Source organism: Ceratotherium simum, chromosome 10 (assembly GCF_057802395.1).
Source record: "Ceratotherium simum simum isolate JZ-2026a chromosome 10, ASM5780239v1, whole genome shotgun sequence".
In the NCBI taxonomy this organism is placed as follows: Eukaryota; Metazoa; Chordata; class Mammalia; order Perissodactyla; family Rhinocerotidae; genus Ceratotherium; species Ceratotherium simum.
In genome coordinates this window covers 81,036,090-81,258,090 of record NC_141909.1, presented here as the reverse complement: position 1 = coordinate 81,258,090, position 222,001 = coordinate 81,036,090, and the positions used below count along the sequence as shown (strand labels likewise).

Genomic DNA, 222,001 nt, shown 5'->3' with positions numbered 1-222,001 from the left:
TTTTGAAATCATTTGCTCCATGTTTCAGGTGGGACTGCTACATTTTTCGAAGATGGAACCAGTAGATGCTTGTGTTTACGATGGAAGCCATGTAGAGTCCCTCGGTTTGATTTGAAACCCAAAATGAAGATTGGATTGTGAGAAGGGGAGCAACAGCCGTGTCTCCCTGCCCCTCAAATGACTCCTGAGATTTTCAGAATTTATTTACTGAAGAATCTTGCTAAACAATGCAAACAAAACAAACAACATAACCATAGTAGAACCTGGCAGCATCACTGTGAAGACATCATAGGTCACAAGACATCACACCGTCAAAAGCATCACCTGCAAGTAGTTCCAAACCACATTTCCTGTTACTATTGAGTCTATTCTGGTTAGACTAAGATTTTAATAAGCTACTACTTACTAAGGTCTCCATAAAGCAGACTTCCCCTTTTTATAGTGTGACATAAAGGTAGTAAAAGCAAATAATATTTTAACCACAGCACACTAGTGTGAGAAATAATAAAGGATGTGTAAAATATTTTGTTCTCCTAGATTTTATACCTTGAAAGTCATGTTGATACCCACTCAATACAAGGTGGACATAAGGGAAGCCATATTGTAGAAAAGACACCATACTGTGACTTGGAATGACCTCTGACTAACTCTGGACTTTATGGCCCCTCCCAGCTGCTGTAAGTTGATAACTTTGTTCTTTTGAGTTCCTTAGGAATGTGATGCCCCCCACCCCCCCCCACCCCCCAGGCAGAGAGTCTATGCTGATAGCCATCATTAATGACAACTGAAAGATTAGGGTCTAGGGCGTTGCTCTGGTTTCTGATGTATATCAAGCAGAACAAAAGACTGCCAGGAACTAAGACCAGATGGATGCCCCCATCCTGAGACCAGATGCCCCCACCCTGGGACCAGATGCCTCCCCACTCGGAGACCAGCCCTCTGTATAACTGGCCTGTAGTCTTCATTCTGTAAGATGGTTTTTTGAGACATTAGTTGGCCATCTTCCCCTTTGCTAGCAAGCTGTAATAAACTGCCCTTTTCCACCATCTTGCCTCTTGATGATTGGCTTTTGTCTCACGGCAAGCAGATCGTGCCCTTTGTGTGGTAACAATGTTAGTTAGTGGCAAAGTTGACAGTAGGTTCAAGGCATTAAAGTGGATCAAATTCCACTTGTTTTTCAGAGAGGGTGCTTAGGAGAGTTAGGCTTCAAGATGGCATTTGGATTGACATGGAAGATCATAATTTAAAGCCTTTTCCCCTCTTGCCATCTCTCTATATCAAAATCATCCCACTAAAGCTCAACACAAATGCCACGTCCTCCAGAAGTCTTTCTTGATCCTGTCAGCTGGAAATGATTTCTTTCTGTTATGCCATTTTGTTTATAACACATTTGTTAGTTTCCTAGAGCTGCCATAACAAAGAACCACAAACTGGATGGTTTAACACAACAGAAATTTATTGTCTCACAGTTTTGGAGGCCAGAAGTCCTAAATTAAGGTGATGGCAGGGCCACACTCCCTCTTAAACCTGTAGGGGAGAATCCTTGCCTCTTCCTAGCTCCTGGTGGTAGCCATCAGTCCTCCCATTCCTGGCCTTGCAGCTGCCATCACTCTAATCTCTGCCTCTATTGTCACAGAGCATTCTCCATTCCTGTGTCTCTGTCTCTATGTCTCTTCTTCTCATATTGGATTAAGGGCCCACCCTATACCAGTATGACCTCATCTTAACTAATTACATCTGTGACAATCCTATTGCCAAATAAGTTCACATCCCCAAATACTGGCGGTTAGGACTTCAATATATCTTTGGGGGAACACAATCCAACCCATAACACCACACATAAATATTTTCTATAGTAATTGTAAATGTCACCTTGCTTACTACCTTGTGAGATCTTTGAAGGTAGAATGTATTTCCTTTTTTTTTTTTAAAGGTTTTTAAAATTTATTTATTTATTTATTTTTTCCCCCAAAGCCCCAGTAGATAGTTGTATGTCATAGCTGCACATCCTTCTAGTTGCTGTATGTGGGACGCGGCCTCAGCATGGCCAGAGAAGCGGTGCATCGGTGCACGCCCAGGATCCAAACCCAGGCCGCCAGCAGCGGAGCTCGCGCACTTAACTGCTAAGTCACGGGGCTGGCCCAGAATGTATTTCTTACACATTCTGTTTTCTCCACAGTGCCTTGCAAGTAGGAAATATTCAGTAACTAATATCAAGTGGAAATTTGAAGGCTTCTGTTGTGATCTAGCTATTCTTCCTAGCTTGTGGAGTCACATTAGCTTTTGATTTCTAAATGATTGTCACATGTTCTAAGAAGGCGTTGATTCTATATGGGATCTAGAAAACATTTCTGATCTATTTCCTTGTCCTGAGATCATTCCAGTGAGGACACACATTTTCAGGGACGTAGTAACATTTGAGAATGTTTCCATCTTAAATGACTAGTCTTGAGTTCATGCTCCTTTGCCTGTGAGCAATGGGAGCCAGCACCTTAAACTCCTTCCTTTCTTTTCCATGTTGTGCTGGTGAATTCACTCCATCTCTGCTACTGACTGTGACAACAGAGAACCATTTAAAGACTTTAGGCAGGGTAGTGATGTGAGTGGAATTCCATTTTATAACAATCACTCTGGCTCTGGTGGGAAGAATGAATTGGAGGGAGCAAAGACTAGAGGAGGAGAGACCAGTTGGGAGTCAGTCTACAGGCAAGATGGTGGCCTGAACTCGAGTGTGGCAGTAGAGAAGGGGATAAGGAAGCTATTTATGACTTCAGATCAACTTTGATCACCTCCAATAGCAACTTTGATCTGCTCCAATAGCAATAGTAAATATAAATATAAAAATAGAAAACCAATGAGAAAAATTCAGGCTCAAACCTCCAACCTCAGCCTCTATCCTCCCCAGCCCCCAACAAAGGAAGCAGAAAAAAACTGTGCTTATCAACCCCTAGTTTCATGGCACTGGAGGACACACTGAAGCTCCCTGACCTGGAAGTGAAGCAAGCTGCCGGCTGGCCTAGTGACTGGATCTGTGGTGTCACCATTGTTACCACCAGCTAGGAACCTCAAATGTCTTTTAAGTTCTAGTTCTGAACTGAGGGCTGGGGAAGAATAAGAGCATCCAGAGGCAGCTATGAAACCATTAAACAGGGTTCATGGAAACCATGTCCATAGAGATATGGAAAGAGTGAAGAAGAAAAAACACAAATTCAGAATTAAACCAACAACTCCAAAATACACAAAGAAATATAATACTAAGAGAGAACACAAAAGAAAATCAACAATCACAACTTGAATGCACTCACAATAAAATTAATTTTATGACACAGTCTTATAAAGATTTTTAAAAACAGTATATGGCATGCCCAAAGAGGTAAATGAAGGAATAACTTCCATTTAAATAGAACAAGAAATTTTGAAACAAACAAAATAATAAATAAAAATGGAAAAAGAACAGGTGGATTTGAAAAATAACCATTTAGAAATCTTCAAAATAGTAAAATTGTTGTCAAATTAAAAATTCAATAGACAAAATAAATTCTAATCTAGACACTGGAGAAGAGGGGCTTAGCAAGTTGAAACATAGTGCTGAGTAATTCATGCAGAACACAGCACAAAGAACTTTTTTTAAATATGAAAAACACATGGAAGACATACTGGCGGGCTTCAACAAACATCTACGATAAGAGTTCTAGAAGAAAAGAATGAGAGAAATGACAAAAAAACAAAATTTTGAAGAGATTCTATATAAGAATATTCCAGAATTGAAGAAAGACGTAAGTCCTTATGTTACAAGGACACTTGAATATCAACTAGGATAAATAATGATAAATCTATACCTAGACACAGAATAGTGAAACTATTGACCATTTAGGGTAAAGTGAAAAATTTTACAGGACTCCAGAGATAAAAGTCAAATTACCGAGGAAACACTAATTAGACTGACAGCTGACTTCTCATCAGTGATAACAGATGCCAGAAGACAATGAAATAATATTTTCAGTGCTGAGGGAAAATAATATCCTTAAATTTTATAGCCAGAGAAATGATCACTTAAGAGTAGAAGGCAAGGGCTGGCCCTGTGGTGTAGCAGTTAAGTGCGCGAGCTCTGCTGCTGGTGGCCTGGGTTTGGATACCGGGCGTGCACCGATGCACTGCTTGTCAGGCCATGCTGTGGTGGCATCCCACATAAAGTGGAGGAAGATGGGCATGGATGTTAGCTCAGGGCCAGTCTTCCTCAGCAAAAAAGAGGAGGATTGGCATGGATGTTAGCTCAGGGCTGATCTTCCTCACCAAAAAAAAAAAAAAAGTAGAAGGCAAAGTGAAAAGCAACTAGTGTAGTGGGAGAACATATTTGCAAATCATGTATCTGATAAGGGAGTGATATCTAGTATATATAAAGAACTCCTACAACTCAACAACAACAAAAAGCCCAAACAACTCCATTTAAAAATGGGCAAAATGGGAATCTAGCCAATGAACCTGAAATCAACAATCCAAAGAAGCTTATGCACCCCTATGTTCATTGCAGCATTATTCACTATAGCCAAGAAGTGGAAGCAACCCAAGCATCCCTTGACTGATGATTGGATCAAGAAGTTGTGGTATATATATACAATCGAATACTACTCAGCCATAAAAAAAGACAAAATCGTCCCATTTGCAACAACATGGATGGACCTGGAGGGTATTATGTTAAGTGAAATAAGCCAGAAAGACAAAGACAAACACTGTATGATCTCACTCACGTGTGGAATATAAATCAACACATGGACAGAGAAAACTATACTGTGGTTACCAGGGGCAATGGGGGTGTGGGGTGGGCACAAGGAGTGAAAGGAGACATGTATATGGTGATTGACAAACAAAAATGCACAACAAAAATTTCGCAATGTTATAAACTACTAAGACATCAATTAAAAAAAATTTACATACAAAAAAATGGGCAAAGGATTTGAATAGACATTTCTCCAAAAAGATATGCAAATGACCAATAAGCACATGAAAAGATGCTCAACATGACTAATCATTAGGGAAATGAAAATCAAAACCACAATGATGGGGCCAGCCCCCTGGCTTAGCGGTTAGGTGCTCACGCTCCGCTGCTGGCGGCCTGGGTTCGGATCCCCGGCGCGCACCAAGGCTCGGCTTCTCCGGCCGTGCTGAGGCCACGTCCCACATACAGCAACTAGAGGGATGTGCAACTACGACATACAACTATCTACTGGGGCTTTGGGGAAGAAAAAAAGGAGGAGGATTGGCAATAGATGTTAGCTCAGAGCCGGTCTTCCTCAGCAAAAAGAGGAGGATTAGCACGGATGTTAGCTCAGGGCTGATCTTCCTCACAAAAATAAATAAATAAATAACCACAATGACATGCCACATCACACCTATTAGGATGGCTATTATAAAATAACAATAGGGCCGGCCCCGTGGCGTAGCAGTTAAGTCCTCGAGCTCTGCTGCTGGCGGCCCGGGTTTGGATCCCCGGCGCGCAGCGACGCACCCCTTGTCAGGCCATGGTGTGGCGGCGTCCCACATAAAGTGGAGGAAGATGAGCACGGATGTTAGCTCAGGGCCAGTCTTCCTCAGCAAAAAGAAGAGGACTGGCATGGATGTTAGCTCAGGGCTGATCTTCCTCACAAAAATAAGTAAATAAATAAATAAAAATAAAATAAAATAACAACAACAAAAGCAGAAAGTAACAAGTGTTGAGGGTGTGGAGAAATTTGGAATCCTTGTGCATTGCTGGTGGAAATACAAAATTGTGTAGCTGCTATGGAAAAAGTATGGCAATTCCTAAAAAAATGAACCATATAATTATCATATGATCCAGGAATTCTACTTCCAGTCTATACCCAAAAGGAATGAAAGCAGGGACTCACACAGATATTTGTACACCCATATTCATTACAATATTATTCACAATTGTTGAAAGGTGGAAGCAACCCAAGTGTCCATCATCAAATGAATGTATAAACAAAATGTGGTGTATAGATACAATGGAATATTATTCAGCCTTAAGAAGGAAGGGAATTCTGACATATGCTACAACATGAATGAATCTTAAAGATATTATGCTAAGTGAAATAAGCCGGTCACAAAAAGATGAATACTGTATGATGCCACTTATATGGGATACCTAGAGCAGTCAAATTCATAGAGACAGAAAGTAGAATAGAGGTTCTAAAGACTATTTTACAGGGGCTGCGGGGAGGGGAAATGGGGAGTTACAGTCTAATGGGTGCAGAATTTCAGTTGGAGAAGATGAAGAAGCTCTGGAGATGGACGGTGGTGATGGTTGCACAACAATGTGAATGTACAAATGATAAATTTTATGTCATGTATTTTTTGCCACACGCACACACACACAAACAGTGAAGGAAAAGCAGAGACATTTTCAGAGATGAGGACTAAGGAAGGTTACCACCTATAGATCCTCACTGAAAGAACTATTAGGACAGGTCTTTGAGCCTGTAGAGTAGCGACCCAAAACAAGTAAGGTGTTCAAAACAGAAAACAGTGGTGAACACAGATATTCGTAAAATATGTGTGTAAATTTAATTATAATTAATGTAAAAACTTTCACAACTTTCTTGTGGTTTAAGAAAGGGTAAAAGGAAAGCTCTGGTCAGCAATAACCGGGTGAGGGAGTGGAGGGTGCACATAGGTGATTGGTTGTTAAGGTCCTTTTATTCATGAGCCAGAGAGAAATACTGAGTAATTTTAGACCATTAGAAAAGCTGATATTTCAGTCTGTACATTAAAACAGTGGTGTTCACTGAAAGAACAGAAATACAACCTCTAACTTCTCAACTGTCAGAGCAGCAGTTGAGAAAATGGAGAAAACTTCCTCAGTCCAACGGAAGACAGGAAAGGAGAAGAAAAGAGCAACAAAAAAGGATTGGAAACGGAAAACACACAGGAGATGAGAACGTTAAAACGAAATAGATCAGTAATTACAGTCAATATAAACAGAATAAACACCACATTTTATTTTTTATATAAAAGTGCATGGGGAACAACTGGAAGCAAAACGTTGGCAGCAGTGATGGTTTTTGTATTTTCCCCAGTTCTACAAAAGCATGTAAGGCTTTCATAACCATTTTTAAGAAGAGGACAACGCCTGGCGTACAGTAACAGGTGGTACCCAACATCCTCGTTGAAAACGCCACTTCGGGCCTTCGTCTGCTTCCTGCTGCAGTGAGGAGGAATCTCACCACAGTCTATTGAATGTCACCCCATCCAAGTGTTGGGGGGTGGACTGAACCACGTGAAGAAAACATAAAACCACGTTTCTTATCTGTAGCGACAATAAAAATAGTCTTTAGGAACTCGGAAGGGTGTGTCTTGCTGGAACAAACGAGCTGGGAAAGTGGCAAGTCTCCACCCTCCAATGACGCACCCAGAGGACGGAGGGGCGCAGCAGCGGGTCGGGGCAGCTGAGGAGAAGCAGGGCGGCAGCTGCCTCGGGCCGCGGCGGCCTCGCCACGCTGGAGGCCGCTTCCCTCGCTCGGGAAGCCTCGCTCCCAGCCAGCCCCGCGCCCGCGCCACCTCGCCCGCCTCCCCCCTGCGCTCCCACTCGGGCGCCCGCCCTCTCCGCTCCTTCGTCCCCGGAGCCACCCGTTCAGCCCACGTTCTCCGCCGAACTGCTCCCCCCGGGCACTGTTCTAAGTGCGGGGGTGCGGAGACACCATCTTGGCTCCTGAGCAGCTTTTGTTCTTTCTGTGTTCTGTTCGCCTCATACCTTGGTTAGAGTGGGCCTTCGGGAAACCAAAGCTTCTTAACACCCTTGAATGATCTGGCTTCAAAGATCCCGCAGCCCTGCCGCCTTCCTACCCGCCCCTCATCTCCGCAGCCCTTTCTCCCCGGCTTGCTCTGGGCCTGCCCCCTCTCTCCCCTACCCCCCGCCCCACGGCTTCCTTTCTTCTCCTTGAACCTCAGCACAGGCTTCCTCAGGTCCTAGCAGTGTGCTCTGCCCGGCAAGTGTCCAGGCCTTCCCCTCACCCCTGTATTTCCACCCCTCCCAAGACGTGGCTCATTTCAGCCTCAGGAGAGCCGTCCTGAATACCCAGATGTCCCGCCTGGCTGCCAAGGGATTGGGCCCAACCTCTCCTCCCAGACCGTAACTTGGCTGAATGTAAAAGCATCATTCCCATTGCTTATCACTTAAACAGCACAAATACCACATGCATTAGCCAAGATAGGCTCCAGTTTATGGTGGCTTTTTGCCCCTTTTCTTCTTTAATCTTTTAATTTTGAAATAATTTTAAATTTGCAAGAGAGTTATTAAGATAGCACAGAGGGTTCCTATATAGCCCTCACCTAGCTTCCTCTGATGTTACATAACCGTGGTATATATGTCACAACTAAGAAATTAACATTGGTACAACACTTTTAACTAAACGACAGACTGATTTTTACTACCTTTTCCACTAATGTCCTTTTCTGTTCCAGGATCTCACATTGCATTTTGTCATCACATCTTAGTCTCCTCTGATATCTGACCGTTTCTGTCTTTCCTTGCTTGGACTGGAAAAATACTTTCGAAAAGTGCTGGTGGAATGTCTTTCAATTTGAGTTTGTCTGCTGTTTTCCCATGACTAGACTGGGGTTATGGATTTGGGGGATGAAAACCACAAAGGCGATGTCTTTTTTCCTCACGTCGTGTTGGGTGGATGTGATAGCGACATGCGTTTTTACTGGTGATATTAGCCTTGATCACTTGATTAAGGTGCTGTCTCCCCTGTAAAGTCACAATTTTCCCCTTTCCCTACACTATTCTTTAGAAAACAGTCATTAAGTCCACTCACACTCAAAGCGAGAGGAATTAAATTCCATCTCCTGGAGGGAGGAATGTCAAGGAATTTGTGGACATCTGTTCAAACCATTACAGTAATTAGTAACATTTGGGGGAGGTACTTTGAGGCTATGCAAATATCCTGTTTCTCTGTGAAGGTTCTCCCACCAATCTTAACATCCATCAGTGGACCTTGGCTGCAGCAATGTCTTTTTCTTTGCTGCATAGTTGACTGATGATCTGTTTTGTGACTGATGAAATGCAGCCGAAAAGAGAGTTCAGAGATCTAGCTCTCACGTTGGGATGACACATCAATTCCTGACCAGATCCCCGCAAGATTTTGGTTAGATTTGTGTTTGCACATCTGGAAGTCTTCCCCCAGAAATCTGCCTGGCCACTTGTTCATCCATCAGGCCAGGCATGTGTTACTGATGCATTTAGGCCACAGGGAAAGTCTGGGCGTGGCTGCTGCCACTGGAAACATTGATTAACTCCTTACCAGGGAAGAACAAGTCTTTACAAAACATTGCAGAGCTCCACTGTCACCACTGCTATGATGTCTCTCTGATTGCTTTGGACCCGGAACTGACAAGTTCTTGACAAACAAAGGCAGAGTGGACATGCCATTCCAGACCTGGGAGGGGCAGATGCCAAGCTCTTGAGTGTGTATGTATATGTGTGTGTGTTTGTGAGTGTGTGTGTGCGTGGGGGGATCCAGCATGTGGAGCTGTCCTGTGGCCGTGCAGCCTGTCTGTGTGAAGTCCCTGTATGATACACTCAGGAATCTCATCTGTGTGTGATCATTTAATTAAAGACAGTCACTTTCCCTTGACTGTAAACTTTTTCAGGAGGGATTGGGTCTGTTTTGCTTACCGTTGTGAGCCCAGCACATTGGCAGGCATGCAGAAGGCACTAAATCATATTAGTTGAATAAATGCAGGGCAGGTAACCTGGAATTAGGGATGTCCATGCATTCCCTGCAGTTTTTGAACTCCTCACAGCTTCAGTCACAGAAGCAGTCTTGTATATGGTGGATATATTCTCTAGTATTATTAGAATAGCATTATAGTTTATTTATATTACGAGGTAAAAAACATTTGTGGACTAGCCTAGGGATTGAACTATGACTTTGGGCATAGTGCAAAAAAGATGGATTGTGGTGTCGGTGATATTTGGATTCAAATCCCAGCTTCATCACTTATTAGCTATGTAATATTGTGGAATTTATCTAAGGTCCCTGAGACTCAGTTTCTTCTTCTGTATAACAGAGATAATAGCATCTATCTCATAGCATTTATTGTGAGCATTAGGTGGAATTTTATATACAATGTATGTATATATAGGTATGTATGTAGTACATGTAAGTATGTGTTACGTACTTGTATGTATATATGTGTCTATATATACATATGTATACATACATACATATGTATGTATTCTAATGTGTATATATGTCTGTCTATCTATCTGTCTATCTATCTATCTATCTATCTGTCTATCTATCTATCTGGTGTATCTGCAGTTCCTAGCATATGGTCATAGTACCAGTCAGGGTTCACATTAAGTACTTCAACAGAGAACACTTAATATGAGGAATTGCTTAGTCAGGTGTTAGAGAACTACAAAAGCAAAGGGGACACTGAGGTAACACAGAGAAAGTAGCTGCAGGAAGAGCCACCACTCCTAAGGCCAGGGGCACAAAGAGAAGAGAGGGTGTTTTAGAATCTAGAAGCCTGAAGGAAATGCCCTGTCCTGCTCTGGGAGGGGGTGCGTGCCTGTTGGTGCTGGTTCTCCAGGAGGACACAATGGGCTGGTTCTGGGAGCACCAAAACAACAACAAGGACAGCGGAAGACTGGTACCAACTGCTGCTGGGGGGCAGGCTGTGACTGTGGGGACATTGACGGGATAGCAGGCAGACAGGAGCATGCACTTCCTCTCCTCTGCTCTTGTGGAGCCAAGCAGCAACGGGAAACAGGCTTTGCAGGGTCCTGTCCCAGCATCATAAAGCAGAGTATGTCTGGAAGGGAGGGGTTGGAACAGAGAGACAACAGCTTAGCAACCAGCAAAATCATGTGACTTAATTTGATTCATTCACCATTTTAACAGTTGCCTAGAATTCCTACGCACAATTTATTTATCCATGTTCATGGTGCTGGACATTCAAGTTGGTTCCAAATTTTTATTATTTGAAATGATACTGCAAGGAACATTTCAATTCTCTTTGGCTTGTAAAATTTTGTAGTTTGGGAGAGCTAGTATGACATTCTGCAAACCATAAAAGAGTTATTAATTAATACTTTTTTCTGCCAATATTGAATGTCTAAATATTATGCAAATCTAGGTGTTACAAATGTCGTAAGCAAAGTATTTTCTCCTGTTTCATCCTTTTGGAAAGAAAACTCTCAGAGAAGTAAGAGTAGCACCTAGCAGAGTGCATTGAATAGAGCAGGTTTCAATAAAGATTTGATACTGATGCTGCTGAAGAAATAACCTATCTAAATTACAACATGTTACTTAGAGATTCCAAAGATTAATTTCCTTCCTCACTGAGTGCAACCAAACACAAATTGCGCGTGTGAATGGTAAATGTGGTAACTCGCTGTGTTCATTTCTCTAAGAGCTGGTAAACATTTAGCTAAGGCATGTCAGCCCAAAGTCTCCCCCGGGGCTTCTCCTTCAATAAGGAAGCCATTTGTGAAAAATTCTATGATTTTCTGTCTATTTGCTGTTAAACGTCATGCTTGGTGCTCAAGGAAGATAAAACATTTTGGAAAAGCAAGAGTGCCATCTTGTGGAACATTTGTATTTAGTTATTTCAAATGGACTGAGTGCTACTCACAGAATGATTTGCAAGATTCTTTTAATTTTTCTCAGTATGATTTTTCTCCCTGAATCTTATCTTTTTGTCTCATTTATTCTATGGCATTGGGTGGTATTGGTGTTGATACCTACCCAGCTTTTGAAGGTATGGGATTTCCATGAAATAAAACCTACCCCCTCGTCTGTCCTGTGCTGCCTTTGTCTATTTGTCCTTATTTGCATAAACACTGACCCTGCAGTTTGCACTGTATTTTGCCAGGGAATATTGGGGAAATTTCTTTAAAAATCCACTTAACCATTACAATTTAGAGGTAAATATCTGCCGCTTAAGAGGGGAGGGGAGAGAATGTGGAGTTAACCCGTCAAAGGTTAGGAATGCCTCCTTTTGAGCACAGAAACTCTCTCCCTAATTGACTCGAGTTAGGGGCAGCTGTTCAACACGTGCATTTGTTGCTGTTGGTTCTGCTTTTCTTTGGTACAGTGCTGGCGGAGAGGTTGGTTGGAATCTGGAGAAAGGTTTCACATATCATTAAGAGAAGGACTCAAGGCACTAGTACTTCAGGGTGCGCACTGCCTTTGTTCTTTCTTCTTGTCTCCCTGCTTATCATCACATGGCCAGAGGTGAGGGATGGTGGGAATACAGGACACTTAGGGGCTTAGAAAAGGAAGACCCAGGAGTCAAATGGTTGGCAGCTGGGGTCCTAGCTGGCTCCTCTCTACTTACCCAAATCTCCCTACTGTTTCACCTCCTGGCCCAAAATAAAAGTCTAAAACATGCCCTAGTAAAAAGAGGAAAAATAAAATATACAAATCAAATTAAAATCTTATACATAGCTATTAATTTATTGCACACTTTCAAATGTATTGGTGAAAAAAGGTTAAGTGTATAGAATTCTTGGAGCAACTTGCTCAGTGGTATCCCTTTTTGGCCAGGCAGCCAACTTCTTGAAAGTTCTCCTTTTTACCAAACCAGGTTCGTTTTGTCTGCTGCGTGATATGCCAATCCCTGAGACAATGAGTTTACAGCAGAGAAAGGGTTTATTCACGATGCCACCAACTGGGGAGACAGGAAAACAAATCTCAAATCCGCCTCCCTGAAAATGGGGATTAGGGACATTTATGGGATAAAGGGGCAGAGTGGTTTGAAGTACAGGGATAGATGATCGGAGGTAAGGAGAAGTAACGTAACTGATGATCTGCACAAGTGTAGTCAAGCTTCATGGCTCTTCATAGAAGGCATGTTCACAAAATGGTGATGTTATCATGCTCTGAAGGTTGAGTTTTTGGCTCCCTGATGTCAGAAGGTCACCTATTGGTCATCTGCACAGACCCAGTTGATGAGTTGGTGGTCTTCACCAGCCTAAAGTGGACAAGGAATCAACTCAGTTCCTGAAAAACTTAAGCACCTATTACCATGGTGACCCAAGCATCAGAGATGTTATCTATAGAGTGGGCTTTAGTAATGCATTATCTAACTACTTTTGCAAACAGACAACTAACTGAGTACAATTAAAGCAAGTTGGCTGCTGGTTTCATCCTGAAACTTATTTTTCTCTTTCATCCTGACCCTCTGGCCTTGAGTAATGGCTTGCCCTTCATGCTCCTGCAGATCCCTGAACTGGTCCTAGCCCCTAGAATTTCAACTTGGGGAGAAGAGTCTCCTGTGTCTGCCAAGCACCCTGTATTCTTCTGGCAGTAGTAACCCTCTTCTTTTAGAAAATGCTCCTCCTCTGCCATACTCCAGCCATGTGGAGTCATGGAAACTGCCATGTTCTTATAGACCCCACCTGTCTGGCCACAGCTGATTGGTCTGGGATAGAATCTGATCCAGATGGCCAGCCAATCAGCACCTTTCTCAGGAGTTTTTGAATTTCAGAGAGGGCAGAGTTGGTCCTTCTCTGGTGCATGTGCAGTGAAAGAGAATGAAATTGATCCACAGACAGAAGCAGAGAAGAGGATGGTGAGAGTTCTGGTGGTTTTTAAGTCCTTGATTGAAGTTTTCCTAAGTCCCAGCTGCTCCTCTGACCTTCCCAAGGTTTGACTATATGACACACCCCTATATCCTTCCAACAAATTCTTATTTTGTCTAGTCTATTTCAGATTGGCTTTCTATTGTTTGTGTCCAAGAGTCCTAATGAATACACATGGGAAGGCCCACATCCAGGTCACAGCATGGTTGGGAAAGGTTGGCCTGACCAGAGTATTTCTTCCCTGTAAACAGATGATATGGAACCAGATTATCAGAAGGTTGCTTTTATGAGCATAAAATCAGAACAAGGGCCGCTGATGATGTGATTAGAGGGTTTGATACAACAGGCTCTGGTAACCTAACCTGCCCATCTTTTTTTTTTTTTAATTAATTAATTTAGTGCGTGCATGTGTGTGTGTGTGTGTGTGTGTGTGTGAGGAAGATCAGCTCTGAGCTAACATCCATTGCCAATCCTCCTCTTTTTACTGAGGAAGACTGGCCCTGAGCTAATATCTGTGCCCATCTTCCTCCACTTTACATGGGATGCTGCCACAGCATGGCCTGACAAGCGGTGCGTTGGTGCGCGCCCGGGATCCCAACCCCCGGCTGCCAACAGCGGAGCACGCACACTTAACTGCTATGCCACGGGGCTGGCCTCTGTGCCCATCTTTTAATAGGGATAGATCTGTCTCAAAAGGAGAATGTTCATTGATCAGCTTCTCTCTCTCTAGAAAGTTCTGCACTGCATTGCTTGTTTCTGTGGCTTCTTTTCTAGGCTTTCATGACTGACCCATAGCTCTTTCTGATTTATTGCTTCAGTGATTCAAAAATATTGATTGAGCATCTACTATGCGCCAGGTGTTGTTTCAAGTAACAAGAACACAGCAGTGGATAAGAAAATTTCCAGCACTTATGAAACTTAAATTCTAATAGGATATACAGATAATAGCCAAATTAAAAAATATATACATGTGTACTTTCAGGGGATGATAAAGTTCTATGAAGAAAAACAAAATAGAGTAAGAGGATGGAGAGTGATTGGAGATCATGAGGATGGAGCTTGGTCTGTGATGGTCTCTTTGATAAGGATCACTTTGAGCAGCGAGCTGAGTTATGTGGAAGAGTGAGTCCTATGGAAGACCCAGAGTTAGAACATGATAGGCCAAGGGAATAGCAAAGGCAAACACCTTGAGGCACAAGTGACATTGGGGCTTCCACGAAAAATTAGATGGCATGGCGGCTGAGCAAGAAGCAGAGGGATAGGAGATGAGGTTGGGAGAGTCAGGGACAGGGGCACGACGAGCCTTGAGACCATGGTAAGGGTTCATATTTTAGTGTTATGGGAAGCCTTTGAAAGTAACCTAAATAGATTGTTTATTTTTTTAGTGGTTGCTCTAGAGTTTGCAATATGCATTCACAACTAATCCATGTACTCTTTCAAATAACACTATACACTTGATGGGTAGTGCAGGTATGTTTTAACAGTGTATTCCCAATTCCTCCCTCCCGTCCCTTATAGCTCAGCTGTCATTCATTTCATTTATCCATAGGCTATAATTACCCAGTACATTGTTGCTGTTATTATTTTGAACAAACTGTTATCTATTAGATCAATTAAGAATAAGAAAAATAAAAGATTCTATTTATCTTCATTTATTCCTTCTCTAATGCTCTCCCTTTGTTTATGCAGGCTGAGTTTCTGACCTATTTTTCCTTCTTCCTAAAGAATTTCTTTTAACATTTTTTTGCAAAGCAGGTATACCAGCAACAAATTCCCTCAATTTTTGTTTGTCTGAGAAAGTCTGAAAATTTTTATTTGCATCACTTTTGAAGGATAATTTTGCTGGATACAGAATTCTAGGTTGGTGGGTTTTTTCTTTCAGCTCTTTTAAATATTTCACTCCATTCTCTTCTTATGTGCATGGTTTCTGAAGAGAAGTCCAAAGTAAGCTCCTGAGAAAAATTTTGGATATATTAATATATTCTATTAAATTATAATATGAAGCCATTTTGTTAGGCGATGTTGCATACCTCAGATCCTTTATGTGGTTACTCTGTTTTATGGTGGACCTCAGGCGCACACAGTTGAGTTAGTCATACACCTTATTTTGAGGCACATCATCATCATTGGTCTAAGCAATGTCTCTCTCATTTTATTTCACTATTGTTTTTCCCTTCATTCCTGTTCCCCATCGCCATTTCCTTCCCTCCTTTCCTCTGCCAATAGTGTTGTTTTTGTATGTACATATTTTTTTTTGATGTTTTACTTTTTTTAATTAATTAATTAATTTATTTTTCCCCCAAAGCCCCAGTAGATAGTTGTATGTCATAGTTGCACAGCCTTCTAGTTGCTGTATGTGGGACACGGCCTCAGCATGGCCGGAGAAGCGGTGTGTCGGTGTGCGCCCGGGATCCGAACCTGGGCCGCCAGCAGTGGAATGCACGCACTTAACCGCTAAGCCGCGGGGCCGGCCCTGTACATATTTTTAATTTACATAAATTGTATTTGCTATCAATTTTATTTGCTTTTTATGTTTTAAACTCAATATTATACTTCAAAGATCTAGCATGTTGTTCTAGTTTATAGTTCTAATTCCCACCTAGCATTCTACAGCATGCACCCACCACATTTTGCTTTTGCATTTCTTAGTGATGGGCACTTGGGTTCCTCTATCTTCCTACTACTACAGTCAATAATGGGATGAACATCTGTACATGCCCTCAGGTAGATTTGTATGTTTCTCTGGGGGCATCTATCCAGGAGGGAGAATTCTGAGTCACAGGTGAACATGTACTTAATTTCACTGAAGACTGCCAGACTGTTCTGTAACCAGCAGCGCATGAGGCATCCCGTTTCTCCATGTCCACACATTTGGTATTATCAGATTTCTGTTTTTTGCCAATCTATAAGTTGGTATCTTGTTGTTTTAATTTGCATTTCTCTGGTTACTAGTGAGCAAACATTTCTTTCTTAGCCACTCAGATCCATCTCCTGCTCACTACTTCACCTTCCCTTGGTGAATTACCAAAATCAGTATTAACTGCCTATTTTTCTATTGAGATCCTCATCTGTTTTGTTTCTGTTGTTATACATATTCTAGATGATACTGACTCTAGGAGGTATTTTAGAAATATATAGGAATTTTTTTTTTCTTTTGGATTTTCTAGTATAGTAGTGCCTGAACATATACATATTGATTAAATGTTATTTTATTATAAATTCTTTTTTAATTTTATATACAAGTTAGTGCTTTATGTTATTTTAAAAAATATGTGTGTAGGAAAGTTATGTTACCTATGAATTTCATTTCAGGATAGTAAAAAGGGCATTACAAAATATTTTTTAAAAATGGTGGTGGTGGTGGGGAGGATATTGGGTTTTATTTGGTTGAGAAACACTGATCTAGATATTAATCCCCATTGGCTTTTGACATTTCCAAATTCTTTTTCTCAACCTGTCACCCATTAGGTAACTTTGTCTATATTATACATTATATTAAAAAAAAATAGCTTTATTGAGATAAAATACGCCTACCATACAGTTCATCCATGTAAAAGATACAATTCAGCATTTTTTGGCATATTACTAATTTTTAAAAATTGTGTAAAATATGTATAACATAAGAATTTCCATCTTAACCATTTTAAGTGTACAATTCAGTGGCATTAATTACATTCACAATGTTGTGCAATGATCACCATGTTTTTCCCAAAATTTTCATCACCCTAAACCAAAATTCTGTAACCGTTAGCAGTAACTCCCCATTCTCCCTCCTCCCCAGCCCTTGATAACATCTAATCTACTTTCTGTCTCTATGAAGTTGCCTATTCTAGGTACCTACATAAGTGGAATCATACATTATTAGTCCTTTTGTGTCTGGCTTATTTTACTTAGCATAATGTTTTCAAGGTTCATCCACATTGTAGCATGTGTCAGAACTTCATTTCTTTTTAAGGCTGAATCATATTCCATTGTGTGTGTGTACATATATATATATATATATATATGTACACACACACACACACACACCACATTTTGTTTTTCCATTCATCTGTTTATGGGCACTTGACCGTCCTATTGGTTAAGTGAATAATGATGTGATGAACATGGGAATGCAAGTATCTGTTTGAATTCCTAGGAGTGGAATTGCTGGATCATATGGTAATTCTATGTTTAGATTTTTTGAAGAACCATCAAACTGTTTTCCATTAGTGGTTGCACCGTTTTAAATTCCTACCAACGTGTGAGGGTTCCAGTTTCTCCACATCCTCACCAAAACTTGATATTTTCTTTTTTTTGATAATAGCCATCCTAATGGGTGTGAATTGGTTTTGATTTGTGTTTCCCTAATGGCCACTGATATTTGGCATATTTTCATGTGCTTAGTTGCCATTTGTATATCTTCTTTGGAGAAATGTCTATTCAAGTCCTTTGCCTATTTTTTAATCTTTTTGTTGTTGTTGCTGAGTTGTAGGAGGTCTTGATATATTCTGGATATTAATCTCTTATCAGATATATGATTGGTGAATATTTTCTTCCATTCTGTGAGTTCTTTTCATTTTCTTGATAGTTTCCTTTGATACACAAACCTTTTTAATTTTGATGAAGACCAATTTATCTATTTTTTCATCTGTTGCTTGTGCTTTTGGTGTCATATCTAAGAAATTTTTGCCAAATCCAATGTTATGAGCTTATTCCCTATGTTTTCTTCTAAGCATTTTATAGTTTTAGCTCCTGTTTGGAATTCATTGAGCTTCTTGGATGTGTATATTCATGTCTTTCATCAGACTCGGGCCGTTTTCAGCCATTATTTCTTCAAACATTTTTTTCTGCTCCCCTTTTCTCTCTCTCTTCTTTGGGGATTCCTATAACGCATACGTTGGTACATTTGCTAGTGTCCCATAGATCCTTCAGACTGTTCATTTTTCTTCATTCTTTTATTTTTCCATTCCTCAGACTGCATAATTTCAAATGTATTATCTTCAAATTCACCATTTTTTTCTTCTGCCTGTTCAAATCTGCTGCTGAATCCCTCTAGTGAGTTTTTCTGTTTGGTTCCTTTTTATAATTTCTATCTCTTTATTGATACTCTCATTTTGTTCAGATATCATTTTCCTGCTTTCCATTAGTCTTTGTTCATGGTTGCCATTAGCTCATTGAACATATTTAAGACAGTTTATTTAATGTCTTTGACTATTAATTTCAGTGTCTGGGATTCTTCAGAGATGGTGTCTGTGAAATTATTTCCAGTGAATGGATCATGCTTGCTTATTGCTTTGTATGTTTTGTAATTTTTTGTTGAGAACTGGACATTCTAAGTATATGTTGTAGGAACTCTGGAAATCTAATTCTCCCACTCCTCAGGGATTGCTTTTTGCTTTTTGTGGGCTGGATCCACCCTCTTGTGGCTTTTCCAAACCATTTTTGCAAAGTGTGTATTTCTGGTTGGTGATCACTGAAGTTTCTGTTCCCTTTTCTCTGTGGTCAGCCAGCGACCTGACACAGATTTCCTTAAATGTCTGGCTCCCAAGAGTGGAAAAAGGTCCTGTCTCTTTAAATCTCCTGTAGCTGGGAAGCTGTTTCAGCCTGTGGGTGTGGGTGTTGAAAAATGGCTGACGTCTGTGCTAGCCCTTCAGTGATCAAAAGCAGCAATCAGCTATCAAAGCACAGGGTCTTGACCCCTGGAGGACATGGTTCTTTTTGCTGACCCTGGCTCCAGTAAGCCATAGCAGGAACATAAGCTGCCACTGGCCTGCCCCAGCTGCCTGCCACTGGGCTGGGGGTTGCTAACTGCAACCTTGCAAAAGGCTCAAATTCACAAAATTTACCAGCCTTTTCATCAAGCTCTCCCACAGATGCTGAACCTTTTCTACTAGACTCCAGAGTTCCAAAATAGATACTTCAGACAGTTCCTGCCAGTTCCATAGTTGTTTAGGTGGAGGGACAGATTCCTGGAGCTTTCTACTCTGCTGTCTTCCTTGGAATCACTCTCTATATTGTGTTTTGATTTTGTGATTTAACTCTGTGAGGGTAACCTTTAAGTTTTGGGAGGGCACTTCAATTTTCTAACTCCAGCACCTGTTCTGCTTTCCAACCATATTAGAACCTCTGGCCAGACTCTCAACATTTGCCCTCTATGTGCAAGGCAGAGGCCAAATTACAGCTGTCTTGGAGCTCTCCTACAACAGCTTCTAGGAAAGTTCTCCTCTCTTTCCTGTCCAGTCCTATCACAGAAAAGCTGGAATATCAGGAAAGGTCATGCACATATGGGGCTATTACTCACTTTCCTTTTCATTCATTCATTTATTCATATGTCACATATTTTTGGAGCAACCACTTGTGCCAGCTCTTTGATGGGTGCTGGGGAGATAGTGTTAAAAAAATTAAGAGTCCTTGTTGTTAATGAGCTCATAGTTGAGTGCGAGAGGCAAATAAATAAAAAATTCCAGTACATTCTTTTTTTTTTTTTTTAAATTTTTAATTAATTTATTTTTTTCCCCCAAAGCCCCAGTAGATAGTTGTATGTCATAGCTGCACATCCTTCTAGTTGCTATATGTGGGACGCGGCCTCAGCATGGCCGGAGAAGCGGTGCGTCGGTGCACGCCCGGGATCTGAACCCGGGCCGCCAGCAGCGGAGCGCGTGCACTTAACCACTAAGCCACGGGGCCGGCCCATCCAGTACATTCTGATAAGATTTGAAAGAGGGGTGGACAAAGAGATGCTGAGGGAGCTAAGAGAGGGAATGCCTAATGAGTTTTAGGGAAAAGCAGGGAGAAAAATGGAAAACTTCACAGATGATGGGGCACTTGGAGATTAGCCAGGTGGGAGCATCTTCTATGGTAACACTAGTAAGCGCAAATATTTGAAGAGTAAGAACATAGACAACTAGGCTGATGGCAAGTAATTTTAGTGTAAGGTGTGTAGGGGCAAGTATTAGGAGGGGGCTGGAAAGGCAGTGGGACCAAGATCATGAAGGAATTGAATTTTATTTTGTAGGTGACTCTAGTGTCAGAGGATTGTCAGTAGTGGAGTGACATGATCAGATTTACATTTTAGAAAAATTAATCTGCTGTGAAGGATTTGAAATAAGATAACAGTAATCTTTAACAGTTAATGGGGGTTTACCCCCATGTGTTTTACATAGTCTCATTTAATCCTCACAAAAATTCTATTCCTTTGGAACTATAATCACCCCCACTTTTTAGATGAGGAAATGGGCACAGAGAGGTCCAGCACTTGCCCACAAGTTAGAAGGCTAATGAGTGTTGGAGCTGAGATTTGAATCCAGGTTAGCCAAACACCAGTCTGGATGCTTAATCACTGTGCTTTTCCTGGGGGCAGACCTGGAGGGTAAGTTAGGATTCTGCTGAGGTAATCTACATAATAACTCATCAGGGCCTGAACTACAACAGTGGCAATGGGGCTGGAAGGTGGAGAACAAGTTTGGGAGATTTTGAGGAAGCAAAATTGATAAGACTTGATTTACTGTGGAGAAATAAGAGAGATATTCTGGGACAGCTGCCTGGTTCCTGGTTTAATCTCTCTCTGGAGAGACACTCACTGAAACACAGGAAGAAATGTGAAGAAAGGAGGTTTGGGAAGGTGCAGGGGAGGTGATTAGGTCAGTTTTGGGCATGTTGAGTTGGACTAACTAAATGGAGACATCCAGAAAGTCACCGGGCCTGGGTTAAGGGGAGAGAAGAGAAGCCAGAAGTGTGAATGAGATCCCTGAGGGAGTGGACAAGGAAGAAAAGACAGGTGAGGGCAGGGCTCAGGATAACCCTTACTTCCCCCCACCCTTAACAGGAGAAGCAGAGAAATATAAGCTAACCACCAAAATATTAGGAGACTCAATGATTATTTATTCAACAAAATGATATTAAAGAAATAACTGAAGATTCAGTTTAGATTATTAGAAGTCCAGCTGCTTTCAAGGTCACCATCATCACACTCCTAAGAAGAGACACTGGTAAATCTAGTGTGCTTATTTGATACAAATGTTTATTCATATTCTATTCAAACAGGATCAAGTCATTTTGCAGCAATTACATAATGACAAAAATGAATTATTCATTTTCAAACATTTTTTTCAGTTGTAAAACATTTCTTTTTGGCTTTGAAAAATAGAAAATTGTATCCTGAATCCCCTGAACACTCTTGTTTTAAGAAAGTCTACTCTTCTGTTCTCTAATATTGCTCTATGTTTAAAAAAAAAATTTTTTTTTGCAGGGGAAGATTTGCCCTGAGCTAACATCTGCTGCCAATCTTCCTCTTTTTTTTTTCTCTCCCCAAAGCCCCAGTGCATAGTTGTGTATCCTAGTTATAAGTCCTTCTAGTTCTATGTGAGCTGCTGCCACAGCATGGCAACTGACAGACAGGTGGTGTGGTTCTGAGACTGGGAAACGAACCTGGGCCACTGAAGCGGTGAGAGTGCCGAACTTTAATCATCAGGGCTGGCTCTAAAAATCTTAATTGTAATTATATATTTAAAATGTTTTCTGGTTAGTTTTCAGTCTTCACCTTTAGACTATATGTTCCATGACAGCAGGGACCTTTTGTTTTAACTCACCATTGTATGCTCAGCAACCTAGCAGGTTCTCGGCATACTTCTGACTGACTTTAAAAGCCTGACTGCCCTCCCTTCTTCCTCTTCCACCCCTTGTCTTTCTCCTCTTTCTCCCTTTCTTTCCCCTCCCACCCTCCTACCCTCCCTTTCTTCCTTTTATTCAATAGATATTTTTTGGATGCCTTTTATAAGCCAGGTACTCAGCTAGACTAGACATACGACGATAACTAAGGCACTGTTCCTGCTCTTGATTTAAGAGTTTAGTAGAGACAAACTTGATATGTGGACAGCAACTTGATGTCTAAAATTTCACCAGGAGGACAAGAAAGGGAAAAGTATCCTGGTCAGGAGGAGCTGGTGTGTGTAAAGTCTTGGGGTAGGGAAATGTGAAAAGCACATGGTGTATGCAGGGAAAGGCCAGGAGTATTACGGGGCTGGAGTACAGTATTCATGGGATGCTTTGGAAAGTGGGGCAGGAAGAGAGTCAGTGCCAGGTGAGGAGGCTGGAAAAGTTAAGGTGAGGCTGTGAAGACACCAGAAACAATCCTAATTTTTGGATTTTTATACCTCTAATCTCTACCCATTAGGGCATCTGGGTAGACAGGTGAAGAGAGAGTCAGTAGTTTTGTAGCTAACAGAGGAAATGGTGGAGGATGCACACCTATACTTTTTTGCATTGTTTATCTTTTCTCTTGGTTTGGTTTTACAATAGAGAAATAAAAGATTTAGTTATTTCTAAAATAATGAATTAGAACAAATTTATATTTTTAATCAGCAGCAAAATAAATATTTTTTATAATTAGACAAAAGCTTTTACCACTTGTTAATCTCAAGTATTAAATTATAAGAGTTTTCCAATTTAGCAGATTACCCTATTTCAAGGCCTTATCCTTTAACAACCGTAAGAGGTTTCCTTGCCCCATTAATCAATTAATTAGTTAACGTTCAATGTAACCTCATGGATTATTTTATTCAATAGGTTATACAGGCTTGGTTATACATATACTCGGAGATATTGTGGGTTTGGTTCCAGACCACTGCAATAAAGCAAGTCACACAAATGTTTTGTTTTTTTCCCCAGTGCATATAAAATTTATGTTTACACTATACCATAGTCTAAAAAGTGTGCAATAACTATCTCTAAAAAAACAATGTACATACCTTAATTAAAAAATACTTTATTGATAAAAAATGCTAACCATCATCTGAGCCTTCAGCAAGTCATAATCTTTTTGCTGGGGGAGGGTCTTGTAAATAACACAATATACGAGAATGCAATAAAGCAGAGTGCAGTAAGACAAGGTGCGCCTATAATCCATTACTGACATGAACTACTTTGATGCTCAAATTGTACGAGATTTGGCCAAGGGGAGCCCCTTCAAGTGGTCTCCTGTCCTTCTGACATGTCCCCATTATTTTTTGAGTACTTCTTTACCTTTAGGCACAAGATGTTCCAGGCTCATCTCACACTTTCCCTGCCCCAATCTTGGAATCAGGCATTTATTTGGGGAGTGGAACATGTTTTAAATATTCGCTATATTCTTATTTGAGAAGCATATGTTTTATCTATTTATATTTTTAAATAATTTTATTTATTTATTTATTTATTTTTTCCCCCAAAGCCCCAGTAGATAGTTGTATGTCATAGCTGCACATCCTTATAGTTGCTGTATGTGGGACGCAGCCTCAGCATGGCCGGAGAAGTGGTGCGTCAGTGCTCGCCCAGGATCCCAACCCGGGCCGCCAGCCGCGGAGTGCGAGCACTTAACCGCTAAGCCACGGGGCCGGCCCATGAGAAGCATATGTTTTAAAAATAATTTTACAATGTTTAAAAAAATGCCACTTCATAATACTATTTTATATCTAATGCGAATTAATTTCTAGTGCCATTTTAAACATTTACCCACAACCCAATATATGGGAATGAGACTGCGATCTTGTTACCAAGATTCTCCCAATTAAACTAGTTTAAGAATATAAACTAATGAGGTTGGCAAGAGATGAGAGTATTTACATTAAAAAAAATGTAGTTTCAAAAAACACATGTAAATGAAACGTATCTCAGTAATTTTTTATCTTTATAAATACTTTATTCTGTTTCCAGATAGGATATTGAAATTTACATGTTATTTTTTAAGACAACTAATATATAGCTAACTGAAATAGAATATACAAGAAGTTTATCAGATATAAGATACAGATGAGAAAACCTGAAATGTTTTTAACTTAATTTGTCCTATTAGGAACATCAGGACTTGTAGAATTGATATTAGCCTTGTGTATCAATGACATTTTTCCATAACCACTTGTTGACGCTTCCAGAGAGCATACTGTGCTAGCATGTCTAAGCAATCAGTGAATAACCAGGTTTTCCATCTCATCAAAGTACAAAGCATTACTTCAATCCTAGGCCTTCTGACAGAATCCAATATTTGTTTTTGCAAAAGAATACTTTCTTTTTACTAAGTTTTTAAATAAAATCTTATTAAGAAATTATCACATCAGAAAGCAAATACAAGGCATCTTTATTATTAGAAAGGAAATCAATGAAGACTTAAGAAGATAAACATCTAGTACTTAAAAAAAATCTCTCACATTTGGAGCAAGGTAATTCCTACGTTATCTTTTTTCTAAAAAAGACCTTTTCCAGCTTGTTTCCAGACTTCTTTTACTCCTTTAATGCTTTCTTTTTTCACACATTTCCAGTATTCTTGTACACTTAGTTGTTGTGGTACCTGTCAACCAAAAGTAACCAAAAGTAAAAATTAAGGGGTCATTCTCTTTGAAGTTAAACATGATTTCATGTGTACTTTGTTACCGTTTATTTCCCACACTCCTCCAAAAAGGATCTGAGGTGAATTATGTTACAAAAGATGATTGTAACTGAACTGTAAAATAAGAGTAAAAGATAAAAACGTGAGTGTGGTGTAAAAATCTCCTCAGGATAACCAAGTGATGAAGACAGACTGAGTATATGTGAATGGAAGTTCCTCCCTAAGACACTGAAGACTTTGGGCGGTCTTCCACATGTTGCTTTTAAAATGTAATTATTTCACAATGTTTTCATTTTATAATATTTCCCCTTTTCTGGTGAACTTTATTTAGCTATGTGGAATAAAAATTATAAGCCTAAAACTTTGATTTAACCTTGGCTAAAATTAAAAAGAAAGAAACTATAGGTTACAATTTCTTTTTAAGAAAGAAAATAAATAATATAATTCACCTAAGTGATCTGTGAATTAAAAGCACTGTGTGGTTATTATTCCTCTCAACTAAACAAGAAAGTAAAGGTGAGAAAATATTTGGATCCTGGTGACCACAGGAGCAGAGCATTGCTGGAAATCCATCAAATGGAAGCAAAAGTCTATTTTAGATTATATATATGTTCTTTTTTCTATCATTGCTTTACAGCACTTTAATGTTTTTTGAGAAATGACAAAGAGGCTCCTGGGTATATTAAATTGTTAACTGCAAAAATTGGTTTAATATACAGGAATATGATTATTAACTATGAGGTGTTAAGATAGCTATAAAGCTTATAAAACATGATTACTAATGGAAATCATATTTGTTCATTTTCCATAAATAATGTTGGTAGCAGGAAAATGAATTTGCTTTTCTAAGTTGCAAATAAGTAGCGTCGTTTTTATGAACCCACCACATTCTCTCTCTCATTCTCCCTCCTTCTTTTCTTCTGGCTTTACTACCTATTGATGTAGTTCTCTTTGGACCCCTGTTTTCAACCTGCAGACTGTTTTCATGAGAGTGCTTCTAGCAGATTCTCATCTAAACAAAATTTTGAGTTTGATTTGTCCCACAGTTACAGACCAACATGCGAATTTGAGTGAATAATTATAATAGCTAACATTTACTTTAAATGTCTCAGACACTATAGTAAGTATTTTACACTTAATTCCCACAATAATTCTTTCTGGTAGATTCTATTAGTTTCCTCATTGTACAGGTGAAGAATCCGAGGCTCAGAAAAATTAAGGGGCTTCGCAAGATTCCGCAGTTAATAAATGATAGAGTGGGATTTGAATCTAGATGTGTCTAACTACAGAGCCCCAAGTAAAATTCCAGGCTATGATTTCTGAATAGTGATTTCTGATTAGATTCAGGTTTAAAAAAAAAAGGCAAAGAAAAATGTTAGATCTCATCTGTAGGAGATAGTTCAGTGTTAAATTGTGGCTTATAATCTCTTTATAAAAACAATGAAAACTCCATTTAAGACTATATATTTGCTCAAATTCTAGGTTTAATACCACTCATTTAATTACATGTAAACATGCAGTTATTTAAAAACTCAAAAACTGTTACCCATAAGCCTCGATGCATCCTGTTTTTTAACACCCCAAGAAACTCTTCATGACTAAGACATTCATCACCATCCAAATCAAAGATCTTGAAGACAGTGTCCAAAATGTTGTTCGAGAGCTCCTGTCCTGTTGCTACTTTCACAGCTCTCTTAAACTCCGCTGAAAAAAGAAAACATAAAACAACTCATCAACCACGTGGAAGAGTCTAAGTGGAATTAATCTAAATTTTCATTATTTGAAAAGTAAAGAAAAAAAAATGCTCATCAAGAATATATTCAAATAAATTTGGCTGAGAAATGTCATGCAAGGAACTGCAAGATAAATAGCCTATTTTAATTTAATCAGTGTTTTAAACACAAATATTTAAATATTTTCTTCTTTTCTGGGGAAAAATAAGAAAGTAAAAGCAAATAAAGTAATTGTTAAATGTGAGTGTTGGTGTTGTAACTCTAGAATAACCATACTGAATTAATTAACAGGCCAATCAATCGTTTTACTGATAACTTGCTCTTGATTGGTATCACTTAGTTGAAGAATAGAGTGATACTGTTTATAGACGATAAATGATTCATAGAACTTACCAAGTCTGACGGGACGATGAGCTAAACTAAACATTTGCATGGCAATAGCAAAGTCTTCCAAATGGGTCATAAAATGACAAAATGACTTGAACTCATCCAAACTAATGCTCTAATAAAAGAACAAAAGTGAGTTTTTATTACAATTTTGTAAATACATTAAAATAATCTTATGAATTTAAGTGTGAGTCCTCTTTTCTATCATAAAGCTTATGAACATGTATCTTTCTAAGCAAGTCTATTAAAAAGTTTGAGATGCAGAATGACAGAATTATAGATTTCAGAGATTAAGAGAACCCCAAGAGATTAACTGGCAGGGCTGTTGTGTATGACTGTGCAGACTGGACACTGTGTGAATGGGGGTCTCCTGGAGTTGTGCAGTGCAAGACCTGAGGTGGCCCTGTGTTAGAGACCGAATAGTGTTCCTCAAAATTCCTATGCTGAAACCCTAATTCTCAATGTGACTGTGTTGGAAGACAGGGCCTTCAGGGAGGGAACTGAGGCTAAATGGGGTCTTAAAGGCGGGGCTGTAATCCGATAGGGCTGGTGTCTGGATAAGAAGAGGAAAAGACACCAGAGTTCTCTCTCATTCTGCGTGTGAGCACAGAGAAAAGACCATGTGAGGACACAGTGAGAAGGCAGTAGTCTGCAGGGTGGGAGGAAAGATCCGACCAGAAATCAACCCTGTTGGCACCCTGATCTTGCATTTCCAAGCTCCAGAACTGTGAGAAAATAAATTTGTTGTTTAAGCCACCTAGGCTGTTGTATTTTGTTATAGCATCCTGAGGAGACTAATATATTCTGTTAAGTCCTTGCTTTTCTGCTTTGTTTTACCAGTAGACAGAGCACTGAGTAAGAGTACTGGGTTTTGGAGTTAGATGGGCCTATGCTGAAATTCCAGTTCTGTCATTCATTGTGTATATGGTCTTAGCCTCTCTAAGCCTTAGAGATTAAGTAATTTGTCTAAGGTCTACCAAATGGAACAATCAGGATTTGAACCTTGGTCCACCTGACTTCAAAACCTATGCACTGGGCTGGCCCTGTGGCTTAGCGGTTAAGTGCGTGTGCTCCGCTGCTGGCGGCCCGGGTTCGGATCCCGGGCGCGCACCGACACACCGCTTCTCTGGCCATGCTGAGGCCGCGTCCCACATATAGCAGCTAGAAGGATATGCAACTATGACATACAGCTATCTACTGGGGCTTTGGGGATAAAAAGGAGGAGGAATGGCAGTAGATGTTAGCTTACAGCCAGTCTTCCTCAGCAAAAAGAGGAGGATTAGCATGGATGTTAGCTCAGGGCTGATCTTCCTCACAAAACAAAACAAAAAACAAACAAAAAAAACAAACCTATGCACTGAAAAACTAAACAAGCAAAAATTAAGCTAAAAAAACTAGTTTTTCCATTGAAAAAGTAAACAAAGTATGAAAATTCTTAATTTGAAAGTAAATTCTTCCCTGCCTGAAAAAAAGTTTCTCTTTGTAGGAAACTTCAGGATCATGCTCTCTGCATACGTGTCATCTTATTCAAGTTTCACTGCTTTCAACTTTTGTGAATTTATGGAATTCTTATTTTTAAAATTTTAAGTTTTTGAAGAGGTAATATATACACGTGGTAAAAAACAATTCTAACAGCACAATGGATAAAAAATGAAAAGTTTTCTTTTCTCTTTTGACCTCCAGTTCTGTTCCCCAGAGGTAAAGCACTGTTATCAATTCCTGGTGTATCCTTCCAGAAATATTCTACTCATAAAAGCACACACACACACCCACCCACACATCCTTGTTTTACACAGTGGGAGCATCCTCATCACACGTTTCTATACCTTGCTTTATGCTCTTAACAACAGATCTTTTCAGCACAAATAAGAGAATGGCCATTTCTCTACATCAAGATCTCAAAGCAGGCACTGGGTGCAAGTTTTGCTTTGCTGATGGGTGAAAAATGGTATCAATGTTTGAATCTGTATATCTTTAATTGTGAATGAAGTTAAACACTTTTCACTTTTATGTTTATCAGTCATTTATGGATTTCTCTTCTTGTGTCTTTATGTCGTTTGACCAGATTTTTAATGGGTTGTTAGGTGACTTATTGCTGGAGACAGTTCTCCATGGGTCTTTCATGTTTCTGCACATCTTGCAAACAGAGGCACCAACTACCTTTTTGTTCCATACTATCTTTCCAAGGATGTTTGCATAGTGAACAGCCTTGAATACAGACAGTGTCTCCCTCGGGAGCAGAACACAGCTTTGCTTACTGCCTGTTATAAAAGATTCAGGTTCCCCAAGATGAGGTTCCTCAGCTGTGGTGCAAATCCACCGCATGGGCAGCATCCACCAGGACCCCTCAGTAGCGTGCCCACGGGACTCGGGAGGCAAGGGGGAACTGACACAAACATGATGCTCATGCTGTTGCTATGCTATGAATAATAAAGGTCTTTGTCTCTGACCCAGCATCCATGAAATGGTAAAGGCTAACTTGAAAATAAAATTTCAGACACTTTACAGTTATTAACACATTTATTTTTAAGATTCTATTAAATACTAAATAGGGTAAAATGTCAGATCCTTGAAAGTTCTTGATTTTTTAAGATCCCATTATAAATTAAAGAAGTTGGTCTATTAGATGTGATGCCAATGTTTCCCATTTTGTTAATTTTTTCTTTTGACTTTGATTATAATTTTGGGGGGGATGAGGGGCAGGCAACAGAATTTTACTTTTTAGGTGGTAATTTCATCAATTTTCCTTGAAAGCTTCCGGGTTTTGCTTAGAAAGATATGTATACCCACCATCTTTCTAAGATGACTGATTCCTAGATTTCTTCTGTACTTATTCAGTTCAATTTTTTTTTAACATTTAATTCTTTGATCCATCTGGAATTTATTTTACAGTAATGAGTGAGGTAGAGATTTACCTTCATTTTCTCCCTCAGGTGGCCAGTGAATTATCCTAATGCCATTTATTAATAATTCTTCTTTTACCCAACTAATCTGCAATATGAGTTTACATATACTAAATTTCCATGTGTATCTGGGTTTACTTTTGGACTTTATATTCTGTTCAATTGATATGTCTGTTAAATTCATTGTCAGTAATAAACTGTTTTAGTTACCAATGTTTGATGATACATTTTAATATCTTGGCATTCTTCTTTTTTTGTTTTTTTGGTAAGGAAGATGGTCCCTGAGCTAACATCTGTGCCAGTCTTCCTCTATTTTGTATGTGGGATGCTGCCACAGCATGGCTTGATGAGTGGTGCATAGGTCCACGCCTGGGATCTGAACCTGTGAACCCTGGGCCACCAAAGCGGAGTGTATAAACTTAACCACTATGCCACTGGGCTGGCCCCCCTTTTTTTTTTAAAGACATTTTTTCAGAGCAATCCTAGGTTCACAGCAAAATTGAGGGGACGGTACAGAGATTTCCTGTAAACCTCTTGCCCCTTCACCATTCTTTTCATATAAACTTTTATGGCTTGTCTAGTTCCCTCTGGAGAGTCCAATGACATTTTTATTGAAACCCATTAGTGTTCACCAATATCTGGTTCTCTTCTGATTCCTGCACATATGAAAGATTATACTTCTTCGCTTCCTTGCAGTTAGGTGGGGTCATGTGATTAGTCTGGCCAGTGGCCAAGTGTGATGTTTCCAGGCCAAAACATTTAATTGCTGGAATGTGACTCACTCCTTCCTTTTCCTGCCACAGCCTCTGAGGGTGGTGTTTTTTCCAGATAGTGGAGCTCCAAGATGACAGAGCCTTGGAGAGTCTGGATCCCTGAGCAACTATATGGGCAGAACCTCCCACCAGCCCACAATGGAAATGCAGCATGATGGAGGGAAAAAACCTTTCTTGGGTTTGCTATGGGATTTCAGGGTTAATTTGTAATTGCAGGAAACCTAGGCTGTTCTGACTAATATAACCATTACATTTATAGACTAATTTAAGGGAGAACTGCCATATTTATAACACTAAGACTTCCTATTCAATAATAGGGAATGTCACTATAATTAGATAAATTTTCTTTGATGTCCATCAAGACTGTAAAGTTTTTTTCATGTATTTCTTGTTAAATTTATTTCTAATTGGTATATATATTTCTATTGCAATTATAAATGGAATCTTCATTATATTTTATTATCTTTTTCCTCACTATAGAAATAGCTTTTAAAAAAATTATATAAAAATAACATGCGCATTCCAAAAAAATGTTTTGGAACAATAAAGTAAAAATAATACATAAAGTAAAAATCACTTGAAATCTCACCACAGTATATTAATCATTTGGCAATCATCATTTCATGCACCTCATATATATATACACACACATGCACATATACACACACACACGCCATTACATTTTCTAACTTGCAATTTGTACATATGATAGCTACTTCTAATATATTAGCATTGTAACAGGCATTTGATTTAATTTTTCTTGTTTCTAATGATTTTTTAATTTGATTCTCTTGAGTTCTCTAGGCTTATAATCATATCTATGCAAACAAAGACAACTGTCATCTCCTTTCAAATTTTTATACTCTTTTATCTTGTTAATTTGCACTGGCTAAGATTTCCAGAACAATAGCAAGTAATAGCAGTGACAGTGGACACTCTTGTCTTATTCTTGACTTTACTGGAAATGTAAAACTTGTGTTTGCTATACCGATTCTATCTTAGGCAATAGTTCATTCATAAGAAAATAGTATGTGGAGAACATTTCTCAACTTGATTTTATACTTAAATAATAGAGAGTAGCATAGTCTTGGTTAATTTGGAAATTAATTATATAAATGTTTAATTATTTCATCTTTATCACAAGCATAATAAAAAGGCATACCAACCTCTCCTGCTGACAACTTCTCTCTCACATTTTTCCAATAAATGTCTTTATTTTCAGTGTTAGTGAAAAAAAGTAGCCACTCTGCAAAGTCTTCTTTTCTCATGAAACTCAAACCTTTAGAGAATTGAAGGAATTCCATTTCTTGGACCTCTGCTTGTAAATTTTCCATAAATCTAAATGTTAAAATACAAAATAGGTATAAATGGCATTCAACCTTAATATTGTAAATGGGATTTCAAAGCCCCTTCAGCATTACCTACTGAGTGGCTGGCCTCTTGATATGGTGAGTCAAATGAAGCATTAGTGCTGCACAAAGGGTTGTGGGGAGTGGGAGGAGGCAGAGAAGCTGATTCAGTCCAACAGTTGCTTCAATCTGTGACTCCCTATACTCAATTTGTGCAAATTATACTTGGCAATCTACATTCTGGTAAACTTAAAGACTTAAACAATTATGTTAAATGTTGCTTTGATACATCCATAGCAATTTTTTTCCAATATAGTAAAATTATCAATAATCAAGGAAACTTAAAATTCAGTTGGGATACTGCTTTTAGAGTGTTAATCATAATTAATGGCTCTGAATATATATATATATATTTTTTAAATTTTATTTATTTTATTTTTTTCCCCCAAAACCCCAGTAGACAGTTGTATGTCATAGCTGCACATCCTTCTAGTTGCTGCACGTGGGACGTGGCCTCAGCATGGCCGGAGTAGCGGTGCATCGGTGCGCGCCCAGGATCCGAACCTAGGCCGCCAGCAGCGGAGCGTGTGCACTTAACTGCTAAGCCACGGGGCCGGCCCTACGAATATTTTTCAGATACCAAAGTTGATCAGTGTAATCAATGGCTTTGCATCAAAAGCTTATATCTACTCAAAAATATTTATAATATTTTGGACAATAACATGTCTATATGACACAATGTTCTTTTTTAATAAAAACAACACAACACTTTGATCAAACTGTCATCAACAGCTTCCTGGGAAAGGTACAAGTTGAAAGGATATCAGATTAAAAAAATATTTTCTTTGAACAAGAATTAAAAAATGCTGCACTTGATTTATTTATAACCTAAATCAGGTGAAAAGTATTATTATCTCCATGAATTTTAATATGTTGCAGATCCCTTTATTCACCTTTCCATATGTTAAAAGATCTGTACTATCTGTCATGTCACAATTTAATGGAAATATACAAGGGGTGAAAAACAGATACATTCTAGCTTAATGGGAGAAAAACTGCCACTGTTAAAAAACTACTTGCTTTAGATTCTACATTTATCCCACAAACCTTAAATGCATGAAGGAAGAGTTTGCTTTTCAGCTTCTATCTATGTGGGAGGTAAGCGTCTGTTACCTACATTTTCTGAATGTACTGGATACAAAGATTTATCAATAACATGTGTCTTTCTGGGTCAAAGCAGAATTTTATCTAAAATTTGAAGCATTTCAAGTTGGACTGATAGATCAACAAAATCTTCTATTAATATGCTTTGTCCTTTGTTTTATTGAGTTTTACTGTACTGTAATGACAATCAATTTATTCTTACTAGGATTGTTAAAAGAATGCTTTCCTTGCAAATGAGTCTAGTGAATTAGTGAAGTAGAAAATGTGGTATAAAAACATTACTAACTTATTCCTTTCCTTTTTCTTTTTCTTCAGGCTCTGAGGCTGAAATACTATGAACTTAATTGCTGTTAAACTAGACAGATTTTCCTTGACTTACAATAGGGTTATGTCCCGATAAATCCATCGTAAGTTGAAAATATCATAAGTTCAAAATGCATTTAATACACCTAACCTATGGAACATCATAGCTTAGTATAGCCTACCTAAATGTACTTAGAATACTTACATTAGCAAAATCATCTAACACAAAGCCTATTTTATAAGACAGTGTTGAATATCTCATATAATTTATTGAATACTGTACCGAAAGTGAAAAACAGAATGGTTGTCTGGGTTACAAAAGGTTGTAAGTGCATCGGTTATTGACCCTCGTGATCGAGTGGCTGCCTGGGAGTTGTGGCTCGCTGCTGCTGCCCAGCATCATGAGAGAGGATTGTATTGCATATCGCCAGCCGGGAAAAGATCAAAATTCAAAATTCGAAGCACAGTTTCCATTGAACACGTATTACTTCAGCACCATCATAAAGCCAAAAAATTGTGTTGAAGGGACCGTCTGTACATTGTCTGGTTTAAGCTACTCTCATCTTAACTAATTACACTACTTTTGAAGAACATAAGTATATTTTATGATGATAATCTTTTCTAAGTCTAAAATTATAGATCTTGTTATGACATGAAAATCTGGAACATGATACCGGACATAAATACATGAATTAAAGAATTTACAGTACATAAGGCCACCAGAGGCATTCTGAACAAATTAAATAGTTTAAAAATTAGTGGATTAATTGGAAACAATGGGAAAAATCTGCTTTTCCTTATCTGGGGTTTTTTAAACTTTTTTTTTTTTTTATAATTTTATTTATTTATTTTTCCCCCAAAGCCCCAGTAGATAGTTGTATGCCATAGCTGCACATCCTTCCAGTCACTGTACGTGGGACATGGCCTCAGCATGGCTGTAGAAGCGGCGCGTCGCTGCGCGCCCGGGATCCAAACCCGAGCTGCCAGCAGCGGAGTGCGCGCACTTAACCGCTAAGCCACAGGGCCGGCCCTGGGGTTTTTTAGGTTATGGTGCATCAGAGCTGCTCAGACCAGCTGTGAGAGTGCATCCTGCACACGTCTTCCCACCTCTACTTCATGTCCGGCAGCTTGAAATTGGCTTGGCAGAGTATTTACACTACTAATTGGCAAGTGCTACAAATCAAGGCTGTTCTTGAGAGTTGATCATTAAATATATTTACCAGCACACTACTGCTTACAGACATCTTTGAATTTATAAAAACTTCATGAATTGAGAACATTCTCAGCTAATAATTGGTATTTCAGAATTTAAAAAAATTCTAGTCCTAAAAACTACATCAGTAGCAATATCATTCTAATTTTTCCTGATGAGAAAAGTTGAGACTAATTTTATTTCCTTTATAACTATTTCTCTAACATATCTTAAATCACAGAATTATTTTCAGTTTTAAAAATTTATTGGTATAAAAAATGAGGTCAGGGGCCGGCCCAGTGGCATAGTGGTTAAGTTCATGTGCTTTGCTTTGGCGGCCTGGGGTTCACGGGTTCGGATCCTGGGCGCAGACCTGCGCACCACTTATCAAGCCATGCTGTGGCAGGTGCCCCACGCATAATGTAGAGGAAGATGGGCACGGGTGTTAGCCCAGGGTCAGTCTTCCTCAGCAAAAAGAGTATGATTGGCAACCGATGTTAGCCAAGGGCTAATCTTCCTCACCAAAAAAGAATAAAAGGTCAAATGTACCATACTGGAAATAAACCCAAGGGATTATTTCTGGTCACTATTTTTAAGGCTAACCCTTAGAGTTTAAAAGAAATGCAAAAGAAAAGGCCCCAAATAAAGTAGGAGAGAAGAGGAAAAAAGAGACAAGAAAGACATAATAAAACAAAGAGGCGTTGACATAGAGTGGGTAAATGCCATCAACAGCAGCCCAAGTAGCCTCGGCATGAATGTTTTTTTTCTTGAACTATATGTATGCTGATAAAGAACTGAATTTTCACAATTAAATTACCTGTTGATTTCATAACAAGGAATAAACACCAAAATTCCAGGAGAAAGAACTTAAATTATACTTTAGTTTTTATTTAAATGGCTAAGCAGTATTTCAGTTGGAAATCTTTTGACTAGTTGTAAAAGTAAAAAAACAAACAAACCACAAATTTACCCACATGCTCCCTCAATAACTGATGTTTCTCTTGACACGTGGTAGTATCTACTTAATGTCTGTCCCTCTGGTTACCTGATCTAGTACTATTTCCTTGAAAGCTCATTCAATGCACCAAACCACCTGCCAGGGAACTGTGGGACTAACTCTTTCAGAAACTTTGTGACCACTTAAAACCTTTTAAGACAAACCTGGGTCTGAATATCACCTCTTCAGTTTCTAAGGTATATGACCCTGGACCAAGCCCCTTAATCTCATAAAGTCCCAGTGATAAAAAGGGAAGACTATCTACCTCACTTTGTAAGGATAGGTGAAATAATATATGTAGAATACTTAGACAAATGCCAGGCACACAGTAAGTACTCAACAGACAGTAGCTGTGATGGCACCAAGGATGGATGTAACTATCTTTTCCTATTCAACCTTACTCAAGCCCAGACTCTACTCTTAGTTGCTGTGACTGCTCTCTTGACCATATCTTCAGCTCCCTTGGGCTGCTGAAGGCCTTCTTCAGGTGCAACTTGAAGAAAACCATACAATAACTACACATAGTGGTACCAGCATAAATTCACAGTCCACATCTTCAGTTGTGTTCTCAACTCTTCCAGACACCATTCTGCTAGCTTAGAAAGCTCTCCTTGGGCCGGCCCCGTGGCTTAGCGGTTGGGTACATGTGCTCCGCTGCTGGCAGCCCGTGTTTGGATCCCGGGCATGCACCGACGCACCGCTTGTCCGGCCATGCTGAGGCCGCGTCCCACATGCAGCGACTGGAAGGATGTGCAGCTATGACATACAACTACCTACTGGGGCTTTGGGGGGAAAAAAAAGAAAGCTCTCCTTTTTATTTTACACAGTGGCTGTAACTCCTTTACACTCTACAAATCTATCCCACTGGTTTTCTATTTGTCCTCAGCAGATGATCTTGCTCCAACTTAGGAAAACTAGAAATCATTATTTAAGAAATTCTCTCATTTTCTTGCTATCACTCCAGAAATGTAACAGCACCCAGGAAAAGGGAGTCCCTTTTCTTATTGATGGCTAATTTACCTACCTATACTCTGAATTCCATCTATATTCCTGTATTCCCTCCTTTTCAGGGAACTTGTTCCTGATTATTCCCATTTACTTCTGTATTCAGTCTTTTCCTCTTTACATCATCATTTAAACATGTGGGGAAAAACTTTCTTACACTCTCCTCCTGCTATTGTCCCCTCTCTCTTCCTTTTTTGTAGTCAATCTTCTTGAAAGAGTTACCTGTATTTCTTTTTCTACTCACCCCTTACTCACTCCTCAGCCCGCTGCAATCTGGCTTCTGCTCCCACCGACAATGTTTAAGCTACATTCGTTCTTTTCTTGCCTCAGCTTGCTCTTACTTGTGTTCTTTAGCTCAGTGAATAGGTATCACACCACTCACTGGCTCCAGTCAAAAACTGTGCATTATCTTTGATTTCTCCCTCACTCTCTTCATCCAGTCCATCACCAAATACTATTAATTTCCTTCTCTTGAACAGTCCCTTGGATTCTTCCCCTCTTCTCTAGTCCTACGGCCACCTCCTTTGTCTAATCACCATCATTTCTCCTTTATCAATGCAACAACTTCTGACAGATCTCCTTGCCTTCTGACAGATCTCCTCAGCTAATCTGCCAAATCTGACAATCACTTTACTCTCCTGCTTAAAAACCTTCAATGGCTCCCTACTGTTCTCATCATGGCATCAAAAGCCTTAATAATGTTGCCTATGTTTACTTTGCTACTTTCCTCTCTTGCTAGTCCCCTCTTTAAATTTCTGCTTAAGTCACAATGAACTTCCAGTTTCTGAATTTGCCATGTCTTCTCTTGCCTTTATATATATTATTTTATCTATTTAGTAACTGTGGGTTCAGACAACACTGGGTTGACAATTCTTACCAATTCTCAAATACAGATTTTTTTCCTAATTGAGAAATTAAGAAAATTAACTACCTGTACAGAGCAGTAGTCTATCTACATTACACATTACATCAATTAAAGTATTCTCAGCAATGACAGTAAACTTAAAATATTTCTGAGAATTTTTTTTCTTTTTTTTTTTTTTAAAGATTTTATTTATTGATTTTTTCCCTCCAAAGCCCCAGTAGATAGTTGTATGTCATAGTTCCACATCCTTCTAGTTGTTGTATGTGGGACGCGGCCTCAGCATGGCCGGAGAAGCGGTGCGTCGGTGTGCGCCCAGGATCCGAACCCAGCAGTGGAGCGCGCGCACTTAACTGCTAAGCCATGGGGCCGGCCCTGAGAATTTTTTTCTAACCTAGATTAAATTCATTGTGTACTGGCAGCACCACAAAATGAACCTATTTAGTACTGGATATTCATATTATCAGTCAGTCTGTAATCAAAATTTAGGATGGAAAAATAGATGATGAGGTGTTGTTTCTTCTCACGTTCTCTGATGGGGGAAAATTTTTGCCAGGGCTAAAGAGTTAGATAAAAACATCAATATTTTTTAAGGTACAATTTGACTTGGAGATTTGGACAAAATTATTATTTGAGTGCAAAACAGATTTTTTAAATAATTGATTTTTTTTCTTAGTGTAAAGCCTACACTTACTGAGAAATGTTTTTGTTCCAGCAATTTCTTAGTTCTTTTGTGTGAATTAAGAATTTAAATTTATTTAAATTTCTATAATTAATAATGCATAAAAATATGGAATATTGACTGGTTAAATTTGATATCAATATCTTTTGCTATATATATATTATTTTTGCTTTATAACTTTGGATTTCTTGATAAGTCTAATTACATTACTAGCATATTTCTAGAAGACTTTATAAGGTCTAGGGATCCTTCATAAAATTCATATAAATTCTCAATATTTTGTCTTAAGTGACTATTAAACACTACTAAATTTTCAAATTAAAAAACTGATAACAAAATTGAAAAGAACTTTGCCATCTGTGATGAAAAATAAAAGTGGCGTCTAGTTTTCTGTTCTAACTTAAAAAATCCTTCTCTCTGAATTTTAAAGCAGTCCGTCCTTGGGAGAAAAAGGCAGTGAGAATGCTACACTTTTATTTTAGTTTTGAATTTTTTTCTTTATTTTTACTTTTTATTTTTTTAAACATTCTTTTTTTTTTTTTAAATTTTATTTATTTATTTCCCCCCAAAGCCCCAGTAGATAGTTGTATGTCATAGCTGCACATCCTTCTAGTTGCTGTATGTGGGACACGGCCTCAGCATGGCTGGAGAAGCGGTGCGTCGGTGCGCGCCCGGGATGGAACGCAGGCCGCCAGCAGCGGAGCGCGCACACTTAACCGCTAAGCCATGGGGCCGGCCCTGAATTTTCTTCTTTAGATGTTGAATGGAGGAGCCTTTTGGGAAAGAGATTGAGGACATTCCAAGCTGAAGAAGATACCTTAAGCGAGAGAGCTGGGCAAGTGCAAACAGAGAAAAAAGCCAGAGAAAGACAACTCCCTAAGGAAAGAGATCTGGTAGCTGGAAAACAAGCTGCTAGAGCCTCTGAAAATAAGTTAATATGAGTTTGGCACATATTCTGAGTGCTTACCATGTGTGCGTTATGTTCTGTGTACTCTGACATATATTGTCTCATTTAATTCTCAAATCAACCTGACTTTTCATCTGGGGGGACAGAATATTAATGTAAATGAAAGTATAGAGAATAGAATAAAGATTAGGAAGACAGATATTTACATGAATAAGAGATTTCCTCTCTTCTTTTATTAGATTATTATAATTTACAGTTTTATAGCTTACTTTTATATCTACTCACAACTCTGTAAAGTAGGCAGGACAAATATTACCATGTAAATTTTTAAAGACTAAAAGAAGGTACATGATTTGCCTAAGACCATACAGCTATAGGCATACAGTGGAGATACTGCAAGTTTGGTTCCAGACCACCGCAATAAAGCGAATATCACAATAAAGTGAGTCACACAAATATTTTGGTTTCCCAGTGCATATAAAAGTTAGCTTTACACTCTACTGTTGTCTATTAAGTGTGCAATAGCATATGTATAAAAAAAAATGTACGTACCTTAACTAAAAAATACTTTATTGCTAAAAAAAAATGCTAACCATCATCTGAGTCTTCAGTAGGTCATAAACTTTTCGCTGGTGGAGGGTCTTGCCTCGATTTTGATGGCTGTTGACTAATCAGGGTGGTGGCTGCTGAAGGTTGGGGTGGCTGTGTCAATTTCTTAAACTAAGACGACAACGACATTGGCTGCACTGATTGACTCTTCCTTTCACAAACCATTTCTCTGTAGCATGCAATGCTGTTTGATAGCATTTTACCCACAGTAGAACTTCTTCCAAAATTGGAGTCAGTCCTCTCAAACCTGGCCACTGCTTTATCAACTAAGTTTATGTAATAGTCTAAATCTTTTGTTGTCATTTCAACAGTCTTCACCGCATCTTAAGAAACCACTTTCTTTTTTTTTTTTTGTGAGGAAGATCAGCCCTCAGCTAACATCCATGCTAATCCTCCTCTTTTTTTTGCTTTGAGGAAGACCGGCTCTGAGCTAACATCTATTGCCAATCCTCCTCCTTTTTTTTTCCCCAAAGCCCCAGTAGATAGTTGTCTGTCATAGTTGCACATCCTTCTAGTTGCTGTATGTGGGACGCGGCCTCAGCATGGCCAGAGAAGCGGTGTGTCGGCGCGCGCCTGGGATCCAAACCCCGGCCGCCAGTGGCGGAGTGCATGCACTTAACTGCTAAGCCACGGGGCCTGGCCCCAAAAAACCACTTTCTTTGCTCATCTAGAAGAAGCAACTCCTCATCTGTCAAAGTTTTATCATGAGATTGCAGCAATTCAGTCACATCTTTAGGCTCCACTTCTAATCCTAATTCTAGTTCTTTCGCTATTTGCACCACACCTGCAGTTACTTCCTCCAGTGAAGTCTTGAAGCTCTCAAAGTCATCCATGAAGGTGGGAATCAAATTCTTCCAAACTTCTGTTAATGTTGATATTTTGACCTCTTCCCATAAATCACAAATGTTCTTAATGGCATCTAGAATGGTGAATCCTTTCCAGAACGTTTTCTTTTTTTATATATGTATATATATTTTGTGTGTGTGTGGAAGATCGGCCCTGAGATAACATCTGCCAATCCTCCTCTTTTTTTTGCTGAGGAAGACTGGCCCTGGGCTAACATCCATGCCCATCTTCCTCTACTTTATATGGGACGGCACCACAGCATGGCTTGACAAGTGGTGCGTCGGTGCCCGCCCGGGATCTGAACCGGCGAACCCTGGGCCGCCACAGTGGAGCGCGTGCACTTAACCACTTGTGCCATCGGGCTGGCCCCCAGAAGGTTTTCAATTTACTCTGCCCAGATCCATCAGAAGAATCACTATCTATGGCAGCTATAGACTAATGAAATCTATTTATTGAATAATGTCTTTTTTTTTTTTTTTAATTTTATTTATTTATTTTTCTCCCAAAGCCCCAGTAGATAGTTGTATGTCATAGTTGCACATCCTTCTAGTTGTTGTATGTGGGATGCGGCCTCAGCATGGCCGGAGAAGCCGTGTGTCGGTGCGCGCCCGGGATCTGAACCCGGGCCGCCAGTAGCGGACCGTGTGCACTTAACTGCTAAGCCACGGGGCCGGCCCTGAATAATAAGTCTTGAAAGTTGAAATTATTCCTTGATCCATGGGCTGCAGAATGGATATTGTTTTAGCAGGCATGAAAACAATATTAATCTTGTCGTACATCTCCATCAGAGCTCTTGGGTGACCAGGTGCATTGTCAAAGAGCAGTAATATTTTGAAAGGAATCTTTTTTTATGAGCAGTGGGTCTCAACAGTGGGCTTAAAATATTCAGTAAACCATGCTGGAAATACATGTGCTGTCCTCCAGGCTTTGTTGTTCCACTTATAGAGCACAGAGTAGATTTAGCATAATTCTTAAGGGCCCTAGGATTTTCAGAATGGTAAATGAGCATTTGCTTCAACTTAAAGTCACCAGCTGCATTAGCTGCATTAGCCCCTAACAAGAGAGTGAGCCTGTGCTTTGAAGCTTTGAAGCCAGGCCTTGACTTCTCGTCTCTAGCTATGAAAGTCCTAGATGGCATCTTCTTCCAATAGAAGGCTGTTTCATCTGCACTGAAAATCTGTTATTTAGTGTAGCCACCTTCATTAATTATCTTAGCTAGACCTTCTGGATAACTTGCTGTAGCTTCTACATCAGCACTGGCTGCTTCACTTTGCACTTTTATGTTATGGAGATGGCTTCCTTCCTTAAACCTCATGAACTAATCTCTGCTGGCTTCAATCTTTTCTTTTGCAGCTTCCTCACCTCTCTCAGTTTTCATAGAATTGAAGAGAGTTAGGGCCTTGCTCTGGATTAGGCTTTGTCTTAAGGGAATGTTGTGGCTAGTTTGATCTTCTATCCAGACCACTAAAACCTTCTCCATATCAGCAATAAGGCTGTTTTGCTTTCTTATTATTCGTGTGTTAACTGGAGTAGCACTTTTCCTTTGCATTCACAACTTGGCTAACTGTTTGGTGCAAGAAGCCTAGTTTTTGGCCTGTCTCAGCTTTCGACATGCCTTCCTCACTAAGCTTCGTCATTTCTAGCTTTTGATTTAATGTGAGAGATGTGCGACTCTTCCTTTCACTTGAACACTTAGAGGCCACTGTAGGGTTATTAATTGGCCTAATTTCAATATTGTTGTGTCTCAGGGAATAGGGAGGCCTGAAGAGAGGGAGAGAGATGGGGGAACGGCTCGTTGGTGGAGCAGTCACACACAACATTTATCGATTAAGCTTGCCATCTTATATGGGCATGGTTTGTGGCGCCTCAAAGCAATTACAATAGTAACATCAAAGATCACTGATTGCAGGTCACCATAACAACTATAATCATGAAAAAGTTTGAAATATTGCAAGAATTACCAAAATGTGACAGAGAGACACAAAATGAGCAAATGCTGTTGGAAAACTGGCACTGACAGACTCGCTCAAAGCAAGGTTGCCACAAACCTTCAATCTGTACAAAGTGCAATGCAGTCACGTGTCGCTTAATGACAGGGATACATTCCGAGATGTGTTGTCAGGCAATTCTGTCATTGTGTCAACATCATAGAGTGTACTTACACAAACCTAGAGGGTATAGCCTACCACACCCCTAGGTTATATGGTACTAATCTTATGGGACCACCGTTGTATATGTGGTCCATTGTTGACCAAAATGTCATTATGTGGCGCATGACTGTACCTGTGAAGCACAATAAAACAAAGTGCAATAAAACGAGGTATGCCTGTATTAAATAGCAGCTAGGATTTAAACTTATTTGTATCCCCAGGCCAGTGCTCTTTCCCTTGTAGATGGCTACCTAACTTCTAAACTTTTGGTACTTAATTGTTAGTACTTCTAATTGCTTATTAAAGCATACAGTGGTTTTAAAGAAAAAGAAGCTGAATTTTAGAAGCTGAAGTGAAGTATGTTTCCATACTTAAAATTGTGACTTTAGTTATTCTCTGCTGATAGATGTTACAAAGAACAGCCTGTGAAATTTGACACTGGTCTCACTATGATTGTTAAGGATATAATTCTCTGCCTTACACAGTGTCCTTTTTATGAAGACCCATGGGAAGATTTCCTTCTGGCTGTATGATGAGGAATAAATGTCCTCTCTTATGCAGAATCAGTGAGCTTTAACTTAGGGACACTGAAGTGTGTAACTCTTAATGTATTCCTCTTCATATTGTCTGTCAGAAAGCTCAGAGTCAAATTTGTGGTTTGTTCTTAGCAAATGTACACAATCTCATGGTTTGCATTTTGTGTACTAGCTAATTCCTGGCTCCATTTTACGATTCTAATGTTGTTTTTCATCTGTTCATCTTTGTTACTTACTTTTTTTTAACTTTTATTTATTTATGTTTTTCCCCCCAAAGCCCCAGTAGATAGTTGTATGTCATAACTGCACATCCTTCTAGTTGCTGTATGTGGGACGCGGCCTCAGCATGGCCGGAGAAGCGGTGTGTCGGTGCGCGCCCGGGATCCAAACCCGGGCCGCCAGCAGCAGAGTGTGTGCACTTAACCGCTAAGCCACGGCGCCGGCCCTTTGTTACTTACTTCTGATATTAGTGTTTATGTTATAATTATGATGCCTATTTGCAGCTAGACACCTATTTGGAATAAGAAATTATATATAAATCAAGATATTCATGACTATGAACACATTTATAATTATATATAACTATATATAATTATAAATACATTAATATATATTATATATATATAAACAAGGTTATTTTATTACTTCCTTTTTATTTTTTTGCACACGAATTAATAAATAAACTACTGCAACGGGGGAAAAAAAAAGTAAGCAGAATCCAAACATCCTCTCTGTTGCCATTGAGTTATATAAGAAGGACGAATTCAACTAGTTGGCAGTGAAGAATTCCTCCAATGCCACGCTCCAAATCAGAGCCCCTGCACCGGCCTTAAATCCGGAGGGAAAGCCAGCACCAGCACCAGCACCAGCACAGAAAGTGGGACGAAGTTCTGCCAGCAGCTAACAATATTCCTGCTCCTGGGGGGACAGCAGTCCCATGTCAGAGAAGTAGGCCCGGCTGAAAGCCACCAGCCCTACACACCGCCTAGTATCTGCAAATGGCTACAAGTCCAGTTCAATAGAACACAAATTCAGTCCAAGGAACTTGAAGCCACAGAATGTAGTTATCTATGGAAGTGTTCCTGAAAGTAAGTGGTGAACCAAATTTTTAAGAAGATGTTCCATGGTCAGGCATCCAATGGGAAGCTAGGAGAACACTTGGCTGCAGGAGGGGACGCAACCTTGTCTCAAACCCTGGGGGTCTGTGTGAGATTCTCTTATCTGGGCTTGCCAGGGGCTCCATACAGCATCCCTATTTGCCAGCGACTTTTTTGAGTACCATCCGCCCACGTGGCAGAGCAGCTTGTACTGAAGCCTTGACTGTAGCATAGCCGTCTCTTGCTCCAGGCCCCCTCGGAACTGGCTGCCCCTGGGTTACCTGGCAATTGGGTCAGAGCAGCTAGCTCGAATGGCATGCGCGTTGCCTCTAAAATCCAAAATGACACCAAACACTGTGCCTTTTTCTTGATGGTAGGTGGTACAATGTGTTACAACTTGTTTCACTTTGGAAGTGACATCCCACTGGCTCCCTAGAAACTTCCTCAAAGTGGTAGTGAAACCAGGGGCCAACTTGCTTTAACTATACTCTTTTGTCCCCTTTGTTGTCTGTTTCAAAAGTAGTTAGACAATGCATTACTGAAGCCCACCCTATAGTTACATCTCTGATGCCTGGGTCACCATGGTAACAGATGCTTGAGTTTTTTTTTTTTATTTATTTTTTTAATTTTTTGTTTATTGCAGTAACATTGGTTTATAACATTGTAAAAATTTCAGGTGTACATCATTGTACTTCTATTTCTGCATGGACTACATCATGTTCACCACCAAAATACTAATTACAACCCATCACCACACACATGTACCGAATTATCCCTTTCACCCTCCTCCCTCCCCCCTTCCCCTCTGGTAACCACCAATCCAATCTCTGTCCCTATGTGTTTGTTTATTGTTGTTATTATCTACTACTTAATGAAGGAAATCATACGGTATTTGACCTTCTCCCTCTGACTTATTTCACTTTGCATTATACCCTCAATGTCCATCCATGTTGTCACAAATGCCTGGATTTAAATGCGTTTCTTATGGCTGAGTAGTATTCCATTGTGTATATATACCACAGCTTCTTTATCCATTCGTCCCTTGATGGGCACTTAGGTTGCTTCCAAGTCTTGGCTATCGTGAATAAGGCTGCAATGAACACAGGGGTGCATGTACCTTTGCAAATTGGTGTTTTCAAGTTCTTTGGATAAACACCCAACAGTGGAATAGCTGGATCATATGGTAGTTCTATCGTTGATTTTTTGAGGAATCTCCATACTGTTTTGCATAGCGGCTGCACCAGTTTGCACTCCCACCAGCAGTGTATGAGAGTTCCCTTCTCTCCACATCCTCTCCAACACATGTTGTGTCCTGTCTTGTTAATTATAGCCATTCTGACGGGCGTGAGGTGATATCTCATTGTAGTTTTGATTTGCATTTCCCTGATAGTTAGTGATTTTGAACATCTTTTCATGTGTCTGTTGGCCATCTGTATATCTTCTTTGGAGAAATGTCTGTTCAGGTCTTTTGCCCATTTTTAATTGGGTTGGTAGTTTTTTTGTTGTTGAGATGTATGAGTTCTTTATATATTTTGGAGATTAAGCCCTTATCAGAAGTATGGTTTGCAAATATCTTCTCCCAATTGTTAGGTTGTCTTTTCGTTTTGTTGATGGTTTCCTTTGCTGTGCAGAAGCTTTTTAGTTTGATGTAGTCCCATTTGTTTATTTTTTCTATTGTTTCTCTTGCCCGGTCAGATGTGGTGTTTGAAAAGATGTTGCTAAGACCGATGTCGAAGAGCGTACTGCCTATGTTTTCTTCTAGAAGTTTCACAGTTTCAGGTCTTACATTCAAGTCTTTAATCCATTTGGAGTTAATTTTTGTGTATGGTGTAAGGTAAGGATCTACTTTCATTTTTCCATATGGGTATCCAGTTTTCCCAACACCTTTTGTTGAAGAGACTTTCTTTTCCCCATTGTATGTTCTTGGCTCCTTTGTCAAAGATTAGCTGTCCATAGATGTGTGGGTTTATTTCTGGGCTTTTGATTCTATTCCATTGATCTGTGTGTCTGTTTTTGTGCCAGTACCATGCTGTTTTGGTTACTATAGCTTTGTAGTATATTTTGAAGTCAGGGAGTGTGATACCTCCAGCTTTGTTCTTTTTCTCAGGATTCCTTTAGCTATTCGGGGTCTTTTGTTGTTCCATATAAATTTTAGGATTCTTTGTTCTATTTCTGTGAAAAATGTTGTTGGAACTTTGATAGGGATTGCATTGAATCTATAGATGGCTTTAGGAAGTATGGACATCTTAACTATGTTAATTCTTCCAATCCAAGAGCACGGAATATCTTTCCATTTCTTTGTGTCTTCTTCAATTTCTTTCAGAAATGTTTTATAGTTTTCAGTGTACAGATCTTTCACCTCTTTGGTTAAGTTTATTCCTAGGTATTTTATTCTTTTTGTTGCAATTGTAAATGGGATGGTATTCTTAATTTCTCTTTCTGCTACTTCGTTGTTAGTGTACAGAAATGCAACTGATTTTTGTGTGTTGATTTTGTATCCTGCAACTTTACCATATTCGTTTATTACTTCTAAAAGTTTTCTGGTGGATTCTTTAGGGTTTTCTATATATAAAATCATGTCATCTGCAAATAGTGACAGTTTCACTTCTTCCTTTCCAATTTGGATCCCTTTTATTTCTTTCTCTTGCCTGATTGCTCTGGCTAGGACTTCCAACACTATGTTAAATAGGAGTGGTGACAGTGAGCATCCTTGTCTGGTTCCTGTTCTTAGAGGGATAGCTTTCAGTTTTTCACCATTGAGGATGATATTAGCTGTGGGTTTCTCATATATGGTCTTTATTATGTTGAGGTACTTTCCTTCTATACCCATTTTATTCAGAGTTTTTATCATAAATGGATGCTGTATCTTGTCAAATGCTTTCTCTGCATCTATTGAGATGATCATGTGATTTTTGTTCTTCATTTTATTAATGTGGTGTATTACGTTGATTGATTTGCGAATGTTAAACCATCCCTGCATCCCTGGAATAAATCCCACTTGATCATGGTGTATAATCTTTTTAACGCATTGTTGTATGCGATTTGCTAGTATTTTGTTGAGGATTTTCGCATCGATGTTCATCAGTGATATTGGCCTGTAATTTTCTTTTTTTTGTGTTGTCCTTGTCTGGTTTTGGTATCAGGGTAATGTCAGCTTCGTAGAATGAGTTAGGGAGCTTCCCCCCCTCCTCAATTTTTTGGAAGAGTTTGACAAGGATAGGTATTAAGTCTTCTTTGAATGTTTGGTAGAATTCACCAGGGAAGCCGTCTGGTCCTGGACTTTTATTTTTGGGGAGGTTTTTGATTACTGTTTCAATCTCCTTATATAAGCTTATTTACAACCTTATTAAGTGGGTATTATCATACTATTTCACAGATGAAGAAACAGAGACCTGAGAGTCAGGTTAAAAAACTTGTTCATCTGGGCCGGCTTCCTTTAGGTGAAGGATAGCAAAGGTGCACATCTCTTTTTATAAGCAAGAGTTATACATTACACTCATAAAAAAAAAAAACTAAACTAGATGAAACTAAACTAAAAGCTAAACAAAAACTAAAAAACAAAACTAAAAGCTCCAAAGAACACACTGAAACATTTTTTGTGGCGTTTCAATGGTTAAATTGGCCAGTACGTTGGTGAAAAGTTTTTTAAAACACTATATACAAAGAAACTATTTTCTATCACTTTATGACTTACCCCAAATTTTAAAGACATTTTATGATTATCAAATTCTAGCCCAGTATAACTGTAATTTTAACTTTAGGGGCACTTTACTCTATCCAAGAGACAAGTTCCTGAAAAACTGCATTTACAGCATTTTTTGTTAATTGTATCTTTTTTTAATTGCACGATCAGTATGACAAATTTCACAGGGCCCATTATTTATAGAAACTCTAATTTAAAAAAAGTTTAAAGTAAGAATTCTAAATTAAATTATTCCCTTTAAGGAAAATGAAAGTTAGAAGCAACTTTGAAAAATTAACTAATTTAGGAACTCAAAGGGAAGAGGGTAGTGTATTAGTATCTGTATGATTGTAGTTTGAACAAACACAATCAATATGATAATGGCTTGGCTTTGTTTTAAACCATGATACTCTACCTTGAAACTTTAAGAAACGTAGACAGAGGTATTTTTCAAGTATACAAGAAGAGGCATGTTTTAAAATTTTGTTGAGAAAAATTGTTCTAGAGAGGTTAAATGACTCACTGGAGTTTAACTATTGGGTAAATTGGTATTGGGATATAATTCAGAAACCTGGGTCTTCAGGTATTCTTCCTTCCTCAAATCCAATCAGTCACTAACCCCTACAATTGTATTATCTCCTATGTCTTGAAAACTCTCCCACTTCAAAATCCTTATTGCCAATACACTAGTTCAAGGCTCTTACCATTTTTTATCTGGAATATTACAATGGTCTTCTCGCTCATAAAATTTATCCTTTCCTCTGCTGCCAGAATGATGGGCACATCCGACCAGGCATTCTTCATGTATCATTCTTCAGGGCCTCCCTTTTTTGCGTTAATTCAAGCTTGATCTTATGGTGTACAAAATCTTCTACAGCGAGTACACTCTTCTCCAGTCTCTGTTCTCACCTCTTACTGCAGTGCCTTATGCTTACAACTCTAGCTAGACTCAACTGCAAATCATGTTTCCATGCCTCTATGTCTTTTCTCATGTTGCTCTCTTTCCCTCAAATGCTTCCCTGCCCAAACCATTTTTGCCTGGTTAATTCCTGCTCATCTGTCAAGATTCAGCTTAGGTGCCATATCCTCCAGAAAGCCTTCCCTGATCACTTACTCCCAACCTCCAAACCAGATATACTAAGTGACCTTCTGTGCTACCAAAAACCCCTAAACATCTATGACAGCATTGACTATAATGCCTTTAAATGTTTTTTCTGCATGTTTACTAGATAGTCCCCAGAAGAGACTAGCCCTAGTATTTGACACACAGCCTGGCAGAGAGCAGCACATAGTATGCACTCAAATCTTTATTTAATTGCATTGAGTTGAACAAGATGCAGTCTCCTGCCTCCCAAATTAGTGTCTTTTCCCGCACCATTCTGTACTACTTTCTGATATTTGTTTTAAACCTTTGGTTAATGGAGAGGCACAGGGAGGCACATTATCTCATTTTGCATGGAGTTATTCTTATCAGGGAGAAGGTAAATAGGACACATTTTAATGTTTGCAATATCATAATCTAAGTATTATTCCCATTTTACAGATATAGAAATGAGCTCAGCGAAGGTAAACAAGTTGCTTAAAATTAGCATTAGTGTAAAGTTTTACTGGAACATGGACATGCCCATTATGTATTAACATATCTATATGTAATGTATTGTTTATGGCTGCTTTCACGCTGTAATGGCAGAGTTGAGTAGCTGTGACAGAGACCATATTTACTATCTGACCCTTTATAAAAAAAAATTTGCCAACCCTTGTGCTAGAGAATCAGAGGTCACATGGAGCATAGTTGAGTTGTCCCAGCTGAGGCCATCTTAGAAGACCCAGCTGCTGGCAATCCATCAGCAGACTGCAATTGCATGAGCGTGTCCAGACAAGAAGAGCTGATCCTGGCCGTGATCAGGAGAACCACCCAACTGACCCAAAGTTCCAAGTTAAGTTAGGTGAGTTTGTTTTGCATTAAGAACTAACTGATACAAGGGGCATATCTCTATTAGCTACAAACATTAAGTTACTATAAAACAGATATTATTTTTCATAACAGGTTAGATATATTTCTGAGCACAGTAACTTAAGTTTAAAACATTTCATAGGTTTTGTTCTTACAGAAAAATACTATATAAATCCATATATAGTATTTAGTTTTATGGTTTGTAGTTCGGAGAAATGAATATATTCAGTTTTCTTCATTTCTTACCTATAAAGTTTCCCTAAATGAATATAAATATTTGCATTTACCTTCGAAATTCTCTATAATGAAGTTTTCTTTCTCCTCTTTTTCCAAAGAAACGTATCTGAAGGGTTGTGTTAATTTCAGGTTCTTTCACTGTTGGTTCCTATAAAAAATGATAAGATAATTTCAAGTAATTATAATCAAGAACAAAAATGGATCCTGTAGCCTGGATCTCTCAGGACAATACCCACAAAAGCTTCCTGTAACAACAACAACAAAAGTGGAAAAAAGAGAGGTAGCCATGCTGTTACTTCACCTAACTATTCTATAATCATCTTTGCTCAAGCAGGAGAAAAACAATGAGGGATAAGACACTCAAAATACTCAAGATGGACTTAAGCAGTAAACAAAATCTTAAATCAGACCAAAAAGAGAGCTTAGAATTATGAAATAAACGTTATTTCAAAATGTGATCTCTAGGCATTTTCTAATGAAGCAGGACTGAGAGAATTAAAGCAGCAAAGTCTTTGAGCTTTTGCTTAATGTTAGAAATATTTGAAAAACATTTGCTTTTCCTAATTATAAAATTAATAGGTGAGAATTCCATTAAAGGTAATGAGCGAAGCAGATTCACAGATTCTTCCTTCTTCAAATCTCCAATAAAATAAACAACAAAAATAACAAAACAGAACTGCTAAAAAGATGATCAGCAGCAATTAAACAACAAAAGGGGGTACAAATTTAAACCAAATATTTTGAAAAAGAACAGCTGGAGAAAGAAACACTAGATTCATGTGTTGGATGGTCCAGCATCTCTCCTAACCCTACTTCTCAGAAATAGCAGTAGCAGGTGAGATTACTTAATGATGGGGATACACTCTGAAAAATGCATCGTTAGGTGATTTTGTCGTCGTGTGACGAGCACAGAGTGTACTTACACAAACCTAGATGGTTTAGCCTATTACACACCTAGGCTGCATGATACTAATCTTATGAGACCACAGTTATACATGCAGTCCACTGTTGACCAAAACGTCCTTATGCGGTGCCTAACTATATCACATTATTAGAACTTCATCAAACCTTCAAGTTAGTTGTAAGTAGATCAGTGGGGTGAGAAGATAGCCCTGGGAGAAGTCAGAGAAAAACCCCAACAGAAGCTCTTTATAGCTTGGCGGGACTTAAGCAGAGGGAGGGAGGGCTTCCAGGGCTTAGAATACTTCAGGGCACTATGTTAAATTGAGGGAATAGTCAGGAATCCATACAGCGGGATATACCTTAGGGGGGTGGAGAGGGCTGTGATCTAGGACAATTAAGGGGATCACAGAAGAGTAAACAGAATTTAGGTCCTACAGCAAGGGCTACATTTAGCCCAGGGGACTCTCTTCCCCCTTGGCCCCGCCTCTTCAGTCTATAGAATAGTGGATGAAATTGCAACACCTGCAGCTTAGAAGGAAAAAGATAAATTGTTCCAGGTAAGGTGGGAAGAGAATGAAGGAGAATTTCACTTACGCTCTCCCAGAGCAAAGAGAAGGTCTGGATGGAGCATGAGCATAAGCAAAAGAAATGGCATGACACCTAAGCAAAGGCACTGTAGCAAGAAATAGAAGGAGAAGAAATCAGGCAAAAGACACAAAAAACCCAGGGTAGAAGAACACATAACCCAAGGAACAAATGCATATCCTCATGAGTCCTTGATTTATATTTAAAAGAGTTTTTTCTATTTTGAGATAACTGTAGATTCACATGCAACTATAAGAAATAATACAGAAAGATCTCTTGTACCCTTTACTCAGTTTCCTCCAATGGTGACATCTTGCAAAACAATACACTAACACAACTTGATATAGTCAACATACAGAACATTTCCTTTACCACAAGGATCCTTCATGTTGCTCTCTTATAGCCACATGGATTTCCCTCCTGCCCCTACCCTCTCTTTACCCTTTGGCAACCATCAACTCTCCTTTCCTATAATTTTATCATTTCAAAAAAGTGATATAAATGGAATCATACAGTATGTAACCTTTTGGTATTGGCATTTTTTGTTCAGAATAAGTCTCTGGGTATTCATCCAGGTTGTTGCTGTATCAATAGTTTGGTTCCTTTTAATTGCAGAGTAGTATTTCATCATATGGATTAACGTAGTTTAATCATTCACCTGTTGAAGGACATCTTGGCTGTTTCCAGTTTTTGGCTACTACAAATAAAGTTGCTAAAAACACGTACAGGTTTTTGTGTGAACAGAGTTTTTCATTTCTCTGGGATGGATACCCAAGAGTGCAAGGACTGTTTTATCATGGTATAAAAGTGGCAGTATCATTTTACATTCCCACCAGCAATGGATGAGTGATCCAGTTTCTCTGCATCCTTGCAATCATTTGGTTGTCAGCATTTTATTTTAGTCATTTGAACAGGTGTGTTGTGATATCTCACTCTGGTTTTAATTTGCATTGCCCTAATGATTAATGATGCTGAGCATCTTTTCATGTGCTTGTTGGCTATTTATGTATCTTCTTTGGGAAAATGTTTATTCAAGTTGTTTGCCCAGTTTTCAACTGGGTTGTTTGTCTTTTTGTTGTTGAGTTGTAGGACTTCTTTACATATCCTGGTACTAGACTCTTGTAAGATATATGATTTGCAAATATCTTTTCCCATTCTGTATTTTATCTTTCCTCTGTCTTGATACTGTCCTTTGATGCACAAAAGTTTTTAATTTTGATGAAGTCCAATGTATCTATTTTTTCCTCTTCCGATTGAGTTTTGGTGTCAGATCTAAGAAATTACTGCCAAATCCAATGTCGTGAAGCTTTTCCCTTTTCATGAAGCACTTCAAAGAGTTTTATAGTTTTAGCTCTTACATTTAAGTCTTTGATTCATTTCAATTAATTCTGGTATATGGTGTGAGGCAGGAATCCAACTTCACTCTTCTGCACGTGGATATCCAGTTGTCCCAGCACCATTTGTTGAAGAGACTTATGCAAATGAAATCATTATATATGTTTTTTGAAAACAGCTTTTTTTCCTTTTAAAGTGGAGCACTTTTCATAACAAATATAGATGTCATAATTTTTAATGGCTAATGCACTGTATGTGCCATTTTGTGTGTATGTATATAAACAAACATACAAACACATTTTTTTCAGTGTAGCAAACAATGTTAATTTGTTTCTTTTTTATTAACATGTATTCCTTTTTTTTCCCATTCTTGTATTTGTCACAGAGAAGAGTGAAAAGGGCTGAATATGCCCAGGCCCCCAGCGTAGGGAAATGCCATACATGACATGTAAGCTGGCAAGGGCTGCCTGTCATACTAGAATATACTCATTTCCTACCGTTAGATACTTAGAGTGTTTCCAAATTTTTTTACTATAAACACTGCTGTGAGAAATACTGTTATGTATTTATCTTTGTGCACTTGTAATTATAAATTCCTATAAGTGAAATTTCTGGGAAAAATGGCATTTGCACTTAAATTTTGTAAGATATCTTTGCAATTTACATTAGCACCAACAGAGTAAAAGTGCCCACTCCCGCATACCTTAGAGAACACAAAGGATTATCAATCTTTTTTATCTTTGCCAATCCGGTAGGAAAAACAACAATAATAAAAAAATCACCATTATTTAAACTTGCATTTCTTTGATTACTCATATTTATCGGTCATTTGTAGTTCTGAAAACTGCCCCTTCATGTCCTTTGCCTATCATTCTATTGAGATGTTACTTGTTAAAAAAAATAACACTAGTCAAATTTACCACAATTTTCCTTTATGTTTTGGAACAGAACTACATTACCTACCTCAATAATGTAAAAACGTTTACCCACATTTTCTTATACTACTTCCATGGTTTGATTTTTGACATTGAAATCTTTGATTCATCTGGAATTTACTTTGATAGAAGAACTGGGATACACACTCAGTGCTAATACTTAGTCAGTCAGTCCATCTGTCATCAACAAGGATATAGTAAATGCCCATTATGTGCCAGATACTGTTAGGCCTTGGGGATTCATGGTTTTCTGTTCCTGTGGGATAGCTGGGCATTAAACAAGTTATTAAAAATAGTAATCACGAGCATGAAAATGCTGGGAAGAAGTACAAGGAGCCATGGGAGCATTTAACAGGGTGTTTGACTCACTTAGCAGCTCAGGCAAGGCTTCCCTGAGAAAATGCTATTTGAACTGAGACATGAAGTCTGAACAGAAGAAAATAAGAAGGGGCAATAAACATTCCAAACAGGGAACATGTATAAAGGCCTGAAGGTGCAAGAGAGCATGGTGTTATATGGCTGGGGTGTAGAAAGCAATAATAATAAGTATAATAGCAAATATATACTGCTTATGTGTTAAGTATAGTTCTAAAAGATTTAAATATATTAACTAATTTAATCCTCAAAATAACCTACTGAGGTAGATTACTATTATTCTCACTTTACAAATGAGGCGACAGATGCAAAGAGGAGTAAACTAATTTGCCCAGGGTCACACAGCTATAAGTGATGAGGCAGCATTTGAACCTAGGCAAGTAGTCTTCTGAGTCTGAGTTCTTAACCACTATGCTATGCTGCAGAGAAAAATGGTATAGCTGGAGGTTGGAAGATGGTCAGGACTGGATTCCTCAGACCAAGGGTAGTTACGGCATATTTGTGCTTTTAAGTCCCCTGGCTATAATGTGAAAAATGAATTAGAAAAGACAAGAGTGGATACAGGGGATCAGTCAGAGGCTACAGTAGTAACTCAAGCAAGAAATGATAATGGCCTGATTAGATAATAGTAGTGGAAATAGAGGGAAAAAGGATGGATTTGAAAACATTTAAGAGGCAGAACAGACAGACTTAGAGACCAATTGGATGAGAGGTGTAAGGAGATGTCAAGAATGACTCCTAGATATCTGGATTACTGCAAAGTAATTTGATAATTAGTTTTTTTCTACTGATTTAAAATGATACCTATATTATATACTAATGCCAATATGTATTTGGGTTTATATTTTGACTATTCTATTTCTCATTATACCACTTCATTGTCCCTCTCATTACTTGCATTTTCCAGAATGTTCTTGGTTATTCTCTGATGTTTATTCTTCCAGATGAACTTTAGAATCATTTTGCCAAGTTTCTGTACACCTCCTGCCTGCACCCAGTTCCTCCCTGACCACTATCACCAAACAAACAAACACACAAAACCAAGGACTCAGTTGTTGAGTTTTGACCTATATCACACTGAATTAATAGATTAATTTAGTGGAAACTGGCCTCTTTACAATGCTCACTATTCCTATCTAAAAATAAAGCCCGACTTTACATTTATTTCAAGCTTCTCTTATGTTCCTCAATAAAAATTTATAGTTTATAGTTTTTTTACGTAGATCCTTCAAAGTATTAATCTTTATTTTTCATATGTCTTAAAAACTAGTTAATTATTAAATGTTCAGTGTCATTAACATAAGCCTCATCAAAATACACTCTAGTTCATGCTTTTGGTATATAGTATGCTATTTATTTTAAAAGGCAAAATTTTATACTATATTAAATATGTTGGTGTACCTAAAATATTTGCTTTTGGAACTTACTAACCATGTTTATTAAAAGTAAACCTACTGGCCAACTAAAATGTGTAACTGCCTTCTGACTTCCCACATAATGGAGTGCGGGTGACAAATCCTCTCCCCAAAAAGTGAACAGCTGGACAAAATGGTCAAAAACAACCATCTCAGTGCTGTGGAATCTGACCAAAGGTATATGACAAACCGAGAAGCGTTTTTCATGCTAACTAGCTTAGTCTGTGGCCTTCTTGCCTTTCCAGCTCTGCCATGTGGGAGTTCTATAGAGAGGGACAGGCTGCCCAAAATCAGTTTCCCTGCCGCTGACGAAGGGAGTTTACTTGATCTGGAGCATTAAACTGGTGATCTTGGTGGCTCCATTAACTGAGGTTGCAAGCCTGTTTGGAGCAAGCGAAGGACTGGCGGATGGCCAGATGTTTAAAAGATGGTTTCAGGAGGTGAGGCAGCCATAAAGGCCTGCTGAGCTCTCCTCGATCCCAGGTTGTGCTGCACACAGAGCAGAGACCACACCAGCTCCAGCCATCCACATACACTTGGGCTCAAAGAGCTGGCACAGGTGTGCACAGTGGCAGACCTGAAAAGAGCCGGAAGTGTGAATGTGCCCCCAGCCTCACACAGATCCATCAGGAAGCCTTATTAGCTCCTGGTGTGTTAGCACAATCTCTGGCCAAACACTAAACTAGACAGACACAGGGACGACTCCTAGGAAGTCAGGCTAAAAATAAACATCTAGAAAAAAAATTAAGCAGAGACAACTGCAGCCTCACACTGTGGAGGAGATAGGCTTCAGAGATTTAGTCCAGGCAAATTACAAATGAACAACACCCTGGGCGGGGGTGGGGGGTGCAGCAGAGGAGAAAGTTAGATCTCAGCACATTGTCAGACACATCCTTCTGGTGGTTGTTGGGTAGCTTCACCAGTACTTTACACTATCATTTTGATTTTAGCTAATAGGGAGGAAAAGACGGTTTTAATGGAGATAACGGATGCCATGCATTCTACGTTATTGATTCTTAAAAGACCTTACTTTGTAAATTTATAAATTAGTTGCTATAAATGTAGATTTTAAACGCATTATTAGGCTTCCATACAAGTGTGGGCAGGTGGTTACATCTGATGTTTTTTTCTCAATTCATATATAAAAAAGCCCATGAGGCACACTAAAACACAAAACTAAGTGTATACTCATTACCAGATAGTGTCTCATTACTAGATATATTCTCAATACTAGATGTATTCTCATTAAGGATAGAATATGATCAGGATGCCTACCATTAACACTATTATTTAACATTTTTTGGGGTAATTTTGTCCATACATAGGAGGAATAAACTAAGATTAATATTAGAGATAATATAATTTTATACTTAGAACAACCAAGAAAATCAACAGAAAAAATCAAAATAATAAGAAAATTCAGGGGGCCGGCCCAGTGGCATAGGAGTTAAGTTTGTGTGGTCCGCTTTGGTGGTCCAGCGTTCGCGGGTTTGAATCCTGGGCGTGGACCTACTCACCACTCATCAAGTCATGCTGAGGTGGTATCCCACATAGAAGAACTAGAAGGACCTACAACTAGGATATACAACTGTGTACTGGGGCTTTGGGGCAAAAAAAAAAAAAAAAAGAAAAAGAGGAAGATTGGCAATAGATGTTAGCTCATGGCCAATCTTCCTCAAAAAAAGAAAATTCAGTAAGATAGACTGGTACAAAAACATTAAAAATCAAACAGCTTTCCTGTGAATAGCAATAATTTTTCCCTTGAGGGAAAAAGGTCCATTTGTAACAGTAAAAAGGTAAAGTACTGTAATGTTCTTAGGGATGCACTTAAGAAACAAATTTCAGATGAATGAAAAAATTAAATGTAAAAAAACAAAACCACAACTAAATCAGAGGGTAATACAGGTTAGTATTTATAGTTGATTTTGATGTGGGGCAGGCATTTTAAAAAATGAAAATGAAAATAATTGGATAAATAAAAGTAATATGACTACATTAAAAATAAAAACATCTGTAACTAAGACATCATAAACAAATCTGAGAAATATTTCAATATTTTTGACCAACACTAGGTTAACAGTCTTACTCTTAACAGCAAATATGAAAAAAAAAAACCTAAAGAAATTCCCAAAGAATAGAAACAGAAAATTTATAAAATAAAAAACACAAATGGTTTATATAACTATCTTAAAAAAAGAATAACTGAGATATCCTTTTTCCTATCAAATTGGCACAGATTAAAAAACAAAGAGATACTAAACCTGGAAAGACGGCCGGGAGATGGGCATGCTTCCTCAATGCTGGTGGGATTGTAAATTGTTATAACCTTTCAAGAAGGCAGTTTGGCAATATGAATCAAAAGCCTTGAAAGTATTCATGCCTTTTGACCCCACAATCTCACTTTTAGAACTCTATCCTAAATTTACATGTTTAGCTATTTACTGCAGCATGACTTCTAATAGCAAATACTTGGAACCAATCTGAATGATCAATTTAGGTCAATGGTTGAAAATATTATATCATATGATTAGATATTTGTTCATTCATTAAAAAATAATTACCCAGCATGTAGAGTATCTCTGGTGCTTTACCAAGCTATGGAGATACAATTTGTATATTCAAGAATTAACCTTACCAAATAGATCTGGTTTTTGCTCCGGGCTGCTGATAGGTGTTCTCTAAGACAAGAGTGTCTTTTTTTACCTGAGGGCCTTGGGGCACACCCAATAGACAAACAATGAGATTCAGGGTGGGGCTTTGGGTCACAGGGTATCAGCTTGACCTCTGGAAGGGCTGGAAACTGACGTCAGCCACATGGGCAGCCAATCAAGTTTACATGGCTGACCCCAATAAAATCTCTGGATACCAAGGCCCTGGTTGGCACTACTCTCTGTGTATTGTCATATATCATTGCTGGGAAAGTTAACAGTGATCACGATTCCACTGGGAGAAGACAAATAGAATCTCTGCTTGTGGAACCTTTGGGAATCTGTGTCTCTTACCTTGGCTGATTTTAATCTGTATCCTCTCACTGTAATAAACTGTAACCATGAACCTAACAACTTTCAGTGAGCTCTATGAGTCCTTCCAGCGAATTATCGAACCCAAGGGTAGTCTTGGGGGACCCCAGAACTTGCAATTGGCATCAGAAGTAAGGGTGATCTTGTGGACTGTTCCCTAACTTCATACAACCTTAAAGATGCTTATACTCCAGGGGAGGACACAGACAATTATACCAATGTATGACAGGTGTTATGAAAGGGGACATACAGGGTACTATAAGAACACACAGGATACGTACAGCTAGGAAAAGGGAATACCATTCAAGGACTTGGATATGGGAAAAAGAAGTCCAGTATAGGAATGCTCAAAGGAAATAAAATACAAAAAATAACTGTGATTTTAATTTGCAAAATTTGAAGCAGACATGCTCTAAAAGATGAAATGATTCGGAAATTTAATAAAATATCATGGAAAACATATTGTGGAATTACAATGGATTGAAAGATTATCAATAAAAAATTTACTGATATACATTACTGGTGGAAATGAAAATTGGTTCATTTTCTATTTATCAAAGTTTATCAACAACCTTGGAAATGTTCATACCTTTTGACCCAGCAATTGAATTTCTGGGAAGTTATCCCTCAGACATAGTCACATATGTACAAAATGATATAATTATAGGATTATTAATTGCAGCATTATTTGTAATATCAAAAGACTGGATATATGCTAAATATCTTTCAAAAGGGGAATGGTTACATAAACTGGTACACCCATACAACAAAGTACTATGAAGCCATTAAAAAGAGTGAGCTATTTAGATATATTAAGCAAAAATGGGAGTGTGTGGAACAATGTATAGTATGCTACTGCTTGTATAAAAATGGAAAGCATATATAGATGTATTTAGTTACTTATTTACATATATGCTTATACATGCATGAAATATCTCTGGAAGAATACAGGGAAACAGTATTCTTTCCTCAGGGAGCAGAACTGGGTGACTGGGAGGAAAAGTCTGCCCTATATACATACTCTTGTGAACCATCTGAAATCTGGACTATGTGAATGCAACACATCTATTTAAAATATTTACAAAAATTAAGTTACTAATAATTTCCCCAACTATCTGAGAATACTTATTTGAAGAAACAGAAGAGAGAAGCTGTTATAAACATCATCTATTTGGAAATATTTAGTTTACTTGCACATACCTGGCATTCTGTTTCATTAGTTATTGTTGTCTTCAAGTCATCTTGTTTACTTATGATCTTCTGCAGCTAAAAAGATTGCAAACATGAATTTAGAAGTGTGTCTATTGAATTTTTCAAAACAACCTAAAAGACAGATGGTAAGTTTTTATTATAAAATATATACTAGTTATTTGTTAATTATTAACTTAAATTCTTTCTGTCTTATAACGCCTAATATTATGTTTTTTTCCCTTAGATCATGTAAGAATCAAAGTAGAAATAGATATTCAAGTATTAACATTATTATTATTATAATTTGGATCATTTTTTCTCCTAGCTTTCTTAAGCTAGCTTACTTAATATATATATATTCTAAAAGCATCACTCTATATAAACTTCATAATTACCCTCTTTTTTCAAGAGAATTTTTATTCATAATTAATTTTTTGAATCACTGATAGCTTATGGCCACATTTTCAAGTATACAGCTCCTAAAAAGCTATTTATATCATAAAATGTTCTTCCTTTTCTCTTTATGCATTTATAAAGCTTTATTAAAATAATTTAAAGACCTACATTTCTACCAATTATAAAATTGTCAATAGAACCTTGAGACTGAGTACATTAAAAAACCTACCTACCTTTCAGAGTCATTTGTACCAATCCTTACATGGAAAGCAAATTTAAAAAGAAAGGTTTTTAAAAAAATTAAATGTAGACAAAATCTCAAACTATGGATTCAAATCAATTAGAAATCAAACCTTCACACATTTTTTCCTAGGCTACTTCTTTGTTAACAGTTTGAAAATGGCTGCAACTAAAGTCCAAATTAATTATCTCAAATTTAGCTGCTTCTGTGTGTTTGTTTTAGGCAAATGGTTTCTCTCTAGTTCTCTAAATTCCTCAAACTTTTCAATACTCCCTCATACTTATTTTAGGGAAAAAAGTTGAAAAGCTTTATATTTGTTTTAGCCTTTATTTTTCAAGTTCACAATCAAATAGTATAATGCCAAGTTCAATACTCAAACATTTCTCCCTTTGCTTACTGCAACTCCTTTTAAAATTTTTATTATGGAAAATTTCAAACACAGCAAAGTAAAGAGAACTCTATAATGAACCACCATTTACACATTATCCAGCATCAACAATTATCAGTATTCTGCCATTCTTGGTTCACCTATACTCAACCCACTCCTTGTTCCCTTCTCAATGACTATTTATAGCTCTTCAGGAAAAATTTACATACACTGAAATGTACAAATCTTAGCCATACTATTTTGACAAATGGATACACCTGAGTAACCCATATTCCTAGCACAGAACAGAACATTTCCATTTTCTAAGAAAGTTTCTTTGTCTCTTCCCAGGCAATCCTTTCTCCCTGCATCCCCACAGAGGCAGAATCAGAGTTCCGATTTTTTCCCACCTAAATTAGTTTCACTTAGTTTGGAAATTCAAATAAACGATATCAAATCAAATATTCTTTTGTGTCTCTCTTCTTTCACTCCGCATCAAAATGGTTTTGAGATTTATCCATGTTGTTTGCATACCAGTAAACTGTTCGTATTTATTGTTGAGTTGTACCCCACTGTATGGATATACTACTGTTTATCCACTCACCTGTTGATACACGTTTGCATGTCTCCAGTTTTTGGCTACTGTGAATCAACCTGCCATAAACTTTCCCTTTTCTTTTTTCCAGCTTTATTGAGGTATACTTAATACACAAAAAACTGCACACAATAATGTGTACTTTTTGATGAGTCTGGACATATGCATACACCTATGATACAGCACTGCAATCAAGGTAACAAGCATAACCATCACCTCCAAAAGATTTGTGTGTCCCTCTTTGTTTTTTTGTTTTTGGTGGTAAGAACACTTAGCGTAAGATGTACTCTCTTAAGTCTTTAAGTGCACAACACCATAGTTAACTATATGTGCCATGTTGTACAGCAGATCTCTGCCATAAACTTCCTTGTACAACTTTTTTTTTGTGGACATATAATATTTTAATATTTCTCTCAGATAAATACCTAGGAGGAGAACAGTTAGGTCTATTTAACTTTATAAGAAATTGCCAAACCTTTTTCCAAAGTGAATTCTAGTTCCTTCATATCCTCACCATTTGGTGTTACCAGACTTTTAAATTTTAACCATTCTGTTGGCAGTATAGTACTATTTCACCATGGTTTTAACTTGCATTTCCCTGATAACTCACGTGGAGCACTTTTTCAAGTGCTATCACTCATGTGTGCATTTTCTTTTGTGAAGTGTTCGTTGTTGTCTTTTGTCTAGTTTTAATTGTTTGTTTTTTTAAACTATTAAGTTCTAAGAGTTCCTTACCTATTCTGGATACCAGTCCTTTGTCAGATACCTGTTTGGAAAATATTTTCTCCCATTCTACAGTTTGCCTATTCATTTTCTTTTCTTTTTTTTGTGAGGAAGATCAGCCCTGAGCTAACATCCAATGCCAATCTTCCTCTTTTTGCTGAGGAAGACTGGCCCTGGGCTAACACCGTGCCCATCTTCCTCTACTTTATATGGGATGCAGCCACAGTGTGGCTTGACAAGTGGTGCGTCAGCACGCACCTGGGATCCGAATCTGGGAACCCTCAGGCCGCCAAAGCAGCGTGCATGCACTTAACCAGTACACCACCGGGCCGGCCTCGCCTATTCATTTTCTTAATGGGTCTTTGAACAAAAGTTTTTAATTCTGATAAAAACTAATTTGTCAGTTTTTTTTTCTTTTATGGTTATTGCTTTTTGTGCCTTGAGAAACTCTGCCTATCCTAGATTCTGAAGATATTCTCTTGTTTTTTCCTAGAAGCTTAATGGTTTTAGCTTTTACGTTTCAATCTATAATCCATCTCAAATACATTTTTGTATATGGTGTGAGGCAGGGGTTATGGCTAATTTTTTTCCCGTATATATATCCTATTCAGTTTCTCTAGAGTCATTTGTTGAAAAGACTTTTCTTTTCCCATTAAATGATTTGGTGCCTTTCTTGAAAATTAAGTGACCATGTAAGTGTGGACTCTTTATTATCTTCCACTGATCTACTTGTCCATCCTTAGGTTAATATCACAATGTTACCATTACTGTAGCTTTGCAGTAAGTCTTGAAATCAGGTAGTGCGAGTTATCCAGATTTGTTCTTGTTTCTCAAGATTGATTTGGGTGTTTTAGGTCCTCTGCTTTTATATGTACACTTTAAAAACAGCTTTTCAATTTCTATTAAAAAAAGCCTATTGGGATTTTGCTTGGGCAAGTTGAATCTTTAGATCAATTTGGGAAGAAATGACATCTTAATACTATTGAATCTTCTAATTCATTAACATGATATATTTCTCCATTTATTGAGGCCTCCTTGAATTTCTACCAGCAATGTCTGAAGTTTTCAGTGCATGTTTTTTGTTAAATTTATTTCTATTTATTTTGTTATTTAATACCATCCAAAGGAGAACTGATTTTAATTTCATTTTCCAACTGTTTGCTACTAGTATATGGAAATACAATTTTCCATTACGAATTTCCAACCATCTGGGCCTGGACACTTCTTTGTGGCAAAGTTTTTGATAAATTTGATTCCTCTGATAAATGGCTATTCAGATTTTTACCCCATCTCTTGTTAGTTTTGGTAAGTTTTGTTTTTTAAGGCATTTGTCCAGTTCAAATTTACAGTCACATATGAATCAGTTGTTCACATATTCCATTTTTATCCTTCTGAGAACTGTAGGATCTGTGGTGATATCTCGTTTTCATTCCTAATAATGGTCATTTGAATCCTCTTTTTTTTGTTTGTTTTGATAGATCAAGTACTGAAAATTAATCAAAATTTATCATATAGATAACAATTTAAAAAACAGAAATAACAGATGTTATCCATGATTATAAATTTTTGTAGAAAATTCAAAACTTATTTTTCTTTTATTATAAGACATTTAGTATAGTTGTTATACTCTTCACACAGTCATTGTCAAATAGTTACAAATAAACAAAACAAAAAAAGCAAAAAGGATTAGTTCACAGAAAGAATTTTTTAGGAGGCTTATTACAATATCGGCTTATTCCAATACAGTATGAAATTTAGAACAAGTGTCTGTCCTAAAGCCTATCCAAGTGGGTTTGGGTTTAGTGCCAGATAAAGCTTGTCATGTCAGAGTCTTACCTAAACATTTCAGTTTGGACTCAGGGAGAGGGTTATAGCAGGTTCTAGCGTATTTTGAACATTACAGTGTTATATATTTAGTTCTAGAGAAATAGTTCCATTTGAAAGATCATAAACATTTTGTACCCAGGTATTTTCTTATATGAAAAGGTCTCTTTGGTCTACTAAGATACTTCTAAAACGGCTGTACATGACGCTGATTTATGACAGCAAAGTACTAAGTTCTTATTACGTGATCAAAGTGCTGTTCTAAGTGTTGGGATTAGCGGTTATGGACAGATAATGTCCTTGTTCTTATTAAACTTATACTACAATGGGCTAGAGATAACAAACAAGTGAACAAATAAGAGACTTTTGAATAATGTCAAGTGCTACGACTAGAATAAAGTAAAATAAAGTAGGGTAACAGGATTCAGAGACTGCTGGGAGGGGCTACTGTTAGGCTTATTCTGGGTAGTTCCCTTTGAGGACATGACATTTGGGCTGAGATCTGAATGGTTAAAAGCTACCAAAGGAATGAGGAAAGAACACTATGCAGAAGGAAGAGCAGTTTCTAGTGGAAATAGCGGTCCTTTGTTAGAAACAGAAAGAAGATAAAGAGATTATACATAAGTGGTGAAAGAAGCAGGACGACACAGTCACCAAATACAAGTTTTGAATTTCTAAAAAAGTACTGCCAAATTGACTATTTAAATTTATATTCATACATATTTTCAACTTCAGGTTGAAAATGAAGAAAAGTATATAAGGTTGATTTAACTTATTTTTGCTTTCAGGATCATGACAGTTTAAATCCTGGAACAAGAACACTATTCCCAAATCAAGAAGAATAAATTCTAATGAAGGCTTTCATATTTATTTAATAATAACTCTAGCAGGTATACTCTACATGATAAAATTATCACACTACTATATTAAGAGCACAGTCTTTCTACCAGCATGAAAGCAATGTGAAATAAAAGGACCACCTAAGGAGAAATTTATACTAGTTAATAGACTTGTCATTAATCTATTGTTTGAAGAAACTGCACTAAAACCCTGGCACTTATCCCAAATAAGCAGATGTGCCATCTATAAAGGTAAAGATTAAGTGGATTATAAAGGTAAAGATTAAGTGGATTAACTATTACTGGCTTTGATCATTGCTGCTATTGTTTATTACTATCTGACAGACAACAGCTTCTACAGATAGTTGCTATTTTACTTGTTCTTGGGATGAAGAAGTAAGCAATACCTTTACCATTGCAGTTTCTAGATCTGGATATTAATAAAACATGAATGTACCACGGAACAGAAAAGTAATAAACTTTTATCTTTTAGGACATTTTCATAAGCCTTTATATAATTTCATCATTACTTTTGCATTTGCTGTTCAAATCACTTTGCTATATATATCTTTTGGATATTAAAGTAATTCTCATTACTTTTCTAGCAGTTATGGTAGGAAGAGCAATAAATAAAACTTACTGGGGAAACATTCAGATAAGCTAATAAAAAAAAAAAACCAAAAAACCCCCTGCCTTTAAAATACGCTTTTCTGATCTGAAAAGAACCATTTGGTTCCTTCAGCAAAATTTCAAAGATAAGATGCTACATACTTAGGTTTCCCAATACAATGACCACGGACGTGAAATAATTACTCAAATAATTAATGTAAACGTAGTTTCTTCTCCTCTTTGTTGTTATTTTTAATCAACATACTGTATCATGCTCCACGGGTTATCAAGTTTAGTGTTTTATTTCTAAGATCTGCACAAAGAACTTTTTAGAGGCTTAGAGGGTTGACCTTTATAAGCTTGAAGTTAAAAAAAATCAGTGACATATCCTGACATATTCTTTTTCTTGTTTTCAAGGAAAGAATTGCAGTATTCAGAAAGTGTTCCATAAATTCAGCATGTTAAACTATTATGTTAAAAAACAGTATTTGAAAAACTTTTAAAGTAGGTATGGTCAACAATTTCAGGCGTAGAGGCCATATAAACAGTAAAAGAGACTGCGCAGTAGGAGGCTTTATGTTTCACTGTGAGAAGAGACCTGAAGAAGAAAAAGGGAAAAACAACAACATGTCCTCTATTGCCTTTTTTCATCTCATGTTCAGCGTCTCCTTTATCTACAGGCTTTGTCATTCAGCCTTGAGTTACCACCAAACATTACTACAGTGCATCAAAACTTTTGTCCTGGTAAGTATGGCAGTGATACTACCAGGGGCTCTATCATGTCCACTTTATAAAATTACTTCCCACTTTACTATCTAGGGATATATGTAGAGCAAGTACAGTACTTCTAAGATTTGGCTCCCTATGCCTTGTGACTCCCAGGAATAAAAGCAGAAAGTTCATCCAGGTCTGAGGGAATTATGGCACGTGCAAACTCTAACAGCTTAATTAACCTAACAGAATTATTAACCTCTACTTGAACAATAATAACAATCTTAAATATATCCTTTTCTTATACCTGAGGTAGACTGAGGTAGCTGGAGTGTAATGGTACCTTGTGACTCATGACACCTGTATTTCAGGTCCTACTTGTGCAGACAAATATATTTTCTTCCTTAAACTAATCTCAAATTAATTTCCTTCTTTAATCATCGAACATCTCAGAGGAATAATTTTTATCTACTGCCATCAGTTTTGCATTTCCTATTCACTCCTCTTTAGCCTTTTGCTTTGTGGCATTGGTCCCTATCACTCTTTTTTTTTTTTTTTTGTGAGGAAGATCAGCCCTGAGCTAACATCCATGCCAATCCTCCTCTTTTTGCTGAGGAAGACGGGCCCTGAGCTAACATCTATTACCAATCCTCCTCCTTTTTTTCCCCTTTTCTCCCCAAAGCCCCCGTAGATAGTTGTACATCATAGCTGCACATCCCTCTAGTTGCTGTATGTGGGACGCGGCCTCAGCATGGCCGGACAAGCAGTGCGTCGGTGTGTGCCCGGATCCGAACCCGGGCCGCCAGTAGCGGAGCGCGCGCACTTAACCGCTAAGCCACAGGGCCAGCCCCCATCACTCTTTTGAAACTGCTTCTGTAACGGTTCCCCACGTCTACATAATTTAAGGGGCTCTCCACTCAGTCTCTATCCTACTTGACCACTTTTTAAAGAGTTTGATATTAAACACTCCCTCATCATTACTTTTTTCTTCCAGAGATTCCATTACCCTACACTCTCTGGGGCTTCCTTCTTACTTCTCTGGTACTCTGCTTGCTACTCTGCTCCTTCTCAATTTTCTTCTTTGGCTTCTCAACCTCAGCTTGATCTCTTAACTGAAGCTGTTTACCAAGGCTCTTGTCTTGTTCCTCTTCACTCTCTATTCTCTCCCCTTGAGGTCATATACTCTCATGACTTAACGATCACTTCTATCAGGATGCTTCCAAATCCAGACTACATTCTTGATCTCCAGACAGTTGCTTGCTATACTTGTTTATCCCTGCAGGGATGTTCTGTCAGTTTATCAAGCTCAACATTTCCAAGCTCAGAGTTAAGATCTTTTTCAACTCACTCTTCCTTTGAATTCTTCAAAAGAGGCAGGCTGAGGAAAGAACAGGCTCTAGAAATGGATGGACTTGGAATCAAATCAAGGCTGCAATATTGACTGCACATCAATTTTTCTCATCTTTAAAATGGGGACACTACCACTTATTTTGTAGGTTGCTGTAAAGATTCAATAACATATATGTTGGACATAAGCAATCCTTAATAAGAAATAGTCTTCTTTTCTTTTTCATCAATTAGTACTATCAATATTCCTAGTCAGGCTAGCTGGAAAAAGAAATGACCACTGATTTCTTCTTTCCCCTTATTTCTCTAATCCAACTGGAAGCCAGGTTCTACAGAGCCTATGCCATAATATCTTGTGATTGTTTTCCTACTTTTCACTCACAGTTGTAAACTGGACTATTGTAACAGCCTAAGGAGCCTCCAATCTCTCCTCTTTTAATTCATCTTTCATACTGTGGCCAGAGATGAATTCTGGAATAGTGAAATGCAATTATCTCCAGTAACCACTGCCTGCTGGTTTCTCCTGACAGCAGTGTACAGTTCCCATTAGGGAATTCCACTTCTTAGGTGTCTCTTCACATTTCAGCTATGCCACACAACAGCAACAGTGTTTTTACAGTGGTCTATATTTTATAAAGTTTATTTCCCCAAGGGACCACTAGTAATGCTTATTTAATCACTGTTCATGCCACACAGAACAATATTGTTATTTCTATTTTCTTTAGCCTGAACGGAATTGAATTCAAAGATAAATTTATAATGACTATCTAGTATTTCCTTTCTTCCTTGGTTTTTGAGTATTTTTTTGAGTAAGAGCTATGATATCTGAAAATCCTTGGTTCTTTCCATTTTGTCTATTTACAAGTACCTTAAACTTGGTGGAATTCTAGGCTGCTTTCATAAACCAGTTGCTCTATAATGCTAAACTTTACCCACACTGCTGCTTTGGGAACAAGCAGATTTGCTAATTTTGTTCACATTGACTTCTTAATGAAAGAAATTTTTTTTTAAACCTGTTTCTCTTATATATAACGTATATTGAATACATGAAACATTTCAATTATTCTTTAAGCAGTTAAGTAGTATAGTTTTCTCCATAGTTTTCTATTATATTTAACTTTTAACACTTTAAGAAAATGAACTCTATAAGATTACTACCTGTTCTTCTGAATAGTACAGTGAAACCTCATATGTCTAGAGGTATATTTCAGGCAACTTCAATCCCTGGAATCTTCCAGCTTTCTTACTTAAGCTGCAAACCCAGGAGTAAGAAAAATCTTTTTTAGCATTTGAAACAATTGTCAAAAGGGGCATGCAATAAAATATACATGGAATTTTCTCAGAATCTATAGTCTTGTATATTCTAAAGCAGTGCTGTCCAATACAAATAGAGCCACATAAGTGATTTTAAACTTTTTTAGCAGCCACATTAAAAAAGTAAAAAGATAAATACACAGCACAATGCTTAGCACTCATACTAACTCCTATCATGTATCACTTAACGATGGGGATACATTCTGAGAAATACGTCAGGTGATTTTGTCATTGTGTGACCATCATAGAATGTACTTAGACAAACCTAGATGGTATAGCCTACTAGACACCTAGGCTATATGGTACTAATCTTATGGGACCACCGTGGTATATGCAGTCTGTCACTGACCGAAACATTGTTACGTGGCACATGACTATACTTAGAAAAATCATTGATGAATTAATGAGTACATAAGTAAATAACTACAGTAGACCCTTTTATCCTCGGGAGATATGGTCCAAGACCCCTAGTGGATGCCTGAAACTATGGATAGTACCAAACCCTATATATACTATGTTTTTTCCTATACATACATACCTATGATAAAGTTTAATTTATAAATTTGGCACAATAAGAGATTAACAATAACTAATAATAAAATAGAACAATTATAACAATATACTGTAACAAAAGTTACTGTAGATATCAGCAATCTCAGCATACCATTTTTTTTCTTTCCTTATTAAGTCAAGAACTTTGACTTTTTCACTTTAAGGAAGCACCTTATGGCTTCTCTTTGGCATACCCGAATAGCCAGCATCACTGCTCTCGTGCTTTGGGGCCATTATTAAGTAAAATCAGGGTTACTTGAACACAAGCACTGTGATACTGCGACAGTCCATCTGATAACCGAGACAGCTACTAAGCCAGTAACAGGTGGGGAGCGTGAATAGTGTGGAACCCTGGACAAAGGGATGATTCACGTTCCAGGTGGGATGGAGTAGAATGGCTCGAGATTTCATCATGCTACTCAGAACGGTGCACAACTTAAAACTTATGAATTGTTCATTTCTGGAATTTCCCATTCAATATATTCAGATCGCAGTTGACCTTGGGTAACTGAAACCTCGCAAAGTGAAACTGTGGATAAGGGAGTCTACTGTAATTTATAACTTTTTTAAAAAAGCCTTTGAGATGTGAAGCAATCGGAACTCTCTTACACTGCTGGTGGGAATGTAAAATGGTACACACATTTTGGAAAACAAAACTGGCAGCTTCTTAACATATATTTAGCATATGACCTAGTAATTCCACTCCTATGTATTTAGTTAAAGAAAATATATTCTCACCCAAAGACCTGTATATGAATATTCATAGCAGCTTTATTCATAATAGCTCCCAAATGGAAACAACCAAAATGTTCATCAACAAGTGACTAGATAAACAAATCATATCCATACAACAGAATACTACTCAGCAATAAAAAGGAGCAAACTACTGATAAATACAATGGATGAATCTGAGTGAAACAGAAAGAGTATATACCGTATGATCGATTTATATGAAACTCTAGAAGAGGAACACATCTATACTAAAAGAAAGCAGATCATTGGTTGTTTGAGGCTAGGAGGGAGTGAGGAACTGACTGCAAAGACTTATGAGGGAACTTTCTGGAGTGCTAGAAATAGTTTAGATCTTGATTGGGATGGTAGTGATGTGAGTGCATAAATTTGTCCAAAGTCATCAAACTGTATACTTTAAAGAGGTGCATTTTATTGTATATAAGTCATACCCCAGTAAATCCCTTTGACAAGGTTCCATGCCACAAGCTTTGCAAATTTAATTACTAAAATATTTGGTTTTATATAGAAGAAACTATCTCAAAGACTAGAAGCAAAGGGCAGAGCAAAAAAGGTTCTAAATAGAGAATAAATTTATAAAAATGTGGGATCCGACAAAGTTAGGTTTATAAATATTTCACATCTTTAGAAATTATCTGGAAGAGGGTGTAGAGTGTATAAATCTAAGCATATGGGGGAAACTAAGGTAAATGACAGGAACATCTATGTGAGTGGGCAGTAAAGTAGCAGATGGAAATCTCAGCATTTTAGCTTTATGTGTACAGCTGGTCCCCGACTTATGATTTTTTGACTTTACGAAGGTATGAAAGCGATACATATTCAGTAGAAACTGTACTTTGAATTTTGATCTTTTCCTGGGCTAGCGACATGCAATATGATACTTTCTCGTGATGCTGGGCAGTGGCTGCTGCAGCTCCCAGTCAGCCCTGTGATCACGTCGGTAAACAACCGATACACTTAAAATCTTTTTTACCCTGACAACCATTCTGTTTTTCACTTTCAGTAGAGTATTCAATAAATCACATGAGATAGTCAACACTTTCTTATAAAATAGGCTTGGTGTTAGATAATTTTGCCCAACTGTGGGCTAATGTAAGTGTTCTGAGCAAGTTTTGGTAGCTAGGCTAAGCTAGGATGTTCGGTAGGTTAGGTGTATTAAACGCATTTTTGACTTAACGATATTTTCAATTTATGATGGGTTTACTGGGACATAACCCAATTGTAAGTTGAGGAAGATCTGCAGTAGAAGATATCTTAATCTGATATGGCCAGTATCAGTAGTTGTTTAGTTAATTTAAAAAGTCCGTCAAAGTGGAGAATCATTTTAAAAAATAAAGATATCTACACAACAAACACTTTAATTAACTTAAATACACATCCATTTTAGAACCAAGGCCTTTTCTTTGGAGTGGAGCAACTGATTGGAATTACTTGTTATTTTTCTTGCTTAAGTATACCTATAACTTATCATCTGCAGTTTCCAGTTTCAGTTTCTTAAAAATGCAGCAAAGATGTAAAGAAACAGGTGAAATTAATTAATATCCCCAAATTATTACTTCATTGTGTAGTAAATATAAAAATTGAGATATTTTACATTCCTTTCTTTTTTCTTCAAAATTCAGTGTGTATTTTACACTTACAGGACATCCGGATTCAGATGTTACATTTCACTGGAAATACTTGATCTGTATTTAGATTTCATAAAATTTACAATTGAAAAAGTAGATTCACATAACCAAGTTGTTTCAAACATACTTAAAAATTTTCCAATAGTGAATGTCAGTTTTTAAATTTAAATTTTAAATTAATTAAAATTAAAAAAACTCATGTGTCTCAGTCATAAGCCACATTTCAAGGGCTCAACAGCCACATGTGGCTATTAGCTACTTTACTAGACAGTACCAGACAGATTAGCTACTTTACTAGACAGTACTCTATATTTTATACATAATTTTAACAAGTTTTGTTGTCTGTTTTCCCAGTACACTAGAGATTGGAAGAAAAAAAATAGATGACTAGAACTGACATACTTTTTTTTTTTCCATTAAGCACTCTAATAGGTTAAAAACATTTAACTCTTAACTGGCACATAGCCAACAGTTTATGTGCACTGAGGTTATTTTTTAATATTACCATCAACTTTCTTGGAAAGGAGTGAAATTTACTGGTTGGATGTCCTCGAGTTATGTCTTAGGAAATATTATTTAAACATATCTTCAGCTTTTCAAATATTAGCTTAGCAAATTTCTGGAAAATTTGCACCGATTTATATCTACTGTGGTTTTTCATTTTTTCCCCTATTCTTTATGAAGGCTTAAGTTTTTATTTTTCTTATTCCTTTTTTTTGGGTGGGGGGGGGGATGTAAAAAAATGTAGATGCTTAAGCTCATTTCCCCTTTTGGAATCTTATGCTCTATTCCTTAATGGTTTCCTCAAGCTCGTATTACAGAAAATTTAATATTTTTGAATGTATAAATGATTGCTTGACATTTCATATGTAAGCAGTGGATATAATTTTGATTTTTATGGAAATGTAAGATTATCACACAAACATCCAAGTGCTTTATGATAAATTAAAAATAACCAGAATCTACTTACCTTAAAAAATTCCTTTTTCTCAACCATCTCATCACCATCTGCATCCAGCATTTTAAAAGCAACATGAAACCCAGTATGGGGTTCTGCAATCAAGTGAAAAATGAACAATTATTTAAATGTTGGTGAAATGCAAATTATTTGCAGATCTATAGATCTTCAAATTTGAAATAAGCCACCAGAAACTATATGAGTAAGTGCCTAAACAGAGAAAAAAATGATCTCTACTGATAACAGTTTTCAAAGGCTGATATGTTTCCATAGGTACGCTGTTCTGCTATTAAGTGTTCTGTCCTTCAAAGCAAAATTAATTTGAGAACTTTATTTATTTCTTTAGCTCTACTAGGGTCTTTCCTATATTCTTATAGTACCTTGACTATTTTCACATTGATTATTACTTTTATTTCCCTTTCTCAGAGTAGGGGTTTTTAAAAGACTTTTTATTTTGAAATAATTTGAGACTTCTAGAAATGTTGTAAAGATATTATAGTGAGTTCTCCTATACCCTTCACCCAGCTTCCTCTAATGTCAGTTTCTTTAATTTTATTTAATTTTACTTATTTATTTATTTTTCCCCCAAAGCCCTAGTAGATAGTTGTATGTCATAGCTGCACATCCTTCTAGTTGCTGTACGTGGGACGCGGCCTCAGCATGGCTGGAGAAGCGGTGCGTCGGTGTGCACCTGGGATCCAAACCCGGGCTGCCAGCAGTGGAGTGCACGTGCGCACTCAACCGCTAAGCCACGGGGCCGGCCCAAATGTCAGCTTCTTATATAACCACAGAGCCTTTATCAAAACTAAGAAATTAACACTGGCATAGCATTTTAAACTAAACTACAGACTTTATTTGGATTTCATGTCTTTCCATTAATGCTGTTTTTTCTATTCTAGAATCAAATACAAGAACTAGGTTTCATTTAGTTGTTATGTCTCCTTAGTATCCTCTAAGCTGTAAAAGTTTCTCAATCTTTCCTTGATTTTCTTTTCTTTCTTTCTTTTTTTTTCTGCTGAGGAAGACTGGCCCTGGGCTAACATCTGTGCCCATCTTCCTCTACTTTATATGGGACACCGCCACAGCATGGCCTGACAAGTGGTGCACTGGTGTGCTCCCAGGATCCAAACCCAGACTGCCAGCAGTGGAGCGCTCACACTTAACCACTACACCATGGGGCCAGCCCCTCTTTGATTTTCATGACCTTGACAGTTTGAAGAGTACTGGTCAGGAATTTTGTAGAATGTCAGATGAGGGTTTTTTAATATTCCTAAGTGAAAGCTAAGTCTGATTTTTCTGTTCAACCAGCCTTCTATTAAGTTTGGAGAGCCATAGTGCAAAGGAGGTAGAAGAGACCTAAAGGGGTAATCTAATCCAACAGTATCATTTTGTAGATTTAGAAACTAAGGTAGCGGGCCGGCCCCGTGGCTTAGTGGTTAAGTGAGCGCGCTCCACTGCTGGCGACCCGGGTTCGGATCCCGGGCTCGCACCGACGCGCCGCTTCTCCAGCCATGCTGAGGCCGCGTCCCACATACAGCAACTAGAAGGATGTGCAGCTATGACACACAACTATCTACTGGGGCTTTGGGGGGAAAAAATAAATAAATAAAATCTTAAAAAAAAAAAAAAAAAGAAACTAAGGTACCAATAATATTTTTAATAATAAAGACACAAATACCACGCTTCCAAAACCCTGTCTGGTAAGAATAGAGAATTCCACATGATGGTTGAGAAAAAACTGTAGGATACTTACTAGTGAGGATTGTAAGCAAGAAAAGATACTCAGGATACGAAATTAACCCTGAAAGAGATAAAATAAAAACATCAGAAATAAGTTTTAGATGGTTTAGAAGTAATCATATATATATACTATACGGAAACTTCACCTAATTAAAAACAGACACATTTTTACTTTAAATTACTGCTCTTTGGTACAATGGAAAACTTTTATAATAGTTAAGTACAGTACTACTACTTAAAAAATAAAAAAAGAAGATACTATGTTTCATCAGGTTACTATTACTAGTAAGGAGGGGGAATGGATGGATGCTGGCTAGCAAATAAAAAGTATCCGCTAAAGGTTTTATTTGCATGGCACTTCACGTAATTTCTACTCAAATCTTACTATTAATAACATCTCAAGTCAAGGAAATTTATAAATTCAGTAGAACAACACAGATCTGGATATACCAAAGATCAAACTATATTATTTAAAATGAAATAATTAAATCTTTGTAGCAGTTACTTGATTTCCCTTTGAAAAATCATTCCTTCCTTATTCTCTAACATGCAGTTTGGGTAGTACAACCCATCTTCATCTTTGGAGGTAGATGCTGACTGGCCTAAGCCAATCACTGTATTCCTGCAGAATTGGTGCAGGGATGGGCAGGTAGCTGACCCACGCTAATGAGCAGGTTGCATTAGTCTGGCTGCAGGGACTGGTTCAGGGGTGGGCCACGACCTAGGCCAGGCCACTCAGAGTGCAACTTCTGCTCAATGGTACTGCAGGATTTCTGCTGAGAATGCTGGATTATTCATCCCGCCCCCCCTCCCGCCGGGCTTTGATGATATGAGACTGTCTCACTTAGAGGAGTGTGAGCCCACGAGACAGTGCCTGGAACTTCCAGAGATCCAGTGTTTAGAGCCTGAAAATGGAGTCCATCTTTAATTGGCAGGCCTGAAAGATGAATACTGGTGATGTTTGAGCCCTGGATTAAGCTGGGCTTGAAGCTAGCTCTATGTCTGGCCATTAAATAAACTTCCTTGTTTGCTCAAGTACAGACTGTCAAGTTTTACGTGCTTGCACTGAAAAGAATCATAATAAATACAGCAATAACATCTTACAAATTACAGCTTCCTGATAAGCTAAAAAAAATTTTCCCTCTGGATCATAAGCTTGGTATAATAGCAAAACACACAATTAAAAAAAACTTTATCATGGAGAACTCCAATCATATACAAAAGTAGAGAGAATAATATGATAGATAATTATATATATCAGCTTCAGTAATTATCAACTCATGGCAGGTCTTGGTTTATCTGTACCTCTTCTCACTCCCTTCCCCCCACCTCCCACTGGATTATTTTGAGACAAATCCCATATAGCATATCATTTCATAGTAGAAAATTCAGCCTATCTCTCTAAAAGAACTGTTCCCTCCTCCCAAATACATTTACCACACTTAAAAAATTATCAGTAACTCCTTAATATCATCAAATTCAAATCAGTGTTACAAACATCCCTATTTCAGAAAAAATTTTATGTGTGCTCAAATTCAAAGGTCCTTGCATTGCACTTGGTTGATAGGTCTCGAGTTCTTTTTTTTTTTTTGTGGTAAAACATACATAACATAAACTTTACCATTCTAGCCATTTTTAAATGTACAGTTCAGTGGCATTAAGAATATTCACATTGTTTTGCAACCATTATCAGAACATTTTCTTCATCACAAACTGAAACCCCATACCCATTAAATACCAACTTCCCATTCTCTTCTGCCCGAGGCCCCCAGTAACCTCTATTCTACTTTCTGTCTCTGAATTGTCTACTTGAGGTATCTCATATAAGTGGAATCATACAATATTTGCCCTTCTGTGACTGTCTTACTTCACTCAGCAGAATGTCTTCAAGGTTCATCCATGTTGTAGCATGTTATTAGAATTCCACTCCTTTTTAAGGCTGAATAATATTCCATTACATGCATATACCACATTTTGTTTATCCATTCATCTGCTGATGGACATCTGGGTTGATTCCACCTTTTGGCTATTGTGATTAATGCTACTACAAACATTGGTGTACAAATATCTGTTTGAGTCCCTGCTTTTAACTCTTTTGGGTACATATGCAGAAATGGAATTGCTGGATCACATGGTCATTCTATGTTTAATTTTTTGAGGAACCACCATACCATTTTCCACACTGGCTGTACCATTTTACATTCCCCCCAGCAATGCACAAGGGTTACAATTTCTCCATATCCTTGCCAACACTTGTTATTTTGTTTTTTTTTTTCCTTTGATAATAATGGATGTGAAGTGGTATCTCATTGTGTTTTTTTTTTTTGGTGAGGGAGATTGGCCATGAACTAACATCCGTTGCCAATCTTCCTCTTTTTGCTGAGGAAGATTGGCCCTGAGCTAACACCTGTACCCACCTTCCTCTATTTTATATGTGGGATGCCACCACAGCATGGCTTGATGAGTGGTGCGCAGGTCCATGCCCGGGATCTGAACCCGTGAACCCAGCCGCCAAAGCGGAGCATGCGAACCCAACCACTATGCCACCAGGCCGGCCCCTCACTGTGGTTTTGACTTGCACTTCCCATGATTAGTAAAGTTGAGCATCTTGTCATGTATGAATGAGCCATCTGTATATCTTCTTCAGAGAAATGTCTATTCCAGTCCTCTGCCCATTTTTAAATTGGGTTGTTTGGGTTTTCTTGTTGTTGAGTTGTAGGAGTTCTTTATGTATTCTGGATATTAACCCCCAATACATGATTTGCAAATATTTTCTCCCATCCTATGACTTGCCTTTTCACTCTCTTGATAGTGTACTTTGATTCACAAAAGTTTTTAATTTTTCTTTTGTTCCTTGTGCCTTAAATCTCTTTTGATCTATAGGTTCTCCCTTGTCTTTTTTCCCACCCTTTCAACTTAATTGTTGAAGAAGCCTGGTCATTTGTCTTGTAAAGTTTCTCATAGTCTAGAAAATTTTGCTGATTGTATCTTCTTGGTGTCATTTCACATGTTCCTCTAACTTCTATATTTTCTACAAACTGGTACTTAGATCCAGAGCTCTGCTCAGATTTAAGTTTCATTTTTGGCTATAATTCTTAATAGATGGTGCTGTATACTTCCACCAGGAAGCCAAAATGTAAATGTTTATAGAAAATGCTAAATACCACTGAGAGATATTGATAATAGGAGTTACAGGACTCTAGAAAAATGTGAAATCATTTTCAGAGTTTAGATGGTCAGAGATGTCATACAAGAAGTAATTTCAAAAATGGTCTTTGAATGATGGGTAAAAATTTTAAGGTGGTGTGATATAAGTGAGAAAGTCATATCAGATAGATGAAGCTGAATATGAAAACTGAAAAGTGATGATCTGTCTGAAATAATATTCATGTGGAAGAAGCAATGGGAAATAAAGCTACCATGGTAGTACAGAAATGAGGAATAAAGGCTTGGAGGGCTGGCCCCGTGGCTTAGCGGTTAAGTAAGCGTGCTCCGCTGCTGGCGGCCCGGGGTTCGGATCCTGGGCGCGCACTGACACACCGCTTCTCCGGCCATGCTGAGGCCACGTCCCACATACAACAACTAGAAGGATGTGCAACTATGACATACAATTATCTACTGGGGCTTTGGGGGAAAAAATAAATAAATAAAATTAAAATTAAAAAAAAAAATAATAAAGGCTTGGAGAGGGTCCTGGCAGTGGATACGTACTTATCCTTCAATGAAGGAAGAACACACCCTAATAGCTCCCAATCAAATAAAGCAGAGACTCAGGGACAAAAACTGTTCAGAGCAAGGCAAGTAAGGAACTTAGATCTCGGTAGTTCAATGTTTTATCTATAAATAACTTTAGGTATATTTTTTAAATGTTTTTAATGACTTACATTTTTTTGCATGACCAACTTTCTTGTTCTTTTTATTTTAGAGCAGGTGTACTTCTCTTTAATAAAAAAAGCCTACAGTTAAGTCTTCAGATATTTTTTCTTAAAAATATTCAGTGTTTATATGAAGGGGGAATAAATTAAATGTGTTTTGTCATATCTCATACCTGAGAGAAGTGCTCTAATGTTAGTTGAAAGATCAAAGTATTTCACCACTTGGCAGCCTCAAAAAGTGAATAGCTTTTTTCTAATTTTCAAAGGAATATGACAATGTGAAAAAATGGCCAAACTGCTAGACTGAACTGGGCTTGGTGCCAAACGAAGACCTCACTTTTCTCTCCTCTACACACAGGTACACGTCCTTTACACAAGGGGAACTTTTTCAAAAATAAAATTCTGGAGTCTTCCTTTGAAATACTGACAAATAAAAAGCTTGAATAAACACAAAGTTGAGAAAATGTAAAAATAGCACCCTACACTCTCAAGATAGATTATAAACAATATAATTCTACAACAGCATTTTGGCATCTGCCCTTTGAAAACGCTTTTAAAGAAAACTGACACCTCAGCATATTTATAGGAGAAAAGTTTAATATATATTTGTTACATTTCATTGTAAAATAAATGCTGTTAAATGGTAATGTTTCAAAATCGCATGTCTAATACAGAAGTATTTTCAATAATTTATATTTAAAAATTTGTTGAAGAATTCTTAAGGACCACTAGAAGAGATGATTAAAGTCTGTTAGTTACTATGCTTCTCTAAAAATATTTAAAATTTGGAACTACTTTAAAATATGACTTGCTACTGAATGCAATTTTAAGAACTCTGTTCCCCAAAGAAAAATTACCACATCTATCATAAGAATATATTTATATCTTAGAACATATCTTATAATTTACATTCAGTACATCCTTGAGGATGGTATTATATTGAGAATTCTGCTCAGTTTTTAAAAAATGCATAATAATTATAACAATCTACTTTTCTTTATAATAATGCATGGTGGGTGAATTTTATTTCAAGAATACAGTATCTTTTGCTAGTTATGATACAGTATAAATTTTGATAGTTCTTACTTCATTGATATCAACAAAGGAGTATATCTGAAGAAAAGTATATTCGTTGAATTTTTCCTATAAAATATTTACATTAGTGTTTTTTTCTTTAAGTTGAAAATGTACATTTCAACTCATATATTTCAGAGAACAACTGAAAAATAACTGCTGTTAAGTCTATCCTCAAGATTTTTTCTTGGTCTGTTTCTTCAAAGTTCTTTAGAGATAGGGAGAAGAGAGGATGAATTCAATAAATACTTAGGAGGAAAAATTAGACAGACTTTGTGTTTGATTGCATTTTGAGGATGGGAGGGGCAAAGAGAGAAAGGGTTCAAAGATATTTAGTGGGTTTCGAAGAGCTGGATGACAAGTATTACTACCAAATGAGACCGAGAATAAAGGAGGAGTTGGTTTAGGAGAAAGATGATGAGTTCAGTTTAGGATATGATGAATTCAAGGCAATTGAGAGATGCATAAGCAGGTGTCTGGCAGCTGGTTTGTATAGAAAAGCCTGAAGCTTAGGAGAGTAGCCTGGGCTGGAGACACTGGAAGAGAGCTGAAAGTCATTAGTATACATGGTTTCAAAAACCAAAGAGGCTGAAGGAGAAGAGCAGGAAGTGAAGGACAGAATCGTAGGAAGCACCAATGTTTAATGGGCAGGCAGAGGAAGAGAAGCCAATGATGGAAAGAGAAGTACAAAGAGAACTAGGATAATGTGGTTTCAGAGACTCCAAGAGAACTTGTGGCACATGGATTTGCCTGATAATTATAAAATGAGATCTTTTATTGACACTTGATCTCAGGGCACTGTGCCAGAAGCTTTACATACGTTTTCCCACTATAAGCCTGGAAACAGACAGAATGCTCTCTATTTTACAGATGAAGTAGGCTTTAAAGAAGCTTATAAACTCCAGGATACATAGAAATTGTGAAGCTCCATATATTCAGCCTGTGAAGCCTTACCAACATAGGGACACTCTTCTCCCAGGCTGTGGTAAAGCAGATGTGTTGGAGGGATGGAGAATGTGAAGGGTCAGGGCTGAGATCCCAATCAGAGTGGAATAAAAGCAAGTACAGGAAAGCCAGCATCTGGAGAAATGGTGAGACAGTCGTAGTTCCTACTCTGCCCTTGCATGGTACTTCTAACTCTTCATAATTATGCAACTCTGTTGTTCTGCCTCATTTCCCTGTCAGTTGGCCTAATTTTCTTGTCACCAATAAGTCATGTCTTTAAGTCCTGATTTCCCTACCAGTCCTTTACTAATGAAGGCTGTTCTTTTTATACAGTCCTGTGTGAATGGTAGGAAGTTAATTTTCCTCCTGCAGCTGCCCAGTACACATTTTTTATTCTTTTCTCTCTGACTTTGAAATGCATGCTATCTCTATTATCTATCCCCGCAGTCATTTACTCTTTCTAGTTCCTCTTGAAAGCCTCTTTCTTGCTAATCATCTTCTTTCCTCTATTTCTCCTATTAATATCCTCAGGGACTTTGCTCAAAGGAACAAAATCAAACTTTCTGCTGTTTCCATTTTCTGTTTAATTTTTTGAATAGTCCATCACAAGGGCCTTTTCCCCAATCATTCAGAAATACTGGCTTTTCATTCTTCAAGGAATCTCGGAAATGTATAATGCCCCTGTTCATTCTGAGAATATAAACAGTCTTCTGGCCACGTAAAGAACAGGGAAAGAGAACTATCCAGTGAGGAAAATGTGTGAGTAGGCTGACGAGGTTATCTCGTTGAGAGTTAGAAAGATATAGATATAGAGACAGAGACAGCAATAGAGATATATATGTGTCAGTATTCTCAATTTCAAGAAAAGAATAAAGAAAACCTATAGGCTCCCCCCACCCCATCCCATATTAAGAATTAAGACTGTTAACTAAACACAGTTTTGGAAACTAGAAATAACTTTCTACCTTCCTTCAAATCTCACAGTTGCTTTCAAGGCTTCCATTAATCTGTTTTAAATAAGCTCTACCACTACTTGCTATCTTCTTCATACCAAGAAAATGAATGTTTGCTTACTGCTCTTTGAAATCTCAACTCCCACATCATACTTTAGGCCTCAAAAATATCGTCCTTCATTTGCCAGGTAGCCTCCTACTTTCTTCAAAGTTTGTTAAATCTTGCTGTTAAACCTTATTATCTCCTATGAGATACAGAATTTCTCATTGCTCTTTCAGGATTGACTAGTCAATCCCTTCCTTCAAACTCACTCCCATTAGAATGACATCATGTTTGATTTTCCCAGTTTAGGTGATTCTGGTTGAATTTCACCAAAGGAGACAGAAAAGAAACAACTAGGATGGTAAGAAAACACAAGAAAGGATAGGGTCATACAAGCCAAAAGAAGGGACTGTTTTGAGGTGAGAGTACATAATAGCATCAAATATTGAGATCATGTAAGCTGAGAATATAAAATATCTTCACTGGATCTGATAACAAGCAGGTTTAAAACATCTATTAAATAATACGGTAAAGATATACAAGTTCACAATCGTTTACTGTATATTTTCTAATATATAGTTGTAAACCTCATAACTTAATTCCTTAATAATATTTTGGTTAAATAAAGTACACAAGTAGAAATTTAACAACAAATCAAAATTACCTTTATCACCAAGGTCTCTAAAAAACGTTGATCCACAACCAGCTTTTTGGATTCCTGCCAGTACATCTTCGATATCCTTTGAATACACATATTAAAATCTTTCAATTTAACTTATAAAAGTTATTTTCCATCTTACAAAAAATAAATAAAGAAAGCAAGCCTCCCCACACACATTGCTTACCTTTTTTGTCAGCTTCTTGACTGAAGTTTTACCTACAGAAAAGAAGAAACATTATTTATTACCCATATTCCTTGGGAAAATTCAACTTCCATTAAGAAAGAAAATCATTTAAAAGACAAAACAAACAACTAAATACTTATAAAACAATAAATGTCTGGCAATTTTAGCTAATATCATTAAACCAAAGCTACGAGCCAGAGAATTCTGTCTAAACACAAAGACATTGTATTGTAGTTCTTTGTAAGACCTAGTTTCAATTTCACTCACCTCACTCCAGACATACGAAATCTTACAACCATCTTTGACTGATCTTGGTTATCTACATCATAAATAAATTCTTGCCAAATGGTTTCTTTCTTCATGATTATTAAAGTCTGTCTCTTTTTGCTTTCATTGATTTAAGAAAAACACATTCATGTTTTAGAAAGTTACCTTTCTGAACCCTCAACAGTTCTCTTAAGCTTACAGTCAAATTTAAAGGGCTAGCCAACATGACTGTTCATTCTAAAGTGATGTTACTTTTAATAATTTCCTTTTAGATAGAGATTTAAAATTCTTTCAGGTTTTCAGCCATCTTCTTTACTCCTTATATCATTTTCCTCTTATCGATTATAATTCTAAAGCAATCACATCGCTTCTTTTGTTGAGACTTATTTTGATGATAGCCTCAAGTCATTTTACACATCTAGAACAATACTGAAAAATGTTTTGTTTGTTTCTTACGTAAGTCATGTACATCACAAATTTCCATTCTTGCTCTCAAAATTATCTCCTCTATGAAGTTCCTTCAGTAGAATTATATGGTCTATGAAAATACAGGTGACACGTTAAAAAAAATGAATACTTTTAGATGTGCCTTTTCTGTAGTTTGGGATGCTTAATTTGGACTATAAATCTACTGGGGACAAATTCTATTATTTGGTGTTAATAAACTGTCGAGATTTTATTTTTGCATTGTTAATCAAAACAGTAGTTAGGAATATGACTATATAATTTTTACAAACATCTATGACAATGTTTGTAAGCTTAGGTGTTACTATTTTGGAATAATTTTTATTATCTATCTTTTATTAACTGTGTAACACATGTATTTTACCTATCTTTGCATATTCTAGTAACTTCAAAAAAGAAACTGATCACGATTCACATGCCTTATATTGCTTTTCTTAAAGTCACAAATTATTCATTACCATATGCACTTTTATTTTTAGACAATTAAGCTTAGTTCCATCAGTTTTTTGTGTGTGTATGTGAGGAAGATTAGCCCTGAGCTAACATCTGTTGCCAATCCACCTATTTTTACTGAGGACGATTGGCCCTGGGCTAACATCCATGCCCATCTTCCTCTACTTTGTATGTGGGATGCCTGCCACAGCATGGCTTGATAAGCGGTACGTAGGTCCATGCCTGGGATCCAAACCTGTGAACCCCGGGCTGCCAAAGCGGAGTGCATGCACTTAACACCATGCCACCGGACCAGCCCCTCTGTCAGTTTTTTAAAGAGAGATTAAGCCTTGTACATAACTGAAAAAGTATTATAGGAAGTAATAATTGACATCGTGAAAGGTGACATCTTGAGGTGGCAATATGGATGGTTTCTAAGGAATAAGATTATTTCTAAGGGGTCTTATATCTGCTTCATAGCTAGACTCCTTTTTGGTCTTTTAGAAATCTTTGTTCTTAAAAAAAAAAAATCCTTTTACTTGAAACTGAGTAAGGACAGAAGGTAACATTTGCTTCCCTGCAGCTAGAAGTCTTGATGCCAAATAGCTAAGCCAACAAAATTCAATACTATATGAATGAAATACAACAATAAAGTCACAAACTAATTGAATAATATCAACACTGGCGTCCAGGTAAGAACTAAATGGTAAAACCCTATTGAGGCAGATCCCATATCTGTCTTATTTTTATGTAGTTCAGGGCTTAGCACTTAAATATTTGTTGAGTGAATAACTGAATAAAAAATTAGAAAAGATTCCAGACTGTCTTCTTATTCAGATCCCTGACTTTTAGTGGTTAATAATAAATTATTATCCTCATTTTACAAATGAAACAAATAATGCCCAGTGATGGGAAGAGGAATTAGGTCACGACATTGCACTGGAGACTTTCTTTCCTTGTATAGATTTTTCAAAGACAGGTGTTAGACTCCTTGAGCTCCATTCAAGTAGTGACGGGAACCTGTGGACTACTTTCAACACTTCAGAAAGCTTCACAGAACTGAACAGGTAAGGATGATGTGTTATAGAGGCAGTTTTGTTACTTTTGATTATAACTCAAAATGATAACACTGGTTAATTCATGTCGATTACAAGTTCTGCTTGGTACTTGTACTTGATTATGAAAAACGGAGAACCCATGTATTTAATGAGCTTCTCTTGTAAGAATCATTTTCAAATCTCTTTCAAAAATCCTTTCAAATCAAAATAATTTTCAAAAATCATTTCAAATAATTAGAAAATGATAAATTATCTTTGCTGATTAAAAAGTTTGGGGGCCACTCTCTTATATAAAATTCAATTTTTAGATAAAAGAAAAAAAAAGATAAGAGACTGGCCTAGGAGCGTAGTGGTTAAGTTTGTGTGTTCCACTTCGGCAGCCCGGGGTTTGCAGGTTCAGATCCTAAGCGTGGACCTATGCATCACTGCTCATCAAGCCACGCTGTGGTGGCATCTCACATACAAAATAGAGGAGGATGGGCACAGATGTTAGCTCACAGCCAATCTTCCTCACCGAAAAAAAAAAAAAATAAGGCACAGCTACTAGGAGTGAACATGTATTCACTCTTACTTCTTCTTTCTCCTAAGTTAATAAACTTTTTCCTGAGCAAGAGAAAGGGTTGTGGTGTTTCAAACCCAGAACACTGTGGTAGGGTTTTTTCCGTAGGTGCTTATCTCATCCAGGCAGGCCTACTTTTATACCACTTGTTCATGGGTTATACCAGGAAAGAGAGCAGTGTATCAAAATAGTTCCATGGTCTGATCTGCTACATGAGGAGCTATGACCTTTGTTCTTCTGACAGCAATAACAACACAAGGACATATTAAATATATCTAAGTATTTTTGGCCACACTTTTCTATTTAAGTATAAAACCCATCTGTAAATAATCTAATTTTTCCTTCAGGTTTTTCTGTTTTTTTTAGTCTGTCTAGCTGTCTGTTTTGGTGGGGGGGACTCCTGCTTCTCTTTTTTTGGCTATTTCTACTTTCACACACATAAAAAATTCAGTCATTATTTTCATAGCTATTTCATATATATATTCATGCACTCATATATGAAAGTAACAGAATGGGGAAAAAAACTTAACAGCAAAAAAGATAGATCTAGAGTTGAGGCTGTAATGTTTTATTGTAGGAGTATGAAAGAATGGAAAACACATTGTGGCTTTTCTTGGCAGAGGAAGGTATAGATCTTCAAGCACTATGATGGAATTTTGGCTCAGAAAGTAGAATGTTTTTAAAGGTCTCCACCTATTCTAGAGATTCCACCATGTGGTTTTCACTGTTTACAGAGGATTACTAAAGTAAAAACCAGGAACAAGCACATCTTGTTACAGGCAAACAGCCATTTTATTACTTAAAAAAAGTAAACTGCATTAATACAATATTAAGTGTTGTTACAGGTCAAATAAATCTTTGCCTCTAGCCAAAACAAAGTTAATTGATAATCATAACTATAAAAACAGTACTAATGATATCTAATTCAGTTTCATTTTGCTGGAGGTAAGCGGACTTTTGACACATAAAAATTAGATAATAGAGACATTCCCATCATTTCATATCTTTTGCATAAATATATGAAACAACTTAGCATCAATATTAGAATTAGTATAAAACAGAGCTGATTACTCCAATACTTGCTTGAATTCAGTCATAGCTATTATGGAAACCAAGGCAGAAAATGACACATTAGCAAAATGACTAAATTCTCTAATATCACTAATAAAAGTGCTATTCAGCAAAGCATATGGCTTGTTTATTTTTGCTGGAATATTTAAGTAGTGAGAGCATGAGATATCGTCTGGTTGGTATTTCTCCTAGAGGGAGACAAATGGCGATCCCCTGAAATGCCTAAAACTGGCCTCCTTGTCAACACTGCTAAGTAAGGTCTTGAAATATATTTAAATAGTTTTTGAAGGGAAAAAAAAAGAATGTGACTTTTTTGGCAATCTCAAGCACTGTGAAATAACAAGAACAACAGTATACGTAAAAAATTATTTGATTACAGTTTAAAAACTGATATAAAGGGGGAAATACAGCAGCTAAGAAACTAAATAATGAGAAGTGGGGAAGATAAGGGAAAGCTTCTCCAAATAAGAGATGCTTAAGTTAAGACCTGAAGGATTAGTATGAATTAGCTCAGAAAAGTGGAGTTAAAAGCATTCCGTGAATAGCATGTGAATCATTTCTGAGATGGGAAGGGTTAGAACACTGAGGAACAGGGAGTGGGCCCTGTCAGTCTCTTCTATTGTGGTGAGAAGGAGAGGCTGAGTGCCATGCAAGTAATTTTGGTGGCAGGAAGCTGAGGTAGTTACTATCTAATGATTTCTATTTTTCCTTTGAGTAGGTGATCAGGTAATTTGCTAGAGCACGTAGGAGAAAGTATAAGGCTAGGGGCTTGTAGAAACTTAGATTGACAATCAGAGATTGCTAGTGTAAAGAAATATGATTGTTTTTCCTATAGAGATGTTGTATCCTGTGACCCTGATAACTCATTAATTCTAGTGGTTTTACTATTTGTGGGTGATCTGGGATTTTCTATAGAGATAATCATGTCTCTGAACTAAGACAGCTTTATCTCTTCCTTTTAAATCTGTAGGTCTCATTTCTTTTTCTTGTCTTTTTGCACTGGCAAGGACTTCTAGTACAATGTTAAAGAGAAGTGGTGACAGTGAAGGGCCTTGCCTAATTCTTGATCTTAGGTGCATTCAATTTTTCACCATTAAGAACAATATTATCAACTGGCTTTATGTCCATATGGACTTTTAGGACTTAAGCCTCAAAAGTGCCATATTGTCATTTCCAGGCATACTCTTAGTTGAGGCAGTCATAAGGGTTCAAAGGGAGGGGACACAGGCTCTACTTCTTGATGGGAGTGGCAAAGTTCTGGAAGAGCTTATGGGACCAGAAATATTGTTGTAAATACAACAATTTTGGAAATACAATCTGCTATAGCATTGGGGGGGATCAGAATTGACCACTCCAAAATGTGTCTCTTTGGCTTGATTATTTTTAAGAACAAAAGACTCTGAAAGAAAGTCTGACCTTCCCCTAAATGCCTAAAAGAATTTAAGATCGAAGGCCTGTCCCAGGAAGGAGCTATCATGGAAGATAATTCTAGATGTGGCAGACAGGAAGGCATCTAGCAAGGGCCATTTTATCAAAAGATCTCTTTTGGGTCCCATTGTCTACACATTGCCCAGCAAACACTTGTTTATCAAACATTCACTTTTCCATCTCCATGTAAATTGCCTTCCTCCCCTTTGAAGTCCCAAACCACTACCCCCAACATCCTCCTTTGTCTTTAGCCAAAGATAGTATTTAAGGTGGAGGCTTCAGCCATTCTGGTGAGTTACTCAGTTTTTCCTGGGTTTCTCTTATGTATACATGTTATTAAACTTTGTTTGATTTTCTCCTGTTATTCTGTCTCACATCAATTTAATTCTTAGACCAGCCAGGAGGATGTAGAGGGTAGAGGAACAGTTCTTCCTCCCCTACAGTATCTTAACTGATTTACCCCCTCATTAGGAATATTTTCCTTTTTTCTTCACTTAAGGAAATTCTATCTATTCTTCTCACACACTTTGTAAAGTTCTAATTATTCCAGCCCTCAATGACCTCTCTGCTAAAACTTTACCATACTTAAAATAGTCTATTACCTAGACTATTATACTAGATTGTGAATTCTATTAATACAATACAATATCTGTTTTATTCACCAATATAACCCCAAGGCCTAACACAGTGCCTGTTACATGAGGTGGATCAAATAAAAATTTTAATAAATGTATGGATTATAACTCATTATTTCATTATATAATAATTTGTATTGATTGATGTATTTATTTTTCTATACAATAAACATTTACGCCAAGCACTGTGCATGGCAGGGAATACAGTGTGGAACAAGAGAGACCCTGATGCTGTTATTCATTACCAGAGGGACTAGCGTATGAAGTAGGCGTGTGGGAGGAGCAGAGCATTTACAACAGATTTAGAGTTGTCGACTTGAGATGCCTCTGGTACTTCTCAGAGGAGATATCCAAAAGACAGGTACACACATGAGTCTGGTGGTCAGGTGAGAGGTTTGGTCTGGAGATATACATATGGAAATCAGTGTTCAGGGAATAGCTAAATCGCTGATGTGAATAAGATCACTGAGTAAGAAAGGAAAAATGAGGAGAGAAGACTGCTTGAAGATGGAAGTTTAAGAAATAACTTCTAAAGTAGGCATTACTTTTGTCTCTACAACTGCACTGAAGACTCTTTGAGGGCCCGTATCTTATTTATTGCCTATAACCTCCAGGGTATTTAATAATATAGTCTGAAACACTTACTTAGCATTAAATATCAAACTCATCTAAGTTGCTTTATGTTTCAGGGTTACACATGTCTACAACCCCCATCAAAACCCAGATATTACCCCCATGAAAAACCAGATATTATAACAAGAAATTTGAGTGTGTTACTCTTGTGACAACCTCTATTTTACAAACATGCTATAGAATGAATCTGGGAACAGAATTCAATGCTTCAGCTGTGCAAGAGGAAGGGCTGGAGGGACTAGGCTTTTTGGTGCCAGTGAATACATCTTTTAGGCTAATGCCTCTTCTTCTTTTTTTTTTTTTTAATTTTTTGTTTATTGCGGTAACATTGGTTTATAACATTGTATAAATTTCAGGTGTACATCATTATACTTCTTTTTCTGCATGGATTACATCATGTTCTCATGTTCACCACCCAAATACTAATTACAATCCATCACCACACACCTGTGCCTAATTATCCCTTTTGCCCTCCTCCCTCCCCCCTTCCCCTGTGGTAACCACCAATCCAATCTCTGTCTCTATGTGTTTGTTTATTTGTTGTTATTATCTACCACTTAATGAGTGAGATCATTATCTACCACTTAATGAGTGAGATCATACGGTATTTGACCTTCTCCCTTTGACTTATTTCACTTTGCATAATACTGTCAATGCCCATCCATGTTGTCACAAATGGCTGGATTTCATCGTTTCTTATGGCTGAGTAGTATTCCATTGTGTATATATACCACATCTTCTTTATCCATTTATCCCTTGATGGGCACTTAGGTTGCTTCCAAGCCTTGGCTATTGTGAATAACGCTAAAATGAACACAGGGGTGCCTGTATCTTTACGCATTGGTGTTTTCAAGTTATTTGGATAAATACCCAGCAGTGGAATAGCTGGATCATATGGTAGTTCTATCCTTAATTTTTTGAGGAATCTTCATACTGTTTTCCATAGTGACTGCACCAGTTTGCACTCCCACCAGCAGTGTATGAGAGTTCCCTTCTCTTCACATCCTCTCCAACACTTCTTGTTTCCTGTCTTGTTAATTATAGCCATTCTGATGGGCATGAGGTGATATCTCATTGTAGTTTTGATTTGCATTTCCTTGATAGTTAATGATGTTGAACATCCTTTCACGTGCTTGTTGGTCATCTGTATACCTTCTTTGGAGAAATGTCTGTTCAGGTCTTTTGCCCATTTTTTAATTGGGTTGTTAGTTTTTTTTATTGTTGAGATGCATGAGTTCTTTATATATTTTGGAGGTTAACCCCTTATCAGATGTATGGTTTGCAAATATCTTCTCCCAATTGTTAGGTTGTCTTTTCGTTTAGTTGACGGTTTGCTTTGCTGTGCAGAAGCTTTTTAGTTTGATGTAGTCCCATTTGTTTATTTTTCTATTGTTTCTCTTGCCCAGTCAGACATGGTGGTTGAAAATATGTTGCTAAGACCAATGTTGAAGAGCGTACTGCCTATGTTTTCTTCTAGAAGTTTCATAGTTTCAGGTCTTACATTCAAGTCTATAATCCATTTTGAGTTAATTTTTGTGTATGGTGTAAGGTAATGGTCTACCTTCATTTCTTTGCATGTGGCTATCCAGTTTTCCCAACACTATTTTTTGAAGGGACTTTCCTTTCTCCATTGTATGTTCTTGCCTCCTTTGTCAAAGATTAGCTGTCCACAGATGTGTGGGTTTATTTCTGGGCTTTCGATTCTATTCCATTGATCTGTCTGTTTTTGTGCCAAGACCATGCTGTTTTGGTTATTACAGCTTTGTAGTATATTTTGAAATCAGGGAGTGTGATACCTCCAGCTTTGTTCTTTTTTCTCAGGATTCCTTTAGCTATTCGCGGTCTTTTGTTGTTCCATATAAATTTTAGGATTCTTTGTTCTATTTCTGTGAAAAATGTTGTTGGAACTTTGAAGGGATTACATTGAATCTATAGATTGCTTTAGGAAGTATGAACATCTTAACTATGTTAATTCTTCCAATCCAAGAGCACAGAATATCTTTGCATTTCTTTGTGTCTTCTTCAATTTCTTTCAGCAATGTTTTATAGTTTTCGGTGTACAGATCTTTCACCTCTTTGGTTAAGTTTACTCCTAGGTATTTTATTCTTTTTGTTGCAATTGTAAATGGGATTGTATTCTTAATTTCTCTTTCTGCTACTTTGTTGTTAGTATATAGAAATGCAACTGACTTTTGTATGTTGATTTTGTATCCTGCAACTTTACCGTATTCGTTCATTACTTCTAAAAGTTTTTTGGTGGATTCTTTAGGGTTTTCTGTATATAAAATCATGTCATCTGCAAATAGTGAGTTTCACTTCTTACTTTCCAATGTGTATCCCTTTTATTTCTTTTTCTTGCCTGACTGCTCTGGCTAGGACTTCCAACACTATGTTAAATAGGAGTGGTGAGAGTGGGCATCCTTGTCTGGTTCCTCTTCTTAAAGGGATAGCTTTCAGTTTTTCACCATTGAGGATTATATTTGCTGGGTTTGTCATATATGGCCTTTATTATGTGGAGGTACTTTCCTTCTATACCCATTTTATTCAGAGTTTTTATCATAAATGGATGTTGTTATCTTGTCAAATGCTTTCTCTGCATCTATTGAGATGATCATGTGATTTTTATTCTTCATTTTATTAATGTGGTGTATCACACTGATGGATTTGCAAATGTTGAACCATCCCTGCATCCCTGGAATAAACCCCACTTGATCATGGTGTATGATCTTTTTAATGTATTGTTGTATGCGATTTGCTAGTATTGTGTTGAGGATTTTTGCACGGATGTTCATCAGTGATACTGGCATGTAATTTTCTTTTTTTGTGTTGTCCTTGTCTGGTTTTGGTATCAGGGTAATGTCAGCTTCGTAGAATGAGTTAGGGAGTTCCCCCCCTCCTCAATTTTTTGGAAGAGTTTGAGAAGGATAGGTATTAAGTCTTCTTTGAATGTTTGGTAGAATTCACCAGGGAAGCCATCTGGTCCTGGACTTTTATTTTTGGGGAGGTTTTTTATTACTGTTTTGATCTCCTTACTGGTGATTGGTCTATTCAAATTTTCTATTTCTTCTTGATCCAGTTTTGGAAGGTTGTATGATTCTAAGAATTTATCCATTTCTTCCAGATTGTCCAATTTGTTGGCATATAGCTTTTCATAGTATTCTCTTATAATCTTTTGCATTTCTGAGGTGTCCATTGTAATTTCTCCTCTTTCATTTCTGATTTTACTTATTTGTGCCTTCTCTCTTTTTTTCTTGGTGAGTCTAGCTAAAGGTTTGTCAATTTCGTTTATCTCTTCAAAGAACCAGCTCTTGGTTTTATTAATTTTTTTCTATTGTTTTTTAGTCTCTATTTCATTTATTTGTGCTCTGATTTTTATTATTTCCCTTCTTCTACTGATTTGGGGCTTTGTTTGTTCTTCTTTTTCCAGTTCCTTTAGGTGCATTGCTCAATTGTTTATTTGAGAGTTTTCTTATTTGTTGAGATAGGCCTGTATTGCTATAGACTTCCCTCTTAGAACCGCTTTTGCTGTATCCCATAAATTCTGGCATGTCGTATTTTCATTTTCACTTGTCTCCAGGTATTTTTTGATTTCTCCTTTGACCCAATCGTTGTTCAGTAGCATTTTGTTTAATCTCCACGTATTTGTGGCTTTTCTATTTTCTTCCTATAGTTGATTTCTAGTTTCATACCGTTGTGGTCAGAAAAGATGCTTGGTATTATTTCAATCTTCTTACATTTATGTAGACTTGTTTTGTGACCTAATATGTAATCAATCCTGGAGAATGTTCCACATGCATTTGAAAAGAATGCGTATTCTTGGGTTTTTGGATGGAATGCTGTGTATATATCTACTAGGTCTATCTCTTCTAGTGTGTCATTTAAGGCCAATGTTTCCTTATTGATCTTCTGTTTGGATGATCTATCCCTTGGTGTAAGTGGAGTGTTAAAGTCCCCCACTATTATTGTGTTACTGTCTATTTCTGTTTTTATGTCTGTTAATAATTGCTTCACATATTTAGGTGCTCCTATGTTGGGTGCACAGATATTTACAAGTGTTATATCCTCTTGTTGGATTGTTCCCTTGATCATTATGTAATGCCCTTCTTTGTCTCTTTTTACAGTTTTTGTTTTAAAGTCTATTTTGTCTAATATGAGTATTGCTACCCCAGCTTTCTTTTCATTTAGGCTAATGCTTGATGTCACATTCCAAAACAGTACAAACTGGTGTTGATAAATGACCTTTTGAAAATGAACGAGGGGCTGGCCCCATGGCTTAGTGGTTAAGTGCGTGCGCTCCGCTGCTGGCGGCCCAGGTTCGATCCCGGGCGCGCACCGACACACCGCTTCTCCGGCCATGCTGAGGCTGCATCCCACATACAGCAACTAGAAGGATGTACAGCTATGACATACAACTATCTACTGGGGCTTTGGGGGGAAAAACAAAAAAAAAATTACAAAAAAAAAAAAAAATGAACGAGAAACAGTTCCTCCAGTTTCTTGTTATAACAATCACAAAATAAACCAGAAGTCAAATGTATATGAATGTTATTAGAAAAAAGAACCTAAGTCTTTTTTTTCTCATGATACTGGCAAGTTGAATCATTTTATAATTAAATGCTTTATCTTGTCTTACTTTTCATTTGTTGTATAGATCCCATAAAGTAGGCTTAAACTCCATGGAATTCCAAAAAATCTCAAATTTAGAATTATTTTATAGAGGTTATCAGAAAAGTAATAACTCGCTTTGGGCTTGGATTACGAAAAGAATGATATTTTAAAACTTCCATTCTATTATAGCTCTGTTTGTAACTCATTCCTTCTTTTTAATGATTCCTTTTCATACTATTCAGAGAGGAAAGAGTACTCCAGTGAAGCAAACAATGAATAAGCCAATTATAAGCAGAAGAATGTCTGAAGAATATAAGGAGAAAGAGAAAACATCCTTCCTGAATATCATCCCTCCCTCTCCCCCAAAGGAGGAGCAATCTATCTTTAAGAATGAAAAGCATGGCCTATAGGCTTTAAACCTGTTCTTCTCACACTGGAAAATGCATACTCTTCAGTTGGGGATGGGCTGGTGATGAGCCAGGGGACATATAAGTCTTAAGTTATTTGCCATCTTGCAGGCTGACAACTAAGGAAATCCTGATTGGGCTCCATCTTAGGTGTGTGTTTTTACGTGTGTATTTACAAGAAAGCCCAGAGAGCAGAACATGTTTATGTGTATAGAGCAATTGGAAAATCTGATGCTTTTGTGTAGTGTTCAAATTCTGTGAGAATAGATTATACTCATGGCCCTGATCTACGTAGGTACAGATTTTCTGTTCTACTGGAGGAATGAGAATGAGACTTAGTGAGTCCTTGGAGGCCTACACAGCTAATTTTTTTGAAAATGACTTTATCACCGACTTGTGCTTTTAAAACTTTTATTGTATAAAAATGACTTGGCCCCTACAAATCAGTTCACTTTTCTTAGAATTGTACTAGAAGAACGTTTTGGTTTACATACCTGCTTAGACCCAGAATGAATTCTCTGATATTAGAAAAGCATATAAAGAGTCATGTTTTTATTATTTCAGTGTCATTCTCCATTTATTTTTTCTAAAGTATAATAATTTAAAAATTAATAATTTTCAATTGGGAACAAGAATTGGTATTTTTTATATATGTATGTTTTATAGCTTTATTGTGATAAATTTCATATATCATAAAATCTATCCATTTAAACTATACAGTGCAATGGTTTTTAGTATATTCATAGAGTTCTACAACCATCACAATTTAATTTCAGAACATTTTCATCACCACCAAAAAGAAAGAAAAATCCATTAGGAGTCATTCTTCTTCCTCGACTCCTAAGCAACTACTAATGTATTTTCTGTCTTTATAAATCTGCCTGTTCTGGACATTTCATATAAATGGAATCATACAGTATGTGGCCTTTTGTGACTGGCTTCTTTCACTTAGCATAATATTCTCAAGGTTCATGCATGTTGCAGCATGTATCAGTACTTCATTTTTAAAATAATATTCCATTGTATGGATATACCATATGTGTCGACACATTTATCCGCTGAGAGACATGGTTGTTTTGGCTATCATGAATAATATTGCTACGAACATTCACATGCAAGTTTTTGTGTGGATATATGTTTTTACTTCTCTTGGATGTATATCTACGAGTGGAATTGCTGGGTCATATGGCAACTCTATGTTTAATATTTTGAGGAACTGCTAAACTGTTTTCCAAAGTGGCTGTACCATTTTGCATTCCCATCAGCAATATATGAGAGTTCCAATTTCACCATACCGTCATCAACACTTCTTATTGTTTGTCAAGGACTGGTATTTAAACACAAGAAATTTCAAGCATAAACTTGAAACTACAGAAATTCAGAACAACTTGAAATCACAATAGACTATGTCAGACACAGCATTGTCTTGGAGGTGCCCCAATAATGAACGTGATAGCAAAGAATCAACTTCAAACACAACTAATAAATTGGTACTAAGCATAAGACAGATTAAGAAGCTTATTCAAAATGCAGGTTTTATTAGTGTGAAGATGTAATTGAGCCTAAACCTTGTTATCTCTTTTGGAAGAAATCTAGAGTAACAACTACGTAAAGCTCTTGGTCACACAATAGCATTTAAAAAGCAATGATGCAAATATTTCAGGAAAATCCCCCGCAATTTTTTCACTGAAAAAGAAAGAAGTTGGTACAAAGACTTCTTTAGGGAAAGAATCTTTTCAACAAATGGTTCTGGGACAACTAGATACCCAAATGCAAAAGAATGAATTTGAACCCTTACCTTTAACCACATAAAAAAATTAAAGAGGATCAAAGATCTAAATGTAAGAACTAAAATTATAAAACTCTTAGAAGAAAACAGGTGTAACTCTTCATGACCCTGGATTAGTCAACAGTTTCTTAGATATGACACCTATGGCACAGGCAACCATAAGAAAAACAGATAAATTGGACTTCATCAATTTTAAAAACTTTTGTGCATCAAAGGACACTATCAAAAAAGTGAAAAGACAACACATAGAATGGGCGAAAATATTTGCAAATCACGTATCTGATAATGGTCCAGTATTCAGAATTTATAAAGAACTCTTACAATTCAACAATAAAAAGATAAATAAGCCAATTAAAAAATGGGCAAAGGATACGAAGAGACATTTTTCCAAAGATGACATTCAAATGGACAACAGGCACACAAACAGATGCTCAATATCATTTATTCATTAGGAAAATGCAAATATTGTATGATTCAACTTATATGAGGTATCTAGAACAGGAAAATTCATAGAGACAGAAAGTACATTAGTGGTTGTGAGGAGGTAGGAAGAGGGGAGATGGAAAATGACTGCTAATGGTTACAGAATTTCTTTTTGGCATGATGAAATGTTCTGAAATCAGATAGTGGTGATGGTTGCAGAACCTGTGAATATACTAAAACTCACTAAATGGTATACTTTAAAATGATGAATTTTGTGGTATGTGAATTATCTTTCAATTTTAAACAAGTTTTGGTTAGGAGTAATTTGGTGAATTAATACTAATACAATTAATAACATAGTTAAGACTTACTGAGCACATGCTATGTGTTTAGCCACTGTTCTAAGCACTTTATACAAATTATCTAATCCTCAAAATAACCCTATGAGGTCGATACTATTTTTATCCCCACCTTATGGATGAAACAGATTTACAGAAGAGATTAACTGTTCCAAAATAGACTTACAGAAGAGATTATTTGTTCTGGATTATTCAGCTAGTAAGGGGAGGTAGTCTAAAGCCAAAGCTTATGCCTTTGTTGTACTACACAAAAGAATCTAAATTTAAAAATTTCAGAGCTCCTACAGGAGGAAAAATTCAAACAGTAGAAGGAAATTTGGTGAGTTCTGTCCCATATCCCATAGTTTTGAGTTAATAAGGGAGAGGTGTTCAAAAGAAATGTACAAAAATGGATTGAGAGCCTGAATTGAACCTGAATGTTGCTTGGCCCCTCCTCTCATTCTAGAAAGCCAATACAAAGTACACTCTCTTTTAATTAATTTAATAGTAGTAAGAAAGGAATTGAAAAAAGATTTTTCCTCAAATGTAATGAAAAAAACTGCAGAATTTATTATTAAAAATCAATGATAAAATTTCTAGTTAAGGAGAAGCAGAAATCAGTACACCCTAACAGGCAATTTGCTAGTACATCTATCAGGCAATTTGGCAATATACTCCAGAAGTCTTAAAATGCTTATATTTTATGATAACACATCCAGAAAATTATCCTATAAAATAATCAGCTAATCAAAGATTTATGAAAAAGTATATTCAATATAGCATTATTCATAATAATGAAAATTATAAAAAATGACCTAACAATTAAATTATAGTATATTGAGACCGTACTGTGTAGTCATAAAGTAATATTTTAGAAAAATATTTATTGTCAAGGAATAATGCTCATATGCATTAAATAGAAAAAGTTAAGTTACAAAACAGTATGTAGTATATAAAGCATGATATCAAATTTGTAAAAAAAAGTGTGTTAATGTTGGTTACTTCTGGATGGTGGTGATAGAATTATGGCTGACTTTTCTGCTCTATACTTTGTAATGTTTCAGCTGCTAAAATGAACATAGATTTTCATAATAAAAAAGTAATATTTCTTTTTTTTTCACTGAGGAAGAGTCGTTCTGAGCTAACAAGAGTTGCCAATCTTCCTCTTTTTTTTGCTTGAGGAAGATTAGCCCTGAGCTAACATCTTTGCCAATCTTCCTCTATTTTGTATGTGGGTCACTGCCACAGCATGGCTTGATGAATGGTGCAGGTCTGTGCCTGGGATCCGAATCTGTGAACCCGGGCCACTGAAGTGGAGCACGCGAGACTTAACCACTATGCCACAGGGCTGGCTCAAAAAGTATTATTTCTTAATTTAAAATATTTAGCTGCTAATGTTTACCCGCTGAGATCTTAATATGGATTTTGTGGATTAAAGGCTTTAGACTTTTAATTTTAGTCTTTTATTTGGGAATATTAATTATAACTGATAGTAGCTGCAGGTTTCCTCACATTCTCTAATTTAATCATCCTGACAACACTATGAGGTAGATACTATTATTTTACAGATCTGCAAACAGAGACAGGAGAGGTTAGGTAGCTTCCCTAAGGCCACACACTAGAGCTAAAGTGGTGAAGACAGAAGTGACTCCAGGTCTGTTTGACTCCAATATGCCACTCTTTGCCTCGATCATAATGATATAACACATTCCAGGGTACCTTATGTATACTGTTTAAATAATTCTCAAACTTGTTTGATCAAAACAATCACCTGGGGGGGTGTTTGTTAAAAATATAGAAATATAGTCATGTGTGGCTTAACAATGGGGATATGAGAAATGTGTCGTTAGGAGATTTCATTGTGTGAACATCATAGAGTGTACTTACATAAACCTAGATGGTATAGCCTACCACACACCTAGGCTATATGGTACTAATCTTATGGGACCACTGTCATATATGCTGTCTGTCGTTGACCAAAACATCGTTGTGAGGTGCATGACTGTATAGGAGAGATAGGGAGAGGGCGTTACTGATTGTTTCCATGGCCCTATGCCAGACTGTCTGAATCAACACCATCAAGGGGAGGCAGGGGCAAGACTTGAGGTTTTTAACAAGTGCCCCAGGTGAATTTACTATCAAGTAAGTTTAGGAAATTCTGTGTTATCACATTTGATTAGAAAGAATGAAATGATACCCAATTTTACACAGTAGGAAACAATCTCAGAGAGATTAGGAGACTAGCCCCAAATCAAATAGCTATCATAGTGGCAAGATAAGAACTATATATTTTAACTGCAACAATTTTAAAATTTAAGATTCATTTGTGGAATAAAAAGTCCAAGGTAAATCCACAAAGACATGGGCTCACACAAGCAACCTTGGCACAAGCACCATAATAAATTCTATGGTCATCCTAATTATAACCCTTTTTAGAGTAAACTGTTAATGCCAATGGGTTAATCCCAATTTGGCTTATTTATTTGCAACAAAATCTGTGTTGTAAGGATAAACAAGGGCATGTGGTATATAGCGGTAAGGAATAGTCAAGACCAGCATGGGGCAAAATTCCTGTGGTATCTTTCTACTGGCCTATTCCTCTCTTCCCAGACCCTCCCTGACATCTCTTCTAGAATCATTTTTGCTTACACTTGCCTGTTATTAACAGAGGGTTAAGCTGTGACCTCATTCTTAAGGGGATTTATATTATAAAAGGGCTCCTGAATGCGGGAAAAAAAAACTTTCAAGGAATTAAGCTAAAATCATAGTCCAACAAGTGTTGGAACAGATATTTTTAGAGGTTAGGGGTAGCAATGTCTTCGTTTTCCCTCAAATATTATTACCAATAATGATTATAAAGTGTAGCTTCATAAACAGGAGCTACAAATATCTGCTCTCTCTACTTTAGGAAAGAGTTCTTAAGGTAAAATTCACTCTATCATCTCAGCCCAGACACTTTGGTTTTCCAAAACTACATAAATGTATTAACTTTTGGTTTTCAGTTTTAAACCACTGAAACTTAAGCTGAGATACAACTAAAAATACTTATTGTGAGGGTCCCCCAACTATGAGAATAATAATGTTTATCATAAAATCTTTAAAAAATATAGAAAAGTAAAAAAATTAAAATCACTCATGCCAATATTTTTGCATTTTCCCTAATAAGAGTAACAATAAAATAAAGCAGCTAAAATTTCAGAGCTTCCCATAAGCCAGGTACTCTGTGCTTTACTTGTATTATATCACTGAATCTTTACAACAACACTTTGAGGTAGGTACTATTAGCATTTCCATTTTACTGATGGGGAAATCTAGGCTCAAAGAACTTAAATAACTGTCCCCTCTGCCCCCTACTACTAAGTGGTAGGGCCAGTATTCAAACCCAGTTTCTGCCCTACTCTAGGACCTGTACTATCAACTACACTAAATGATAATGTCCACGGTTCTTTTGTTCCCCCTCTTTTATATACGCCGACTCCAACCATCCTTTGACCCCACATGGCCCCACAATCTATTGGATACCACCATCTTTTCATTACTCCTCGCCTGTTTATGTCATTCACTTCCCACCTGGCTCAGCTTCCACGGCCAGCCATTATAATCATTTCCTTGCATACACACCAATTCCCTTGCATCTATTTCACTTCGTCATATGCTCTTGGCTAACCCCAACCCTGGTTAGATCCAACTCTCTGTCTACTCCATGCCAGCATTTGTGCAGCTGAACGTGGTGGTGAAAAATAACCACAATCATGTTGATCAGACTCATTCTAAATTCATAAGTAATAACCTTAAGTGGGATTTTAATAAGGCTACTGGCAATCATATTATACTTCTCAATCCTCAACCCTTTTACTGTTTTAGAAGACTATTTCTGCAAACCTCCAATACCTTCCCCCTCTTCATTCTCAGCTGATGACCTGGCTTGTTAATTCACTGAGGAAAACAGAAACAGGTAACTTCTACAAGCTCCCACCATGTAGTGTGCCTTTTCTTCCTCTATGGTGGAGGAACTCTCTGTGCTCCTATCTAATGCTAAGCTTCCACCGTGGCCCTAGAATCCTTCCCATCTCACCTTCTCAAGGACTTTGTCCTAGAAATTCTTCCCTCTCCTTCCAGCACTGTCAAGTTTTCCTCTCTCATTTGCCAACACATACACTATTGTTTCTCCCATCTTAATAAAAATCCTCTCTTGATCTCACTTCCACTTCCATCTACTGCTTCATCTCTCTCCTTCCCTTTATGGCAAACTCCTCAGTATCTATTTTTGTTTTTTTCATTTTCTCTTTTCCCATTTTCAATGAAACCTACTCTAGTTAGCCTTTCACTTTCACACCACTCCACCAAAACTGTTCTTATAAAGGTCACCAGTAACTCCGACGTTGCCAAATCCAACAGTCAATTCTTAGTCCTCATCTTATTTGACGTCTCATCGGCATTCTTCATGGTAGATTGTTCCCTTCTCCTTGAAACACTTTCTTTACTTGTATTTCACAACACGCTACTTTCCTGGCTAACATCTGTTGCCAGTCTTCCTCTTTTTGCTTGAGGAAGACTGTCCCTGAGCTAACATCTGTGCCAATCTTCCTCTATTTTGAATACGGGATGCCACCACAGCATAGCTTGATGAGTGATGTGTAGGTCTGCGCCTGGGATCCGAACCTGTGAACCCTGAGCTGCCGAAGTGGAGTGCGTGAACTTAACCACTACGCCACTGGGCCACCCCCTCCACCATTTTTTTCCCTTTACTGAGGAAGAGTTGCCCTGAGCTAACATCTGTTGCCAATCTTCTTCCATTTCATATGTGGGTCGCTAACACAGCACAGCTGACGAGTGGTGTAGGTCTGCACCTGGGATCTGAACCCACGAACCTGGACAGCCGAAGTGGAGTGTGCCAAACTTAACCACCATGCCATGGGGTTGGTCCTTCCTCCTATCCTTTTTAGCTGCTCCTACTCACTTTCTTTTACTAGTTTCTCTTCACCTCTCCAACTTCTAAATGCTGGAATACCTCAGGGCTCATTCCTTTGACTTCTTATCTTTCCTCATCTAAATTCGCTTTTGCAATCTCATCAAGTCTCTTACCTTAAATAGCACTAATCTACTTAAGACTCTTAAATTTATATTTCCAGTTCAATTCTCTTCCCTACTTGTATATCTAACTGCTTACTCAGTATCTCCTCTTGGGTGTCTAACAGAAACTCTTGTTCATGAATACCTACTATGTGCCAAGTACTTACCATTCTGGGCATTTGGTTTAGGTCACTGAGCACAACAGACAAAAATCCCTGTTGTCATATAACAGGCATTCTAGGGGGAGAAGACAGTTTATTGTTTATCAATAAACTTCAAAAATAAGTAAATTACATATAGGATAATAGAGTGTGATAAATGCTATGGAAGAAAATTGCACAAGGTAAGAGGGATTGAAAAGGCAGCAGAATGAAATGAGATGGGGGTGTGTGTGGTGTGAGGATTGCATTTCTTCGTTGAGAAGATGACATTTAAGCAAAAACGGAAGGGATTAGCCAAGGAGATATCTGGACAATGTGTTTCAGGCAAAGGGAACAACCAGGGCAAAGGCCCTAGAGTGGGAGCATGTCTGTTGTGTTTGAGGAAAAGCAAGGAGGCCAGTGTGGCTCGAATGGAGTTAGCTAAGAAGAGAGTAACGTGTTTAGGGTTAGAGAGGTGAAGGTGGTGGGCAGATAACTTTATACTTTATAAAACACTTCAATGTTAAATTTCTTTTTTTTTTTTTTTTTGGTGAGGGAGATCAGCCCTGAGCTAACATCCGTGCTAATCCTCCTCTTTTTGCTGAGGAAAACCGGCTCTGAGCTAACATCTATTGCCAGTCCTCCTCCTTTTTTTTTTTTCCCCCAAAGCCCCAGTAGATAGTTGTATGTCATAGTTGCACATCCTTCTAGTTGCTGTATGTGGGACGCAGCCTCAGCATGGCTGGAGAAGCGGTGCGTCGGTGCGTGCCCGGGATCTGAACTCAGGCCGCCAGTAGCGGAGTGCGCACACTTAACCGCTAAGCCATGGGGCCAGCCCTTAAATTTCTTTAAATCAGCTTCAAGTGTCTATCTAACTTGGATTTATGAAAAACAGAGCGGCAGAAGATAAGATTTCATAAGATTTCATGCTTATCAAAATAGTCTTTGGACAGAGGACTTGAAATTTATATTGTAGCTCTCGAGGAGCTGGACAGTCCCCTCGCTGCTATTTGTGCTGTTTTTTTAGCAGTCTTTCCTATATCTTCTTTGCAATGCCTGCAAATGAGGTGAAAAAACAAAACAAATCCAAAATCTTGGTGCATCTTTCACCCACCTCTGTGCATCTTGCCTATCAAGATGCTAAATAAAATGCTAAATAAAAATGCAGCTCTGTATGACTAAATGAATTGAAATAAATTATCCTTAAAATTTCCTAAGACAGAAAGATGCTGTATAACCCTCTACATATGCTATGATAACACCATTCATTCTAAGGTACAGTTATACACATTATATAATAATAGAACAATATGTTTAAGCATGCTGGCCATTAAGGCAAAAAGAAAATTATGCTTGACCACAAAATTTTCATTTCCTAATATAACATAGTTTTCTAACAATATAAAGACATGTTATGGTACTCCTAAACACATGTTTAGCAAGCTTTTAATTCTGAAGATGTCAAAATTAATTCACTAAAATTACAATGTGGAAAGAATACAACAAACATCATATTCTACCAAAACAAGCAGCATGCTAAAATAACCCATAAGAAAACATCACAAGAAATTTAACTACTTTTAATAACATTTCTCCAAGTAAAATTTAAGAGTTTTTCTCATGACAATGATATATTGTTGTTTTCTTATATACATAGTTTTATCATGGAAGAGTTAGTTTTTAAGTTGTGATATGACTGACACAAAGGGTACAATCTAAAGGCTAGAAGGAGGGACAAGTCAGAGCACGAAGGGCTCTGCATATTAGACTAAAAGTTATGGGAACCACCAAATAATTTTAAGAAGAAGAGTAAAAGGATCAATATGTTGGCACGAAAAAAAGAGGTCTAGATTGAAGGAGAGGAGGCTATTGCAATAATCCAGGGGAGAAATGCTGAGAGCCCCAAACTAAGGCAAAGGAAATAAGACTAGAGAAGGATAAATAAAAGAGAAATTAAGAAGGTAGAATAAGAGATGTCTGAAAACTCCCAACAGACTGAGTGACTTAGGGGGTTGATGAGGGTTGTGTCATTATAGAGAAAGAGAACACAGGAAAAGAAAAGACTGGATGGGAAAGAAGATGAATGCAGTCTAGACATGTTGAGTTTCAGATGCCTGTGGGGATAATACATAAGTGTAAGTGTCTAATGGATAGCAAGATATATACTTCTAGTGGCCAGCAGAGCGTTTGAGGCTAAAGAGAAAAATATCTAAGGTAACACAACCATGTAAGCAGTTGAAGTCAGGAGTGACAATAAAATCATTCAGGGATTATGTATAAGGCAAGAAGAGCTGAAGGGAGCGCTGGCATTTAAGGGTTGATAGGAAGAAGAGATACCACAAAAGAAACTGAGAAGGAATGAATATAGTAGTTAGAACAACACCAACAAATTTGTGTCACAGAAACCCAGGGAGAAAAGTGTTTCATGGAGGGAGTAGTTCACAGTGGCAAATGCTCCTAAAAGGTCAATTAAGTAGGCAGAAAAAGCAGCCACTGGTCTTGGCAATTTGGAAGTCACTGATAATCTTAAAAAGAGAATATTCAGTAGACAGGTGAGAGAGGAAGCCAGATTGTGGTGCACCAAAGAATAAATGGGAAGTAGTATGGATGGCTGACATCTGGCTGGTAAGAGAACTGTTAGAGAGAAGTGAGATTACATTAGGGATTTTTCAAGATGGTAAAGACATGAGATTATTTCTAAGTTTCAGAGAATGAGACAGTAGAGACAAAAAGAATGATGAAATTAGAGGAGATGGTGGAGGGATTAGTCTTAGTAGGGTGAGGAGCACCACTGGGAGAAAGCTAATTAGGGATTTGTGAAATGCTTTGGAGAATCTAGGTGAAGTTGAAGAACATGAATTAAATGGCTCCAATCATGTGATTTTCTCCAACAGTCCATAGCAGGCTGGGTTCAATAAGGATAAAGGAGAAAGATAATTGAAAGCAAAATGACAAACCACGCAGCTACAGGGAAGGAAGAAGATGCAGAAGGAGCTGAGAGTTTCAGAATAATGGAATAATTGAGATTAGAAGCTTTTAGGAGGTCAAGAATAGGTGTGTTGGGTATTAGAAAGTAGGGGGATAATTAATAAGTTGTTGCCAGAGAGTGGGATTCTCTAATTAGAGATTTCAAAATTGGCACAATGCCAGGTAATAGACATGGGCTGTGAATGATAAGAATGAAGGTCACTGGAACTGAGGAGAACTAAAGAACCGTAAGGCTAAAGAAATTCAGTAGAAAATAGCACTACAACTTGGAATTCAATAGAAAAGAACCTAAATAAGGGAAAATGGTGTTTTAGCTAGATAACCTAATTCTCAAAGGAGCATGTTTTTATTGCTTTTACAGTATGCAATGGGGAATTAAGCATGACACTGATCTCCCTCAAACCTAGCACAGAATGAAGGAGAACAAGCAGTCAGCATCCATTTGAAAGAGGCATGGGGAGATGGTTTAAATAAGCTCTACCAATTACTATTAATAAAGTGTATTATTTGCAAAAGTCCAGAAAAATTAATACCAGGTAATAATGAATTTAGGATCTAATAAATCTCAGATTGTTTTCTTTCTTTCTGTTTATATTATGAAGATCATGGGTCATTGGGTTGGCTCTGTTTTTCCTTGCTTTGCTGTTCACCATGATCTGTAGGAATGCAATCAAGATTATTCTTCTTCTTATCCATGACGAAAAACAAAGATAAAGTACATCACATGCATAAAGGATGTTTTATTTGGCTTGCAATATTACTGAATTCTTGATTTAGCTAAATGCCTTCTGATACAGTTTAATTGCATTCCAATGAATAATAAAAGTAGAAACATTCTAAGAACCTAAATTGGTTAAATCAAGGGTTGCATAAAAACAACAACAATGAAACAAAGAAAAAAGCCACACAAACTTTGAACTTGATTAGAAAAATAGCACAGGCCTGTGGCTAAAATAAGGTAAAGCAAAAATCAGATTCAATTCAAAGAAGATAAAAGGGAAGAAAATTCTTTAATGACATTAAGCATAAGAGTAAATAGTTGATGTTAGAGGAGGAATAAAATACAAATGTTTAATGAGAGGAAGTCAAAGGAGTGAACCACTGCGTTAGGTGAAGAGAAAATATATATTAATACATATTATTTACAAGTATATGATATATTAACATTTTGAGGATGCTGATCAAGTTTTTACAACCTCCACTTGAAATCCTAATCTGAAAAAAAATGAGCATAAATTAAGTATAGGACACAGCATAGACAATGCTAAAAAAGTATTTCTAAAGAATTCTTTCATTATCCTTTGTTTTCTTTCAAACTATCATTTGTTTTGTACCTCTTAGAACACAAATTTTTAGAAAAAAGAATCTATACCTGCCATTTTCATTTCCTCTTAATTCTCTTTTAAACTGCTGACCACTCTCTTGAAACTGATTTACCAAAGGTCCTAAGGACCCATGCTCTCCAACAGCTTCTTCCCAGTTATCTCTTACTGGACCATCTGGAACACCCGCACTATTGACCAAATATTTCCTGACTTCCATGATACTGCATTCTCATCCTTGGTCAACAGTCTTATTTTAAAAATCTCTGTAAGTGGCTCTTCTTTCTTCGCTTACCTTTTAAATGTAGATTTTTTTTTTTTTTTAAAGATTTTATTTATTTATTTTTTCCCCCCAAAGCCCCAGTAGATAGTTGTATGTCATAGCTGCACATCCTTCTAGTTGCTGTATGTGGGACTCGGCCTCAGGATGGACGGAGAAGTGGTGCCTCGGTGCGCGCCCGGGATCCGAACCCGGGCCACCAGCATCGGAGCGCGTGCACTTAACCACCAAGCCACGGGGCCGGCCCCTTAAATGTAGATTTAAGAAGTGTTTTTTAACTTTTTTATACAAATATTTGTTGCAGATGAACTAGAAAATTAAAAGAACAAAAAGAAAATATAAAAACTGATAATTCCAAAAGCCAAGCATGAACTATTAGCAATTTGGAAAATATCCTTGCAGACAGTATTTTATTTATACAGATATGTTAATAAGAAAAAAAAAAGGGCTCGTATTCTTTATATACTTTTTAAAAACGTACCTAACTGACAGAATTGAAGGGAAAAAAGACAATTCTACAATAATAGTTAGAGACTTCAATACTCCTCTTTCAACAATGGATAGAACCACCACAGAGAACGTCAATAAGGAACAGGAGAACTTGAACAACACTATAAACTAATTAGACCTAACAGAGATATAGAACTCTTCTCCTAAGCATATCAGCATATACACTGTTCTCAAGTGCACATGCAACATTCCAGGATAGACCATAGGATAGATCAAAAAACAAGTCTTAATAAATTTAAAGATTGAAATCATACAAAGTATTTTTTTCTGATGACAGTGGGATGAAATTAGAAATGAGTAGCAGAAGAAAAACTGGAAAATTCACAAATATGTGGAAAGTAAACATACTCTTAAATGGGTCAAAGAAGCAATCACAAGGGAAATTAGAAAACACCTTGAGAAGAATGGAAATGAAATCACAACATACTAAAACTTACAGGATACACTAAAAGCACTGCTAACAGGGAAATTGACTGCTGTAAAAGTGTATAGTAAAAAAGAAGAAAGATCTCAAACCAACAGATCTGTATACTCAACTAACTGTATACATTAAGGTGCCAGAAAAAGAAGAGTAAACTAAACTGAAAGCTGGCATAAGAGGAAATAATAAACATTAGTGTGCAGATAAACAAAATGGAGAATAAAATAACAATAAAGAAAATCAATGAAACCATAAGCTGGTTCTTTGAAAAAAATCAACAAAACTGACAAAACTGTAGCTAGTTTGACTGTAAACAAAAAAAAAAAAAAAGAGAGCAGCCTTAAGTCAAATTAATAAAACTTTAGCTAGTTTGACTGTAAAAAAAAAAGAGAGAAGCCTTAAGTCAAATTACTAAAATCAGAAATGAAAATGGGCACATTACTACTGATTTTACAGAAATAAAAAGGATTCTAAGAGAATACTATGAACAACTGTATGCTAACAAACTGGATAACCTAGATTAAATGGACAAATGACTAGAAACTAACAAACTAACAAAATGAACTCAAGAAGTAATAGAAAATGTGAATATACTCAAATGAGTACGGAGATTGAATCAGTAATCAAGAAGCTGTCCAACAAAGAAAAGTCCAGGACCAGAAGGCCTCACTGGTGAAATTCTACTACACATTTAAAGAAGAGTTAACACCAGTCCTCCTCAAACTCTTCCAAAAATTGAAGAGGAGGGAATATGTCTGAACTTATCCTAAGAAACCAGCATTAACCTGATACCAAAGCCAGACAAAGACATTACAAGAAAACTATAGGCCAATATTCCTTACCAATATTGGTGTAAAAATTCTCAACAAAATGATAGCAAACAGAATTCAACAGCACACTAAAAGGATTACACACCATGAGAAAATGGGATTTATCTCTGGAATGCGAGGGTGGTTCAAGGTATGAAAATCAATCAATGCAATACACTACATTAACAGAATGAAAAAAAAAACCTCACGTGATCATCTCAATGGATACAAAAGAAGCATCTGACAAAATCCAACACCTTTTCATGATAAAAACACTCAAACTAGGAATAAAAGGGACCTTCTCTAAGATTATAAAGGACATATATGTAAAATGAGAGCTAATATCATACTTAATGATGAAGACTGAAAGCTTTAACAGTAAGATTAAGAACAAGGAAAAGATGCCCGCTTTTGCCACTTCTATTCAACATGTGACTAGAAGTTCTAGCCAGAGCAATTAGGCGAGAAAAAGAAATAAAAAGCACCCAAATAGAAAAGAAACATGCATAATTATTTCTATCTGTAAACGATATGATCTTATGTGTAGAAAATCTTAGGAAATTCACAAAAAACTGTTAGAGCTAACAAATGAATTTATCAAAGTTGCAGGATACAAAATCAACACACAAAAGTCAGTTGTATTTCTATACACTAGCAATGAATAATCCCAAAAGGAAATTAAGAAAATCACTCCATTTGCAGTAGCAGCAAAAAGAAAAAAGTATTTAGGAATAAATTTAACTAAGGAGACACAAAATTTGCAGAGAGAAAACTATAAAATATTGCTGAAAGAAATTAAAGAAGATTGAAATAAATGGAAAGGCATCTTGTGTGAATGGATTGGAAGACAATATCATTAAGATGCCAATACTACCAAAAGCAATCTATGAATTCAATGCAATCCCTATCATAATTCTAATGATGTTTTTTGCAGAAATAGACAAACCCATTCTAAAATTCATATGGAATTTTAAGAGTCCCCAAATAGCCAAAAGAATCTTGAAAAAGGAGAACAAAGTAGGAGGACTCATACTTCGTGATTTTAAAAATTAATACCAAACTACAGTAATCAAGACTATGTGGTACTGGCAAAGGATATGCATACAGATCAACAGAATAGAATAGAGTCCAGAAATAAACCTATACATTTATAATTAAATGAATTTCGACAAGGATGCCAAGACAATTCAATGGGGAAAGAATAGTCTTTTCAACAATGGTGCAGAGACAATTGGAGAGCCACATGCAAAAGGATGAAGTTGCAACCTTTTACCTTACACCATTTACAAGAATTAACTCAAAATGGATCAAAGACCTAAACTCAACAGATAAAACCATAAAACTTTTAGAAGAAAACAGGGGCAAAATTTCCTGACCTTGGATTTGACAATAGTTTCTCATCTATGACACTGAAAACACAGGCACCAAAGTAAAACAGATAAATTTGACTTCTTCAAAATTAAAAAATTTTGTGCATCAAAGGACACTATGAAGAGAGTGAAAAGACAACACACAAGATGAGAGAAAACTGGAATTTGCCCATTTCAGCTATCTAATTTTTTTTTTTTTTTGGTGAGGAAGATTGGCCCTGAGCTAACATCTGTTGCCAATCTTTCTCTTTTTGCTTGAGGAAGATTATCCCTGAGCCAACATCTGGGCCGATCTTCCTCTACTTTGTATATGGGATGCCGCCACAGTATGGCTTGATGAGAAGTGTGCAGGTCCGTGCCCAGAATCTGAACACGCGAACCCTGGGCCAAAAGCAGAGCACACGAACTTAACCCCTACATCACTGGGCTGGCCCCTTCTTTTTGCTTTTTATTTATCTTTTTGTTGAGGTAACATTGGTTTATAAGATTACATGAATTTCAAGTGTATATCATTATATTTCAGTTTCTGTGTGGACTACATCTTGTTCACAAGCCAAAGACTAATTACCATCCATCATCACATACATGTGCCTTATCAATCCTTTTGCCCTCCTCCCTCCTCTCTCCCTCTCTGGTTAACTACCAATCTAATCTCTGTATCTATGTGTGTGTTTGTTGTTGTTGTTTTTACCTTATGAGTGAATAATACATATGGTATTTGACTTGCTCCATCTGACTTATTTTGCTTAGCATAATACCCTTAAGGTCCATGTGTGTTGTCACAAACGGCAAGATTTCACCTTTTTAATAGTTGAGTAGTATTCCATTGTGTATATATATACCACATCTTCTTTATCTATTCATTCATTGATGGGCACTTAGGTTGCTTCCAAGTCTTGGCTATTGTGAATGATGCTGCAACGAACACAGAGGTGCACTATCTTTACACGCTCGTGTTTTCATGTTCTTTAGATAAATACCCAGCAGTGGAATAGCTGGACCTTATGGTAGTTCTATTCTTAATTTCTTGAGTAATCTCCATACTGTTTTCCATAGTGGCTGTACCAGTTTACATTCCTACTACCAGTGTATGAGAATTCTCTTTTCTTTCTTTTTTTTTTTTTTTTGTAAGGAAGATTGGCCCTGAGCTAACACCTGCCAATCCTCCTCTTTTTACTGAGGAAGACTGGCCCTAGGCTAACATCCATGCCCATCTTCCTCCACTCTATATGGGATGCCGCCTATGGCGGCAAGTGACAAGTTGACAAGTGGTGCGTCGGTGCGCGCCTGGGATCGGAACCGGCAAACCCCGGGCTGCTGCAGCGGAGCATGTGCACTTAACTGCTTGTGCCACTGGGCCGGCCCCCTGAGAATTCCCTTTTCTCCACGTCCTCTCCAACACTTACTATTTCTTGACTTGTTAATTATAGCCATTCTGACAGGTGTGAGGTGATATATCATTGTAGTTTTGATTTGCATTTCCCTAACAATTAGTGATGTTGAACATCTTTTCATGTGCCTGTCGGCCATCTGTATATCTTCTTTGGAAAAATGTCTGTTCAGATCTTTTGCCCATTTTTAAATTGAGTTGTTGGTTTCTTCGTCATTGAGATGTATGAGTTCTTTATATATTTGGATATTAACCCCTTATCACATTTATGGTTTGCAAATATCTTCTCCCAATTGTTAGGCTGTCTTTTCGTTTCGTTGATGGTTTCCTTTGCCGTGCAGAAGCTTTTTAGTTTGGTGTAGTCCCATTTGTTTATTTTTTGTTTTGTTTCCCTTGCCTGGTGAGGCACGATATTCGAAAAGATGCTGCTGAGACAGATCTCAAAGAGAGAACTGCCTATGTTTTATTCTACAAGTTTTATGGTTTCAGGTTTTACATTCAAGTCTGTAATCCATTTTGAGTTAATTTTTGTATACGGTATAAGACAATGGTCTACTTTCATTCTTTTGCATGTGGCTGTCCAGTTTTTCCAACACCATTCATTGAACACACTTTCCTTTCTCCACTGTATGCTCTTGGCTCCCTTGTTAAACATCAGCTGTCCACAGACGTGTGGGTTTATTTCTGGGCTCTCAATTCTGTTGATCTGTGTGTCTATTTTCCTGCCAGTACCGTGCTGTTTTGATTACTATAGCTTTGTAGTATATTTTGAAATCAGGAAGTGTGATACCACCAGCTTTGCTCTTTTTTCTCAGGATTGCTTTGGCTATTTGGAGTCTTTTGTTGTTCCATATAAATTTTAGGATTCTATGTTCTATTTCTGTGGAAAATGTCATTGGGACTTTGATAGGGATTGCACTGAATCTGTAGATTGCTGTAGGAAGTATAGACATATTAACTATGTTAATTCTTCCAATTTAGGAGCATGAATATCTTTCCATTTCTTCATGTCTTCTTTGATTTCTTTCAACAATGTTTTATAGTTTTTAGTGTACAAGTCTTTCACTTCTTTCATTAAATTTATTGCTAGGTATTTTATTCTTTTGGTTGCGATTGTAAATGGGATTGTATTCTTAATTTTTCTTTCTGCTATTTCATTGTTAGTGTATAGAAACACAACTGATTATTGTATGCTGATTTTGTATCCTGTAACTTTACTGTAGTCATTTATTAGTTCCAATAGTTTTTTGGTGGATTCTTTAGGGTTTTCTATATATAAAATCATGTCATCTGCAAATAGTGACAGTTTTACTTCTTCCTTTCCAATATGAATACCTTTTATTTCTTTTTCTTGCCTCATTGCTCTGGCTAGGACTTCCAATACTATGTTGAATAAGACTGGTGAAGTGGGCATCCTGGTCTGGTTCCTGTGCTTAGAGGGATAGCTTTCAGTTTTCCACCACTGAATATGATGTTAGCTGTGGATTTGTCATATTATTATGTTGAGGTACTTTGCTTCTATATCCATTTTATTCAGAGTTTTTATCATAAATGGATGCTGTATCTTGTCAAATGCTTTCTCTGCAACTACTGAGATGATCATGTGATTTTTATTCTTCATTTTGTTAATGTGTTGTATCACAGACTGATTTGTGGATGTTGAACCATCCCTGCATCCCTGGAATAAATCCCATTTGATCATGGTGTATGATTTCTTTAATGTATTGTATTAGATTTGCTAGTATTTTGTTGAGGATTTTTGCATCTATGCTTATCAGTAATATTGGTCTGTAATTTTCTTCTTTTGTGTTGTCCTTGTCTGCTTTTGGTATCAGGGTAATATTGGCCTCATGGAATGAGTTAGGAAGCTTCCCCCTGTCCTCAATTTTTTGGAAGAATTTGAGGAGGATAGCTATTGAGTCTTTGAATGTTTAGTAGAATTCACCGGGAAGCCATCTGGTCCTAGACTTTTGTTTTTTGGGAGGTTTTTGATTACTGCTTCAATCTCCTTACTGGTGATTGGTCTATTCAAATTATTAATTTCTTCTTGATTCAATTTTGGAAAGTTGTATGATTCTAAGAATTTATCCATTTCTTCTACAGTACCTAATTTGTTGGCATATAGCTTCTTGTAGTGTTCTCTTATAATCTTTTGTATTTTTGAGGTGTCCATTTTAATTTCTCCTCTTTCGTTTCTAATTTTGTTTGAGCTTTCTCTTTTTTTTCTTGGTGATTTTAGCTAAAGGTTTGTCAATTTTGTTCATCTTTTCAAAGAACCAGCTCTTAGTTTCACTGATTTTTTCTATTTTTTTTTAGTCTCTATTTCATTTATTTCTGCTCTGATTTTTATTATTTCCTTCCTTCTACTGATTTTGAGCTTTGTTCTTCTTTTTCTAGTTCCTTTAGGTGCAATGTTAGATTACTGGAGATTTTTCTTGTTTGTTGAGGTAGGCCTGTATTGCTGTAAACTTCCCTCTTAGCACCACTTTTGCTGTATCCCATAAATTTTGCCATGTCAAATCTTGCCATTTTCATTTTCATTTTCCTCCAGGTATTTTCTGATTTCTCCTTTGATTTCTTCATTGACCCAATAGTCATTTAGCAGCATTTTGTCTAATCTCCACATATTTGTGGCTTTACCAGTTTTCTTCTTGTAGTTGATTTCTAGTTTCACACTGTTGTGGTCAGAAAAGATGCCTGGTATTATTTCAATCTTCTTAAATTTATTGAGACTTGTTTTGTGGCCTAATTTGTGATCTATTCTGCAGAATGTTCCATGTGCATTTGAAAAGAATGTGTATTGTGTGGTTTTTGGATGGAATGTTCTGTATAAATCTACTAAGTCCATCTGGTCTAATGTGTCATTTGAGGCCAGTGTTCCCTTACTGATCTTTTGTTTGGATTATTTATCCATTGATGTAAGTGAAGTGTTCAAGTCTCCTACTATTATTGTGTTACTATTTTTCCTTTTATGTCTGTCAATAATTGCTTTATATATTTAGGTGCTCCTATGTTGGGTGCATAGATATTTATAAGTGTCATATCCTTTTGTTGGATTATTCCCTTTATCATTATGTAGTGCCCTTCTTTGTGTCTTGTTAGTTTTTTTTTTTTTCCTGAGGAAGATTCGTCTTGAGCTAACATCTGTGCCAATGTTCCTCTACTTTGTATGTGGGTCACCACCACAGCATGGCTGACAAGTGGTGTAGGTCCGTGCCCAGGATCTGAACCTGCGAACTCGGGCCACGGAAGTGGAGCACACCAAACTTAACCACTATGCCATGGGGCCAGCCCCTGCAGTTTTTTTCTTTCTCCATCCCTTCACTTTCAGTTTGTGAATATCTTTAGGTGTATGGTGTGTCTCTTGTATGCAGCATATATGTGGGTCTTGGTTTTTTATCCATTCAGCCACCCTATGTCTTTTGATTAGAGCATTTAGTCCATTGACATTTAATGTAGCTATTGACAAGTATTTACTTATTGCCACTTTGTTACTTTTTTTCTGGGTGTTTCAGTAATTCTTCTCTGTTCCTTTCTTCTCTTGCTCTCTTCCCTTGTGATTTGATGGCATTCTGTAGTGTTATATTTGAGTTCCTTTCTCTTAATTTTTTGTGTATTTATTATAGGTTTCTGGTTTGTGATAACCATGAGGTTCATATATAATAACCTATGTAAATAGCAATCTATATTAAGTTGATGCTCTCTTAAGTTTAACCTCTTACTAAAAAGCCTTACACTTTTACTCCTTTCCCCTGACATTTTATGTTTTTGATACCATATTGAACCTACTTTTTGTGTGTGTGTATCCCTTAACCTCTTATCATACAGATAGATGATTTTAGTACTTTTGTCTTTTGACCTTCATATTAGCTTTATAGGTGGCTGATCTGCTACCTCTACTGTATATTTGCCTTTATCAGTGATATTTTTCTGTTTGATAATTTTTTATTCCTATTTGTGTCCTTTTCTTTTCCACTTAAATAAGCCCCTTTAACATTTCTTGTAAGGCCAATTTAGTGGTGATGAATGCCTTTAGTTTTTGTTTGTCTGGAAAACTCTTTCTCTCTCCTTCTATTCTGAATGATAACCTTGCTGGATATAGCATTCTTGGTTGCAGGTTTTTTCCTTTCAGCACTTTGAATATATCCTGCCACTCCCTTCTAGCCTGTAAAGTTTCTGCTGAAAAGTCAGCTGATAGCCTTATGGGGTTTTTGATGTAAATTGTTGCCTTTTTCCTGCAGCTTTTAGGATTATCCCTTTATCTTTAATTCTTGACATTTTAATTATAATGTGTCTTGGTGTGGGCCTCTTTGGGTTCATCTTGTTTGGTGCTCTCTGTGCTTCCTGTACCTGGATGTCTGTTTCCTTCTTTAGGTTAGGAAAGTATTCAGTTATTATTTCTTCAAATACATTCTCTGCCCCTTTTGTCTCTCTCTTCTCCTTCTGGGACACCTATAATACTGATGTTAATTTGCTTGATGTTGTCCCAGAGGTCCCTTAGACTGTCCTCAATCTTCTTAATTCTTTTTTCTGTTTAGCTTGGGTGATTTCCTCTACTGTTTCGTCCAGTTTGCTGATCGGTTCTTCTGTGTCATCTACTCTGCTGTTGATTCCCTGTAGGGAATTTATCATTTCCATTGTTATATTCTTCAGTTCTGATTGGTTCTTTTTTATATTTTCCAATTCTTTGTTGAAGTTGTCACTGTGTTCATCTATTCTTCTCCCAGGACCAGTGCGCATCCTTATGACAATTAGTTTGTACTCTTTATTAGGTAGATTGTTTATCTCTGTTTCATTTAGTTCATCTTCTAAGGATCTGTCCAGTTCTCTCATCTCTCCTGTCTCCTCATTTTGCCTATTTCTCTGTGCATATCTATGTATTAGGTAGATCAGCTACGTCTCCCAATCTTGGAGACGTGGCCTTATGTAAGAGATGGCTTATGGGGCCCAGAAATGTGCTTCCCTCTTGTCACCAGTTACAATGTTCCAGGAGTGTCTCCTGTGTGGGTTACATGTGCCCCTCTGTTGTGGGGTTGCTTTTGCTGTGGATGCATGGATAGTCTAGGCTGGCCCCCAGGCCGACTGGTTGTAAAGCTCAGATGTGTGCAGCACTTTAGTGACTTTATTGGGTGGGGGAGCCCCAGCACAGCTGGCTGCAAGGTCTAAAAGCACACACCTGCTGCTGTTTTGCTGTTAAGTGAGTCAGGCCCCTGACACCTCTTTTCAAAGAACCAGGTTTACGTTTCACTGATTTTTCTCTACTATTTTTCTAGTCTCTATTTTCTTTTTCCCTACTCTAATCTTTATTATTTCCTTCTGTCTGCTAGCTTTAGGTTTAGTTTGCTCTTCTTCCAGTGCCTTAGGTGAGAAGTTAGGTTACCGAGACGGTTCTCTTTATTAATACAGGCATTTATAGCTATAACTTGCCCTCTAAATGAAATGAGAAACAGGAAATAGAGAAAATCGATGAAACCAAAAGCTAGTTCTTTGGAAAGATAAATAAAATTTATAAACCTCTAGCGAGGCTTACCAAGTAGGAGGGAAATTAGTATATATCCTACGATTCCCATTGATTTCTGCCATAATTTTTATTACTTCTTTTCTTCTGCTCATTTTGGATTTAACTTGCTCTTCTTTTTTGAATTTGCTAAAGAGGAAGCTTAGACTATTTGATTTTAGATCTTTCTTCTTTTTTTTGTTTTGTGAGGAAGATCAGCCCTGAGCTAACATCTGTCACCAATCCTCCTCTTTTTATTGAGGAAGACTGGCCCTGCGCTAACATCCATGTCCATCTTCCTCCACTCTATATGGGACACTGCCACAGCATGGCTTGACAAGCAGTGTGTTGGTGCGCGCCCGGGATCCGAACCCTGGGCCGTGGCAGTGGAGCACGTACACTTAAACTCTACACCACTGGGCTGGCCCTCTTCTTTTTAACATATGCATTCAATGCTATTATTTTCCCTTTAATTTTCATTTAGTTCAAAATATTTAAAACATTTTTTTGAGATTTCTTGTTTGACCTATGTGTTACTCAGAAGTATGCTGTTTAATCTCCAAATATTTTGAGATTTTCCAGTTATCTTTCATTGATTTCTAGTTTAATCTATTATGGTCAGAGAGCATACTTTGTATGATTTCTATTCTTATAAATTTGTTTATGTGTGTTTTATGGCCCTAAATGTGGTCTATCCTTGTGAATTATCTAGGTTAGCATTAGAATGTATATTCTTCTGTTGTTGGATGAAGTATTTTATAAATGTCAATTAGATCCAGTTGAAGGATCGTGCTGTTTAGTTATATCCTTACTGATTTTCTGTCTGCTGGATCTGTCAATTACTGACTGAGGGGTGATGAAGTCTCAAGTATAATAGTGGACTTGTCTATTTTTCCTTACAGTTCTATCGGTTTTTGCCTCTTGTATTTTGAAGCTCTGTAGTTAGGCATATACACAGTAAGGATTGTTACCTCCTCCTGGAGAACCGCCCCTTTTTATCATTATATGATGCCCCTCTATATCCCTGAAGATTTCCCTTACTCTAATATCTGGTTTGTCTGTAATTAATATAGCTATCCCTGGTTTCTTTTGATTAGTGTTAACATGGTGTATCTTTTCCATCCCCTTTTTTCACATCTATGTCCTTACGTTTAAAGTGAGTTTCTTGTAGATAACATATATAAAAGACATCTGTCTTTTAATTGGTGTATTTAGACTATTCATATCTAAAGTGATTATTGATATAGTTGGATTAATATGTACCCTATTTTTAACTGTTTCCTCTTCATTGTTCTTGTTCTTTGCCTCCTTGTCTTACACTTTTTCTGCCTTCGCTGGTTTTAGTTGAGCATTGTGTAAGATTTGATTTCCTCTCTTCTCTTAGCACACCAATTAATATTTCTCTAATTTTTTTTAGTGGTTTCCCTAAAGTTTGTAAATATACATTTACAACTAACCTAAGTCCACTTTCAAATAACATTATCCTGCTTCATGTGTAGTGCAGGTAACATAACAGAGTATTCCCAATTTCTCCAACTGTTCCTTATAGTACTACTATCATGCATTATTCCACTTCTCCATAAGCTATAATCATCCAATACATTATTGCTCTTATTATTTTGAATAAATTGTTATCTGTTAGATCTGTTAAGAATTAAGAAAAATAAATGATTTTATCTTCCTTTATTCTCTTTCCAACTCTTATTTTCTTCATGTAGATCTGAGTTTTTGACCTATATCATTTTCCTTCTCTCAGAAGAACTTAACATTTCTTGTAAAGCAGGTCTACTGGTGACAAATTCCCTCAGTTTTTGTTAGTCTGAGGAATTCTTTATTTCTCCTTCATGTTTAAAGGATAATTTCACTGGATATAGAATTCTAGGTTGGTGAATTTTTCTTTCAAAATTTTAAATATTTTACCCTTCTCTTCTCATGCTTGCATGGTTTCTAAAGACAGGTATAATGTAATCCTTATTGTTGTTTCTCTCTAGGTAAGGTTTTTTTGTTTTGTTTTTTGTCAAACTGAGATATAATTGACACACAATATTATTACAGGTAAGACTTTTTCCCCCCCTTTGGCTTCTTTCAAGATTTTCTCTTTGTCTTTCATTTTCTGCAGTTTGAATATGATATGCCTAGGTGTAGATTTTTTGGTCTTTATTCTGCTTGGAATTCTATGAGCTTCCTGACTCTGTGGTATGGTGTTCGTTGATAATTTTGGAAAATTCTCAGCCATGAATACTCCAAATACTTCTGTTCTTTCTTCTGCTTCTGGTATTGCCTTTATGTGCATGGTACACTTTTTGAATTGTCCCACAGTTTTTGGATTTTCTGTTTTTTCCAGTCTTTTTTCTTTTTTCTTTTCAGTTTGGGAAGTTTCTATTAACATATCTTCAATCTCACTGCTTATTTCCTTGGCCCAGAGCATTGCTCTGACAAGCCCATCAAAGGCATTCTTCATTTCTGTTACAGTATTTTTTATTTCTAGCATTTCCTTTTGATTCTAAGAGTCTTCCTATCTCTGTTTACATTACCCATCTGTTATTATATGTTGTGCACATTTTCTATTAGAGCACTTAGTATATAAATCATGGTTACTTTAAATTTTTGGTCTGGTTAAGTGCAAAATCTTTGCCATATTGGAATCTGGTTCCAATGCTTGCTTTGTCTCTTCAGACAATGCTTTTTGCCTTTTAGTATGTCATTTGATTATTTTGTTGAGAACCAGATATGATGTACCAGGTAAATGTTACTGAAATAGACAGGCCTTTAGTGTGAGGTTCTATGTTTGTCTGGCTAGAATCAGGCTGTGTTTACTGTATGCTGTAGTTGTAGGTGTCAGAGGCTAAAATTCCTCTGGTGTCCTTGTTTTTGTCTTCTCTGTTGTGTTTTCATTTCCCTAGAAACTTTTTTTTTTTTTTATTGCAGTAACATCGGTTTATAACATTATATAAATTTCAGGCATACATCATTCTATTTTGATTTCTGTATAGATTACATCATGTTCACCACCCAAAGACTAATTATAATCCATCACCACACACATGTGCCTAATCATCCCTTTCACCCTGCTCCATCCCCACTTCCCCTCTGGTAATCACCAATCCAATCTCTGTCTCTATGTGATTGTCTGTTGTTATTTTTCTAGAAACTTCTTACAAAGGTCTGAAAGGTGCAGTTCTTTCAACTATATTCCCCTGTTACACAGGAGCCCTACTGATGTGTAGTGAGCTGTGGGGGGTGGAGATGAAGTATTCTATAATCCTATGATTAGGTCTCAGCCTGGTAGTGAGCCTGTGTCCCTGGGCTGTGATCTCCACAAGTACTTTCAGTGTTTTTTTTCCCTCTTAAGTGAAACAGGAAGGCTAGAGGGGGCTAGAGTTGGGTATTTCCATTCCTCCACCAGGCTGGTTAGGCTGTGGTAAAACAACAGTGGGTTAGCCTTTGGTAAAACAGTTTCCTTTCTCAGCAGGTCTTTGTTAAGGAGGAGAGAATGCTCTAGAAGTATTTCAAAATGGTTACTTTTCCCCTGCCCGAGGGAAGCAAGAGGGAATTTTTCTGATATTCCCTGTGAGAACCTGGTGAGGCTCTTCCAGGTAAAACTCATAAAAGTATATGGGCCCCTCATGGCTGGGTCTTCACAAGTTTTTATCTCTCAAGTCAATCTGTGCTCAGACTCTAAGAATTTGCCAATTATTCTTTAAATATTTCCACCAGATGCTGGCTCCAGTGGTGGCTTCTGGGCACCAGTGGTGGTTTCTGGACAGTTTCTACTCCAGGTAAGCTCTGTTTCTCTGTATCTACCTGTCTCCAGTTTACAAGCCTGTGTGCCCTGTGGTTTCAATTCTCTGACGGAGCTAAGAAGAGCTGTTGATTTTCAGTTCTTCAGCTTTTTTCTTGCTGCAAGGACAGGAGTAACAATGTCCAAGCTCTTTATATATTGGAGAGGCTAAACTACTTTTTTTTTTTTTGCTGAGGAAGATTCACCCTGAGCTAACATCTGTAGCCATTTGTCCTCTTTTTGCTTGAGGAAGATTCATCCTGAGGTAACATCTGTGCCAATCTTCCTCTGTTTTGTATGTGGGTTGCCACCATAACATGGCTGCCATGATGTTTGCACAACGATGAAACTGTCTAATGACACATTTCTCAGAATGTATCCTCTCATTAAGCAAGGCATGACTGTACAGTTATCCACAGGGCAGTACTTCCAACACACTTTGAAAGGTATAAGGAAGCCAAGAAGTTTTCATAGAACACTTTGCAACATAGGGCACAGAGGATGGGGCCATATCAGTCTCTTCAAAGTAAAAGGGACTAGTTTAGGTAATAAAACTAAGAATTTCTGACATCATTTGGAATAACTAACAGTTGACAGTTTATGAAATAAAATTATGTAATTACAGCTTTTGGATTTTTGCTTTTTTTTTTTCAGGGTTTTTTATTGATGGCATCATGACTCCATTATATGGTCCTCCTAATTGCTCTAACCTAGTTTCATTTTTTTTTTTTTTGCCCAATTTAAAACATCAATACCACCAAAAACTAACATCCTGGATAAATTAATTATTCTATTAATAACATATTTAATGACATTTAAAAATTTACCTATTTTTTCCTGTCTCTTTAGAAAAACCCATATACATAACAACTATGTCTCAGAAAAATACATACAAAAGTTTAACTACACTCATGTCACAAGGACTGAAAAGTCTAAACAATAAGTAAATGCAAGGTACAAAGAATGATGATAATTAAAATGAAAAAAGTTGTTAACAATTCTCAAAAACAGGTTTCTCAGCTCTAATGTTTGATTTTTTTTTAAACTTAAGAAACAAAAAACAACTCACGTTCCATTTGCTCAAACATTACTGAAAAGAGGAAGTCTCGTGGTGTCATATAATATTCTCCTTCATATTCCAGTGAAGAAAACTGCATGAAGCGCTGTTTACGAAGAGACAATTTCCCTATCATCTCGTCATAGTCAGTGTTTTTCTAAAAGAAAAGGAAATTGCAATTTAAGATTTTTTCAGTATGATTTCCCAACTTAGCTACTTCTAGAATAATCTTTAAAGAGTAATTTTAGAGTTTGTTGAATGCATAAAGATATATGCACCCCTATGTTCACTGTAGCATTATTCACAAGAGCCAAGACTTGGAAGCAACCTAGGTGCCCATCAAGGGACAAATGGATAAAGACGTGGTATATATACACATGGAATACTACTCAGCCATAAAAAAGGATGAAATCGGGCCATTTGTGACAACATGGATGGACCTTGAGGGTATTATGCTAAGCGAAATAAGTCAGAGGGATAAAGTCAAATACTGTATGATCTCATTTATAAGTAGAAGATAAAAACAACAAACACACACATAGAGACAGAGATTGGATTGGTGGTTACCAGAGGGAAAGGGAGGAGGGCAAAAGGGTGATAGGGCACATGTGTATGGTTATGGATTGTAATTAGCCTCTGGGTGGTGAACTTGATGTAATCTACACAGAAATTGAAATATAACGATGTACACCCAAAACTTATATAGTGCTATAAACCAATGTTACCACAATAAAAAAAAATTTGTTGAACTTAGCAAATGATAATAATAAGAAAAAGAGTAATTTTATTGTTTAGGTCTAACAATCTCCAAACTTTTAAATCATTCATTTAACAAATATTTACTGAGTGCCTACTTCGCACTATTTTAGGCACTGAAGGAGACTAATGAGGGAACTTACATTCCAGAAAGGGAGAATGACAATTAATAAATAAATGTATAAAATAATACAAGATAGTGAGAAGTGCCACAAAGAAATATAAAGCAGGACAAGAAAGTGATAAACAGTAATGTTTTAGATAGGATAGTCAGGGAAGGCCTTTTCTAAAGAGGTGACATTTAAAGAGACTAAATGAGGTGCAGCTAGTGAGCCATGGGGCTCTCTGGAGCATTCTAAGCAAGAGGTAAAGTAAGAACAAAGACTATGAGATGTGAATAAGCTGGGTGTGTTTAAGGAACAGCATGCCAGAAGATCAGATCAGAGAGATAGGTAGACAACAGATCACGTAAAGTTGTGTTTTCATAAAGACACAATATATCATATCTGAAAAATAGCTCTGCTTTCAGAAATACATTTACATCACGGGTGCAAGAACAAGAACAAGAATGGGTAAAATATTGTTAGTGTAAGAGTCTGTATCTCAGGCAATGGGACCTAGATCTCGATTCAAATGCTGATAGAGACAATACTGAAATCTTTATTGTTAAACTTTCATTGAGTGCTTACTATGTGCTAGGCACTTAATTAAATACTTTACATGGATTATTTAGTTAATCCTGACAATAACTGAAAAATAAATACTACAGTAGATACAGAAACTATAAAATAAATGGCAGAGCCAGGATAAAAAACCAGGTGTGTCTGACTCAAAGTGTTTCAATATCTTATCCTCCTATCCTACCTATGGTTGGATACACTATCCTCCTACCCATGGCTGGGCATTGTGTCCTAGGCAGACTGGAAGAAGACAACATACCAGTTAACATAGATACCAAGGTCAATACAGTAATCTTGACACAGAATGTGAGTATTATCTGTGAAATTCAACAGCACATTCTCACCCTGGATTGCTTGTCTTAAGGCACTGCTCTAACTTGGACCACAACATCCTTCCTGGACACATCACCTCCTTTTCACGCCTACTACCGATCCTATTATTTACCCTGACACACAAATGATGTTCACTGACTACAACTGAAATGGGGAAAAATATGAATTCTAGTTGTTTAAACCTCTCCAAATTCAAAGTCATCAATAGCTCCTTTTCTCTCTCCTTAATTTGACAACTGGCTTCCTTGAGCAGCTGGGTTTATATCTCTCGTGTTCTGTACAGTGTGTACTAGAATACTGGACATAGATATACAGAATAGTCAATAATACTGCAGTGATCTACTCCTATCTTCTCTAGAACTTGTCTATTCATGTCTTGCCTTTTCTTTCTCCTTAAATTACTACTATAAAAATAACTCAAGGGGCATGTTTTAATTACATGACTCCATTCTCTTATCCTAGTAATCAGAAAATTGAATTTCAGTAATACTTCCTGAACATTTTATACATGAGGCAGATATATATGTGTGCATACACCTGTATATATCAGTATTTATATGTAGTAACAGGTACATATTTTCATTTTATTTAACAAATTGATATTGACTATCTGCAGGAAAACAGTGGTAAACAAGATAAACATTAATTCCTACCAGAAATTCCAATAATTCCTACAAAGTACTAAGTGCTTTGGCAGGGAATTATAGAAAGTATATGGATGGGATTGGGAAGGGAGGGTGAGTAAGAGTCTCCTCAGTAAATATCACAGCACTAAGTCCTAGATACGAGAGAAAATATAGCATATTAGAAGAACTGAAAGAAGTTGAACATGGGCATATTATTAGCTTAGAGAATATTTATATTTATTATAATAATGTAAATATATAGTGTATTAAGAGATTAATGAAAGTAAATAATCTATACAGAAATATAGTATATTTCCAAATCCTTAAACAAATGTTGGCTCTTTCACACTTCCTAATATCTAAATTGCTCATGACTGGTTAAAAAATACTTTTTACCAACAACTTAATCCTTTTTGTATAAATAAACAAATTCTTCTTTCCAAAGTTCAGCCAACTAAAAGGGGTCAATTACCCATTTATCTTCCTCCTCAAATGGTCTCATAACAAGATGGACCACTAACTCCATGTCTCTTTTGGTTTTCATGTTGTCCTCTATCTTGTAGCAATCTTACTCTTTCTTGGTCCTAACTTACAGGGAAAACGACCAAGAAGTAAAAACACAAACCTCCCATTCTCTTACAGTAAGACATGAAAACTATTTTCAAAGAAACTCTGTTTTTTTCTTCTAGGAGATTTAGACCCTAAAAATTCCTCTATCTCATGGTTACCATTTTCTATATGCCTCTATGTGTCTATAAGTCACATAAGTATACATTTCTGAAGGGTCCTGAGAAGAATCAATTATTCTGGGAAATGCCATTTTAAATAATGGTTGATTGGGTTGTCATCCCTTCCAATTTTCCAATTTTGTTTAAATATTCTCTCCAGTGAACAAGAAAAGGCAGAGGAGGTGAAACTAAAGCTTCCTTTCATGGGTTGATTTCTGAGCTTGAAGCTGGCATACAAAGTGCAGACCATAAATTTAAAAAGTCATTTACAAACAAATGACCTCCAAATGTGTCCTACCACTATGACTCTCTTTATCAGTAGATGGTATGGTATAAAACCGTTTTAACAATGCTTCTACCAACATCCTCACAATTCAACCTGGTATTCGGCCTTTAATTCCTGCTACTTCATGGTATAAACAAACCTATTCTACTATCCCCAAATCTTTCAACTCCCATTGCCAGCACTAATAATGTCCCTCCTTCTTCTAATCCTTTCTACTACCTCTCACACTCTGCTTACTGTGTACACAGCTATCACCTGGAGGTCATCACCATTGTAGAGTCTAATCCTACCATTTCCCTTACAGAATATATAGTGGAAGCCCCAAGTCATGATCTCTTACTATTAGAGTTTTTCCTTCATCCTAACCAACCCCCACCCCCCACAAGTAAATATTTAACTGGGCATCTACTAATTTGAGGGCACTCTAGGAAGAGACAGAACACATATGAATCAAGGGGGCAACAGTATAGTTGCAAAGGCTAACAACAATAGCTAACGTTAATTACACACGTAGTATATGCAAGGCAGGGTGCTAACATCTTTACACACATGGTCTCAATCTTCACAACAACTCTAATAGTAGACATCGTTTTTTGTGTGTGTGAGGAAGATCAGCCCTGAGCTAACATACATGCCAATCCTCCTCTTTTTGCTGAGGAAGACTGACCCTGGGCTAACATCCGTGCCCATCTTCCTTCACTTTATATGGGACGCTGCCACAGCATGGCCTGACAAGTGGGGCATCCGTGCGCGCCCAGGATCCGAACCCGGGCCGCCAGCAGGGGAGTACACGCACTTAACCGCTACGCCACGGGGCCGGCCTAGACATCTTTTTATCATTCTTATTTTACAAAATAAGAAACCAAGTCTTATCAAGGTTAACCAGCTTGCCTAGATTAACATGGTAAGTAAGTTGATAGCATGGGCAGTATGACAACAACCCCTGTCTCAACCACTGTCCTATACTAGCTCCTTTAAGAATTATACAAATTAAGAAAATAGAGAAAACAGTGTGGGTAATGACAGTTGAGGAAGTTCTCATGAAAAGAGTGGGATTTAAGCTAGGCTCTAGAGAATAACAAAGAATAGAACTAGAATTAGCCGTCCTTTAGGCCTGGGCTAAGTGTTGCCCATTTCCTAAGTGACATGCATTACTTCCCTTATTCAATCAAATTTAAAATAAGTAGGATGTTCTGAATATGTTTCTTTGCTACAATGAAATTTATGTAGAGGAAAAAAAAGTATTGTTCTGAAATTGCCAGAACCTTTCTAATTCCAAGTTCATGAACCAACAAATCAGTTTTATTTAGATTACCTTTATCACACAGTAGTTGAAGTTTAAAAGTACGTTTTAAAGGACACTTGTATAATCAATGTGTATTATAATTTATGCTTACTTCATAGAATTTGGAAGATTAATTTGCTGTTTTTAATCTTTTATTTATCTGTAAGGTTTACTCTTGTCTTACTTCATTTGTATAACCATTATGATCAAATCTCAGACTTACTGGATAGATTTAATTGTCCATAATTAACAATTCTCCCTCCTCCACTTTCTTTCTTTCATCTGTGTGCTTTCCTTCTCATGTGTGTGCACTCTCTCTTTTCACATCTTCCTTTCCCTTCCTTCCTCCGCTCACATGTTTCAGGTGGCTTTTTTTTTTGTTGCTTCTGTTTTCATACTCCTTGAACTAACTGTATTGTTGGGGGTACTCATTTCTCTAATCTCTACCGTCTCTTTCTCACTTTGGCATATATGTGGCGTATGTGTGGTAGGTTGGGCTTGGTAAACTGAGCTAAGGCAAAGACAATGGCTTGTAGACTTTGGTTAAGTGCAGTTAGAATATCAGTTTGGATGGAGAGGATGAGGAGGAACAAAGGTCAAAATATTAAAGTTATATCTGGGAGTAACAATACAAGGGCAAACGCCTAGCTTAGTACTGTTACATACATATCAGGCAGTGAAAAAGTTCATTAATTCATTCTCAAACATTTAAGAACCTGTTATGTGTCACTGTTTGTGGATATTTAGACTATGAGGTCTTGGCCTTTAAGAAGCTTACAAAGGGGAGTGCTGAATAGCAAATACACAATTAAGCGTACTGGCTCTGAGGTCAGCCTGGGATTCAAATTCCAGTTCTGTTACTTCCTAGGTCTGTGACCTAGGAGATATCTGAACTGAATCGCAAAAGATGAGTAGGAGCTTGCCAAGACAAGGAACAACAGTAGAGTAAACTATACTAAAGTCAGTTCTGAGATTTGGGTAGCCAGATCCACGGGGTAGAAGGTCTTTGGGGTACATGACAAAAATGGACAGGAGAACAGCAGACATACTACACTAGAAAGATAATCTTGGATAGAGACATTTTCTTTTGTTAATATAATAGCCACCATATATGCAAGACATTGGAACCTAATATGGCCAATTTTATAGGATATCTCATACCATGATTCAGCACTTACTCTTAATTTACATATCAATCTAATAAACTCGGCTATTTAGTTTCAAAATCCCAGCATATAAAAAACACTAAATTATAAATGCTGGAGTCAGTACTAATGGCAAAAGGAAGATCTAATAGCCTGACAGTGAGATAGGAGAGAAAAATAATACAAAACAGACCCGGCCACAATAGTCTAGATCAAGGAATGTTATCCTGACCAATCAACAGCCTCTAGGTCTATTTATGGTGACGATCTTCAGTCACTAAGAAAATGCTAATTATGTAGGGAATATTCTGTTAAAAATCTAGGAAATCATATAATGTAGTTTAACTGTTTTTAATGTAAATCTTGCATAAAAAAAGATGTTTTATTGCTTACAAGGATAATTTTACTTGTCTGGAAGACTCACTTACATGGCACAACTCACACCCCAATGATGCTGTATAAATTTGGCGAGGGCTGTTTCCTCCAGCACTGAAGGAAGTTGGAATCTCCAGGTATTAGACAGTCTACTGCATAAACCAAGTTTTCTTTTTTTCCTTTGGATTTTTGGCTTTCACTCTTAATCTATATAATAATCCACTTGAAAATAAAATCTGGGATGGTCCTTTCTCTCGGCTAGTTTCCTTAAAAAAAAAGTATAACATACCATCCTGAGAGAGTTAACTTTTAATAAAATCAAAGGTTCATTAAAAAAAAAAAAAACTCTACAAATCGATGAGAAAGCATAAGTAAAAGTTCTTAAAACCTTCCTCCCACAACCTGACAAAAATCCAAAACCAAAACCAGAAAGAAGTAGGCACAGCCATGTGATGCCAGCTCCTAACCTCTCACTTTAAACTTGTTCTAGAAGTATCTTCTGGACACTGATACTTTGGACCAAACTATCAGACAACACTATGATTGAAAACTAGTTTCTTCTTCCAGAGAGAACAGTATGGTGTAACGGAATGAGAGGATAAAATTCTGAAATACCTCGTTAATTAGGGCCACCTTGTACAGCTGTGCGTACTGCACAACTCTAAGGAACACTATTTACACTGTAATCATCATACAATTGTCTAGCAAATGGCAATAAAGTGCACTGAGGGAGGGATATCTTTTTCTAACTTGCACAAAGGTACCATATGCGCAGGGGTAATACTGTCACGGATATCTTCCAACGTGTGGGGACTGTGCAGGCCAGAGAAAAGTACAGAATGTCCCACTGGAAACTTCTCTCACTCACTGCATTCACTAAAGGCCCAACACTTGCCATTTCTTTCCCCTTGTGTCCTGTCAAAGGTGGGACCAGCACCAGCAAGTTATGGCTTGGTTAGGCAGAGGAAAATACTGCATTCATGACCACACTAACCTAAAACGTATGAACTGTGTATGAAAGCATTTCTCTAAAGAGGCAGGCACCACAAAACGGGGGAACAAAGTGAAACCCAAAGGCCATCCTGTGGGATGGGATAAACCCCAACTTCGCAGAACAGGCAGAACTTTCAGAGTAGATCTAGGACACAGACCCGTTCCCAACTGCAGTAGTCCACAGCTCAGCTCTTTCTCAAATTCCCCAGGCAGCTGAATGAACAGTTGATGTAAACTACTAACATCCTGTTCTTTAGCTATTATTCTAATGCAAAGATAAAAAGAGTGCTTAGATCAAGATGGAAAGAAGTCAAGGATATATATTCACATTGTTTTTGGCAAATAACATATATTTGACTAGAATGTCTGTTTAACACCTAATGTTGTGCTTAGGCAAATTCCGTGGGAAAAATGAAGGCAAGAGCAATAGGAAACAACTAACAATGAAAATCACATTCTGAAAGAAAATAGAAAAAAATGATACAAAACGAAAGAAGAAATGAACATAACATCAGAGAGCAAAGATAACATGCAAGACAACAGAAATATTTGAAAAAGGAGATGGCCTAGCTAAATAAAAGAAACAGAGGAGAAAAACACCATTATAAAACTTAAAAAACTTTAAGAAACAGCAAAGATGAGAATCAATATTGCAGAAATATATGGACTATGTGATAGGGAAAAAAATCAAATACAAGGCAGAAGAAAAGCACAAAGGAAAGCAATTAAGGAAAAGAATATCCACATGCATGACAGAAACCAAGGATTCAACATGTGAATAACTTACTCTGCTTCTGGAAGAGAAAGAGCAAATCAAACATCTATTTCAAAATTACAGTGGAAAAAAAACTTTACTGAAATGAACAAGGACTTGGGTTTGCTACTCTATTTGCCACTGCCCTATGTGTATGTACTCTAGGTCTGAATAACCCTAGATCTCAGGGGAGACTGATCACTTTTAGTCTCTTTCAGAAAATCTAAATAAGGTAGATGCTAGAAAACCTAAATAAGGTTAGAACCATGATGCCCTTATTACTGCATTCGACCTCTTAAAGGTTGTTCTCTAAGGAGTTAATACAAAAAAATGACACAGTAAAGGATTAGACATGATTTATTTCTAAGAATATTCTTTTTTTTTTTTTTTAGATTATTTATTTATTTATTTTTCCCCCAAAGCCCCAGTAGATAGTTGTATGTCATAGTTGCACATCCTTCTAGTTGCTGTATGTGGGACGCCGCCTCAGCATGGTCGGAGAAGCAGTGCGTCTGTGCGCGTCCGGGATCTGAACCCTGGCCGCCAGCAGCGGAGCGCGCGCACTTAACCGCTAAGCCACGGGGCCGGCCCTCTAAGAATATTCTTAAACGACACGCATAGGGCCGGCCCCAGGGCATAGTGGTTAAGTTTGGCATGCTCCTCTTCGGCGGCCCGGGTTCACAGGCCCAGATCCCAGGCGTGGACCCACACCAACTCTCAGCCATGCTTTGGCGGCGACCCACATACAAAATAGACGAAGGCTGGCACAGATGTTAGCTCAGGGTGAATCTTCCTCAAGCAAAAAAAGAGGAATACCAGCAGCAGATGTTAGCGCAGGGCAAATCTTCCTCAGCAAAAAAAAAAAAAAAAAAAAAAAAGACATGCATTACCCTTATATACTATGTGGAGAAATGAAAACAGTATAAGGAAGATAAGACATTAAAGCTATTCGACCCGAAGTGGTGAAGAGAATTTTTTTGCTCCTCTTCACCCCAACTTGTTTATTGCAGTCCAAGAGAACTATTCCAGTAGGAATGGACTAAACAATATTAATCTTTACCCTGATCTGAATAATGAGATCTCATAAGATACTTCTACAAAATCTACTCTGTTGGCCAATGTATAAAATTACACATAAATAACCAATGGACTGGCATGAGGGAAGCAGCTGCCTGAGGAACTAGCTCCTCAGGAAGAAGAGAAGAGAATGGAATGCACTGGTGGAGATCAAAGAGCTGCTGAGGGCCTGTTGGTGGCTGTCACCCTAAACTTATCTGAGACTGAATTTAGAGTCTTGTAGGTGGAAAATGATGGGAGTAGGGATCAATTCCTCCTATTACCACAACTATTCGCTTCTCAAACCTGCATCTAAAGCTAAATATATGGGAAAGGAGGGGCAGAAGAAATGCTGGGATTTGGGGCTATACTGAACACGTGAGAACCATCCACATGGTTCTTGTTATATATAAAATGCTCCATGGATTTCAAGGATTACTTGTAATGCAGTAAAAAATGTGACAAAGGAATTAAGAGCAATGAGTGATGTGAACTGGATAAAAGAGATCTTTGAAAGCTGATGACTTCTGTTAAAAACATTTCACTAGTTTATTGCCTTTAAAGCAACAGGTGCTTCACCATTCTGTCTCTACTTTTTATCCATGAAGTGACAAATTGGAAAAAGTTCTCCGTTCTTTGTTGAACATTCTTTGGTCTCTACATTTCTCAGGAAGAAAGTGGGAAAAGAAAGGACCTTCCTTACAATGCTTTCAATATGTCCAATATATATACATTGCATTAGATAAAATGTAGTAAAACTTTATTCTTTTGGGCCTTTATTTTGGAATTTCTAATAATCTGGATAAAATGTAATTGCTTTGTTATCTTTGAACTTTCTGTGGTATAACTGAAAGATATCTTTTGTCCTTAAAGAAAACTTTACAATTGGAAATTTTCAATCATTAGAACTTTTCTATTTTGTTCTGAATCAGGGAGATTTTATTGTACATGAGACAGGCTACTGCCAGACTAAATTAGCAATATTCACTGCATAAGCTATGCTTCATAATAAATTCTACAAAATAACAGAATGTTAGCCAAAGAGACAAAAGTCATTTCTGGGAAACCTGGAAGCTCTGGAAACTAACTACTCTCTCTGGCTTCTGAATATTGTTTAATTTAGTGATGGCCTAGTCTAGACTTGTTTCCAGAAACTGGGAGAAGGCTAGTGTGGCTTTTCTTAGATGAGCATGATAAAATGAAATGGCATATGCTTATACATATTAATTTTTTAAAAAATCATAGACTTCTGTCTGGGAAAGAGTAGCTACTGTGAAGAGATGCTGACAAGTAAAGAAATAAGTATCTTCTCTTCTAGTGACTGCTTTTTCTTTCCCAATGAGATCACTGAGCAGAATACTCACTTTCCCTTCCTCCATAATTACCTCTCAGGAATTACATCATAACTACATATATTTTTGTTTATGCTCTAAACAAAAAGTTTAAATTAGGTTTCAAGTGATTGGGGGGGAAAAAAAAAGACTAAAGCTTTAACTTAAAATCTCAATACCCGCCTGAAGTTTCAACAATATCATTCATTGCAAACATATCTAAGTAATGTTTTTCTTAATAAATGATTAAGTTACTTTAGCTTATTTCCCTACACAGGAGAAGGTAACTACTACCTTGTGAAGTCTTTCTACAATTATTCAACATCAACTTATTTAATAAATATTAAGTGTCTCTTATGACCAAGCAATGGATAGAGATATAGTGACAAATGAAGAGGTACTCCCTTTCTAGTAGGGGAGGCAAAACAGAAGGTGGTAGGTGCTAGAAGGAAGTTTGAAAAGAGCGACTAGCATTTAGCAAACATGTATGTCTCACAATGGTAAATTTCAAACTCTGATCATTATTTTTCCAATGTTATCAACCATAACATTTTGACTTCTTACTTTTCAAAATGAGATGTGCGTTAGACTAATATTTTTCAAGATTATATAACTAAATTTAAATAGAAAACTAGTAACAGGTCTGGTATCAGTAAGTTTATCTGGACTATGATCTCTCTTTGCACAGCTGAGAAGTACAGCAGAGCAGTAACAAGAAATCTTCTGTGATGGAAGCTGTGAGCTAATTTCTGGAAGCTTACACGCTCATGCAAAAACGTCTCTTAGAAACTAGAACTTCACGCAAGCCTGGGGAAAGTTCTGCTATCAGATGGTTGAGTCGTAAACACAGGCCACCATCAGGGATAACACATTTAGGATACTGTACCTTACGACATATGACACAGTGTGCAGCAAAGAAGGGATGGATTAAAGGATCCCTCTCTCCTTCCTCCCGTCCCTTCTTGGGGAACAGCTACAGTCTGTAGCAGTAAGTATTTTATAGGTTGGGACTGCAGAAGGAAAGTGATTCATTCATATAGTATTTTGCACTGCTTTCCTCCCATGCTTCCACATTCTATGTGATCCACTCAGATTTCCATATCCCCAATCCCCAGCAAAAGATTGTCCCTCTATATGCTTCCTCAGTTTAAGGAAACTCATAGTGAGGATGGCTTTTTAAAGCTTGTGGCTGAATACTGATAGCAGTTTGCCTCTCTACCACCAAGTCCCTTAAGCCCCATATTCTAATCCTACAAAACATTTGGTCAAAGATTGGAATTATTTTTAAAAAACAGCAATATGTTGCTTGCATACGAAGAGAAATTTTATCCAAAACAAAAACAAAACAAATTTTTAAAAAACCTTCAGGTCAACAGAAAGATAACGAAAGCCTAATGAAGGGGCAGATTTGCAATTTCTTATTAAAAAATAAAATTACATTACTATTTAAAAGTTCCACTGATATTATTATTTTTTATGACTTGGCCTTTGTACAAAACATTGTACTAATTTAAAGTATCAACCTTAGTTTTGTTCATTGCTAACACGATTTTCCTAAACCTGATCTGGCTTGCTGGTGTATCCTTAGCTTTCTCTGAAGAGCTTCAGTAAACCTTTACTGCATACCTTTCCAGAAACAGATTAAATACTCACGATGCTTCACAAAGCTAAGCATGTAATATAGTTGGTTGTTTTTTGTCCCTTTTTTCATTTGGCTAACTTACTTGTTAAGAATTAATTCTAGCAGTTACCTCCTCTAGGAGTCCTTCCCCAAGTACCCATTTTGAGTTAAGTATTCTCTCTGTGTGACCTACAGAACCCTAAGTAAACTTTTATGAAAGCCCTAATGACTCTGGATTGGAACTGTCTGTGCCCCACTACAATGAATTACTCAAGAACAGAAAGTATCTTTTTTCTCTGTAACCCCAGTGTCTACTACATGGTTATTACTGTTAAATGGTTAAAAAAAAAAGTGTGCCAGGAATGAACAGATCTTTATGCATGGGAATCAATTCCAAACTCAAAGTGTGATCTTAAAAAAATCATTTAAAAATAGATTTCAGTCTTTGAACCAATATGTAAAAGTTTGGTTTTTGTGCTTATATATTTTAAACCCTAATAATAATGTATTAAAATATTTTCAGATAGCTAGGTATGTACTCTGCCATGTGCAACTACACTAAAGTAAGCACACAAACAGAAATAAAGGCCCTTTGTTTCTTTTTATTGTAACTACAAATTACTGCATACTGTTAATTACTTTAGATTTTAAAAATGACTTCATAACAAGAGGAAAGAGGTAAAGCCATTAACAGATGTGGCAGTGTTAACTGTACCAGAGGATATTGCCTTATTCTTTTGCTTATCGTCGAGATCATGGAATCTCAGAGACAGAATGCTCTGAAACTGGATTACACTAGTTGTTTCATACTCTCCTTCTGTAAATCTGAATAAATGATCTAAGGGATTTCAGGCCTTATACCATGTTTGGTTTAGGTTTTTTTTTTGGTTTTGTTTTTTTTTTTGTGTGAGGAAGATCAGCCCTGAGCTAACATCTGCCAATCCTCCTCTTTTTGCTGAGGAAGACAGGGCCTGGGCTAACATCCATGCCCATCTTCCTCCACTTTATATGCGACGCCATCACAGCATGGCTTGCCAAGCAGTGCATCGGTGCGTGCCCAGGACCTGAACCGGTGAACTCCGGGCCACTGCAGTGGAGCACGCGTGTTTAAAGGCTTGCGCCACCGGGCCGGCCCGTTTGGTTTAGGTTTTAATGGATTTTTTCAGCCTCAGCTTGGAGTTCACCAACTTAACACAGTATGTCTAAGGTAAAATTTTGCTATTAAAATGTATTTGTAGGAAATGAGCAGGGATGAGCCAGACATTTTACCAAGCATTGGCAAAACAGGTAAAGTTCACCAGCAAAGGTACTAAGATGCATGCCATTTGTGTTTGTTGATGTTTATATATTAAATCACCAGTAAATAAATACATAGATTATACAACGTAAATACATAATACAAAAAGAAAAGTAATACACAGATATGATTATATATTTTGGCAAATTTATTTATTTTTCAAGCAAAGCTCTGCTTTGTATCTTTGAAGTATAAATGTAGAACAAATCACTTAATATCTGGCAAGGATTTGCCAAAACCTCCCTTTCTGCTTTTACCTTATTTTTTGGACATATTTCATGATAAGATATCCATGCTCTCATTTAGTAATTTCTGAAGATACTTTAACAGTGAAGATTTAAAAAGATTCCATAATAGAATTTGTTATATGATGACTGAAAAATCAAACAGACTGTTTTTGGTTTGGGTTTGTTTTTTTGCTTTAAGGTAGGACCAAGCGTAACTAAACTAAACAACTGCTAAATAAATAAGTGAAAAAGAATTTCCCCCCTTACTACTTCAATTGCCACTACTACCATTACTCATAGTCACTTTTCTCCCTCAACTCCTCTACCACCCTTCTGTGTCTTTTACAACAACCGGTGTCAAATGAGGAAACATGAGTTGCTATATATTAACCTTCAAGCACAGGAAAAGAAGTAGTATAAAACTGCCAACGGATCATATACTAAGTTAGCAGAATTGTTAGCATTTGCCCAGGTAACAGTGAGGTCTGTACCAAATATGAAGTTCTTCTGGGTACAGGTTAAAGAAAAATCTTTATCTTGACTTCTGAGAATTTTAGAATCTTATGACAAACAAAACCAGTGAAAACCTGTAGTTTATGATCAGTTGTTACATACATATTTAAGGGTAGGCATGGACAGAGCTAGCACTTGGGTAATCTTTCCCTTTTAAAATTTATTTGGAGAGGGAGTCAAGATGGCGGCGTAGGCAGACTCTGAACTCACCTCCTCCCGTGGACACAGCCAATTTACAACTACTCGTGGAAAAATTACCCCTGAGACAGAACTGAAAACTGGATAAGAGGAACTCCTGCAACAACGGACAATCCTAACTGGGGTGGAAGAGGCAGAGACTCCCTTCCGGAGAGGAAAAACGCCGCCTTCACAAGCCGCCAGCTTCACGGCCGCCGGGAGCAGCTCACAGGTACGCAGCCTCCCTGGAGGCGCGGGGTCCTGAGCCAGGGAGCGCCCCCGCTGTGGGCATTTGTGGACCCAGCACAACCGACACCAGCGGCATAATATCTGACTTTGCTGCTACTAAAGCATTGGGGAGCACCCCCAGAAAACCCGGCTCACAAAGAAACTAAAACTGGCTCTTAAAGGGCCCGCGCACAAACTCACCCGTTCCAGAAAGCATCCTAAAATCACCAGAAAGAAAGGTGCACACTGCTTTGGTGACAAGAGACTCACCTAATAGGCCCTGAGTGCATCTCGGTGAGGGGTGAGACCTCTCCAGGGACTGGGACATTGGCGGCGGCCATTGTTGTGGCCTGGTGTGAGCGTGCTGACACAGACGCCATTGGAGTTTTCCCTGAGACCTGCTAGCCCAGGGTCTGCTCCACCCGCTAGAGCACCGATTTAATCCAGCTCAGCCAGGGCAGGCAGCCCACCCTAGAGACTGGCCCCACCTAACAACAAACCCTCAGGCAACGTGTGGGCCTGCATAGATTGGTGACTGGATTTTCTGCAGCGTGGCAACTGAGCTGACTTGAGCGGGGCAGGGTGTGCACAAGGAGCGGGTGGAGAGTGTGGGGTGGTGGCGGAGTGTGTGGGGCTCCCGCCGTGGAGAGACTGGGTCCGCTTGGGGAGGTCGGGGCGCTCACACGGGGCAGGACTGTGTTGACTGTGTGTGTGGACCTGTGGGCGGCAGGGCTTGTCAGCTGCAGAAGACTTGTGCTTCTCAAAGACCCACATAGGAGGTTTGCCCCACCTTCCAAAGCCTGAAACAATTGGGTGCTCCTGTGCCTGAGGCCAGCCCCACCCAGCTGCAATCCTCAGAGAACTGACAAGAGACCTAATAGGCTAGAGGTTTACAGCAATTCTAAGGCCCTGAGCCTAACAACCTGCCACGCTGGGGCCTACTCACTTAAAAGAAATACTGCAACACAGATGTGGTATTAGAACTTGCAGCCAACTGTGCTGGGGCTCCTCACACCTGATAAAGAGACTGAAGGGCCCACAACAACTACAAGCAGCTGAGCATTACAACAGCTGGCCAGGAGCATAACTCAGCCTCCTGGGCGCCTATAGGGAGAGCTAACAGGCCACAATAGAAGCACACACGTAGCCCACATAGGGGCCACCCCTGGAACATTGAGAACTGAGGGAAGCACACTGGAAGCCTCCTAAGCCATCACTTACATAAGGTCACCTATCCAAGAGCAGGAGACGTAGCTGACCTACCTAATACATAGACACAAGCACAGGGAAAGAGGCAAAATGAGGAGGCAAAAGAATACATTGCAAGTAAGGGAACAGGACAAAACCCCAGAAAAGGAACTAAGTGAAACAGAAATGAGCAACCTACCTGACAGAGAGTTCAAACTAAGAGTGTTAAGGATGCTCACTGATCTGGGGAGAAGAATAGATGAACTCAGTGAGAATGTCAACAAAGAAATGGAAGATATAAAAAAGAACCAATCAGAAATGAAGAATACAATACTGGAAATGAAAAATTCATTAGAGGGACTCAAAAGCAGAGTAGAGGATACAGAAGAACGGATCTGTGAGCTGGAAGAAAGACTAGAAGAAATTACCCAAGGTGAACAGGTAAAAGAGAAAAGAATTAAAAAGAGTGAGGACAGTCTAAGGGACCTCTGGGACAACATCAAGCGCACTAACATCCGTGTTATAGGTGTCCCGGAAGGAGAAGAGCGAGACAAGGGGGCAGAGAATCTATTTCAAGAAATAATAGATGAAAACTTCCCTAACCTAAGGAAGGAAACAGACATCCAGGTACAGGAGGCACAGAGAGCCCCAAACAAGATAAACCCAAAGAGGCCCACACCAAGACACATCATAATCAAAATGTCCAGAATTAAAGATAAAGAGAGAATCCTAAAAGCCACAAGAGAATGTCAAGTTACATACAAAGGAAACCCCATAAGGCTATCAGCTGACTTCTCAGCAGAAACCTTACAGGCTAGAAGAGAATGGCACGATATATTTAAAGTGCTAAAAGGAAAAAACTTACAGCCAAGAATACTCTACCCAGCAAGGTTATCGTTCAAAATGGAAGGAGAGATCAAAAATTTCCCAGACAAGCAAAAATTAAAGGAGTTTGTCACCAAGAAACCAGTGTTACAAGAAATGTTAAAGGGACTGATTTAAGGGGAAAAGAGAAGACCACAAATAGGAAAAATTATCTATTTCCACGATTAGAACGTAATGGATACAAATGCACAAAAAAGAAGTTGGATATGATATCAAAAACAAAAGGAGGGAGGAGGGTAGTTAAAGAGTACAGCTTTCAGACAGAGGTCAAACTAAAGTGACCATCAATTCTGTATAGAAGAAGTAAGGAACAGAGAAGGACTACTAAAACACTGAGGGAAAAAAAAAAAAAGTTAAAAAATGGCAGTAAGTACATACTTATCAATAGCTACTTTAAACGTCAATGGACTAAATGCTCCAATTAAAAGGCATAGGGTGGCTGACTGGATAAAAAAACAAGACCCATATATATGCTGCATACAAGAGACACACTTCAGACCTAAAGACACTCACAAACTGAAAGTGAAGGGATGGAAAAAGATACTCCACGCAAATGGCAATGAAAAGAAAGCAGGGGTAGCAGTACTCATATCAGACAAAATAGACTTTAAAACAAAAACTGTAAAACGAGACAAAGAAGGGCATTACATAATGATCAAGGGAACAATCCAACAAGAGGATATAACACTTGTAAATATCTACGCACCCAATGTAGGTGCACCTAAATATATAAAGCAATTATTAACAGACATAAAAACAGAAATAGACAGTAACACAATAATAGTAGGGGACTTTAACACTCCACTTACACCAACGGATAGATCATCCAAACAGAAGATCAATAAGGAAACATTGGCCTTAAACGACACACTAGAACAGATGGACCTAGTAGATATATACAGAGCATTCCATCCAAAAACCGAAGAATACACGTTCTTTTCAAATGCACATGGAACATTCTCCAGGATTGATCACATATTAGGCCACAAAACAAGTCTCCATAAATTTAAGAAGATTGAAATAATACCAACCATCTTTTCTGACCACAACGGTATGAAACTAGAAATCAACTATAGGAAGAAAATCAGAAAAGCCACAAATACATGGAGATTAAACAAAATGCTACTGAACAACGATTGGGTTAACGAAGAAATCAAAGAAGAAATCAAAAAATACCTGGAGACAAATGAAAATGAAAATACGACATGCCAGAATTTATGGGATACAGCAAAAGCGGTTCTAAGAGGGAAGTTCATAGCGATACAGGCCTATCTCAACAAACAAGAAAAATCTCAAATAAACAATCTAACAATGCACCTGAAGGAACTGGAAAAAGAAGAACAAACAAAGCCCAAAATCAGTAGAAGAAGGGAAATAATAAAAATCAGAGCAGAAATAAATGAAATAGAGACCAAAAAAACAATAGAAAAATTAATAAAACCAAGAGCTGGTTCTTTGAAAAGATAAACAAAATTGACAAACCTTTAGCTAGACTCACCAAGAAAAAAAGAGAGAAGGCACAAATAAGTAAAATCAGAAATGAAAGAGGAGAGGTTACAACAGACACCTCAGAAATACAAACGATTATAAGAGAATACTATGAAAAGCTATATGCCAACCAATTCGACAATCTGGAAGAAATGGATAAATTCTTAGAATCATACAACCTTCCAAAACTGGATCAAGAAGAAGTAGAGAATTTGAATAGACCAATCACCAGTAAGGAGATCGAAACAGTAATCAAAAACCTCCCCAAAAATAAAAGTCCAGGACCAGATGGCTTCCCTGGTGAATTCTACCAAACATTCAAAGAAGAGTTAATACCTATCCTTCTCAAACTCTTCCAAACAATTGAGGAGGGGGAAGCTCCTAACTCATTCTACTGAAGCTGACATTACCCTGATACCAAAACCAGACAAGGACAACACAAAAAAGAAAATTACAGGCCAATATCACTGATGAACATCGATGCGAAAATCCTCAACAAAATACTAGCAAATCGCATACAACAATACGTTAAAAGATTATACACCATGATCAAGTGGGATTTATTCCAGGTATGCAGGGATGGTTTAACATTCGCAAATCAATCAACGTAATACACCACATTAATAAAATGAAGAATAAAAATCACATGATCATCTCAATAGATGCAGAGAAAGCATTTGACAAGATACAGCATCCATTTATGATAAAAACTCTGAATAAAATGGGTATAGAAGGAAAGTACCTCAACATAATAAAGACCATATATGAGAAACCCACAGCTAATATCATCCTCAATGGTGAAAAACTGAAAGCTATCCCTCTAAGAACAGGAACCAGACAAGGATGCCCACTGTCACCACTCCTATTTAACATAGTATTGGAAGTCCTAGCCAGAGCAATCAGGCAAGAGAAAGAAATAAAAGGGATCCAAATTGGAAAGGAAGAAGTGAAACTGTCACTATTTGCAGATGACATGATTTTATATATAGAAAACCCTAAAGAATCCACCAGAAAACTTTTAGAAGTAATAAACGACTATGGTAAAGTTGCAGGATACAAAATCAACATACAAAAATCAGTTGCATTTCTGTACACTAACAACGAAGTAGCAGAAAGAGAAATTAAGAATACCATCCCATTTACAATTGCAGCAAAAAGAATAAAATACCTAGGAATAAACTTAACCAAAGAGGTGAAAGATCTGTACACCGAAAACTATAAAACATTGCTGAAAGAAATTGAAGAGGACACAAAGAAATGGAAAGATATTCCGTGCTCTTGGATTGGAAGAATTAACATAGTTAAGATGTCCATACTTCCTAAAGCCATCTATAGATTCAATGCAATCCCTATCAAAGTTCCAACAACATTTTTCACAGAAATAGAACAAAGAATCCTAAAATTTATATGGAACAACAAAAGACCCGAATAGCTAAAGGAATCCTGAGAAAAAGAACAAAGCTGGAGGTATCACACTCCCTGATTTCAAAATATACTACAAAGCTATAGTAACCAAAACAGCATGGTACTGGCACAAAAACAGACACACAGATCAATGGAATAGAATCGAAAGCCCAGAAATAAACCCACACATCTATGGACAGCTAATCTTCGACAAAGGAGCCAAGAACATACAATGGGGAAAAGAAAGTCTCTTCAACAAATGGTGTTGGGAAAACTGGATAGCCACATGCAAAAAAATGAAAGTAGACCCTTACCTTACACCATACACAAAAATTAACTCCAAATGGATTAAAGACTTGAATGTAAGACCTGAAACTGTGAAACTTCTAGAAGAAAACATAGGCAGTACGCTCTTCCACATCAGTCTTAGCAACATCTTTTCAAACACCACATCTGACCAGGCAAGAGAAACAATAGAAAAAATAAACAAATGGGACTACATCAAACTAAAAAGCTTCTGCACAGCAAAGGAAACCATCAACAAAACGAAAAGACAACCTAACAATTGGGAGAAGATATTTGCAAACCATACATCTGATAAGGGCTTAATCTCCAAAATATATAAAGAACTCATGCATCTCAACAACAAAAACTACCAACCCAATTAAAAATGGGCAAAAGACCTGAACAGACATTTCTCCAAAGAAGATATACAAATGGCCAACAGACACATGAAAAGATGTTCAAAATCACTAACTATCAGGGAAATGCAAATCAAAACTACAATGAGATATCACCTCACGCCTGTCAGAATGGCTATAATTAACAAGACAGGAAACAACATGTGTTGGAGAGGTTGTGGAGAGAAGGGAACTCTCATACACTGCTGGTGGGAGTGCAAACTGGTGCAGCCACTATGGAAAACAGTATGGAGATTCCTCAAAAATCAACGATAGAACTACCATATGATCCAGCTATTCCACTGTTGGGTATTTATCCAAAGAACTTGAAAACACCAATTTGCAAAGGTACATGCACCCCTGTGTTCATTGCAGCCTTATTCACGATAGCCAAGACTTGGAAGCAACCTAAGTGCCCATCAAGGGACGAATGGATAAAGAAGCTGTGGTATATATACACAATGGAATACTACTCAGCCATAAGAAACGATTTAAATCCAGCCATTTGTGACAACATGGATGGACATTGAGGGTATAATGCAAAGTGAAATAAGTCAGAGGGAGAAGGTCAAATACCGTATGATTTCCTTCATTAAGTAGTAGATAATAACAACAATAAACAAACACATAGGGACAGAGATTGGATTGGTGGTTACCAGAGGGGAAGGGGGGAGGGAGGAGGGTGAAAGGGATAATTCGGTACATGTGTGTGGTGATGGGTTGTAATTAGTATTTTGGTGGTGAACATGATGTAGTCCATGCAGAAATAGAAGTACAATGATGTACACCTGAAATTTTTACAATGTTATAAACCAATGTTACTGCAATAAACAAAAAATTAAAAAAAAAAAAAATAAAATAAAATAAAATATATTCTCTCTTTTTTCTCAAAAAAAAAAAAAAAAAAAAAAATAAAATTTATTTGGTGATTAATTTACTCCTGTACTCTTTAATAATCAAGAGAATAACCCTAGTTAAATCTTGGGAAGAGACTGGGAGAGAAAAAGGAACAGATATTGGTAGGCTAGAACAGATAGAGCCTGAAGTTCTGAAATGATTCAGGCAACCCAAACCTTTAAACTTGAATTGCTAGTGAAATCCCAAAGAGTAATGACGAATATTTCAAGACTTGGATGGATTTTTTCATTTTGTTTAGTATAAAATTAGTTTCTAAATATTTATGACTACTGTTTGGATACTCTTTTAACATAAATTTTTTTAAAACTTTATATATGTAATATATATTATTACCAATATTAATAATATTCCTATGAATTTATAAGTAGACTCCTTAGGCTCTGAGAACTTGAATAACCCAAATCACTTACATGATAGAAGGTAAGGAGAATAAACTTGAAGAAGCTCCCTTGGACAATGGAGCTTTATGATTTAAGGCGAGGGATATGGTAATAGACAAAGGCTTCTACTCCATTTATAAAGCTGTCAACAGGCTAAGCCAGAACAACAGGGCTAACAGACTGTACACCGGGCTAGAAAAGAGAATGTACCGAGTCAGAAAAGAAGTGAAGAACTGGTGAAAGGGAAGAGTAACTATCATAAAGTAAAGGTAAATATCACATTATATGATCAGAGGGTAATACCATCCAAAAGCTACAAGTAATGCAGTGACATGATCAAAGCAGTGAACTGGAAGATAATTTTAGGTATAACATTTGAAACATTTCATAAGGTGAAGAAAGATGATTATTAAGAAGCTAGAAGGGACAAGAGATGTAACCTAAAAATTTAGAGCAGAGGCCCCACACTACATGGTCATACTTCCTGGTGTTCGTAACTCCCTGAAATTATATGTGGAAAGGTGTGTATGCAGTTTTTGACAGAGAGTATATAACTTTTACGACATTCTCAAACAGATTCATAACCTATTCAAAGATTAAGAACAAATGACAAAGACAAATCAGCAAACATGAGTGATAACAGGGTAAAATACAATGATGATTAGTAAAATAAAATGCTCCAATTTTAAATACTGCCCATATTACAATAGTGTACATAGTTAATTAACTTTAAATAACTGAGATGAATATCTGACTTAATCCATTTTCAACATATGGCTGTAGAGGTCTCTTAAAATTAAAAAAAAAAAAAGCTTCCCCAACAGGACTAAGTATAAAATGAGAAATCTGTTAATTCCAGGTCCTTTAAAAATGTCTTACATTTTCCACCAGCTAAAGCAGATTAATCAAAATAAAGAATATACAACAGCTGGTAGCCAGAAAAAAGCAAAGTACTCAAAGACATTACTGCTGTATAAAATTTTCAAATAAAAGATTGGTCTTAATAAAATCTTATATGTATATCTGCACACTTTTTTTTTAATTGAGGTATAACTGACAAACAATATTATAACGCACAATTCTGATTTTTGTATCACTGTATCTTTTCACTGATGTGGTGCCAAAGCCACTAGGCTGCCTTCCCTAAAGTAGGCACTATTCCACATAAGGAAGCAGTCATCACACTAAGCATAATAAATACTTACAGCTTTTAGCAGAGAATACTAAAGAGAAATATGGATGAGAAGAGATTGGAGAGCAAGGATATAGGGGGAAGAGGTAGTCTCCAAAAGGGCAAGGACGGCTCACTTTCACTCTAAAGACCCTGTTTGGAACCATCATAATTATTTCTGAACTTCAGAACCATTAACTTTATTTCTGTGATATGCAAGAACAATACTTTTTTAATACATTAATATTGTCTTGCAAGGTTTTAAATAAGTTTTAATAAAAACCTTCCCACTCAAGATATAACACTCAAAACTTTTAACAGTGACTAGTCTTTTCAAGTCATGGTAGAGGGAAGATGGTTTTTACATGTTTCTTTTTGCCTTTTTTCCTAAATTTTCTATAATATACAAATATTTCAATAAGAAAAAAAGCCAACATAAGTAATTTTTAAGAATCGAGAAATTGCCAACAGATCCAACTCCCTTCCTATTTCAAGGAATTTCAATAACTATAATAAAATAGTATTTCTTTCGTAAAATAGTTTTTCTTCAGTATTTCAAGAAGCAATCTTTTCATGACTGTAATTTAAGATGGATATGATCATTGCCTAATTGGCCAAGTCTACTAGTGGAATACAAAGTCCTAATTTAAAAACAAAACAGTTGCAGTATTAAATAAATAAGTCAAGTCAGTTACAAATAAGATTAAAGTGTTTAAAAAAGAAAAGTGTGTCTCTGGCTCATAGGAAACTACTGACTGTCCTCTTTCTATTGCAATAGTTTCTTGGTTAAATCCCAATGTTTCCTTATAATCACTCTTTTCTGGCTTGCCAACAAAAGACATACATGTGGTATGTCTGAGAATAAGAACTACTAGAAGAGAGAAGCCTTTCATACTACTACTTCAGTGTGTAGACTGATAATTAGATGGGCCTTTAGGAGGTGCTCAGCTGTTGACTGTTTTTCCGTTGCAGTATGCAGTCACAGCTAAGGGGCATGCACTGCAGCAATACATTCAAAGCAGTACTCTACCACAAGAGTAATCTCCTGACCTAGACTTTGGTCCTGGAGCAATTCCAAGCATTTCAGAACTCCCCAGGAGTATGGGTTTGAAAAGAGGCAGAAGCCATTTTAGGGATCTGCTTCTGATTTGAGCTGGTTCTTAATTGGGCAATTATGACCAAATTAAACTGAAAAAAATTTTGTGTTTAAAACACTTGATAGTGTGATTTAATCTGTTGGTATTTACACTGCACACACACAAAAACACAGACAGCAACCCATTTATAATTTCTTATTATGTATAATCTTCTAATTGTGTCATATTAGCAAATGACAAAAATGATAAGATATACCCAAACAGCAGATTTACTAAGTCAATCATATTTTGCTCTGGAATGTCTAGAACAATTTGTGGAAAAAACACTGTGCTTTCCTATTTGAGGTTCATTCTGCCTAATTTAAAAAATGGTCTGCATTTCCAGGGCACATAATAGCCAAGTGATGAGGTAGTGAGGAGGGAGATGTCGGGAACTGTGATATGTAAGAGGAAACACTTAAGGTATAAAGTTTCTAGTACATAAGAAATAAATCATACAATATACATGTGGATAAATTTAAGATTTTATAAGGCCTTATTTCTTAATTAATAGTAATCACAACTTTTATTCTACACACATTCTACATTCAGGGAACTTTCACAGATATCAATGAAAATTTTCTACATAGACCAGACTGCATTTAAATATATGATTCAGGGCCGGCCCCGTGGCTTGGTGGTTAAGTGAGCGCGCTCCACTGCTGGCGACCCGGGTTCGGATCCTGGGCTCGCACCGACGCGCTGCTTCTCCGGCCATGCTGAGGCCGCGTCCCACATACAGCAACTAGAAGGATGTGCAGCTATGACACACAGCTATCTACTGGGGCTTTGGGGGGAAAAAATAAATAAATAAAATCTTTAAAAAAAAAAAAAATATATGATTCATTAAATATTATTTCTATATTTAAATTATTTATAATTTGAAACATTTAACAATTTTATTCATGGTTAGGTTATTAAGAGAATATATTCACTATTGGTTTATTTTACCAAATTTTTACCACTTTTTAAACTACAAGTTTTAAATTCATATACTGCTACTACTGGTGGCTCAGGATATGTTTATGCACTGTTGTAACTCATAAAACTCCAAAATTCACAGTAACAACAGCAGTAATTGGTATACATTATCTACTAGAACACATGTTTTATAGAATAAGAGCAAACAGTAATTTTTTTACTCGGGTTCAGTTAACAAATATAATTGTAAAAGGAAAGATTAAAATACACTCCTGCTTTTATATTACAATTTGTTTTTCTTTTTTTCTTGGCCCCCACCTAGAAAAGTACCTCCACAGATTTACCATAGGATATAAGTACCATCCTATTATACAAGGAAGGAAAGTAGACAACCTCTCATTCGTGCAGGACAAATAGCTATGCCAAAAGCACAAATTACATCTAATTACAGGGTATAACTCTGTCATCTTTCTTTTCATAATCTAGCCATTTACACACTTTGATTTTTGACTTCCATTGAGTTTATTAACATCAAAGCTTTGTCATCACTTATCTGTTTCTAGAGACATTTTTACCTGAGGCAATCAAGTATAAAAACATCTTTGTATTCTTGCTTTACTGCTGCAGGAAAGCTTTAGTCTTCATTGGGGTTACAGTGTTTCATGGTTATTAAACTTCTGTAGGTTGCTGTAAAGTTTATTGCCGTTGGCATAACAATTTTAAGTGTACTATCATTAAACTCAACGCACTGCACACAAATACACTCCAATTCAAGTACATTCCAATAAGTTCTAGTTTTACCGATTGCTAATGTCTTATTAATGTCTTTCCCACCCTTTCACAAAAATAATCACCACAAATACTACAAACAACTCGAAATAAAAGAAAGCAATGCCAATTTAATTTTATAAATTGTTTAGGGCTTTCATAGCAAATGAAAATATCACATTATTGGGATTTTAAAAATATTTAAAAATATTTAAAATATTAAAATATTTTAGGGCCGGCCCCGTGGCTTAGCGGTTAAGTGCGCACGCTCCGCTACTGGCGGCCTGGGCTCGGATCCCAGGCGCGCACTGACGCACCACTTCTCCGGCCATGCTGAGGCCGCGTCCCACATACAGCAGCTGGAAGGATGTGCAACTATGACATACAACTATCTACTGGGGCTTTGGGGGAAAAAAAAAAAGGGGAGGATTGGCATGGATGTTAGCTCAGGGCTGATCTTTCTCACAAAAAAAATAAAATATTTTAAAAATATCGATACACAATAGAAAAAGAGAGTCCTAAGTCTAATGCAACTTGCAAATTCACTTCCCAAGTTAATATATTTGTTAAACATGATCATCCACATTCCTTGCTTTTATTTATTTAAAATTTGTGATCATTTGTTTTAGTCAGGTTGTACTCACAAAATATAAAATGAGTTCAAGCGTGAATTTAAACAGTATCAAAGAAAATCTCTGATGTTCTCTTAGATTTCTAATAATTTTTAAATTTAATGCCATGATGCAATATATTACTCGTATTAAAAATCATAATACTGTTAAAAAAGAGACAATAGGACCTGTGCTATGACCCACACCACCAAACCAGGACTTAATACCTAACCTAACTGCAGTTTCAGCCTCTCCCAGGAGTGAAATTTTTTTCTTATTTTGTGAGGAAGATTAGCCCTGAGCTAACATTCGTTGCCAATCCTCCTCTTTTTGCTGAGGAAAATGGCCCTGGGCTAACATCCGTGCCCATCTTCCTCCACTTTATACGGGACACCACCACAGCATGGCTTGACAAGTGGTGCATTGGTATGCTACTGGGATCTGAACCCAAGAACCCTGGGCCGCCCAAGCAGAGCGTGTGCACTTAACTGCTATGCCAGTGGGCCAGCCCCCCAGAAGTGAAATTTTAAACCAATCAGTCTGGAATTTCCTGATCAACACAAGTGAAGTCATCTGCATGACAGACCCTCACTCTTCCCCAAAGAAAGGTGACCTTATCTGAAATCCTTTGTTTTCTTGTACCAACCTCTTCTGCCTATAAAAGCCCTCCATTTTGTACAGATCCTTGGAGCTCCTTCCTACTTGCTAGATGGGATGTTGCCTGATTCATGGATTGTTGAATAAAGTCAATTAGATCTTCAAATTTACTCATTTGAATTTTTTTTCTAAACAATACCAAGGTTACTTAAAAATAATTTGTCAGGGTGCTGGCCCAGTGGCATAGTGGTTAAGTTCAGTGCGCTCCACTTCAGCAGGCCGGGTCTGCAGGTTTGGATCCCGGGTGCGGACATACACCACTTGTTGGCCATGTTGCAGCAGTGACCCACATATGAAGTGGAGGAAGACTGGCACAGATGTTAGCTCAGGGTTCCTCTTCCTCAGCAAAAAAAATAAATAATAATTTGTTAGATAATACTTTTAGCAACATTGGAAAAACCCACCAAAAGAAAGTTATTGGAAGTTTGTCCCAATGGGTCCTATATTCATCATAAGCTCTCATTCTTCTTTTTTTTTTTTTTTAATTAATTAATTTATTTTTTTCCCCAAAGCCCCAGTAGATAGTTGTACATCATAGTTGCACATCCTTCTAGTTGCTGTATGTGGGACGCGGCCTCAGCATGGCAGGAGAAGAGGTGCGTCGGTGTGCGCCCGGGATCCGAACCCGGGCCGCCAGCAGCGGAGCGCGCGCACTTAACCGCTAAGCCACAGGGCTGGCCCATAAGCTCTCATTCTTCATGAACTCTGTTAAGTTAACCCCTCTGCCCCTAACTCTGGGTTTTTCTCTCTAGTAGCAGTCATTACAGATCCCTCTGACAGGGCCTATGTTTCTCTGATTTTACCTCCTAATTTTCCAGAGCAGTTTACAATCAGGTTCTTTTGGCTTTTTTTTTTTTTAATAGAAGGAAAGTATGGAATTAGGTCTATAGCCAGCTTCTAGAATTAACCATACCCTCTGCATTTACTCCTGTTACAATGAAAGAAGAATCTCTGTTACTATCAAAGACAGTGAATGGAATACGATGTTCTGCCATTTTTTCCTTGACAAAAGCCTCAAATCCAAATTCCAAGTGTAAGTGAGCATAAGTGAGGCCATTGTGTTACCCTAAATGGTCCCAGCCCCTCCTCTGTGTGACTACTCACTGCTCTGTACATACTCTAAAAAATTTACATGCTCTCCTGATTTATGGCCTCTGCTTACGTATGTACTTCCCAATAGCTTGATAAATTAAAACTTTGTTCTATGAGTTTCTCTCCAGGAACAGGCTTACCACAGATGGGAAACACACCTACATGGTATGCATCACAGCTGACAGAAGATTGGAACAACGTCATGCCTGGAGCCCATCATGCCTGGAGACCAACACCTCTGGACCCCCTCCTCAATGCCCATTTCCCCTATATAACTGCCTCAAGATTCTGTAATCCCTGAAGATGGTTTTTTGAGACATTAATCTGCTATCTTCCCGATTACGCTGGCTAACGGAAACAAAACTTCCTTTCTCGATCCCTAACTCGTGATTAATTGGCTCAGACTGCGGCAAGCAGAGTAAGCCTATTGCTGGGTAACACAGGTCAGTTATAAAAATAAGTAAAATATAAGAAGATTTAAGACTTATGAGTCAGTCTAGATACTTATTTAGAGAGACTTCTATTTATTAATCCTCAAACGATGTAGTTTATCTACCATGATTTGACCACAGTGACAGAACAGCATCTTTTCCTGACCACTCTTAGCCTGTTCTACCTTTCTTTCTCCTCCCCTGAGCACTGGGAAATCACTATCCGATCCAAGGGAAACCTTCTCCTTTCATGTTTCTTTGAAAGGCATTTCCATGCCCATGATTTCTCTTCTGAAGTCTAAGGTTTTGTCAAACAATATAAGTATCTCAATTTAAGTTACAAAAACGTAGCCAAATTCTCACATTCTGAGGCAATGACAACTAGGTCACGACTGCCACCTGGCCAAAAGGGATTAAGACACCACTGACTCTAAGATGTATCCTGATTTCAGATATGTTAAAATGTTTAAAAAAAAGTGTCCTAGAATGAATGAAATATAAGTACAGGAGTGCTGTGATACTCTATTTAATTAATTCCCTTTAATAAGAATTTTTAAAGTTATTTGATATTTTAACAAATTATATTTAAATATTTAGCAAAATCCTATGAATCAGAATATAAAAAATAGTTTCTGAGCTTAAAGGCTAATAATGGTGTTAAAGAGGCTATATATTAGATATGCTCATAAGAAAATGCAAATCCTAATGAATGGCACAAACCAAAATACTATGAAAAGTTAAAGAAAGGAGAATATTAAAGTAGGCTTCATGGAGATCATTTCCGTGGATATAATGAGGATGGTCAGAGGAGGAGATTCCTACTCATTAGCAGGAACTGATAAAGGAGAAACTGATAATTATCAGGGACGTCAAAATTTAAAATTAAAGGCATGAAAAATTAGTTCTGAGAAGAAAGCATCAGAAAGTTTGTAAGAGCTAATGCTGTTTGTTTTTTTTTTTTTTAATTTTTTTTGTGAGGAAGATCAGCCCCGAGCTAATATCCATGCCAATCCTCCTCTTTTTCTTGCTGAGGAAGACCAACTCTGAGCTAACATCTATTGCCAATCCTCCTCCTTTTTTTCCCCAAAGCCCCAGCAGATGGTTGTATGTCAGAGTTGCACATCCTTCTAGTTGCTGTATGTGGGACGCCACCTCAGCACGGCTGGAGAAGCAGTGCGTCAGTGTGTGCCTGGGATCCGAACCTGGGCCGCCAGTAGCGGAGCGTGCACACTTAACTGCTAAGCCACGGGGCCGGGCCCCAGAGCTAACGCTGTTTTGTAATCCAAGTTTCTAATAGATTAATATTGCTGCAGTCTGCCTTAAACCCTTAAAAAACACTCAATCATAATCTAAGATGGGTAGGATTAAAAGGCAAAATATCAGTTTAGAAATATGGATCAAGAAGGTCACTATATCGGATCTAAATACAAAATCACACCAACACAACATTATTTCTAAGATATGTTCGCATGTAAGGCATTTTATCATGCCTGCAAGATATTTACATGGATCCATCTTAAAAGTGTTTTTCCTCTAAGTTCTTTTTACTTAAATAAAAGCAAATTAAAACATCAAGAGACATGAAAAGATATTTATAAAATGTTAATAATGATCAGATGAGAAATCATTAAAATTAAACCTAATGACTAAATCATAATCACAATTACACAAGTAATTTTATTTACTCAGAAAATAATACATTACCTTAATTTACAAAATAACTTTCCTCTTAGAAGAGCAAGGTGATTCTCCCACACATCAAGCCACATTTTCATAAACCACAAAAGCATAAGTTTCATAAAGTATGGTTTTAAAATATGTGTTTTCTGAAGTGCAACAACCATTTCTGGTCACCACAAGAGCAGTTTTCAAATTGGTAATTTACTAAATTTTCTCACCGAAAATATAAGTTTTATTGGAAAATTCAAAGACATAATACCTAACGTGCGTTGAGCTCTAAGACAAAGACGACTAGTTTAAAACTCTAAGATTGTTTTCACATTTAATATCACAGTATTATTTTCTATATATAAAACAGATATAAAGAAGGATCTCTCAAAGGCTGCCCATTTGACTTTCTTCTGGATCTTGAGACGTCTCTCTGACAGAACACAGATAGAAACCACTGCTCTTAGACCCAATACCAACTACTGCCTCTATTAGTTTGCTTGGGCTGCTATAACAAGGTACACAAACTGAGTGGTTTAAACGACAGGAATTTATTGTCTCACAGTTCTCGAGTACAGAAGTCTGAGATGGAGGTGTCTGCAGGGCCATGCTCCCTCTGAAGGCACCAGGGAAGGATCTCTTCCAGGCCTGTCTCCTAGCTTCTGGTAGTTTCCTAGTTTGTGGCAGCATAATTTCAATCTTCACATGGTGCTCTCTCTGTGCAGGCATCTCTTTATCTAAATTTCTCCTTTTTATAAAGACACTAGTAATATTATATCAGGGGCCTAACCTATTCTAATATGATCTCATCTTAACTGTAACTAATTATACCTGGAACGACTCTGTTTCCAAATAAGGTTGCATTTTGAGATAATGGAGGCCAGGATTTCAACATGTATTTTTGGGGGACATAATTCAACTCATAATAGTTCACCCTCTGGCCTTCCAAAATTCACGTTCTTCTCCCGTGCAAAACGCATTCATCCCATCTCAACTTCCCCCAAAGTCTTAATCATTCCAGCATCAATTCTAAGTCCAAAATCTCATCTAAACACCTTCAACCAAGTCCGAAATCTCATCATGTAAATAATCTGAATCACTTATGGGTAAGACTCAGAGCATGATCTATCCTGGGGTGAAAAGTCTACTCCTTCTGTGAACCTGTGAAAACAGACAAGAAGTTATCTGTTTCCAAAATACAACTGTGGGACATGCACAGGATAGACATTCCCATTTCACAAGGGAGAAACTGGAAGTGAAAAAAGGGGTGACAGGTCCCAAGCAAGTATGAAACCTAGCAGGGCAAATTCCGTTAGATTTTAAGGCTTGAGAATAATCCTCTGTGGCTCGGTGCTCTGGGCCCCTGAAGATCATCCTTCCCTTCTCCTGAAAGATAGCCTGTTTGCAGCTACATAGCTCTATCAGTTAGTTTCTTGCCTGTAGAAGCCCAAAAATCCTTCCTTCATTTCATCCCTTCTCCAAGCCGTCAGCAGTTTTTGCTGAGATGGTTCACTGGATTCATGAGTCACATACCTCATCTCTTTAGCAAATGGTTGTCCAGCCACACCTTAGTGTTCTCTGCAGAGCATCTTTCTCATTTTTTTTTGCAATAAAGACAGGCCAATAATTTTCCAAATCTTCAAGTTCTGGTTCCTTTTTGTGTAACAATTCCTTCTTTAATTTCTCTCTCTCCTCTCACATCTTACTATGTGCAGCCAAGAGAAACCAGACCATGCCTTCAACACTTTGCTTAGAAGTCTCCTCGCTAAATAATCACAAGTTCTACTTTACACAAAACAGTAGAACACAGTTCAGCCAAGTACCCTGCCATGTTATAACAAGAACTGCCTTTCCTCCAGTTTCCACTAACATATTCCTCATTTCCATCTGAGACCTGACCAGAAGCAACTTGAACATTCATATTTCTAGCAACAGTCTCTTCAAGGAAGTCTAGACTTTTTCTATCATATGCCTCAAAACTCTTTCAGCCTCTACCCATCTACCAATTTCAAAGCTACTTCCACAGTTTTAGTTATTTGTTACAGCAGCATAATACTTCCCAGTACCAAAATCTGTTATTAGTTTGTTCTCCAAAGAAACAGAACCAAGAGGACATTCATATATTATCCTATATGTATAAAGAGAGAGGGAGGGAGGAAGAAATTTATTTTAAGGTATTGGCTCATGGGATTGTGGGGGACGGCAAACTGAAATCTGTGGGGCAAGCTGGCAGGCTGGAATTCGGATAAAATTGATAAGAGACTGGAAATTCAGGCAGGATTTCTATGTTGCAGTCTGGAGACCAAATTACTTCTTCCTATGGAAACCTCAGCTTTGCTCTTCCACTGACCGGATGAGGCTCATTCACATTATGGAGGACGACCTGCTTTACTCAAAGTCTACTGCCATGCGCAGCAGACGTTTCCCTCATGAGGTTTCGGTCGTAGTATAATGATGTTTTGGTGGACAGACTGTATAGTGTGGTGGTCCCATAAGATTAGTACCATATAGGCTAGGTGTGTAGTGGGCTTTACCAGCTAGGTTAAAGTATACTCTATGATGTTCGCACAACGACAAAATCGCCTAACAATGCATTTCTCAGAACGTATCCCCATCTTAAGCAATGTATGACTGTACTGATTTAAATGTTTATCACATCTAAAAACCTACCTTCACAGTAATATCTAGACTGATGTTTAACCAAACAACTAGCCAAGCTGACACATAAAATTAATGATTACACTGACTGCACTGATTTTCTTGCCATCATAAGCAATATGTCTCAATGATATGAAAATGACAATTTCAACAAAGTTTACAACCTTCTTCTTTCATCATTTTTTTTTTTCACCACAATAAAAATACCCCAAACCTCAAATACAGTACTAAATTATCAGGAATTCTATAAACAGCAATAATAAGAAATGCCATGAGAAATCTCTGGTGGGGAAGGGTGTATCTTTTGCAACCATGAAAATATCTATCCAACTCACATTTAATAAGCACCTGCTAAGTGCCAGGCTCTAAGTTCAGCACTAGAGAGACAATATGAAAGAAAAGCTCATTTTATTGAGTTCTTTTATTCTTTGGTAATAATTAATAACTGAAGAAATACAAAAGACAAGCTGGACTGTATCAAATGCCCACAAATCCTCAGCACCGCATATAATGCAACTATGAAATTTTTATCTGGTATCTTTTGTAATAAGTAGTCACCTGGGGGTTTCCCTGTTTCTCGAAACCTGGGTCAAACACTCTTGAACTCTGTACGAGTTATCGATTTATTGTCTCTCAGCTCCTCATCTACCCTTCTTTGCCCTGCTTTGTGATACTGGAACTGAACCTTATAAACTTTTTCTCCTTTGTCAGCTGGAACAATGTTAGCTTCTATCAATAGAGGGCACTGGAGTGACAATACAAGACAACAGGGGCAGGAAGGCACTTCTGCCTTTTTTTATTCTGCGCTGAAGCCCACAGCCCCTCACACACCATCCAGGGCCACTTCCAATCAACCCCAGTGGGCAGATACAGTAGCTCTGGCTGCACTCTCAGGACACACTCTTCCCACCCTGTGGGCAGCTTCCATGGCAGCTCCAGGGGGCCTTTAGGCCACACACAATCCACCAGGCCACCTATTATGAGCAGCTCCAGGGAGCCACGTCTGCAGTAGCTCTGGCCATGCCCACAGGCCACATTCTCCCACTCAGTGGGTTGATTCCATAGACCAGTTCCAGCCCACACACACCTTCCAGCAATGACAGGCTTCTTCTACAGACGAGCTCTGGTCTGTGCCATCTGGCCAGAGCCACTAATGGCAGGCTTTATATTTTTGTGGTAGCCTTGCCCTCTTCAAAGGGGCAGAATCTCAGCTTTGGGATTGTAGGGAAGATCTTTCTCAGTCCTTAGTTCCTTTACTGTCCACTCTGCCTTGGCCTAGAGGCAGCAGTTACTTTTTGGCACCTGCTACTTCTGGACCTCTTAAATTCCTCTTTGACTCCTTTAGTAGTCAATCATCTTTTACTAGATAATTCTTTATGTTAAATTTCCCTGTTCAAATTATTGGTTTAGTTTCTGTCTCCCAACTGGACCCTGACAGAGATAATCCCACCTTTAATTTCACAATCTGTGAATGTTCAAAATCCTTCCAGCAACTAATTGTTAAAATGTCCATACTACCCAAAGTGATTTACAAATTCGATGCAATCCCTATCAAAATCCCAATGGCATTCTTTACGGAAATAGAAAAAAAAATCCTAAAATTTATATGGAATCACAAAAGACCCTGAAAAGTCAAAGCAATCTTGAGCAAGAACAAACCTGGAGGCATTACATTCCTGATTTCAAAACCTATTATGAAGCTACAGTAATCAAAACAGTATGGTACTGGCATGAAAACAGATATATAGACCAATGGAACAGAATAACAGCCCAGAAATAAAACTCAAACATTTACAGTCAACTGATCTTCGATAAGGGTGCCAAGAACAAACAATGGAGAAAGGATAGTCTCTTCCACAAAAGGTGTTGGGAAAACTGGATATCCACAGGCAGAAGAATGAAATTGGACCCTTATCTCATACGATATACAAAAATTAACTCAAAATGGATTAAGGATTTAAATGTAAGAACTGACACAGTAAAACTATGATACAAAAACATAGGGGAAGAGCTTCTTGACATTGGGCCAGGCAATGATTTTTTGGATACGACACCAAAAGCACAGGCAACAAAAGCAAAAATTACCAAGTGGGACTGCATCAAACTAAAAAGCTACACAGCAAAGGAAACAATCAACAGAGGGAAAGGCAACCTATGGAAGAGGAGAAAATATGTGCAAACCTTCTGATATCTGATAAGGGGTTAATGTGCAAAATATATAAGGGACTCAAACAACTCAATGGCAAAACAAACACACACACACAAACCCATTAAAAAATGGGCAAAGGGGAGCCGGCCCCGTGGCTTAGCGGTTAAGTGCGCGCGCTCCGCTACTGGCTGCCCGGGTTGGGATCCCGGGCGTGCACTGACATACCGCTTGTCAGGCCATGCTGAGGCGGCGTCCCACGTACAGCAACTAGAAGGATGTGCAACTATGACATACAACTATCTACTGGGGCTTTGGGGGGAAAAAAAAAGGAGGAGGATTGGCAATAGATGTTAGCTCAGAGCCAGCCTTCCTCAGCAAAAAGAGGAGGATTAGCATGGATGTTAGCTCAGGGCTGATCTTCCTCAAAAGAACAATTAAAAAAAAAAAAAAATGGGCAAAGGACCTGAATAAACATTTTTGAAAAGAAGACATACAAAAGACCAACAGGTATATGAAACGGTGCTCAACATTACCAATCATCAGGGAAATGCAAATCAAAACCACAATGAGATATCACCTCACACCTGTTAGAATGGACTATCATCAAAAAGACAAGAGATAAGCGATGGTGAGAATGTGGAGAAAAGGGAACCCTTGTACACTGTTGGGAATGTAAATTGGTACAGCCACTATGGAAAACAGTATGAATGTTCCTCAAAAAATTAAAAGTAAAACTACCCTAAGACCCGGAATCCTACTTCTGGGTATATATCTAAAGGAAATGAAATCAGTATCTTGAAGAGTTTTACCATGTTCATTGCAGCATTATTCACAATAGCCAACATATGGAAACAACCTGTGTCTGTCAACGGATGAATGGATAAAAAAAAAGATGTGACAGACACACCCACATGATGGAACACTATTCAGCCTTGGAAAAGGAAATCTTGTCATTTGCAATAACATGGATGAACCTGGAAGACATTACGCTAAGTGAAATAAGCCAGATATAGAAAGACAAATACTACTTGATCTCACTTATGTGTGAAATTTAAAATAGTCAAACTCGGGGCCGGCTTGGTGGCGTAGCGGTTAAATTGGCGCATTCTGCTTTGGTGGTCTGGGGTTCACAATCCTGGGTGCAGACCTACTCACCGCTCATCAAGCCATGCTGAGGTGGCATCCCACACAGAGGAACTATAAGGACCTACAACTAGGATATACAATTATGTACTGGGGCTTTGGGCAGGAAAGAAAAAAAAAAAGAGGAAGATTGGCAACAGATGTTAGCTCAGGGCCAATCTTCCTCAAAACAAAAAAACAAAAAAACAAAAAAATCAAACTCATATAAGAACAGAGTAGAATGGTGGTTGCCAGCAGCTGGGGGAAATGGGGAAAATGTTGGTCAAAGGGCATAAAGTTTCAGTTACACAGGATGAATAAATCCTGCAGATCTAATGTAGAGCATGGTGACTATAATTAGTAATACTGCATGTATTGTATATTTGAAATGTGTTAAGAGGGTATATCTTAAGTGTCCACCACACACACACACAGACATATACATACACAAAGTGGTAACTATGTGAAGTGATGGATATGTTAATTAGCTTAATTATGGTGATCATTTCACAATGTATACATATAACAAAACATCAAGTTGTAAACTTTAAATATATACAAATTTATTTGTCAATTATACTTCAATAAAACTGAAGGATAAACAAAATAAACCCTTCCAGGAATGCTGCTAAAAATTTGGGAATGGGAGAAACTCACATTCTCCTTGCTTCCTCCCTTGGCATCACTTTCATCCAGTGCTACTTCTGCTTAAACCACAAGAAGCTTGTGTAACTCTGTCCAAGCATCTGTGAATATCCTAGACTTTACTAGACTGGGTAGTAGATGCGGAGATCAAAAGGTTATGGAGAATTCAGCCTTTCCAATCCTGTCGCTCCCTCTCCCTTCTGTTTCTATGCCCAGATTTCCCTATAGGGTCCAAATTCTTCTGCTTCTACTACGCAAAGCAGCCATCCCTCACTTCTGAAGCATGAGCCAGCTGCATTCAGGTTCTTAGCAGGCTTACTCTCTACCTGAAACACTTATCATGTAAAGCAAAACCATTCTCTCCCTAAGAGGAATTTTAGCCAGTTTTAAGATACAGATCTTGTTATATTTATATCTTCAGGCAGTGTAATCAATATTATACAAAGTGTGTATTATGCATTTAGTTACATTACCAAAATATAGTGTTTATTAATATAGTTGGTTTTTGCCATATATCAAGATCATTTTCCAAATTTAAAAATAATTGGCTTGAGGTTTACAAGTTGAAGCATCTCAGTAACTGGAATAAAAATGAAATTTATTTTATATAAATTCTAAAATTAATTTTGATATTTTAATGTGATAACTCAGGACAAAAGCTTCCTGTATAAAGACAAATATAAATGTTAATAATATGAACTAAAAATTAAATCTCATATACAGTAAAAGGTGAAACAGACTCATCCTTAAACTTTTGAGATAAAGGTATACCTATTATTTTACATTATAGATTTCATCAATTTACTCACCCATTCAATAAGAATTTACCACACCTACTACACACATGACTCTTTCCTAGGCCCTTGGGATATACCAGAAAAGAACAAGGCTTCTTATTTACTTATGTTTTCTACTAGGAATATGGCATGACTTGTCTCTATGACTCCAAGTGTGTAAATGAGTATATATAGGATATTTAGCAACTTAGCTAATTCTAAACATTTCTAGATATTGTTTGTCTATTATTTCTCTAAATGCCAAACCAATGTTAGACAAGGTCACTTTGTTTCGTACTGCAGTTCATTCACTCACTCTCTGGATACTGTGGGTGTTAAGAATTGGCCACCTCAAAATATGTCTCTTTACCCTGATTATTTTCTCTTAAAGAAACTTTGACACCCCCCCCCCCACCAACTGCCTAAAAGACTTTAACTCTGGCATGGATAGACTGGGAGGGTCCTTGCTAAGCCCATTCCAAGTAAAAGCTGAAGTTATCCTTTGTAAGAGATATTTAGATTTCTAAGGGAAATCTCCATTTGTAAAGGTATCTCCCTCTCTGTACCAGTAAGAAGGTGGGATGACCTTATCTCTAGAAACTCTTATCAGTGCAGAAGGCGAGGACTTAAATCTGCATACTCTTGTTTACTGTGCTTTCTGGTAATCTTCCATAGCTGACTCCGACCCCCACCAACATCCACCTCTGCCTCCCTGAATATGCTATTTAAGGTGAAAACCTCCACCATTTGTAGATACTCAGTTTCCCTGGGTCTCTCCCATGTATACATGTTATAAAGCTTTGTTTGATATGCTCTTGCTATTTGGTCTCATGTCAATTTAATTTGTAGCCCACCCAGAAAGGACCCAGAGTGGGTAGAAGACAGTCTTCCTCCCCTTCAATACTAAACATTTATTTTGTGGCTGTGATTGTTTTTAGGCACTAAGAATACAGAGATGAAAAAGACAAGAGGCCATTCTAGTAGGGGAAGACAAAAAAACCAAGTAGATAAAAATAATTTCAGAGAGTGATAAGTTCTACGAAAGAAAAGAAACAATGATTAAATGTTAACAGAGAAAAGAATTCCAAAGATTTATGAATACAAACATAAATAAACATATCAAAGTCAATCTAATACCTATGAATCTATATAATAAGGAATTTGGATTTATTTAGAATAAACATTTATACAGTATTATGGACTAGGTTATGCAAAATAATTTTACTTAAAAAATTTTTTTAAATGTAGTGGACAAATTTTTCATTAAAAAGCAAATCAAAAAAATCCTATTATGAAGTCAGGGAAACATACAGTATCCAATATCACATATAATTTGAAAATTAATATAAGGCCAAAAAACAGAAAAATTTAGAGAATTAAATATTCAAACAATTAACAAACAAATAAGAACAAAATAAAATATCAATTGTCAACTGTGAACTATACTGCATTTTACTTTGGCTTTATGTTTCTTTTTACTTTTTCCCCTTCCAGGTTTAGGTCTTATTACAATGATTTATAATACCAATGGTTCAGAAGAACTTTTATTTTTAGTTTGATCTTACATGCCGTTGAGGAGGTACTTAGGAATATGAAGATTTGTTTGTATTCATCAGTTTTGGTTTACTAATATATTATTTCTACCTTGTAATAACAAAATATAAGAACAGCTATAAAACTTATTATTGAAATTTCTGAAGAAAATAATTTTGCTTCGCAACTCTAAAACTCTCTTAGCTCCTAACTGCTTTCCCCACTGAAATAACTCTTTATATTTTTTAATATGTCAAGATTTATCAAGAATGCAGGTATCCTTTTAAAGCAGAATGAATTGAAATAATAGAGTAATTTTGTTTGTCTTCTCCTTTCTCTCATTTCCTATCTGATTTTGCTACACTTGACTCACATATAATATTGTAAACGGAGTAATACTTTTTTAAAATCTTAGAACAGTTTTCAAATATTCTTATGTGTTTCGGAAGAAGCAGTTTAATAAAAGTAACTGATATGCTGACATGCTCTAAAGCAAGTTCCCTAAGGAAGTCTGTAGGAGGCAATATTGTAGCCCAGTTGTAATCACTAAACAGTTTCTGAAACAATACAATTACATTTTACATAAGACTTCTGCAACTCAGACTCTTTGCAAATCTATCTTCTAAACGTCTTTCAGATTTATCCACTAATTTAGCCATCATCAACTCTCTCCTGAATATTGCAACAGCTCCCTTACTCCAGTTTTCAATTCATTCCCTTCACTAAAGTCTCAATTTCCAAAGGTCAAAGCCAAATTTGTGATACAGTCATATATGTAATTCTTTATGCATTAAGTAACGTGATACGGTGGCAGTTTAATAAAGACTCTAATTTCAAAGAAGTGATACTTTGAGACACCTACAACATCTGTAATATAATGGGAAAATATCTGAGATTTCTATTGATGATGAAGTCAGTTACTGTTAATGCTACTGTAGGGGCCAGCCCTGTGGCAGAGCAGTTAAGTGCGCGTGCTCCGCTTCGGTGGCCCATGCTTTGCAGGTTTGGATCCTGGGTGCACACCGACGCACCGCTTGTCAAGCCATGCTGTGGTGGCGTCCCATATAAAGTAGAGGAAGATGGGCAAGGATGTTAGCTGAGGGCCAATCTTCCTCAGCAAAAAGAGGAGGATTGGCAACGGATGTTAGCTCAGGGCTAATCTTCCTCACAAAAAAAGAAAAAAAAATACTACTGTAGCTTGTTGCCTACATTCATAATTGAAAAAAATGTTAAATTATAGGTCAATGAAAATAAAAATGTAATCTTTTTCTATCTAAGTTCACAGACACCCTGAATTCTATGTCTGGATTTTTTGGGGTCCGTGAGGGTTAAGAACCCCTACAATGGCTCCTTGCTGTCCTCAAGATAAAAATTTGTTATATGGCTTAAGGGGTGCTTCATGATCTCATTCCCTGCCACCACTCACCCCCGGTTTGAACCTCACCTTCTGCAACTCACATTCTACTGAGTCAAACTCTTACCTGCAGACCTCTGCAATGCTCTTCCCTTTGCCTGCAAAATTCTTCCCATTCCCTTTGCTCAGCAAACTCCCAATCATCTTACAGGTGTCAGTTTATATATCATTGCTTCAGGAAACCAAGATTGTGTTAGGTGCTCTTTCAGTGTGCTCCCATAGCACCTAGCACTTACTATCCTATCACAGCATTTACCACGCTGTATTAAAACTGCCCTCCCCCATTAAACTGTAAGCACTTGAACTGTGTGTGTCTCGGATGCCCACTTCTTGCATACTGCCTGGCACAGAGCAGGCACTTTGATAACTGTAGAAGGCAGAAGGGAAATTCCAATTTACTGGCGGTTTCATGACCTTGAATTTTACCCTTAATTCCCGATTGACCCTCACAAATGCAAGCTGTTGGTCACAATGGGAACCAGAAAAGTGCAGGGTTCAATTAATATAAATTAATTATTTTTACCAGAAAAATCACTTAGTGTGATGATTGAAAATGAAGGACATTATCACTATTATTACAAATCCATATCAGAAAGATTTTACCATCTTGCAATATTAAGTCAAATAACTATACTAATACATAAAATAAAATTGTATGAAGAGATAGTATGTATCTCAGTAATTCTCAACTACGCACACATGACTTCGTGGTGGTGGTGGTGGTGGAGGGATTAACACGCCCTCTCTTAGGGAAGTGTTATCAGAATCAATGAGGTGGAGGTAGGGTTTTCAAACTACGGGCCTCTCAATTCCTGCTGTATTCAGCCACTGCTGCTGAGAGGAATGTGTGGTCATCTTCAAGTCCACTGTAGTGGTAAAAGGATGAGAACCACTGTCTTAAATTGGTCCAACAGCAGATCAAGCAAATGCTGAGTCAACAGACCTTGCAAAAAAAATTAATAAAATAGTTTCTGTATTATTTTACCTAGGCTGAAAGTACCAAAGGTTGGGGGGAGGAGTGGGAGCTGGGGAGAATTCAAAATACTACACTGGTGTAAATTTTTTAGTGTCACATCAGGAGTTTAAACCACAAACAAACTAGAAGTGCGCCAGAAAAAAGCAATGAGACAGATGAACTGAAACCACAATCTACAAATTGCTGAGGGGGTAAAATTGAAGTCATGTTCTGGGGACAGGGAATGAACCACTTTGATTGGGAGGTGTTTCTGAGTAGTGATAGGTCAGAGTGTTACTACAGAGGGCTCTGAATGACCAAATTAAAAAACGTGGATTTTACTCTAGGCAGAATGAGGCACTCATGGTTTCTGAAGAAGGGTACATTATGTGGTTAAAGTGGTACTCTTGGGGAGATTAACCTAAGGGTCCTAAACATGAATTAAGGGGTTGAGAACAGAGGCAAAAAAACCAATGATGAATAGTAAATTTAATTGCTTGACACAACATTAACTAACAAAAATGCCATGAAATACTAAAGACAGATCCTTCCACTTGTGACCAGAAATGGTATGAGGATGGGGGAAGAGTTACTGCACGTATTACCTACGTAGCATCTTCATTTAATACAATGAAAAATATCATTTGTTAACACCTAATTTTAATTCACAAGGCCTGTTTTCCTCTCTTTTGTTGTATCTGATGGTTCCTTTAGTTTTTCATTAGAAAGGCATAATGTAAATCTAACAAACAAGAAAAGAATAAGATACTACTATTAATTTTCAAAAAAAATTCACACAAAAAACATTAAAATTAAAATGTCCATGAAATATTTTAAAAGTAGTACTCTTTTTCAAATTTTCAAATCTTTTATGTGACAATTTTCTATTGAACTAGGAAACTTGACCTTTACGTTGAACACACGGAGGTTTCAGAAGAAACATCTTTTGCTTAGTACTTGCAGTCCACTGAAGCATTAAGCTTTAGGATCATCTAATAACGTTCCTTACAGTTGATCACAAAATCCGGAAATTATCAGCCGGTTAATTTTATGGTTGACATTTTTATGATAAAAAAAAAATGTTATCTATTAGGACTTCACCATGCTATGTAAAAGCTATGTCCAGTGGAGTGACTGGACACACACTCCACGCAGACCTGAGAGCCTCCACTCACCAGGGAGGGCGGGAGGAGGGCCAGGGGTAGTGAGAAACGTGCACACTAGGAGCGCTGAACTCAGACACACCCACACTCATCACCCCGAAGTCTGCGTCGCCGGTTTTCCGTTCCGCAGGGTTCTCCCAGGAGAGGCTGCCTCTCCCGTCACTGGCCTCGAGTGTGCTCGCGGGCGTGGTAGGGGTTGAGGCGAGCAACGAGCACCTGTCGGGGGTCTTCAGCGCGGTGCCCTCACCCTGGCTCTGAAGGACCGCCGGCTCCCGACCCCTCCCCATACCGGGCGTCTGAGACTGGCTGGGGCTAGCGGAAAGGGCCCGGCCGGTACCTGGGCGAAGACGGTGAGGCTGCCCTCGGGCGCCGCGACATTCACTCGGCCGTGGTACCATGCCACTCCTGCTCCTGCCAGGGCCACGCCGGCCACTGCCGCCGCCACGGGACCGGGGCGCAAGGCCCGCCGGCCGGCAGCGACTCCGCGACGCAGTCTTGCGCCCCAGGCCGCCAGCCGAGCGCCCGTGGCCGCAACAGCCGCCATCTTTGCGGAAGCGCCCCATGGCAGCGCTGCGCTCCGCCGCGGCCCACGACCCGAGCGTTCCCGCGCGGCCGCGGGTCTCGCGAGACCCGGGCGGCCTTCGCCCCGCCTCCCAAACCTGCGTCTTGTGTCCGAATGGCTGGCGAAGCTCGGAGGGTGGGAGGGGATCTCGGTTCAGGGAACGCCTTCTACTGCAGGGTGAATGGGACAACTGCAAAAGGGTCCGAACACAACCCAGACACGCTCCCCAATCAAATACAAGATAGACCCCCTGTTGTGTAGGAAGGTTGCACCGTTTGCGTAAGGGCGGTGTGTCATCCAGAGGAAAGCACCAGCGGGTGAGCTAGGCAACTCTGGTAATAATTGTGGTAAATTGTGTAGATTGCCTGTCGGATGGGTATGATCTTAAGAGTGGAATCTCATCTCTGAAGTGGCGGGGGCGTGGAACTGAAAAATTCTGTATATTCCTGAAAACTAGATTTGCCCTAAAGTCCACAAGCCTACCTATATTAAGAATTTCTTACAACTATTTATATCATGTTATTCACAAATGTACGTAAGCTGCAGATACTGTCTCACAGACCGTTTAAAAGAATATCAGTTAACTCGCCCAGCCTCTAGTAAACAACCCTTGTTAAAAAATGTATGTTCTCCTTGTCTCACTTTAACAGCTAAGCAAACTTTTTTTTAATTTATTTTTTAATTATGGTAAGATATACATAACGCTAACATTTTTAACCATTTTTAAGTGTACGGTTCAGTGGCATTAAGTACGTTCCTTCACACTGTGCAACCATCGCCACGGTCCATCTCCAGAATTTTTTTTATCTTGCAAAACTGGCAAACAAACAAAAAAATGTCTTCCCTCTCTGTCTTGTTCATCCTTCCTATTCTCATATTCTTGACTGCTCTTTCGTTTTTGTTAAATTATATTCTATCCCAGCCTTCTAATTTTGATGAAGTATTTTCTTATGACCTCCCAGATAAAGCCACTCTATTTCAGGCAATCATTATTTGCTGAATGTTGAATTTAAACTCTGTTCTGATAAAGTGTTCGATTGTATCTATTATCCTATCTGGGACCAAGTCCGATGCAGCAGCACACCTACCCCATGTCTCTATCATCAGGGACCCAGATGTTTAACCTAGCACAGGCTTGAAACAGTAGTACCTCAGTCCTGGTTGTTTCATTGGTCGTAAGAAATTATTTAGCTGAGGCAGATGACTTCCCTTTATTTTGTAGCCTCTGATTCTCCATTCTTTGGTCTTTACTTTTCAGAGTAAATTTACTTACTAAACTTTGTTAAGCCTCTGAAATGTCCCTGGCCGTTTGAAGCTTTACTTGGGCATGCAGTCTGTAACTTAGAGCCAAAGTCAAAGTGCCAAGAGCCCTGGTCATATAATCACTGCCATCTTCAAGTTTTGTAAAACAAACAAAAAAACCAAAAACAAACAAGTGCCACACTAAATCCAATTTGACCACTTAATTCCGTGGATCATTTTGTCATGATCCTCCCTGAGTTTCTTTCTTTTTTTTTTTTTCTGAGGAAGCTCAGCCCTGAGCTAACATCCATGCCAATCCTCCTCTTTTTGCTGAGGAAGATTGGCCCTGGGCTAACATCTGTGCCCATCTTCCTCCACTTTATGTGGGACGCCGCCACAGCATGGCTTGACAAGCGGTGCATCAGTGTGCGCCCATGATCTGAACCCGGGCGGCCAGCAGCAGAGCACGCGCACTTAACCACTACGCCATGGGGCTGGCACCCGCCCTGAGTTCTTGCTCTCTCTCTATCTTTTTTTTTTGTGTGAAGAAGACCAGCCCTGAGCTAACATCTGTTGCCAATCCTCCTCTTTTTGCTGAGGAAGATTGGCCCTGGGCTAACATCATTGCCCATCTTCCTCTACTTTATATGGGACGCCACCACAGCATGGCTTGACAAGTGGTGCCTCAGTGCGAGCCTGGGATCCGAACCTGCGAACCCCTGACTGCTGCAGCAGAGCATGCGCACTTAACCGCTATGCCACCGGCTGGCTGTTGCTCTCTTTTTCTTAGCCAGCTTGTCTAAATTAATCTGCAGTCAGAGCTGCCTCACTTTTTCCCCAGCTGCTGAAATCACTTTCATGTGCCTTCCCAGGCAGGAAGTAAGTAAATGAGTCTCATTGTGCCCAAATTTGTGAGCCAGACCACAGAGTTTGAATCCTGGCTCTACCAGGATGATCACAGTGATTTGGGGCAAATTGCTTAATCTCTCTGAATCTCAGTTTTCTCGACTGTAAACAACTCTCTCGTGGCTTGGGGTTGGTGGACTAAATGAAACATTCTATAGGAGGTGACTAGCCTACATGCCTGGCACGTGGTAGACTCTCCCCAGATGTCAGTTTACCTTCTTGAGAAGATTTTCTTACCCTTGCATTCTGATCACAAATGAGCCTGACTGAATGTCCGTGATTCCAGATCACTAGCCTGTCTAACCTGAGATTTTTCTGCTCTTTCGTATCTAGCTTGACCTCTGGTCTGTTTTTCACCTCTAACTCTGGTAGCTCTTGGCATATGTCCTACTTTTCTGGATTATTGACATCTAGCTTGTTTCTGTCCCCTGATGATTGCAGGATTTCTAGGATATGTTTGGACATCCTGGCTGTCCTACCTTGTAGCTTATTCTTGATTTCCAGAAACCACTGTTAAAATGGTAGTGTTATGTATATTCATACTGCCTAATTCACACAGTTCCTCTACCCATTTAGTGAAACCTTCCATCTATTACTTAGTCATAGCCCCAAGCCCCAAATAGGTGCATATTACTATTAGAGCATTTGGCATATTTAAAAATGTATTTGTCCCTTAGTCTGATATCCTCGTGGCCCAGGATATCTTATTTTTCTGTTTCTTCAATGCCTAGCACAATGCCCAGCATGTATTAAACATTCAATGAATGAATATATGAATAAGTGAATAAATGGCACAAATAAAACTCTGGAGTATCAATTTCCGTTCTTTGGTCACCAAACATACAGAAATATATTATTCCTTTAGTGTAATTTATTTTCCAAGACAAAAACCTCATTTTAGATTATTTTCTTTTGCTGAAAATCTTTGAACGTACTTGGAAAACTGTGCTTTGTGATTAGTTTTCTTGTGTTATGTGCCCAGGTCTCTAGAACTCATTAAGATTTAATATATTCAAACTTTTCTTTTGCAGAGGAAACAAATTCTTTTAGTAGAACCAATCTCTAGCTGCCTAACCATTCTAAGAATGAAATCTTCCCTGGCAGCTGCTGACATTTGTCTAAACACATTGACTACATTGGTCTTTTTAGGCTCCAGCTTTGTTCATTTCTTCATCACCAGCTGTAGAGAAAGTCCTTGGCTGGGATGTATTTTCAACCATGCAGTTTATAAGCCAATTCCCAAATAAGGAACTGCTTCTAAGGCTATAAGATCTATGCTGTTTTAAATGGTAATTGGAGAAAAACAGAATAGAAACACTGATTGTTCATTCTTAATTCTTAATTCACTTAATCACTCAATTCACTTAATATTAATCATTCTTAATTCACTTATTCTGTGCTCATTTTCTCTAGGAGGGACAAAAGTTATATGGCAGAAAAACTGTTCTCAAGGGGCTTTACCTTCACTGGAGAGACGAAACCTGAATTTCAAAACAATGCAAGATGACATTTAACAATTGTGCCATACAGAGGAGGAAAGAGTGTGGTGGGCTGGAGCAGTCAGAAAGGCATCTAGGGAAAAGAGGAAGCTTGATCTGGAACTTGGAAAGTAAGAGACGTTGGATAGGTAGAATCCTCCAACACTGGAATCCTCCAACACCTCAACCCTATTGTAGGGTTGAGAGGACCGGAGAGAACCAGATACGGTGTGTGTTTACGTGGCGTGGAGCAGAAGGGCTGGTTTAGGGCTGTCCTTGAGTGGCTTTAGGGCCATAAGAGAGTCATGTAGTAATTCCACCAATAAATGGAACACTTGTCAGCTCTCTTGACCCTCTACATGTTTGTCTTTGGAATATTCATGCCTCCTTTCTGGCACCCCCACCCACCTTGTGCCTGATCTCCTCCTCTGCATCTCAGACACTCTACCCAGGGATTGTCTTCTGCCTGTCCAGATTTTATCCTGGCCTTTCTTGCCCACTATCCCATGGGCTCCTCTAAATTATCTTCCTTCCTACCTACAACCAAAATTGTTTTTCTCTGGATTGCTGGTCTTGGACAAAAGAGAGAACTAGCTTTTCTTATCGAAGATATTTACTCTGTTGTATTTCCATTCTAAAAGACTAAGTTTTAACTCAAATGCATCTTTGATCTTAGTATGTGTGGGGGAAGATAAACAAAAATTGCTATCCTGATTCTGAAAGATTATTTACTGTAGTATTACAGAACAAGGTGTATTAAGATTGATTATCTTAGGTGGAGGAGAAGAAATATGGAGTCTCTCAAAAGATAAATTAGAGGTTGGACTCAATCCTAAAGTAATGGAGTAAACGACATATGAATGGACATTATTAAAGAACCATTGCTTGAAATAGACAGAGGTTAAACTATATTTATGGTGGATAATTGTGTAGCAGAGGGTATGAGTCACTCTCAGAGGCCCTAGATGAGTCAAAAGAATTGCTAATTATGTCTTTTCTGTGCAGTTTGGGGCCATGGGTAAAAATATCTGGGTATCATGATTGATACCAGCATGTGTAGAAATAGGTAAAGATTAAATCTTACTGACAGTGAAAAAGCAGTGCCAAGAGTTGCATTTTTAATGTCTTTCAGATCCTCCTCTGCTTCTCATTCCCTTCCCATCATCCCTGTTTACGGTCTCATTACTGCATGCTTTGATGATTGCAGTCGTCTCTTAACACGTCCTGTTGATTCTAGTCTTTTTCTTCTCTGAAGCATCCCATAGATCTATGTCAGATCAATCTTCCTAAAACATTTCTTTCACCATACTTCCATTAGCTGTGTAATTTAACCTTCCTAAACCTCTGTCTCCTTGTTGGAGAATGAGGAGATTGGTTTCAGTTTATTTTTCCAGTTCTAAAATTCTCATTCCATGCCACTCCAAAGTGGCTTTTTTTTTTCATTCGGCAGACTGTATTGAGTGTGAAATATGTGCCAAGCATAGTGCTATGCCTTCAAGATGGAAGGACAAATAAGACACAGCTCCCCTCATGGTGCCCTGTCAAGGGCAGAGGTCTCCGCACCTTGGATTGTGGCCCCTATGCTTAAAATTTTTTAAAGCATGTTGCTGCCATTTATGTATGTTTATTTCCTAAATGTACACATTTACAATTAAACACTAAAAAACACATAATAAAAATTTTAGTGGTGAGGTAAATATGAAATAGTATTTACAAAATAAAATTTTAATTTTATTATTAAAGATGCAATGAATGTTTTACTCTCAAAATGTTAATATTTTAGTAAGAGCAATGTGATTAAATTGGCTTCATTAATTTGGATGATCTTGATTTGTTTTATGAGATAGAGGTACAAAAGTCTGGCATAATGTTTAGTTAATTTAGACATTAGTTTTTAATGACTGTCAAAGCTCAAAAAGATGTCTCACAAAAATATATTAATTTGAATGGAAGGAGTCAGTGTATTATTATTAACTGAAGTAATGAAATCAGGATACTTGTGTCTTTTTAAGCTTTTTATTTATTTATTTATTGGTGAGGAAGACTGATCCTAAGCTAACATCTACTGCCAATATTCCCCTTTTTGCTTGAGGAAGATTGTCCCTGAGCTAACATCCGTGCCAGTCTTCTTCCATTTTATATGTGGGTCACCACCATAGCATGGCTTGATGCGTGGTGTATGTCTGCACCTGGGATTCAAACCCTTGAACCCGGGCCAAAGTGGAGCCCGCTAAACTTAACCACTATGCCACCGGGCTGGCTCCTAAGCTTTTTATTAAGAAAAACTTAGAATATATACAAAATTACAGAGAATAAAATGATGAACCTCATGTACATCTAACCCAACTTCAACAATTACCAACTCATGACCAATCTTATTTCATCTATACCTCCTCCATTTCCCCCAACTAGATTATGTTGAAGGAATTCTCAAACTCATATAATTTTATTCTATATGTTTCATTATGTATTTTTAAAAGATGAGGACTCATAAGAAAACCCACATGCCAATTTTTGCCTTTGTATTTCTTAATAATATTTGCAATCCAATGGACACACAAAACTTCACTGAGGAAAAAAAGTTGCAAAGATTGCGTAAAAGGCTAGGAAGTTACATAGACACTAAGGTAACAGGAAGAAGAAGAGTAAAAAGTCTTATTGTATGAGTGTTGTGTAGCACTTCCGTATCGTGGGGAGGGCCATTGGTGGTGTAATGAAGTGCACTTACAGATGAGTGATAGTGCAACGTTTGAAGTTGCAAACAAGATTTTCTCTGAAAACACATTTATGGAACAGATTTTCTATGTCTGGGAAATTTGGTTATTTTTCAAGTCACTTATAATGTCTCCAAAGTTCTGTGTATCCCACCAAGAAAGAAAATTAACACTTTGTCCTTTTTCAACTGTAAACCGTACATCTTAAGCAAATCAAAGATGATGACTGGAGAAGAGTTAAGCAAGATGGCACATCCAGGTGAGCAAGGGGGAGAACGGCACAGGAACTAAAAAATCTAATGAAATGTTCCTTGATCCCCAGATTTCAGCAGAAATTTCCAAGTTCGTGATATGTATTCATGTGCATCAAGACATCTCAAATATCATAGCCTATCTTTAACTGTTCAAAAGACTAAGACACGAAGTTAGTGCAAAAGCTTCACTATTTTTACTGTTTATTAAAAAAATAAAATAAAATAATTTCAATTTCATTATACTTTCCTTTCCCCCAAGAGTAGATCTGTGGGTTATCTGTGTTTAGGCTACCATGCCATGTGAACATGTGGTAGCAGCACCACTAGCCCAAGGTGATTTGTCCAACAGAGGCCAGCAGCGCCAGAGGCTGGTCACCTATAGTGGAATCTCAGTTCCTTCCAGAAGCTTCTTCCTCCAACTGACTGGGTTGCCCTGAGTTTTTTTTTTGTGCTTCAAGGACTCAGAAAAATACACCAAGATGGTCTCCATTCAAAGGCTCTCCCAAAGACAATGAAGATCATAAGGTGTCGAGAGATGTTGGAGATCTGGCAAAAAGGGGTCTAAGCGTGATAGGTGACTCTCCAATAACTCACAGAGTGGACAGATCTGCACCCAAAACACAAGCAGACTGGTGGCTGGGGATGTCAGTAATCTGCCGCCTACTTGGCTCGCAGGTCGGTGATGCAGGTGGCCTTGAGGAATTCAGTCTGGCTCACTACATCTTCCTAACCATGACCACAGTGACCTCTTCCAGTTGTGAGACCTTCAGCTGCAACCTTTGGGTGTTGGGGGATGGGGGTGGGGCTTCAGGCAGGAGCAAAGACCAATGGGCCAGGACACTGTTGCCAGAGACAAAGAGGAGCTGTGCAGAAGCTGTGTGGCTTTTGAGAGCCAGCAGTTCCTGCCATACCATGGGGGACTTCTTCAGAAGTTGAGCCAATACACCTGAATCTGTGAAGTCAAGTGCAGAGCAGCATCTTGTTTGGGGGTGGGCTTCGGTATGGGGGTGTTGGTATGTGGAAGAATCAGTCCAGGTAGAGTGACGGGGCTGTTTCTGGGCTGCCTGGGGGGATGGAGTGACCATGGAAGGTCTGTCTTCAAGGAGACAGCCACAGGGCAGGGTGGCAGGTTCTGCCTGTTCCACCTAGGCCCTCTGAACTTGGACACCAGGGGCAAGTGCCCTATTTGCGGTTATACTTTGGAGGTCCCTTTGGCCTCCTGGGGAGCCGGAGACATTTTGTAAGGCTGGGCTGTCTGGGTGGGCTGGGAGGGCTGTTCCCCTTCAGTATGAGGGCCCGAGTGGGAGCCATGTCCAGAACCAGGAGGGCAAGTGAATTGAAGCACCAGGAAACTGAGAGTATGAGCATTGAGCCTGGGCATGGAAGGTTCAGACGCCACCATGTCTGTTGCTGGTTGTCAGGGTAATAGCAAAGATGGGAGCTTCCTGCCAGGGGCAGGTGCTGCCTCAGCAGCTTCTTCCATGTGCACAACAGGGCTGTTGGCCAGTGGCGTTTTCACAGGCCATTGGCTGCTCTCTGCTGCTCACACTTAGCTGTCCCTCGAGGATGAGCTGTGATTCTACGTCCGGGCAGAAGGTGTGGTGAAGACGGTAGGCAGGTTGCATGACTGGCATTTCTGACTGCACAGCCCGAAATACCACCATGAGATATATATATACATATTTGTGTGTGTGTGTGTGTGTGGGGGGGGGAAGATTCGTCCTGAGCTAACATCTCTTGCCAATCCTCCTCTTTTTGCTGAGGAAGACTGGCCATGGGCTAACATCCGTGCCCATCTTCCTCTACTTTATATGTGGGACACCTGCCACAGCATGGCTTGACAAGCAGTGCGTAGGTCTGTGCCCAGGATCCGAGCCCTCGAACCCCAGGCCGCCGAAGCAGAGAGCACTAACTTAAATGCTGTGCCACCGGGCCAGCCCCCCACCATGATATTTGTATTACAGTTCCATCTACTGGTTAGGGGAAGTCTTTACTGGAATTTGGCTCCTGAGATCTCCAACTTCCTTGATGTCATTCACTTGTTCTTTCAAACTAATTGGGTTTGAAACTCATCAAAAATGTTCATTTCAAAGATTTTCGGGGGCCGGCCCTGTGGTGTAGTGGTTAAGTGCACGCATTCCGCTGCTAGTGGCCCTGGTTGGGATCCTGGATGCGCACCGACGCACTGCTTGTCAGGTCATGCTGTGGTGGCGTCCCATATAAAGTTGAGGAGGATGGGCACAGATGTTAGCCCAGGGCCAGGCTTCCTCAGCAAAAAGAGGAGGATTGGCAACAGATGTTAGCTCAGGGCTGAGCTTCCTCACAAAAAAAAAAAAAAAAAAAAATTCAAGTGGCTTGGAAAATTCAGTGTTCAGGTTTTGTAAGTGTGCAGATATAAGAGTTTATCTGGGTCACACTTACATCATTTGGGGGTAACAAAACACATAGTGAAGCAAATATCTCCAAATATTGGTTTTCAAAGTATACTCTCCAAGCACAAGTTTCTTTCAAAAAGCAATTACTTTCTTAGTCACTGTTAAAAACATCACCTTTGCTTTTAAGAGACAGACTAATATGTTTTTTATATTTATATTTAAATTATATTATTTTTTATATTACTAACCATTTATCGTAGAAGTGGGCAACAAATATGGAACACATCATTTTGTAAAAGAAAGATGTGCACCCACCTTTCCATGGAACAGTTGCTTCAGTTACTTTGCTGTGAGTTGACTAGCAAACTGTCATGTGGTCCAAAGAGTTTCATGGTCATATTCTATGACATTTTAGAGTATTGTAAAGATTCTATAATATATTAAACATCTTATTCGTATGAAATTAAGCATTGGTGGTTTCTCAATCTCAGCACTATTGATGCTCTGAGCCAGACAATTCTTTGTTGTGGGGGCCTGTCCTGTGCACCGTAGGATGTTTAGCAGCATCCCTGTCTACTACCCACTAGATGCCACTAGCACCCGCCACCACTTGTGAAAAGCAAAAATGTCTCCAGACATTGCCAGGTGTCCTCCAGGGGGCAAAATCTCCCCTAGTTGAGAACCGCTGCTCTAGAATGTCAGCTCCAGGACAGCAGTGATTTTTGCCTGTTTTGTGCAACCTTATATCCCTGGTGCCTAGAACAATGCCCAGCACACAGCAGGCATTCAATAACTACTTATTAAATGAATGAATGAATGAATGAAAATAGAACTTTAGTTATTTTTATTATGATAGAAAAACAAAGATTTTCTCAAATGGTTTTTGGGCTTTTGTCTTTGTGATTAAGTAACAAATCTCAAAAGGACCTCATGAACACTTATCTTTAAATTTGGTAAAATATTGTCACGTAGTGGATAGAATATTGCCGAAAAAATTTATTTGTAGAGGCTTGTCTTCATGTTCCAGATGGTTAGTTTTGAATTCTTATCATGGCTCCATACCATTAATAACTAATATCTCAAAGCACAATATACATTTAGGATTAGGTTCATCATTAATGATAGTGGATTTAAATCCATTTTTCAAATAACCTTCTCAATAATTTTCTTTTTTTTACTGACTTTGTCTGATTAGATAGTTGTTCTCATCTCATAATAAAGTTGGAGAGTAGAGCCCTGCTATTTTTTCCTCGGTCACTGATATTTCAGTAGTATCTTCTGTTTGTAGTGCTTTTGCAGGAGTCTTTTATGTTTATTTTTATTTTTTAAATAATTTTATTTATTTATTTATTTATTTATTTATTTATTTATTTATTTATTTCCCTCAAAGCCCCAGTAGATAGTTGTAAGTTGTATGTCATAGCTGCACATCCTTCTAGTTGCCGTATGTGGGACGTGGCCTCAGCATGGCCGGAGAAGTGGTGCGTCAATGCGCACCCGGGATCCGAACCCGGGCCGCCAGCAGCACGCCCACTTAACTGCTAAGCCACCGGGCCGGCCCCTGCAGGAGTCTTTTAAAGCCAGCTATCCATTATCGTCAGGCTTATTTTCATTAATGCTAGATACTATTACCAGTAAGTCCACCTTCCTGGATGCACAGAAACTGCGGCATTCGACAAGGTACTGAAAACTGATGATCAACTAACGACATCTAGCACAGCTCCTTCAGGTCGTGGAACTCTTACTCTGTTGTTAAGATACTTCACATATTGAGATATGAGGCCATCTTACATAGGGACTGTGTATTTTTGTTGTTGTTGGATTAAAATAAAACAATACATAGAAGTTTTGATATTTGTTCTTGTGTCTTCTGTGGTTTGTACACTCACCTTTGAGAACCACAGATTGGATCAAATCCAATCTCCCAGCAGAGCATTATTAGTTGTGGCAAAGACAATATTATAAATCCACTGAATCCCATTTTATTTTCCTCTTCCAGGGCACACACACAGGAACTTGCGTTTCCCAGCTTCCCTTGCAGTGAGATATAGTCATGTCATCACATCTGGCCAATGGTATGTAAGGAGAGTTGAAAGTTGACTTGCGTCTGTTCTGAGCCAGTGGTTAAGAGCCAGGGTACCTTCCTCCATGCTTGGCGTGGGTCATCTTCTGCAGTGATCTTGGAAGGTGTGCATTCCAGAAGGGATAGCTAAGAGAGGATCCTCTGTTGGAGGAGAGCTGCCAAGGAGAAACACACAATCTACATTTGACTTTGACTTTTTTGTGTTAAGCGAACTAGACCTCGTGATTGGGTGTTACAGTAGCTGGAATGAATTACCCTGCCTAATACGCAGGTTATCTGCTAGTATTCCCTATCTAAGTTCTGCAGTGTAGCTCTCAGTTGTTTACTGTCTTTCATTGACATCACTCTGAAGAATATTATACAGCAAAATGAAACTCACTGTTATATTAAAAGACTGTTGTTGAAGTTGTAGCACACTCAGTCATATTGTAACCCCTGATGAGACTCCAGAGGGGAACTGTCTCTTAGTTTCAGTAATAATAAAAGAGCCCTCACCTGTGTACCTGGTCTGCTCTTACCTCAAGAACACTCAGTGTCTGGCAACTGATCATGTTTTCTTCAGTGCCGACTTTGTGGCTTGTGTCTAGTAACTGTATAATATACATTATTCTGGTATACGTTATTCATATTTGTGATATACATTATTCTGATTTCCTGCCTTTATTTTCCTGTGTCCCTATACGTTCTTGCTAAAAAATAAAAATAAATCCCTGTTTTAATGTTTCTTTAAATGCCTCAAATAAAGAAGCTGCTATAAATACATTAATAAATACAAAGATTTTTACTGTTATCTGTTCTGTCATATTTTTCAGTTAGAATATAAACTCCTTGAGAGTTTGTAACATGTCTTCTAGATTTTTGGTAGCTCTCCCAATAACGTTTAATAAATATTTCTTGGTGGATTGATTAATAAAGAAGGTAGTATACGTGTTGATTTAAAGTTGTGAAATTTAAAATGGAATTAGATGAGACAAATGGAACAGAAGTTAGGAAGAGGGATGTTACAATACTAAACAATTAGATATCAGACACAAACCATAGGTGTATATGTATGGTGCACATGTCTTTTGTCACATATATGCCTTTCTATATTTCAGTTCAAATGATCTCAGTGTGTATTGCAACCTTTTTGTAAGCAATATTTCATTTCTCACTCAAATGTAGATATCAAATAACTTAAGTTACTATTTAGGCAGAAATATAATGTTTAAGAATTTCATTAAAAATCTTTTAAAGTGGTGAGATAGCACACAGGACATTTTGTATTAATATGGGAATTAAGTATATTTTTCCCTAGTGCAAATATCAAAATTATCTTGGCTGCAGAGAAACAGATACTGAAACACTGCATTGTGACTTTTTCAAAGATGACGGCAATGATGAATTACATGTCATTGTGAGTGGAGATAAGGTGCTGGCAGTAGTGGTATCTGCCAGTATCAGGAGGGAAGGCTGCTGTGTGGTGCTCAAGTGGAGGCCCACTAGCACGGACAGAAGGCGCTGTGGACCATTGCCATACTTCCCGAGCTGTCTGTGATGTTCCCCTGGGACAGGCTTTGAAAGATCACTGTGGCTCTGGGTCCTTACTGACTGGTAACTCCTCAAAGAGCTGTGTGCAGCCTCGGAAAGATATGCTATGTTTGAAAGCATAGTTTTTATGGGTGAACTGCGGGAAAACAAATATATAGGACCATGTAGATGGTTGTGTGTATGCGTGCATGTGTGTGTAACATTTGCTTACTTGTGAACAAATGTTTGAATTTGTGTAAAGTATCTTTTTGTATATGATAATATGATGTGCCCAGAGGGTGTAAAATTCAGGAATAAGTAAAGTATTACTTATCCATACATAATACAGTATATAAAGTATTAAATTGTATAGTATAGATCTGAAACATTCTTGGAAAAAAAAGAGGGTAGCCCTTTGTGAAAATTTCACAGTGCTTCTCTCTTTGTGAAGCCTTATCAAAGTTCTAAATCCTTTTTCTGGCGTGTGTGAGACTCTTCAAAAATACTCTCCTCAGAGATCAAAATTCTAAATTTCAGATTGGGTTAAATACATTTTAAACAATTCGTCCTGCAGCTGTTGGCGCTATAATGGAGTAAAATGAGAATTGCTTTTTAGGGCATATTTCTCAGCAGAACAGTTTTGAAAATGAAACCAAATCTTCATGCTCCACTTGACACTGGAATTTAAAGTTATTTTTACAGGCTCCACTGCAGTTTCACTATGTGAAACACTAAAAAAGGTATTAGAATATAGTAAGTTAATAATTAAAACAATTTTCTGCCAACATCTTGTTCAGTAAACAAAAAACAGGGATACAAATTATATCTTGCTATCATTTTTCATGGTTTTTCATATTTATACTTTAACCACATAACACATTTTCTTGTGTAAAATGTTTCCTCCCTTTTAATTATAGCCAGATTTGCTGCCTCCGCAGGTAGAGCTTTTATTAACTTGAAAGTATGTTTGGTTTAAGTAGGGAATGTGGGAACAAACCCTTCAAGGAAAATCAGATTTTCTCTGAAATGCAGTGTAGTATCTAAATATAGCCTTGACTAAGTCCCTAGAACATTGAGGTACTGGAAAATTTTCAGGTATCCCTAGCCTACTGGGGACAGTTCTGCTTTCTATTTTACAAGGTAGTGACTGTATGAAGTCACTGAAGCTGAACAGAAAAAAAGGCTTCAAATTCATAGCAAAACCCACAAAAGAAATAAGCCAAACAAAAGTGAGAGCAAAGGACGAACTGCATCCATCTTCTTTTCTGTCTCTGACTTGAAAGGCCTTTGACCCTGGGCACTACCGTGAAGTAGATCACTTGTGTTTTTTCTTACTCCCCTTCCTCCTTCCATTACACCCTCTGCAAGTAGCCTGTGCTCTGCTCCTGGAGACCCTGGCCAGACTAACTGCCAACTAATCCCCAGTAAAGTATATGTGAAAGGCTCCTTTCAGAAAAGGAGGACTTGCCATCCCTAATCTCCACCGACTGTGAGGAATCAGGCTCAAACTACAGCTTAAGGGTGGAAGGATTTGTGTTCCTTTACAGTGAAGACTGTTAAATATCAGTTCCATAGTAATTCCGGAAGTCTTTTAAAATGAGAGAATTCCTCATATGTCTGAGACACTTACATCTTAACGTTAATCTGGGAGGCAACTAAGATGTGGTGGCTAAATAGCAAATGCTGGGTAACCTTATCGTGGTTAAATATTAGGCTTTTTTACATACAAAAAATTATTTGAGGTATCATTGTGACTCTTTTGTGAAATTCTAAAGAGCTGGTTGATCCCAGTTTGGGAGCAACTAGTAGAAAACCCTCATTTTATATATTTAAGCGAATAGTAATGAAAAAATAAAAACAAAAACAAAAAAACTGAAACCTAAAAAATTAATGGCTTGCCCAAAGTTATATCTCAAGATAACGATGGAGTAAAGAATAGAAAATTCAGGTTTTCTAGTCTCAATTGAGCACTCTTTCCACAATAATATACTACTTCTCAAATTTAAAGTACAATTAATTAGTTAATTGATGAGCTTTTTACAAGTAATTTAAATATCCCATAAAATATAATACCAACTGAAGACCAGCCTATCACCATCTTTCTAACAAGCACAAATATTTACTGGAATCAGTGTGGACAATTCTGAATAGTTTAGATCAGTGCTTTTTGATACCGTAATGTACAAACAAATGACCCAGACATCTTGTGAAAATGCAAGTAGAGTTCCACAGGAGTGAGATGGAACTTGCATTTCTAACAAGCTCCTAAGAGATTCTGATGCGGCTTGAATAGCAAGGTTAAGACTGAGAATAGAAGACCCTAAGTGCCCTAGGAAGGCACGGTTTCTGCCCTTAGAGAGCTTATACTTGAGGCAGTAGATGAAACAAAGAAGCAAAACTAAGACAACAGATAAATATATCTTGAATTCATCTGATTTTTTAATATATATTGATTTTTCTGGATGTTAGATTTTTCCCAGTTAGATGAAAGCCCCTCATGCTCAGTTCCTTTTTCACTTTTTATTGTGTCTAGAAAACCAGTCTGTATATAGTGGCTGTTAAGAAATATAAACTGACTATCATTATCATAGGTCACTGGAAATATCAGATGAAAATTCCAGGTGGAACCAGATCATTCAGAGTTGTGATAAAATTCCTTTCACTAGTGGATTGTCCGAATGGCTAGATGGTGGGTTCCTTCGCAACTTCACTAATTCCCTAAATACTTGCCACTTCACAGGCAGAGTAGGGGCAGACAATCTCTTCAATGCTTGGGGAGATTCTGCAGATTTCAAGGCCAATGGACAGAGTGTATATAGATGGATGGCTATTAACTGTTTCCTGGTTAGACCATGTTATCGCACAAAGGGCATGATCTGCTCGCCGTGAGACAAAAGCCAACCATCAAGAGGCAAGATGGTGGCAGAGAAAGGGTAGTTTATTACAGCTTGCTAGCAAGGAGGAAGATGGCTGACTAATGTCTCAAAGAACCATCTTACAGAACAAAGACTACAGGCTAGTTAAGGGATGGTCTCCAGTAGGGGAGGCAGTTGGTCTCAGGGTGGGGGCATACATCTGGTCTTAGTTCCTGGAAGTCTTTTGTTTTACTTGATACACATCAGAGACTGCAGCAATGCCCTCTATACTGATCTTTCAGTTGTCATTGATGATGGCTATCAGCATAGACTCTCTGTCTGGGGGGTCATCACATTCCTAAGAAACTCAAAAGAACAAAGTTATCAACTTACAGCAGCCGGGAGGGGCCATAAAATCCAGAGTTAGTCAGAGGTCATTCAAAGTTACAATATGGTTTCTTTTCTACAATATGGCTTCCCTAGTGTCGACCGTGTATTGAGCAGGTATCAACCAGCGTTTGACAGTGAGGAAGTGGGAGATGGAAGCAATGAAAAAGACTGGGGTTTCCTCAAAAATAGTCTAGAGCTGTGCTGTCCCATACAGTAGGCATTAGCCACTTGTGGCTATTTAAATTAAATAAATTAAATAAGGAATTTAAATTCAGTTCTGTAGTTGCACTAGCTACATTTCAAGAGCTCAATAACCACATGTGGTTAGTGCCTACTGCCTTGGATAGCAGTGCAGATAAGAAACATTTTCATCATCACAGAAAGTTCTCTTGGATACAAGGGGCAAAAAAGGAATGAAAACTTGATTTGAGTGGTGGCTGGAAGTTATTGAAGAAATATTTAACTAGATAGTGAATGCCTGATAGCATTTCAACTGGAGGAGAAGGAAAATGGAATGGGGCAGGTTTAGTTTGAGGGGAAGGGGGAGGAAGGATAAAATTAGTTGCTCACATCATAACTGAGTCTTTTGACTCATTGGATTCTTTTATGAGCAGTGGGCACATACTACATTACCTCACAGAGTTATTCCAGAACCCATCCACTTGGGAAAACGTTTTACTTACCTGAGCATTTAGTGCCTTTTGCAGTGCCGGAGTATATTGCTTTACACATATTTTATGTTATGCAAACTACTCTTGATTTTGTGGCTCCCCAGGTGGTAGACATATGTTTTTGTGTTACTCAGCTCAACTTATGAAAGCTCTTTACTCTGGTGCTCAGAGATCAGGATAAGAGGTTCTGCTTGGATGTCTTATGACATTTTCTGATAATTCTGTTTTCATTCACACATTCATTCAACAGGTATTTATTAAACACCTATTAGGTGCCAGACATTTGTTGGCTCTTCTATTTTCTTCTCTTCTTCAGTGACAGCTTCTTTCTTCTGGTTGAGAATTTAAACACTAATAAAATGAAATTACCCAGACAGAACTAACATTACAAAATATTTTCTAAGTAGAGCAAACCACATTGTTTAGCAATCTGGGCCAAATGGATTAACTTCTACCTCAGGAGGAGAGAATTTTTACAGCTTTCTTTTCTCATCTAAGATCCCCTCTGATTACTCAACATCCTTAGTCCCTGTATCAGTTTCCTAGGGCTGCTGTTATAAATGAACACAAACTGAGTGGCTTAAAACAACAGTGACATATTCTCTCACTTTTCTGGAGGCTAGAAATCTGAAATCAAGGTGTCAGCAGGGCCATGCTCCCTCTGAAGGCTCTAGGGAAGAATTTTTTTCTTGCCTCTTCCCACCTTCTGGTGGTGGCTGTCAATCCCTGGCTTGCAGCTGCATCACTCCAATCTCTGCCTCCATCATCACGTGGCTGTCTTCCATCTGTGTGTGTCAGTAACTCTGTGTCCAATCTCCTTCTCTTTTCTCTTATAAAGACACCAGTCACTGGATTAGGGTCTACTTTAGTCCACCATGACCTCATCTTATCTTGATTACAGCTGCAAAGCTCTATTTCCAAATAAGGTCACATTCACCAGTACTGGGGGTTATGACTTGAACATCTTTTTGGAGGACACAATTCAACCCACGACAGTCCCTTTAAATATATACATACCTACATATACATGCAGGTCATTGATTTTAGCGCCAATAAAAGTAGCAAGAAAGCAGGGCTACAGGGAGAGGCTGGGGTTCAACAAGAGAAGAAATAACATTACTCTGACCTTAGTCCTTCCAGCTTCTCCAAGGAGCAGATGGGACGAGCCGTGAGAAAGATCAAAGACAACTCAGGACCAGAGGGCAGAGCAATGAGCACACTGGACACCAAACGGATTATAAATCACTTCTAGTCCTTTTAAGTTGCTTCTTATGCCTTTTATTCTCTCCTACCACTCTTCCCTCTACTTGCCTCTTTACCCCCACCTTTCCATTTTCCATTCAGTGTCTCTGTCATCCCCTTTCTCTGAGCCCAAAAGGAAATATTATGTGATCAAAGAACTTTCAAAGGATGCTTGCATATTCCCCATTTGGTTATAAGTGCTTTATGAAATTTTATGTTTTAGAAACAAAACAACCGAAATCCAGCATTGTGAGGACAAATCATAGGGCAGGGTTTGTAAATTTATGTTTGATGTCAACCAAACTTTGGTTGAACCAATTTTCTCAGATCCTCCATCCTGTCTTATTAATTTCCATAGCACAGAGTAGCAATATACAACATCTTGTTAATAAATATATAGACATAAAAACAAATTAACAAAACAGGAAGGACATTTTCTCTTAACATTCCCTAAAGAGCTGACTCATGTTATAGGTGACTGATTTTCATGAGACTTTTGTTCACTCATTTCTATTACAAATATCTATAAAGTACCCACTATGAACAAAAGATTTGGCTAGAATTTGTGGATCATGCAGAAATAAATAGGACACAGACCCTGCTTTCAAGAAGTTTCTAATTTGGTGGGAGAAAGACTCATATATAAATATCTCTGATATAAGGTAAAATGGGATAAATGCTGCAATACAGGGTCAAAGTGTTTGGGGCGTATTTGGGGAAAGAGGGATTAATTATGACTGCGAGTGTTCTTGGAAGAGGTAATAGAGTTTACACTGGGAATTCCAGAATGGAGAGTATGTCAGCTGGTAGATATTCCTTGAAGGACATTATCATCAGAATACTTGAACAAAGATGTTGAGGAAGGACAGAGTAGGGTATAATCTGGGAGAACACCAACTGTGGAGTATGGTTAAAGGGAAGTGAAGTGAAAAGGCTGAAAAGAAGTTTAAAGACCCAGGTGAACGTGATGTAGTAGTCTACACAGAAATCAAAATGTAATGATGTACACCTGAAATTTATATAATGTTATAAAACAATGTTACCTCAACAAAATAAATAAATAACTAAATAAATAAATATCCAAAAGTAAAGGATTTTCCTTTGAATTCCAGATTGAAGTGTTTGGACTTCATTCTATACTTAATGGAAAATCATCAAAGTTTCTCATTGGAGGACTAGAAGATCAGTTGGGAAGCTGTTGGAATGGTTCAGGAGACTGGAAATAAAGATCTGAGATAGGAAAGGAGCAGAGGATGTGGAGAATAGGGGAATTTGAGGCACAAAAGAGGAGTAGAATCAAAAGAACCTGGCAGCTGATAGGATGCTGAAAACGAGGGAAAACATGGAGCAATTGGAATCTTGGCAATGCCATGAAAAAGACAGTAGCAGCCAAGGAGAAGGTTTATGCAGGGAGAAGGGGTGTGGTGAAGAGAGGAATAAAAATTCTTGTGGTATTTTTGAAAAGTTGATATAGGGAAGTCCAGCAGGTAGTGAAATGCGCGTTTGGAGTTTTGAAGAGCAATCAGAGCCAGTGTTCTTGAGCTCAGGGATGAATAGTATTAACTAAAGAATGGATTTTAGAGAAAAAGGAGCTGACCAGCCTTTTCTATACTATAGAAATACTAAATTATCCACTCTTAAAGTAAATTTATCATATTGAAGAAACACTTCAAAACAAAAGCATTAGCATTTACTAAACATAACTGTGTCTAAAGAGAAAAACATATATAAACTAGAAAAACACTAATGGGATAAGAAAAGACTTAAAGATTCTAGGGAAAGAAGTGTCTATCCCACTCAGGGCCTAATTTAAGAATTTTTTGTTCATTGAAGGAAGTCTTGTTATTGAGATATTTCATATTTTATAACGAGTCATTGAAAGGTTGTAGACTATCTTATGTAAAGGTATTATCATCTTAATATTTGGATGGGACAGTCAGAATAGAGAGCCAATGAACTGGAAAATAATTTTGCCTGCTATGTTTGAGTCCTTCTAATCAGTTAGGAGGCATTTCTACTTTTATTTAATTTGAAGATGAATTTCCCTAGAGTAATAAGTGCCCAACAAAGAAACAGTCTTCCTCAGCAGGCCTTAAACTTCCCATTCAGGAAGTGTTCAAGAAAAATATGATTGGCCATCTGTTGAGGATATTTCAAAAGACATTTTTACTTTAGGAGGGAAGTTGGCCTCAATGACAGCCTAAGACTGTAAGAGCTCTTGATGCTCCTCGCCGGATTAGGAGTTAAAGATTGTGCTGGCACTTCACTGTTAGAGGCTGGTTATTGCCCTCTGGTGCCAAAGACATTCCTGTTGTTGATTCTCTTAGAACCCAAAGTTGAGAGGATCACAGGAGACTGTCAATAACCTTGTCTTTCATCTTTCCTCACGATTCTTATTTTCTAAACTTTTACTGCATTTTCAGTTTCTGGGTGTGGAGAATAAGAATGGAAACACGTTTAAATGGATGTTTTGTTTTGTTTGAATTTCAAAGGCAGCCACAAAGAGAAGCTTTATTTTTGAATTACGTATTCAAAATTGTATTTCAAGCCAACCCTTGGAGTTTAAATGGAAAAATTATCAGAGAATGTTTATGTTATTATAGTTGAAGACTTGGTATCAACACAAAGTTTTGAATCGACTGTAACACTGACGATTTTCTCTGTACATATTTGTACACTTCATTATTTAACTTATTTGTTTTCTCATTTGAATTTTAATCTCCTTTCTGTGCTTGGAATATGTGCTTATACTTACTATTATTATGAAATTAGTCCAATTAAGTATGGCAAAAATGAAAATAGTCTTTGTAAATCTTAAATAAAAACAAAGAGAAAATATAACTACTTAGTATCTTCTACTTCAGTGGTGTTTTTGTAATAGAGTAAAAATAAGATTGTAGTTCTATCATTTGGTAGTCTTAAAGCCAATATTAGTCCAATTTCTAGTCTCATTAGCAAAAGTCATATTCACATATATATTTTCAACAACAGGTGGCACTAGCACACAAGCATCTCATCTGTATTCAACCCAACAATAATGTAAATAGGTGGGAGGGAAATACAAGATATTCAAAATGCCTGAAGACAGGGATTCAGTTCTGAGGAACACAGATGTATTGGGGAGCCATGTGAGATAAGAGTAGCTCTTGAGCAGGAAGACACCTCAAAACATGAACATAGGGCTGGCCCCGTGGCTTAGCGGTTAAGTGTGCGCTCCGCCGCTGGCGGTCTGGGTTTGGATCCCGGGCGCGCACCGACGCACCGCTTCTCTGGCCACACTGAGGCTGCGTCCCACATACAGCAACTAGAAGGATGTGCAGCTATGACATACAACTATCTACTGGGGCTTTGGGGGGAAAAATAAATAAATAAAATAAAATTATAAAAAAAAAACATGAACATAAATGTCTCAACATATGAAGTAGCCTGGTCTCTTGTTGAGGAGAACAACAATAAAATCTGCCTCTCTTGGAGAGTGTCTAACCGAAAATCTATCTAATTTTTCAAAATAAATTCTAAAGAATGGAGGAAACCAAGGATTGTATTTGTGCATCCAACTGCAACACTGGCAGAGGTAGAAGACGTAGAAGAGCACGGAGAAGAAAAAAAAGAGAAATTTAGGAATAGGATGGTAATTGAATGTCCTAGGTATTCCAAACTTCAAACAAAATGTGCTAGGTACTTTCTGCCTACTTTTTCCTAAAAAGTATAAGAAGTGTGATAATCACGTAGATGTTTAAGAAAATGTCCTCTGGGGAGAAAAAAACCCATGAAGATGAAGAATTGACCGTAAATATCATAAGATGTTTGTAGTCACTTTATGGTTTTCCATTTGCAAAGCTAGCACACATGAAACTTTACTTTTATTAAATTCCGCTTCAGAAGCGTTGCAATTTGGGTGTTTATGCCAACCTGAGTCAAACAAAGGCTTCTCTCTAAATAAGCTAAATTTAATTTTATACCACCACATAAAAATCTAATTGCTATTAAGTTTTGTCTTTGAACTAAAATCTTTATTAAAACAAGAGCACAACAATTAATGGATTCATTTAATACCTCTGGGTCTCCTTTTCCTTATTGGTAAAATGTAAGGGCTAGATTATTTTTAGTATTCCTCTACTGTTCTATGACTTTGCATATATGAATGATATATAATTTAGAGCAAGATTTAAAGAAATATAAACACCCAAGTTATAACTAAGTATTTATTATTAATGCTTCAAAGTTAGTCCTTTAAATATTTTCCTTCTAGTTATAAGTTGACAAATTTATATTGACTCTTTCCTAATGTCAAACATCTACAGGCATATAGTATAGTTCAAGTGTTCCTGGATTGCCATGGTCTTTGGAGTGAAAATATAATGCTTTGAATATATTCACATTATTTGAATATCTTCAGCTAATAAAATATTTCTTTCTATTATCTACTTTTCTTGCACTGAAGCTATGAGTATGTTTAAAATTCTAATTTGTAACAGATACTTAAGATCATCAATTTCTTAGTAATTCAATTAGAATTTTAGTAATTCAGTAACTTTTGTAACCTACCTTTGACACTCATCAATGATACAAACTGCTTTGGAAGATGAAACATTAAAAAAGAACTTAAAAAAACCTCTTGCTACCCATATAACATATGGTGGTTTTAAGGACTAGGTCAAGTTCTACTTGTTTTGTAAATCTTTCCTTATACTACTAATTATCCAGCTTGACTGTGTTTGATAATTATCATCTTCATTTGTGTATGTACCTCTACAAGTAGATCACAAGGTACTTGAAGTCAAATTATTTTCTTGTGTATATCACTGATAATTTTTTGCTCTATTTTCTCTCTCTCTTTTTCCCATTGAATTTCTTTTAGTCTGGTATCACACATCCTAGATCGATTCTGAGCCTGTCTAGAGTTCTACTGGGAATAGTTCAGTACACTTTTGGTCTTCAAGAAAGATGTGACTTTACTCATTGTGAGCTTGGCTACCATTACTCCAATTGCTTTCTTCCAGAACTTTATTGTAATTTCTCACCTGCTGTTGGACCTCTCCTGATCTTTTCTTTTTTCTTTTTTTTACCGTATGCCAAGTACTGTGTTGGCATTTATTTTATTTTATTTTTTAAAAAATTTTTTGTTTATTGCAGTAACATTGGTTTATAACATTGTATAAATTTCAGGTGTACATCATTATACTTCTATTTCTGCATAGATTACATCATGTTCACCACCCAAATACTAATTACCCATCACCACACACATGTGCCGAATTATCCCTTTCGCCCTCCTCCCTCCCCCCTTCCCCTCTGGATCTACTACTTAATGAAGGAAATCATACAGTATTTGACCTGAAACTATGAAACTTCTAGAAGAAAACATAGGCAGTACGCTCTTCGACATCGGTCTTAGCAACATATTTTCAAGCACCATGTCTGACGGGGCAAGAGAAACAATAGAAAAAATAAACAAATGGGACTACATCAAAGTAAAAAGCTTCTGCACAGCAAAGGAAACCATCAACAAAACAAAAAGACAACCTAACAATTGGGAGAAGATATTTGCAAACCATACATCTGATAAGGGCTTAACCTCCTGATCTTTTCAATATTACTTGGGTTTACATTTTAGCAGAGTCTCAGAAGGGAGAGAAGATAAATATGTATGTGTTTGTATAATCTGTTTTCTATAACTAGAAAAAAGTACTGTTATGGTTGTTTTGGTTAAAATTTAAAGACATTAACTTAGATCAATGGTTCTTAAAATTTGATCCTTGGACCAGCAGCATCAGCACCCCCTGGGAATTTGTTAGAAGTGCAAAACCTTGGGCCCATCTTGGATCTACTGAATCAGAAACTTTAGGGATGATTCTGAACAACCCATGTTTTAACAAACCCTCCACATTATTCTGTTGCAAGGTAAAATTTGAAAGCCACTGATTTAGATAATTCGACGCGTCTTAGGGCATCATTTCTTTGTTATCCTCTTTGTTTTTATATTGAGTTAATTTCAGCTCTTCTCTTTATCGTTTCTTTCTTTTTGTTTAGCTTCTTTTTACTAATTAAAGTGTACAGTTAAATTTTAGTCTTTATTCTTTTCTAAAATAATCATCTATGTCTTTAAATTTTCATGAATTACGGCTTTTGCTATACCCCTACAGGTTTTCCAATATGGTGCTTCTATTACTCGTTTATAAATATTTTAAAATTTCCACTATATCTTCTTTGACCCATTTTCAGAAGTTTTTCTTTAATTTCTAAATAGAGGGATTTTTGTTTATCTTTGTGTAGTTCCATTGTGTTGTGTTTAGAGAAGGTGACTTTTGTGATATTTCTGTAAAAGGTAGAGACTTGCTTTATATCACTTTTTGTAAATATTCTGTTTGTGCTCAAGAAGACAGTACATTTTCTAATTATTGGGTCCATTCTAGATATGTGCAATAAGTCACACTTGTTTGCTGTGGTCTAAAGCTATAGTTGCTCTTGTTTTTTGTTTACCTGACTTGTCTTTTTTCTTGTTGGAGAAAGATATGTTGGCTCTCCCCTCCATATACACATCTTATGATGTCAAATTGTCATTTTCTTCCTGCAGTTCTAGCAATATTTGCCTTTCCGTTTTGAGGTGTATAAGTTTTGGAATTGCAGTAATTTGTTGGTGCCCTGAACCTTTTTATCATTGTGTAGTGATATATCCTTAATAATGTGTGTGGTCACAGAATTTCTTTTGTTTGAAATCAATAGAGCTACTCCAGCTATCTTTTGCTTATTAGTTTCCTAGAATTCTTTTTCCATATGTTAAAGTGAATTAAAATTTACTTTAAAAATGTCCTTGTCCATATATTTTGGTTTTTGTGACCAGCGTATGGCTGGGTTTTGCCTGTCTTTTATCTGACTAGTTTAGTCCTCTAACTTTTATTGTAACTGGGGACATATTTCAATTTGTTTCAGTAATGTCACTTGGTGCTTTCAATTTGTCTAGATTTTCCTATGCTTTTTTCCTTCTCTCTTGCCTTATAAATATTGATTTTTAAAAAAAGAATTATTCATTTAACTCACTTTCTGTCTACTGGTTGGAAATTATACATTCTATTTTCATATTTGAAATCTATGTATAGTTACTTTATCAACATTTAACGTTAATATTTTAGCCCCTTTTTGAACAATTCAGATCCTTAGAACACTTTAGCTCTGATCACTTTTTCCCAGTTTACATGTAATTTTCACCCAACATTTTACCCTAACCTTATCTTTACAAATCAGACATTATTACTGATTCAAAAAACAAATATTTACTTACATTTTCCTGCATTTTAAACAAGTTATCTGCCCACCATTCCTTCCTGCAACTCAGTCCCTCTTTCTGAGATCATTTTCCCATTTCCTGAATACATGTTTTAGAAGTTCCTCTAGTGTAGTCTATTACTGGTAAACTTTCAGTTTTTAACTTAGAACATTTCACTTTGTACTTTTTCTTGAAATATAATTTTTTCTGGGTACTCAGTTATAGATTGATAATTATTTATTCTTAGCATTTTGAAGATATTCTACTGCCTTCCTGCTTCCATTATTGCTTCTGAGATGTCTGCTCACAATCCAGTTGTGGGTTCTTAGTGATCTGTCTTTTTGTCTTAAGATATTCTCTTTCTGTGGTGAACAATAATTTACAATATGCATCTAGCTATGGATTTTTAAAAAATTTTCTTGTTCAATACATGTTTTGCTTCCAATATCTGTGAATTCATGTCTTTACTTCTAGAAAATTCTCAGTCATTATCTTTTCAGCTACTGTCTCTTCTCTGTTCTGACACTTTTCTTCTTCTATGAAACTTTTATTTTCCATTCTCCCGTATCTATTAATGCTTCTTTCAAATTTCCCACTTTCCTGTCCTTCTATGCTGCACTCAGTAATTTTTTCAGAACAATCTTCCAGTTCATTGATTTTTCTCTTCAGCTATGTTTTCTGCTGTTTAATCCATTGAGTTTTAAAATTTTCAACAATTATTATTAATTTATTTATTAAAAATTTTTTTATTGTGGTAAATACACTTAACATAAAATTTACCATCTTAACCATTTTTAAGTACATTGCTCAACAGTATTAAGTACATTCACATTGTTGTGCCACCATCACCACCATCCATCCCCAGAACTCTTTTCGTCTTGCAAAATTGAAACTCTATACCCATTAAGCAATAACTCCCAATTTCCTCTCCCCCCAGCCCCTGGCAACCACCATTCTACTTTCTGTCTTTACGATTTGACTACACTAAGTACCTCATATAAGTGTATTCATACAGTGTTTGTCTTTTTGTGACTGGCTTATTTCACTTGGCATAATGGCCTCAAAGTTTATCCATGTTATAGCACATTGCAGAATTTTTTTTCCTTTTAAGGCTGAATAATATTCCATTGTATGTATATACTACATTTTGTTTATCCATTTATCCATCAATGGACATGTGGGTTGCTTCCACATTTCAGCTATTGTGAGTAATGCTGCTGTGAACATGGGCCTATGAATGTCTCTTTGAGATCCCTGACCTGGATATAAACCCAGAATTGGAATTGCTGGATCATGTGGTAATTCTAATTTCAATTTTTTGAGGAACCACCATACTATTTTCCACAGCAACTGTACTATTTTACATTCCCAGCAACAATGCACAAGGGTTCCAATTTCTCCATGTCCTCACCAACACTTGTTTTCTGTTGTTTTTTTTTATAGGTAGTCATCCTAATGGGTATGAGGTGGTATCTCATCATAGTTTTGATTTGCATTTCCCTAATGATTAGTGATGTTGAGCATCTTTTCATGTGCTTATTGGCCTTTTGTATATCTTCTTTGGATAAATGCCTATTTAGTCCTTTGCCCATTTTTGAATTGAATTGTTTGGTTTTTTTGTTGTTGAGTTTTAGGAGTTCTGTGCATATTCTAGATATTAATTCCTTATCAGGTATGTGATTTGCAAATATTTTCTCCCATCCTGTGGGTTGCCCTTTTACTCTGTTCATAGTGTCTTTTGATGCACAAAAATTTTTAAAAAGACACAAAAATTTTTAAATTTTCATGAAGTTCAATTTGTCTATTTTTAATTTTGTTACTTGTACCTTTGATGTCATATTCAATAAATCATTGCCAAATCCAATGTCACGAAGCTTTTGTCCTATTTTGTCCCTCTTTTCTAAGAGTTTTATTATTTTAGGTCTTACATGTAGGCCTTTGACCCATTTTCAACTGATTTTTGTATATGGTGTTAGGTAGGGTCCAGCTTCATTCTTTTGCAGTGGATATCTACTTTTTCCAGTACCATTTGTTGAAGAGATGATCCTTTCCCCAATAAATGGTTTTGGCACCCTTGTCAAAATTCGTTTGACCCTATATGTGATGGTTGATTTCTGGGCTCTCTATTCTATACCATCGGTCTATATGTCTGTCTTTATGTCAATACCACATTGTTTTGATTACTGTAGCTTTGTAGTAAGTTTTGAAATAGGAAGTGTGAGTCTTCCAGTTTTGTTCTTCTTTATTCCAAGATTGTTTTAAAACAATTTAGGGGTTCCTTGAGATTCTCTATGAATTTTAGGATGGGCTTTTCTCTTTCTGCAAAAAACGTCTGAGATTGCATTGAATCTGTAGATCACTTTGGGTAATATTGACATTCTAATAATATTAAGTTTTCCAATCCTTGAACATGGAATATATTTCCATTTATTTTTGTCTTCTTTAATTTCTTTCAGCAATGTTTTGTAGTTTTCATTGCATAAGTCTTTTACTTCCTTGGTTAAGTTAATTCCTAAATATTTTATTCTTTTTGATGCTATTGTGAATGGACTTGGTTTTTCTGATTTCCTTTTCAGAATGTTCATTGTTCATGTATAGAATGCAATTGATTTTTGTATGTTGACTTTGTATCCTGTTACTTTGCTGAATTCATTCATTCATTGGTTCTCACAGTTTTTATTGTGTGTGGAATCTTTAGGGTTCTCTACATATAGGATGACACCATCTGCAAACAGACACAATTTTACTTCTTCCTTTCCAATTTGGATGGCTTTTATGTCTTTTTCTTGCCTAATTGCTATGGCTAGAACTTTCAGTATTTTGTTGAATAGAAGAGGTGAAAATGGGCATCCTTGCCTTGTTCCTAATCTTAGAGAAAAAGCTTTCCATCTTTTGCTATTATGATGTTTACTATGGATTTTTCACGTATGGCTTTAATTATGTTGATGTAGTTTCCTTCTATTCCTAGTTTGTCCAGTGTTTTTATCATGACACTGTGTTGAATTTTGTCAAATGCTCTTTCTGCATCATTTGAGAGGGTCATGAGGTTTTTTCCCACTTTCATTCTGTTGATGTGGCATAATACATTGATCAGTTTTCATATGTTGGACCACCCTTGCATTCCATGAATAAATCCCACTTGGTCATGGTGTATAATTCCTTTAGTGTGCTTTTGAATTCTCTTTGTTGCATTTTGTGGAGGATTTTTGCATCAATGTTCATAAAAGATACTGGTCTGTAGTGTTCTTTTCTTCCTATGTCTTTATCTGGCTTTGGTATCATAGAATGAGTTAGGAAGTATTCTGGCCTCTTCAATATTTAGGAAAAGTTTGAAAAAGATTGGTATTATTTCTTCTTTAAATGTTTGATAGAATTTACTAGTGAATCTCTTAGGTGTAGGGCTTTCTTTGTTGGGAGATTTTTGATTACTGATTCAATCTCATTATAGTTACAGGTCTATTCAGATTTTCTATTTCTTTGTGATTTAGTCTTGGTAGGTTTTGTAATCCAGGAATTTGGCCATTTCATCTAGGTTATCCAATTTGTTGGTGTACAGTGTTCATAGTACTCTCTTACAATCCTTTATATTTCTGTAGAATTGGTAGTAATGTTCCCACTTCCATTTCTGATTTTAGTAACTTGAGTCTTCTCTTTTTTTTCCTAATTCCATCTAGCTAAAGGTTTGTCAATTTTGTTGATTTTTTTAATAAAGAACCAACTTTTAGTTTCATTGATTTTCTCTATTGTTTTTCTATTCTCTATTTCATTTATCCTTGCTCTAATTTTAATATTTCCTTCCTTCTGCTGACTTTCCTTTGTTTTTCTTTTTCTTATTGCCTAACTTGTAAAGTTAGGTTATTGACTGAGATTTTTTTTATTTTTTTTTTTTTTTTTAATTTTTTGTTTATTGCAGTAACATTGGTTTATAACATTGTAAAAATTTCAGGTGTACATAATTGTACTTCTATTTCTGCATAGATTACATCATGTTCACCACCAAAATACTAATTACAGCCCATCACCACACACATGTACCCAATTATCCCTTTCACCCTCCTCCCTCCCCCTTTCCCCTCTGGTAACCACCAATCCAATCTCTGTCCCTATGTGTTTGTTTATTGTTGTTATTATCTACTACTTAATGAAGGAAATCATACGGTATTTGACCTTCTCCCTCTGACTTATTTCACTTTGCATCATGCCCTCAATGTCCATCCATGTTGTCACAAATGGCTGGATTTCATCGTTTCTTATGGCTGAGTAGTATTCCATTGTGTATATATACCACAGCTTTTTATCCATTCGTCCCTTGATGGGCACTTAGGTTGCTTCCAAGTCTTGGCTATCGTGAATAAGGCTGCAATGAACACAGGGGTGCATGTACCTTTGCAAATTGGTGTTTTCAAGTTCTTTGGATAAATACCCAACAGTGGAATAGCTGGATCATATGGTAGTTCTATCGTTGATTTTTTGAGGAATCTCCATACTGTTTTCCATAGTGGCTGCACCAGTTTGCACTCCCACCAGCAGTGTATGAGAGTTCCCTTCTCTCCACAACCTCTCCAACACATGTTGTTTCCTGTCTTGTTAATTATAGCCATTCTGACGGGCGTGAGGTGATATCTCATTGTAGTTTTGATTTGCATTTCCCTGATAGTTAGTGATTTTGAACATCTTTTCATGTGTCTGTTGGCCATCTGTATATCTTCTTTGGAGAAATGTCTGTTCAGGTCTTTTGCCCATTTTTAATTGGGTTGGTAGTTTTTGTTGTTGAGATGCATGAGTTCTTTATATATTTTGGAGATTAAGCCCTTATCAGATGTATGGTTTGCAAATATCTTCTCCCAATTGTTAGGTTGTCTTTTCGTTTTGTTGATGGTTTCCTTTGCTGTGCAGAAGCTTTTTAGTTTGATGTAGTCCCATTTGTTTATTTTTTCTATTGTTTCTCTTGCCCGGTCAGATGTGGTGTTTGAAAAGATGTTGCTAAGACTGATGTCGAAGAGCGTACTGCCTATGTTTTCTTCTAGAACTTTCACAGTTTCAGGTCTTACATTCAAGTCTTTAATCCATTTGGAGTTAATTTTTGTGTATGGTGTAAGGTAAGAGTCTACTTTCATTTTTTTGCATATGGCTATCCAGTTTTCCCAACACCATTTGCTGAAGAGACTTTCTTTTCCCCATTGTATGTTCTTGGCTCCTTTGTCAAAGATTAGCTGTCCATAGATGTGTGGGTTTATTTCTGGGCTTTCGATTCTATTCCATTGATCTGTGTGTCTGTTTTTGTGCCAGTACCATGCTGTTTTGGTTACTATAGCTTTGTAGTATATTTTGAAATCAGGGAGTGTGATACCTCCAGCTTTGTTCTTTTTTCTCAGGATTCCTTTAGCTATTCGGGGTCTTTTGTTGTTCCATATAAATTTTAGGATTCTTTGTTCTATTTCTGTGAAAAATGTTGTTGGAACTTTGATAGGGATTGCATTGAATCTATAGATGGCTTTAGGAAGTATGGACATCTTAACTATGTTAATTCTTCCAATCCAAGAGCACGGAATATCTTTCCATTTCTTTGTGTCTTCTTCAATTTCTTTCAGAAATGTTTTATAGTTTTCGTGTACAGATCTTTCACCTCTTTGGTTAAGTTTATTCCTAGGTATTTTATTCTTTTTGTTGCAATTGTAAATGGGATGGTATTCTTAATTTCTCTTTCTGCTACTTCGTTGTTAGTGTACAGAAATGCAACTGATTTTTGTATGTTGATTTTGTATCCTGCAACTTTCCCATATTCGTTTATTACTTCTAAAAGTTTTCTGGTGGATTCTTTAGGGTTTTCTATATATAAAATCATGTCATCTGCAAATAGTGACAGTTTCACTTCTTCCTTTCCAATTTGGATCCCTTTTATTTCTTTCTCTTGCCTGATTGCTCTGGCTAGGACTTCCAATACTATGTTAAATAGGAGTGGTGACAGTGGGCATCCTTGTCTGGTTCCTGTTCTTAGAGGGATAGCTTTCAGTTTTTCACCATTGAGGATGATATTAGCTGAGGGTTTCTCATATATGGTCTTTATTATGTTGAGGTACTTTCCTTCTATACCCATTTTATTCAGAGTTTTTATCATAAATGGATGCTGGATCTTGTCAAATGCTTTCTCTGCATCTATTGAGATGATCATGTGATTTTTGTTCTTCATTTTATTAATGTGGTGTATTACGTTGATTGATTTGCGAATGTTAAACCATCCCTGCATACCTGGAATAAATCCCACTTGATCATGGTGTATAATCTTTTAACGTATTGTTGTATGCGATTTGCTAGTATTTTGTTGAGGATTTTCGCATCGATGTTCATCAGTGATATTGGCCTGTAATTTTCTTTTTTGTGTTGTCCTTGTCTGGTTTTGGTATCAGGGTAATGTCAGCTTCGTAGAATGAGTTAGGAGCTTCCCCCTCCTCAATTTTTGGAAGAGTTTGAGAAGGATAGGTATTAAGTCTTCTTTGAATGTTTGGTAGAATTCACCAGGGAAGCCGTCTGGTCCTGGACTTTTATTTTTGGGGAGGTTATTGATTACTGTTTCGATCTCCTTACTGGTGATTGGTCTATTCAAATTCTCTACTTCTTCTTGATCCAGTTTTGGAAGGTTGTATGATTCTAAGAATTTATCCATTTCTTCCAGATTGTCGAATTGGTTGGCATATAGTTTTTCATAGTATTCTCTTATAATCTTTTGTATTTCTGAGGTGTCTGTTGTAACCACTCCTCTTTCATTTCTGATTTTACTTATTTGTGCCTTCTCTCTTTTTTTCTTGGTGAGTCTAGCTAAAGGTTTGTCTATTTTGTTGATCTTTTCAAAGAACCAGCTCTTGGTTTTATTAATTTTTCTATTGTTTTTTTGGTCTCTATTTCATTTATTTCTGCTCTGATTTTTATTATTTCCCTTCTTCTACTGATTTTGGGCTTTGTTTGTTCTTCTTTTTCCAGTTCCTTTAGGTGCATTGTTAGATTGTTTATTTGAGATTTTTCTTGTTTGTTGAGATAGGCCTGTATTGCTATAAACTTCCCTCTTAGAACCGCTTTTGCTGTATCCCATAAATTCTGGCATGTCGTATTTTCATTTTCATTTGTCTCCAGGTATTTTTTGATTTCTTCTTTGATTTCTTCATTAATCCAGTCGTTGTTCAGTAGCATTTTGTTTAATCTCCATGTATTTGTGGCTTTTCTGATTTTCTTCCTATAGTTGATTTCTAGTTTCATACCTTTGTGGTCAGAAAAGATGCTTGGTATTATTTCAGTCTTCTTAAATTTATGGAGACTTGTTTTGTGGCCTAATATGTGATCAATCCTGGAGAACGTTCCATGTGCATTTGAAAAGAACGTGTATTCTTCGGTTTTTGGATGGAATGCTCTGTATATATCTACTAGGTCCATCTGTTCTAGTGTGTCGTTTAAGGCCAATGTTTCCTTATTGATCTTCTGTTTGGATGATCTATCCGTTGGTGTAAGTGGAGTGTTAAAGTCCCCTACTATTATTGTGTTACTGTCTATTTCTGTTTTTATGTCTGTTAATAATTGCTTTATATATTTAGGTGCACCTACATTGGGTGCGTAGATATTTACAAGTGTTATATCCTCTTGTTGGATTGTTCCCTTGATCATTATGTAATGCCCTTCTTTGTCTCGTTTTACAGTTTTTGTTTTAAAGTCTATTTTGTCTGATATGAGTACTGCTACCCCAGCTTTCTTTTCATTGCCATTTGCGTGGAGTATCTTTTTCCATCCCTTCACTTTCAGTTTGTGAGTGTCTTTAGGTCTGAAGTGTGTCTCTTGTATGCAGCATATATATGGGTCTTGTTTTTTTATCCAGTCAGCCACCCTATGTCTTTTAATTGGAGCATTTAGTCCATTGACGTTTAAAGTAGCTATTGATAAGTATGTACTTACTGCCATTTTATAACTTTTTTTTTTTTTTCCCTCAGTGTTTTAGTAGTCCTTCTCTGTTCCTTACTTCTTCTATACAGAATTGATGGTCACTTTAGTTTGACCTCTGTCTGAAAGCTGTACTCTTTAACTACCCTCCTCCCTCCTTTTATGTTTTTGATATCATATCCAACCTCTTTTTTGTGCATTTGTATCCATTACGTTCTAATCGTGGAAATAGATAATTTTTCCTATTTGTGGTCTTCTCTTTTCCCTTAAATCAGTCCCTTTAACATTTCTTGTAACACTGGTTTCTTGGTGACAAACTCCTTTAATTTTTGCTTATCTGGGAAAATTTTGATCTCTCCTTCCATTTTGAACGATAACCTTGCCGGGTAGAGTATTCTTGGCTGTAAGTTTTTTCCTTTTAGCACTTTAAATATATCATGCCATTCTCTTCTAGCCTGTAAGGTTTCTGCTGAGAAGTCAGCTGATAGCCTTATGGGGTTTCCTTTGTATGTAACTTGACATTCTCTTGCGGCTTTTAGGATTCTCTCTTTATCTTTAATTCTGGACATTTTGATTATGATGTGTCTTGGTGTGGGCCTCTTTGGGTTTATCTTGTTTGGGGCTCTCTGTGCTTCCTGTACCTGGATGTCTGTTTCCTTCCTTAGGTTAGGGAAGTTTTCATCTATTATTTCTTGAAATAGATTCTCTGCCCCCTTGTCTCGCTCTTCTCCTTCCGGGACACCTATAACACGGATGTTAGTGCGCTTGATGTTGTCCCAGAGGTCCCTTAGACTGTCCTCACTCTTTTAATTTTTTTCTCTTTTACCTGTTCACCTTGGGTAATTTCTTCTAGTCTTTCTTCCAGCTCACAGATCCGTTCTTCTGTATCCTCTACTCTGCTTTTGAGTCCCTCTAATGAGTTTTTCATTTCCAGTATTGTATTCTTCATTTCTGATTGGTTCTTTTTTATATCTTCCATTTCTTTGTTGACACTCTCACTGAGTCCATCTATTCTTCTCCCCAGATCAGTGAGCATCCTTAACACTCTTAGTTTGAACTCTCTGTCGGGTAGGTTGCTCATTTCTGTTTCACTAAGTTCCTTTTCTGGGGTTTTGTCCTGTTCCCTTACTTGGAATGTATTCTTTTGCCTCTTCATTTTGCCTCTTTCCCTGTGCTTGTGTCTACGTATTAGGTAGGTCAGCTACGTCTCCTGCTCTTGGATAGGTGACCTTATGTAAGTGATGGCTTAGGAGGCTTCCAGTGTGCTTCCCTCAGTTCTCAATGTTCTAGGGGTGACCCCTATGTGGGCTACGTGTATCCTTCTGCTGTGGCCTGTTTGCCCTCCCTGTAGGCGCCCAGGGAGGCTGAGTTATGCTCCTGGCCAGCTGTTGTAATGCTCAGCTGCTTGTAGTTGTTGTGGGCCCTTCAGTCTCTTTATCAGCTGTGGGGAGCCCCAGCACAGTTGGCTGCAAGTTCTAATACCACATTTGTGTTGCAGTATTTCTTTTAAGTGAGTAGGCCCCCACCGTGGCAGGTTGTTAGGCTCAGGGCCTTACAATTGCTGTAAGCCTCTAGCCTATTAGGTCTCTTGTCAGCTCTCTCAGGATTGCAGCTGGGTGGGGCTGGCCTCAGGCACAGGAGCACCCAATTGTTTCAGGTTTTGGAAGGTGGAGCAAACCTCCTATGTGGGTCTTTGAGAAGTACAAGTCTTCTGTGGCTGACAAGCCCTGCCGCCCACAGGTCCACACACACAGTCAACACAGTCCTGCCCCGTGTGAGCGCCCCGACCTCCCCAAGTGGACCCAGTCTCTCCACAGCGGGAGCCCCACACACTCTGCCACCGCCCCACACTCTCCACCCGCTCCTTGTGCACACCCTGCCCCGCTCAAGTCAGCTCAGTTGCCAGGCTGCAGAGAATCCAGTCACCAATCTATGCAGGCCCACTCGTTGCCTGAGGGCTTGTTGTTGGGTGGGGCTAGTCTCTAGGGTGGGCTGCCTGCCCTGGCTGAGCTGGATTAAATCGGTGCTCTAGCGGGTGGAGCAGACCCTGGGCTAGCAGGTCTCAGGGAGAACTCCAATGGCGTCTGTGTCAGCACGCTCACACCAGGCCACAACAATGGCCGCCGCCAATGTCCCAGTCCCTGGAGAGGTCTCACCCCTCACCGAGATGCACTCAGGGCCTATTAGGTGAGTCTCTTGTCACCGAAGCACTGTGCACCTTTCTTTCTGGTGATTTTAGGATGCTTTCTGGAACGGGTGAGTTTGTGCGCGGGCCCTTTAAGAGCCAGTTTTAGTTTCTTTGTGAACCGGGTTTTCTGGGGGTGCTACCCAATGCTTTAGTAGCAGGCAAAGTCAGATATTATGCTGCTGGTCTCAATTGTGCTGGGTCCACAAAATGCCCATAGCGGGGGCGCTCCCCGGCTCAGGGCCCCGCGCCTCCAGGGAGGCTGCGTACCTGTGAGCTGCTCCCGGCGGCCGTGAAGCTGGCGGCTTGTGAAGGCGGCGTTTCTCCTCTCCAGAAGGGAGTCTCTGCCTCTTCTAACCCAGTTAGGATTGTCCGTTGTTGCAGGAGTTCCTCTTATCCAGTTTTCAGTTCTGTCTCAGGGGTAATTTTTCCACGAGTAGTTGTAAATTGGCTGTGTCCACGGGAGGAGGTGAGTTCAGAGTCTGCCTACGCCGCCATCTTGACTCCGCCCCTCTTATTTTTTTAATGTAAGTGTTTATAGCCATAAATTTCCCTCTTAACATTGCTTTCACTGTGCCCCATAAGTTTTGGTATGTTGTGTTTTCATTTTCATTCTTTTCTGAATATTTGCTAATTTCTCTCATCATTTCCTCTTTGATTCATTGATTGTTTAAAAGTGTGTAGTTTAATTTCCATGATTTTGTGAATTTTCTTGTTTTCCTTTTGTCGTTGATTTCTAACTTCATCCCGTTGTGGTCAGAGAAGGTCCTTTGTGTGATATCTATCTTTTTAAATCTATTGAGATTTAATTTGTGGCCTAACATATGGTTTATCTTGGAAAATATCCTATGTATACTTGAGAGGAATGTGTATGCTGTTGTCATCGGGTAGAGTGTTCTGTATATGTCTATTAGATCTAGTTGGTTTATCGTGTAGTTTAAGTCCTCTATTTCCTTATTTATCTTCTGTCTGGTTATTGTATTTATTATTGTGTGCAGGGTATTGAAATCTTGAACTATTATTGTAGAAGTGTTTATTTCTACCTTCAATTGTCAGTTTTTGCTTCATATAATTTGATGATCTGTCTTAGATGTGCAAGCGTTTATAATTAATGCATCTTTTTTCTACATTGACTCTTTTATTAATATATAATGTCCTTCTTTATCTCTCATAACCTTTTTGATTTAAAGTCTATTTTGTCTGATATCAGTATAACCACCCCTGCTCTCTTTTGGTTACTATTTCCATGGAATATCTTTTTCCATTCTTTCACTTTCAATCTGTTTGTGTCTTTGGATCTCAAGTGAGTCTTTGTAGACAGTGTATAGTGGGATCATATTTTTTTATCCATTCTGCCAATCTCTGTCTTTTGATTGGAGAATTTAATCTATTTACATTTAAAGTAATTACTGATAAGGAGGGACTTACATCTGTCATTGTGCTATTTGTTTTCTAAAAGGCTTATACGTTTTTGTCCCTCATTTTCTGCATTGCTGTCTTCTTTTGCGTTTAGTTGATATTTTGTAGTGAAATGTTTAAATTCCTTTCTCATTTCCTTTTGTGTATAATCTATAGCTATTTTCTTTGTGGTAACCATGGGGATTACCTTTAATATCCTAAAGTTATATATTCTAATTTGAATTTATACCAGTCTAACTTCAATAATGTACAAAATCTCTGCTCTTTTACAGCTCTGTTCCTACCCCTTTTGGTTGTTGATGTCCCCAAATTACATCTTTATACATTGTGTGCCCCAAAACACAAACTGATAATTCTTTAAAATATATTAGTGTTAAATTAACAATTGCTAGTTTTTATTCATACATATTTTATTTTTAATAATTTCTTATCACTTGCAAATTTTCATGATTCCATTTAAACATTATATACATAAGTATTTATAGTTTATGGATGGTAATTTAAATAGCTGAAGTTCCTGTGTGTCCAATTTTGTTGTTTGTTGTATCTGATGACTCTCATTCATGGTGATCTTTTTTTTTGGTTTTGTGATTTTTGATTGGGAGCTCACATTTGCTTGATCTTAATATGTAGAAAACCTGGGAACCTAAATTGAGGATGTTTGTTTCTTCTGGAAGCCAGGGGTTTCATTGGACCCTTCTGGAGTCTCTGGCTAAATTCATGTGTCTTTATTTCAGCTCACCTCCTTTCATGATGGCTAGGTTGATATTAATATTTATCGCCAGGACAAGGTTGCCCTTAACCTATGCATATAGCTCACTGCTTATTTTTCCTCCTTGGAAGTTTACATTATGAATCAGTTAGAATAGGCTAGGCTCTATTGTGTTAACAAACAATTCCAAAAATCTCAGTGGCTTAAAATAGCAAAAGTTGATTAATCACTCACATAAGGCCGGCTGCAGGTCAGAGGACCTGCATTGCCTGTCCTCCATACTATGACTAAGCAGCCAGATTACTTTGTTCTTATGGTTCCACTGTCTCAATGTGAAGCCTCTGCCTTCATGATGTAACAAGAAGAGAGAGCATAGAGAATTATATGTGAAACCTTTACTCTATCTGGATGCACTTGTCATCCAGCTCCTATTTTTTGGGAGAGTTACATGACTCCCTCAGCTGCAGGGGACCTGGGAAATAGTCTTCTATATGCCCAATAAAGAAAGGAAAACTAGATATTGGTGATCCTTAGTAATGACTACCATATCTTAATTCCTGAAAGCCCAGCAGTGCAGCAAAAATGGTATTTTGTGCTGAATTTATTTGTTCCACAGTGAGAGGGCCTTTCAGACTATCTAGACTGTGGTTCTGCTGGATTGGAAGGTCCCAGGTCATTCTTATGTACACTAAGATTTGAGATCCACCAGATGTCACAAATCCTACTTTGAGTTTTAAAAAATTGACCACTTTTGATGTGTAGAATAATGAGATATTGCTTAATTTTATTTACCCAAGAGCAAATACTTGTATTCTTTAAATGTAAAGAAATAGAATATAATGGATATGCTTTTGGAGAGAGGCAGCACAGAGTAGTGTATATAAATATAAAGGAAGATATTTGAAAAAATATAGGTCAAACAGCATTGAGAAAGGTAAATAATTTTTGGAAAATTTTATAATGCACACATGCTCAAGCAATTGAGCATTTTCAGATTTCTCTCTGATAAGTATCGATAATGGTACTCATGTGAAATGATCAATTCTAGAAAGTTTAGGATGCGTAACATTAGTGGAATTAGTGCTTTTTAATTCTTAGAAGTATTAATTTTGTTACCTCTTTTGTTGGTTTTCTTTTTAATATGGTGTTATAATATGAAAGTTTATATATATTTTTGTCTCTAGGCTCTGAAATAAGCTGAATTAAGAAGCATAATAAAACATGTCAAGATTAACAATGTTACTTGATGTATTTTACTCCAAACTCTAGTAAGATTTATTAGGATCTCTGTATCTAAGTCTAATGTGAATTACAGAGTTTTGAATAATTGCTATGTGTGCAGCTGGAAGAAACAACTTAAACAGGAAAGAAATCTATTACGTCACAACACTATTAAGGAAACAAATATAGACTTACTAGTGTTTAAATCTATTTTCAGTATTTTAAAATTATATGTTGCATGAAAATGCTAAACTCTAAGAAGCTTATTGAGTCTCTAGTTTCTTTGTCTAAGCAGCTGCCAAGGGCTAATGATTATAATTAGTATTATTATTGCTAATAATAATAATTAATAGTAAAGTCTGTCTTAAAATGTGATGCTTTTAAAAATAATATTCAAGATGACAAAGTGTATATAATTTTTCCCTCAGTAAAGTTTAAGATTGTAAAACTACATCATAATTATTGTTTCCTATAAAACACATTGCATTTTAACTGGGATTATTTCCTGTAGTTAAGATATTTAAAGAAAATACTTATGAAAAATACATCAAACTCTTTGGGAAAAGAAGTACTACTTGAATAGAAGAATAGGTATTATTATTCTAATACTTGTACTGACAACAAGAGAAAAAGACCCATTTGTCCATTACATGCAGTAATATGAATGTTTGAATTCTCTAGAAGTTAATTTTATGTTTGAATGGCTATTTAATTGACCAAAATTTTAAAATATTCTTTTTTTCATGATAAATTTTGGTATGGGCTTCTGCAAATTTCTTATATACTGACTAACAAAAAGAAAAAATTTTGTCTTAGAACATCAGTGTAATAATGTAACAGTGGTCAACATAAGTGAGGCCACATGCCTGGCACCTGACACAATGCTCAACACGTCTGAGCTCCCTGAAGCCTCCCACCAGTCCTTTGAGGAGGTCAGTCACCACGCTCGACTGCAGAGGGGACTGAGGCTCAGAGAGGTTGGGTCAGTTGTCCAGGGAGAGTCTGAGTCCAGTCTTCTTTCTTGACTCTGGTGCTGTGCTCTCTCTTGACTTGTGTACACACAATAAAAACAAGACAATATATTGGATAAATAAAACTAGAGTTAATAAAAGTAAAACGTGAAATTTGATATTTCTTTTTCAATTAAAGGAGTTATATAGTTTTAGATTTGGAAGAACCATTTGAAATCATTTATTAACTCTCTAATTTTACAAAGGAAATGAACCTAGAGGCTTGATGTTTTGATACTGAATCTAGCAATATAACTAAGTCTACACACTGCTAGTTAAGCTTTTCCTTCTAGATAAAGATTTTACTTTTTTTTAAAATACCATCTTGTTATTAGGCTTTAATAATTTAGCATTCTTAATACAGAGTAGCAAAAACAAAGCCTGCCGTGTTAGGTTGTTAATGATGAAAATCTTGTTTACTTCTTACCAAATCATCATGAAGCTACGTTTCCTACCTTTGACTCTTTCTCTTTTTTTACTTGTCTTTATTGATTATTTCTTATATAATGTGCATCCAGTTTCTCTAAATGGAAAGTGACTAGAAGATGAATCTACTGCTTTTGATTGACAAAAAATAGTGATATAAAAATAAATGCTCTACATATACATAAAAATATCTTTTTGTTGTTGTTGTTGAGGAAGATTGGCCCTGAGTTACCATCTGTTGCCAATCTTCCTCTTTTTGTTGAGGAAAAGGGGATGTCACCACAGCATGGCTTGATGAGCAGTGCGTAGGTCCATGCCTGGGATCCAAACCTGTGAACCCGGGGCCACCTAAGCGGAGCACACGAATTTAACCACTATGCCACTGGGTCAGCCCCCATAAAAATATCTTTAGAAATGTTTTACCTGTGGATATCCTATTGGAAGGCAGAGGGAGATCAATTCCATAGCTTGTGGTCACCAATCTGATGGCATAAGTAGCAATATTTTGGGGGCCAGTCTACACCTCACACCTCTATGTCAATCTGTTCAGTAGTGGCATTGTGTCTCTGGGCTATGTTGTAAGCAGGTTCTGAAATTGACCATTGCCGTGTCTTCAGCACCCCATTGCATACTGTCCTGCTATAGCCCATAATAGCTACTTTTCTCTAGTGCTGGTCTAACTCACCTGTGACAGCAACAGCAGTCCTGGGACTTGAAGATGTCTACAGTAATGGTGGCAATAACAGCAATGCGTCATGGGAAAAGGCCCAACTCAGATCACGGAAGCAGCATAGACATTACTAGTGTGTGGACCCATCATTTCCAGTGGTTTCAGAATTGTGGGATAGCAGGAAGACCAAAGCTTTGAGAGCAGAGGACCAGAGTGAAGAGAGGGAAACTAATGCATGTGAGGTGCCTACTCAGTGTCAGTGTGTGCTAGGGACTGTATGTACTACCTCATTCAGTTTCTCAATCTAGGTGTGTAATCTCCATTTTCTAGAGTGGAAAATTCCATTTCTGAAAGGTCAGGTAACTTCACCAAGGTTGCCCAGCTTATATGGGCAGATCTAGGATTCAACTGTGTTCATGTGGCCAGTTCTGGGCCTGTTTGCACTCGGATCCTCACTGTTCTGCTGAGCCTCCAGGCCGCATTTCCCAAGCTCCTGTGCCAGGAGGCTTCCACATTGGTTGGGCTAAAAGAAGGCTCTAGTAGAAGCTTGGCAGGAAGGGAGAAGCCAGGGTATTTCTGTCTTTCCCTCTCTACCATGGCTCTGCCAGGTCCACCATGGGTCCAGCTTCCACCAAGTGACCCTGGGACCAATAGCTCCACCTTCCCCTTTTAGTTCAGGGTGTTGTTGCTAACCCCCAGATTGCTTCACTCAGCTCTTCTATCACCTCCGTAACACCTCTGTTCCAAGTTCATTTGACTCTGAAGTTGATATATATATATATATATATATAATTTTAAATCATCTGATTTTAAGTCCAAGACCTGCCACTTATCACCTGACTTCTTTTTTCTAAAAGTGAGTTAAAACTTTTGCGTTCCCTTTCTCCTAGGATTGTTTGAGGCTTAAATGAGACAACGTAGGGGAAGGCTTTGTAGAAGGGAGATGTATTATTATCGTATGTTTCTGTCAGCGAAACTGATAACCTACACAGGCACAGGACCTCGGACTCTGAAAAGCCTTTCTGTCTATAGTCCTCAGTCTGGGGGAGCTTTAAACATTACTGCTGCCTAGGTCCCACCCACAGAGATGCTGATCTCAGTTGTCCTGGGGGTAGTCTGGGAAACTCAAATTTTCAAAAGTCCATGGGGTGGATCTAATGTGCAGTTGGGGTGAGAATCAGACATTGCTTTCTATCTGTGGTTCTTAAAGTGTGGTCCTCGGACCAATAGCATCAGCATCACCTAGAAACTTGTTAGAGATGTGCTTTCTCAGACCACCCCCTAGACTACTGAAACAGAGACTCTAGAGTGTTGGCCTGGCCATCTGCATTTAACAAGCCCCCTAGGTGAGTCTGATGCCCACACAAGTTTGGGTGTGGCAGCAATAGGTGAATGTGCCAACCTTCAGCCTCAGAGGTTTCGCTGCCCCTGGCCTTTTCCCTCCTTTCACCTCTGCTCTCCTGTGGCTGGCAAAGGGGAGCTTCTTGCAATGCTAACCACAATTCTTTGTACTTTCTGTTACCATGTGCATGAACTGGTTATATAGCTCTCCTGGCTGCTGCTTCTAGAAAGCCAAATTTGGACATTGAAATGGAATTTATTTGTGCAACACCTAGTTATTAAGCACCCACTATATTCCAGAAACTGTGCGAGGCCCTGAGAGCGCCGCAGTCAAAGAGGAGATGGGGGCCAGCCTGGTGGCGCAGCGGTTAAGTTCGCGCATTCCGCTTTGGCCGCCTGGTGTTCACCGGGTTCGGATCCTGGGCGCAGACCTACTCACCGCTCATCAAGCTATGCTGAGGAGGCATCCCACATAGAAGAGATACAACTCTACAACTATGATACATAACTATGTGCTGGGGCTTTGGGGAGAAAAAAAGAAAAAAAAGAGGAAGATGTTAAAGCAGGGCCAATCTTCCTTAAAAAAAAAAAAAGAAGAAGAGGAGATGGTCTCTGCCGCCACCGCACTCACTGTCTAAGGAGAGACCGCCAAGCAGCTGAGCAATTAAAACCTGTCATCATAAATGCTACAAAAGAGCTCTTGCCCTAGCTTGTTTTCCAAATGTAAGAAAAGCACTATTATTTCTCTGAGGACAATGATCATAAGATTTATTCATATCAGGTTTTCTTTTTCACATAATGAAGATAAAATTAATGTACAATATTTGATAAAGGGGAAGGACCAGTTTCATTAGACGTGTACTAGTTAAGGCTAGGATGGCTTCGGCATATCCAGCAAAAGCAGGACCTGAGGTGAGACCAGCAGGAGTCTCTACAAGCAGGGCCACTGCGGGTCTGTCTGAAATGCCAGCAGAGGAGGCACTTAGTCTGTGACCCTCAGGTTGTTCTCGGGGCTATGGTCATGCACACGTGGGTCTGCTAAGAAGAATTTGGGAGGGAACGCCTCTGATTGCACAGAAAATGAAACTCTGATGCACTTGCCTAGTAGGACAAGCATCCACTTGAGCAATAATTAAGAAGGTGAACGTCTTTAAAAATGTATACAAGATTTGGGACCTAGTCTTAGTTTGAGAAATAAGCAATTTTCATGTGATAGTGCTAGCTCTCTCCACAAGAGGGCGCCTATATTCTTTGTTTTTATTTTCTACCTGAAAGCAACAACCTATATTTTCATACAGGCACAGAATAAACAGAAGAGTGACTTATATGTTTTACTGTTTGCAGAGCTGATTTCATCTAATTTTGACAGTTCTATTACATTCCAAACAATTATAATTTTTTCCCTAGGGACTTTGGGATATTAGATTAGGACATCAGAAAAGCATGGGCTGTGGCTCTCCTAACAATATCCTTACACTATACCAGCTCCACGCTATTTGGATTATCTGTAAAAACATCTCCTTCATTAGTGACTATGAACAAGATCTGTCAGTAAAAGTCTGCAAAATGTGCTTCTGCATATTTGAAAGAATATTTACACAACACAGAAAACAAGTGGTTGACTCATCTACAATGGCGAAACAACTGAATATGTTTTCTTATTATCCAGGCAGTTCCAGCGCTGGGGAGACATTGCCATTAATCAGTTCAGACACAGGTAACACGCCACCTTTTCCGATCGCACCCAGGAATACGAAAGGGGCTGTCTGTTTCAGAGGGGGGTTTGGGGGAGGAGGACACAGGGGGACAAACACAAATTCCGTTAAGTGGCCAAAAAGAGATGGGTGGAGAAAGCTGAAAATAAAAAATCTGTGGCTTTTGAATTTAGTATGAAGTTGCAACATGGATAATGAACTAAGCAGATAAAAGAGTGAGGAAATGGAAGTTAAATTTCAATGACACTAGTCAAAAGTGTGCAGAAAGCAGTCCCTGTGGCCTGGGCTCTGCTATGCCTAGCAGTCTAATACACTGGTAGATGGGTGAAGATGCCATTTTTAGAGCAGATTTATACAATTTTCTGCATTCCTGGGAAATAATTCCCTCCCTCCCTCTTAGCTTCCCTGCTCCCACCTTTTTGCTCATAAATTAATGTGACAGGGAGAGAGGGGGTTTCCAGGCTGTATGTTCCATACAGTTTTCTGCAAAGGTGAGAGATATCCAAACTTCTGAGATGAGTGATTTTGCTCACCTTGCTCCGAGATTTTCTTTACTTATAAGATGAAGAGGAGCAGGAAAAAGAAAACTTTCTATACTGCTTTATTATGTTCAGGATTTTCTCTAAAAGTCTTAACGTAGATAAAAACATTAGGCCTTTCAATTAACGTGCCCCAGCGCTCACAGGGCTGATTATGTCGCCATGCCCGCCTGAGGAGATTCGGGAGTCTGAGTTTGTTTCTGAGGATGTAATCAGCAGAGATCACGAATGAGAGGCAGGGTTGGGACGCTCTGAAAGTGTCTAGTGTGTCCCTGTTTTGTCATTATCTCCGCGTAATTGGAGTTGAGAGGGTAGGGCCTCTAATGAGCTGCTTCTCTCCCCGAATGGCCGGGCCGGGAAATTAGCGCGGCCCCCGCTGTTCTACATGAGTGACCCGGGGCGCCGGCCGCCGCAGTCCCTCCAGGAAGTTGTAGGCAACCGCCCAATGGTGGCCTCGCTAATGGCAACAATTACAGAATAGCCTTTTCAGCCATGCCCGTGTGCATCAGTTAGAGACTAATCTCATTGAGCAACAACAGGCCTGTGACAATGTCCCCTCAGTGACTAGGACTGCAGCGCTGTTGGCTAGAAGTGGTCTTCACGTCCCCCGAGAGAGCCCAACAGACCCCGCGCGCCACCAGCCCACTCGGTCCCCGGCACAGGGGCGGCAGCCAGGGGCCGGGAGCGCGCCTTCTCGCCCGCGCAGCCGCGCGCCGACGGCTCCCCACTGAACAGACGGCAGCCAGAGCACGGCGGGGCTGCCTCCGCCCTCAGGTCTACCCGTGACGCTTTGAAAGGAATGGAGCGACAAACGACAGAAGAGGGCTCTCCTGACGCGAATCTGCAAGGATAGGTGGATTCACTCGAGCTGTGAGAGCTCTTCGACCCCCTCTACAATAATCGAGCCGGTTTGCCATCACGACGGTGGCCAACCTTGGGCTTCCGGGCCTGGCTGTGAGAGCCAGCGTGTTCTACGGTCAGGCCGTGTGGCTTTACTTAATCTGCTAGAATGCCCAGCCTTGCCCCGTCACGGCCGCGTTGACGCGACCCCAGAGGCCCTGGGCTCGGGGCGCGGTGAGGAGCGCCCCCTCAGGGCCCAGCGCAGGGTCTGCTCCCGAGACCGAGACCGAAGGCCTCCTCACAGGGCCTGGCTGCCGCCCGCGCCCCAGCCCTGAGGAGCACCGCTTGGGTTTCAGTCGCGAGCTCTCTCTCCAAACGCTTTGGGTAATTCTGGCATAACGTGGACACATATACTACATCTTCTGTGTCAAAAGATATGTGTTCAATGAGTTGCAAAATATTTTTAAATATGAAAACTATATAAGAAAAAAATTTAGGGCCAGCCCATGGCTTAGTGGTTAAGTGCGCGCGCTCTGCTACTGAGGGCCGGGGTTTGGATCCCAGGGTGCACCGCCGCACCGCTTCTCCGGCCATGCTGAGGCCGGGTCCCACATACAGCAACTAGAGGGATGTGTAGCTATGACATACAACTATCTACTGGGGCTTTGGGGAAGAAAAAGGAGGAGGATTGGCAATAGATGTTAGCTCAGAGCCGGTCTTCCTCAGCAAAAAGAGGAGGATTGGCTTGGATGTTAGCTCAGGGCTGATCTTCCTCACAAAAAAAAAAGAAAAAAGAAAAAAATGTAAGACAATTATATGTTTACTGGGTGGAGTCAAAGATAAGCTGGGTCTTTTTCATCATGATAGCGTTTCTTGAGCATGATTGATTCAAATCTGGACATTTTTGTCTGGAAAAAAATGAGAAGCTTTGAATTTGTATTAGATTTTTTGAATTTATACGTGTATGATAGCTGTTGATTTATCATCTTAGAAAAGTGACCACAAGAGACAATAACAAATATATTTAGTATGCTAAGTTTTAAAAGAGTTCTTGCTGTCATTTCTAGGGTTAAGCGCTTGTTTCAGCCATAGCATGCAGACAAATGGCTCCTAAAGTATAATTTCAGCTCCCTTATGCAGTTGAAATGAAGACCCAGTGCTGAATTCAGCTCACAAGTGACCAATTTACCTTACATTATTTGTGCATGAAAATAATTGCACGTGCAAAGAGGGAGGGGATCTTGTAAGTAGCTGGCCTTGGGTGTGCTGGGGTAATAACGCCCAGTCAGGTCGGGTCCTGTAATATTCCTACTCTGCTTTGGCTTGAGTCATTTCAGTGACTTGTAGCTTTAAAGAGGAGGAGGCACCAAGAAAAACAGCAGACTTCACCTAAAGTAAAGGAAGAGTTTTCTATTGAGTGATTTTTTTGTGTGTGTGTGTGAGGAAGATCAGCCCTGAGCTAACATCCATACCCATCCTCCTCTTTCTGCTGAGGAAGACCGGCCGTGAGCTAACATCTGTGCCCATCTTCCTCCACTTTATGTGCCCATCTTCCTCCACTTTCTATGGGACACAGCCACAGCATGGCCTGACAAGCGGTGCATCCCCGGGCACCCGGGATCCCAACCCGGGCCGCCAGCGGTGGGGCGTGCGCACTTATCCTCTATGCCATGGGGCCAGCCCCTTTAATGACTGATTTTATTCTTTTTACTGTAAAATTTAGAGAAAGCAAGCAGTTCACAAAGCACCTATTTCTGGTTTGAAATACAAATTGTGGTTTCCCGCTTGTTAAACATTTGCTGTATTTTTATGACACTTTACCTAAGAGTTGATAAAGTGCTCATAAAGCAATGGTTGTTGGGGGGGGTGGGGGGCACATTCCAAAATTCCCCAGGGAACTAATTTTTTGTTGCTGTTGTTATTCTTCAAATAGAATGGAAGTTTGCCTAAGATGGCAGTGATTTCTTGCAGTGATTTCTCAATCAGAAGTGGATTCAGGATACAAAGTCACTTTTATGTGTGATCTTTGGGTTAAGAAGCAAATTCCTTGCTTCGAAAGCTCAAACAAATGAGCTTTTCCTTTGGAGAAATAGAAAAAAACCCAATGGACTTGGTAAACTTCCTTGTCCCACATTGGCTCAATCCGTAGAATGGAACTTGATCTATCATTATGTGGTACCAATGCGAGGTGATGGGGTTACGTGCAGGCCTTGGTCCACAGAAAACCTGCAGCATGTGAGCAGAGTGCTGAGCACTGGCAGCCGTCAGGCCATGAGAACAACGTGCCAATTACTGGGGAAAACAAACAGCCAGCAGTTTCTACACACCCATCAGGAGATACAAATAACAAAGAGTGCACACATTTTTAAATTTAGCGCATTTTTGCTGCTCAATAAATGTATAATAATAATCATCATCACATTTTTATTAGACACTGTGCATTTGTGAGCAAGCTTGGTGGTCTCTTTGGGCCTCTGCCAAGGTCTAATGGAGCCTTCCTAGTTGTTCAGATTTCTCTTTTAGGGTTTTCTCTCATTTTTGCATCATCTAGGGAGCGACAGCAGACCCACCTAGAGTACAGGGAAACAGAAAGAGGGAGCTTTCATTTTATCTCAGAGTCAATCTACCCCCACTTTTCCTAGCCAAAGACATTCTTCTAGAAATACTGTGCTCTATAACAGAAGTTGAACAGAAGATAATCACTCACAAAGGAAAGAAAAATGTTAGAATTACCCTTTTGTTCAAAACTTGGTTTCAGATCCAAGTGTCAACATTCGTTGACCTATTATGCCAGGTAGTATGTTTACTTATCAATAACAGCAAAGCTGGAGCTCAGCACAAAAACATCACTTGCTTTTTAGAAACCAGAAATGAAATATGGTTGAAGGCAAAGTTAATGCTATAACATCAAGGCTAATGCATATAAAATGCTTTGAGTGAGTGAGGAAAATTTTGGAAAGTAGCCACAAGGATTATTTTACAGAACTTGAAAACTTCTCCCTTTATGTTCAAGCAGACGGCTGTAAAATGTACGCAAAGATCCTGACAACCAACACAATCATCATCAGGAGAGGAGAATGTGATTTTTTGGCATATAACCTACTTATCAGATATAATCAGACCTGGAACATAGAAAGGTGACACAGGGACATGCATTCATTCAGTCAGCAATTCTTTATTGAGCACCTAAGATGGACCAGCTCCCCTTCTTGGGACTTGCATATACTGGTGAACAGGACAAAGAGCCCTGACTTTGTAGTGCTTATACTTGGCTGGTGTTGGGGAGCATATCCTACTGAATAGAAAGTGCAGAGAAAATCCAAAAATATAGAGTAAGGTTGGAAGGTAGGAAAATGAAAATGAAAGAAGGAAATCAGTGTTATTTAGCTTGGGAATATACTGTTGAAATGACTTATTGATGGTATTCAAATATATGAAGAATTGTTATCTTGGAGAGGACAGTGACCACCTCCATTGAGGATAGTACAGAAGGAACCAAGCCAAGTCCTAGAAAAGAAATCTAAATTCGAAGATGTGGAAAAATGTCAAAGAGAACTGGAATGCAATGCCAATGGAAGGAAAAACAATGAGATAAATTGCACGTAGTCTTCCCTGAAACTGGTCATGAACTATCTTTAAGCTTTATTTATTCTATCTTTAAAACTTGAAATGGCTGTGAACTTATTTAACATAAATAAATAATGAATCATCTTAGAGAGAGAAACACAGAATAGTGAACCATACATAGTTTTGTACATTTAGAGAATAAATGTATTTTGTGTCTAACTTGTAGGCAGAGAAGTGGGCTTACACAAGGGAACATTTTTCTTCCATCTGCAGTGATGAGTAATGCAACATCCACGTAGGAGGCTGGTTCATCACTTCTAGATACAAGTGTGTACATCACTCGCGTATAGACACCTACCCCCTCCCCTCTACAATGCATGTGTATGACGAATATTTATATGTTTGTTTATTTATTTTGTTTATTTGCAAGATGTACAGTCAACATATCTTCCAGAGAAGAAATGTTTGAGATGTTCTCAGAGTGATTTCATCTCTTGAAAGTTAGGCAGGTACTAAGAGAGCAGGTAGGTTAGTTGGGGGGCATAGTTAGCGAGGGTTTAGCACAGGTGAAGACCAAGGCCTGATGAGGCCATTATACCTTCCTCTGTTCCTCCTTTGCTCTTTGTTGCTTTTACTAGATTGGCGGCATTATGGTGGGTCCCTTGAGGGCAGGGACCACATCTTACGTAGCGTTGAATTCCCAGCATCCACAGGCTGTGCACTTAGTAGGAGCTCAATCCATGTTTATTGGCTGGAATTGAGTACGAGGAACAGGTGAGGAAAGCCTCGGCTGGGAGCACAGCGATACCAGGAACTGTGCTGACAGAGCAGTCACCGTGGGCAGGTCTCTGCACCACTCCAGGGCACAACTGTCACCTGCTGGGAGCACCACTTCCTGCAGCTGTGCAAGAAGGGCACTGACTTCAGGATGGACTGGATCTAGTTTAAAGGATGTTCATTGTGGCATTGTCTATACGAGTGAAAAACTGTTGATGATCCAAACATCCATCAATAGGAGGAAATTGTTGAATTATGGTACGTCTATACTATGGAAAATGAAGTGGCCATTAAAATGCGTGTTCTGACAGAGAAGGATGTCCATGATATAGTGTTGATTTTTAAAAAGCAAGCTGCATATCAATATGTGTAATTTGTTCCCATTTAAAGAAATAACCCTATGGATATATGTAGGTACTTAGAAAAAGGTCTGGAAGGAAAGACACCAAGTGCTAGTGAGTGCCTGTAAGAAGATGGGAAAGATTTTCTTATTTTTACTTCATATATTTCTGAATTGTTTGAATGTTTTACAGCAAGCTTGTATTACTTTTGCAATAACATATATATTACGTATACATACAAAGAAAACAAGAGTCTCTTTCCCTCATGAGAACGGTTCTGTTTTAGTAGTCAAGAATAAATATATAAATAAATATACATACTAAACATTTATTACTTATTAATTTAATATGTATTGATTGATTTATCCTTGGCTAGCTAAGGATTTTCATGAGGGAGAGAGACTGTCCCTCACTAGTAAGAAAATCCCACTTTCTGTGACTGAAAGCCCTATCATTTGGTTGAGCTTGTATTTCTTTAAGCGATGAGTAAGGGGCAGTGTTCCCAAAGGCCCTCTCTGGAACTGTGTCCAGGATGGAGAGGCTTTAGTTCAGAAGGACTTCTTTTTGTTCAGCATGAAAGTCCTTCATCTCCATGACTTAGTTATCCCCTGGCATTGGGGTCCTGGCCATGGGGACTGTAACAGGCAGTTTTCTCGGGTGCTCACAACTTGGTGATGAGACTGGCTGTATAGGCCAGGGAGCCAGTTACAGTCAGTTTGAAGACCACCGACCACACCCTCAAACTGGACCATCACATGGGAGCTCTACAAAAATGTACCCAGCTGGGCTCCACCTGGACCATTTTACTAAGCGTCTTTGAGGGTAAAACCTGACTCCCAGCTGATTCCAGTGCTCAGCCAAGCTTGAGAACCACTGAATAAAACTGGATGAGGGAATGAGAATCGTCAGCAAAAGTCTCTACAGGTGAAACAGGCTACATGGTATTGCCAAGTGCCCCCAAGTGTGGGTTCCCTGAACACCATCCAGAGTCACTTGGGGTCTGCATTAAAAATGTGGATGTTTTGGTTCCACCTCAGACATATTGAATTGGAATCTCTATGAGTTGATTTCAGGAATGTGCATTTTAAATAAGAATTCCAAGTGATTTCCAGGTAAAGCTCTGGGACCCCTGGTACATGGACCTGGTTCAGTAGCAGAATCTTCATTTGGCAGCCAGTTACAGGAAGCTCTTTACTGTGGGGAAGAGCATTTTTTGATAAATTATTGAATTATGTTTAAGAAAAATTAATTCGTCAACCTTCCCAATAGAAGTAACATATTTCGGTAACTGGTTTTGCGAAACTAAAGAAAAATGTTCTGATTATGTTGATTACTGTAGCTTTAATAATACTGTAGCTTCAGAGCTTGTGTCTGTGTGGTACCTTTTATCTAAGGATCTTAATGTGTTTCATAGGCATTCTTCTCATCATGGTTTTGACAGAGTTTGTAAATGTTACTGTCCTGGCTTTTTAGTCCAAGAGTAACAGATTCATAATTAAAAGTCACATCCTGGAAATAAGAACTGGTGTTTCTCTAGACTTTGTTGCAGTTCACATACTCCAAATGGTATAAGAAGAATATTTTCATCACTAATATCAGAGCTTTAGACTCTAGTGGGGTGGCATTCAAGTGCTTAAGTATTGTTAACAGATAGATATATTATAAATTTATAACTGAATTCAAAAGGCTGGTTCCAGACATTGATCAAGTTAAAATCAATACTTTAATCTACTTACTTTTTTGTGATTATCTTCAGAAATGACTTTAAGTAAGACTTTCTCTGATCCCAAACTTTATTTTAGAGGTGGAAAAAAGTAGTCGTGAAAACATTGTTTCTGAACTTGTAGGTCTGTTTTTTTTTAAATCATAATTTGCATGTTCAATACACTTCTTTGCTTTTTGCTTTGGGCATGTCTAAATAAAGCAAGTCAAAAGTTTAAGTAAAATTCTAGATCAGCATTCTCACCAGAAGGGGCGGGGGATCCTAGCAGTAAGTCTGAGATGGGCCCTCCAAGCAACTATATTTTTATGTCACTCCACACATAACCCTGAGGCATAGCCACGACTGAGACCAACAATACTCTGCAGAGCACAAATCAGTCTCTTCCAGGTAATCTTGACTTTGACAAAAATAGGGACACATTATTTTGCCGACACAGGTTTGTACTTTTCCCGTTCGTCTTAGTGGTCAGCATCAAATCCTAGTCTGATGTTTAAATGCTTATAATTTCAAAATGTCTGAAATCAAGTCTCCATCGGTAATTTAAGATCAATTTAAGTCACTACTTTGTTTTTCTTTCCCACTCTTAGGGGGGATTTGGATGAGATGATCACAAAGTTTCCTTTCAATTATATGATTCCATTTTATGGCTCCAATAAGTGAGTATCTGAGTGCACTAAATAGGTTTAAATTTCTAGGCCTGGATGAGTTATAACTCAAGGTATGGTAAGAATTCCTGTGTATAACGGCAGAGACTGGTCAATGTATTTAAGAAACTTTCCCATGGCACTAAACAATCTTCTACCACACTAAAAAATGATGGTTTATGATATATCAGTCTATGGCTGAATTAGTCTCTTTAACTGATTACCTATTATTGAATATTTAAGTTATTTCTAATTTTTCTTCCTTTTTCCTGGTGTCTTCTTTTTCCTCAATGAGTGTGATGGTTATTTTATCTGTCAGATATTTAGTCAAACATTATTCTGGGTGTTTCTGTGAGGGTGTTTTTGGATGAGGCTAACATTTATATCAGTAGACTGAGTAAAGCAGAGTGCCCTCCATAATGTGGGTGGGCCTCATCCAATCAGTTGAAGGTCTGAATAGAACAAAAGGGTAACCCTTTCCTGTGTAAGAGAGAATTCTCCTGTCTGATGGCCTTCGAACTAGGACATTGACTCTTCCCGGTTCTACAGCAGCTTCTGGCCTCCAGACTTGAACTGGGGCATTGGCTCTGCAGATTTTGGACTTGCCAGCCTCTATGATCACACAAGCCAGTTCCTTATAATAAATTTCTTTATGTATGTATATATATATATATCTTTTATATATATATCTTTATATATATAATAATATAATATTATATATAATAAATCTATCTGTATATATACACACACACATATATATCATATTGATTTTGTTTCTCTGGAGAACCCTGACTAATACAATGGGCAATGAAAAACACACAATTTTCAGACTTTCCTTTTTTCCTCAATGAGAAATATATTGAATTGTTAGCAGAAAAATATTTGTTGTGTTAGCTGTAAATTAGATTCATTGGGCATGAGGATGCTACAATTACAATCTAGAAAATTTTCTCTTATTCCACTTTTGAGATGAAATAGATTTTGAAAGGAGCAAATGATATTTAATGTAAGTCCAGTTAAAGAATAAGTGAAAATTGAGTAAATCACTTGAAATATGTTATTTTAAAAAGTTAATAACATAAATTATGTTTCATGATTAACAGCAGTGTGGTAGACGTGGTATATATGTGATTATACTTAAAGTTTTAATAGTTTAACTACAATTAAGAACAATAAGTTTCACTAACTCAGAACATTTGTATTTTCAGCCATTTTAAAAATGGACATATTTTCTTCATCTTACCCTTCCAAACTCACTGAAAACTCTGACACCATTTTAAAGGGCAATTTCAGCAAAATCTGGAAACTAAAGTTTAAGAAAATTTAACAAGCTTTTTTCCTCAAGTTTTGAGGAAATTGATTGGAATTTGTGGCAGAACTCATGCTAGTATGGTTTAGACCAGGGTTTCTTAACCTCGGCACTACTGACATTTTGGGTTGGATAATTCTTGTTGTGAGGTCCTGTCTTGTACATTGAAGGATGCTTAGCAGCACTCCTGGCCTTTACCCTGTAGGTGCCAGTAGCAGCCCCCCCCCCAACGCAGCCACCAATTGTGGCAACCAAAAACGTCTCCAGACCTTGCCTAAAGTCCCCAGGAGGGCAAAATCGTCCCAGTTGAGAACAACTGGTGTAGACACATATGGCATGAGTAAGGCCAGTTATGTAAATAAGCACGAAACCATAGCCTAACATAAATTTACATCAGATATTGCCTAATAAAAATAAAGTGTGATCAAGGACAACAGTCACAAACTTTGGGAGCCTGCAGTGTGGGAGTCACAGCCAGTCTCCATCTTTTGCCTCCTCACATTTCACATTGTGGTTAACAGGAAGTGGATTTTGCTTTTCCTTGATTTTTCTAATGCCTCTCTATGTTGGTTTTCATCAGGATTAGAGCAACAGCCTACCTGGAATAAGAATCCTGTCCTGATTTGTTAAGGCGGTCTCTAGTGGGAGAGCTTTTCAACCTTTGTGATAGGGCCTTGTGTTTGATTTAATGATGGTTCAGCTAAGAGTCAAGTTCCCAGTCAACCAAGCATTGTGTCAAGTTGACCTTGGGAAGGAAGACAGGGATTTAGCAAGGGCATTATTTCCCGAGAGCGCTGTCTTTGATGGGGTCTGAAATAAGTTGAAATACTAGTGGCTTTAAATAAACAAGGAAGTAGGAGAAAATAAAGAAGAGAAGTGTTGCGTGACCATGAGGGCGGGTTTGATGTGACCAGCTGGGGAGACGACGGTCCCTAGTTGTTCAATCACTCGTGTAGGAGTGGCCTGAGGTATTCTGTAGACATGTTAACCTCCACAATCAGTTGACATTAAGTCAAGGAGATTATCGTCGATAGTCTGTGTTAGCCTGATCCAATCAGTTGAAAGGGTTGAAAGCAGAACCGAGGTTTCCCTGAGGTAGAGGCAATTTCGCCTGCCCAGAGAAGCTTCAGCTCCTGCCCTGGATTTTCTAGCCCCCAGGCCCGCCCCACAGAGTTTGAATCTGCCTAGCCAGCCCCCACAATTCTTTGCAATAAATCTCTCCCTCCCCCTTCCTCTCTCCTCCTCTGTTTTCTTGTAAGCCTTAATGAACAAACTGACTTACAATAGGAGAACTACCACCATTGTTATTATCAAGGGACATAATGAGGACAGGACCCTATCTCATTTATTTTTTTTCCTTCTGGAGTCTGGCAAATGGCTCTCAATAAATGATGAATTGAATGAAATCATTATTAGCAATCATGCAAACAGCTCTGGAGTACATAAAACAATATTTTGAATGTCTCTGCTAGGAAGTAGGTAATTTTTATGAAAAAAGGCATCATTTAGCTTTCAAAATTCAAAAAATATATATATTTTTTCATAATATAAGTAACATTAAGCACACTATTGAAAATCTGGAAAATAGAGGGCAAAAGCACTGATAAGTTCTTGATCATAACAACTATACTGGCATTTTGGTGCATTTCTTTCAAGCTTCCCTCCTGAACCCCAACCCCATGCAAATGTTGTTTTTGTATAGTGGTAATCATCCTGTATTTAAATTTTTTTTCTGCTTTTCCCTTTGTTATTACTTAGCCTTCATAAATATCATTTTACTTTTATTTTTCCCTTATTGAAAATAGCTTTACTGTTTAAGTAAAATTAATTTATGTTCATTAATAAGATGTACTTTTATTGAGCCCTTCTTAGGTATGAGGCATTTGACATGGTCTATCTCTTTTTTCCTCAAAACAAGTATGTGGCCAGTATCACTATCATCCCATTGTACAGATGAGAAAATGGGTCTTGGAAACATTGAAGAACTTGTTCAGTCTGCCAGATGACAGCTTCTGAAGAATATGCTCTTTCTATTTTGCTATCCTGTCTTGTTTTGCTTATTTTACATTATCTTTTCTTTTATGAATAAAGGGATTTATGAGTTGTGGGAGAGCATTCCTTTTCATCTTGTTTTGTGGAAAAGAATATGTGCAAAGACTCAATATCTGGCTTCACATTTTGTCATATAGTGTATGTGTTTTTCTAGCAAAATGAAGTGAGCCTTTTTTCTTTTAGGTGCATGACTATTGATGTTTTACTTCAATTTAAGTTTTCAAATTTAGTTCACGTTCCAATAATTTTTACTGAAGAAAAAGCCGTAGTTTTTAGGCTTTGGGTTAGTCAATGGTTAACTATCCCATTCAAAATCCACATAATCAGGTACACACTGGAAACAGACAGAAAAAGTGCCACATGGTCATCCAACCCAACTGAAAGGGTGGAAAGTAAAATAAGTAAGTAAATGAGTAAAATTCAGCTGTCATTAAAGAAACATTCAAAGATTAAGAATGGGCACTGTTGGGTCTGTTGGATCTCCTTGTAGTTTTTCACGTGAGAACTGATTCAAAATACATCATTCTCTCCATATTTGGGTATACTTAGAAATACAAGAAATTTTTATTGTCCTTTCACTGTGTGTTCAACACATTGAAGCAAACAGTGTCACACTAAAGTAAACAATCTCAAATATGGCCTATCAATTAAAATATGTACATGATCAAATTACAGCACTGTGGAGAAGGAAGCATCACCGTTGTTGGTGTTTTAAATCATGATTTCTCCTCCTTTGCCCTCAGGTAGCTCCTGTATATTGCAAATAAGAATGCCTCACCAATATTAACTGTCTAGACTGATGTAGAATGCTGGGTGTGGCCATATTTTCCTACTTTTCTTTGAACACATGCTATTAAATCATTCTTGAGTAAATGCTCGTTCACAACTTGATATTAGCTGTGTGTCTTCTGGGTCTGGCCAGTTCATGAATAAGACTCACTCTCCTCTCCTCTCTGATTTTTTTTAAAAAAATTGCATTAATGCTAGGGGAGAAGTTTTAGGTATAGGGACATTCTGGATCCCCTTCAGAGGATAGCACGTAAGTATTGCTGACTAGCTCAGTTGAACAGCAACTACTCTGCCACAGCAAAAGGAGCGTTGTTGAATTGCAAAAGCTATCTAGAAGATACTTAAAGATGTTGCACATTCCACTTCTTTGAAAGGCAAGCTTGGTAAAGCTGTCTAGAGAGATAGTAAGGATAAACATATCCTCCCACTTCTATAATATTGAGAAGCCAGCATAGTTATCTAGAGGTGAGTTTACATACCAGCATAATTTATAGAATTAATGTGCCAGGAGGTTCATGTAGTGTACAATTTTACTGCTATATATATCCTTAGAAAAATTTGGAATGTTATTTTGATTTTGTGTTTTCTCTAATCAGTAACCCAGTGGAAAATGCTGTCCAAGGTGATTGTTTCATAAATATTGTACATCCACTTTTATGAAGATTTAAGAAGATGATTCACTAATAACTTATTATTTTTTTAAATAATTTTATTTATTTATTTTTCTCCCAAAGCCCCAGCAGATAGTTGTATGTCATAGCTGCACATCCTTCTAGTTGCTGTATGTGGGATGTGGCCTCAGCATGGCCAGAGAAGCGGTGCGTCGGTGCGCGCCCAGGATCCGAACCCGGGCCGCCAGCAGCGCAGCGCGTGCACTTAACCGTTAAGCCACGGGGCCAGCCCATGATTCACTAATGACTTTAAATCTCAAGTTGAACGTGTCTGCATTCATGCAGTCTTGTAAACGAAGAGTAATAAGCGCAAGTCAGTTGTTGAAGACTGTGTTGTTTAGCCTGAAATAATCTCCCATTTGTTTTTATGTCCTTAAATTAGAGAAAGAGTAGACAAGCTAGGTCTCAGAAGAACTCAGAAAAGCCCTCCTGGCCTTTCACAGGGACACTTTTGACTGGGTGGCATGACCTCAGAGATTCCTTGCTGAGCCAGGTACCCTAGTTTACCTATATGTCACAGACTCGGTAAAAGGTTCAATTAAGATAGTGAATGTGTAAGAGCTTTGAAAACTATAAAACACTATGAAATATAAGGTAGAATCCTTGACATAATAATTTTCTCATTTCCAAAAATAAAATATGAAACTACTACTTTTGGATAGTATGTAGTTGTAGTTGGTTGAGATAGGCCAGTATTCCTACTGCAGCAACCGGGAAAAGCTGGAGAAATTATAAAAATGATATTTTTAAAGGCACCAGAGAGTTGTGGAAGAAACGAGTATTAGATGAACTAAAACTACAGAGAGGGGAAAATTGTTCCAAGGTAAGCTGATGATTGACAGTTGTTTCTGGCCCTTGGGGCATTTGTTGATTCTGGACACAGATTGAGGATCAGACTTGCCTCAGGCAGAGGGTCCTTGTGAAAGAAAGAGAGAAACCAGCAAAGCTTTAACCAACATGGGGCTAGTGACAGATTGGAAACTTGAGAGCTTTCAAACTCAGAGCTGGTTTTCTCCACAAGATATTTGTTGAGTTCTTGGGATTCACAGGATCCCAGAGAGTGAGGCTAAAGGGCAAATGAATCTCACAGGCTTACGTTCTTAAGACCCAAGAAGCCTCTGGGGCATAGGGCCTGCTATAACCACAAAGCTGTTTCCCCTGTTTAAGACCTTAGCCAGATTTTGAAGCTTTGTGGGGCCAGGAGACTGGAGAGCTG

The 222,001-nt window shown here is 37.8% G+C and overlaps 1 protein-coding gene across 1 annotated transcript; it reads right to left on the bottom strand.

Moving 5' to 3' along the window:
• Nucleotides 1-24,666: 24,666 nt before the first annotated feature.
• Nucleotides 24,667-163,926, bottom strand: MICU2 (mitochondrial calcium uptake 2). Its single transcript, XM_004435255.3, has 12 exons — nucleotides 163,701-163,926; nucleotides 121,152-121,296; nucleotides 82,389-82,420; nucleotides 82,208-82,283; nucleotides 74,667-74,714; nucleotides 72,926-73,008; nucleotides 60,069-60,134; nucleotides 50,351-50,448; nucleotides 31,895-32,066; nucleotides 27,059-27,167; nucleotides 26,479-26,636; nucleotides 24,667-24,893 (listed from the first exon to the last, which is right to left on the bottom strand). The coding sequence occupies exons 1-12, from the start codon at nucleotides 163,905-163,907 to the stop codon at nucleotides 24,789-24,791; spliced, it is 1,299 nt and encodes a 432-aa protein (XP_004435312.1). The 5' UTR covers nucleotides 163,908-163,926; the 3' UTR covers nucleotides 24,667-24,788.
• Between the last annotated feature and the right edge of the window lie 58,075 nt (nucleotides 163,927-222,001).

Coding starts and splice junctions, on each gene's coding strand:
- MICU2 (XM_004435255.3), bottom strand. CDS start 163,907: ATGGCGGCTGTTGCGGCCACGGGCGCTCGGCTGGCGGCCTGGGGCGCA. Junction 82,284..82,388: donor TCAAGAAGCTGACAAAAAAG/GTAAGCAATGTG, acceptor GTGTATTCAAAG/GATATCGAAGATGTACTGGC. Junction 50,449..60,068: donor CTAATGAAACAGAATGCCAG/GTATGTGCAAGT, acceptor CATTTTTTATAG/GAACCAACAGTGAAAGAACC.